Source organism: Chaetodon auriga, chromosome 8 (genome assembly GCF_051107435.1).
Source record: "Chaetodon auriga isolate fChaAug3 chromosome 8, fChaAug3.hap1, whole genome shotgun sequence".
Classification (NCBI taxonomy): domain Eukaryota; kingdom Metazoa; phylum Chordata; class Actinopteri; order Chaetodontiformes; family Chaetodontidae; genus Chaetodon; species Chaetodon auriga.
The window spans coordinates 285682-552495 of NC_135081.1; the positions used below are offsets into that span (position 1 = coordinate 285682).

The window sequence follows — 266814 nt, forward strand, 5'->3', positions numbered from 1 at the left end:
GCACACTATTTGCATTCTCTCAATCAGCTTCATGAGGTAGTCACCTGGAATGGTTTTCAATTAACAGGTGTGCCTTGTCAAGAGTTAATTTCTGGAATTTCTTGCGTTCTTAATATATTTGAGACTATCAGTTGTGTTGTGTTGTGAAGAGGTAGGGTTGGTACAAAGGTCTAAACAGTGAACAGCCCTATTTGACTACTGGCTCTCATGAGGGCCGCCACAAGAAAGAAGACCAAGAGTTACCTCTGCTGCAGAGGATAAGTTCATCAGAGTTACCATCCTCATAAACCGCAAATTAACAGCACCTCAGATTAGAGCCCACATAAATGCTTCACAGAGTTCAAGTACCAGACACATCTTAACATCAACTGTTCAGAGGAGACTGCGTGAACCAGGCCTTTATGGTCGAATTGCTGTAAAGAAGACACTTATGAGGAAGAACAAGAAGAAGAAGAGAATTGCTTGGGCCAAGAAACACAAGGAATGGACATTGGACTAGTGGAAATCTGTCCTTTGGTCCCATGAGTGCAAATTTGAGATATTTGGCCCCACCCGCCATGTCTTTGTAAGACACAGAAAAGGTGAGTGGATGGTTTCTACATATGTAGTTCCCACCTTGAAGCATGGAGGAAGAGGTGTGATGATGTGTGGGTGCTTTGCTGGTGACACTTTTGGTGATTTATTCAAAGATCAAGGCACACTTAACCAGCATGGCTACCACAGCATTCTGCAGCAATATGGCATCCAATCTGGTTTGCACTTAGTGGGACCATCATTTGTTTTTCAACAGGACAATGATCCCAAACACGCCTCCAGGCTATGTAAGGGCTACCTGACTAAGAAAGAGAGCAATGGAGTGCTGCATCATATGACCTGGCCTCCACGATCACCAGAACTAAACCCAATTGAGATGGTTTGGGATGAGTTGGACTGCAGAGTGAAGGCAAAGCAGGCAACAAGTGCTCAGCACCTCTGGGAACTCCTTCAAGACTGCTGGAAAACCATTCCAGGTGACTACCTCATGAAACTGATTGAGAGAATGCCAAGAGTGTGCAAAGCAGTCATCAAAGCAAATGGTGGCTACTTTGAATAATCTAAAATATACTATATACTATATAATATAATATAAAATATAAGTATATATGACCTGAGGTGTTAACAGTGGTGCAAAAATGCTCATTTCAAGTTCACTGGCCTGAGGGAAAAAGCTGTGGCAGAACCTGGTGGTCCTGCACCAAATGAGTCCATGAGGACAGCTACATGGAGGTCAGCAGTTGCTTCTTGGACACCACCATCCCCTCACTGACCTTTGTTCCTCTTGGGGTTGATACCAATGAAGTGCCTGAATGTGTAATAACTGAAAAAGCATATATTTGATGCATATATTTGGTGTAAGTGAAGATTGTCTGTGTGTAATGTATTCATCAAATAAAAATGCTGCAGAACCCTTTCCAGAGGATTAGGTGGTGGGGGTGTAAGGAGTCACTGATGATGTTTTTGGCACGGGACATGCAGCGTTTAGGTGCAATATCCTGAATGGAGGGGAGAGAAGTCCCAATGATTTTCTCCGCTGTCCTCACCACTCTCCTCACATTCTTCCAGTCAGTGGCACAGCAGCTTCCACACCACACAGAGATGCAGCTGGTCAAGATGCTCTCTATGGTGCTTCTGTAGAATGTAGTGAGGATGGGTGGGGGTAGGTGGGCTCTCCTCATCCTGTGCAGGAAGTGCAGGAGTTGCTGTGCCTTCTTGACCAGTGATGTGGTGTTCACAGACCAGGTGAGATTGTCTGTGATGTGCACCCACAGAAACTTGGTGCTGCTGACTAGCCCCACAGCCATGTTGTTGAGGAGAAGTGGAGTGTGGCTCGACTGGTGCTTCCTGAAGTCAACAATGATCTCTTTGGTTTTCTCCACGTTCAGGAACAGGTTGTTGTCTCTGCACCAGCCCACCAGCTGCTCCACCTCCTCTCTGTAGGCCAGGTCGTTGTCATCCCTGACAAGGCCCACCACTGCTGTGTTGTCTGCAAACTTCAAGTGGTTGTGGCGGCCCTGGGGACGCAGTCATGTGTCATCAGGGTGAACAACAGAGGGCTCAGGGTGATGACACAAGAGGTATTCTGTCCGACCCGCACTGACAGTGGTCTTTCAGTGAGGAAGTCAATCAGCCAGTTGCACAGGGGTGTGCTAATGCCCAGCGGTCCTAGTTTGTCTACCAGATACTGTGGTATGATAGTATTGAACGCTGAACAAAAGTTCAGAAACAGCATCCGCACATTAGATTAGATTAAATGCAACTTTATTGTTATTGTCAGAGTGCAACACAGAGACAATGAAGGGGGGCAAACAGTGCATGTTTGGGGTGGGAGCTGTCACTGGTAATGCTGCATGCCTTTTTTAGAAACCACTTGCGCTAGAGGTCCTCGATGGCAGTTAGCTGGGCACCGGTGATGTACTGGGCGGTTTTCACCACCTGTTGCAGGGTCTTCTGCTCGGAGGCTGTGCTGCTGCCATACCATACTGAGATGCATTTGTTCAGGATGCTCTCAATGGTGCAGTAATAGAAGTTTACTAGGATTTGACAAGCCAGGTTAACTTTCTTCAGTCTCCTCAGGAAGTAGAAGTGCTGTTGAGCCTTCTTTATTAAGGTGGAGGAGTTGAGGGTCCAGGAGAGGTCCTCAGAGATGTGGATTCCCAGGAACTTGAAGCTGGAGACACGTTCAACCTCAGCCCCGTCAATGTGAATGGGGGTGTGATTGAGCCTTTGATTTTCCTGTAGTCCACGATGAGCTCCTTTGTCTCCTTGGTGTTGAGGGTTAGGTTGTTGTTGCCGCACCACATCACCAGCTGCTGAACCTCATCTCTGTAGGCTGATTTGTCATTGTTGTTGATGAGGCCTATCGCTGTGGTGTCATCTACAAATTTGATGATGCAGTTGGAGCCATGCACAGGCACGCAGTGTTGGGTGAAGTGGGAGTAGAGGAGAGGGCTCAGCACACAGCCCTGTGAGATGCTGGTGTTCAGGGTGGCAGAGGTGTGGTTCTCTAACCTAACAGACTAGGGTCTGTCCAGGGTCCAGTTGGAGAGGGAAGTGCTGATGCTAAGGTCACTGAGTTTGTTGACCAGTTTGGAGGGGATGACTGTGTTGAATGCTGAGCTGAAGTAAATGAACAGCATCCTCCGGTAGGTGTTGTTGTCCAGGTGTGTCAGGGTGGGATGCACTGCTATGGGGATGGCATCCTCTGTTGATCAATTTTTTTGGTAGGCAAACTGATGGGGATCCACTGTAGGGGGAAGACAGCATTTGACCTTGGCCAGGACCAGCCTCTCAAAGCACTTGGTGAGATGGGGATGAGTGTGACGGAGCGGAAGTCATTACGGCCGACTGCAGCTGACTGTTTCGGTACCAGCACGATGCTGATGGTCTTGAGTCAGTGCCTTGGCCAGTGACAGGTTGAAGATATCAGTGAAGACCCCAGTCAGCTGCTCTGCTCAGGCATTGAGCATGCGGCCAGGTATGCCATCAGGGCCAGCAGCCTTACGGACCTTCACTCTGCTGAGTGCAGAACACAAATCATGTGGAGAGCGTGATGGGCTGTTGATCTGGGTGGGGAGCAGTTTTGATGGCTGGTTGTTTGTTGTCTCTATCGAAGTGAGCGTAGAAGTTGTTGAGGTCATCAGGGAAAGAGGCATTGCTGGTTGGTGGGGCTCTTTTTGGCTGATAGTCTATGATGGCCTGGATGCGCTACCACATGCGTTTAGCTTCCCTGATGCCCCTCTTCAGGTTAGCTCTGGATGAGCTGTAGGCCACTGCGTCGCCAGATCTGAAGGCAGTGTTACGTTCCTTTAGCGGGGGACCTTACTGTTCTTCGAAGGCTTCTGGTTGGGGAAAGTGCTAATTTGTTTGTGGGTGGCAATGTTGTCAACACGTGTTAATGTAATCCAGAACGGAGGAGGCATATGAGTCAATGTCAATAGATCCTTAGTCCAGTGTGGCCCGGGTGGCGGACATACTCCAATCTGTGTGTTGGAACTGGCACTGGAATGTGGCGTCCGCTCCCTCTGGCCATACTTTAGCAGTCCTCACTGATGGTTTCACACATCTGATGAGTGGTGTGTACTTGGGGAGTAGGAACAATGAGAGGTGATCAGATTGTCCCAGGTGGGAAGGGGGATGCCTCTAAGCATCAACTCCTCCTTTGAATATCATGCAGTCATGGTTACTGCTCCCATTAACCTGTATATATTGGTCATATATCGCCCACCTGTACGGTGGCCGGGAAGTGCAAACCAACATTACAAACTGTGAGACAAAATGACATTTTGGAAAACATTTTTACATATCATAAAACAACATTACATTACCATAACACATTTACAATTCCCGAAACAAATTTACATTTCAGAAAACAAATTAACAAGACGCGAAACACTTTTACAAGTGCCGAGACAAATTTACAAGTGACGAAACAAATTTACATTTCAGAAAACAAATTAACAAATACAATCTACCGGAAAGGGAACGTCCCAAATACGGGGTTGACCCGGAAGTGATAACGGAAGCGGGTCAATTCGAGTTGTTGACGTTTTCAATGGACGGAGATGGACAGAGACCGAGTCATGTTTTGCCCGTTTTGTGGACAACATATGAGCCGATTACCGCGGTTTTGTTTTTCGTGTGGTCGGTCTCTACAGTGTTTAAGAGGCATGGACCAGACCGGCGGACCAGATACGTTAGAGCAGTGCATTCAGTATTTTAATGAGGGCCACTCGTACGTTGTAATCATGGACATGATGTCATCTTTACATGGTGTACACATCAGCTTGAGGTCACTGAAAAGTAAACTGAATGAAGCCGGGTTATATCGCAGAAAGGATTACTCCTCTACAAACGCGCTAATTAGGGCCATCCGATTGGAACTTCGTGGACCCGGAGAGCTGTTTGGCTACCGCATGATGTGGCAGGTACTCAAACAAAAGTACAACCTGCGAGTGAAAAGGGATCATGTGATGAATTTGCTTCGGGAGCTTAATCCCAGAGGGTGCGAGAGGAGAGCACGCCGAAGGTTTATAAGAAGAACCTACCACTCCATGGGACCGAACTATATGTGGCACGCGGATGGTTATGATAAACTCAAGCCATTCGGTTTGGCCCTCTCAGGGTGCATCGATGGATTTTCGCGTAAAGTACTGTGGCTTGCATTTGGACCAACAAATAATGACCCATCATAATAATATCTGTTGGATGAAATAACTGTCACCTCTGGCTGCTGCAGCTACAGAGCAAGCCTTTTAGTCGAAGCAGCCTCTTTAAGTGCACTCAAACATTGTAGCATGTCCTGTTTGTTAAAAAATAGTAATCCGATGTTGAAATTTCTGCTGAATTCTGCAGGATAAAAGCTAATTAGCAAACTAAACGAGGTGCCATAAGGTTACATTATGATGTGTTCAAGGTCGGCTCAGAAAAATGGCTATTAGGCGATGGTAAACAAAACAGTCATCATGGTGTGTTCAAATACAGCAGGCACACAAAAATAATGTAGGCTAGCAGTGTATGTGCACATTTATAATAAAATTGACACTTTTTTCAGTAATAATCACTTTTACATGCAGTAAATGATAAATGAATTCAATAACTTTTTAGTGAAATAACTAGTTTGCATGAATTTGTAGTATCTTAAAAATGTGATTAATCACAGCCTAAAACTGTGATTAATCTGATTGAGTTTTTTAATCGATTGACAGCACTATTATTTTCATATCAATTTCTATAGGTGTCAGTTCTGGATGGAACTATTTGCAGACCTTAGAGACGCTGGATACTTCAACGGGAGTCACGAGCATCAGTGTCTGTTAAGATACTGTTTTGGTGATGTTATTCAGAGGGACTTGGATGAGTGTGTGAGACTGTGGAACACTCACAGGATTCGCCCCTCCAGAACAGCATCATATCCAGGAGGAGTGCCCAATGAACTCTACTACTTACCACACAGGTAATACATTTGGCAGCAGATAAATATTTGTATTTGTTTTACTTTTATCTTTATTTTAATTAAATGCAATTATGTCTTCTGTTTAACATAGATTTGGCTCCAGAGACTGTGGCTTTAAAACTGAACAGGCTGAACTGGATGCCTTTCCTGAGGCTCACCTGTCAAGAGCTCTATGTGGGGACCCAAACATACAGGAGTACTTAGACTTTGCCATGGAGCACAATCACTTACAGAAGCCAGAGTACTGGCAGTCTGCAACTGAACTTTATCTGAAACTGAAAGAAATTGCTCAGCTATGAATTAAAATTGATAAAAAAGGGAGGTTCTATGTAATGGTGGAACATAAAGTGTCTGAATCTGTCACCAAAAGCGTCATTATTTTAAATGGGAAATAAATGAATAAAAAATAAAGTAATGTAATGAGTAATGTTTATTTATTACATTACATTTTTTGTATTATAGAAAACAGAATCTCGTGAAATACTGTTTGTCTTATTTGATCAAAAAACAGCGATTCATAAACAGACCACAGTTTGAGCTAACACAGTTTGGAGCTAAAATAATTGTCAAAATGCTGAGAAACTGACAAAAAAACATGCTCACATATCTTTACACTATAAAAACCCTGTTAACAACAGCAACTGCACATTTAGGTGCACCTTTAACAACAGAGACAGAGTCTGGGCTCTAGAGGTCATCTAGTCGTATGGCTTACAAACAGCCAAATCCTGGACTGTTTTGAATTCCAAAGTCCATTTGTGACTTAAACACACTGTATGAGTCGAGGAGTGGTAATTTCAACAAGTTTGAACATGTATTTGCCATTGGGAATGGAGAGTCATCCAGGAACTCTATCCGTGGCAATGGTTCCAAGCCAGAAGGGGGAAGTGATGTCAGCCCAGTTGCAAACATCAAAACATCCTCCACAGACACAGCAGCCTGGCCTTCTGCAAGGAAAAAAATGCTTAGATACACCATGGTAATGTGGTTTTCCAACTAGTTACAAAAATACCTTACAAACCTTCACAATCAAGGAGATAGTCTGCCCAGTAGGCCAAGGCTTGACTTTCTTTAAGTCTCCTGTTACTCCCTGAAGGACTGAGGTCAGGTTTGAAAAGTCTCTCAAGTTCAAAGCCAGTGAGTTGCTTTTCAGAGTGGCACAGGACAGGGGCCAGCAAAGTAGGGTGTTGCTGTAGTGCAGTCAAAAACTGCAGGGCTGAAAGACCATCTTTAAATCTACAAAGTGAACACAAACACTGTTTCACTGCTGTGTAGTGCCAACTGTATTTAAATTATCTAAAGAAAACTATTGAATATTCTCTTCCCTACAATTAGGGAACACGTCTATGTTTGGGGAAAATGATTTTGTGTTGAGCATCACTCTTAAATTCTTTTGCCTTGCACATGACTATGGTAAGTGTTAAAAACTACACAATCACACAGAGGAATGACAGAGAGGGTAGGGTGGCATGGGTAGTTATAGACTGGCACAAGGCAGGGAATGGACAGACATACATCACAAAGGCTATCAGTTTTAATACACTAAGGCACAAATTCTGTCACAGGGACTAAGTGATAAGAGAAGGACATGCCATGAGGCATTTCAAACAAAAGATTATTACATAAATACATAAAAAAGAAGCCACATCATTATAAATATGATGTTACCTGTCAATTACAGATGAGTTGCGGTCGATAATATACCATCGGAGGTAGTCAGCCACGATTTCTTTCTTCCACAGCAGACACACGTCTCAGACAACCTGCTGTCTGTAACATTGTGCTGTGTCTCATGATGTACTCCTATAAAGCATCCAATGAAGCAGCATTCTCAATCTGAAAGATACAAAAAAGGGGGGCATAAACACTCCAATAAATAACTGTATGTACTGTACATTTATGCCTTTTTTATTCAGTGACATACATAGCATGGTGTAACCCTACCCTATTAAAAACTAATAAATGAAGCCAATTCTGTGTATGCAATATTGGAAGTAAACATTATCTTAAGACACTGCAGGATGTAAAACTCTGCCCTACCACACTGTAGCCTTATGCTATTCTCACCTCTTGCAAAGCTTTCCCTATTTCTTCATCAGTTATTAAATTAACTGTTGATTTGAACGAAGGCTGGCCAGCAAGATAATGTACAAGATCTTCTGACAGGAAATGGGGTCCTGGACCTCCATGTACAACTGACACTGCGATCATCTTTCCTGCCAGGTAGTATTCATCCTCCCTAACAGCTGTGAATGAATTCATATTGCAAAATTAAAACATACACTATATACTTTAAGATATTGCGGAAAAAAAGCATATGCCATGGTAAATATATGTTTAATGATCATTAACCAAACATTAGTATAGTACACATCTAACCCTATGCATACCATTTGCATTGTAGACCAAGAACCGATGTCCTTCTGGTCCATCAAAAATGGGCCGGTATTTCAGGTGTTTCATTAGCAGAGTTAAAAACTCTCGTCTTGGACCACCTGTGTCAATTCCCTCCTCAGGAACGCCAGCATCATCAGTAAATCTGACCAGCATGTCACAGTTGTCAGAATATGTTGTACGCTTGAAACCTCTGACTGCTCCATCCCAAACATTAGCCCTTGAGATGTTGAACCTGCTGACTCTTTTGTGATCAATAGGAAGTGACAAGTTTGCCACAATGTCAGGTAGTGTAATGTTCATCTCTTCCCTGTAATGACAAAAGTGATCTAATTAATAGACATTTCAGACAGTGCACAATTTGCCACTTTTACAAAAATTATTTAAATGCCAGAAATACTGCACAATGAAAACACTAGAATGCCACTGTCAAAAGCTCATTTTACACTGCTGTGTGTTGGAAATTCTCCACATTGACTGCAACCAGCTCCTCCTCCTCTTCCTCCACACCTGGTGCATACAGGTCTGTGTATTTACTGTTGGGAAATTACAACTTCCATGTTAAAACATCTTACTAACAAATTTCTTCCCCATGAGTTAAATTAAAATTATTTCAGTCACTGATTTTTGGCTTACCTGTAGCAAGAAGTCTTGTCTGGATTTGTTTCAGGTGGATCCATATCATCAGTGTCAGATATTACTATCTGAAAAACAAATTAAAATGTCAAAACAACAACACTGAAAGTAAGAAACATCAGGCTGCTGCAGTCTGCCTTATTACCTGTCCAGGCTGAATTGTTGCTGAATGCCCTGGTGCATCTCTGATACATGATAAAAATTACAAAATTATTAAATTAATTAGTACTGTCCTTCAGGCCTACAATAGTCATCAAATAATGTAGACTATATTGAATACGGCCAAGATTCCTATTGGTTGATTAGCACTGGAAAAGCCATCTCATTAAAAATGTTATTCATTTATTTGTCCCTGACAAGGGCTAGATGCCAAAATGTCCTTACCTTTCTTCTTTAGATTTGTGTTTGGGAGTACTCTGGTTTTGTGGTTCAAAAACCTGAGAGGAAATGCATAAATTTATCAGCAATTTGTAATAGCTTCCATAATTGTTCCCTTACTACATACAGTATATATCACTGGTGAAAGGTTGTTTGTATTGACATAGATAAATCAATAAATACATTGATACATAAATAAGTATTAAAACAATAAATAAAGAATTGATGTACCACAGTGTCTGCTCGATGGAATTCAGCTGTGCTCCTTGATGCAATGACAATTTCAGAATCAGAGTCTGAGGTATCATCCACTGCTGTAAAAACAGAAAATTCAACAGATCATGTGGATACTGTACATGTATCCTACAGTAGAGTATCTAAAATATGTGGAAAATATTGAATCATGAGATCCACTAACCTCCTTAAAAGTGTGTTTCTAGGCAGATGAAAAAGGTGATCCTGGAATATGGCTTTCCTAGTTCCTTTTTATACTCTGCCAATTTGAATGGCTTTTCTGACCCAGGCACATGGACCACCTCTGAGCAGTCTGGATACAAAAGGACGTACGGTCCTTCTTGCATGTTAAATGCTCTTGTTTTCTGGACAGCTTGTTTCAGTATATCAGATGCTGCTACCTCTGGGTCTACAAATAACAGGAGTGTTTTCCCTCTTAGAGGTTTTAGAGCAGTTCCGTCAGTTCCATTTGGCACCATTAATCCAATGTTTATCTAGTAAAATAACAAAGATATGATTAATTTCATGTATTATGCACAGGTAAAATAAAAGATTATACATATATACATCAGTGTTTCCATTAATTATGCAGAAAGTGGTGTCCCTCCATGGTCTAATTTGTGCCACCACAGTTTCACAGTGAGCCAAACATGTCTATACACTCAGATGCGACAAAGATAATCTTTTTTTTTTTTTTTTTTCTTTTTTTTTTAACTTGCTTCAATCTGTGGGATGAGTCAACTATGATACTGATATTGATCCACTTCTGAGTCATCTCGAGTCAGATAACGCTAGTCGAGTACTGATAAGTACTAAGACAGTCAGTGCAACTTACCTGGACGTGTTTTCTGTCCTTTGCCATTCTTCCTTTCGGCCCATAGTTAAAAGACTGACGCTCTTTGGACTTTGAGCTTCTGTACTCTAGGAACTGTTTGTATGATGGGCAAGTTTTTTCTGCTGAAATAAACAAAGTTCCGTTTCAAAATAGAAAGTTAGCAGCCGCTAACCAATAGCACTATTCACTTTCATTCACAGACTTAAGATAGCTAGCGTTATGCTGCACTTACTTTGTTTAGCGTTGTCCGGCTGTTGAGATGTCCCCTGTCCTTCCGTCTGGTCGGCACCATTTAAAAACTCTAACGACCGACCACACGAAAAACAAAACCGTGTTAATTGGCTCATGTGTTTGCCACAAAACGGGCAAAACATGACGGTCTCTGTCCATCTCCGTCCATTGAAAATATCAACAAATCGAACTGACCCGCTCCCGTTATCACTTCCGGGTCAACCCCGCATTTGGGACGTTCCCTTTCCGGTAGATTGTATTTGTTAATTTGTTTTCTGAAATGTAAATTTGTTTCGCCACTTGTAAAAGTGTTTCACGTCTTGTTAATTTGTTTTCTGAAATGTAAATTTGTTTCGGTACTTGTAAATTTGTCTCGGCACTTGTAAATGTGTTTCACATCTTGTTAATTTGTTTTCCAAAATGTTAAATTGTCTCAGATTTTGTAATGTTGGTTTGCACCTCCCGGCCACCGTACACCTGGGCTACTGGGGAACTTTGCTACTCTCAGCCATTCCTGAAGACAGCAGCCCACTGATTGTCATGGGTGATATGATTATCCATCTAACAACCCCCATGTGGTCGACTTCCTTTTGCTGCCGTTCTCATTCGACCTCAAACAGGTCTCCACCACTCCCACACACAAAGCGGGCAATACTCTTGACTTAGTTGCAATTCGAAAAATCCTTGCCACAGCATCCTCATCCGCTCTGCCGCAAAGAGTCTCAGCAACCATGCCTCCTCACAGTGTTTTCTCCTCACTCCCTGTGAAAGAGGCAACAGACACACTCTGCTCTTCGCTAGCTGCCACTCTGAACAATCTATGCCCACTCAGCCAAATTTGCTCGTAAAACCCCCACCAGTCAATGGCTCACCAGTGTCATCAGAGAGCAATGGGTGGTGCACAGGGCAGCCGAGAGAAAATGGAACAAAACCAGAGATTTCTCTGACCTCAGGGACTATCAGACTGCCCTGTCTGCATTCTCCTCCCATCTGAAAAGTGCCGAGTCCACTTATTACTACCGCCAAAGATGCTCAGAAAATATTTTCTGCTTTTAACTCACTACTCAACCCCCCACCACCTCCACCCTCAACTTTGCTCACAGCCAATCACCTTGCTCCCTTCTTTACTGATAAGGTTTCAACCATCACCAACCAGTTCTCTGAGCCTGATCAACTCAGTAGGATACAATCAGCTGACAGGGCCTCACTCTCCTCAGTTTCCCATGTCACAGAGGAGCAAGTCTCCAACCTTCTGCTCGACTCTCACCCCACTACCTATCCATTGGACCCTATACCCTCCAACCTCCTGCAGGCCATCTTGCCCACACTTATCCCTGCTGTCACCCTCATGATCAACTCCTCACTTACAATGGGTGTGCTCCCCACTGCTTTTAAGCAAGCCAGAGTAACCCCACTGCTAAAGAAACCTACACTCAACCAAGCCCAGGTTGAAAATTACAGGCCAGTTTCACTGCTCACTTTCCTTTCCAAAACTCTTGATGCATGGACTTTAATCAAGTCTCTGAATTCCTTTCTTATAACAACCTGCATGATCCCAGTCAATCTGGTTTCATATGCAGACGCTCTACAAAGACTGTGCTCTTATCTGTACTGGGAACACTACAATCAGCTAGAGCTACTGGTCAGTCCTCTGTTCTGCTATGGCTCAACCTTTCCCATTGCTCAACCAACCTTTCGGCTGCCTTTGACACGGTTAACCACCAAATCCTCCTCTTAACACTCGCTGAGCTTGGCTTCTTAGGATCTGCTCTCCGCTGGCTTGAGTCCTACCTCTCAGGGAGACCCTTTGCAGTATCTTGGAGGGGAGAAGTGTCTAAATCCAACTGCTTCTCCACAGGGGTACCACAAGGGTCAAGGGCTTCTCTTTTCAATATACACCACTGCACTTGGTGCAGTCATCCACTCACATGGCTTCTCATACCATTCATATGCTGACGATACCCAGCTCCTCCTTTTGTTCTCGCCAGACGATCCCACAGTCTCGGCACGGATACTGGCATGCCTCGCCAATATTTCAGTATGGATGAAGGAGCAACACCTTCAGCTTAACCTGTCAAAGACTATACAACAACAGATCAGTATCCAGCTTGACTCAGCTCTGCTCACTCCTGCAAAATCTGTCACAAACTTGGGTGTCATGATTGATGACCAACTAACTTTCAAGGAGCATGTGGCCTCTGTTGCTTGGTCATGCCGATTTGCCCTGTGCAACATCAGGAAGCTCAGACCCTACCTGTCTGAGCACGCAACACAACTCCTGGTACAAGCACTGGTACTGTCACACCTTGACTATTGTAATTCCTTATTGGCAGGGCTGACGTGGTCTTCAACCATTCCAAATGAGCACGTCACTCCGCTGTTCATATCCCTCCACTGGCTCCCAGTTGCTGCCGCATCAAGTATAAGTCCTTGATGCTCACCTACAAAATTGCCACTAAAACCGCTCCGACCTACCTGCACTCCCTCATTCAGGTTTATGCTCCCTCTCGCTCACTACGCTCTGTCCAGAAATGGTGCCTGGTGTTGCCAGCTAAAAAGGCCTTAAGTCTCTAGCTAGACTCTCCTCTGTGATTCCCCGGTGGTGGAAAGAGTTACCAACCTCAATTCATTCTGCAGAGTTCCTCTCGATCTTTAGAAAAAGACTAAAGACCAAGCTCTTTACTGAACACCTTCTTTCTTAAATAAAAAAAAACAAAAAAAAACTCTATTCACTCTATTCATTACTTCGTAGCACTGCCTCGTAGCACCTATGTCTAATTGGACCAGAAACTTGCATTAGTGCACTTATTCTTGTTGTTCTCTCCTGTCCAGAACCTTGATTGTGATGTATAGAAATCTCAGCGATGTACATCGCTTTGGGTAAAAGTGTCTGCCAAATGATAAATTGTAACTGTAATTGTAGCTCGTCCAGTTTGTTCACCAAAGGAATGAACTTTGGCGAGGAAGATACTGGGTAGCAGTAGCCAGTGCCGGGTTAGCCGTAGCTTAGTCCTTAGACCTCCGCACTTCCCTCTCCTTTGTTTACGATCTTGATGCTACCGATGGTTACATCCGGTCAGCGTCGCTGAGTCGGTCAGCCTCGCTGTTCTGGTGATCTCTTTGGGGAACTGAAGTTTTGTCGAATACACTGCTTGTGAATCAAAATCTTAAATCCAAAAGTTACTGTCTGGTGTAGGATGTGGTCGCAAACCTGTAATGAGTGAACAGGCTCAAAACCAGTAACAGAATAATAACTAAATCGCGAATTCTAGTGAATGCTGAGCCTCGCATTGTGCATGTGCCGCCATCTTGATAGTCAGAACACATAAGTGTTCTTCTGCTCCAGGTGTGCAAGGCTCAGGTAGAGAGTGGAGGAGATGGTGTCCTCAATGGAGTGGTTTGGCAGGTAGGCAAACTGGAAAGGGTCGAACGTGAGAGGGAGTCTGGAGATGATATACTCCTTTATCAGCCTCTCAAAGCATTTCATCATAATGTGAGTGAGTGCAACCAGCTGGTAGTCATTGGTGATGTGATTTGAGGGTTTTTTGTCACTGGTGGCAGACTTGAAACATGATAGGACTTTGGCTTGATCCAGTGATGTGTTTAAAATGTCCATTAAAATGAAAGCTAGCTGATCTCCACATTCTCTGAGCACCTGCCCAGGTATATTATCAGGGCCCAGGGCCTTCCATGAATTAACTCTCCTCAGAGACCTCCATACATCAGTTGTGTCAAGACAGAGTGCCTCTTCATCCAGCTGGAGAACAGCTTTCTCCCAAACAAGTTATTGACGTCATTGAGGAAGTCTGCATCATCATTGCATGCAGGAGGGGCTATCTTGTAGTTTGTGATAGCCCATATGCCTTGCCACATATTCCTGGTGTCGGTGGCATCATGGAAAATCATGTAATCATCATATATTTTTTGGCTGTGAAAACACTTTGCTAGTTGATGGCACGGTTCAAGTTGGCTCTCACTGTTCTCGGTGCCTCCATGTCCTATTGGACTTGTGCAGCTAAGACATCCAGCATCCAGTTCCAAACTGCTGCTGATTGTCTGGCTGCAGCAGCTGCCGATGCTATCCGAGCCTCATGTAGCTGGAGTATGCCCTCAATCCTCTCAAAGTAATCCTGTGATGAGGCGGAATTTGCTAGGCCCATGACTGCTAGATTGTACTGTAATTGGGTGAACAGATGAGAAGACAATGGCAGCAGGTAAGGTGCTGAATGAACTGTCAAAATATGGGCTTAGATAGATAAGGGAGGAGAGACTAACAAGTAACTGGTAAAATGACAACAATCAGACAATCACACAGGCAGGAAAATAAAAGAAGGAAAGCAAACATGACACATGAGACAAACCAGCATTGTAAAACAGGGGACAAAGCCAACAATCCAAGTCATGACAGTACCCCGTCTTCAAGGGACAGCTCCCAGATGTTCCTTCACAAATGAATGCCCCAAAATTCCAATTCAAGCTGGGTGGGTAAAGGGACGCCTAGAGCAGGAACTTTGGGCAAAGTGGTCAAGGAGCTGAAGAATGGAGGGCTGGACAGGATTGGAGCTGGGAACTTCAGGCAGGCAGCCTGGGGACTGGGCAGGGGCAGAGCAGGGAACCTCAGACAGGTAGCCTGGGGACTGGGCAGGGGCAGAGCAGGAGATCTCGGGCAGACAGCCCAGGGGCCAGATAGCTGGATGGAATGCAACAGGAGATCTGGCCAGAGGCTGGCTGCCGTGGACCAAACAGTCAAGGCATCATGACACAGATTGTAAGTTGGGAAATGCTGGATTAATTTCTCTTAAAAGAGGTCAACCAAACATAACTCTAATGAAAAATAGGGCTTACAAACGAGATGCAAACTCAACTAATAGACCTGGCAAAATGAGGCATGAGGGAACATATATACTAAAGGACTGAACCAATAAACAAACACAGGGGGCACTACACTAAACAATTATTCAAACTCAATGCAGAATAGGAAGTAAGGTAAATGATATGTACAAACACAAAACACCAGAGGCAACTCTAAAGGAAATGGGCCTACGAGTGCTGATAAATCAAAAAACAATCAAAACCAAAAGAGGACTCTCTGGAACTATCCTACTTTGTCAAACAAAAGAAACCATCCAAAAATAAAACCCTCTCTGCTTAACTAAAACTGAACAAAAACAGCAGATCAGCACCCCTTCTTCCTAGTGTATTCTAACAAAACTTCACTACCGCGGTATCACTAGTGAGATCAGTGTTTTCAAGCTGGCCCTGGCCCAATCCTTCACCAACTACAAAAATGCCTCTTCACAAATTATGACCACACACAACAAACGTCTGGCGCGCTGCTCCTCAGCCGCCCAGAGTGCCGGTCCGCTCGAGCCTTTCAGCATCCCGTCCCCGATTGGCGCCTGGTGATTGGTGAACGGGCCCGGCTCTGCACCAATCCCGCGAGCGGATAGCCGAAGGTGGGAGGCGAAGGGAGATCACACTTGCAGAACGAGCCAATCCCACGCCGAGGTCCGCTCCGCCTGCTCCGCACACACACTCCTCAGATGCACGGCGGGTTAGACCAAAAAAAAAGGGGGGAGGAACGTCGGTGGCCGTAACAATTCCCAAATCAAACTTTGTGTCATATGTATTGAAGTGGCTGCAAATGAAAGTAACTTAACATGTGGTGATGTGGCTGAGTGTGACAAACTTAAGATATTTGTCTTCCATCCTGGTCGTCCTTCCTCCGCGGCAGACCAGGAGCGGTGGGCAGCCAGACCGGCGCCCGGGGACCCAGCTCATTGTCACCATTGGTCAGGTGGGGGTATTTTACGGAGGATACCCCAGGTGAACACGGGGAGAAAATGCAAACTCCACACAGAAAGGCCCTTTTTTCCTCGAGCAGCAGGCACCAAAGGCATGGTGGAGGACACACCCCCGGTGCCTGCAGTGAGAATCAAACCCAGGACCTTCTTGCTGTGAGGCGACAGTGTTGCCACCGTTCCACTGTGCCACCCGGCACTAACTTAATTGTGTGGCTCTGGCTGGAGCCATCACACTGGCAATGAAGGCAAAACCCCTCTGAAGGTCTGGCAGGAGACCAGCTGCAAAGCTGGTATCCTTCTGGAGTCTGTTCGCATAGGCAGGACCCCCTGGAAATGGGTGATGTGGCTCAGGACCAAAGACCTGTGGCAGGAAACCGAAGCAGGAAGGCAGTGAGGGGGTGACAGGACTGGAGACCAACAAGAGGACAGCAGGACTGGAGGCCCTTGTGACACGTGGTGAGGCCAGGGGAGCAGGAAGCTGATGAAACCCTACCACCGAGGACTGCTGCAGGTCAGCAGGAACAGGAGATAACTACAGCTTTGGGTCACTGGATTGCTACAGATGTGGCTCAGGAGACAGCTGCAGCTCCAGCTCAGTGGATGGCTGCAGAACAGGAAATGGAGACAGCTGCAGCTCTGGCTCAGTGGATGGCTGCAGCACAGGAACCAGTGACTGCTGTAGCTTATACTCGGGGGACTGCTGGAGTTCTGGCTCAGCGGATGATCACAGCACAGGAAATGGTGACTGCTGCAGCTCTGATTCAGTGGCTGGCTGCAGCACAGGAAGTGGAGACAGTTGCTGTATACCTCTTCAAAATGGGGCTGCCGAGCAGCGCACAGACATTGGGATCACTAGGACACAGCCGCTGTAATAAAGACTCTCGTGTAGCTGACTGGCTTCTCTGTGTGTAATTGCAAAGTGTGCATCTGTCAGAACGCAGTCCACCAGGTTCCCCCAAGACTCAAGGATGACAACAGATGATCTGTTTATGGTGCTTTAATTTAACAGAACATCACCCTTACAGATATCGTTATCATTAATAACCAAATACAACTCACAATGTACACAGTAATAATAATTTTCCTTGGCATCTCCATAACTTCCTCAAAACACATCAGAACTAAAAATACACAGTCAACAGAAATATGTCTGTATCACATATGTATAAGTGAGAAGAAAAGGACGGTCAGTAACATAAATATAAATATAAAATAAATGACCTTTCGCATCATTACTGGCGATAACAAGCACCTCATTAGCAACACACACTCATTAGCACCAGATATAAACCTGAATCTAACAGATAATGAGTAACAGCATGACAATAACATGCATCTGGCAATCAGAACACAACTGAAACTCACTTTTCTCTGGACGCATATCTAATCACAATAATTTCTTTTCTGTAGAATAAATAAAAACACCATTCCTTTTGTGGAACAAGTTCTCACTCTGCACGTTCTCCTCCATGTACCCTGAATTCACTTTCTTTCTTTCTTTTTTTAACTATGACAAGAGATGCCTATGTCAGGATGGGACAGTCTTTTTTTATCCACCTGATCCTATATTTGCATGTTTGTTTCACAGTTTGGGTTTTGTCAGTTTTTATACTTTGTTTACTCGCTGTGTTGCATGGTTTTATAATATGGCTTTATGGATTTGCTGTTTTTATATTGCATGTCAAACTAAGGATCAACCTAAGGATAAACAGCTGTGATTAATTGGACCACGCCCAAGTGTCTTCTAGTCTTCTAGTGTGGGACACTATCCCCGCAACATAAGTAGAACAGTCCCATTCCCGAACAATATCAGTACCTGTAAAGGTATTTGGACTTTGGCATAGCCAATTTTAAGGACGGGCGGCACGGTGGCGCAGCAGGTAGTGCGCGTGCCTCACAGCAAGAAGGTTGCTGGTTCGAACCCTGGGTCGGGCAGGGCCTTTCTGTGTGAAGTTTGCATGTTCTTCCTGTGCATCCGGGCACTCCGGCTTCCTCCCACAGACCAAAAACATGCTCGTTAGGTTAATTGGTCTCTAAATTGTCCGTAGGTGTGAGTGTGAGTTGTCTATCTGTGTGTCTGTATATGTAGCCCTGCGATCGGCTGGCGACCGGTTCAGGGTGTACCCCGCCTCTCGCCCATTGCTAGCTGGGATAGGCTCCAGCCCCCCGCAACCCCGAAATGGGATGCGCGGGTAAAGAAGATGAATGAATGAATGAATGAATTTTAAGGACAGTCATTTATGGTGTTTTAAATTTAGGACCTGCAAAACTTCTGTACCCTGATACATGTTAGTATTTTAGTTATTTTAAATATTCCTTGTTTCAACCTGTTTATTATGTTTTATTATCTTTTAAGTGGCTGTCTTGTTTTCTGTTAGCTGAGTGCATTTTTTAATCCTGTGTTTATTGGGTGAATAAATACTAACAAACTGTGCAGCTGCGCTACAGTTTCTTTAACAGTGGAATTACTTTCTTTTTTGCTGGTAAAAACTAAGAACCTCACACTATAGTGACACCTAAATCACATTACATTTATTAAATTCAGTAGCCAATGCAATTCAGATAATACAATTATTGTAAAATACAATCCACAAGAACAATTAATTATGTCTTTTATGAGTTATGATAATGTGCAATAGAAGGCAAGTGAAGGAACAAGACTGGAACTGCAGAAAAGAGACAACTGGACTGAACTTAACAGATCATGATACTGAGATGAGTTACCTTGACATAACATGACCATCTGGTTGCAGTGTGGCCTATTCCTTTGTCAAAGTGAGGTCCTGTGTGGAGATGTGCTGTGGCCTAAAGTACCACTCATAGTCCGTGAGGGATTTTTTTTTAGAAGAGTCACATGGAGGTCAGCAGTTGCTTCTTGGACACCACTGTCCCCTCACTGGCCATTGTTCCTCTTGGGGTTGATACCAATGAAGCACCTGAATGTGTAATAACAGAAAAAGCATATGTTTGGTGCAGTGAAGTAAAGATTGTCTGCGTGTAATGCATTCCATAAATTAAAAATTCTAGGATGTTTTCTCATGATAATGACTTCTGTCTCATTATGAAACAATGATCTTATTTTTATAAACTTATTATGGGAAACAAAACAAGATTACAAGTTTCCACAACCTAGATGGGAAGAAGAGCAACATGACATGTCATACAAGGCTTGAAATAGCTCAACAACAAATGGTAAAATAGAGCCTAGTCCTGGATTTCACAACAAATGACTGGAGGATCACATCTTACCGTAGACATTTGATTATATAAAAAATTGAGTGAGTTCAATGTGAATGACCAAGTTAGTTAAACAAAATTAGGTTGCTGATTGTGTAGAAATCTGCTCCTTTGTCAATGAAAATCAAATAAATTGACACATTATTGCTAACATGGTTCAACAGAAAGATGAAACATGATCAAATGTTGTCCACTCAGCAGCTAAGGGGGAGATGCTAGCTAATGTACTGCTAGCTAATGTACTGTAATGTACTGGTCTTCATATTTATGAAGACCAGTACATTAGCTTTCCATATTTTAACAGCAATTTGTACTGTGTACCCTCAGATACAACCAGAATATGCAGACTTTTGAAAGGCTCTGCTTACATTGTTTGGGTGGCCACCTGTTGATCCGACCATTGAAATGTGTAGTAAATATGGTCAATCAATATTTATTGATTACCCATGAATAGATATAGATTGAACATATGAACATAGAGATATTTACACATCCTTCCTTTCAGCAACTGGTCCTCACCTTGTGTGCATGTGTGTGTGCGTGTCAAGGGACAATCCTATTGCAATGGAAGAGATAGAAGTCCAGTCCCAAACCTTGTGCAGACACCAGCTCTAGGGAGAGAAAACCTGTCACTGAAAACAACCAAGGCATGTTGAATTGTTTTCACTCTCCCTTGCATTCAAAATAATGTCTTTGGCCAGTTACTTGTGCATGACCACAAAACTGAAGTCATATTTTTAACAGTTGTTAGACAGAATACAGTGATGGATTTTGCATGTTCAACGTGTACCCTAAGAAAGTTGTAATGAACAGTGTGAGATCTTTCTTTCATCCATCAGTCCCTTCTGTATAAAGGAATGCATACACCTGCAAAGCACATTTAGCACATTTCTCAGAGTATGACGACAATTCCACTGTGGAGTTGGAATTGTCGTCCAACTTTTGTCAGTGAAAACAATGATGAAAAAGCTGTAGCAGAACTGCCCTCTAACTGACCCCTCTCCCTTACAGTTCCAGCTGCAAGGAGTTAATTATCATTTTGACTGTTTACAGAAAGGCACTAATGCAGGGAGACGTGATGTCTGGCTTGGAGCACCTTTTCCACATTCCTTCAGGAGAGCTGGAGACACAGGCAGTTCCACTTCAAAGGTTACACCATTTAGAGACTAGAAGCTTTTAGGTTTTAGATGTGTGACATGAGACAATTATAATTACTAATGCTTAATTCATCAAATATAATCTGCCTTTCCTTGTTTCTTTGTTCTGTTAGTTATGCTATTAGTTATCATATATGTTAGTATGAGTATTGAAGAATGTTGTCATTATTCATCAAAAGGTGTCTGACGCATGTTGTGAACGATGTTGAAATGTCATTGAAAAATTGATCATTTAAAATATATGTGATTGACCATAGTGAGAAGCAGATGAGTCCATCGCATGCAATCATTAGTTAACGTTTTCTCTCTATAAGATCAAATCACAGCATGTAGATCATTCTACATGCGCGAAGGTCTGTTCGTCACAAGACACACCCCGGAGTACTGAAATTATATTCCCCGCAGCGTGTGTCAAGTGCTCACTTCTTTGTACTCCTTCCACTTCACTTTCTTCGTTACATGTCTTCTCAGACATCTTCTTTATCTCTTCGTTGTCTCACTTCTTTGTTCGAGACCAGTCTTTACTTGTTCTTTACTCATGCCACTTTTTCGGCATATTCGTTTTTCTTCAGTTTTTGTAACTTCAATTTTTGCTTGTCGGCTGTCACCTGTTGGCGTGTTATTTTAATCTTTTGTCTACTTTTGATCGCCATGGTAAACCGCATAACTTTTTCAGAGTTAAAGCTGGACTCTTCTTTCCTTTAACCATTAAATCCGAATCAAGTAAGAAGATTTTTGTAGAGACTTTCGACAGGCCATCAGAAGAATTCTCAACTTTATTTTTAACTGAGAACTTTTTGCCATACGGCCGTCAACCTCTTTGACCTGAAGTCCTGCAGCCAGCCTTAACCCATCTGTCTGGGTCAAATAGCAGCCGAAAGAGCCGCTCCTTGTCTGTTGCTGACACTAGAGGCCTTCCAGCTCCTGAAGCATCCCTGTCCAATATTGGCTCTCAACTGTGGTGCAACTGGTTTGCCCCCATTGGATCGGAGCCACGAATGACAGCCTCCTCCTCAGTTCGGGACCGACCACCATTGGAGCACCGCTGGCACAGAAGTAGGCATTGTTCTGGCAATTTTCTACTAAAAAGCACAGAGTCGTTCGTTGTCTTTCTGTGAGTTTATTCTGACGCCTGCAGACGGACTCCCTTCTTGCATGACACACGCACACACCTAATCATATGACATGGTTGTTCATTTGGCTTTAAGACAGTGAATACTTATGACTGAGTAACGAGAAGATGAATAATATGAATTCCCATTACATTCCCCCATTTGAGTGTATTACGCTCACAAATTAACATTACAAATTAACACAACAAACTAGAATTAATCATTGAAACTCACATTTTATGAAAATTTAAAAAAAATAAAGTCTAGATTAACAGTTAACAATTACGACAATTTATGAAAACTCAAAAAAGAAAATAACTTAAGTGAAGTAAAATTTTCAGCAATGTCACTGTCCATCCTCCGTCAGTCAGCCAAGACCACAGACTCCATTTCTCAGAGTCTTTCGTCTTTTCTTCATGCAGCAGGTCATTCAGGTGTGATACATGAGTCATGTTGTCTGTGATGTCTGGAATGTAAGTGCAACAGTCCGTACCTATAATGTGGCAGACTCCTCCTTGGCTGGCAAACATCCTATCCATTGCCATTCTGTTCTGCAGTGCCACATGTCGGATGCCTTGGACAGTGGGGGGTGAGGGCAAAAAACACAGATGACACTAAGACCGTGAGGTTTTCTAATTCCACTGCCAGGTCGTCGATCTTAAAGGCACTGTTTATAGTTCCTCACCAGGGAGGAAGCCTCCAATTCCTTTCTGCCACTAAGGAACTCTCTGTGTCACGTATTGCTCTATGTGGTATGCAGTAGTGTGTGTAGTGAGTGTGCAAGTGGCTTAGTGTGGGGAGAAAAGTAACAGATGACACCAGCTTTGCAAGATAGCAGGTGCCAGTCCATCACACACCATCCGGGACGAAGAGACTGGTACACATGTTGTCCACACACCCAGACATGCTCTCTCAGTGATCCATAGTGTAACCGGGGTGAAAATCTGTTATTTAATCCAAAGAGAAAGTCCGTTACTTAATGGTTATTTTATGTTATTTTATGTTCATTAATAATATAACAAAGTCCGTCAGGTTCCCATACGAATGTGTAACTTCCTGTCATGTAGAGTTGCGTCGTCACGCACGTACCTGGGGCCGCGGCTGTCCAATCATGTCGCTCGTAGCGCCTGTTACAAGCGGTCCGCTATGTCTCTGATTCAGAAGGTGAGGGGAGGCACGCGGAGCAGCTGGTACAGGTCGGTCGCTACAAACAAATGTTATCTTCGCTCGTAAATTCTTGTTTATATCATTGTGAGTGTCTCCGTTACATCATTCAACCCTCTAGACATCAACCAGCGCCGGTGAGGGATAAATTGGTTGCGTGGTGCGTCGGGTATATTTCGGAATTGGTGAGTCTGCCTGTCTATTGTTAGCGTTAGCATTAGCAATTGTCAATGCATTATATGGATTGGCTACGGTACACCTAGCTTTTAAATGCTAATGCTGGCTTTTGAATCCATAATAATGGGTATCATGAGATTAATGTGCCACTACAGCACAATTATAGAATGTTTATTTTGATTTATGAAATGATGATTGACACTAATTTGGGAGGATTTGTCCTGATTTATGGACTGAATTGATGTTAATGTGTTTAAACCAAATGCACTTTATTGAGAATTGAATTATTGAATTATTTATTAATTGTTGTGTACACTGAATATAACTAGTTGATGAAATGTTTTATTTAGATATAGTCCTGCTTACATTACACAGGCCAGGGTTCCTGTAAGGACACAGAATCGAATCGATGGCGAGCTAAGACATTGACTTGCAGCCAAGCAATCACAGTTACGAGCTTCTCCTGGTCTGGTAGGAGGCTCTGGTAACTTTGTTCCCCCCTCATCTTCTTTTACACCCACACCCACGCACGCACCTGCACTTTAAGGCTTCTAGCCCATGGACAATTACCAACCTGGACCTGGATTTGCGGTGCACATGCTGTACAGATCTCCGTGCGTCTCATTCTCTATGAACCTTGTGCTTGTGCGTTACTCGACATCGGGTGTGGACCTACTGCCATATTAGTTAAAACTGGCCTGGGTTTCGGTTGATTTTGAATGTTGTTGATGCATTTTAAATGTTAAGTGCACTTTACTACCTAGGTTAATTTGCTCTGCAGATTATAAATATTGGGGTTTCACTGTATATATTATCACAAGCTAATATATGGTACCAACCGCATTTGAAGTACTGTGTGTTGTGTTTTATTGTACCACTAGCTCTAGGAACTGAACCTGTCTCCTGTAGACCTAGTCTCAAAAGCCATAATTTAGTCTGTGTACTTGTTACAATAGCCATCCCCATTTGGCAGAAGTAGCACAGGATTGTGCCTGGGCGGTTTAGGCTGACGGTGTCTGTCAGATTCAAAGAAGCGATGTATGGTGTTCTGTTTTTGCATGAGGTTTTGTTACAATTTCCCCATGATGCCCCGCAGGTGGCCATGACTGTCTGCTTGCACGGTGATATCCCCAGAAAGTGCTCCTGCTCAGTGAAGCATTTCCTAGTGAAACAAACAGTTCCTTGTTGTTTGGTGGGGTTTGTTGTCATGATAGATTAGTGAACTCCTTGTTGTGTCATTTATGTCATGTTCCAGAATCTAGCTGTTGAACCTCTATAAGTGGTGATGCTGATGTTGCACATGTTAATGCTTTTAGTCATGTCTGTCACAGTTCTGTTTTGCAGGGAAACCCCCAGGGTGAAGGCTAGCATGACGCCTAAGGTCTCAGAAATGTTCAGTGGTCGTCACGTCACAGGTATTGCGCCCCCCACTCCGTGAGGAAGTTGTGTGCAGACATAGCAGCTGTTGTTTGTAATCCTTCTGGTTGTTGATAGTACTACAGTGTACCAGGAACTTTCCTCAGGCTTCAGTGGGGAGCGAGTAAACAAGTTTTCGCACCCCTGTTGTTGATTAGGCTGAGATGTGCCTTGTTGGAGGAACAGTAGCAGGACGATGGTGGTCCTCACATCAGCCATGGCATCTCAGCTTACCCCCATACTCAGTGTGCCTGCCTCTTCGTGAGTTTGTGAAACGTGTGGCCCTATTGTTATCCACACCCCTCTCTCCCTCGCAGACACAAGGTGGGGGAAAGCGTTGGTTCACCTACTGATGCTCTGCACGCTTGATGTTGTCTCATCCGTCGGCTCAGGAACGTGTTTGCAGTGGCTGGCGTGTATCCAGGTGGCCCCTTCTGCGACTTTCACGGCTGTTTCCGTGGTGAGGAGGACTTGGAAAGGTCCGTTCCACCTGCGTGCTTTCCAGTTCTTTTTCCTCAGATCCTTCACTATGACCCAATCTCCTGGTTCTAGGTTGTGTAGTTTTCGCACCGTGGCTTTCAGTAGGGCGTCCTTAACCTGTTTGTGGATTTCAAAAAGCAGAGAGTACAGATTTTCACAATAACGTAACATTTCATCTTTGCACTGGCTAGCATGAGGGAGTTGCCTCTTAACCGGTCCAATCCCTGTATTCATTGGCCGTGCAAAGAGGATTTCAAATGGGCTGAGGTCGTTTCTGCTTCTGACCCTAGTTCTCATGTGCATCAAAACAATCGGTAGTGCTTTTGCCTAAGTTAAACCAGTTTCGTCACAGCATTTAGTCAACTTGCCTTTCAATGTACCATTCTCTCTTTCAACAGCCCCCCCCGCTTGCTCGGTGATAGGCACAATTTTGCCTCACGTCAATGCCAAAATACTCACCCACGCTCTTCAGGGCTGTGCTCACAAAAGGTGTACCATTGTCAGACGAGATCTTACCTGGAATTTCTCATCTGGGAATTATTTCTCTGATTAAAGCTTTTGCTACTACTGCTGAATCCTGTTTAGAAGTGGGAAAAGCCTCCACCCACTTGGAAAACATGTCAACAAAAACCAAACAGTATTTCTTTCCCTCACTAGGTGTTAGCTCAATGAAGTCCATTTGTAAGTGATCAAAAGGTTTTTGTGGTGGTGGATGTTAGTAGCACAGATCACACAACTTTGACAAAATTTCTGGGAGAAGTTAGAGAAACCCTTTGTGAACCAATATCTCTGTATTTCACTCATCACACCCCCTTTTGATACATGATCTCTTCCATGTGTCAACTTAACATAATGAGGAAACAAATATTTGGGCAAACATGGTTTATCATTTGGCCCGTACTACACTTTGTTAGAAAAAGAGCAGCCTGCTTTTTTCCAAGCCAGCCTCTCTTCATGGCCGGCTCTGGCCTGCAGGTCCTGCAAATCAGCAGTGGGTGTCAATGGTGAGTCAACAATGGCAAGACATTGCATGTTGTTTTTAGTGTTATCTAGCTGTGCTGCTGCCTTAGCTGCAGCATCTGCTCTAGCGTTCCCTTGTGAAACAAAATCATCATTGTTTGTGTGTGCTTGGCATTTGCAGATAGCGACCTGTTTTGGAAGGAGGACAGCATCGAGAAGTGCAGCAACCATGTTGTGATGGGCAATGGGTTTGCCCGTGGAAGTTAAAAAATCCCTGTTGGCCCAGAGATGGCCAAAATCATGTAACACTCCCCATGCATATGCTGTCAGTATATATGTTAGCGGTTTTATCAGAAGCAAGTTTGCATGCTTCTGTCAGTGCAACCAATTCTGTAGCTTGTGCAGAATAATTTGAGGGGAGTGGCTGTGCAACAGTTGTGTCATGCAGTGTTGTAATGGCAAAGCCTGCTTTGTTTTTACCGGTTGTTGAGTTTCTCGAGGCTGAACCGTCCACAAACAGTTCTAGGTCAGTATTCTGTAAAGGTATGTCCTGCAAATCGGGCCTGGGAGAACAGGTTTCATTTATGACTGCCACGCAGTCATGCGGTTGTCCATCTGGTGTAGGGAGAAAAGTTGCAGGGTTAAAAACATTGCATCTTTTAACAGTGATGTTAGGCATGTCAAGCAGAATCGTGTTATATCTGAGCCACCTTGCTGTTGACAGATGAGAAGTTTTCTGTTCATAGTGGATGCCCTAAGCCCAAAAAATAAGCTGTTAACTTCAAGTTACGATGCAAAGGTCCCCTTTGGTATGGAAGTACTTTAGGGTCATAGGAAACATTTTATCCAAAGAGACAAGTTAGATCACCCTTCAGTTTTTTTTAATAGCCATTTTAAAAATGGCCGCCGACAATAAACCACTATTACACCATACCCCATATCTTTGCTTCTGTTAGAGCTATAATCATAATATTGGTGTCAAAGTGTACATTTTTGGGGTCCAGGAATTCGATTAAATAGGTTGCAATGCAAAAAAAACAATGCTTCATTGTTTACCATAACAGCGGGGGGTAAAATATGCAAGTTTCAATACAAAATGTACGTTTTAACAGGGTAACTTACCCCCCCACCCCTCCCCCTAAACTTAGATTTACTTTTTCTTTGGTATTGTAAGTACCTGAGGACCATAGAAAATTAAACTCCCCACTTTTTTTTTTTCTTTTTAGTGAGAGTGTGATGTAAAATTATTCTAAACCCCTGCACTCTTAGAACAGCAAGTCATTCAGCTCGCTGAACTCTCATCTGGATAAGGGAAGTAGCACTGTGAGGATTCTCTTCCTGGACTTCTCGAGTGCCTTTAACACTATCCAGCCCCTTATGCTTTGGGACAAACTAAGCACAATGGGAGTGGACCCCTACCTGGTTACCTGGATTTTCAGCTACCTCACCTACAGGCCACAGTGCGTCAGGCTGAAGGACATCACGTCTGACACATCAGACTTCTGCTACAACTCTGAGCTGTGTGACATTCAGAAGTTCGCCGATGACACAGCCATCCTGTGATGCGTCAGGGACAACAGAGAGAGGAGGAGTATAGGAGCCTGGTGAGGGACTTTGCTGCCTGGAGCCACACAAACTGGTCATTTTCTTTGGGAAGTCCAGACCCAGACCACGTCCAGTTCTGATAGAGGGAATTGAGGTGGAAACTGTGGACTCCTTCAAGTACCTTGGGCTGTGCCTGGACAGCACACACCAACCACCTGTACAGGAAAGGACAGAGCAGGCTGTACTCCCTGAGGAGGCTGCGGTCATTTAACATCTACAACAAACTCCTGTGGATGTTCTACCAGTCTGTGGTCGCCAGTGTCCTCTTCTACACAGTAGTGTGCTTGGGGGCCAGCACATCCAAGAAGGACACTATGGATGATGCCAGGCATCCTCTGCACACCGTCATCAGTAACCAGAGGAGCCTGTTCAGTGGAAGATTGCTCCTTCCCAAGTGCAGGACGAACAGACTGAAACACTCTTTTGTCCCTCATGCCATCAGACTGTACAACTCCTCACTTGGGGTGAGGAGGTAACATGGGACAAAGGGTGGGAAAGGAAGGAGCACTGGGACACTTACCAGTCTACTATCATTGTATATATTGTATAACACATATTTTTCTCTTATTTTTCTCAATTTCTGTTGTTCATATCCATTCTCATTATGGTGTCAAATAAATAATACTTTTCATTTAAGTCATTGTCAGACGGTGTCCTTTTGAGATGGAAATAGACCATCCCTGTATCGAGAGTTTGCGCTTAAGATGATGAGATTGATCTCCCATTAATTCGTTAATTGTTAAATCAGCATTCAAAGAAAGTAATAAATAAAATCCTTCTGAGCTGAGGAAGGTTGGTGCCCCTTTTTATATTAACAAGTGCAAACATTAGACAAAGCTGTATGTGTTTTGTTGAGTGGTTATTGGAGTGACTGTGGCTCAGGAGGACAGAGTGGTCACCCACTTATCAGAAGGTTGGTGGTTCAATTTCTGGTCCTTGGGCAGCAAACTGAATCCAAATTGTTTCCAAAGGTTGTCTTGCACTGAACTTATACTGAGAGTTGTTTTGTCCTCCCTATTTGTGTACATGAGGGCAGTAAAATATTAGAAACACCTCTGACTATAGCGCAGCTCAGTACAACACCACCACTAACTATGAATCGATGTTAAAATATATAATTGAATTAACACTGTAGCAGAACTGGCCTGTAACTGACCCTCATTTCCCCTCTTTGCATTCCTCAGGAGAAATGGACTTATAAAACGATCAGACTTTTAAGAATTATTGACCATTTGGAAGGTTCACAGGAAGGTGTGAACTCAGGGAAAGACAAGATGTCTGGTCATAGAACAACTTCTCACATTCTTTCAGGGCAACAAGAGTCACTGATGGCTCCCACTTCAAAGGGTATCTTCTGCTCAGGACATTCTCATGGAGATGTTAATTCTTTCTTGATAGCCCATGGTAGTTAAGGACAATAAAACTGCCTGGATGGACAAAAGCCATGTCTCAGAGTAATCTACAAACCAGATAATGCTGATGGGTTGTAAATTAGACATTCCTGAAGCAAACTGTGCTGTATGTCTGTGTATTCTACCATGAAACCATAATGCCATCTAAGGGTTCCTAGCGGTTAAGTTGAATATGTTCAACGTGAGACAGTTATTAATAGTAACCATAATAGCGATAATCATTTCGGCAAATATAGTCTGCCCTTCTTTATTCCTTTGTCATATTAAAGTGGTCATACTCTTAGTCATCATGTTTATTAAGATTAGTATTAGGAAATGTTATCATGTTTATTGTTGAATGTTGTCATCATTCATCCAAGGTGTCTGACGCATGCTGTGAACAATGTTGAAATGCCACTGAAAATTGATCATTTAAAAAATATTCAATTGACCATAGTGAGAAGCAGATGAGCCCCTCGTATGAATCATTAATTAATTCTTGTTCTATGAAGTGAAATCACGTTGCACATTCATGAACCATCCCACATGCGTGACATCCTATTGATTAGGCACGCCCTGGAGCAAGTATGCCATCTGCAGCATGTAGTGGACAGGCAGTTAAGCTTTGTTTTAGTTTAGTTTTCTTTTAGTCTTCGCCCTGTTCTGTTTTTGCGTTCATCTTGTCTTTTCTTTTAGACCTTTTTGTTGCTACTCATAGTTACACCAAGTAGTTTGACTTTGTTCTTCAGAAAATGTATTTTTCTAGTTTTTAATCTTCATGAAACTTTCATTTTTGCTCGCCACGTTAAGCCGCATGATATATTTAGTTTTTGTATTAAAAATTCTAGTAACGTAATCATTTTGAAGACATTTTCGACCAGCCATCGAAGAGTTTCTTAATCTTATTATTACCAGTCTAAAGTCTCGCCACACAGTCGCCGACTCAACCTAAACCTGTAGCCTGCTGCTGACCCGCAGGTTCTGGTGGAATAACCATCAGAAGCCGTTCCTCATCTGCAGCCAACACCGAAGATCCTCAGCTCCCGAGACATCCCTGTCCAACACCGGCTCTCAACTGTGGTTTGCTTGATTCGTCCGGCAGACCGCAGCACAGACCAGAGCTACGGATGGTAACGCGGAGCCTCTTCGTGTCAGTTCGGAGCAGACATCTACAGGAGCGTCGCTGACAAAGTAGGCATGCTTAAGTGGTTTTGAATAAGAGTTGGTCCGTGAGGTGAAGATACTGTCGATTTGTTAAATTCTCTCAACCGTTCATTCATCAAATTAACATTACGTTTGCATCCCCATTTTTCCCTTAACCTACTTCTCACTATCGCCAAAGTCACTCTGCCATTACTTTGCCATAAGGTTCTCTCTGCAGTTGTGTGTTACTCCGTATCATCCATATCATTTGTCAAATCAGCCATTATTCATATTCATTTCATTATTGTGTTCAATAAATAATCCGTTTTCATATAAGTCGTGGTCAGACGATGTCCTTTTGAACTGGATATAAGCAATCCCTGTGCTGAGAATTTACACCTTAGATTATCAGACTGATCTACTGTTCATTCGTTGTCACTACATCAGCATTATAAGACATGATAAATAAAATCCTTCTTAGCTGAGGAAGGTTGGTGCCCCGCATTTTATTAATGAATGCAACATTAATTTAGAGGTTTAATAACTAATTCTCCTACAACACCTTATGCCTGATGGTAACAAACACACCCCATGTACATGATGTCTGAACCCTTGTAATTGTAGGAAGGAGAAGTTTAGATACTGGGTTAACTGGGTTAGATTGTTCTTAGACCTGATGCAAGACTCCCCAGTAATTACTCTTGGACAGATTTCCCATTAGATCAGATATACTTTATTGATCCCTGAGGGGAAATTGTTTTTGTTACAGGTACTCCTTATAAGAATCGAAGAGATAGAAGAGATTAATTAGAAGAGAAAAAATATATTAAAATAAATAATACCGCAAAACTGCAACAGCGACTGCAACAGGATGCACACACGGTTGGCGCATGCACCCAGCCTTCCTTTGACCTGCTCCAATCCCCTGATAAAGACCTCTGCATAGTGACCCTGACTACGTCTTTCGTCTTGCCCCCTCTGAACCTGATAATCAGTGAGACTGTTTGCTGGTTGGCAAACCAAACTATTCCTGAAGCCAGCGTTTGCTCCAAACAAAGCAACAAGAGACTCATGTGCTTCCTGGTTCAGTCAGTGCTCCACTTGGACGCTGATATAGTTGTTACATAAATAGGTTAAAGTGCAGACTTTCAGCTTTACTATGAGGGCATTTTTTTGCTCATCAAATTCAAAGAATCTCCGAACAAATATACTAAATGTGACCATTTTATATAGGTTTGTATGAACTTGTCCAATAACTTGTGGTCCTCTGAAAATGGCAGTCAGTCAAATTGTTGTAATTACTACATGGTTCACTTGATACATCTGAAAATGCCCATAAATTTAACAGTTTGCACTTGAAGTCCTTATTTATTTTCAGATACAAGTTCAAATATGTATGGACCTAAATGTAGGTGTGTGCTCTCTCTTATGTAATCTCTCTCAAAATCATTGGCTTTTGTCTATTTATGACCTTCAATGTATTAACCTTAAAACTGTTTCATCTTTCTGTAGCAGGATGAAGGTGGCGGTTCGCTCCATCCTTTCTGCTCTCTCTCTATCTCTCTCTCACAGCTGGCACCTTAATTAGTAGGCGGCGCTGTGAGAGCAGTGTACATATATGCACTGGCACACACCTGGTACGCATCTGACTACTCAAAGCCAGTGCAGCGGCGTGGCTCGGTCGAGGTGAGGTAGCAGTGTGGGATATTTGGTCTGTTTTGGCACCTGCTTTGATAGTGGGAGTCTGGCATTGTTTAACGGTAAGCACATTTCCCTCTTTGCTCGTCCAACCGCCAGCATACACAGCTCATTCTTCCGTGTTGTGTGTCCGCAGCACGCTGCGTTGTTTGACTGGCAGCGGGTGGTGTTGCTCGCCCTCCACTTGGGACCGGCTCATCGTGGTCGCTTTGTCCGTGAGGTAGGCCTGCGTTCTTTTACTGCCGCTGCTTCCTTTAAAATGGGTTTGATGCAAGCAATGACCGAGGTTCTCTTTGCTCCTAGCTGTCTTTGTGATGGTAGAGCTGCCCTCGTCATGACACAGTCGTTTTTTTTATCTGCGCATTGTCCACTGTATTGTAATTTTTTGTGTTTATTTTACATTCCTTTTTGGTTATGTAAATTTGATTTTCCTTTTTGTTTATTTTATCAACATATTGTCTATTGCTGGACTTCTAATTGATTTTGTGTTTGTGTTGAACAGGAGGTGTGGGCCCCCAGTGCATGGCAGCCCGATCCCTTGGTGGTGGTATCCCTTTGCAGTGAGGTGGTGTTTAGAGTCCCTTCCCCGCTGGCTGCCCTGGTAAGCCCCAGTCCTAGTTCCTTTTTGCTGTTTATGGTTTAGGTTTATTTCTTTTGGTTAGTTCCAGCAATAGATAATTACGCAGACTATGTGCACCTGTTTTTAAGAAAAAATAATGGTTAATCACCATTTTAATTGATTAAAATAAAATTTGTTAATTGTGGAATCGGGTCTCTAGCCACTCCTTGTGTTACGAACCTGTTTGACCTTATGTGTTGTTGACTCCACATATTAAAACTATTTCCTGGGGCGTAATACCCCAGGTGGCGTTGTCCGCACACTCTTTTAAAAACCTACCGCCCTGCCACATTTCTTTATCACTCTCATTTCTGATCTCAACACAACTTAAGGCCCAGTCTCCTCTGGGGCCCATGACATTGTCTGCTTCTGGAATATTTTTGCTACCATCATATGAATAAGCAGTTGACTTTGTGATTCTTGTGGGCATGTTTGGAGATGTTTTAAGGAGTAATCATCCTAAGAAATTCAATCTGCCAAAGACAGTGATGGTGCACTTCTACACAGCCATCATTGAGTCCATCCTCACCTCCTCCATCACCATCTGGTATACTGCTGCCACCACCGAGGACAAGGGCAGACTGCAGCGTGTCATTCAGTTTGCAGAGAAGGCGATCAACTGCAATCTCCCGTCTCTTCAGGACCCGTACACTTCCAGGACCCTGAGGCGTGCAGGAAAGATTGTGGCTGATCCCTCCCACCCTGGACACAAACTCTTCGAGTCACTCCCATCTGGCAGGAGGCTGCGCTCCATCAGGACCAAAACCTCATGCCACAAGAACAGTTTTTTTCCCGTCTGCTGTCAGCCTTATCAACAAGGCCCAGAACCCCCTGACACTCTTCACACTCCACCTCTGCCTCTACTTGTCACATTGACACTGCCATAACTCTATGCATTACATTAATGCTCAGCTTGGATTTCTTTCTGAAAAAACAGACTGTTTCTGGAAAAACAATATATTTATATTGTTATATTTTTTACTTCTTTAATAGCTAATTTTTAGTAGATGTGTCAAGCACCAACTTCACCAAAGCAAATTCCCTGTATGTGCAAATTCGTACTTGGCAATAAAGCTGATTCTGATTCCGGTTTCTGAAGTTCGAGTGCTCACAGCCAGGTCTCCTCTTCTTCCTACTGTTGCAGTGGAAGAATGTGGTGGCTATTTTGATCACTTGTATGCCATTCCTAACCTGCTTTCTGATATCTTTTTCTCCTTGTAGTAAGTCAAATGTTTTTCATTGAAGATTTATCTACCCTCTCCCTGTATGTGTTATATAATAAAATGTTTTGTTGATTACAATTGTTTAAAAAAATATTTTGCTTAAATTGAGCAGTTGCTGACATTTATTGATATTTACTTGTGTATGTGTGACACCCACTACAGGTCATGAGTAATAGGAATAACGGATCAGCCATGAGGTACAAAAGGAAAATTTTTTTAATTGCAAAAATCTCAGCTTGACAATATTACAACCCCTGGCAAAAATTATGGAATCACCAGTCTCAGAGGATGACCTGCTTCAATCCCTGCTAGGCTGAAGGCGGCTGGTAGTTGATGCTGAAGTAGATCGACATACCAGACCATCAGTGGTCCAGTAGCTGCTCTTGCCGTGGTTAACGGCAAAGAGGTTAAGTGTGATGATGACTACAACCCCTGGCAAAAATTATGGAATCACCAGTCTCAGAGGATGTTCATTCAGAAAAAAAATTGTGGTAGTAACAGTTACTTTATTAGACCAAGCAGAGGGAAAAAATTATGGAATCACTCAATTCTGAAGAAAAAAGTATGAATCACCCTGTAAATTTTCATTCCCAAAACTAACACCTGCATCAGATTAGATCTGCTCATTAGTCTGCAGTTAAAAAAGAGTGATCACACCTTGGAGAGCTGTTGCACCAAGTGGACTGACATGAATCATGGCCTCAACACAAGAACAGCATGTGAAGGTTGTTAAAGGCAAGCATACTGGTAGACCAAGGAAGACGTCAAAGCATCAAGTCAGAAAACTTAAAGCAATATGTCTTGAAAACAGAAAATGCACAGCAAAACAAATGAGGAACAAATGGGAGGAAACTGGAGTCAACGTCTGTGACCAAACTTTAAGAAACTGCCTAAAGGAAATGGGATTTACATACAGAAAAGCTAAATGAAGCTATCATTAACACCTAAACACCAAAAACAAGGTTACAATGGGCTAAGGAAAAGCAGTTGTGGACTGTGGATGAGGGGATGGAAGTCATATTCGGTGATGAATCATGAATCTGCATTGGGCAAGTTGATGATGCTGGAACTTTTGTTTGGTGCCGTTCCAATGAGATTTATGAAGACAACTGCCTGAAGAAAAGATGCAAATTTCCACAGTCATTGATGATTTGCGGCTGCATGTCAGGTAAAGGCACTGCGGAGATGGCTGTCATTATATCTTCAGTAAATACACAAGTTGACGTTGACATTTTAGGCACTTTTCTTATCCCATCAATTGAAAGGATGTTTGGGGATGATGAAATCATTTTTCAAGATGATAATGCATCTTGCCATAGAGCAAAAACTGTGAAAACAGTCCTTGAAGATAGACACCTAAGGTCAATGTCATGGCCCGCAAACAGTCCAGATCTCAATCCAATTGAAAATCTGTGGTGAAAGTTGAAGAAAATAGTCCATGACAAGGCTGCAACCTGCAAAGCTGATCTGGCAACAGCAATCAGAGAAAGTTGGAGCCAGATTGATGAAGAGTACTGTTTGTCACTCATTAAGTCCGTGCCTCAGAGACTGCAAGCTGTTATAAAAGCCAGAGGTGGTGCAACAAAGTACTAGTGGTGTGTTGAAGTGTTCTTTTCTTTGTTTGTTTTTCATGATTCCGTACTTTTTTCCTCAGAATTGAGTGATTCCATAATTTTTTCCCTCTGCTTGGTCTAAAAAAGTAACTGTTACTGATTACCACATTTTTTTTTCTTGATTTCTTTTAGTGTTTCTTAAAGTCAGAAAGTTGCCATTTGAAATGACTTTAGTTTTGTGTCATGTCTGTGATCTGCTTTTTTCCTACAAAATTAAACAACTGAATGAACATCCTCTGAGACTGGTGATTCCATAATTTTTGCCAGGGGTTGTAGTCATCATCACACTTAACCTCCTTGCCGTTAACCACGGCAAGAGCAGCTACTGGACCACTGATGGTCTGGTATGTCGATCTACTTCAGCATCGACTACCAGCCGCCTTCAGCCTAGCAGGGATTGAAGCAGGTCAGTTATTCCTGCAGTCCTGCCTTCCCTGCACGCCAGTGTGGAATGAGGTGTGTACCTGCCTCACTCCAACGGCCTGAACCAACCGTTGCAACCTGCGTCCCTCCTTCAGGTAGCCCTATATCTACAACCTGTTAATTGGTGTGCCTCCCCTTTTCCTACTCTGTGCCACCCATGACATATGTTAACGTGAATGTCTTCAAATCAGGATGTGATAAATTGTGGTGATTGAAGCACAAGAAAATATTCATACACACTGTAAATGAGTGGTGGAAGAAGTACTTTACTCATTTACTCAAGTAACAATACCATAGCGTAAATCCTGCTTTCAAAATTTTACTCAAGTGAAAGTACAAAAGTATTAGCATCATAATGTACTTACTGTACAAAAAGTCATATTGTATTACTGAATTATAATTTGTAATGTATTAATACATTCATTACTTTAATGTTGCAGCTGGTAAAGGTGGAGCTATTTTTAATATACATAGGTGCTGGGTTACTTGTGAATTTCACACTGTAGATCCTCTTATTCATAATATATAATACAGTCCATAATTCATTTGTTGATTAGATTTTGTATTCAGATCTGAATCTGCAAAGTAAACTACATTATAAATGTAATGGTGTAAAAAGTACAACAATTGCCTCTGAAAGATCGTGGTGCTCATGTAGAATAGCAATAGTATTTTTATGGTATTTAGTATTTTTATAATCTGTACATAATGTAAATAGTTGATTTTCTATTCCATATGTATTCTTTTTTGTCTTAACCTTCCTGGGCCACCGTTAATGCTTTTTTGTAATACAGGAAATGATATACTCGGGTAAGGTAGCTTGAAATCTTAAGTGCAGCACTTCTGTTGATTGCAATTGTTTAAAAAATATTTTGCACTTTTGCTTAAATTGAGTAGTCGCTGACGTTTATTGATATTTACTTTTTGTATATGTGTTACTTCATTAGTTACTTTCCACCACTGTTGTAAACGTATTCTACGTTTTCGAGTAGTTCCACTACTTCCGGGTCATTTTACGTGGTCCGGAACTTTCCAAGTTAAAAAAAAATGCATGCCAAACTTAACAGTAGTTTTGAATCTCTTGGTTGGAAGGCATCATAGAATATATGTGTGGTAATTTGATGAACTACTTCAAAGAAGCAGGTTTGACAAAGAAGATTTAGTATTGTATTAACAATATAGGGTTCCAGACTCCAGTCCAGTAGATGGCAGAATGCTGCATTGGCAGAAAAGAAAAAGAGGACGGACCAACTACTATTGCTCCCAATGATGCTACAACTGAAATGCCAGACGATATCGTGAAGGAAAGCTCGTACGGTAGCCAGTTAATACGTGTTTACTTTTGAAGCATAGTTATTCCTGGTACCTACCAGGTACCTACCTGTTAACTGCCAGTTGCGTAGAAATCAGTAAGGGAATTTTTACTGTGGTAGTCGTTGACGTTAGTGGTTAGCCAACAATCGAGCTAGGTTAATTGCTAGCTAACGCTCATTAGCTGAGTTGAAAGCCCTAGCGTGTTAAAATTAGGTTAACTTTGCCGGCCAGAGGTAACTAACGATTCATATCGAAAGAGTCGAAATTGTATACCAAGGTAAGTGTTTCCTATCATGACCGTGCAAAAAAAAATAAAATAAACTTAGATCAAGACTGTTGAGGTTTACAGCGCGTTACAAATCCCAGTGCTAACTACCAAAAATGTTACTGATCAGTATCAAATTATTTAACGCTAAGGAAGTTGAAACCTATAATGTAGCGTAACAATTTTTTTTGAACTGGTGGATAACATTCGGGGAGTTTTGCAGTGAAGTTACTTTATCTCTCGTGTCTCAAGTATTCGGTTGCTACAGTGTCCTGTAAGTTAGTTAAGTTAAATTAAGACAACTTTTGTTTGATCTTTGATCAATGATTTTGTCTCATAGCATGGCGCTCAAGTCAGGAGAGGAGCGTCTGAAAGAGATGGAGGCTGAAATGGCTCTGTGAGTACAACCTTTTCTGTTGGGTAGGTTTACCCAAATCACAAAAACCACCCAAAACCATAACATTACTTGTTAAATCACTTGTGTATTCATATAGAAGCCGGCAGGATTGGCAGAGGAGGCAAACCAAACCTGGAACATCGGTTTTCCCTCCTCAGTGACAAAGATAGGTTCTTGTTGGCTTGCTTGAGGTCACCTCCTCAGATAGTATGTCATAGAAGGCAGAGGGCAAAAAGCAGAATTACTCTCAGAAATTAGAATTGTTGATCCTCTCCAATCCCTGTTAGACTTGGAGTGCTTTGCAAATATAGAGAAGTTATGAGTGTGCATTGTTATAGTTGCTATGGTGAGGTCTTGTGAAGTATCGCCACCTTTGAGAAAACCATAAAAAGATATGAGAAGAACCATTTCTTATAGTAAGTCTGTTTAAGGACTAAAGCACCCATCGCTGAGTGGGAGACTGACATATGTCATTGCCTTGTTGTTTCTCCCTCTTAAGGCCATTTACCTGAAGTCAAACAGATGAGTTTTAGAACCGGCTGATAATAAATGGATACAAACAGCGCAGGTGAAATTGAATACCTGCGATAAGTCCTTTAATCGAGGATGGTTGCATTTTTTGGGATTCAAAACTGTGAACTATGAATGCACATATAATAGAAGTACTGACAGGCAAGTGTCTAGAGAGAAGGTGGCACAAAATGAGGTGAAGTAAGACCATGCAAAATCATACATTTTTAATGTTGACTTAGCTAAGCCAGATTGCATATAGCCAGCTGCAGACAGCATGTAAGTTTGCAGGGTCGTGTTTGATGTAGCACAGTTTGAATAAACAGTGGGCAGGTCCAACTGGAAGGCGCTGCTTCTGGCACAGTTGGCAAAACAAAATGCTGGCGGCGAATGGTTGTCCCAGTCCAGAGCAGTCAGTTTAAGTGACATAAACTGGCAATCATGACACAATGCAGAAGTGATGACATTAACATCTTGACAAAAACATAAAACATACAAATAAATACCAATAAGCCCCTCCAGAACATGCAATAGAATAGTCACAATGCATTCACATACTGAGCCATGTCGCCAATGTGTGACAGAGTAGTGCCTGCATGCACCTTTCAGCATAGTTGAACAATTTATTCTGTATCATAAATACATATCTGGCATTCGTAACAAACCAAACAACTTGAAAATTTGTAGAAAATTTAAGTTATGATAATTTTAATTGTGGCCAGATCTCCTGCCTTGGTAGAAGTAGCACATGCATTAGGAGGTGAGGCTTCCCTGTACCAGTATGGTAGCGTTCCTTTGGAATTGTGTTGGATGTGTGGAGTATATGCACCATGACAGACTACAACTACTAAGTAGAATAGTGATAGCCATCAATTCATGTCACACACAAACAAGCAAACAAACTCTAGCTGGATCCACACTAATATATTTTAATTTTAAAACATTATTTTAAAACTCTCAACTACTTGAACTAGAGAACCCATCCTGACGAGATGAGGACAGAGTCCGTGATGACTTGAGGGTTTTTGTCTGGAATTGAAATCAAATTGTAGCAGAAGTCTTGTAATCTGCACTAGCCTTTAAAGGCATCAGCGAGAACAAACTGAAATAAAAAAAAAAAAAGGAACTGCAGCATAGCCTGGCCCTCCCTGATAACTGTACATGTAGGCCTACACACATTTGGCACACAAACAACAGTGCACCGCCACTATTAAATCTTTCTCAAGGTCTTTTGCACTCAACTCGGGGCTTTGACTTGCCTTTCTAGCAATCCTAAAAGCAGTTCTCATAAAGTTTTATTGGTGTTCCAGACTTGATCTCCACTGTTCTCAACTGGAATTACTTACATTACATTACAAACTGAGGAAATGACTTCCTGAAATTGTTTTATCTTCCTATAACCTTCTTCTGCTTTGTGGGCATCAGTTGTTTTAATTCAGAGTGCTTAGCAGCTGCTTCCAAGAGCCCATGGCCACTGATTATTGGGACAAGGTTCAAGGAGTCATAATATTTAGAAAACTTGGAAATCACAATGTTGAAGAAATCATGCAGGCCTCACATAGAGCTCATATTCATAAACTGTAAACCTTTTTATTTACCTTGGGAGTTCTCCTCGTTTATTGCAGTCAGTTTTTACATTCCACCTCAGGCCTGCTTTAGTCAAGCTTTACAACACCTGGCTGATCAAATTACTAACATGGAGCTGAAACATCCAGTCTCTCTGCCCATTGTTCTTGGGGACTTCAAAAGAGCAGGCAGCACATTAAGTGTCCTACAAAGGTAATAGACTAGACCGCTGCTACACAATATTAAAGGACGCATATATTGCTCTGTCCCCTTTGCAGCCATGAGGCTCTCTGATGACTGTTTGGACCATCTTTGTCCAACCTACAGTGGCTTGCAAAAGTATTCACCCCCCTTGGCATTTTTCATGTTTGTTGCCTCACAACCTGGAATTAAAATGAATTGTTTGAGGGTTTGTATCATTTAATTTACAGAACATGCCTACAACTTTGAAGATGTGATTTTTTTTTTCTATTGTGAAGCAAATAACAAATAAGACAAAATAACAGAACACTTCAGTGTGCATAACTATTCATCTCCCTAAATTCAGTACTTTGTAGAGCTACCTTTTGCGGCAATTACAGCTGCAAGTCACTTTGGATAAGTCTCTATGAGCTTGCCACATCTTGCCACTGGGATTTTTGCCCATTCCTCAAGGCAAAACTGCTTCAGCTCCTTTATGTTGGATGGTTTTTGCTTGTGAACAGCAATCTTCAAGTCTGACCACAGATTCTCAATTGGATTGAGGTCTGGACTTTGACTAGGCCATTCCAACATATTTAAATGTTTCCCCTTAAACCACTCAAGTGTTGCTTTAGCAGTGTGCTTCAGGTCATTGTTCTACCGGAAGGGGAACCTCCATCCCAGTTTCAAATCACAGGCAGACTGAAACAGGTTTTGCTCAAGAATATCCCTGTATTTAGCGCCGTCCATCCTTCCCTCAACTCTGACCAGTTTCCCAGTCCCTGCTGCTGAAAAACATCCCCACAGCATGATGCTGCTACCTCCATGTTTCACTGTTGAGTTTGTGCCAGACATAACGTTTTCCTTGGTCGTAAGTTAAATTTTAGTCTAATCTGACCAGAGCACCTTCATCCATACATTTGGGGAGTTTGCCTTTTGGCAAACTCAAAATGTGCCTCCTTATTTTTAACACTCAGTAATGGCTTTTTTCTGGCCACTCTTCCATAAAGCCCAGCTCTATGGAGTGTACGGCTTATTGTGGTCCTATGGACAGATACTCGACTCTCTGCTGTGGAGCTCTGCAACTCCTTCAGGGCTACCTTTGTTCTCTGTGCTGCCTCTCTGATTAATGCCCTCCTTGCCTGGTCTGTGAGTTTTGGTGGGTGTCCCTCTCTTGGCAGGTTTGTTGTGGTACCATGTTTTTTCCATTTGAAGATGATGGATTTGATGGTGCTCTGGGGATCATCAAAGACTTGGATATTTTTTTTATAACCCAACCCTGACTTGTATTTCTCAACAACTTTGTCCCTGACTTGTTTGGAGAGCTCCTTGGTCTTCATGGTGTGATGCCTCTTGCTTAGTGGTGTTGCAGCATCTGGGGCCTTTCAGAAAAGGTGTGTTTGTACTGACAGATCATGTGACACTTAGATTGCTCACAGGTGGACTTCATTTCACTAATTATGTGAATTCTGAAGGTAATTGGTTCCGCCAGAACCTTTTAGGGGCTTCATAGCAAAGTGGATGAATACATATGCACATGCTAATTTCAGTTTTTTTGTTATTTGTTTTTTTTAAATTTTATGTATATTTTTCTCATTTCACTTGACCAACTTAAACTGTTTTGTGCAGATCCATGACATAAAATTCAGATTAAAAAACATTTAAATTACAGGTTGTAATGCAACAAAATAGGTAAAAAGCCAAAGGGGGTGAATACTTTTGCAAGGCACTGTACATGCAGAAATGGAAATCTGCTAAGTTTGTAGTTAAGACTGTGAAAAGATGGACCAAAGCTAGAGCTACAGGCCTGCTTTGACAGCATTGATTGGGGTTTTTGTGAGGCTGTTCAAGCTAAGCTAAAGCAGCTTTGCCAGGCTAAGGAAGAGGCCTACAAAAGTGGGGACAAAGTTCAGCATTACCAAGGTGAGGCAGCAGGTGAGGCTGGGAAAAATCACATCCAGAACCTGACCATCGGCACTGGAGCCTCCCAGGGAATCCCCTCCCGTTCTTCTCCATCTAAATGACTGTGCCTTCAAAAATTACTTAAATTGTCAAGAAGGTGCAATAGAGCTGCTCAGGAATTTCAACCTGCCACAACAGCTACTGATCTAGTTCTACACATGAATAATTCAGTCTGTTCTATGCATATACATCGTCGTCTGGTTTTGGTCTGCCACCAAGCAGGTCAATAATAAACTGCAGTGCAATTCCTAGTATGTGCACCCATACTTGGCCAATAAAGCCGGTTTTGATTCTGAAATGTGCATCACTTGGCCTTTCATAATGGTGATTGTGAACAAGCCATAGCCTGAACAAGCTACGTAAGGTAAAAGTTATGAGAGTGCGGATTAGTGATGTGTCGGTCGTGAACGAAACGGCTCTTAGAGCCGGCTCTTTGAAGTGAACGATCGGAGCCGGCTCCTCCCTGGGAGCCGGAGTAGGAGCCGCTTTGGTTTTTTTTTTTTGTTTGTTTTTTCTCGACTTTTTTTCCATTCAAGCTGCACGTGATTGGTCAAGTACATGATGTGTGGTGGCTTCTGTGTGTACGCACTGAGCAGGAGGGGGAGGAGCGGGGGGTACAGACACAGCGCGCGCGCACACACACAGAGCTGCGACAGACAAAATGCTGGTAAGGTGAGAAAATGAGTGACCGCAGGAAATGCAGTAAAATTTGATATAAACTATGTTTTGCACATTAGTAATTAATTTTACATAAAATTTTACATTATTTTGGTAATAAATAAATATAAGCAACAAAAAATCTGAAGAGCCACTTGGGAGCCAAAAGAGCCGGCTCTTTTATGAGAGCCGAGCCGTGAGAACCGGCTCTCTTAAAAGAGCCGGAATTCCCATCACTAGCGCGGATTTCTTTGGGTGCCAAAACCTTTGCATTGTGCTCCTTTCCTTTTTTCACTTTAGGATAGGGCAAAACAATCTTGTGTAAAATCTTGACGAGAGTGCTACATATTTATGCCTTTTGAACATTAGTTCATATTCTACTCTATTAACTATTCACAGACCAGTAAAATCAGAAATTTTGTCCAAGATTGCTCATACTTTTGCATATCACTGTATATCTGCCGGTGTTGCTGTTGTTTCAGGTGCTCATTACACAATGCAAATGTGCAAAATGAGTTGTGACATAATTGTTTCTCTGTTTTACAGAAACCAGTTTTTAAAAATCTTCACTTTTGGAGACATTTAAAAACAAAATCTAGTGACCTAAAATGCTCTCTACGTGTGGATGAGAGGCCAAAACATTTGTTTTGCAAAAAATCTGTATTGATATGGACAAAGCATTTGGCTCTGCGATTGGGTGGGCCTAAAAATGCACATACTTTGCTCTTAAAACAACTGTTTCTACGAAAACTACTCATACAGATGTCAGATGTCTTTTGTTGTTAGCATAAAGATAGCATATTGCAGTTGCTGCAGAATTTTTTTGTGATTTTGCAGCGATTTGAGCGGCAAAAAAAAAATTCTATTTACCTCCCAGCACCTAAAACTGTCTTGCTGTTTTCAATTTGCAGTAAGTGAGAAAAGGTTGGTTTTTTTTGTTTGTTTTTTTGGGTGAACAGACGCTAATGAGTAATGAACTTATTATTTGATTAATCAGATGATAAGCCTGTGCCACTGTAGTATTCTCTACAGTTGGACTGGGTTCCAAGCGGGCTTAACTGAGTGCATTAACTATAGGCAATGTGGCATCCCCCACTTACATTTCATGTTCAATCCCTCAGGGGATTAATGTTCAGCTTTTGTTGTCTACTGTGTTTTTCAGTCATGCTTTGTTTTCTCAGCCCAATCAGTCTGTCTCTGTACCTCTCTTAATGTAGTTTTGAGCAGGAAGTCCTGGGTGGTCCAGTACCAGTATCAGGAAGCCCACCTGTTTTGGAAGCAGTACCTGTAGCTCATTCCGTTCCAGCGGTTCCAGTAGTGCGACCCATTATAGGCACCAACACCTACAGACAGGTTTGTACCATTCTAGTAGTATGTGGTTCATAATGTAGATCTAGACTTCTCATCGTAAAGTCATGACTTTATAGAAGCATGTTGTAATGGCCAAATACAATAGCTCACGAGAAGTTGTTTGTGTTCTTTATGCACACCAGTCACCCTGTCTTCTATCCTTCTTGCTCTTTGTGCCATCTCTCTTTCTCACACTCTGTCTTCCTCTCTTAGGTCCAGCAGACATTAGAGGCCAGAGCTGCTAGTTTTGTTGGTCCTCCACCACCGTCCTTTATGGGATCAGGTGAATATAAACTCTAATATGCATACACAAACTGGGGTTTGGCAGTAAAACACTGTGTAGTAAATACTCTGTTCATCATTGTTCAGTCATTTAAAGTTAGGGGTGTAGTGATTATGTCATGTCATGGCTTGGTACTACACAAAATACCAGATTCATACATCAGTACACTCACAGTTATTAAGAAAGCTGTAATAATGCGAATAATAATACATTTTATTTGTAAAGCGCTTTTAACAATGCTCAAAGACGCTTTACAGGAGAAGGGTCAGATAAAAACAATAAGACCATACAGGATAATTAAAACACAGTCAATAAAAGCAAAGCAGAGAAGAAAAAACAAGAAAAAAACAAAAAAGACCAAACAAACAAAGAAAGAGAAAACATCCAAACAATTCAAACATTAAAAGCTGATATAAAGAGGTGGGTGGTGGGAATATAAAAACAAACAGCTTTTTCAACAGTGTTCTCTGACATCAAGACAATAGCTCCAATATATGTGTGATGCGATCTGGGAAAACCCGTCAGATGTCGCGCTGGCACTTTTCCAGGAAAACCTGAAAATAGGTCGAAAGTCTATTATATTTCGCTTGTTTAATATGTTAAAAACCTTACTTAAATTAGGCAAGCTGTTTGTTGATATCTCCTACGAATGAAAAACGAACAACGCATGAAATCCGCCTGTAACGTGTTAGTCTACATATCCTACGAAGACCATTTCTCTATCATAGTTAAGGTGACCAGATGTCCCACTTCGTGCAGGACAGCCACTCATTTCCATAACTTTTCACACGTTCCACAAATTGTGATGTTGTCACAAATTATTATTGATAGTGTTGCTAACAATTCACGACAGTGTCGCAATTTTAGGAACGTGTGAAAAGTAATGGAAATGCGTGGCTGTCCTGCACGAAACGGGACATCAGGTCACCCTAGTCATCAAAACATTATTTTGACACCTCAGTCAGATGCTACGAGATACACAGAGAGAGATGTCAAAGCTTCAGAGATGGAGAGAGTTTGAGGGAGCTGGTCATGTTCTGATTTAGAATCCTTGTCTTTAAACCTGTTTTTCTCAAAATTGTGCTCCAAAAAATCCTACTGATCAGCTGACTTTGAGTGACCATAACACTTGATACAAACCAGATATAAAAATAATGAAAACAGCTTTGAAAAGAGCTTGAAATAAGCTTCTAGGTGATATCTCCAAAAGGTAAAATTTCGACATGTGACGGGTTTTCCCAGATCCCATTACATATATTAAAATACAGTGACCTACAAAGTTTGGGTAGACTTGGTCAAAGTTTATATTACTGTTATTTACACTCACTGTGTGATTTGTGTCTGCCCAGTCTCTCCAGTACGTCCTCCCATGATGAGACCGGCTTTTGTCCCCCATATCCTGCAGAGACCTGGTAAGGTAACCTTTAGACAGATTAGTTGACTGGTTTATTCACTCACTTGCAATATTTCGCCTTCAAATTATTTTTGAAGAAATATTATGGTTAAGTTGGCATGCATTTCTAATACAAGTGATTATGATAATGACAATGACAATACCTACCAAGGTATTGCTAATATCGTTAATATCACAGCTGCTTCATTAAAGGATAAAATGGTCAACATTAAAAATGGCCCCGTAAGAGGAATTAAGCAGTGTAATTAGCCAATCACAGTCAGCTTTGTCCATTTCTGTCCAGCAACTTCTGTGTCAGTGACTATGGTGATTAGAGCCCCCTGGGCCAGAGTGGATTGTGACGACATAATGGCAACATATGAGCCTTTTTTTTTGTTGTTTTGTTTTGTTTAATCAATGGTGAAGCGTGCAGATGTCAAATAGTTCCAAACATTAGGAAGTAGTGAGAGTGGCGCTACAGGGTTGCAGTGTTTTCAAAATGTTTTCTAAGGTAAGACATTGTCATTGACACCAATTTTGATGACACTGACAATATTTTGTACTTAGTGATGAATATTATACTAAATAAGAACTACATATGTTTTATAGGTATGTTTGGAGCTCTATACCAGTGAGGTAACTCAAGTGTAGGAAAAATGGTAATTACTGTAAGCGGCAGAACTGAAAAACTGTGTGCCAGCAAGGAGCCGTACAAACCTGACATAGTTACACCAGTCCAGTCAGAAGAATGGGCCACAATTCCAGCAACTTATTGTGAGAAGCTTGCTGAAGACTACCCAAAATGTCTGTCCCAAGTTAAACAATTTAATTACACAATACAACAATGCACATGAGCAAAATGAGGTGTGACATAATTGTTTCCAGTCTTTAAAAATCTTCACTTTTGAAGACATTTAAAAAAAAAACTAGTGACCTAAAATGCTCTCTACGTCTGGATGAGAGGCCAAAACGTTTGTTTTGCAAATATCCGACCAAGCACACACTCCTTTCATTAGCACAAAGCCTGCTGCATTTCAGTAATTGCCGACTCACAATTTAAGCCATTTGCCGCCCCCCTGACCAGGTTTGAACGAAACCCATGATTTCTCCAGTGAGCACTTGAGAATTTGGTTGATACTTGCCACCACACTTAAATTGGTGAAATTCTGTGCACAGGGTTTTGTGGTAGACATTTGTGATATCTGTGGTGCCCCCAGTGGGTCAGGCTCAAAATGCTTCAGTGGGACAATTTCCAAACATTACCTGAAGATTTACCTGAAGTTTATTGGTTGTTGGCTTATTTATAATAGAAATCTGTCTGTCAGTCCTGCAATGTTGTATACCCGTTTTAGTTTTGATACAAGTTCTATGAATATGTAGTTTCTCAAAAAATTAAAAAAGGCACAAAGTCCATAATATAATAATAATTAATAAAGAGGCACAAACACAATAGGGTTTTGCTCCTTCATGGGCTGAACCCTAATACTAATAAACTGGCACAAACGCAATCTGGTTCTGCCCCTTTGGAAGAAGAAGAAGAATCAGAGGGACAATCCCCTTTATTTGTCACACACATTACATATACGCGCACGCCATGCAATTTGGTAAAATTTGTCCTCCGCGTTTGACCCATCCTGGTCGTCCTTCCTCCGCAGCAGACCAGGAGCGGTGGGCTGCCATCCGACCGAATGGCCGGATGTTAGAGTTAAAGCCCCTAAGACAATGAGTCTTGGTATTATTATTGTTGTTGTTACTGTATTTATTGTACTTTTAATTATTATATTTGCATCATATTGTATTTCTGTCCAAATTCTCCAAATTTTTTTTTCCATATACAAAATATTGATGGGATTTTTAAGTTATTAATGATAAATATGTAGTTGGTCCCAGCTCTGCATGTAAATAGCATTTTCTTGGAAACTGGCTAGTCCCTGTTTGGGTTTGTTGTATGACTGAATTTGGGTAACTAAATGACCTTTGCTCAAGCATTGCTGCTTGATTCTATGCCTTCATTCACAAAATGGGTTCATGTATATTTTAATATGCAAGCACTCTGTTGATAGGTGGTCAGAGGCTGCAGATGATGCGTGGCCCTCCTGTAGCACCTCCTCTGCCCAGGCCTCCTCCACCACCTCCCATGATGCTCCCTCCTACCATGCAAGGACAGACACCTCAGGTTGCTTCTCAGGCCATCCAGCACATGGCTGCTTCACCTCAGGTGAGAGCTCAAAGATGCAAACTGTGTTGGCACTGCATTCACCTGAGATTTTTCACCACAATGGTCTGTGTGCACATTATTGCTTTATTGTGTGATATTGTCAGCAGTTACTTTTCCTATCAACAGTATACTAAACATGAAACAGGTGTACACTTAATTTCTCTATTGTCAATTTTTTTTACACACTAGGTCTGTACCGTAAGGGTCCTTTCACACCAATGTGTTAGGTTTTGACTTTCTGACTTTTTAATTTGATCCAAATCAAAATTACAGCTGTGAAACCTTCCTGAACCACAGTTCGGATGACATTGACCATGATTCAGTTTGTTTCTAGTGTGAGAACATTTGTTTTGTCTGAATGGTTTTGATTTTTGGACCAAGTAAAGTAAGCAAGCTATTATCAGAACCGGACAAAGGAAAAACAATGCAACAAAACACAATGAACTGCTGTAACACATGTGGACAAGGTGAGATCAAATGTTCAATTAATGTTTGGTCTCATGACTTCATAGTCAGTTGGAAAAAACTGTCAATATTTAAGTGATAACATGCCCGCATCACATTCACACCTGTCTTTAAATCAATCAGTGGCAAGTATAGGGCGATACATCTCACATGGGTGATGACCATACGATGTAGGTATGCCATGTATATTTTAGTGAATTATATTCACAAGAGGGCAAACCCCATACGATGAGAGACATACCATTTGTATCGGTATATTTGTTTCAACATAAACATTGTCTATCTATATGCCTACATGTTACAAAATAGATAAACAGATAAAATAATGTCATATACCCTGCTGATGAATTATTAGCTTGTTTCAGCTTGATCTTGCATATGGATCCTATTTTTTCATATTTTTGTGTTTAAGTGATTAATAGAGAAAGTAATTTTTTATTTATATTGAGCGAGAGTGCTGTAGCAGCAATACAAACTGCTATGTAATCCCTCATTTGACTACCATCAGAGTCCACTGAAATTGCTTGTTTGTCCCACTCACTGGCCTCAGGTTGTTATTCTAAGGTCGTTTTCACACCTGACCAAGTGGACTCGGTTCGATTGGGGAGCTGAAAGTCATAATATTATTGCATTTATCATTTGTTTCAGTTCTGCTTTCACACTGTGATTTCTAAAGCGCACCGAACTTTCTGAGCAGCATCACGTGGTTGAAAGGGGTGCTCGTCGATTGGATAAAGTCGGAGGGGAAATCCCTCCCTCCCGGCCCGGAAAAACAACAGTAAACATGGAGCATCATGTGAAATTCCTTCGTTTAAAACCCATTCCTCCCATTTTCTGACTAAACTGTTTAAAAATGTCATTGGTTTTTTTTTTTGAGTGGATGTCAGAAGTAGGTTTATGTGGTCATCTGACCATATTTCAAGGAGAGCTTTGAGCTCTTCATCTGTCCACATCTGTCCTCTCGCCATGTTTGTTTTGGTTTGGAGTGCACGCTGTACTTCCTCTATCCTATCCTGCGTATAGCATCACTACGTGCATTTGGTCCTGTGTTTGGTCCGATGAGCTTTCACACTGCATACAAATCGAACCAGGGTTCACTTGCAAGCGAACCGAGACCCACGTTTTCAGGCGTACCAGGGTTCGCTTGTTTGGTCCGCACCAGAGTTTGGATGAGCTTTCACACCTGCCCAAACGAAGCGGACTATCCGAGGAAACGAACTCTGGTCCATTTAAAGCAGACCAAACAGCTCTGGTGTGAAAGTGACCTAAGTGTCTGACAACATTATAATTTTATATTACATCATACATTACATTATATTAGTTTTTATATTACATCTGTGTCAGATTCACACTAGTTACCTTGTGACCTACCTTGTTGCTTAAGTTCTCATGGCTCCCTGCTTCTGTTGGTGTGTTTCACTCAGGTCGCTGATATGGTTTCGATGGTGTCAGCCCCAGCCACAAGACAGGGAGCCCCACCTCCTATCAAACCGACACCATCAATCATCCAGGCAGCACCAACCGTGTACTCTGCTCCTCCTGCCCCTGTTGGACATAAAAAAAATGATGTTAGAGCTCAGCGACAAGCCAGAATGGTATTTGCATTTTGTTTTATGTCTAGCAAAATAATGTCTCAGTGCTCTGCTAAAAGTACCATGTTTTGAGAGATTGTTGTGTGATTGTCTCTTTTTATAAATATACAGGGAGTCCCCGGTTTACGAATGAGATCCATTCTTTGCTTTTTTCATAACCCCATTTTGTATGTAAGTTGAGACTGTTCTGGCAATTTTGTTTAAAAATCACAGAGTCGTTTGTTGCCTTTCTGAGAGTTTATTCTGACGGCTGCAGATGGTCTCCCTCCTTGCTATCTCGAGTGTGAGATGGCAAGAAAGAGCCCAGAGCAGGAGAAGTTGTTAGATTATATACATTACATTATCTTGTAGACAGGATGACTTTGTTGTATCATCAAAATAATGTCAGCACAATAGGCACGTCATAATGTATTGTACAATCAGGACAAAATGTTCATTTAATCAGACCACAATGACATACATGGTGTCATGGTCAGCAGATTATGACACACGTACACACTTAATCATATGGCATGGTTATTCATTTGGCTTTAAGACAGTGAATGCTTATGATTGAGTAAAGAGAATATAAATAAGAATTCCCATTACAAGTCATACACTCATGTTATTTTCTTAAGTACTGAACAATGCACGATGCATTACAAATGGCGGCACACAGGAACTGGGACGAGGGCCTTCCTTGTTCAGATGACCGCACTTTGCGTATTCTTATGCGCGCACGCTAAGCCAAGTAGTTCTTTTGTGGTTTGTATTTACGAAACGCTTTTTGTATCACAGAACAACAAAATATATAATGTAATGTAAGTTTAGTTCATAACAAGTTGCCCTAAGTCAGGGATGTCGTAACTGGGGGGGCTATGGCTCAGGAGGTAGAGCAGTTGTCTGCCAATCATGAGGTCGGTGGTTCAATCCCTGGCCTCGGCAGTCTATATGCCGAAGTATCCTTGGGCAAGATACTGAACCCCTAAACTGCCCCCGATGCTGCGCCATTGGTGTGTGAATTCATTTGTATCTCGCTTTGGATGAAAGCGTCTGCAAATGACTAATTGTAATTGTAACCCAGGGACCTCCTGTTTTTTTTTGTTTTGTTTTGTTTTTTTTTTTATCATCAGCTTGTGTTGTCTGGACCTGCGTGTTTGAACACTAGTGATAGCATCACTACATGAACATATGAGTAATTTTGTGTTATTGTGTATTTTTAAATGTGATGTACCCATTCATGATTTAGTCAGTGTGTCTAATGTGGATATTTCAGGAGGAACTGGCAGCACGGGTTGCAGAGCAGCAGGCAGCGGTGATGGCAGCAGGTCTACTCGATAAGAAGGAGTGTGAAGACAGCAGCACTGTCATTGGACCCAGCATGCCTGAGCCTGAGCCTCCCCAAACTGAGGTACAGTTAAAAGTGGCAGTCAGTTTTCTATTGCTGAAGCTCTCATGATTTCCTTTATACTTAGGGTTTAGAAAGGATTTAGTAAGAATTCAGTGTGTGCTGTATGGCCACAGTAAATAATTGGACATATAAACATTGCAGTGAAATGTGAGTTTAACATGTCATTTAAAATCCATGGGTCATGAATGTGTAGCTGTAACAGCATCATCTCTTTTGAGAGGATTTTCCACCAGATTTTTTAATCTGGCTGCAAGGCTTTGCTCCCATTCAGCCTCAAGGGTGTTAGTGTGGTTGGCCGATAAGACCCAAAGTTGGTGAATGGGGTTGAGGTCAGGATTTTGTGCAAGTTAGTCAATCACACTACACCAAACTGGGAAAACCCTCTCTTTATGGACTTGACTTTGTGCATGGAGACACTGTCATGTTAAAAAAGGAAAAGGAAAAGTTAAAGGAACTCTTCTGTGTAAAATATTATCTGTGTCAACATACGTTTTGACATATAGGTCTATCCAAATCATCACAACTGCACTCAAGACCCTTCCTTGGTATCATCCACTGTTAGTCCGAAAAAAAAAAAGACTGTTTTCCCTTGTAAGGATTATGGAAAGCCATAGGGGACTTAGAGATACCATGGCCATATAACAATAGCTGTATTTAACTAATGATTTTATCCAAAGCAATTTACAAGAAGTCCATTCAACCGTATACAACCCAAAAATTGTAAGACTCATCAAAGTACATCAGTTTCACCAGATATGCTGAACTGCTTTAAGTGCTACATTTAGAAAAGAATAAGAGTTTTTTTGTTTTGGGGTTTTTTTTTTGCATTGGCTAAGGTGTTGTCCAAACAGATAACATTTCAGTCTGCAATGGAAGATTCTTTCTGCTGCCCTGGTGGTAATAGGCAGCTTTGTCCACCATTGTGGGGCCAGGACGGCAAACACTGAGGATTTGTTGAGTGGTAGCTGGATCCACGTAATAGGGAGAAGCCATATGACAGTAGCAGAATCAGATTTGAGCAGCCACCAGTAGCCAGTGCAGGGTGCAGAGGAGCAGCAGCTGCAGAGGTTGGATGGCACATGTGGGCACACTAGCCAGGAGAGAGTTGAAGTAGTCTAGACATGAGATGACAAGAGACTGGACCAGAACCTTATCCTTCTCGATGTTGTAGAGAATGAATCTGCACTAGCGTGTTGTCAGAGCAATATTGGCAGTGAAGGACAGCTAGTCATCCAGTGTCACACCCAGGTTCCTTGGTATCACATCTTTGCTTTCTGCAGTATCTGCAGAGCTTTCCCCTAATCTTGCACTGTATTATGACTGGATGGGGCCAACACACCAATTGTTAAGTATAGATCAGGGGGAATTCCAAAAATATTGCAAGGGAATGCAGGTTTTATTGAGAAACTACTGTGCACAAAATGTTTTAAAAAATACAGTGTTCGCCTCCAAAAATATCAATGATACAAGGGAAGACATTGTGTGACGTGTTTGTTCCAGCCTGTGGAAAATGCAACAGAGGACAAAAAGAAAGCAAAGGTGGAGAAGGTGAAGAAGTGTATCCGTACTGCAGCAGGGACCAGTTGGGAGGACCCCAGCCTGTTGGAGTGGGATCCAGGTACAAACTGCTGCATACACCAAAGGACTGTGATAAAGCCCTCAGTTAAAACAGCCTAAAGGCCCTTTCAGACACAACATGATTTGAGCTGCACTCACTGCTGGGTTCAGCAGTTCGTGAGTAAGTTCGACTAGGTTGAAATTTGGGTGCACGCTTGCAGAGCAGGGCACTGGACTGCATGCGCCACTTTGCCCAATGAAATGAAAAGTCATTCCCTAGCAAAGCTAACATTAACACATTGCCCTCTGTTTTTTTTTTTACCATTGTTTCTTGTACTTCAATTTGGTCTGATCACATTTCTTCCACTACACACATTGGATATCACGTAGCTCAGCTCCTCACTGTACACAAGGGCTACTGAATGTTAACAAAATCAAAATAAGAACTAGAACAAAATTGGATAGCTATGTTTACCCATACCTGAGGATTTTAATGTTCTTTAATTGATTATTGTGTGAATGTTTTCTGTTTTCTCTTTGTTGCAGATGATTTCCGTATATTCTGTGGTGATCTTGGTAATGAGGTTAATGATGACATTCTGGCCAGAGCCTTCAGCAGATACCCATCTTTCCTCAAAGCTAAGGTTGGGTTGATTTTCTTCTTTAACCCCCTGGAATCAATTTCTGACACTAATGACTTCAAAGTAATGTAGTAGTAGTAGTCTTTATAGTTTTTGCCATCATTCCCATCAGTTGCTTGAACATTTTCCTCACCACATGAATTATGGTAAATACAAAATATGTATTCAGTTACACTTCTGACTTACAAGATAGCCCATATTATCCAGGCCAATTTGAAACATTCTCTATCTGATCATTTGAGGCAGGGTGCACCAGTAAGTACTGCTTAAATTGCAGATTGCAGTGAAAATAAGAGTGGTTAAACTAAATAACGATCTAATGTATCATCATCTAATGTATCTAACTTCATCATAGAAACTGACATGAATGACATTAAACTGTTGTTCTCTTAATAGTGTTCAATATTTAGTGGACACTTACCTAGAGATCTGGTTTTTATCACGTTGTGGGGACAAAAATCTGTTTACACAGTCACATTGTGGGGACTCACCTGCCTACAAAATGCAAATTTTAATGTGAAGACTGAGGATAGGGTTACGGGTTAGGTAAGGTTAGGTATAGGGTTTGGAATAGGCAAATAGTGGTTGTGGTTATGGTTATGGTTATGGTTATGGTTATGGTAAGGCTTCAAGAAATGAATGTAAGTCTATGTAATGTCTCCACAAGTGATAAAAACACAACGTGCGTACTTGCGTGCGTGCGTGCGTGTGTGCGTGCGTGCGTGTGTAGGGGTGTGTGTGTGTGTGTGTGTGTGTGTGTGTGTGTGTGTGTGTGTGTGTGTATATGTATGTATGTGTGTGTAGGTGGATGTGCGGGGTACAGAAATGAAGTCACAAAAATTGTTGTCTTCAGGTGGTGAGAGACAAACGTACAGGAAAGACCAAAGGCTATGGCTTCGTCAGCTTCAAGGATCCAAATGACTACGTCAGAGCCATGAGAGAGATGAACGGTCAGTCTCTGGAGACACACAAAACCTTTTTTCACCTGCCAGCTTTTTGAAGTTATAGGGTCATTTTGCAAGTGGGTACTTTTGACAGTTTAATAACTGCTGCCTCTCTATGTTCCTCATACTGTCTGTGTTTGCCCAGGGAAGTATGTTGGTAGTCGTCCCATCAAACTGAGGAAGAGCATGTGGAAGGACCGCAACATCGAAGTGGTTCGCAAGAAACACAAAGAGAAGAAGAAACTGGGCCTCAGATAGTATTTATGCAAGTGGCACTGTGTGTGTTGTGTACCACTGTGGACAAAAACACTGGGAGTCTGAGATTGTGCAGGTGTCAGCTCCCCCCCCCCCCCCCCCCAAAAAAAAATATAATAAAATAAAATAAAACTCTCAATTCAAAGTTGTTTACTTGGTCGCTACACTATTTTACTGATGTGTTTCTCATAGAGGTGAAACTATATAGTATTGCACAAGTAAAAAGGCAAAGTCTGGCATATGTCAGTTCTGTAAAATGTTGTTTTTCTTTACTTTATCCTTAACTCTGAAGGGTCACAAGCAGATTAATTCTGGGATTGCTTGGCTGTGGAGGGAGGGGTTTCTGCCAGAAATTTGTGAACTACTAATTTATGACCCAAAATCAGATTTTCTTCAGATGGCTGTACAATGTGTACAGCATACACTCAGAACACTCCTGAATGCAATAACAATGGTTGGCTATAGTTGATTTCGATAAATGCAGGTCATACACCAATCAAGTATAACAACCACCTGCCTAATATTGTGTTGGTCTGCCTTTTCCTGCCAAAACAGCCCCGACCCATCAAAGCATGGACTCCCCTAGACCCCTGAAGTTGTGCTGTGGTATGTGGCACCAAGATGCTAGCAGCAGATCCTTTAAGTCCTGCGAGTTGTGAGGTGGGGACTCCATGGATCAGACTTGTTTGTCCAGCACATCCCACAGATGCTCATTTGGATTGAGATCTGGGGAAACTTCAGGTCCTGCCACATGGATGGCAGGACAAAAGGTTTCCCAGCAGAATATTGCCCAAAGTGTCACACTGCCTCTGCTGGCTTGCCCTCGTCCTAAAGTGCATGCTGGTGCCATGTGTTGCCCAGGGAAGCAACACGCGCACCTAGCCATCCATGTGATGTAAAATAATGTATGATTCATCAATTCAATTTTCAATTCAATTCAGTTTTATTTGTATAGCGCCGAATCACAACAAAAGTTGTCTCAGGACACTTTCCATATAGATCTGGTACAGGCCGAGCTCTTTTATCTACAGAAGCATTCTGGGAACGCACTGTTCAAGTGGTGTAATAAGAGACTATGAGCTCTTTAAGATAAGAAGGTGCCTGACCATTTATGGCTTTGTAAGTAAGGAGGAGAATTTTAAATTCTCTTCTAAACTTTACAGAGAGTCAGTGCAGAGCAGCTAATATTGGAGATCCTCGTTTTTGTCAGAACACATGCTGCAGTGTTCTGGAGCAACTGGAGAATATTCAGCAATGAATTTGGGCAGCCCGATAGTAACGAATTGCAATAATCCAGCCTGGAAGTTACAAATGCATGGACTAGTTTCTCTGCATCATTTTGCAGTGTTACATAGGTGAAAAAAGGCAGTCCTTGAAATTTGTTTTAGTGAAAGGACATATCCTGATCAAGGATAACTCCCAGATTCTTTCTAGTGGTGCTGGAGGCCAGCGCAATGCCATCCATAACTGCTATGTCATCAGAAAGTGAGTTTCTAAGATGTTCAGGGCCTAGTGCTGTAACTTCAGTTTTGTCTGAGTGTAGCATCAGAAAATTGCAGGTCATCCAGGTCTTTATATCCTGAAGGCATGCTTGTAGTCTAGTTAACTGATTGGTTTCTTCTGGCTTCACTGATAAATACAGCTGGATATTATCTGCATAGCAATGAAAATTTATTGAGTGCTTCCTGATCATCTTCCCTAAAGGAAGCATATATAAGGTGAATAGAATTGGTTCAAGCACAGAACCCTGCGGAACTCTGTAGCTGACTTTAGCAAGCACAGAAGAGTTGTCATTAACGTGTACAAACTGAGAGCAATCTGACAAGAAGGATTTAAACCAGCTTAGTACAGTTCCCTTAATGCCAATGAAGTATTCCAGTCTCTGCAATAGGATACAATGGTCAATGGTGTCAAATGCAGCACTAACATCTAATAAGACTAGAACAGAGACAAATCCTTTATCAGATGTAATTAGAAGGCTATTTGTAACTTTAACCAGTGCTGTCTCTGTGCTATGTTGCACTCTAAATCCTGACTGGAAATCCTCATTTAAACTATTGTTGTGTAGAAAGTCACACAGCTGATTAGCAACTGCTTTCTCAAGAATTTTTGAGAGAAAAGGAAGGTTGGATATCTGTGGTTGGCTGAAACCCCTGGATCAAGAGTAGGCTTTTTAAGTAGAGGTTTTATTACAGCTACTTTAAAGGACTGTGCTACATAACCTGTTGATACAGACAGATTGATCATGTCTAATACGGACGAGTCAATTAAAGGTAAAACTTCTTTAAGCAGCTTAGTTGGGATGGGGTCTAAAATACAGGTTGATGATTTTGATGATGAAATTATCGAAATTAGTTGGTGAAGGACAAGGCCACCATCTATTACTCCGTGGTCCAGTTCTGATGCTCACATGCCCATTGTTGGCGTTTTCAGTGGTGGACAGATCAGCATTGGCACCACTGGTTTGCGTCTATGCAGCCCCATATGCAACAAACTGCGATGCACTGTGTATCCTGACACCTTTCTATCAGGACCAGCATTGACTTTTTTATTTGGCAATTTAAGCAACTATAGCTTGTCTGTTGGATCGGACCACGTGGCCAGCTGTGATATGAGTCAATGAGCTTTGGCCATGCTAGTATCAGTGAGTAATAAAACTCATGCAACCTTCGCCCAATACAAATGGGTGAGGAAGAAAGAACATGACAACCAGCTTGTAGGTACAATAAGGTTTTAATTAAAGTGTAAGTCACACCAGTAGCCAAATCAGATATGCCAGAAAGCAATAACAAAGGTATCACCCTCTTGAACCAGATAATGTGCCTTAAATTAACTTGGGAATATGAGGCCTAAAATTGTAATTAGAACACAGACTGCATATACTACATATCATTATGTAGACATTACAGTATTAATTATACACAGTGGTGCTGAAGAAAAAGGGACTTTTACCATTCAGCATCCATACTGACCAGTCTGGACATTTCCAGGCAGGTCTTGAAGCTGTTCAAACTACTACAGCTGACCTGATATGTAGCCTGCAGAATGACATCAGTGACTGCACCAGTGTTGACCATCTCCATCAAACAGTTGCTGACAACTCCTCTACAGCTGTCCGTCCACTAAAGATGACTTCGTTCACTGACACCCCATCATAGGAGGAACCAATCAGAGATAACGAAAGACTATTCTTCTTTATGAAGCTACGCATGGACTCTGAAAAGACAGACAGACACACCTCAAAATGATGTTTCTTGACAACTTGCAATTTTTAGATGTGTAAGGAAGTGTAAGATGTGCAGGAAGGAGCGCTACCGCAGGTCATTCCTGCCCACAGCCATCAACTCAAATGCAAGTTGCACTGATCACATCTCACATTTTTCCTGTTTTCATGTGCAATTGTCATTTTTAAATGAGTAGTACGTATAAGTAAATAAGTGTGTACGTATTGTATATATTGTAAATTACCATAGGGTATATAACACTTGTGCAACATTTTCTTGTCTTCTTGTCCTCTGACTTCTTGCACTCTGTCTTGTTGCTGCTGTAACATGTGAATTTCCCCCCATTGTGGGATAGTCTATCTTAAGTTATTACTCACCTACTCTCCGAAAGTGTCCTTTATAATACTGGGGTATACAGTCCTGATGAGAAAATAAAGAAATAAATTTTATCACTATTACAATATATCAACAATATAATAAGATGCAGTAGTAGCATATTAATTTACAACTTGTAACAATTAAAACATGAATTATAGTAATATAACAACAGAGAATCCTAAGTAGATTTTTTTTTACATGTATTGGTAACAAGTTTGAAGTAATCATTTCTTTATACATGCTCCATCCTGTCATACCCTCTGTAGAGCTACCCAACTCCAGCTGGGTGCTGTGGTGACTCCCAGGTGGCATTGCACTGCCTCAGTGGCTCTTGTTAAAAGACACTCCTCTGTTACTGCTTCTGGGGCCCCAAACACTTCCTGGAACCATGCCCCACCCATCATCACCTAGAGGACATGGTCATGACTCAGAGGTGTAGACTCCCATAACAGAAAAGAAACAAGGTTCTTCACTGTAAAGCACTGCATACCTGCTCTGTCACTGTGTATTGTTAACAAGCATCAGCACTTTGTTTTGTCAAAAGATGTTGAGATCACTATTCTCCTAACACACTTAATAACTGTAAGTAAAGGACTTTTATCACCAAGTCTTAGTCTGATAATGTGTAAACATGTGCTTTTGTCATAGTATAAGTTATAACAATGATTGAATTTAAGCTGCTGTAACCAAATCATGTAGTGAAATCATAGGAATAAGGAATAAAAAAAAAAAAATAAGGGAACAATCACCACATTAATCACCATAGTACAACCCCAAGTCAGAACAGTCCCTTAAGTCAGGGATATCAATCTGTCCATTTAGGAAGCACACGTGGTTGTGATTGCTTTAGTGCAAATGAAAGTGACGACAACTGCAATGGATAAGCAAAAGCAATACAACCCCCAAAAAGGGAATGGTTTTGCATGTGGTGGCCACAGACAATTGTTCTCCCCTTATCCTTCCTGACTGATTCTTCTCTAGTTTTGAGTTCTGCTAGTGACGTTGTCACTACTGGTAGCATGAGGCGGTGCCTGTAGCCCAGTCAGGTTGCACAGGCAGTCCAGCTCCTCCAGGAGGGCACATCCAGACATGTGGCCGCAAGAAGGTTTGCTGTGTTTCCCAGCACAGTCTCAAGAGCTTGAAGAAAATACCACAAGACTGGCCATTACTCAAGGAGAGCTGGCCAGGGCCATAGAAGCTGGAGCATCCCAACAGCAGGACTGGTATCTGATCCTTTGTGCAAGGAGGAACAGGAGGAACTGCCAGAGCCCTACAAAATGACCTCCAGCAGGCATTCACCAGAGAACACCAGGTCCGCCACTGGCGCCCCGTTCTCTTCACAGATGAGAGCAGGTTCACAATGAGCACATGTGACAGGTGTCAAAGAGTCTGGAGGCGCTGTGGGGAATGTTATGCTGCCCGTAACATCATCCAGTATGGCTGGTTTGGTGGTGGGTCAGTGAGGGTCTGGGGAGGCATATCCTTGGAGGGTCGCACAGACCACCATGTCATAGCTAATGGTACCCAGACTGCTGTTAGGTACCGGGATGAAATCCTCAGAGCACTTGTCGGACCTTATGCTGGTGCAGTGGGCCCTGGGTTCCTCCTGGTGCAAGACAATGCCCAGCCACATGTTTCACGTTCCCTGACCTAAATCCAGTTGAGCACCTATGGGATGGCATCCGACGCCGCCAAGTACAGCCACAGACTGTCCAGGAGCTAACTGATGCCCTGTTCCAGGTCTGGGAGGAGATCCCCCAGGACACCATCTGTTGACTCATCAGGAGCATGCCCAGACATTGTTGGGAGTGCATACAGGCATGTGGGGGCCATACACACTACTGAGTCACATTTTGAGTTGCTGTGATGAAATTCATGCAAGTTGGATCAGCCCGTTCAGCCTTTCAATTTTTTACTTTGAATGTTGGTGTGATTTAAGTGTTCTCTTAATTTTTTGAGCAGTGTATATACAAATTGCAAATAAACAATCAAAGTAGAAATTGGTGTTGGGCAATCCTTCAGTTTTATAGTTTTCTGATGATGGTAAAAGGTAGTTGTGTTGTATGTCAACTCAAGTCAACTTTATTGTCAATGCTGCTATGTGCACAGAATTGAAATATCGTTTCCCTCAAATCCCTGGTGCAAACAGCAATAAAGATAAAATATAAAATGTAATAGAAAATATAAAATAAAAAATATGAAAGAAATATATACAAGTTAAAAAAATCTAGGAAAAATATGGCAATCTAAGATATACAGTATGATATGGAAATACAGTATGATATGGAAATATGAACAGTATAAACAGTGTGGAATGTATATCAAAAATAAATAAAGGATGTACAGTACAGATTGTAGACAAATTGTGTACAGCAATTGACTGTACATAGTGCAATTTAGGTTTGTAAAAGAGTTTTTAAGTTTGTAAAGTGGCTGGTGCTATTTGGTTTGTGCATGGTGGTGGTGGGGGGAGGGGGGTCAGTGTCCAGAATTTGTGGGGGCAGAGGGCAGGGAAGGAAGGGAGGGTAGAGCTGGGAGGGATTTCAGCATCCTGATGGTCTGGTGAATGAAGCTGTCTCTCAGTCTGCTGGTTCTGGCCCATAGGCTCCTTGTTCTCCTCCCGGGCGGCAGAAGGCTGAAGAGGCAGTGGGTGGGATGGGTGGAGTCACCCACAATGCTAAGTGCTTTTTGGGTCAGGCATGTGCTGTAAATGTCCTGGAGGGAGGGGAGGGGGGCACCGATGACCCTCTCAGCTGCTCTTAATATGCGCTGCAGGGTCTTCCAGCAGGATACAGTGCAGCCGCTGTATCACACAGTGATGCAGCTGATCAGGATGCTCTTGGTGGTTCCACGGTGGAAGGTGTGAATGATGGGGACTGGTACTCTGGCTCTTTTCAGTCTGCGGAGGAAGTAGAGGCACTGCTGAGCTTTCCTGGCCAGTGAAGAGGTGTTGCTGCTCCAGGAGAGGTCCTCAGTGAGGTGTACGCCCAGGAACTTGGTGCTGCTCACTCTCTCCACAGCAGCACCGTTGATAGTCAGTGAGGGGTGCTGGATGGAGGCTCTCCGGAAGTCGACAACAATCTCCTTCGTCTTCTCCACACTGAGAGAGAGACTGTTGTCTCTGCACCACGCGGCCAGTTGGCTCACCTCGTCCCTGTAGTTTGACTCGTTGTTATTGATGAGCCCCACCACAGTAGTGGGATACGTTTTGAATGTTACTGACTTTTTATGCCTGTCTATTTTATCGTATTTTATTATCTTTCTTCTACACAGTGGTTGCAATGTAAATTTCGTTGACATGTCAATGCTCAATGACAATAAAAGCAATCTTGAATCTTGAATGTAGTGTCTTCCGCAAATTTGATGAACACCAAGTGTTGTGTGTTGGTGTGCAATCATGGGTCAGCCGGATGAAGAGGAGGGGGCTGAGCATGCATCCTTGTGGAGCTCCTGTGTTCAGCATGATGGTGCTGGATGCGTTGCTGCCAACCCAGACTGCCTGTGGTCTTCCGGTCAGGACGTCCAACAACCAATTGCAGAGTGAGGTGTTTAGTCCTAGACAGTCCAGTTTCTGTATCAGCTGCTGGGGGATGATTGTGTTGAAAGCTGAACTTAAGTCTAAGAACAGCATCCTCACGTATGAGTCCTTATTGTCCAGGTGGGTGAGAGCTGAGTGAAGGGCGGTGGAGACTGCATCATCAGTGGACCGGTTGGCCCAATATGCAAATTGGTAGGGGTCCAGGGAGGGAGGGAGGACAGATTTGATGTGGTGCATGACTAACCGCTCAAAGCACTTCATGATGATGGGGGTCAGTGCCACAGGGCACAGGGCACAGGGCAGAGAAGTCTTCTTTGGAACAAGGACGATGGTAGTACTCTTGAAGCAGGTGGGGACAACAGCTTAGCTCAGGGAAGTGCTGAAGATGTCTGTGAGGACATCTGTGAGCTCCTCTGCACAGTCCTTAAGCACACGACTAGGAATGTTGTCAGGACCTGCAGCTTTGCGAGCACTGATCCTGGAGAGGGATCTCCTCATGCTGGCTGTAGACAGGGACAGTACCTGGTCATCTGGAGGGGGTTGTGTCTTCTGTGCAGGGGTGTTGTTGTCAGCTTCAAACCATCCAAAGAAGTTATTTGAACTGTTCAGCAGGGCAATGTCACTGTCACAGGTCTGTGGTCAGGGTTTATAGTCTGTGATGGTCTGTATCACCTGCCACAGGCTCCTTGTGTCTCTGCTGTTAGTGAAGTGGCGGGTTATCCTGCTGCTTTGCTAGTCTGATGCCACGGGACAAGTTGGCTCTTGCTGATCTCAGACCAGCCTCATCACCTGCTCTGAAAGCAGCGTTCTGGGCTCTCAGTAGCCTGTGGAATTCCCCTGTCAGCCATGGTTTCTGGTTATGGTACTGCGATGGCCTTGGGGTCTGTGACATCATCGATCCCTTGCTGATGTAGGTCTGAATACTCCTGGATGTTTTTGTAAAACACAAAAACACAGCACTCTCTCACAGTCTGCTGGGTCGATCTCAGAAGGTGTATATAGTCCAGTTTGTTGTCCAAGGAGCGTACATTGGCAAGTATGATAGATGGTATAGCTGGCTTGTGTGGATTTGCTGCTAGCCTGGCCCGGATACCCCTTGCTTTCCCTGCTTCTGCCTCCTCTCGCACCACCTGCGATGCTTCCTCTGCGGGTGCGCTGCAGTAGTAGGGGTCAATGTCAAAGCGGGCCACCGGAGTAGGCTGAGGTCGAGTAACTCCTTAGCGTGCGCTGGGTTTAATTTGCAGATTGAGTCCCACAGCTATATGTGTGCAATGGGCCGTTAGAAGCTAAGCCACCAGCTTAAACAGTTCTCAGCTTATACCTATTAGGGTAAAACTCTGTAAGACTGAGAATTGGACCCTTTACTTACCTGAAACTAACCCAGCCCCAATCAGTCATTTCTATAATGCATTACCATAACCTAATGTTTACATAAGTTAAACACAAAACCCTAACACGGAAGGCAGCATTATGAGAATCACTATTCGAAAAGAAAACAGACTTCAACATAAGACCCACCCCACCCACAATTCCTCTCAACCTAAGCATGCAGCTGTTTTCAGGGAAACAACTCTAATAAACCCACTGTACACTACCTGCCCAGCACCAAACAGCTGACAGACACAGTTAAAGACTAGCTGCTAAATGCTCCACTATGTTCAACAGCTAGAGAGCCAGACAATTTCCCAGGAGTTGGTGGAGATTAAACCAGAGCTAGAAGGAAAGTGACAATTGGGCTTACATTCAACATTACATTACTAAATGAACTTTACTCTGTGTCTACTGGATGCATAAATTGGTAACTGTTTGCAAACACATTCCACATAACTGTTTAACTGTGGTAATATCTCAGGTATTGTGTTTAGGTGTGTTAGGTGACCAAAAACTAATTTACCGTGATGAGTCTTGTGACTCCATACCATATTACTACATTTTAATAGAAGATTCAGAGGCCTCTACCTTAACAAGCCATTTATACTGCATGGCAAAAGTCTGGCCATGCTAAAATATAAAGGTTTGCAGTTGAAAAAATGCAGTTATTACTTGTTCAATTGTCACATCACATGACGTGTACAAAAATTCTTTCTCAGTAGGGCCTAATTTGCATCACTTTACACATCTCTGCTGGTAGTGTTGAGATATGTTACATCATCACCCCTAATTGTAACAGTATAAAATCAATTTGATGCATTTATTGGTGAAGACATTTTACTTTCGCCTCTAAATGGGTGTGATTTCCTACAATTTAGTGTAACACAAGGCGGAAATTCATACAGTTATAATACATATCAGGATTTTTAGGATTAAAATGCCAGCAACACTTTTCCAAGTGAATCACAAATGGCAAAGACACTAGTATTGAAGAGACTTTTCTGGGAGAGAAAGTGTATGTGTATGTGTGTGTGTGTGTGTGTGTGTGTGTGTACCGTCAGTCTAGTAGTCTGCCCATTAGGCCTGTTGTGTTGCGGGAAGGGAACAGAGTCATAGACCACCCCTAGTAAACCGCGATCCTCTGATGATGGAAGCAGGTGACCAAAGCCCTAAAAACAGATTATTGTATTTGTTTTGTCACTTTACTTGTAAAGTGCAACAATAGTACATATGCACAATATTATGTGCTTGCCTTGATATTGTCACTTGAGGAGGGGTCCCTGGGTCATTAGAATGCAAATGATGGTTTTACAGGCAAGAACGTGCTTGGTGCTACCTCACAAGGTTTGTTCATGCTACACTTTGATTAGCACAGAATTCCTTGTGAATAGAACAACAACATGCTTGTACCTCAGGCATGTGAAATGCACAAACTCATAACATTGACAGTGTAGAATGGAGTAATTTTCTAATAAGTTTGAAAAGGCCTACTTGCTATTTTTGTATGTTTTAAATACATGTACCACATTGAAATGCAGTCATCTAATGGTCCCTGCAAAGCCTTGCACAGAATTAAGAAATAATTAAGTGGTTTTTTTTGTGTGTGTGTCTCACTGTTACAGGCAGGATGGAACCCTCATACTCCAGATTTACCACAGCAACCGTCACTGTGTCGATGTCCTGCAACTGCTGGATAAGAGGTTGACAGGAGGAGGGCAGGGCTGAGGAGAGGGCTGGGGGGTGGGGGGCACACAGAGAAATGATTTCATGTGAGGCAGAGAGGGGTGAAATGGAAAAAAAAAAAAATCTTTTTTTCTTTTGTTTTTCCAGTGGATTGTGAAGGAGTTCTAAAAACATTTAGCATATCAGAAACCAGAAAATATTGTTTTATAACAGCAAGCATAAGACATTTATAATCGCAATTTTAGGTTAATATAGTGAGATAACCTTTTATATTGGATAATTTTGAGCTATATTAAATACTTAGGGCAATTATTGAAGGATTGTAAACATGTTCCAACTGAACTTCATGTATGCTTAGTTCACTTATCAGGGGACATTAGGACAGCTGAGGGACACGACTGATAACAATAGGGCTGAGTGTATTCTTCTCTGTTTCTGTCATGTAAAACATTCCAATTACATTCTTTACAACACCACTTGCCTTTAGCTGGCAATGCCGAGATGACATGGTCAGCTGAAATAACTCCATCCTCCAAATGAATCTACTGACAAACACATGTATTACGAAAGCAGCCAAATAGCACAAGAACATGAAAAACAGTCAAGCATCTTTTCCTTTTCAAGCATGGGGGCTTTGCTCAGACATGGTGACATTTAGCAGGTCTATGGTACATCACAATGCCATTTGTTCCATTGATTGGTTGCTGACCATCAAGAAGACAGGTCTTAACTAATTCTGTATAAGCCTGTTCAAGGGTAGATTCCAAAGGAAGGAGAGGAGAGAGGAGGAGGAGGAAGGAGATGCAATCGCAGCAGAGTTAGTTTTAGAGTTACCCTAATCAGAAGATCACTGTCTCTACAAAATTCTATCACAATCCATCCTATATTTGTCATGACATTTCACCAAAAAAAACAAAAATGTCAACCTCATGGTGGTACTAGAAGAAAAGTCAGAGGATCAAAGACTATGCACAACATCCCCTGGGTAGCAGAAATCTTGTGCAAGGTTACTTGGCAATCCACTGAAAAGTTGTTGGCATATTTCAGTCTACACCAATATGTCTGTATAATTTTCATTATGACTATTTCTGTTCTGAGGTTCTACAGACAGGGGGAATAACAAACCATTGTCAACAAGCTAAATCTTAACATCACATTCATGTCATCAAGTTCAGGCAAAGTAGTTTATAGTCTCTGTACGAACCTTCCAACCAGAGGCTGAAGGACTGATCTGTCTAACAGCTGCCTCTCTGTGAAGCTGTACTCTCCCGCTCTGTTGTAGGTAATCAGTGATGGATTCTGGGAGGGACTCCACACCCCTCTTCAGGGACCATTGGGACCATGATTCTTTAACAGATCTCTGAGCCAGAGGACCAGGGGGTACCACAGGAGTAGGGCCTGCAGGTTTTCACAGATACATCTTTACTTGTGTGTAACAACTACATTTATAACACAATGAGGAGGAAACTCATACAGAAAAAAAAGAAGTACAGAAGGATACCAATGCAGTAATAAATAAATAAGTAATTAGATCTAATAAGGGAAAGCAGGGAAAAAAGTCTGTAATTGATATCTGAAAGTCGCTACAGTTGGGAACACCGGTTTCAACAAGCTTACTGTATTGCTTTTTAGAGGGAATTTACAACAAATTTTCTCGACTTGAAAATTGTTTTATAGCTAACTAGACACCATTGTTATCGTTTTTAACATCTGAAGTCATTTTTACTGAATGTTTTATGTTTTCATCGACTTAAGTCTAAAAATGCAATGTGGGTGAATTACATTCACACCATTCAGTTAATACTTACATGCATATAATATTGGAATGCGCTAAAGTGAACTCCTTTTGGATTAAAGTTGCTCCCATCCTATCTGACATAATGGACAGTCACATACCCTTTCACAGAAGGGTATTGTGTTACAAAAAATGAATTAAGCCTAAGCCTATCTATGTATAATAATAGAGTCTTGTTAGGTGACATAAATAACAGTTTAGTAAATGCTGCAGTGTACCTGAACCCAGCAGCATGCCCAGGGTCAGTGAACCTCTGTGCTGCTCCGCGTTGTAGAGGAGAGGAAAACAAGAACGCACACTCAACTTCCTGCAGTCCCCTGCATACACACCACGACACAAACTGTCCACAGCTATGTCTGCCAGCTAGACACACACAGGAAGAACAAAATAACAAGAAATACAATAGTTTTGGTCACAAGACATACTACTGATAAAATTAATAAATGTAGTAAAATAAAACTATGACCATTACCCTGCATACATAGAATGTCTGCACAACACTGCCATTCAGTTAATACTTGGGTTCATAGTATATATCATACATCCACAATAGTTTGAGAAAAACCCTAATGAAGATCATTCTGACAGAAAGTTTTAGAGCTTTCCCACACCTCCTTTCCCAGCCTCCTCGAAACAAATGAATGGATGGACTCGTCCTCTTCCTTGCCTTTCTTCACCAGTATCTCCATGGCAACACTCAACAGAAGGGGACGAGAGAAGGGTGGGGCAGTTCGTAAAAGTCCACTGAAAGAAAGACATGGAGACAGATAGAAAGAGAAGGATGAAATTGATGGAGTAGCAGTTAATGCCAAAAAGAAAAAACATAATGTGTGAATTCCTGCAGTTACCAGCTTTTCACTATGTTTCATTACAAAACTGTCTTTTTGTAATAAATCATATTGAATCATATATGATGAATCATATCTATGTCACATTCAACAGAAAATATCAATACACATTCTTTTACAAATTGAATTGATGAAAATACAGTCAGTGACCACTTTATCATGCAATACGCCTGTACAATCTATTGTGGCCAGCCCAAGGCACACCTGTGCAATAATCATGCTGTCTAATCAGCATATTGATATGCAGCACCTGTGAGGTGGGATGGATAAAGGAGGATAAATCGGCAAAGGAGAAGTGCTCACTAACACAGATTTAGACAGGTTTGTGAACAATGTTTTAGAGAAATGGTCTTGATGTGTATATAGAAAATGTTTTAATGTTTGAGTTCAGCTCATGAAAAATGGGAGCAAAAACAAAAGTGTTGTGTTTATATTTTTGTTCAGTGTACTTCATAACAAAACAGTGCAGATTCAGCAGCACTTTAACACTGAATTCAGAGAGCTTAATGTTGACTCCCTTTACCTTTAAAATCAATCCACTTCACTGAAATCCCTCTGTCAACCCTGGAATGCAGTGTTGCACTTTCAAAATCAACAACCTGCCCTTCAGACTGCATTCTAATTAGGTTTTTAACAGCTGCATTTTAGACATTATTAACTCTGAGTCCTGTTATTTTTCCCTCTGATTTTAAACAAGCCACTGTTTACCTCCTTTTAGTAAGTATCCCTTTCTAGATCCCACGACTACAAATAATTTTTGACCCATCCCCAAACTGCCATTTTTATTGAAGATTTTTGAATGTCTTTCCACTAAACTGATTTCTTGTATGAATAACAATTAAATCAACTCTGGTTTCCGCCCCTACACAACAGTGAGACTGCTGTGGTCAAGGTCACCAATGACTTACTGCTTTCCACCAACACACGTGTACACCATTTTAATTCTCCTTGACCTCAGCTCAGCCTTTGACACAGTGGATCATAATGTCTTAATCAGCCATCTGAAGAACTATGTCGGCATCAGCAATGTGGCACTGGATTGGTGAACCTCCATCTGGTGAACAGGTCCTTCTCTATAATGTTGATGCCTCTTCTGCTTGTGCTCCTCTTTTTTGTGGGGTCCCCAAGAATGTATTTTTGGTCCCTTCCTATTCACCACATACATGCTTCCATTGGCAAATCATGTGTGGACTTGACACTGATTTCCATAGCTACACAGATAACACCTGATTGTATGTCCTAAAGCCTGGTACCACTGATGTTTCCTGTACTATGTCCTGCTTTGCTGAAATGAAAAAGTGGGATATCCAAAAACATCCTGCAGTTGAGTGAATCCAAATGAGATTAAATGATAAATACCCCCTATGGCCCCAGTACTAATGACAATAATCTCTCCTCTGGGCTGGGTGCCTTATCTAATTAATGTTCAAAAATATGTCCGCAACCTAGGTGTTATGTTTGATTCAGAATTGTCATTTGATGCTATGCTCAGCCGACTTAACTGGCGCAATCTTGCTTTGCTAAACCGAGATGCCTAACCAAGATCGGGTCATTTCTTTCCTCTGCAGATTTACAAAAGGTCATCCATGCTTTTATCTCTTCCAGACTTGATTATTGCTATGACCTTTACACCGGTATCAGCAGACTGCAATTCATGCAAAACATTGCTGCCAACAAGAGAGGTGACCACATTAGATGCATCTTTGCTACCTCTCACTGAGTTTTAGAACTGATTTTAAAATTTATTGCTTGTTTAAAACCTTGAATGGTTGAGCTCCTGCCTATATTTGTGATATAATTCCTTTTGAGCCTGATTGCTGCTTCAATGCAGGCAGTCTCTGAGCTGCCCTGACAAAAAAAAAAACAAAAAACAACACAATCATACTATCAACACAATCATTAGTGAACTGTCTATGCAATCATTAAAGCAATAATAGCTTACTCAAAATTATATGATGCGCTTTTCGGCAGCAAGCTATGAAATGTCACATGGAAATTAGGATGCCTACTTTATGTTAAGGTATTGTAAGGTCATTTTCCAGGCATAACAAAGTTAAGATAGGGGCATCTTAATTCTTAAACCCCAATACTGAAAGGTGCTTACCGTACCACACAATGAAAAGACATAAGGCTGAACAAGACTGGAATATAATTGTATTATGGTCATTGTAGCCTAGTGCCAATGCTATTGGGTTTCAGGGGGTCAATAATAAAAAAGAGAATGGCACCACCCAGGGGAACTGCATCAGTATTGAGGAATACATATCATGAGTGACATCATACATCAGTAACTGTGTCAATGATGTGGTGATCATAAAGACAATGAAATCATACCCCAACCAGAAAACCTAGATGAATGGAGAGGTGGGGCCTTATCCAGAGCCAAAAAGATGCCTTCCAGTCAGGTGACAAGGAAACATACAACACTGCCAGAGCGAGATTGAAAGCTGGACAACATCCAATCCAGCCAGCTGGACCCTGACCAGTTTACAGTCTGAACCAACAAATCCACAGAGAATGCCATTTCCACTGCCCTCCATTTCACATACCTTGAAAATAACAAATCCTCCGTCAGAATATTTTTGTTGATTTCAGGTCAATATTCAATATAATCTCCCCTATGAAACTGGCATTCTGGGCACTAGTATACTCTGCAACTGGATATTGGACTTCTACACAAACAGACCCCAAACTTGTTGCCAAGTGCATGCTTATGGGGAATTTTTGGGACTCTGTAGATTAAGAGTATGGTCTGTACCAGCTCAATATGTAAAGTGTCCTGAGACAACTTCTGTTGTGCTAGGCACTATACAAATAAAACTGAATTGAACTGAATTTTTGCTCAACAGCAGAGCCTCCATGGCTCTGTGCTCGACGATGATGACAACATCATCGTCTGGATTACAAAGGTAAGAATACATATTCATAGTGATGTAGTAGAGCTGAAGTGTATGTGAACAGTTTTGGGTTTGTGGGAATCAGCACAGAGAAGCTGTCATGATCATTATCTCAACCCTGGTAAATACTGCTCAGAAACAGCTGTATTTCTTAAGGAAACTTAAGGCAGGAAAATTCCCATGCCAAGTTCTTGTCAACTTTTACAGAAGAGCATTAGAAAGCCTCCTGCATGGAAGGTCAGATATGCATATATGGTCTGACCATGGCCCAGGGCAGGAGGGCTCTGTAGCAGGTCATAAAACTGCTCAGAACATCATGGGTAATCATCTACTGAATATCATTTATATTGATAAGGTAAGGGTCCCAGAGCCCAAAGGTTATTAAAAGACAATACCCATCACAGCAATAGCCTGTTTACCCTGCTACCACTTGGCTTGCAATGCTGCACCACCTACAATCTACAGAGCAGCTTCTTTTCTCTGGCTGTGAGACTCCTTCATCCATTCATCCTCCACACTCCAGCATGAAAACAATTTTTCTTACGTAGCATTAGGGGACGACTGAGTGCATTTTACTGTGCAATCTGTGTTGCAGAATCAACAAATGTTGAAAAAAAAAAAAAAGACACACACAGCTGTTTTGTCAGCCAACAACACACATATCACAACGGTGTTACCAGCTCTTACTGCCAGTTTATAGCCACGAAGCTAGAAGCTTTTTTTTTTTTTTTTAATCTCCTTATGTTGTCATTTGTCTTTTTAGCTCTTCTTCTTTATATTTATAAAAACTGTATGGATTTGAAGAGCACTTAACTACACAACACAAGCTGTAATGATGGAGCATGAGAAATGTTGAAGAATATGAATCAAGATCAAATTCTTATTACTACATATGTGTTAACATTTGTGTGTGTTTTTACTACTGACTAGCCAAACATAAACAGCTTTCTCTTCCAACCAGTCTTACCTTATCCCTGAAGGCATCCTGTGGAGCCGTTTGTTGACATAGAGATACCTGTTGTTGGAGGCGACATGACCGTAGGTGACCGGCAGAATCTCCCCCCCAAGACCCAGGTCATCCACCTACACAGAAACACAGAAACACACACACACACACACACACACACACACACACACACACACACACACACACTTTATAATAATAATAATAATTAAATTATTTTGAATGTCCCCAAAAGATAGAAGTTCACTGTTGAATCTGAAGGGTCTTGTTCAGGCTGCCCTATAATGGCAGTTGAATGAGTTTCTGAGTTTCATGTTTCTGTTGGAGGAACTGTTCAGCTTGGTCACTCGTGTGGTTAAGCTTTATGGTCTGCTTTCAGTATTTTGATTTTCCTGAAGAAGAAGAAGGTCAAATCATCACGGAGCTGCCAAGTTCATCAACCTATAAAGCAAGGAATCTGTATGGCTTTCACATATCTTGAGAACTTTTCTTTAGATTGACTTCACATTTGACAGGTGTAGGTATTCCTGGGGACCCAGTGACTTGCAGTGTCAAATTTGGTGCAATCTTGATATGCGACAGGTTCAGTATTAATAAATGTTACATAAATCAGTGAAAAGCACTCTATGCATTACGCAAAGAAGTGCTCTCACACGCAATCATTTAAAGTGTGGAAGTATTTGGATGCAGACCCAATAATGTGGTGCACTGAAAGCTCTGCAAATCGGAAAAGGCTTGTAACAGCAGTACATTTGGACTGTCTCTGTACTTGTCTTGTTAAATCTGCATTTGACACCACTGACCATCGCATCCTATTACAGAGACTAGAACACTTCACTGGCACTAAGCGAACATCACTAAGCAGATTTGTTTCACAAGGTTCTGTGCTTGGGCCAATTCTATTCATCCTACACATGATTTCTTGCAGCAATATCGTTAGGAAACACTCAATACCCTATTAATCCATGAAGCCAGGTGAAACCAATCAGTTAACTAAACTTTAAGCATGAACATGAAGACCTGGTTGACTGACAACTTTTTGGTACTAAACCTGCTAAACACATTAGAAAATCACTATCTCATGATATTTCTACTCTGGATGGCATCGCCCTGGCCTAGCACGAAGAATCTGGGAGTTATCTTTGAAGAGGATATGTCCTTTAACTCTCACGTAAAACAAAATGTCAAGGACTGCCTTTTCACCACAGGCAAAGATAAAAATTCTGTCTCAGAATGATGCAGAAAACTAGTCCATGCATTTGCTACCTCCAGGTTGGATTATTGCAATTCCTTACTATCAACCTGCTGCAATACATTGCAAAAGATTCTCCAGCTGATCCAGAATGCTCCTCCACATGTTCTGGCAAATACTAGGAAAAAAGCTTATATTCCTCCCATACTAGCCTCTATGTATCTGCTCCCTGTAAAACCTAGAATATAGCATTAAAACCTTCTCCTTACTTCATATCTTAAAGCATTCAGAGTACCCTATTACCCCACTAAACACTGTGTTCTCAACTTCTGCTGTGATTTCGCCCTATATAAATAAAACTGAATTGAATTTTAAGGTACTCCTTGCAAACAAAGCCCTTAATGGACTAGCTACATTGCTAAATCACTTGTTCACTAGTTGCCTTTCAGAACACCTTGAACATCTGCTCTTGGTTTACTGGAGGTTCCCAGCAACTGCCAAAAGAAAGTTGAGGATGCAGTCTTTGCCAATTATCACTTTAGAGCCCTGCAACACAGAACCTATAGATATCAGAGAAGCCAGCTTACTAAATATTTTTAAAAGAAAGCTAAAAACTTATCTTTTCACTGCAACTAGCTTTGACTTTTCTGATTCAGGCCTGACACTTTTGTGCTTTCCCCTACACTAAAGCATTGCTGGACTTCTTTTAATATATTTTCAACTGTATTACTATTTTTCAGGTGTGGGGGATTTCTTTGTTGTAAAGCATTTTGAGCTGTATTTTTCATGTGAAAAGTATTATACATCTAAAGTTTGTTGTTGTTGTTGTTGTTGTTGTTGTTGTTGTTGTTGTTATTTATGGCAGTAAACCTTTTGAAATGGAAGTTCAGAATTTTTCTCCATCAAAACAAATCGGGTTCATTATGTTTTTTGTGCCGTCTTATTAACGTTTGTGCCCTGAAGGGGCAGAACCCTTCTGTGTTGTACCTTTTTTTAGTGGGAGAACACTGTTTGTGCCAAATTATTAGAAGATTGATGGATTTTCTGCCTATTCAAATTTTTTGACTATCAACACCAAGGGTATACAGCATCGTGGGACTGAGATAAACATTTCTATTATACATGAGCAACCAAAAAAGTTAATCAGGGGTAGATCTTAGCAGGAAAATGGCCATACCTGGACGATTTGTCCAATTTTCATAAATCTGGGTACATACGTTCATGCCGAGAGTGGAAATAGGGCTACGCAAGCATTTAGAGCCCAACCCAATTGGTGGTACCACAAACACCAATAATGTGAACCTCAAAACCCAGTGGACATAATTTCACCAATTTCAGTGTGCCAAAATCTGAAGGTTCATGATGATTGGTGCAAGTCGTTGTGGCCTATTACATATTTGCTCATAAATCAAGATGTCTTTGAACAATCCTAATTAAACTCACTGGGGGCTTCCTGTGCTAGGTCTTTGGAGGAGTTCCCCCTCTGATGAAGGGGGGGACCAATGGTGGAACTCTGAGTGTGTAATTATTTAAATGCTGCTAGTTTTCTGATGATGAAACAATGATATGATTGGGTCTCAGTCTTTTCTGAAGTGCCTTTGTTCGCCTTTGTGAAGCCTAAAACTTCCTTGTTGTTTCCTCCAGCTTTAATTATGGCTGACTGAGCGGCTTCCTACTGTTGAGCTCAAAAGGCCGGGTTAGGGTTTACCATCTCACTCAACAGTTCTAGTAATACCCAGAGCTGGCACACTGCATAACTGTACTAAGTTCCTGTTTGGGCCCCTATGACCACTAGAGGGCCCACAAGAGCACTTGGATGTTTTGGGGGGTTGAGTTAAAACTCAGAGAAGATACTAAATTACTAAAATAACAGAAATGAGTACACATTATTAAAGAAAAAAAATCAAAATATCAAAATAGAACCACCTGAAGGTAACCCTTTCCCCCCAAAACAATGCCAACTGTAAGTCTTATTTTCAGTTTCCATTTCAAGTTAAGCCGTTACATTGGCACACTGCTAGAAAGAGAGGAAAATAAATTAGTGAAAGCTCATTAAATGAAGTCTGAATACCTGTATAGACACAGCATCTCAGCAAAGAAAGACAGACACAGGGAACAAAGTGTTCAGTTTGGCTTGCAGATTAACCAAAAGGTGCAACTGGCATAAAATGAATAATAAATACTGATCAGAGAAGTGTTGGTTTTGGTATTGATGTTGGATTCAAGTTGAGATAATATTAAATGACAAAGTGGAAATAGTTAAAAAAGAAAAAGAGGAGAAGAAGAGTGAGTTGTCCTGTGTGTCGTTTAAAGCAAACCAGGCAATATTATTGAAGTATTTATTTACATAATTTATTTAATGTCTGCTTTGTTTTTACCTTTGCGTTTATATTTTGTGCAAGGAGGAAACTTTACTGAGGGAGACATTCCTTATCTAAGTTGCCTGATTTTAATTGTAGTTGATTGTTTTTCTGCACTTTTGCATGTTGCAAATTTTTTATACCAAAAGCAATTAAGGTGTTTAAATTGTTTACAGTAAATGCATTGTTTTCTGGTTTGTTCCTTATCAGTGCACCATATTCAGTATGCCACTTAGTACTGTATGACTTTGAATATTAAAGTGCAAATTAACACCAGACCTCTCAAGTGAGTTTGCTACCTTTTAAGATTAAAAACTACAGGAGGGTAAAAACATGTCAGGTTGACAATGGTATGATGTAAGCCACACAGCTAGAACTAATAAAATTGATAATGGGTGTGTTAGATTTAGAAGACAAAGGGACAGTCCAGCAACCATCCCCCACGACACCTCCCAACAGCACCAGCTCCAGTCACCTCCACCAATGCCCACCTTAAAGGCGGGCACACCTCAAAGACATCACTGACCTTCTCCTGGACCCCCTGCAGTTTGCCTACAGAGTCAACAGTTCTGTAGACCATGCAGTCAACTTGGCCCTGTAATGATCAGGCCCTTTAAGGTCATTTCATGTGTTCTCATCCCATGATCTTTAACCTACATGAATGTCCTTCATAGCCTAGAATCGTAAGGATAACATGACTGGTGAGAGCCACTTCTCATAACAAAAGGCAGGTGGCACTCTGGTTGTGGACAGTCTTGTCTCCTCTTCTCTGTGATGTCTGTTGCATTTAGATCCGGTGTTCACACAACACACACTCATACAGGTTGTTTAACACATGTCCAAAACAAAGATACGGTATGCTCAGGCCTTGGGAACTGACCAATTATATTCTGTAACACATATCTGATTATTGTACGGGGATTGGTCAAACCCAACATGATAAATGTGAACTTTTGTCTGACAACTGTGCTCATTCTGGCTGAAATCCTCAGGGAGCTCTGACACTCTGAGACCAGCGCCGTATTACTTTATATGTGACCTCAATAAATACTTTGACTGTGAACTGAAGACTGCTACGGACTTGGGCTTCCAACAAAGAACCGAAGGCTAACAGCCCTCCACTTCATCCTCCAGCACCTGGACTCCGCAGGAACCTACCTCGCGTAGGATCCTGTTTGTGGATTTCAGTTCTGCCTTCAACACCATCATCCCAACTCTGCTTCAGAAGAAGCTCTCCCAGCTGAGTGTGCCTGACTCCCTGTACACAAACAGCTGCACCTCCAGTCACCAGTCTGTCAAGCTCCTGAAGTTTGCGGACAACACCACCCTCATCGGACTCATCTCTGATGGCGACGAGTCTGCCTACAGGTGGGAGGTTGACCATCTGGAGACCTGGTGCAACCAGAACAACCTGGAGCTCAACGCTCTAAAGACAGTGGAGATGGTTGCGGACAACAGGAAGAACTCAGCCTCACCTGCCCCCATCACCCTCTGTGACTCCACTATTGACACTGTGGAGTCTTTCCGCTTCCTGGGAACAATCATCTCCCAGGACCTCAAGTGGTAGCCGAACATCAGCTCCCTCATCAAGAAAGCACAGCAGAGGATGTACTTCCTACGGCAGCTGAAGAAATTCAGTCTGCCAAAGACAACGATGATGCACTTCTACACAGCCAACATTGAGTCCATCCTCACCTCCTCCATCACCATCTGGTACGCTGCTGCCACCGCCAAGGACAAGGGCAGACTGCAGCGTGTCATTCGGTCTGCAGAGAAGGTGATTGGCTGCAATCTCCCATCTCTCCAGGACCTGTACGCCTCCAGGACCCTGAGGCGTGCAGAAAAGATTGTGGCTGATCCGGACACAAACTCTTTGAGACACTCCCCTCTGGCAGGAGGCTGCGGTCCATCAGGACCAAAACCTCAGGCCACAAGTTTTTTCCCATCTGCTGTCAGCCTTATCAACAAGGCCCGGAACCCCCCCCGACACTCTTCACACTCCACCTCTGCCTCATCTTGTCACATTGACATAGATACAACTCTATACGTTACATCACCGCTCAGCTTGGACTTCTTTCTGAAAAAACAGACTGTGTTTCTGGAAAAAACAAACAAAAAAAAAACAGAAAAAAAACAAACTTGTGTATATATATTTATATTGTTATATTTTTAGTAGATGTGCCATACACCAACTTTTCAAAAGGTGCTTTTCCTGGACCTGCTGTTGATTTTAAAGTCTGCTTGTATCTTGGACCTTTTGTTCCACTATGACCATTTATACCTCATTTTTATCTGTAAAAATAAACATACAAGTCATGATAAACAGCCTTTTACAGAAATCATCAATAATTAGTAATTACAGAAAAACATCAGTTAACACACCGCTGACTATAGTGCAGCACTATGATAGAACTCACCATATTGAGTGTATTGTATCCTACTGCCCCAGCAGGTCGAATGCCTCTTGGTCCATGTTCAAATACTGCCCCATCTGACCTCCTGGTGGACCAAAGCCAACCTCCAAAACGACTGCTGGACTCCAATACAATGACCTGGAGAAAAAAAATGAATTGGTATGAATAAAATATTTTAAACCCAAGGTTCACAAACTAATTTTCCTGGGCTTTTGTCACTGAAAAAGACTTGGGACAAGGTTCAAAGCTCCAGTAAAAGACAGTGAAACTTTAGTTTCAAACATTTTATCACAGAATATTTTTTCAAAATCTCTGAAACACAGACATATTGTTTGCAAAGTCAATAGCTGTGATGTAATGCCCTTGGGATTTGTAGTGAATTCAAATGTTATTCAGTACCTTTTCACCTCACTGTGGCGTGCCAAGCCACAATGAGCTTATCAGAAGTGTTTTTCAAACAGTAAGTTTGGATTTTTCATTCGAAAAGGCTTCAAGGATGTTAACCAAGTGATTGAGTTGGCAAATGTACATGAGGTTAATTTCCACACCTCTATTAATGTTTTGCTAGAAACATGTGGCAAGCCATATTGAACCTTATGGCAGACAAACTTTGGCCCAGTGGGCCCAATTTTGGCCAGCCCTGGCCTAAACAATAGTCAAGCCAAATAATGGCATTTGATGCACCAAAAGGCACATATTGCCCTTTTCATTAAATTATTAGTATTTCAAAGTGCATTAGTTTTTAGTATTTTAACAGTTTGTCCTGTCCTTATTTCAGGTGAGGTACCTACATCGGCTGTAAATCACTGTAGGAAACAACATGAACAGAGTGGACACAACTGAAGATCATGTGATATGATGTACTGCGTTTACCTTGATAACCACATGGCTTTAGGTAACAGCTTGAAAATAGCTGCTAATGTATGCAAGTGTATCTTTACCTTTGTAACCTGGGGGCTCTTGCAGAGATAGTAAGATGCTGCCAAACCCCCAATCCCCCCTCCAAGGACTGCAATGGTTCTCATTAGCTGATGGCAAACACAAAACAGGAAAGGTGAGAGGATTATAGAGTATGAATGCATGCTAATGTGCTGTGACAGGGTGTGTCTGGTAAAGGTGGCCTGTTGATAAGGATATGGAAAACAGTTTATCAGACGCCTCATTCTGTCACCCAGCAGACGGTTGGGTGGGGGTGGGGGGGGTGGTATCATCTCTGAGTATCATCAATGACATTTTTTCATTCAAAACTGCAGAAATACACTATCTTCACTTTGTGTGTTTCTGCATATGTTTCATTTCAAGTTTCAAGGCAGGTGGCTGCCCACCCAGAGCCTGGTTCTGTCTGAGGTTTCTGCCTGTTAAAAGGAAGTTTTTCCCTTACCACTGTTGCCAAGTGCTTCTACCAGCTCTGTACAGTAAGTGTCCTGAGACAACTTCTGTTGTGGTCTGGATTTAAAAGTCTTTAATTTCTTGTTCTCAGTGTTACTTATTGGACCAAAGATGCTCCTGTCCCCCTTTTTTTGTTCCAACGCGCCACATACCACAATAATTGACCAACCGAATTTACATGAAACTATATGTCAATATATACAATTTCCCGAAGCTGTACATTTAAAGGCATTGTCGAATTAAGCAAGGTCTGTTGAATAAACCCTGTTAGGAGCTATCGTAGAGGCGTACCCTTCGTCACTTCTGACTGACTTTTGAATGGAAGTTGGTGGAACAGCTGTCAGCATTAGCTGACGCCTTTTCATCGGCCGGCAACGAGGATAACATGCTTAACAAAACACAGCAAAAACAGATTGAACAAAAACAGCTACATTATGATAGACCTGACTTTCAGGCTAGAGAGACAGCAAAGACACTGGGATATTTAACTGAGGTTCTGACTGCTGAGTATAAAGTGTCGCCTGTATGCAGACCAACATATGTTACGGACAGCTGGAAACAAATATACCTCCATACACACATCGCTACACTTAACTGATACTGACCTCATTGTATTTAGCTCAAAAAGAATGAAAGAACTAGAGAAAGTCCGGCGTTACCTTTAAATTTGTCGCCAACACCAACGAGTACTGACCGTCTTCTGCGTGTTTGCGGTTGTGACTACCTTCTTGCGAGGCAACTCAACATGAGAACCTTCTTCTTCTTTGGAGTTTTACGGCAGCTGACATCCACGATGTTTCATTACTGCCATCTTCTGGTTTTACTTACCTGGTCCATTTCAAGGCTGCCTATACAGTCCAGTCGTCCTTAGAAAGCGAAATGTCAATTTCCTCCCTTGCACATTGGCACCACGCTTTAATCTGCTTTTAACGTTGTCCTCCATCCGTTATTTTCCGTAACGGTGTCATCATTTCTCGTCTCGTCTGCAATTTCCTGCATGATATAAGAATATGCTCAACAGTCTCAGCCAGTGATTGCAAATACTTGTTAGGTGTTTTCCTATGATGAAGAGTGTGCTGTTAAGGTTGCTGTGGCCAATTCTCAGCCTGTTTAGTATGACTTGCTCTTTCCTCTTGTTTCCCCTACTTCTTAATATGCCCACTCTGTTTTGTATTATATGTAAATGTATGCCTTTTGCTGCATTATCCAAATGCTGTTGCCAGTGTGGAGTCGTTTTCCTCCACACCATGCCTTTCCCATCTAATTTTGAGAATTTACTATTGATTTAAAGCATTTCTTTTTGACTGCTTCCTTCACTAGTTTGTCTGCTCACTCGTTTCCCCAGAGTGTGCTGGGACCCACATGAATCTCACATTTTTCCCCTGTCTACCTATTCTTGAGTTGCCACTCAAGACTTCATATTGCAGCTCCTCATAACTTCCGGCTGTTCCTGGTTTGATTATGAGAACCATCTGACGCTTCGGGTTAGGTTGGGTTCCACCAGCGCTGTCGAAAAAGAGACTTGCGACACTTTTGTTGGAAATGTGTAAAGCGGAAGTAACGCGTGTTGTGGAATGACCGTTACTTCACAACACTGAGTAGCTCCAACATTAAGCTCCATGCATATTCAGTGTTTCCCATGCACAACCGCAGGAAAATTGATGATGGCAATTTTGACATCTTAAAGCATGCTGACCCCCCGCCCATTATTCAATGGTGGTCAATGACTTTAGTTAAAGTTTGTCGTAAGGTAATCGCTAGTTTAGATTTTCATTACAGTGAACCAGGTGACCAGATATCAGTTGGCCTACATTTACCGCAACTTAATTGCAGTTGTTGCTGCTCATTGGCAGACAAAGTTTATATTCGTTTATTAGATTTGTAAAATGACCAACATTCAGTTCCGACCATATCAGCACACATAATTACAATGAATGCATTGATGAACCTGCAATGAATGCTAGCTCTAGTAGTTGGCTTGCTTGTTATTTACAGAGGTTCCACAAGCAACAAAAACTGTCAGAAACAGCCCTCTGTATCCTTCAAAATAATTATACTAAACAGCAAAAAATGTTTAGAATGTATGAGTTTTAGCTTGGTGTACCTAATAAACTGGCAATCACATATATGCTTCAAAGAAACGTGTCTCATACAAACTTTATTCTTCATTTTAGAAAATATGTTAATAGTGTGCATGAGCATTACTGGAAACAACTAAGGCACATAGAATTGTATTCACCCTCCCTTGCACTCAAAACAGTCTCTTTGGCCAGCTGCTTGTGTATGACCACAAAACTAGAGTCATATTTTTAACAGTGGTAACACTTTCCTGGCCTGCTTTCTGCTATCTTTCTTTGCATGTAGGATGTCAAATGGGTTACTTTTTAGAGCAAGCAAAAGCTGAAGTAAAACCTTTACCCTCTCCTTGGATATATAATTAATATTTTTTGGAATGCAATTGGTTGCCTTGTTTATTTTGCACTTTTTACCACACTTTCATGGCTTAAAAAGAGCAGTTGCTGACATTCACTGATATTCACTTGTTGTGCACACTTTATGTGAATGTCTTCACATTAGAATGTGCATAATTATGGCCATGGAAACACAAGTAAAATATTAATGCATACATACTGTAAATCATTGGCGGAAGAAGCAGTCTGATCTTTAACTTAAGTAAAAGTAACAATACCATAGTGTAGAAATCGTGTTAAAAGTAAAAGCATACCGAATTTTACTTAAGTACAAAAGTATTAACATCAAAATACACTTACAGTACAAAACGTGTGTGAATTTCACCCTGGGGATCATCTTATCCATAAAATTGCATCGTAAGTTACTGATTATATTTTGTATCATTAATCTGAATCTGCACAGCAACTGAATTTATAAATGTAGAGGAGTTAAAAAGTACAATATTTTGCCATGTAGTGTAGTAGACGTAGAGAGCAGAAGAAAGTGAAATTACTTACTTTTTAAGTACCTCGAAATTGTACTTGAGTAACTTGATTAGTTACTTTTCCACACTGTTGAGAATGTGTTCTACGCCATGAGAGCAGTCCCGCTTCCCTCCAAAACAGTAAAACAAATTTTTCTCTCCATCACTCACTGGAAAAAAAATGCTACAGTGCATATAAGTGAAGCCAGTGCCATGTTATAATCAATTCACATTATGCATTAATACTGACGCTGCTGCTGTCTTTCCCCTTTGAAAGACTTCAGACACGCTTACATCGTGGATTTGTATGGAGCGCTACACGAACCGGACACAGTTGCCACAGGACTCACTTACTACATGACACACCCTTGAAAACGTTAGGTTTGGCCACTAAAAGTACTTGGTTAGGGTATGTGTGTAAGACTGCATCAAGACTCTTCTCCACCAACACCAATACTTGCTTCTTTTCTTGGTGTAAAGGAGTACAGGAGTGTGTAGAGTTACTGCCTCACTGTTGTATGTTTCCACCAACTGGCCAAGTTGCAGTTTACATTCATGTCTGTCCAGACTCATGTAATATACTGTATGTGATGAAGATGTCAGAGGAATCAAAAGTAGTAAGTGTATCTTTAGGCAAAATTTAAGTTACCACTACATTAACACGTATGATTCCAGTGAATAATTTCCAGTGAGAAACATGCTGTCTTCACTTAAAGACAATTTTTTACATGTTTATAGAGTAGTACAGAGGACTGATCGAGAGCTTCATCACATCTTCGGCATCACAGAAGCCCTACTCAGGGTTGTCACCAATTTAGTATCCGACCAAATGTGAGATATGATGACAATTTTCCCTTCTGTTATGGTGCAATGGCCAAGAAAGTGTTTCTGCAGGACATTATGATGTCACAGAGAAGCTGACCTTTTCAATATCCCTTCATTATTTTATTTTATGAGCCATTTCTGTGAAATTTTGTCATAATTAGTGTAGAAATTCTTGCATTATGGTCAAAAATGTGTTTCGTGTGGTCACAGTGGCCTTTGACCCCCAAATTCAGTTCATCCTTGATTCTAAGATACTAAACTTGTATGTGGCTTAACGAAATGTCTAGGTCTTTGTCATTTTTCATTGGATTAATGTTTAAATACATTCATTCATTAAAATAGCAAATTGTGTGCCTCCACTTATTTATGAACATGTGTACGTGTTTCAATGTTTTATTTCATGCACTTTACAAATAAATGTCACGGATAGCTTTTGATGCACAGTGACCTTGACCTTTGACCACCACAAATGTTCTGTTCTTGAGTCCAACAGTCTTCCGAATTTCTCCACAAACTGTGAACAAAGAACAACTGACAATTTTATAAGGTTCAGAATCAGAAGTGAGTGAAGCAAAACATTATCAGTTTCCTGATTTCATTTTTCATCTCTACATAGCCACATCTGAACTTAAATAACATTAGTTTCTCCAGCCTTTTCCTGTACATGTTGTTGCACCTTTTGCTCTTTCATACTTCAACATATTAGAACACCGTCGTCTTTTCCATCCATCGCTTTTGCCATTTTCTCAAAAATTTTTTGAGGAAAACAGTTCTGAAGAAGATCCACTGTACTGGATCAGTGGTACAGGCTTTTTATTTATTTGAAGAGATCTGAGTGTGGATCTTTGCCAACAAGCCACAAAAGATCTCTTAGTGCTTGTTACAATAAGATGGTCGGATAGCACATCCACTAAAAACATGGGGTGTCATCGCCATTATCTATCAAACATTATCCAGACAGTTCCACATTTGCCCTCACTCCCCTATGCCAGTAGCTGGCTCTGTACAAAATATTTACCCAATCAATAAAAATATTAAAAAATAATTATATCCAATTGAATTCATCAATGACAATTTCTGTATAAAGGCAACAACAATTAGTGCATACAATCTGGGTGCTTTGCTCATGGATGTATGTGTTTTTATAATGCATCCATGGTAGTATTAACTTTAATGAAACTGGCTGGCAAGGTACATTTTAAAAGAAGCAATATTGTCTGAAGTCTGGTGTGAGCAGATGCCACTGCCAAATATGCTTACATCATGTATGTTCCATCACAGAGCAAGTTCAACTTAGTCCATCTCTCTTTTGGTTACCTGGCTTCACTGAGCCCAACGGTGAAGCTGATTGTCAACTGGCTCAGTTAACGAACCATATCCAGCTCTGAGTGTGTTCATGGGAAAGAAGAGGAGTTCTTCATTACAAGTAATATCATCAGAACCATAAGTCCTCAGTATGACATGAGATGAAATGAAACTGTGATACAGTAATTGTGGCATTCATTCATTCATATCTATATCTTCTATATTCCTTTCAGGGTTGTGGGGGGCTGGAGCCTATCCCAGCTGTCAATGGGCGAGAGGCGGGGTACACCCTGAACCGGTCGCCAGCCGATTGCAGGGCAACATATTCAGACAAACAACCATTCACACTCACACTCAGTCACCAATTAACCTAATGAGCATGTTTTTGGTCTGTGGGAGGAAGCTGGAGAGAACCCATTTCAGGCTCTGCCCGACCCGGGATTCGAACCAGCGACCTTCTTGCTGTGAGGCACATACTGCCTGTGCCCTATATTAATACTATATTACTATATACTATAAATATTAAAACTAAGGCTGAGGCCATAGATGGATTCCTGAATGGACCTATTGGGCACAGGTTCAGGGGTCCAAGGGGTGAGGGGGCCTGTGGGCCAATCACAAACAGACACAAAGCAACCACAAAGTGCCACAATCAACCATTAAGAGACAAAATGACCATAGAGACACAAACGACTGCAGAAATGCAAAATGGCCATAAAGAGATGCACGCCCAAAAAAAGGCATAAAACGAATACTAATAATGCTATGCAAAGCACCACAAAGTAGCACAAAATGGTGCATTGTTTGTTGTTGTTTTGTGTCTCTTCATTCGTTTCTTGATCATATGTAGGAGGGGTGAAGGATAGCAGAGAGCACAAGGAGAAGTACAGTAGCTGATGCCAGACAAGGTAAATCTGAACAAAATGTTGCATTTATAATTTATAGGAATCTTAGCAGTGTGGATTATTTTCTAATAAAGGACAAGTTACCTAAACCTTCTATTTCAAATTATCATCGCAAAGCCTCCAAAGGTTAGTATGAGCTACAGTGATGGAATAAGGTTCTAAAAGCATCAACACAAGTCTGGAACCTTCAGCTTTAATCACCATTAATAGGTGCAGCTTTTAGGATGGTAAACTATCCCTGTTTGTTAGAAGTTCAGTTTTAAAACCATAGTAGCACACGGAAAGTCTAGAACAGCAAAGTGACTCGCTTGACCACACTGAACTCTGTGTATGGGTCCCTGTCAGGACACTGTAGGAATGATGACTTAAAACCTTTGAAAAAAAAAAAAAAAAAATAGAAAAACTGTAGGACTTACTTGCAAACGCACACGCACGCACAGTTTTCACTTTTTTTCAACAACATACTAATATTCAGATCAGTGGCTTTTTACTGAAACCTGGCACACTTTTATGGAAAATGGGTCACACAATATTTGGGATGTATCTGAGATAGAGAAATAGACAGACATAGAGTTATTTCATGAATAATAATCTATCTGAGTAGACTTCTGCACTATCACTCAGTCAAGCCATGTTAGCTAGCTTTTTCTATCAGTGGATTATCTTTTACTGTAAATGACATTCATTGTGCTCCCAGTATGATAAACAATGTTGCTGGTGCATTCCGGATTGTATATTTGAAGATGAACTGCTCTCCTTGTGGTTTGCCAGTAAACCTGATGCTGTCGTACCCTACAGTACCGTATACATAACAGGAGTCATTGCAAACAGAAATGTGGGATTTCCATAATGACAACAGTGGACAACAGTTACAACAGGAGTTGCACAATCCAACGGATTGCCACTTGTAAATAATTTTTTGCATATTAAAGTTACTCATTGATTGATGAATGTTATTCTAATTTTTTAAATATGATGACCACTCAGTTTCATTTTTAAATCAATTAAGACCATATGAAAGAAACAATATGAATAGACATAAAATATGATGACAAAATTATGAATTATTCCAACATATTTTGAAGCTGATCTTATTATGATGTACTTTCATGCTGCTTCTTTTCACAGTAAGTGTGTTGCAGCTCATTTTCTTTTCCAAATTCTGTCAATGATATCAGTTTTGTCTATCAGTCAAGACAACAGCCAGTTGTTGATTATCTGCTCATTCAGACCAAAATAAGAGCCAATCATGGTTCATGGTAACATAATATACTATATTTTATGTGTATTTATTCATGTGATTACTTGTATATTTATTAAATATTGAACTCTAGGTCTCCATAGGATATTGTGATTTCCCATAATATAAACTCTGCACAGCTCCAGCAGGCAGGTAAAGGCATAACAGAAATTGAGCAACAGAGCATCCTGTGTGACCTGTGGATGAGCTTCATCCTGACAAGACATGAAGTCATGAGGTGATGGATCAGATTAGTAGGAAGAAAAGCGGAGATCTGATGATTGTTTGACTTTGGTGTGCAAAAGTATACTCTTTATTCTTATTATATATCCAACTTTATTTTGCCCCAACCCCTCCCCTCCACCCAGCCCCCACCACCAGTGGCATTCCCATGTCACCAGTTACTGTCACTGTTACAATAGCCAATCAGAGCTCACCTGCAGAAAGAAGGCAACCAAACAAAGAAGAGCAGAAAAAAAGGGTTACTTTCAGTTTGTTTTTTCATGTTAAATAGTAATAAATACATTGAGATGCAGTGGTTCTTACTTTATCCTTTTCTCTTAAGCAGAAGGGTTAAAAAGTTTTTTTTTTTATTTCTGTTTCTATTTCTTTTTATTTCTTTATTGATCTGTGTTGGATCTTTAGCAGCAATCCGGACCAGTTGTCATGGTGATTAGCAGCACAGAGAGGAGGAGCTGTCTGGAGGAGACACACAACAGGAGAAGGAGGAGAGAAGGAAGAGAGCAGGGACGCAGGGAGGATAAGGAGGATAAGGAGATCCCTATGAGCGCCAGGAAGGCATCAGTGTCCTGTCACCTTCTCCTCCCTCCACCTCCCACCCTCTCTCCATGCTCTGTCACAACCAAGTGGAAAGCAACAGAGGGAGGACACAAACTCCTGAAGTCCTGAATCATATGTTGGTGTTTTCTTTCTCCCTTTGAAACCAGCTTCTGTCTTCTTGATGCAGAAGTATATATATATGTGTGTATGTATATCTATATCTATCTATATAGATAGATAGATAGATATAGATATATATACACACACCCATACATATACGTACACGCACGCATGCACGCAAGCATGCACGCACGCACGCACGCACGCACGCACACGCACACACACACACACACACACACACACATACATATGGACAAACACACACACATGCATATATGTGTATGTTTGTCTGCACGTGTACTAAGACTGCTCATTCCTAGGAGCTGTAAATATGACTACACTAATGTCATGACTAACCACTATGAACATGAATATGTGCTCTAATTCCACTTACAGCCACAATATGGCGTAAGATGGAAAAGCGTGGCTCCTCTCTCTTTCTTCTTCATCCTCCTCCTCCTCTCCAGGCTTTAACAACTACCAAGTAGAACACACAACTCCTCAAATCCAAGAAAAATCAAATAATATTAAACGACAATAATAATATTAATAAAAACAAACTCGTCACAATCATTCCTTTCCAATTACAGTCGCAACAAAAGACAACAAACTAAAACAGGATAAAAGGAGAGTTTTCCCAGCATCCCCCCTCTTTCCTCCTCCTCCTCCTCCTCTCATGCAGTACTGTCTCCTTCAGCACAAAGTTCACCTCTTTGTCTCTGAACTCTGGCTGTATGTGTGTAGTTGTAGTAGTTGTAGTTAAAATTGTATGGCTTTAGGGCATGGTTCAGGTTTTATCAAGAGTTGGCTGGCCCCTCATCTGAGTCTGGCCTTCCTCTGCCCCCCCCAGTGGGGTTATTGTTGTTGGAGGCAGGGTAGTAGTCCTCAGGGGGCGGGGCTTGTGGCCCTGGGGCGGTGGGGGCCGTCCGAGTCCGGAAGGCAGACAGTCCGATTGGCAGAGCGAGGGGCAGGGAGGCAGAGCCAAACTGAGAGGTCTCCATGGAAGACACCGCCCCCAGGTGGTGCAGCCCTAGGGACACGCCCACATCCATGCTGTCACTCATCTGGGGCGAGGATCCCTGCTGCCCCCCCCCTCCACCGATGCCTGTCTGTCCACCCTGCCGCAAGCCACGCCCACCATTCCCATGGTGGGAGTAAGTTGGGTGGGGGTGGTGTGGTGGGTCCAGGAAGTGGCGCTGGTGTTGTTGGGAGGCAGCTGGCTTGTGGAGCAGCAACTGGGTGTATGCTGGGTCCTGACCCCCACCTCCACCATCACTGCCTGGCCACATCCTCATCTGCTGCTGGGAGGGAGCCTAGTGGGAGAGAGTCCAGGACAAAAACACAGGTGAGACACATTAACAGTTCAGAGAGTACAGCTCTGCTATAATGGAGGAACAGAAAGAAACCTAGTGCCAAATAACATGTACTGTTGTCTCTCTTGTCTTTGGTTTCCACTGTTCTCTACCTGATATAATGATAATGATAGCTTCCAGTTATATAACAAATTTCAAGAAACCCAGGGACGTTTCACAGAGGAAGATAAAACAAAGAGCACAAGAACAGAAAATAATAGTGGCACTGATTACAAGGAAGACAGCATTAACCCAGACCATCAGCCTTGGTGAGCAGGTGGGTTTTAAGGAGATTTTTTTTTTTTTTTTAAACATTACATTAGCTATCATGTTGCAGTTCCAAAGGGTGGGGGCTGCCACATAGAGGACTCTGCCTTCAAGAATCTGAGAGTGATGGCCAGAGCCTGGAGGTGTTTTTGAGGTGGTTGAAAGCAAATTTGTTGATGGACTTGATGTGTGACTGGAATGACAGGGTGGAGTCCAGAATGAAACCCAGGTTGCAGATTTAAGGGGATGCGCACATGAAGCAGCCATCCGCATCAAGGAGATCAACCTACTGAAGGAGTGCACTGGGAGCCACAACCATGAGTTCAGTTTTAATGCCACTTAGCTTGACTAGACTGTATGACATTAAGGTTTTTATGTTGTTCAGGCAAACAAGATTGATAAGGGGCTGTGGGAGAACCTGCGTGGATAGTTTAGTGCTGAGATAAAGCTCGAGGTCATTTGCATGTTAGTGGAAGATTAGCCCATGGTAATTGATGATTGGACCAAGCACAGAGCCTTGGTGCACGTCCTGGTTGACTGGGGCCGGGGTGGAACTGGACTGTCTGATGGTGGCAAACACTTTCCTGTTGGAGAGATATGACAGGAACCAGTAGAGAGCTGCACCAGTGAGTAGGGCTGTCAATAAATTTGAATTGCAAAACAATCCATACATTCAACAGCGAAAATTAATATTTGATTGTGAAAAAAAGCAGCACAGACACAGTGGTTACACTAAAAACTGACAGAAGTCACAAAACCACAGTTTCCATGGTTTTTTTTCTTTACCAGGAAAATCTGTTGAAATCAAACATATTTAAGTCTCTCTGGTCACAATGTCCGGTGAAAATAATAAAGTTAGATGTGAAAATATTCCGGCTCCATGTGCTGTTTTTTCTGCTGCTTCTCTGATATCCACAGGTCATTTGTGATTTTGAGAGGGGTGGTCTCTGTGCTGTGGTGAGCCCTGAAGCCAGATTTAAGGGTGTGATAGAGCTCATGGTTGGAATTGTGCTGATGGAGTTGGGAGGCAACATCTCTTTTCAGGATCTTGCCAGGAAAAGGAAGGTTGGAGATAGCTGGTGAGGTCATCTGGCTTCAGACCTGGCTTTTAAGGATAGGGGTGACTTCAGCCATTTAAAAGCTGGAGGATACCTCCAGACTTCAAGCTGCATTTGTCATTTGTCCATTTCTCTTGGAAAGTGCAACACTCTGCATCTACTTTTGCTTTCTTGAGGAGCAACACAATGCATTGACCTGATATTAATGTGCGTGTTGCGTTCAGTGACCACTTGCAAGAATATTTAAGTCAACTATTTTATGTTGTTTTCTTTATCACTGAAAAAAAATAATTGCTTTTCTATATTTATGGAGGCCGGAACAAACGGTCTCACAGGTCGTATACAGCTTTGATGTCAGTGGTTTCCTACTCCTGCAATATAGGATATGACTCAGAACCATCACACCAGTGTGTGTGTGTGTGTGTGTGTGTGTGTGTGTGTGTGTAAAGCTTGTCAGTGATGCAGTGTTGTGTGTACCTGAGGGCTGGTCATCTCATAGTCTGAATGTGTAACAGCAGAGTTGTAGTAGCGGTTACTGTAGCGGTAGTTTCGGTTGTCATTGGAAGAACCACTGGAACCACCTGGAAATAAAACAGACCAACATTAAACTCACACTACTGTTGGTTGACATATTTTACAGAAAAATGGTTAATTAATTTTGTCTTATTTGATATGTCTTCATTTTCAACAGTGCCCTGACTACTAATCGTTAAATGTAAAGAAGTCAGAGTGCCAGCTGGAACAAGGATGAATCACTCCTGCTTTTTTAAGGATTTCTCTCAGGGGTTGTCACACCTGAAGTTCTGTTCACTTTGTTCAGACCAAATTAAATAAATAATATTGCTTAGTTCTGGACTATTTTGTGTTCACACTGACTTATTACAAACAGACCAAGAGGTATAATACTGGACACATATGATTGACAGATAACTCATTCATTTGACAGCTTGGGTGTGATGTGTCATCCTGCAGGGTTACAGTATGTGGACTCACCAGAAATAATCAAATCAATAATCAAATCAATAATCAAGTCAATGTGTTTTTCAGTTGCTGACAGCAAGTCATGCTGCACTTCGCTGCAGCTCTTATGTATCCTCCAATGTCACATTGAGCCCACCAAGTGATAGGTGGATCGGAGCCCAGTCATAGCTGTAGTCTGTCATAAACAAATTCAGGAAACAGGTCAGACATAAAACATCTTACATCACAATGTGATGAAAGTAAATCTATTTAATTTCTATTGAATTCATACATGATATTTATCCATCAACACAGGATAGGGTGGTGGGTCACCATAGCATCATAAACCCACCACAAATGAATTGTACCAGGGTGTAGTCCTTTTCAGGGGTGGGCAGTCTGTTGGAGGTCTTCTGCAGCAGCAGGTCATCAGACTGCCCTCCCTCAAGTATAAAGAAATTCTCTCATGCCTGTTTGGCTTAACCCGATTACATTCTGTTTTCAGTACTATTTATAGTACTGTATTGAATAAGCTCCCGGTTGACTTGGTAAACAGGCAGCAACTGGGCTTCTGAGGCAGGAAGTTAGTACTACCTTTACATCTCAAGTGTTTCACTGGACAGCATGGCTGTTATTGACATTTCAAGGAGACACATTTCCCTCTAACTCCCCTTTTCATGGCACCTGTGACCCTGTAGCAGCCTGAATCATTTTCTTGCACATCAGTCAGGTAAATGAATCATTTAAAATCCAGGACAACAGATTCTTTTTGAGGATTATTCATTTTTAGACACTATGTTTGAGGAGAAGAGAAAGAGCTGGTGATTAAGATGGAATAGCCAGAGTGTGTGTGTGTGTGTGTGTGTGTGTGTGTGTGTGTGTGTGTGTGTGTGTGGAGTAGGCTGTATGGTGTGTATTTTACCAGAGCTAGAAACAGAGCTAGTAGTGGAGGTTGAATGGGAGTGGTCCATGGCAGGAGAGGTGGATGTAGATGAACTGGTGTTGGTTCCTTCATCGGTCGTCTTCTTGAAGAAATTGTGCTGCAGGGCGTAGAATGGCGTGATACGGCTTTTAGGGTCATAGTCCAGCATGCGCAGGATCAGGTCTGGAAGAGGAAAAACACGATGATGATAATATCTTGTAGTAGCCACAGGAAATAGGCAGCCAGCTACCATGAAGCAGAAGTGGCAGAGAGTCCACCCTTCTGGGTTTAGATATTTAGTAGTTCTGCCTCACCTCAAGCAGTTGGTTTACCATTAACTACATGTTACCATATGCAACATACACATTGTTTGCTGACGTATGGTAATAATGCATTTGACCAAATTTAGTTTATGCTACATTAACAGTTGTGGCTCTTTACTGGATTAAGAAGTCAGTCATTACTGGCACTTTCACCACATACTTTGGCCTAGAAACTTCCTTCAAACTTTGAAATGCTCAGATTCTTAAGATGTGTGCTTCTGTGTAAACATATTTTAAACCATCTTGTTCACCTCTCCTGCTGCCACACTCAATCTAAGAGTTAACAGTTATTCTTTCTGGACAGTTATTGCTGAAATGAGGTGTAGCCTTCCACATCTCCATCACATCTTTCTACTTTTACAACACTATGCAACTCACACTGGCGTGTTATGTGTCAACGAGATCCTTCAAAAAGTCTATGTGTTGTACATTATAATCAATTCACCAAGCAATACATAATTTTACAAATAATTCCACCCTAATCTTGGTTCATGAATTTAGAGTGTTTAAGGAGAAAAACTGAAGGCAAATGATGGACATAATTATCTCTTTCGTACTCACTGAAAATGGTGGACACAGATGTTGATGGATTCTCTAGGACGCAAGCTGCCAAATTCAAGTTCCTCTAAATGTTTGTAATGTAAATGGTAAACTACTGTATTTATATAGCGCTTTTCTAGTCTGATGACCACTCAAAGTGCTTTTAAAACATGTCTGCATTCATCCTTTCACACACATTCATATGATGGCTACGCTATTGGTTATTACAAGCTTTTATGTATTCATTCACACTCACACACTGATGGCATCATCAGGCATTTCAGGGCTCAGTATCTTGCCCAATGATACTTCAACATGCAAACTGCTGAGGCCAGGAATCAAACCACTAAGCTTTTGATAAGTGGACGACCGCTCTATCTACTGAGCCACAGCACGACATTCATGGGAATTTTCATAGTCATTTATATGGAATTGGATGTTTTTATATTTATATCAATGTCAATACATCTTAGAAATAGAAATAGAAATGAATAATTTTTGGTGAACCAATATAGTGACTGTCCCCGCAGAACAATACAAAGCGTTGATTTACCTTTAAACTTCAGATAGTCACAGGGGGCATGTCCTGGCTCTCCTGCCCTCCGCCCCCCTGGGCCGCCAGTCTCAACACCCAAAATCTCATGAAGACGCCGTGTGGCTGGGGGCTTATACTCCTGGAAAACACACCAACACAGAGACACAATTGATTAAATACAGAAAATTTTGAATTCAGCATCCTCAAACACTGTTCTTACATTTGACATAGTCTTTTACAAACCCTTACACTTTTCATAACAAAAATCTACGCACAAATTTTTAATGAGGTACTTTGCACTTTCACTTGGAAGCTCTGAGCAGCAGTAACAGGGCAAGTGACTCAGCTGGAGTAGACACACACAGACTTCAGTCATTCTCATATAGCCCACTACTGTTTGAAACACAAATAAAAGCTGTATCTGGTTCACTAGTGTGTATATTGTTTACAATAACTGGAAATAACATATTGAATTGTTGTACAGCATGTTACCACCATGTTACCAGTTGACTTTTTAATGAAAAATGTAAATGGATCTGACATCAAATACCTTCTTGATGTCTTTGTTCTTCTTCACTGTCCAGAGACCATCTGACAGCTTGTCAAAATACTTCCTAGCTTTAGGAGCTGCATCCAGCATGTGGCTGGGTGGGACCCCCAAAACCTCCACAATCTTATTCATCTGGTCAACCTAAGCACACACATTATATGCATTCACATACACACATGCACACACACACACACATACACACACACAGAGTCTTTGTCTCGTGTACATACAGTGCATGTGGATTAAGGTTGCAAACACATATACTCACTGTGACTATGTTGTACAATACAGTTTTCAGTATACTGACTTTAAGACTGGAAGAGACACACAAAATCCCTGTGTGTGCTCATACATATGCAAAAATGCTCTCACTATTTTAACAGGTCTTGTCTGAACCTGTGAATGAGCAGAAGCAAGAGGGAAGCAATTTCAACAAGGAAAATATATCGGCTTTTTTTAACTACCAACGTCAAATATTCAGCAATTCTACAACACAGTCTATAATGTATTGTGACACACTTAACAAGCTGAATTAATAAATGTAAAGTAAAACTATATTGCAGCTCATGTCTGAACTGTTGATGAGGGAGCATACAACCCAGCTTTCAGATTCCTGAACAATTACACAGCAGACTACAGCCTAAAAACAATGTAAATCAAATGTGACTGTTGAGAAAGGATAATACTGAATCATTGCTCAGTCTTACTTAACTAGTATGTGGCATGGTATTTTTACCTCATTGGAGCCACTGAAAAGAGGCTCTCCTGTGTGCATCTCCACCAGGATGCATCCCAGAGACCACATGTCGATGGCCAGGTCATATGGCATTCCCAAAAGAACCTCAGGAGAGCGATAAAACCTGCTCTGGATGTACTGATAGATCTGTGAAGAGAAGAAGATGGAAGTGGTGAGTTTAGAGACTCAACACTAAGCTTTACTTTGTATCTATTTGTGCCCCAACCTTTTCACCTGTGCTGTAGAGCATATTTTGCATCATTAACATCTCTAAAGCACACTTCATTTGCAGGTTGAATTAAGTTAAATGACACTTGTCAGTGTGGTGCCTGCTTATCCAGTAGCTATCCACCGTGAGGAGCCATGTTCTCATCACAGAGCAGCAGTGTAAACAGTCAGATACAGTCTGTTACTACCATTCAGGATATTAATCCTTAATGCAAAAGCTTACCTGACTTCAACTTGTGTTCACAGAGATGCACTGACTCCTTTGTGTGTGTGTGTGTGTGTGTGTGTGTGTGTGTGTGTGTGTGTGTGTGTGTGTTAAAACGTGTGTGGATGCTGCTCACCCTCTGCCCAAGCTGGCAGGAGGATCCAAAGTCAACTATCTTGATGGCAGATCTCTTGGGGTTACACAGCAGGATGTTCTCTGGTTTCAGGTCGCAGTGAATGATTGACAGCTCTGGAGTGGCCAGGAATAATAATGCTGTGGACAAAAAGACGTAATTCTTATTTTCATTGCTAACTTGATTACAATTGGTGTGGGACTATGACTATGGTCATAAAAGTCCTATCCACCGTTTTGTTATGCACATTCTCAATTTGCATATGACAAACCTGAGTGGAAAAGTCAAAATATCGTAAAAAAAACTTTTATGCTTGGCTGAGGTGGAAAAGTTTGTGTATTGACAAAAGCAAACTGCAATCAAGTGCAACAGAAAAAGACTTGGGAATGAATAATGATGCACATGAGGCATGTGACTTCCACTGAAGCCTCTTCCTCACTGTAGAGACGAAAACTAGCTGCAGGCAAAAACATCAGATCTGTGTGGAGTGATGAGGAGCCTGTAATGTTCCTCAAATTAATACTTGAAACAATGAACAAGAAATGCCTTATTTACATTGTGTTTTCTACGTTGCTTTTCACCATTTGAAGTTTGACTGGTACTATTTAATTACGTCATCTTGTTGCACCCTCTTTTTATGCAGTGATTACAATTATTGGGTGAACCATCACCCAATAATTGCATGTGATAGTGGAAGGAAACAAACATTCACTCTCAAATTCTTTTGCTAATTTTCTCAAAATTAGGTCAAAATTAGCAAAATTTGTAGACAACAACTGAGACAGCATCTGGGATGCCTCATGACGTCCCAACAAAAAAGATGAGTGTATACAAAGAATCGTACAATAATAAATACATTTGGTGCCTAGCAGGAATGTCACTCACTTTTTGTCTAAATATGTCATTTTTTAAAATGACTTCTTTATGGGGTAAGTCCAATTTCCAAGGACACAATATCACAAAGGCAGAAGGACAAAAAAATTCAAACAGCTGCTGATTCATACATTAACAACACATTTGCCACCTTTCAACAACTAATGTAAAAATTCAACCTTCTTAAGCACATTTTTTTCAAACACCGAAAAATCCAAAGATATTTTCCTAGATATCCAAGAAAAATCTCCTTTTGAGACATACAACACAAGACATATATCATGTGGCATGTCAAAGGCTAAATAAGGAAGTAAATCTGCTCATTCACTATAATGCTGTTATGTTCGCTCATTACAGCTTCGTGAACACTTCCTACACCAGACAACAACTTTTGATGCACAAGCAGTGTATTTGACAAACTTCAGCTCTCGAAAGAGACTGCCAGGACAGTGAGGCCGAGCGACTCAGCTATGCCAAGCGGAAGCAACCGTCGAACAAAGTGGATGAGTTACGACTTCGGATCACATCACAGCCAATGTTTATGGACTGCAATGTCTTGATTTTTACTGAAACGTGGCTTAACAACAGCATCCCAGACAACGCGATAGAGCTGCAGGGACGCTGCGTCTTCAGAGCGGACAGAATGCAGAGCACTCCGGTAAGATCAGGGGTGGAGGACTGTGTATCTACATGAACAAATTTGGTGTATAGACTCTGTTATCACTGGGAGCCACTGTTCTACTAATCTGGAATATCTGATGATCAAGTGCAGGCCATTTTATCTGCCTAGAGAGTTCACATCCAGTGTGGTAACTGCATCTTATATCCCCCCGGATGCTAATGCTAAACTAGCAAAAAAAAAAACTGTATGCTGCTATCGACAAACAACAAACTGCACGCCCTGATCGAGCCTTTACTGTTGCTGGAGACGTCAACCACTCCAACCTGAGAACTGTTCTCCCAAAATTTCACCAGAATATGTCCTGCCCCACCAGAGGAGACAAAACCCTGGACCATTTTTATACAAACATTCCTGAGGCTTACAAAGCCACCCCCCTCCACCACCTGGGATAATCTGATCACCTCTCATTGTTCCTACTCCCCAAGTACACACCACTCATCAGACATGTGAAGCCGTCAATGAGGACTGCTAAAGTATGGTCAGAGGGAGCAGATGCCACACTCCAGCACCAGTTCCAACACACAGATTGGAGTTTGTTCACCACCCGGGCCACACTGGACTCAGGATCCATTGACGTTGACTCATATGCCTCCTCTGTTTTGGATTACATTAACACATATGTTAACAACGTCACCACCCACAAACAGATAAAAACTTTCCCCAACTAGAAGCCTTGGATGAACAGTAAGGTCCGCCTCCTACTAAAGGAACGTGACGCTGCCTTAAGATCTGGTGATGCAGCGGCCTACAGCTCATCCAGAGCAATGTTTCCTCTATATTCATTTAGGAGTGGCGGGCCGCCATTCCTAAATCCTAGCCGCCGCTCCTTCAAATTTCTTTATTTCTTTTTATTTTTTTTATATTGTCGCAAATACACCGCCTTCACAGCAGAGTCTGACGTTAATTACTCGCGAGAGCACGGCCTTGAAAGTGACATCACGTCAAGCAGGCACCAGGTCAGAGAGTCAGAGGAGTGTCGTCTTGGAAAACAGGGCAGCGACTTACCGGAGAAAAGGTAGACTTATTAGCGTAAGATAACTCATAATAGATTTTACAAGTTAAATAGACATTTGCAAAATATTGATGACCAGCTAACGTTACGTAACATATTGGTAGCTTAAGTTAATTGGGCCTGGTGCCAACTCAGTGTCGCTAACGTGAGTAAACTAATTGATAGCATTAAGCTAATATCTACATGTCATGATGTAGCTGCTGACTGCATTTCAGATGAGCTTGTTCACATATTTCTCTAAGAAGAGAAAGACAAGAAGCTGAGTGGGCAAAAGCTTGTATAAAAGCTCAATTACAAACTATTAATACTCGAATGAAACTGCTACAGCAGAAGTGGCTAATGAGGACATACATAACCCCTGATAAACTTAATAAATAGTCCCCTGGCACTCAAGATACATGTGTGAAGTGTTTGACCGAGAAAGGTACCCTGATTCACTGTGTATTGGAATGTCCTAAGCTGGTAGCTTTTTAGAAAATGACTGTCTGCCCTCTGAGTAAAATTACAGGTATTCAGGTACTCTGCGTAGCAAAACTTTGTATGTTAGGGATATACCCAGATTGGTTTTCCGTTAACTCTAAGTGTAAGACTCAAAAGTAAGACACAAAACGATCCAAACGGACCGAGAGAAAGAACGGGACCTCCTCCTGTCAATGGATGAAGATGGTGGTGAACCATCCCAGGGAGATGCGAGTGCAAACACCGCAGTGTGAACTGGATGACTTTTTAAAAGACAGATCCAGAGTGGATTCAGGTCCACTGGACTTGTGGAGACAAAACGCACACCGTTATCCTAAGTTGTCAACTGTAGCGAAGCGTTTTCTTTCCATCTCTGCCACTTCAACCCCTTCGGAGAGCATCTTTTCAAAAGCTGGATTTAATGTTAACAAATCCAGAAGTTCCCTGTTGCCCAAGCATGTGGATACATTGGTGTTTCTCTCACACAATCTAGAGCGGATTGAGAAGCAGTGAGCACAGCTGCACTGCTGTCCATATCTTTAAAGCTCAGGTAGGATGTGCTTTAATTCATTTCCTTTTTTTTTTTTTTTTTTTAAATGAAACCTACCTCAAATGAGGCCTTAGATTTTATTTTGTTCAATTTTAATAGAGGAAATGTCATTCATTTACGATTGACAGATTGTAGCACTATGCGTAATTGTTGTGTTATTATTACGCCTCAAATGATGGAGACAGGTCATAGCGTTTATTTTGTTTATGTTAACGACAGATAAGCAATCCCGTTGTTATTTAAGACTATATGTGCACTGACAGATTGTGTTTTATTTTTTGTAATTCTTGTGCTTTTATAAACCCTCAGATGAAGGCTAGAATTTGTTTTTGTGCAATTTTATTTTTAATCAAGGGAAGAGGAACAATGCCGTCCGTTTACAGTTGTTTTTTTTTGTTTGATGTGAACTTAAATAACAGGTAGCAATATCTGTTAGGCCTATAAGATTTCATGTTAAGGTCCACTTTGTGTTTTAATAGATTGTTGTAGGTTGAATTGAACAAATAAAGGCCAGCCCCAATAGAGGCCAAGTGAAAAAAAAAGTCATAATCCTGTATGATTGTTGCGTGAATTGACTAAAAAAGTTTCACAGTAGGCTATATCAGAGAACGGGGAGATTATTGCCATGGGTTATTTCTTATTTGAAATGGATAAAGGTATTCTATAGGCTATAGCCTACTGGTGAGCTAAGGGAGAATAGCATATTGTGTAATTAAAAAAAGAAAAGAAAAAATCTCCGACAAGGAAATGAACAGCCCGATGTGCAACGTATAGATTATCCTGCTTAGAACATGGAGGACTAAATCTTTCAAATAAGCTGTGTGACTCAAAATTAATGATAAAAATAAAACAGATTTTATTGATGTAGAATACGCTGATGCTGACATTTTCCATCGGGTGCTCTGAATCTGGTGTCAGGTGACAGTTCTGATGGTTTGAGTTGCGCATCTGCCTGATCTGTCTGCAGTTTGCGCGAGGGTTTTAATTTTCTGTTCAATCAATGCACTAGCCTACTTATCAGCAACCAGAAGAGTTTTTTTTTTTCTCTATTTCAGCTGCTCACTTCCCAGTAACGTCTGGTTGCAGGGAAATGGAATGGACGAACAAGAAATCAGGGATGGCTGTAACCAAGTCTTACAAAGAGAAATTGGTCCCTAGCACCTCCTTCCTGATGACACCGCACAGTTCGTGAAAGGTAGCAAACTATGATCACTGGTCAGGGACCAGTCTGTAGTCCGTCATGCCTCTCAGTCATGGCAAAAATTTATGACTCTATAATTGCCAAATTTGGCACAGTGACCATCTGAACACACAAAAATATTGTGCAGTCTGAATCAGACCTTTGTGTTTCTATGCACACACCTGTACAGAGCTGCTGTGCAAATTTCCTGGTAAGGTTGAGGGAGACTCCTCTGAAGTTGGTGTTCCTCAGCAGATCGTACAGGTTGTAGCTCAACAACTCAAACACCAAACAGAGATGGTTCCTAAACATAAAGTGACGCTTCAGGTGGACTGCACAGAGACAAATTGACAGACAAACACACACAGAGAGACAGATGGGAGACAAGGAGGAAGGTTAAGATATACACTGAAAAGAATCAGGTCAGGCAAGAGTACATTTTTGTAAAGTCAATATTTCTATGAAAATTTCACACTTTTGAAGTCTTGACTTTCAGGTGCAAGTGCCATTTAACAATACAGTACTGGGAGATTTGGTACTGTTAATACTTTGGATACCTCTATACAAGATACGAGCTTAATTTATTTAGCATTCTACAACACAGGGTTGTAGAGTGATGTCATACCTTACATGGAGGACCCAAACTGCTAAACTTAAAAATAACTAAAGAAATAAATGACTCAATAAATAAATGAATATGCAATTAAATACATCAAAATACTAAATACTAAATACCCCTATTTATTTACTTTCCCATGTAATTTTCCATTTTATTAATCAATGTGTTAATGTTTCAATTTATCAATATTCTTTTCTGTATTATTATCCCTTTGCATTTTCCCCATATTTATTTGCGCAAACGCATTTATTTCTATATTTCCTTTTTGGATTTCTTTATGCACTTCTATTTCTTCATGCAAATGAGGGGGCTGTCATTCAATGTGTCCTCACAGGGTCATGTTTTCCCCTATTGGCTGATCAATATAAGCATGCATAGATCGACTATATATGCCTTACTCCCACACCTTCCATTTGAGACAGTTTCAGGCTCACCACTTTTGCAACAAGGTGATGTAGCGTGGCTCCAACAAGATTCTGATCTGAATCATATTTTATGTAGAAAATATTTTCTGGTTTTCCCTCTGATGTCCTCCGGCTGCTCTGCCTCAACTGTGAGGTGATTTACAGAGTTTCCTGATGGACACATAACTCTCTTTGTTGCTAAAGTTATGGCTGCTAACTAGAGGTAGCTGCCATCATCTAGTTAGTTCAATGAGCCTTGCTGCACTGCTACCCGCCAGCATTCCCCGCTGGGTCCAGTTTCACCAATATCAGCAAATAAAGATAATTTTCCAACCTAATTCTTCTCTGATTTGTGGACTGATAAACAGTAAATTAATTAAATTCAGCCCATATCACTATTTACCAAGCTACTGTAGCTGCCAGTAGTTGTCATTATTGCGCATAATCTGCATGAGAGCAGCAGTTTGGAGTAGCTTGATGACAACAGACACGTGCTACTGAGAATACAGAGCTAGCTACATATATATACTGTGCATATGTATTTATATGTATATACATATAAATACACAACACAGTACAAAAGTTTTAGGCAGGTGTGAAAAAATGCTGTAAACTACAAATGCTTTCAAAGTGAGCCTGGCCAGTGGTGTATGAGCAACAGTCGATCTATACACTCCGATGTCAGTCAACCAAGAGGTGAAAAGTTGCCTCCATGATACGCTTTGAATGACAGGCCACACATTCAATTCATGTCGCACTTATGTCACATTTAACTTAATGCCTACATTTCTTAATCACAAAACGATAATTGTATAAATGGATCAATAAATACTAATAATAATACTACTACTACTACTAATAATAATAATAATAATACATTTGTTTTTCTGTAAACTGAATACATCCATCCAAACAATTCCATTCTGACTAACAACTATTTGACGAGTTCATGAAGGTCCATACACACAGTGTACCAAAAGCCTTGTGTGAACACATCTGTGTATGCAGACTACGAGTATAGCGTAAACAGAGCAACATCCATGAGGTTTTACATGTGCTATATCTGACCCCTGTCCTTTCCCATCTCATTGTAAGGAAATGTGTGTGTGTGCTGTTTATCTTACCAATGTAATATTTCATCTCAGTGTCATGCTTGTTCATAAGCTCCAGCAGACGTAGTTCAATCTGTGCCTGATTTAGAAATGCCTTTTTGTTCTTGATGATCTTAATGGCAACCCATTCCTGCTCATGGTGGTCATAGGCCTTCACCACCTGTAAACAGACATCAACAGACTTTGCCATTGCATTCATGATAGAAATATATGCAAAGAGTTTTTAGTTTTTTAATGCCCCAGGCTGTCAGAATGTTGGTTTGACATTTATGTAATATAGCTTCTGCTTTGAGATCATGTAAATGTGTAAATATAGTAAAATCCACTCAAAAAAATGCTTCCAGAAAGAAATTGAACTCCCTCTAAAACCATAAATGGTCTCTTACGACATTATTATTTTTGTACAGATGAAACTAATTAGATGTAACGTGTTAACCAGTGGGATTTAGAGCTGCTGGTTGTGGTATTTTTGAACTTTTCTAATCTTGCTTGCTTGGCTAGTCTAAACACATTCTGACATGCACTCAGACACACAGACAGACATTAGATTGATAACCCTCCTCTCATCTCACTCACAGAAACAAAGCAAATTGTATGATGCAAAATATTGAACTATTTCTTTAAAAGGCACAGACTCCTAACTTGTTACTGGCTGTAGGCAACTTGAAACACTTAACAAATACACTGAAATTCACTCTCATTTTTCCAAACATGCTTCATTTTGCCCATTGATCAATTCAAACATAAGAACATGTTACATTTGAAGAGGCAATCTTTGAGACAGTTGATTCTTTGTACTTCAGTGGTAAAAGCAGCTAAGACTGTTGGTATTTATAAGGAACCATCGTCTATGAGGAATATTTTGGAAACTAGCAATATATGTGCATTCAGTTTTCATATTAAAGTTTCCTTTCTCGACCTCACCTGTCCAAAGGAGCCCTTTCCAATCAGCGAGTCTATCTCATAGCGGTCCAGCCACTTTTCTCCATTTTTGACAATGTAGTCATAATTGTCGTCATCATAGCCATCATTGTAGACTTTTCTCTCCTTCTTGGTGCTGCTGTCCTCTGGAGGGACCTGCTGGGCCCGCCGCTTCTTCTTAGTATAGTACACCTGTGGAGTTTATGTGGGTGGTAACTTTATTGTCCCAAATAATGCAAATCCTGAAGTAAACCCTATTATGAAGTAAACTTTCTACTGCCAGCTACGTATGCCTAATAATAATGCTTTATCCCAGGTTTCGTTTGATCTCAGGATCTTCAAAAATCACCCACGGTGTAGAAAACAGGCAAATACATTTAAAACCTGAAAAAGTAATTAAAACTAGTCAAAAAAAAAGTTAAAAAAAAAAAGAAAAAGAAAAGATGTCTGTGCATGTGTGTGGTATACGCTGTCTCATGTGTCATACCTCATTGATGTGCTTGTAAGTTTTGATGAGGTCAACAGAGAGTTTCCTTAGAGGGGCGCTGGCAGGGTCTCTGAAACTAGGGGGAATCCTCCGCTGGAGTATGGTCATATCAGACAGCACCTACAGAAAACAGCATCACTTAATACACGTGTGGAATTTGAATTAGGACATGAGAATCTAGAAAGGAGAAGGTGAAGTATGATCGTGTGAGACAAAACCTCCAACACCACTGCTTTCCAAAAGGTCATTCAGGTTTTATAGGCCAGGGTGAATAAATTAATCGAAATTTTGATATTTCAGGATGATATTACTGATTTTTATACACTATGTGTATTCCAGTGTTTCCTCTACATTCACTTAGGAGTAGGGGCCGCCATTCCTAAATACTAGCCGCCGCTCCTTCAAATTCCATTTTTTTTTTTTTTTGTATTGTTGCAAATACACCACCGCCGTATGTCTCCAGCTTCACAGCAGAGTCCGATGTTAATTACGAGAGCGTGGGCTTGAAAGTGACATCACGTCAAGCACCCAGGCACCAGGTCAGAGAGTCAGAGGAGTGTCATCTTGGAAAGTAGGGCAATGACTTACCGGAGAAAAGGTAGACTTATTAGCTTAAGATAACTCTTAATAGATTTTACACGTTAAATAGACATTCGCAAAATATTGCTGGCCAGCTAACGTTACATAACATATCAGTAGCTTAAGTTAATTGGGCCCGGTGCCATCTCTGTGTTACTAACGTGAGTAAAATAATTGATAGCATTAAGCTAATATCTAAAGGCCATGATGTAACTGCTGACTGTGTTTTCAGATGAGTTTGTTCACATATTTCTCTAAGAAGAGAAAGACAGCTGATGAAGATGACACTAGTCAGGTATCATTAGTAAAATCTGCAGTCAAGTGTCATTTGTTTATGCCGCCACAGCTCCCCGGAGAGCCTGCGCCCGCTGCTGAAAAAAATCCTAGAGGAAACACTGCATTCTGAATATAATTCACCTTTTTTGTGTAAAATTCTAATAATTCTCCACATTTAAGTCATATACTACATTACACATATTATGGGCTGATTATTAAATCAATAATCAAACAAGGTGCAATCATCAGTGTTAAGCAAAATTGCAAAATTTGTGATCTTTACAGAAAAATTGATGCAGATGTTCATGAGTGATCAAAATGATGAAAGAATTTTGACTCTAGGCCAAGCCACTGTCAAGTGTTTCAACATCTTGCAGTTTTGCACTTTAAGCAGAGAGATAAATCCAAAATTTTCACGGGAGATAATTGGCAATCTTCGACTTATATATGATCTCAATAAGCACTTAAACATAAACATACTACATCAGCGGCCCACAACCACCGGGCCACGGACCGGTACCAGTCCATGGACCATTTTATTGATTATCAGAGTCTGAAAGAAGTTTTATATTGAAAATCAGGTGCATCCGCCTGTGCCTCTGTACACATGTCAAACCGCTCCTCTCGGTCAAGTGATACGGTAGTAAAAAAGTAAGCCCACAAACTAGCAAAAATGAGTAAAAAACAAACGTCTTTGGAGAGCTTCTCTGGAAAGGGGAAAAGGCCAAATGACGAGACAGGAGAGGAAGAGCCTACAACTTCCAAGAAAAAGAAAGCTGCATTTAAGAGACAGCATCAGCAGTCCTACTTAAAATATGGGTTTATTGCTTCAGGTGATTCTCACGCTCCAAGCCTGATCTGGGTAATATGTGGAGACAGACTCGCAAATCTATGCCAGTCTGTCAAAATATTGCTTTACGTGAAACCAGTCCGTGGCGCAAAAAAGGTTGGGGACTACTGTACTACATGCATGATTTGTTACACTGCTGTAATAAGGACTTGGGCACCTGGGCATTCAAACCCTGAACTTTTGCATATCAGAGAAGGTGACTAACTGACAGTCTCATTAGTCTCTTATGACTTGAACACCCTGTACATCAAAGGGTCCCTTCCTATATGAGAACAGCATGCTATGTTCTGTTCTCATTGATGCAACTTAAGTTAAAATATTCACCAAAAGTACACAGAAAATTATAGATGAATGGCTGACAGACTAACCACATGATTATTATCAATTTAAGATAAAATATAATAATAATGAAGGTCAGCTTGCTCAGTATAGAATGCAATGTGTGGATAAATGAAGTGTGTGTGATGCGTACAAACAAAACATGAAGCCCTAACCTATCTAGTTGGTTGAGGCAAGAGACAAGAAGGCAAGAAGAGAAGAGAAAGAGGTTAACAAGAAAGGATGCCTTCTCCAACACTGCCGACTGGCTCCTGAGCCAGGAACTGCCCGCTAGAGAGGGATATCACAAAACGCCCCCAAAAAATCACAAGAAGGGATACAATTTTTTAAAAAGTGGCAGTGGAGGTGTGGCCAGGCTGTTCAGCAGGGCAGACGGCACACCTTGAGCTTTTCAACTCATCACCCCTCTCCATTTAAGCAGCATGCCGAAGATGTCTCTTGCCAGATTGTTCTAAGCTTTATGCTAGACTCTCCGGCCATTTGTCTCCAGAGTGTGTTTGTCTGGTTCTGTCCTAGCCTTGTTCCTTGTTTGTCCGTTAGTTACTAGCCGTGTTCCTAGTTGCCTGTTTGTTCCTAGTTTTGTATTTTTTTCCTACCTGCTTGCCACGGTGTAGGTGATTTTTTGTTTCTGGGCTTTTCGTGTTTGAGACTTTGTTTTTCTTTTGTAGTTAGTTATACTCCTGTACTGTTATTTTCTGCTGGAATTAAACTGTTTCGTTTAAACGGCTCCCTTAGGTCTGTGCTTGGTTTCTATCACCTTGGGTCCTAATCTAAAACTCTATTCTTAAGAATTTGACCAATCTGAACACTATAACACAATCTGAAACATTTTCTATCAATTTTGATAGCATTTGAACAAATGCTAATGGATTTACAGTATATGTATTACATGATTTTGTGTGATTTACATTTAGTTTTTCAAATTTGGAATGTGAAATGTCTAGAAATTTAGATTTGTTGTAATAAGCTATGCTCACTTTAATCAATCATTATCCAATTTTATGCATTGACTAAGTCTTGACCCGTGATCGTGCAAACCAAATTTTGTATGAATCCATGCAGCAGATTGCAAGATACAAACTTATAGCATCTTCGGCACTACCTAGGGGTGGAGGGCAATAAGCTTAGATTTCCACATGTCCCAGAAGAATTTTGGTCACAGACTATCTGATTATGGACACTATTTTCCCATATTTTCTGTTCAGGTGACTAATGGAGACAACAATTTTTGAAGTATTGAATGAGAGCGCCAGCCATGAAACGCATTACAATTTAATTCCTCTGGTTGTTTGCAACTGTCAATGTACATCCAGTAAAGTGCTTGCTTGGCCACTGACAGGCTCAGATTGATGATTGATTTCTATTTTGATTTTCGGGGGGAAATAACCATAAAGCTAATACGGTAATAGTTACAGTAACACTCCGCAACGCGTACGGTTTGTTTGTGACTGTGATGTAGCAGCTGGGCAGATTTAGCTTGTTTCTGATGCTAAGGCTACTGGTTGTGTTCTTTAGTTAGAAAACGGCAGAAAATACCTTTATAAAGTGACCAGGCAGTTTCGATTTGGTGTTTGTCCTCATAATATGTATGTGTAGCGTCATCCGTGCTCTCACAGCTAATGTTGTCCTACATGGTTTACTGCTTATTAAGAAATATTCACGAAAGTTTCTCTTTCCTCCAAACATGAAATACTGAAATAAGTGTAAGCTTTTTTATTTTCCTTCGTTTTTTTTTTTTTGTTTTTTTTTACCAAGTACATATTGCCGTAGATTACTGTTCATGTCAAAGAGATTTATATCTGCTCATTTGTTGGCCAGCAACATTGATTATTCACAACAGTAATGTTGTCTATGTTTGGATGTCTATATGCCTGCTCTTCATGCACTTACAATAATCTTAACCCACAGCTGACATGTCAGGAGGATATTACCTGAGTTAGATGAATTTGTTTATAATTTTAAACCAGGCAAACAAGTTATATAATGCATATTCTCTTGCAGATATCAGGCAGGTTCTTTGGCTTCAAGTCGCATCAGCAGAGTATTTTCGGTTGCAGTCACAGCAGCCGCACAGACGCTGCAGGGAGGAGGGGCTTGGAGGCAGGGCATGAGTGCAGTGGAGAGGGAGGGGGAGTGGTGTGAAACTTGTGTTGGTTCAAATTTTCAGGCTAAGTCTGCTCTCCTCTCAATTTTACCAACTGGAGCCTTAAGGTGTGAGGGGTGTGACCTTTCCAAAATATTATTTTTGGGCCTTAATTACAGTACCATCATCTGACCGATTGATTCTTGGGAAGCACTTGCACATCATTTCAAGCTGTTGGGCCTAGTTTTGTGATTCTAGCTCATTCCAGCTCAATTTGGCAATTTGAGTTGTGCCAGAAAATGAATAAAATGAATAAATAATAATAATTATAGTAAACTGGCACAAACACAAAAAAGTTGAGCATGAAAAACACCTTTTGCCGGCTATCACTAGTTTCTCGGATGCAGACCATTAAACTGGAAAAATACGACAAAAATTGTCCCAAAAGTACATAACAACAACAACTGGCAATTGCAGGTAGCTGATATATTTGTCCAATCTCCCAACCCTACAAGAACATAACTCTGCTCTGCACCCAGACGAAAACTTGCTCCTTTTAAACTTGAGGTGCTGCAGTTAGCTTCTTTCCTGAACCATGGCATAGGCTTTCCCAAGTAGCAGTGCAACACCTTGATAAAGTAAACACATCTCTGCCATAGGCATTCCAGAAAAAACCTACAGTTGCACCAAAGAGCCCTCTGCCTCTGAAATTAGCTCTAACTGTTCCGGCTGTACCTCCTGCGCAAGAGGCAGGGCAGTCAGCTTCAACACTCCTCGCAGTGCTCCTCGCGACTCCTCTAATGAATCTAGGTGAGGAGAGTGTGGATAATCTTGGCTAAGCAATCACTGCACTGTAATTTTCTATAGGATGTACAGCACTAATTCTAAGTATGTTTAAAAAACATTCCCTCAGTGCATTGACTGATAGACCATTTTTAACCTTACTGATGTCAAGCTGAAAGGTTATTGGCTGTTGTTTGCTATGAATTTCAGAGAAAGATGAAAAGCTGTCAGTGGCTGTTTGGTAATGTGTAAGAATGAGCTGAGCACTAAACCCCTACTCCCAATAGTAGCTGTCCAATCATAGCTTTACAACCATAATTACACACAGCAGGGATTTCTTTGCATGTGCATGTGTACATACAACTCTAGTGAGAAAACCAAAAACACAGGGAACAAAAGGGTCAGAAATTTCTGTAGCTGTTCATACATGTGTGCATATGTGTAAAGGTGCTATCAGAGACCAATTAGTTACCCCCACCACCTCCATATTTTCAGTGTAAACATAACCAATGCCACCAAGGTCAGTGGGAGCAGTAGCAGCATGTATAGGGAGGGTGGCTGGTGCTCTTGAGAATTTGCGAAGTTCTATGCCATTGTATTCAGAGTTTCTGATCAATCAATCAATCAATCAATCAATCAAACTTTATTTATATAGCACCTTTCATACATAAAAATGCAACACAAGGTGCTTGACAAAGAATAAAAACAGGATAATAGAAAATAAAACCACACAGACACACACAAATGCAACCACACAACCCCCCCCCCCCCCCCCCCCCCCACACACACACACACACACACCCCAACGTAGCTTTCGGTATAATAACATGGCAGGGCACTGAGGAATCAAGAGAGGAAAAAACCAGCCATGGGGAGCTCATCCACGCTGCAAGGGGACGCAGCCCACAGGGAGTGCCGCCGTAACAGAGAACCCCGACCCAGATAGACCGGGATGGACTCCACACACAGGGCAGAGCCCCCCAGTCCTCCGGGCCCAAGGAGTCCCCAGGACGACGCCCCAGCAGGCAGGCCAGACACACCTCCCAGCGTGGAGGCCCCCCATGAGGAGACACTGGAGCTAAAACGTAAAAGACAATGGAATAAAAAGACCTGAAACCTAAAAGACAATGGAATAAGAGACCTAAGACCTAAAATAAAATCGAATAAAAACGATCGAAAGGCTAAAGGCAATAGGCTAGGATAAAACAGGTCTGAATTAAAAGAGTAAAAGAAATCAATTAAAAGCCAAACTAAAAAGGTGAGTCTTGAGCCTCCTCTTAAAAACACCAACGGTCTCTGCGGTCCTGATGCCCTCCGGCAGGCTGTTCCAAAGCCTCGTACCATAATGGTTGAATGCCGCCTCCCCGTGGGTTTTGGTCCGAACCTTTGGAACAATTAAAAGGCCAGTGCCAGAGGACCTCAGGTTCCGCGAGGGCTGGTATGGTAAAAGCAGTTCAGACAAATAAGATGGCCCAAGACCGTTAAGACACTTAAAAACTAGTAAAAGCACCTTGAAATCGATCCTGAAACACACGGGGAGCCAATGCAGCGATTCTAGAACTGGTGTAATGTGCTCCCGCCCTCTGGTCCTCGTCAGCACACGTGCGGCTGAGTTCTGGAGTAATTGCAAGTTATAGATAGTCTTTTTGGGAAGACCAGAGAGCAGGGCATTACAATAATCTAGACGGCAAGAGATAAAAGCATGCATCAGTACCTCCGTGTTAGCCTGAGAGAGAAACGGGCGGACTCTGGCTATATTTTTGAGGTGGTAAAAACCTATCTTTGTTACATTTTTAATATGAGGAATAAAACTGAGCTCAGAGTCGAAAATGACGCCCAGGTTCTTAACGGATTGTGAGGGTGTAAAACCTTGTAGTTTTGGTAAAAGTGTCTCTCTCTGGGCTTCAGGACCAATAACTAAAACCTCTGTTTTATCCTGGTTGAGCTGTAGGAAGTTCTCTGCCATCCATGACTTGATGTCTAAAATACAGTTTAAAAGGGTATCAATAGGCCCCGTGTCATCAGGAGACACGGCAATGTAAAGCTGTGTATCATCAGCATAACTGTGGAAGCTGATGCCGTGTCTCCTGATGACATCCCCAAGGGGAAGCATATAAAGATTAAAAAGTACTGGGCCTAAAATTGACCCTTGGGGCACCCCACACTTCATTTCACGGGTTCCAGAGGAACATGCATCCAAACTTACATAGAAACAGCGGTCTGTGAGATACGAGTAAAACCAATTAAAAACAGTACCAGAGAGGCCTACCAGGTTTCTGAGTCTGTTTAATAAAATGTGGTGATCTACTGTATCAAAGGCAGCACTTAGATCCAGTAGCACCAGGACTGTGAGTTTTTGTGAGTCTGCGTTACACCTGATATCATTTAAAATCTTTAAAAGGGCTGTCTCGGTACTGTGGTTCACTCTAAAACCAGACTGATATTTCTCTAAAATGTTATTAGTAGTTAAGAAATAACTTAGTTGGTTAAAGACCAGTTTTTCTAAAATCTTACTTAAAAAGGGTAAGTTGGATACAGGTCTGTAGTTATTAAGAATGCTGGGGTCTAAATTGCTCTTCTTCAGAAGGGGCCTCACCACTGCTGTTTTGAAGGCAGCAGGGAAGACACCCGTCTGAAGAGAGCAATTCACTATATTTAAAATCTGTTCCTTGAAGAATCCATAAAATGTCTTTAAAAGTGATGTGGGAATTGGATCTAAAAGGCAGGTTGTTGGGTTTACCTGGGAGAAAACTCGACCAAGTGTCCTCACATCAACCAGGGCAAAACTCTCCAGTGTTTCCTCAGATAAAATCGACTGTCCAGATGTGTTAAAAGTTGTGTTCTGATGTGATACAAGGCTGGATCTGATGTTGTCGATTTTACTTCTGAAGTGGTCTGCAAAGTCCTCGCAGAGGGCGTCTGTTGGTGTCTCTGGGGATTTTTTAAAATTGGTGTTAGTTAAAAGATCGAAGGTGGAGAAAAGAAATTTTGGGTTGTTTTTGTTATCTGAGATGAGATTTGAGAAATGGGATATTCTTGCCTGTTTGACTGTTTTATTGTAGGATTTGAGTTGTTCACGGAATATCTCATAGTGGACTGTGAGTTTATTTTTTCTCCACCTTCTCTCCGCAATCCTGCATAGTCTCTTTGATTTTTTAATTTCGTCTTTACTTCTCCACGGGGGTAAAGATTTTGTTTTTACCGTTTTTGTTAAAAGTGGAGCCACAGAGTCTAAGGTTAATCGCAGTTTCCTGTTAAAATTGTCAACAATAAAATCACAGGGTGCAGGTAAAACTTCTGCAGGAGTGCTCTGTAAAATCTCGATAAAATTTGCAGCCACCTCAGAAGTTAGGTAGCGTTTCCTCACTGTTCTCACCGGGGCGTCCTGATGGTTAAGACTGGCGATGTTAAAATACACACAGTAATGGTCGGATACAGCCAGGTCAACAACAGAGGACACACCCGTGGAGAGGCCATGGGTTATGACCAGGTCCAGGATGTGTCCTCTGTTGTGAGTTGGCTGTGTGACATGCTGGTTAAAATCCATGCAATTTAAAAGGTTTAAGAATTCTCTGGACAGTGAGTCCGAGGTGTTATCCACGTGCAGGTTAAAATCGCCAGTTATTAAAATTCTGTTGTAAGAGGTGTGTATGATTGATAAAAGCTCTGAAAATTCACTGATAAAAGCAGTGGAATGATGGGGTGGTCTATAAACAGTGATGCAGAGAACAGGAGGACTGCTAAAAACAAAAGCATGATACTCAAAAGATGAGTAACTGTTAAAATAGACTTCCTTTGACATTAAGACGTTATTAAAAATTGATGCAGTCCCGCCTCCTCTCTTGCCTCCCCTGGTGGAGAATAAAAAGTTAAAATTTGGTGGGGAAGCCTCGGTGAGAACAACTGGTGCCTCTGTGCCAAGCCATGTCTCTGTTAAAAGTAACCCATCTAACTTGTTGTCTAAAATCAGGTCATTTATGATAAAAGATTTGTTTAAAAGAGAGCGCACGTTCAGCACAGCCAGGTTAATGTTAGTGCTGAACGTGCGCGTATGACCACAGGGAGATAAAATGTCCGGGTGTACGAGGTTGTCTCTGTTAAAAGCACTCTGTCTATGAGTCCGGGGAAAACGTCTGCCTGTAATGGTTTGTATGGGAAAGATGTCCGGTTTAGGTGGTAGTGACAACTGTGGACTGTCGGGGAGGCTAGTGAGTGCAATAGTGCCATGATCAGCTGGTGTAGGCGGAGAAGAAGAATCTGGGGAGGGGGTGTGACAGGTAAACAGTCAATCTCGTGGGGCATACTGGATGGCGTGGTGAATATTAGTCGTTAGCATTCGGCTGCCAAGCCTGTTGGGGTGAACTCCGTCGGCCCTGTAAAAGGAGGGACGGTTCCAAAACAGGTTAAAATTGTCAATAAAACCAACGTTAAAAGCTCTGCAGGCGGACTGTAGCCAGGTGTTCAAATAGAGGAGCTTGCTGAAGCGCCATGCTCCATGATGGGACAGTGTGGGAAGAGGACCGCTGATAAAAATGGACTTACCACAGTTGTTTAAAAAGCTAAAAAGGTTATTAAAATCCCTTTTGAGCAGCTCAGACGGCGTCTGAGCGGCGTCAACGCAGCCTACGTGCACCAAGATACGGCTGATGGAGGCTGGGAGTGACCGCAGCAGACCGGGAAGTTTCTCCAGGATAACCGGGACTGTGGCTCCTGGAAAGCAGTGAGTGGCTGCGTTGAAAAAGCGAATTCCCCGGGTTATTGAATCCCCCACTACTAAAGTGGTTGGAGGGAAGAGGGGACGAAGTGGTGGAGATTGTGAGGTCCCGTGGCTGGATGATCCGTGGTCTGCGCTGTGCGTCCGGAGAGACGGATGCGGTGTGGAGGATGCTTTGCCGAGCCTGGGAGAGGGATTCCCCACTCCGTCCGGACGAGGAAGACCACCGGAGCGCCGGAGCACGGCCTCCTTCAGGATCCGACGTCGGGCAGAGGCTGTCGTGGACCGGGATGTGGACCGATGAGGCTTCGAGGTGGCGTGTCCAGCGACCTGAGCGCTACCGGCCGTCAGTGGCGGAGGGTGGGACTGTACGCTCGGTGTAGGAGCAGATGATGGAGGGCAGACAGAAGAAGAGCCCCGCGGAGCCGGGGTGAAATTCAGCCGTGCTCGGCGGGGTGTGGGGCGAGTGGTTCGCCCAGATGCGCTCACCGGGACAGGCGGGAGCGGTGGAGATCCGTTGAAATCGGTTAAAATCCTGGGAGGTGAAGGAGAAGGCCCAAGGTTCCCAGCCAGTGGTGGAAATTCGAGTGAGTCCAGGATGTCGTAGCGATTTTGCAGCTGGATGTCACAGGTTGTGGGAGTGTGACGTGACGGCCTCTCCCTCCTTTTGTGATCGCCGACAACCACCCAGGTGTCCGGGTGTAAAGGAGTGGAGCTGACTGGGACCTTGGGTTTAGCCCCGAGCTGGAACCAGGGGTCCTCCGGAAAGGCGGATAGAGCGGAACCAGCGGCCGGTGCGGTAGCCGCGACCTGCGTAGAGCCGAGTATCGGGGCAGCAGTAGCAGCGGCCGGGGCAGAAACAGCAGCGGGTGGAGTGGAACCCGCGGCCGGGGCCGTAGTAGCGTGCTGTGTGGAGTCAGTAGCCGAGCAGGGAGCCGTGGCCTCGAGCTCTTTGCTGGTGGCAGAGACTTGAGCAGGGCCAAAGAGGATAGTGTCCAGGTGTCTGTTGATGGTTCAACTGTTTCAACTTGTCACCACACTTCTTGTGGGAACCACTGAAACCACCTCAGAAATCCCTAGCTAATAGACCTCTTAACCAGCTGACAGCAGACAAGATCAACAAGGAAAAACTGTGTTGGTGCAACATCAGTTTCAGAGTCTGATTATCGGGGCTGGGAGAATTCATGATATTAGTTAGTAAAACTTGCTGCATTAATTTTTCATACTGTATCCTCTGTTTTAAACTACAACCCTCACTGTTTAGCTGTGAAATGAGATTATGCAGGGTAGATAACAAATAGTTGCAGCCTGTATTCCATGGTGGCAGCATTTCACCCTGTTGCTGAAAACAGACAACTGACATTGCGAGCTGTGACCACTCATTGTCTGAAAGCACCATCAAGAAGAAGAAGAAAAAGAAGAATCAAAGGGATAGTGCAGGTTTTTGGAGGTGGGGCTGCATGAGGTACTTATGCATAGTCAGTGTATTGCCTCCAGTAAATGGCGGTCAGCACACCCTCAATTTGGAGAAGCAGACAGAAGTACGGGCAACAACCTAGAATGATCAATGTTCAGGGTCAGGTGTACAGTATAATATTTTTACTGCTTTACCTTGTCGTGAGACAGCCCTTTCCGTTTGCACTATATTTTCTCAACTGTAAACAACACTGCATGCACTGGTCCAGAAGGCCACCGCCAAATAAGCCTGATAGACACATGCTTAAGAGTACTGTTATACTCAACCATCAAGTAATATAGCACTAAATACATACAAATAATTGAAACAACACCCAACAACCAGTAAAGAAATGTAGTTTCCAGAGAAGTTTCCCCTGACTCTATTTCGATACATTCAATCGGCATCTGTAAAAATTCTTCTTCTGTATACTATGGTTGATAAAGGCATCTCCTTGTCTCCACAGCGAATGGCATTTTGTCATTGCTGTCATAATCACTGATTCTTACTTTCTTGCATTTGTCATCTCTTCAATAAGATACTGAACTGTCAAAAGGGACTGATAAAGGATAAACTGTAAGGATGCTTACTTTTCATATACAATGAAAAGGCAAAAACTGTCCTTCTATTATTGTTCAACTGTACAAAAGACATTTCTTGACATTACTGTAAATTCCAGCGAAAATTTATTGTGAAAAGGTCTCAGAATCAGGTTTGTAGTCTAAAAACCTTCAGATATGCACAAATTGAATGGATAATACAGCTATGTGTAAACCAGAGTGGCTACAGAGATATTATGTTGAGAACTGTAACAAAATGTAATTGGTCGGCTTGGCTGCTTGTGTGTTCCCAAAAAAGTTTCAGTGATTGTTCGAGATTGTTGATAGTGAACATAACTTCAAACCTGTTGAGCAAGGGCTCAGTAAATTGCTCCTTTTAGTAAGACTAGATATACTCTGTGAAGTAATGAAGCAATTGCCTCTGCAAACCTTCTGCTCACTGTAGTCATCAGTCTTTATCACAATGAATGCCAGAACATAAACAACAATTCTTTTTTCATAAGGAGTATGGTAGGAACATTTTCAGTAGCTTAACATAACTGTTTTAATCTATATCAAAAAATGAATGAAAGAATGTAAACACATCTCTCTGGTGTTGCAGTGCTGCTATGACAATCAACAGGTGACACCTGTGCCAAAGCATGTATGTATGTGTGTGTGTGTGTGTGTGTGTGTGTGTGTGTGTGTGTATGTGTATGTGTGTTTTACCTGCTGCTGCTCGGCCATGGAGTGGATGGAGCTGAAGGAGGGGTGTGTATGTGTGTGCTGGCTGGTCATGGCTGGCTCAGCGAGGGAGAAGCCCTGGGCAGTGGAGGAGGAGGAGGAGGAGGAGGAGGAGGAGGAGGAGGTGGGCGGACATCCTGAGCTGCTTACACCTAGGGAGAGTGAGAGATGATTAGAGAGAGAGACCCCAACATTCTACTCATTTTCTTTGCCTTTATTTGTGATACGACACTGCTACTGCTGCTTTGTTTTTTGCACCACAAAATCAGATGACACATGACCATCACACCACAGTCATTGATTATGACTATCCATACTGGTCATTTACTGCACTATCAACAAAAGTTATTCATTACCAAGTTCCAAAATGAAACAAACATTTTAAACACATCACTGTCAGATTTGTGCATTTGTTGAATTTATATGAAAATGTCGCAAATTATTACTGTTGCCTCTAGAGAGGCCTCTAGAACTGCTGAAAAAATAATTTAAAAAACTGAAAAACTGAAACTGGATTTTTGAGGATTAAAACAATATGAATATCTGTGAGTTTAAAACATTTGTTAATGATATATCCAATACAATTTTTAAAAATACTAACATGTAAGATAATATGGTATGTGATATGTTTTACAGTGTAAAAATAAGCTTAAGTGTTCGCTGGTGCACAAACTTTGTCACATGGAGGCCGTGCTTCTGAACGACCTCAAACATATCTTTGACATTTTGGACTGACAATGCCTATTACTTATTATTCAACCTATAGCTTATTGACCAGCATACCATGTTTGTACAAACAGTAAGAAAATTGCTCCACCAATAACAGTATTTATGCTGTCTTTGTCATCCATTTTCATAATCATCCTCACCCACCAATTGTCTCACATGCCTCTAGGCTCTCTCTAAATCAAGTGAATCATAATTTCTAAGTGGTGTGCAGATATCCTTCATGTGATACATAAATAAATGTGCTGAATTTATGCACTCTTTTGTGTTTTAATTTCTACAATGCAGGAATGTTCACAGAATTTCATTCTCAACCAGGTTATCGGATTCTGACCACCTAACTCTCGTCACTTGATGTAAGAACTAGCTAACTCCTTGAATAACCAAGCCTAGTGGTGATTTTAGGATTCACTGTGTGTACCCTTGTCTAAATGTAAGGGGTAACTGGACAGTGGTAAGGGTGGTGGTGCTGAGCAGACAACATGGGGTCAGCGTCTCTAATAAAAAAAAAAGAAGAAAAAAGTTATGTAGAGCTTATAAGCTTATAATTGTTTAATTATTTTGTTCAATAGGTTTTAACTTTCAAACATTAGCCTAAATCAGTATGAACAGTCTACTAAAACATGGGAAATGCATAATGATAACTAGATACTTAAATAGAAAATACTCTCAGACCTCTGGGCAGTCAGTGCGCAATACAAAATACACGGTTCAACTACCAATGAATGAGCCTTTATCTCAACAACAAACATCTCCTTGACAACACAGGAAGCAACCAAAAATACCCAGAGACTCAATACAACAGCTGGCCAACAAAAATAAACCCAAATAATGCCTCTTGAGTCTAACAGACAAGCTGGGTGATACTCCAACAATTCCAGAATTACCTCAAGGTTACCTCTCATAGTCTGGCCACTGTGCTGCGGTTGGCTCCAGGGAAAGGCCAGCCTGGGTTTGGAAAGTTAATCAATGATCACTGGATGGATCTGGATGGACTGGGCCTTTTCCACTGGTGAGCAACATTAGATGCATGTATTTTCTGAATTAATTAATGTTATGTGGGTTGGATGGGAAGCTTTGGTGGGCTGAATGTGGCCCATGTGCCGGTAGATGAAGATCACTGGTCTGAGGGTTCAGACTGTTAAAGCTGTTACTGATAAAAGTAGACTGTCAGGACTATGCTCAGGATCTTCTATGAGTCTGTGGTGGCAAGTGCTATTCTCTATGCTGTTGTGTGCTGGGGCAGCAGGCTGAGGATGGCGGACACCAACAGACTCAACAAACTGATCCGCAAGGCCAGTGATGTTGTGGGGATGAAGTGTGACTCTCTGATGGTGGTGTCAGAGAGGAGGATGCTGACTAAGGTACGGACACACCCACTTCATGATGTGCTGGTCAGGCACAGGAGTACGTTCAGTGAGAGACTCATCCCACCAAAACTCAAGACTGAACACCACAGGAAATCATTCCTGTCTGTGGCCATCAACCTGTACAACTCCTCCCACTGAATGGCCCTTGGACTTTTCACTGCCTGATATTATATTATTATACTGATACATATTTGACCAAATTCAATTTTGCACATCCTCTGTATAGTCATTCATCTATACCCGCGTATCCCTTTCGGGGTTGCGGGGGGCTGGAGCCTATCCTAGCTGGCAATGGGCGAGAGGTGGGGTACACACTGAACCGGTCGTCAGCCGATTGCAACATAGACAGACATACAACCATTCACACTCACACTCACACCTATGGACAATTTAGAGTCACCAATTAACCTAACGAGCATGTTTTTGGTCTGTGGGAGGAAGCCGGAGTGCCCGGACAGAATGCACGGGAAGAACGTGCACGCATGCACGGGAAGAACATGCAAACTTCACACAGAAAGGCCCTGCCCGACCCGGGGATCGAACCAGCAACCTCCTTGCTGTGAGGCACGTACACTACGTTTTGTGCCACCATGCCGCCCCTTCCTCTGTATATACTCTGTTTATTTTTCTCAGTGTATATATTTTGTTTTATATTTGTATATATATATTTCAGTATAAATATTCATCTCAGTATAAATATTTTGTTTTATATTTGTATATATATATTTCAGTATAAATATTCGTCTCAGTATAAATATTTTGTTTTTTATATTTGCTTTTTATATATATTTTCTTTCTCTTTTCTTCCTTTCTAACTTATTCTTGTAAGGAGCACCTGCAAAAAATAATTTCCCCTCGGGGATCAATAAAGGAATGCTGATTCTGATACTGATTCTGATTCTTGTACAGTTCAGCCTCAAAGTGATGCACTTTTTGCATTTCTGCATCAAATGCTGCTCTACACTATATTAGAACAGGCAGCACAACAAGGGATGCAGCGTGGCCTTGACTAGTTGAGTAGTTACTGCCTAACAAAGCATCAGTGATGTGTGTTGGATAAGATAAGACTTTATTGAGGCATACCGTCAGATCACTTAGGAAAGTCCTTGCCTCTGTAATCGTTTTCAGGCTCCAGCTGTGGATATTTGTGTGGTTGGGCAATAGGGATTTTCTACTCAAGTCTTCTTGGCATTTCTGTTACATTTCAGCTAGTTGTAATCACTTGCGTTGTAAATTTTGCTTCCAAAGTAACATGGGTGCTTTTGACTCATTCTCGTCTTTCCAATACTGGGTTTCTGGGACTCCTTGATTTTGTTGTTCCTGAAATGTTTTCTTTACTTCACTGTCTCATACACGTCATATTTCTTTATACCTTGATAATAAAGCTACAACTGGTACTGTACAGGGTTTGCTTAGTCTGATAGTATTTTGATTCATACAGCTCTACTGTAATAGCAAAATCTCTCAGGGTACTGTAACAGTGGGTCTTATTGCTCATGAATTCAACTCGGTATTTGTGTGAGTGAGATAGTGTTAGTTCCTCTTTCAAAACTGACTGTTTGAAACATTGTTAAGACAAAGTTGTTTTTTTTTTTGCTTTTTTTTTTAACTACTTTGACGAAGCAATTGCATGAATGTGACTCAGTACACAACAAGGAGAGAGGTTACAGTTTATGAACAACTGCTAAATTTACAAGAGTAATCACTATGCAACATCTATGTAGATTAGCAGTTTCATTTTGGTTTGTGAGCAAAGAAGAAAAACATATAGACAGACACAGGTGTAGTGGTGAAAGGAAGTCAGTTAAAGAATGGGCTAACTTCACACAGCTAAAGATGATGGGTGATCACTTCCCTTTTGTCCATGGGGAAAAAAAAAAAAAAAAAAAAAAAAAAAAATATATATATATACACACACACACACACACACACACACACACACACACACACACACACATATAGGAGGCTGCAGAGGGTAACAGGCCCCCAGCATGGGCTACAATTGTGGCTGTCCACGCCACACCTGTAACCGCACCATGTATCAATCCATGTTATCAATCAATGTGCAGTATCAGTTGCTCTTTGATCTTTCAATGTAAAGAAATGCTGATAGACCTTTGATGTCAAATGTATACCAGGAAGTTTTTGTTATCTTTGCTCAAGGGCAAATTAATAATGCTAAGCTAACTAATAGACCGACTCTATTATATTGGTGAAATTGTTTCAACTATCATCTCTTAAGTGCCTACTACAACCTCATAAAGCTGTACTGACTGCCATTTTTTTACACTCAGCACTTCTATTGAGGTTTTCAAATGAAGCTTAGAATGTTTGTTGTCACATTTTCTGAATCATCATCAAAACAAATCTTTGAAAAAAACTCTTAATCTGAATAAAGTGACCACCCTGTTACTACAGTGTGTTGTAGCTTTTTGACTGCAGTGAAAATGTTGTTTTTGAAAGGCTAAATGAAAATTAATTGAAACGAAACATTTTATTAAATAAAAATAGGAATTCTGGAAATTAATACCTTCATTTCCAAAATTTTGTCTTTTGGTCTTCACAAAGCTCTGGGGTTACTGGAAATCAGATCACATTTGGAAACATATCTATGCAGTCAGCACTGTAATGTACTTCTACAAATAGTGTAATAACCCAAAAATAACCCAACAGCCTATCTGGACCTTTTGGAGTTTGTGTTACCAGCACATGGGCTTCATTTGTGGTGCCACTGACAACCTCTGCTGAAAGAAGTTATCAATTAAGCCAATCTTCTCCTGATTAAGCCAGTAACTGGACAAAATCAAAAGACCAAGCAAAAGCAAGACGTGGAATATACTCTGCTTCTTCTTTCTTGTTACATACAAATCCATATGGAGGAGAGCCTCAAAATGTGCACATGCAAATGAATTACTGTTGACATCTGGATCACTCAACCTTAAATTAATGTAATGCTCCAGTTTTACGTCAAGAATGAGGCAGCAATAATGAAAGAAGGCTATGGCATAATATGTGAATTGAGAAATACTGTTTGGCTGTTGAAAGCAATGCATGTGAAAAAACCTCAAAAGTATTTTCTTTACCCACCAAGAATGATGGTGTTTGTAATAAATGTAAGGCAATCAGCAACAAGAACCCATGTTGTGAAAAACATTTGGACCAACTTATGTAAATTAAGTAGACAGACATAACACTACAGTTTAAAATATATTATCTGTATATGTATATCTAAAGTTTTTACTGTGAAGCAGCAGCAGCACCAGGAAATAAAGTTTACATTAGCAATTGTAATATGGGTGGGAGGAGGGCACAACAGAAAACAATGAAGCTTCCTAATTCAATTAGATGAAAGTAAAAACAACAAGTAGGAACTTAACTCCAAACCACAGAAATTCATTTTCAAGCTACTTGAGTACTGAGAACTGAACACAGACAGACAGACAAGACCAATACTAGTGCTTTCTATACCAAAGTAAAAGAGTTTGCTACATAATCCAGGACAGATGTTCTCAGTGCACATGTAAGAATATTTTTTGTAATTATCAGTTCCCCAGCACTATTACCTACCATACACAGTATAGACAGTTATCCTATTCAGTGGCTCCCTGAGATTTTCAATTGATCTCTGCTGAATGAGGCCTTATTTCTGACCTTAAGAAACATTCAGCTGCTTTTAACCTCTATGTTGAACTATGTGTGTAGTTGATATATATGGTTCTTTTCCAATACTTTTTGTTAAAAACTGTATTAGAATGGCCCAATGTTCAGTACTTGTTGTAAGTCAAATGTGCTGCCAGTGTAGAGGATGAAATGCATAATTTGTCTGAATCTCCACTAGGTGGAAGTACTGGCAAAATAGCCCAATCAGAGGATTGTATGTCTATGGTAAGAGGACACGTGCTTGTGCATTCCTCCCTGATGTGAGCCTCAGCTTTAACTGAGAGAGAAGCAATGCCTCTACCTCAACATGTCTATGACTGACAGCAGTGTGCCATCTACAGAAACAGTACCCCCCGCCATATGCTGGTTAACAAAATTGGCTGCTGCAGTTTACAGTTGGACTAATTTGCCTACAGAGCTGATGCTAATGGTGAACCCACCAACTTAACTTAGCCTGTATGCAAAATGTGCTATAAAACAGTGTTTTACAAGTGAGGAAACAGTTCAAACCTTGCCAAACACGTCAGTGACAGACACCAAGACCTCTCCAAGGAGTACAAAAGGCAACAGGTTAGCAAATAAGCTAGCTGGCTAGTTAGCTGGTAGGATGGTGATGAGGGGCTAACCTGTATCAGATAAGTAGTGTAAATAGCATGCCAAGCATAGTTCCAAAATGTATTATGCTACATTTATCTGGAGGTCTAAATCAAATCAGTTAAATCACTAAATGACATATGGATACTAGCTACATATCACTTCTAAAATCGATCTATAGTTTTGTATACTTTCTACTTAAGTAGCTCTATAGCATCAGACAGAACAGCCAGTAAAATAAGGCACACTCCCACTACAAATTTAGCCAACATAACATTGCCCATAGTGAACATAATGGAACTATTCTAAGAATATTACATGAGCATTGTGTAAGGCAGATTTATAATACATATTATATTAACCTTACTCAATAAACCATGGATTTGCCCTGATATGTATAAAATTAAATAGCTAAGATTTCATTGTAAATGTATTTTATAAACACTTCTATACACATTTTTGCAACAGCATACTGTATATCCACATTTCTCATCAGCCCTCTTGTTTTAATTACAGAGTCCATGTGAAACCAGCCTACCAGCCAATCAACCTACCATTCACACCAGCCTTCAACTGACTGGGATCATGATTTCCGATTTCTTAGGGATCTAGCATTGAATCTGTAGAATTTCAGTTTCAAGTATTGTTTCACTATCGAGTATTGTTGTACTAAGCTCAGTAAAACAAAATTTCAAGCAAGCATTGTCACTGGGAATGTCGTGGTGCTCTGGGTCCTGGCCTGTTTACAGACATAACAGTGCTGGAGAGGGAGAATATCTGCCTAGTACTGAAAAATCAGCATTGTCTCTTTAAGAGACGGAGAGGCACACACAGCACTTCCTCAATCTGGCATCCCCCCTCTTTAACTGCCATTGGTTGTGCGCCCTCTTTTTCTGTCAGCTGATTCGCTGTTTGTATCTAAGGGCAGGCTGGCCAGCACTCTATAAATAAACCTAGTGCTGTCTCAGCAACCAGCCCACAATACTCATTAGCTACTTCTCTCTCTCCTCTTCCACCTCTCTCCTGCTAAGCAAGTAGCTTCCAATAGCAGGCCTGGCTCTCAGCAGCAGCAGTCTGACATACTCTCCCCTAGCAACCCAACCCACCCTACCAGCCACTATCGCCCTCCCCTTTCCTTCCTCATCCTTCCTGCTATCTCAAACCTCTCTACCTCTTAATTGATTCTCTCTTCTTTTTATCCATGTTTCATCCATATTTCCTTCTGTCCAATTATTCCTCCTTCCTGGCTTTAATCAGATGACTGCCCAGTATGTCTCAGTAAGGGACACTTTCTCTTTTTATGCCAACTGTTTCATCTTGTCATTAGTCTTGGGTTGATACACAATGATGAAACAATACTTATGTTAACAGTGAGGTGTCACTCCAGGAGACACAGCAACACATAGAACAGGCAGAAACTAATGCTTCCTGCTAGATGATGGAAAACAATGCTAACTGTGCATCAGAGTGAACCAAGAGTTTTACACTGCTATGAAAAAAGGTATCTTTACCAACAGTGTGTACACACAAATCTGTTTAAACACAACTGTAGTCAAGACCATTGAAGCTGGGACAGAGACAAGTTCGAGTCTGAGCAGTTTCAATATCAAGTTAAGACCAAGTTCAACAACAGACAGTGCTGAGAGCATTAGTTTGATACTTTTGTTTTTGCTTGATATAAGCAAATTCAGTGTGTGCTGGAATTAGACTCATTTAGAAATTCAAATTGAAACATTTCAATGTTGCATTATTTGCTAAACTCATGATTACAATTCCATGAAAGGTAAGGTATAAAAACTACATGGTTTTATGACGCATACTTAGGCTGTTATATAAAACTAACTGACCTGGCTGGACAACACACACACTTTGACAAAAAACATATAATCTGAAAGCATGCTGAAATATTGTTCAGCCATATTTAAAGTTTACCTTGGCCCCAGTCTCATCCCACACAGGCCGGTGTTCTTCAATACATTTTAAACCCCAGACAGAGAAGAAAAATAACAAAAATATTAAATATTAAATAATAACAATAATTTCACTTTCACAGCAAAATTACCTGTACACAGACACAGTCAAGAGCACCTAATTCAAGACTAAGGTCTACAAAGACAAAGACTATCAACAGTTGCAGGGATTACCATGAAGTAATTGCCTGACTTTTTTCTGGCAACACCATCAGTTCAAAATCAAATTTTTCCAAATCTTTGGCATATGACAAAAAAAAGAAACAGCAAAACTAAATTGTCAGAAGCCACAGCTTTATTTTGTACCAAGTATTATTACCAGTTATTTTAGTTCCTATAATCTTTTATTCTGTACATAATACAGTGAAAGATGCTTGGCATATTTTAGAAATGATGTTGTCACATATTTTGTCCAGCAGAGTATTCTGCAACTACAAGAAGCAGCTCTTAGCAATGTCAACCATACCATGACAAGGTACAAGCTCAAACATAATGCCAAAATTCAGCTGGGATCAAGAGTCAGCTCACTAATGGTTAAATCTATAAAGCAGCACAAAAATGACAGCTAACATCTTAACCACAATGTTCTGAACAGACACATTACAAATACAGCGTGTGCACAAACTTGGAATGGCAGGTACAGTGTATATCTTCTCAAAACTTTATTAATCAATCTCTTCCAAACATATCACAATGAAAACTAAATCACAATTAACCTTTACAAACTGTAGTCAGGCTACAACAAAATTTGGGGTATTGAAACAATAGGATTGTTTAAATTCTTCAGCCTTGGTCAGTTTAACAGGAAACAAATATTCAAGAAGATTTCAAGCTTATGAAAGTCCAATATTACTCTTACAAATGTCACACAGTCACTAATATCAAGTTTGGCCACCCCTGACAAGGATCAGTGCATTAAGACATTGTGGCATACTGTCCACAAGCTTGTTGATGTTGTCAGTGGGCAGGGCATCCCACTCTTCAGTCAGAGCCTGAGCTAACTCCTGTAGAGTTTGAGGAATATTGTCTGTCTCATTGATGGCTTGGTCTGAGGCATCCCAGGCATGATCAATAGGGTTCATATCAGGGGAGCAAGCGGGCCATGGCATCTGCTGGACCCCCTCTGCATCAAGATATTCTCTCACTGCAGCTGCCCTATGTGCTCTAGCGTTGTTGTCTTGTAGACGAAAGTTGTTCCCACAGACTCATCTTGCATGTGGGAAGCAATGATCCTCCAGGATGTCCCTGTATACAACCGTGTTGACGTTTCCATCCATCACCACCAATGGTGTAGTTCCTCCATAATGAATACTGGCCCATACCGTCACTGAGCCACCACCAGCTTGAGTGGTTTCCTGGATGCAGTCATCGCGAAGGTTTTTGCCACGTAATCACTGAACCCGTTGTCTTCCATCTGCATGGTTAAGGATGTAGCGGCTCTTGTCCGTAAAGATAACATTTCGCCAGTGCCCAAGTTGTAATCCTTTGTGCTCCCTAGCCCAGCTAAGTCGACCAACTCTGTGTTGAACAGTTGGGAGTGGACACTTGGTCATTTGTCTTGGTAACAATGCTGAAGCAACCTTTGATTTACAGTTTAGCACGAAATGTCGAGGCATAGCCAAGGAAGGTTTTGTGTCAAATTTGGTCAAAAATTATTTCAGACAATTCTGAAAACGTGGACCTATTGCATGCAGGCTTTAGGCAGGAAACAGACAATACACCAAGTATCTTGTCTTTTATGGCACCAAACAAATGTTATGCATGAATTCATTTCACCTGGGTAACTGGGAAACATAATGTAATCATTGCACCTGGTCAAAAGTGATGACTGATGCATTTAAATAGGAATAAACAGAGGATTGTGTCTGAAAACAAAATTATTCCAACTTTATGGGCAACAGTGTACAAACAAAAAGCAACACCTGCATTCTGGAATATAAAACAGCAAATTAAACAAATTACTCAGCACAATGGATGATGGCAAATGAGGCGCACTGCTACAGTACTCTCAGCACTCTCTGCAGCAGAATACACATCGCAACTGAGCAGACGGTGGGATGGAGTCAAGCGGTGTCTTCCCTGTCAAGTTGCTAACTAGTCTGTCAAATACATGAGTCTGTTAGTGTTGACTTCATGTTACATTGTTACCTAGTTGGTGAGATGCAGTGCTGGAAAGTAAATACACAATATTCTCACTTTTTACTTTCCTGTGACAACTGTCATGGAATCCATGCTTATCATACTCATTTCCTATGTTAGCTAGCTGCCTAACCATGTAGCTACTTGACAGACCTTGTCAGAGTGAACACTAAGCTATTTATATTAAACAAGCAATGTAAATTAGGTTGGTTCTAGCTCAAGTTCAGTTTATATACATATGCTGGTATCAACATCGACCCCAAAATCCAGTATCGGTCAAGTTATGATTACCAGGTCCTAGTGGTAATGCATAAATAGTACAGTACATCTGAGCTATGCCATACTAAGGCTGATAATTATTTGACAGTTAAATAACATACAATGCACAATAGTCACACACATCCATATACCCTGAAAGGCAGGTACTGGACCAATAGAAGACTCCAAAGAAAACATGAAAAAGAAGTTCACATATTGTGAACAATAGCATGAGCTTGAGACATCACCTGTGGATGTTGTCTGTGGACCTGTTCTTTATGTTCATAATTAAATGCATCACATAATAAGGTCAGACAGTACAAGTTTTTAACATAAACACATCATATTCAAAAATGTGTTTAGTAAGGACTCCTTAAATGTGATTATTAAAGAACTGTGGCAAAAACATGTCGTGAGCTGGTTATTTTACAGTGTATAAACAAAGTGCTGTCAGGTGGACAAACTAGGTAATGGACATTGTTGATAAATGCATCTTTTATTACTACTAACTATAACATTATCGTTATCAGACTCCAACATACAATTAAGTTGCCAGTTATTTAGCTATAACCAGCAAAGCCAATGCAGTCCTCCAGTAAATTCATACTGGCACCAGCTGACAAGCCCCCCATCTGCAGGTCTAAGTGACAGTACAAATCAGTGCAGTGCTGGACTGAGGAGGCCACAATATCCTTGCAGGACTGTTTTGAGGACACCAAATGGGAGCTGTACTGTCATAAATCAGTTTCTGCATGGATAATGTAACATCAAGGAAACAGGTGAAGATATTTCCCAACCAAAAACCCTGGTTTCACACCAATGTCAGAGCACTACTTCAGGTCTACAGGTCCAACAGATCCACAGACAATGCCATCTCCATCGCCCTCTACGCTGCTCTCAGCCACATTGAATGTGCCAACACATATATCAGGATGCTGTTTGTTGACTTTAGCTCGGCATTTAACTCCATCAGCCCCAGCCAACTCATCAACAAACTGCAGACACTACAACTTGGAACCTCCGTCTGTGGATCAAGGACTTCCAGACTAACAGACCCCAACACATCCTCCACCTCCACATCCTCCACCATCGTCCTCAATATTGGTGTTCCTCAGGACTGTGTGCTGAGTCCAGTCTTGTACACACTATACACTTATGACTGTGTCGCTACGCATGGCTCCAACACCCTCATCAAATTTGCGGATGATACAAAAGTTGTGGGGCTTATCAACAACGGTGACGAAGCACCATACACACTGCACTTACTGCAGATCTACTCCAGCCGTCTCCTCCGACAGGCCACAAAGATCCGGGATGACCCTTCCCACCCAGGACACTCTCCATTCACCAGCCTCCCCTCTGGCAGACTCAGAGTCATGACAGCCTGCATCAACAGACTGAGACACAGCTTCTTCCCCATGATTCCCTTCTGAGTGAATGTTTAATTCACTTACCACCACTGACAAAAGCATCATGCAAGCTGCATGTAAACAGAGTTCACTCTTTTTTTACTACACTAGTGCGGTGGTTTGAACAGGCGCGTTTTACCAATTATAAATGTGCCTCCGATATTGCTGCATGAACCAAACTACTTCACACTTGATATCAACCACATAGGTTTATCATTATGCCAACACTGCACATAACGATATCTTCACAACTGATTAACAATTCTTTTTGATTAGTTGATTTGATGTAATGAATAATTCATCAACTACTCTAAAGATTTTCATTTTCATATTACTACATGAATTTAACTATTAATTTACCTTTCACTTGTCCCAATATTTCAATCTTCTAATTAACACTGTAATTTTCACATCACTGCTGTTTTATTATAGTTCTAACATTAACTGACACTATTTGTTACACTCCCCATGTCATGTTATTGAATGCATCCAGCTTACCTCTCAAAACCAACTGGTTTGTTGCCAGAAATACCAAAATATCCACAATGGAGGACATATAGACTGTCTCCCCAGTTGTTCTTTGTTAATAATGTGTAAATCTCAGTGTCAGTAGTGCAATGTTTCTCTCGCTCCCTCCAGGTGGCCTGACACATCACATGGGCCCTGGAAGTAAAATGTTTATTAAAGCCTTTGTTAGATCCAGTCACATGCTTCCAAATGCAATATCCCTTTATGGCGCTAATGTTAGCAGTGCTATCTTGCTGTGTAGCAGGGAGCAAAACATATTTGATCCATAGTTGCCTGGGATTGACAAACTGATAGCGGTTTTGAGTTTGAAGGAATAGACAATGAAGGATCCTATAGATTCTGATGTCAGTATGCAGATGGGGTTTGAGCCATTTCCTTGTCTGTTTTGTTAAACTTCGCAAGTTAGCTTCTTTAAAAGTCAATTGCGTGGGGCTCCCTTATAGTTCAGTTGGTAGGGTGTGTGCCCCATGTATTGAGGCTGTCAGCCCTCTGCAGTAGCCGCAGGTTCGACTCCCACCTGCAGCTCGTTTGCTGCGTGTCGTCCCCTCTCTCTGCCCCCTTTCCTGTCGTACCTTCAGCTGTCTCTCTATTGTAACGGCTAAAAAGCCCAAAAAAATAAATAAAAAGTCAAATGCGCATCAACAGGCAGTGATGTATGGCCAGTAAGGCAGCACTGTCAAATTTAATTTTGCAAAAGGGGGCAAATAGTTGTAGTTTTTGTATCAGTGTGTGTCAAGGAAAAAAACACAACCTTCTCTTTTTTTTTTACATTTACATTGTAGATTAATACAGAAGACATCAAAACTAAGAAATAACACATGAAATTATGTGGTAAACAATAAAGAGTAAACAAAGCAAAATATGTCTTATATTTTAGATTCTTCAAAGTAAGCCACCTTTTTCTTTTTTATGCACTATTCACTTGTGATGGACCAATTCACTTTTTTTTCAGTTCTGGTCAGATTCTGGTACCTGAATTTGGGTATCTGTCAAATACAGAGTACTGATCTGAATCCACGATTTGTTTTGTAACTTGTATGCCTCACTGTGTGGAAGAGACCGGGATCATTCTTTCAGTTGAAAAAAAATCAGGCTCAACTTAAACATCGCTTTCCTAACTTTGTAAAACAAAATGTAAGAAATAAATACAGTTACAAATTTACTGAATTGCCAATTATTATTAAAATAATAAATAATTGTGCAACAGCAATTTGGTAAAAAAAAAAAAAAAAAATTCAAAATTAACAGGAATTACAATTCATATGTAAAACTTTTAAATGCACTAAAAAAATGGTTAGGTTCCATTATTAAAGAATACAACTGCATCAATGAGGAAAAAAATGTAAACATTAATTCACAATTTAGTCAAAAACTGGTACAAGCAAACTTGATAAATCACAATCACAATTCACAGAAGTAGTATAAACAAATAACTTGGTAAAAACAAAACATGCAAAATAATCAGGAATCAAAATTCTTCATAAAAGTTAGTGCAAACAGGCATGTAGATGTAGACTTTAAATTGAATACATTGGCCCCTTTGTCACAGATCCCCGACTCAGCTATGCAAGCTAGTATTGGACTGATATTGGTGTCAGATTTGTGTATCTCTACTATTGGTATTCTCTCAATCAGTTTAATGAGGTAGTCATGTGGAAAGGTTTTAAATCAAAAGATATGACTTGTCATAAGTTAATTAGTGGAATTTCTTTCCTTAATGTGTTAGAGACAATCAACTGTCTCGTTGCGCAACCATCAAACGCTATGATAAAACTAGCTCGCATAAGGACAGCCCAAGGAAGGGAAGGCCAAGAGCTATCTCTGCTGTCGAGGATGAGTTCAATACAGTTACAGTCTCAAAAATTGCCAATTGAAGGGACCATAGATTAGAGCCTGCATAAATGCTTCACAGGGTTCAAGGTTACGAGGTTACTACCTCCCTAGAAAGCCATACCTACGCAGTAGATCAGACGCAGAAATATAAATTAGGGTTAAGGTGATGGCATAGGTGATGTTGATGAAAGTCTGTGAGGGTTCAGTGCTTAGCAAGGACATGCATTTCTGGCAAACACTAACCAAATACATTTAACAAGAGTTGTGACAGGTCACATTTTTCTATACAAGTTCTAGATTAATTCATAAAATATACACAGGGAATACACAGGTAGGGAAAGCTGAACACGCAAACCACAAAATGTCAGGGATCAAATTTAACTAACTGTATAGTAATCAACATTTAGCCCAGAAAAATGCAGTACGAAACAGCTGAAATTCCCCTCTAGGGATCGGTGGAGGCTTATCTCTATAAGTGGTATAGGCTACACCAATTGACTCCTTTATGGTTCATTGTATTACATTATTTAACAGAAATGTAAATCTATTGGAGTCCGACATCTGAATGTGTATTCATGAGTTTTTAAAAAATTTCTGCCTTGATTCGATGATTTTTACAGTCTGTGCCATAAAAAACAATACAATTCAAATTCACACAGCCTGCAGTTTCAGATCATACGTGATCTCAATCCCTAAATGAAAAAAAGTGATGCAGCACAGACTGCTATCAATTGTCATTAATGCTGTAATTGTTTTGGCATTTTATGCCTTTATTAGATAGTGATAGCAGAGAGATTACAGAAAAAGAACAAAGAGAGAGAGAGATGTAATAAAAGGTCCCCAAATGGATTTGAACCTGGGACGTTGCGAGTCTTAGTTGGCTTCTTAACCACTAGGGCATGGGGGCATCTCGACTGCTGTCAATTCTTTATGTGAACAGTTGTGCATGTGTACATGCATTGCCATGAATAAGGACACAGGGTTGTCAGAGATGTTGCATTTTGAATTGAACAACTTTGCTGCCTGGGAACAAGCATAGTTGTAGCAATAGCAAATTCTGTAAAATCTCTAGCCTTTGAGGAATGACATCAGGAATGCACATCCCACTACGGATTATCTTTCTTTTAACATGAAAAAGTATTCTAATAACAATCGAAAAAATAACACAGATTTGTTTTCCTCTGAGGTAATTGAGGACAAGGCAATGCTTAGGCTCATGTAATCTGAACTACTACAAACTTGGTATTATTTCACAGTTGGTCTTCATGTTCATTCCCAAAACACAAGAAACACACAATGTAAAATATCACCACAGACATCTTTAGATAAAAATTAAAGTCCAGTCATGTGGGAAAAAAATTACAAGATCAGTAATCAGTAAAAGTGTGCTGCGTCCCCATGCTTTCTATCGCAAACATTCAGACACAACCAGTCACAACACAGTCACATGAACATATGTGATTCTATCGTTACACTGTATCAGTGGAAATGAACGATAAGAAGCAACTTGTACTTGCCACTAATGTAAACTAGCAAACTGTAGTGTAAGAATTAGGTCAACAATTGCATTCCTTGCACTTACTGTATATACAAACCAGATTCCAAAAAAGTTGGGATGCTGTGTAAAACGTAAATAAAAACAGAATGCAATCATTTGCAAAAGAACTGTGTTTAACAACAATGTTTTTTCTGAAGTGTTCCTGAGCCCTTGTAGTAACATCCTTTACACAATCATGTATTTCACAAAGTGGTGAACTTCACTCCATCCTTGCTTGTGAATGACTAGGCCTTTTTTATAATGTCCCTTACACAGCCAAACATGATAATATCACTGGTTACCAATTCACCTGTTTTCCTGTGGAATGTTCCAAACACGATTTTGCTTTAGGAGCAGTCTTTTGTTGGCCCTTGTCACAGCTTGTATGGAATGCATTGCTGACAGCATCTCAATATTTTTGGAATCAGGGTTATACATGTTCACAAATGACCAAAGCAATGTACATTGCAATGGACTAAAATGTTGCAATATTGCCCCCCCCCCCCCCCCCCCCCTTTTGGGTTAACTTGTACTTTTAAAATAGCTTCCTCTCAGTCTCTGTTACAAGCAGCAGACCCAGCATTAACAGTATACTTGTGGTACTTTGAAGCAGCATGAATATAACAGTTGTTCTGGACATTCACTACACTGCAAAGTTGTTGTTTTTTTTGACAAAGCTGATCCACATGCTAATGATCCACTCAAAATGGACTTGTATCCACTTTTGCACCCTGGCCCACCTGCTGGAAACCACCAACATAGATAAATCAAAGATAAAAGGGATCGCGGTCACTGATTTTTCAGCACAGACAGCATCCTCACATCCTGTCCCTCAGCTCAGTGTACCTGACAAATGTCCAACTCTCTGACCATGGTGGCTGCATGGTGAAAAAAGATAGATGCTTCAGGTCACACTGACAGGAATGGAGCGCGAGCCTATTCAGACCCAGAGCAGCCAGAATGCATATTAAGTTCCAACATTACCACTCAGTGCCAGCAGATACTGAAATGCACACAGTGCCATTGCAGCATGTTCATTCTGTGTAATGTTCATCATAGTGACAAACTACACACAGCTACAATAACACACACAAAGAGACATGCACACAATGATTTTAGTCACTTATGGGGACATCACATAGACTTATATTCATTTCCTGAAGCTTTACCCTAACTCTAACCGTAACCACTACCCAAAATTCAGTTGTTTTCTGATTGGAGACATGGCTTTTGTTGTCTATTGGACAAAAATAGCCTATGTCACAAACACACTAACAAGACTATCAACACACAGACTCCATGACAGTTGACTCACACATACTTCATATTATACTATGAAGTAAGAAAGAGCTCCAGTTTTTATCAGTGAGATTGTATGTGTGTGTGTGTGTGTGTGTGTGTGTGTGTGTGTGTGTGTGTGTACTAACTCTTGTTCTTGCGCAGCAGGGCAGAGGTGATCCAGGGTTCTGTTTGGACCATCCTGCAAGAGGGCACGGTCTTGTCCTCCACGGATGACGATGTGATCACCATGGAAATGCTTGGCAATTGTTCAATCCAGTGTGGAAATACTATCAAAACACTAAACAGATATGCGGAGCTTGTGGGGTTCAGGTAACTGTCATTAGATGGGTTTCCAATCCCAGAGTTCACTTCAAATGTTCACATCCAACTAAACCAATCAATCTTGAAATGGTGGGAAAGTGACCAACCAATCAAAAGGCACCGTCTTCTCTGGCTTTTTTTTTTTCTTCTTCTTCTTCTGTGACTGTGGTTTCTAAGGCAACCAACTGGTGTACAGGCAGCTTTTCTCTGAAGTAAAAATATAAAAGATGTAATCTCTTGTCTTCTGTGGAGTTACACTATAGATAAAGATCTTTCATTCTACATATATATTCTGTTTCTCTGTGGGTCTAGGGAGTGGGGAGAAATACCATATTTGGTTAGTCTGGTTAGTCTTTTGTTAGGTTGGTTCTGGCAGTTTCATGCATTCTTTCTGTGTGGTGGAGGTTTGCACGGCTCTTGATCGCTAGTGACTAATATTTTAAGAGACAAACATGAAACATTAGCCGTTCCTCTATAGTGTATTAACGAGTGGCTACTCTGATTAAAAGTTTAAGTTAAATGTCCAAGGGGTGAAGGCATAGACTCTACTTGCTTATGCTAGTATGTTCGTCAGACATCTTGGCAATAATCCAGGACAGGGTTCAATGTGTAGAATGCAGCTAAAATTTTCAGGTATTTCCATTACTAAGACTTGATGGCCAGTATGATTCCAAGAAATATGTTATTCAGCTTTTTCCTCAAAGACTACATGTAAAACACATTAGCTAGCTTTCAGTCAAGTCTGTGCTAACCAGGCTCGCCCAGCATACTGCCAGGTGGGTTGAGCGAGGTAGTGTGACAGAAGGGGTGGAAGAGAAGGAGGTGGAGGGGAGTTGGGCTTCCAGCTGCCTGTTTTTACCCCATCCCTTGTGCTAAAAATACCTCCAATTACTGGCACTTGGGGGCAGTGGGGTGGGGGGTACACTGGAGTAGGACAGTGTAGAATGATGTTAACACTCCGATTAATCCAGTGACACACACAGCCCTCCACTGGCAACGTTAGAGAGCCAGAGCTCCACGATGCCTGTCTGTATTCTGGTCACTCAGCTCCCCCTTCTCTCGCTTACAGCAGGTGACTGGCCTCTGCCATGGTGAGAAGAGGCCCTTTTAAAAAGCCAGACAAAACTGTAATCGCCATACACTATACTATATATATTAATTCCGTAACAACTAACAGTTGCACAAACACATGTAAACAAACCAGTCCACTACAACGTGTCGATTTCACACAAACGTGATGATTAAAATAAGTTTCTCCAACTGGATATTCATATATATTGCAGGACTGTTTGCAGGAGCGAAGTGATGAATTTTTACAAGCACGGACACTGGTGCTCAGTTGCACAACTCTTTCGCGTGGCTGTAGAACTAGTATATCTGATTAAATACCAAATGTTTCCCCGTGTTGAAGAAATACACAGGAAAAGCCGCTGACGGTTTATAGTATTTCCAAAATCCGATATTGTCTTCTGTTTACCAAATCGTAACTCGATCCAAGAAGTCAGCCTCTGAGGTAATCACAATGAAGTAAAATCACAAACAACGTCTGAACTGCAACGAACCAAAACTTGACACTCGTCTCGAAGTAAACTGCGGAAACACAATCCCGTGAAGTTCCTGAGCTTGCTCTACGACGCCTTTGATCGCCTCTTGACGCGACTCTTCCGTCTGATTCCGATCTTTTTTCTCACACAGTATCCTCATTTACTCGTCCCTCTCAAAATTGAGGGAGATTTGTTATTCCTTCAAGATGGAAACCTTCGCAAGGGCCATTTCGACTCATGTTTCTCACCCGTTTCCCTTTCTATGCTTCTCCGTTAGACGGAATCTGTGCTCCACTCCCACACTGCTCCCCCACCCTGCCATGGGGACTATACCATATGCCTGTGGCAGGGGTCGGAGCTGGTCTGCCTGGCGCAGCGTCACACAGTACTGGTAAAATCAAAAAAGATACACATAACTTGGTGTGAATAAAATTTCACGAGGAATTTGATATCAAATAACACTCAGAGGCCGACTGATTTTATGGAACATCATCAACAAGTGAGTTATGTTAACAGTAACCGTCCGTCTGACCGCAGTAGTCTGTTCCAGGCAGACCTCTCCTGTCCTGTCCATTTATAGTAACAGCGGCATATATATACTGGAACTTTATATACACGCGTGCATGGGCAACCTTTTCTTGAACCGTTGATATAACTGTGTTCAATAAACTCTGAAAAAGACGATTTGATATATACTTAAAACCACTTCCTACAAGGTCAATGATGGGTATTTTCTTAAATTATTAGTCTGAAACTTGACAATAACATAAAATACACTGAAGGCATTTTCTAAAGGTTTACAAAAACATAGCTTACGTTGTATGGATTTAGAACGTAGGGTCTGAAAAATATATTGTGGCCTGTTTTCTACAAGCTTATTGTGCAATGTTTATGGAGACCAGGGCCTGAGGGAAGGGACAAGACAGAGACCTATTGATGAACGCCATCAAAATAAAGAACTGCTTTCAGGGGACGAAGATTAAGGCAGCAGACACAAACATTAATTGTGGCAGTTTACAATATTCGAATCTTTAATGTGACTGACAAATGACAGACCAACAATTAAATAAGCAGTTGAATTAGGTTTTATTATTGATACCATTTAACACATAGAGGTGTGTTCATTCAGTCTTTCAAAATATTTCAACTTATCGGTACTCATATAAACACAGCCTCTACCTTCACTCAGCAAACACACTCTTCGGGCTCTGTTGCTACCCGACGCTAAGGCAGCTGCAACTCAGTTGGCTACATAAAGCCCCATCCCTGGCTGTAATTGGGTAGCGGATGGATCAGTGGGAGGGGCGTTGGGCTTAGTTTCTCTGTGTCTCTTCTCACGATGCAAGGCAGGAATGACGCGGAAATAGTTTGACGATGTCAGGTAGAACTGGAAAGAGGGAGGGGGAGACCTAGGGGTGGAGATAAAGCCGGGGAGCGGGGGAGAGAGCGGAGCAAAAGGCTTCCGTAAGCACATGGTCACTAAGTGAGTCTCTGCAGCTGAGATGTGTGTCTTCTCCTTACAACCCAGCCAAAGCTAAAAGTTGTTACTGTTGCTATCCGAGCATTCCAGCTAAATCAGGCACAATGCTGCCTGGGAACAGCTCAGCACACAACAGTGTCATAAACCAGCTGACAGCTCTTAAAGGAAAATTCACCCTCAAATACAACTCACTGCACTGGGAAATGTGTGTCACTTGAGTTCTTTTTCTTTATTGTGATTTTAATCTTAACCCTGTGCAGACTAATCAGTCAGTAATATGTAATAAAAAGTGACACCGAAAAGTCAACTAAAGCTTGCTTGCTGTACAAAGGCATGGTCTCCCATGATAATCCTGGATTAATTTTGGTGGACAGGACTCAAACAGTCCTCTCTCTCTCTCTCTCTCTCTCTCTCTCTCTCTCTCTCTCTCTCACACACACACACACACACACACACACACACACACACACACACACTTAACAGGTTCTTCTATTGCCTTGACTATTTGCTGCAGCAATTTCCATCTTAATTGCCATACTGAACTATGCTTTAAGCAGTCCACATTTTTTAGATAATATTTGATATGACACACTAATATTGTACATGAAGCCCATATGATGGTTAAGATGCAGCAAAAACAAATTTGGTTAAAATGAGCTGGTGTAATTTGGAAATATTCATTTTTAATTAAATGTTTTTAGTTTAGAAAACTGAGCTAAATTCCAACACAATGTAGTTACTGCATTCCAGCTTTGAAAGGTATATTTGACTCCAGTTTCTGCAGCCTTTCTTGATAATCTACTCAACTTCCAGGCTGCAGGACCCATGGCTTAAAGCACTGTCCACTGAGCATGTCACAAAGGAGTAGTGCACGTACACACACACACACACACACACACACACACACAGGTCTACTGGAAGACAAGGGATGGTGTCATGTTTTTTAGTGACTTTCTGTATGGTTGCCACCCTTGGGGCTTTGGTCCACACAACACTGAACTCTGCTGAAAGGTTTAAATACAGTGCTCAGTGCAAATGCCAGTATAGTCATTGGATATGGAGGTCTATCACTGACACCAGATATGGATTTGGTGCCACTTTGTATGGAGAAAAATATAGTTTACAACCTTAACCAAACAAGGGGACAGTTTTCTCAAAAAACACATGAAAATCTTGAATGAGGAGGTGCGAGTAACAGCTTTCATTGAACAAAAATCATCTCCTGTCCATCACATTCAAAAAGCAATCCAGCACATCTCCACTTGAAAGATGAACACATTTAGAACTGAGTCAGTGCAGACGTTGTATTCGAAGACAATTTGACACATTGTTTATGCCAAAAAAAGGCAATTTCACCTGTGCATGCATACAAATTTGGATTTTCTATCAAGTGTATATTTCTCCATGGCAAGGCATGCCAGATACAGAACAGATACAAAACCAACTGGTTGCAAGAAGGTGGCTGGGCACAGAAATACAGAAAAACAACAAGACATAACTGTACTTTTCAGTCGCCCATTGTGTACCATATGTCTATTTACACTGAAGAGAAACATGGAGTATACTGCAGTTCTCTTCTCCCTGCCATGCATAACCCACAATTATCTCAGCTCCACAATTACAGACAGATGAGTAACAGGTGAACAAGTATGTGTGTGAATGTGCTAGGGATGACAGGACATTCATGTAGTATAAACGGATGACTGGTAAAACTGTTAGTGCCGCTAGTTTCTCTGCTAGTTGTAAAGAGATTTGTTCACGAAAATGATTACACTGTATCATAAAGGCCTTTCAGTACAAATTATTATTAGTTGTTTTTGAGATATATGCTACATACTTTATACATTGTAACAGACAAACAAACAGGACATGAATAAATAAAGTGCAACATTTGCATCTAAAAATCATTGAACTAATATTCTATCACCTATCTATTTAAGATAATATGCATGTTGACTCAATGTCCTGTATAGAAATCACATTTCATTCAAATTAGTTTCAGTTTTACAATACAACACAATACAAATTGATTTCAAATCATTACTTGAATTTATATTCTTAAATTTAAATATAGATAATATTTATATTGATAAATATATTATCCATGGACGACTGCAATTTGCAGTAATAAATGAATACACACTGGTGCATATACAAAATAAGTACTTAATGTCTTTAAAGCTCTTTAGTGCAAGTTGTCATAACATGAACATCAGTATCTAAACCCATTTGTCTGAGGTTTTGCCTTTATTTTTTTTTATTGATTTTGGCATTTTGATATATATAGAGTGTGTGTGTGTGTGTGTGTGTGTGTGTGTGTGTGTGTGTGTGTGTATATGCAGACTAACACATACACACACACACACACACACACGTCTGTCTATATACATATATACATAAGTACATATATGTGTGTGTGTGTGTGTGTGTGTGTGTGTGTGTGTGTGTATATATATATATATATATATATATATATATATATATATATATATATATATATATATATATATATATATAAAAGAACTTTTAAACCTCATATCCTGCATCAGTGCATTGTTAGGTAGTGGTACATATATTGCATTGGCAGAAAAGGAGTTTCTTAATAGTGGACTTTAACAGGCTCTGGGATTTGATGCAGTCATTTCCTGTTGTCTGCACAACCGATTTTCTTTCTCACTGTATTGATAGTTGTGAAACGCTGAAACGGCTATATTACTAAACATGTGAATAAACGTTAGTAATTCCCTTTACAGAGTAACTGACTGGCTTCCACTAAATTGCGTTCAGCTGTACTAACGACCAGACAACAGAGATTACAATGGTAGTAAGAGGAGGCAAGCAGACTCTGAAACTCACGTGCCTTGCAGCAAAATTCCACCCGGCAACTATACACTGTACCATGGCAACAGTACTGCCATTGGTCCCCGGTGCGTTTTCAAATGACCAATGGGATGGCCAGCCGCGGGTGATGCTTGTTGCTAGGTAAACATGATGCAGAGGGAAGACAGAGGAGCAAAATTATCATGCTGCTACTGCAGGGTGCTTTCAGCAAGGAGTGGAGGAGCACTTCATACTCGGAGATACCCTTCTCACTTGGCGGTGCCAGAGAGACAAAAACCAAACGAAGCAGGAATGACACAGACAAGAAGAATAAAATACAAGACTGGGTTAAAGCATGTGGGAATGGTGCTGCCCATACGCTTGCCAATGTTTTACATGCACAAATGCCATAAATGTTCCACATGCACAAATACCATAAATGTACATTAAGCTAGCCAGGAGAGAAGGTTAGCTTAAAACACTCAAAGCAGTTTAAATAATCAACTGTAAAAGGCCATATAGTCTGTAGTAATGTATTACAGTTAACAGCATCAATACACAAATAAATTAGTAATAACAATAATAATTAATGCAGAATGGAAAGAAAAAAGGCATGACATGCAGCAAAGGGCCACAGGTTTGAGTTGAGCATGGGCCACTGCAGTGAGGACACAGCCTTGGTATATGAGGTGCATGCTCTACCAGGAGAGCTACCTGTGGGCACCCCTCAATATTTTGTTTCAACTGTAGCTTACACTTTCCAGACCTGAACCGTCTATGACCTCATTCATGGACCTACGGTTACTACATAATCCAAGCAATTAATTCTCACGTTTGTCATAATCATTTGAGTAGGATGTATTTTTGTGTTCATAAATGTACATCAAATATCTAGCTATAGAGTGTGTGCATGTGTGTGTATACACACTTGTGTGTGTATACAGTATATAGTTATGCAGCGTCCCCAGTTAACTCTGACTGTGATGTGAACCTACATACACATTACATCCTCCTGCTGCACATCCTCAGTGATCAATGAAAAAAGTGGCTGGTGACTCCAAATGGAGTAGACATGTGGCTATCTACAGTGGGAGCTAGCAGCCACAAGAAGCACAGAGCAGAGGAAACAAGCCATTCCAAACTGAAAGAAAAGGGGCAAGAGTTACAATGTTTGACCAATTCATATCAGACTTTGTTCAGACAAATTCTTGCTCGAACAACTTTTTCAAATACCTGCCACATCCATGGACTCATGGTAAGATGTAATGTACATTTACTCAATACTGTACACTGTAGTTAAATTCTATAACACTTGCACTTCCTTGAGTATTTCAATTTTTGCTCTATTACACTTTTACATCACTACATTTCAAATTAAATTATCCTTTTTAACACTGGCCCCCAAATGCTGACACCTTTCCGGTGTCACCATCTGACCTTTACGCCCGCTTCATGCAGTGATTCAGCTGTGTGGAGGTCAGACAGTAGGTTGTATTTGAAATATTTCTCATAAGCTCTCTTTTTCTCATTCTCTACACAACTACTATTGGCACTTTTCACATGAACAACCAAGTGCAGCACTATAAATGTCTTCCAGGGGTGACTGTCACGGATGAAAGATTATCAAAGTACATGGAACTAACATAAATGATTGTTTGAAAACAGCATTTGTTAAAAATTAAAACATATACACATTTTTCTGAGAGCTTTCTAGTTACTTTTGTTATGAATTTTTCAGGTCAGAGATGGTATTTGAATACACAAAGTTACGTTTTGATCGAGACAATTGATTTGAATCCCAAAGAATAGTGAAGTAATCACATTTGAGTGGGACACAGTTGGTCAATACCTGACTGTAACCCTAACCCATATCCACAAATTGACCAGATAACACAACTGTGTGCTTTTCCACTATGAGACTGACATTTTAGTTTTTTTTCTGTGAACTGTCTCAGCAGCTACTGGATGTATGGACATGGAATTTGATACAGACATTTATTTTCCCCTCAGGATGAACTATTGTAACTTTGATGATCCTTCGATCTAGCGCCACCATCTCATCAAAATTTTAATCTGTCCATTACCTGCAAATAATCACATTCCTGTCAGCCTCAGCTGCACTTTGCGTTCACTGGTTACTGTGTTAGCAGGCTACCAAATGGTGAACATACATTAGCACGCTAAGATGGTCAACATGGTAAACACTATACGTGCTAAACATTTAATGGTTTTGATAATGGTGGTGGAGCGTGTTGTCTAACACGTCACTCCTAAATCCCCCAGAGGTGTTCAGTTGGGTTGACATCCAGTGACTGTGAAAGCCATAGCATATGATCTGCATGATTTTTACACTCAAACCTGTCTGTGTGTTCTCTAACTTGAATGGAAGCATCTGTATTTCAGTGTTCTATTATTTCACAAAAGACATCAGTAACCATCAATAATGGTTATGAAGACATTTGGGGACTGTGATGTGTTGATACTGTATGGCACATAGTCAATAACATGCACATACACATAAGTTTTATAGATAGTGTAGGCTTTTATACGTACAGTAAGTACTCTAAGACCATAAAGTTGTCCACTTATAGCACATTTGTCGTGCACCAATATATTTGAATCAATATATCAATACTTCAAATTATGTTTTTTGTGAAATGTATGTTGGATGCTGGCGTACACAGTCTGGCCTTAGTTTTCGGTCAGAAAACTGCAGCTAGTCCAGAGAGTTTTGTTCTTCTTCTTTATTAGTTCCACACATGAACAAGGTGCAGGATGCGTTGTATTGCTTTATGTTGTGGTTTCCTGAAGTATGGAATAAATAAACAATACAGCTATTAATATGTCTGTGATATAAACACCCGAATGGTAGCACACAAAGAACGCAGTAAAACAACAACTTTGGTCAAATAATACTTCCTAATGGCCGCACGGGGGCGCTTCAGGCTGCACCATTACAATCTAACACACAACGTAACGTAAATATCGTCAGATATTGCAACCATCCATGTATGAAACACTCAACCATAACAGATTCATATGGTTAGAACACATATATGGATAAAGATGGACGTATTACTGGCCCGTAGCAACATACGTCACTTAGAAAAAACTCTGTAGGCGAGAACGTGCATCAGGTATGGTGGCGCGTTACAACACATAATAAACAACAGATGCAAACGTACTTTGTACTCATGCACAACAGACACAAATAACGACGTGGATGGCCACAACCCGGTTGTTTAGCGCTGTCTCTACTGAACAAGACGTGCGCAGCACGCTACACATAACTTATCTGTCGTCCTTCGGGACTACTCGGGTCTTTCCGGTGATGTTCGGTGATGCGACGGTGACGCCCCAAACTCAGCAGAGCAGGGAAGTTTGCACATTTTTGTACATGTATTCTCTTTGTCCTACATATATTATAATGGAGTATCAACAACATCTACCGTGAACACATTCCATTATCCACATACTCTAGTGAAGTAGCACATCATCACTCAAACAAAAAAATGTGAATTTACATGATAAAAGTCTTTGACAGATTTATAAAAGCATATTAAATCCGGTCCCCATCAAACCAAGGACAAACACATAAAAACTACAGTAAGAGTAAAGGTAACATTTATTATTATCCAAGCATCACATAGTCAGCCAGCAAACACTTCCTTTAAAATAGTGTCTGTAAAAAATAAATAAAAAATAAATAGTGAGGAATTCTTGCCAATTACTATAGACAATAACATGTCAATTCCATACTGTATATGACTTGACAAACCCAACTACAAACCTGTATTTGGAACTAAAGCATTCATACTGATAAATGTGTGTCAGCCTTTCTTCTCTCTGGGGCTAGTCTGGAAGTCCTTAGGTCTTAAAACAGCAATCTGGGAAGATGTGCTGGCTTAAATGCGGGGAAAAGCAGTGCTTTACCTATCCACCATCTAAATATTTTTGTTACCAAATGTAACTAAACTAATGTGATTTCTGCAACAGTTTGTAAAGGCATACAAGTAGACCTAATGAGTCATGCACTGACTGTAGATGCATTTTACATGTATTTAGACCAACTACTTTCTGCATTAGAAATCGAAGGAAAACACAAATGAGTCTGACAACAGACACCCACCAGATCATTCAACACTAGCACATGATGAAAAAAAAACTGTATAAATCAGATCAACAACACGTCATGTTAATTGATGCAGAAACATGGTGCCAACATTAGCTTCATCACTGTTATAGAAAAAGGTTCAACTGGGTCACTGTTCTGCTGTTACAGCCAGTCCATATGAGCCTATGCAACTTTGGTCCAGCTGTAGTCAAGAATGGAATAACGTCCACACACACAGAGTGCAAACATATATATACAGCCACTGTTGCCAGGCGAGACATAGTCTGGTTCAGTGCAAGACCCAGAAATAGTCACAGTAAGGACAGGTGGAGGGGTCACATGCCCCCCCAGAAAAAAAAAACACACATACAAAAAGAGAAAGACAGACTGAAATAAACTAAAGAGAGGCTTTATCAGAAAGAGCATGTGAAGTCTATCACATTATGACTGATAATGTTGTTTGCCTTTTAGTGTGTTATGTTATTTAGATGTTAGGACAATGTTTGTGAGACAAAACAGACATTTGCACATTAATATTTTGTCTCATGACTCATTCCTCATAGTTTGAGCTCCTGTGTGTATGAATGACTTAATGTCAATGGTCACATGAACACCTAACACTTCATTCATACTAGTTGATTCAATACATTTTGTCTTCTCTGCTCCTGACATCAGCATAGTAGAATAAATTCAAATATGTGTAGATAAATGGATGGATTATGGATTAGGCATGTATTGGTTCAAAACAAGGTTAACTCAAACTCATGATTCTCAAAAACACAAAGTAAACAAAGATAAAGTCACAAAAAAGCATTGGAGTCTGCTCAGTTCTCATTGGGACAATAACATCTGATAAACTATGAAAATGTATATAAAACCTGATAATATTAAGGTAGGTTCACTCCAATTTACAAAAAACATTTGCTCACATTGCCTCTAATGATAACTAAGTCACAGATGGTTCTGTTGGGATATGACTCTTTCTTCTGAGTCATATTCTGAACTCAGTCTGAATGCAGCTGAAGGGTTAGTTAAGTGTAATCAGACCTAGTTAGTAAGATGTGTTGTCTGAATACATGGGAAATTAAAAGTGTTTATAAGTATTCTGAATGCCCACACAAGAAGGTGGAGAGAAAAAAAAGCCATCTAAGAGAGGGAACATGATAATGTTAAAATATAATAACAGCTAACAGCGCACATTTTCAGAAAGCCTGTCCTGAAAGACATTCATAGTGTTGCACTTGGTTGTTTATATGAAAAGTGAAAGAAATGGTTGCATCAAGAATGAAAAAAATAGAAAAAAAAAGCTGGACAGAAGTTCAAACTCTGGCTCCTTTCTCAACTTAGAACGATGGCCTATCACAGTGTGAAGTGGGTGTGAATGTTGGATCATTGATTTAAGAAAGCAACATCCAATGTCACAAAGGTGTGAGAGTTTCTGAACCATCTGACATCTGACGGAGTACACTGGCTCTTTTATACATTTCACTTAGAATTTTAGTGGTCACAGCAGTTAAAATCAATGGTCACACAAACTATCTTAAACAGGTTTTCTGCTTTCACTTCAAGTGAAAAGGCAACTGCTTTTTTTTGCTTACAATTCAATGAACACCTCCTTTTGATTCTCACACATCAAATGGTACTTGACTGATTAAATATTAACGCTTCAACTCCTCTCAGTGCTTCAATTGCAACTGTAATTCTCAACATGAGCATGCACTCTTAAATGTTCTTCAGAAATATATTTATTGTTATTGATGCGTTCTTATATGATTTGTATACAAACAGACACCCACAATAAACCACAGCTGATATACTTACAGTATATTTCATTGTAACAGTTTGCAAATGAAAACTGGGAAATTATGTCATTTCATTTATTAGAGTGCAACAACGCAACTGGGACTAATGTGTTGTGTGTATGAGTTTTCCCCTCCAGTGATGCAGTGGAGGTGTGGCCAGGCAGTTTGGTGGGCAGACGGCACGCCTGAAACTCATCCACTGATTTTCTCTCCATTTAAGCGGCATGGTGGAGATGTGTCGTTGTCAGATTGTCTCAGCTTTTTGCAAGACTTTCCAGCCCTTTGTCTTATGTGTTAGAGAGTGTTCCAATTCTTGTTCCTATTGCCTGTGTGCATACTCCATTAGAAGTTGGTTTGTTTATCCCTAGATTGTTTCTCTAGTTATTCGCTTGTTACTAGTTTTGTGTGTTTTCTTACCTGCTAGCCACAGTGTTGTTGAGTGTTTTGTTAAAGGGCTGTTTTTGTGTCTGAGGTCATGTTTTTGTTTGTTGTTATTTGAACTATTGTATAGGGGTTTTTTTTGTTAATGTTGTTAATAAACTGTTTTGGTTTTAACAGCTCCCTGTGCCTTGTTTCTGCCCCTTGGATCCTGTTGAAAGAAAAGAAAATTCTAAACGTAACATCAACAAAATGAGGGGGCTGTGTTTTTAAGACAAGAAAGACAAGTCTGAAACACCGGTCAGCAGCAATGTTCACACTTTACACACATACAGCATATCTGTGTGCTGTATATCTGTTTATATAGAACAGGGGTGTCAAACTCAAATACACAGTGGGGCAAAATTAAAAAAATTCTTCCAAGTCCAGGGCCGGACTGGTTCTATGTTTATTGAAAACTGATTGAAATGACCTTATTGCATATATTGAACATGGATCTAACACAGCCAATAAGTATTTGCCTATTCTTATGACTTTATCTGAAGCTTTCCATAGTAATTTCAAATGAAAACATTCCAACTGGCCAACAACAGCCAAAAAATAATTTCCTTCAAAGAAAAACCAAACATGCCCAGTGGTAGCAAGACAAGAGTGCAAAAAGTCAACATATATTAAACCTTAGCTTGCTGCTCTCTGATGCACACTAGTCTAAGCCAGATACTTGAACCTGGAACTAACAAAGTTTATAAGACCATTTTTATCTATAAACAACAACATTAAACATTAAATACAAGAAAAATCAGTTGCATTAATTTCTTATGGCTCTTCACGCAGCTTTTCCAGAGTAATTAACCTATCATGGTGTTTTGTTTCATAGTGTCTTCTTGAATGGAACAGTTACACAGCAACCAAGACAAGAGCCGGTGTTTGGGATCGCCGCCCTCAACTGACATCAAGCCGAGAAACATCACCTGTGCCCTGATCTTTGTCTGACACTGAAATGGACATAAAGTCAACACAGTTAGCACAACAAGTAACAGTAAAGAACATACGTTGCTAACGTCAGCTAGTCATCACAATGAACTTTACAAGATGCCTGCAAAATCTGTCAAAGATATCTATCAACGATGTTCATCGTATCGTGGATGCCCACTCCCCTGCTCCGAAGAGCAAACGGGAAAAAGGGTTTCGTCTCTACATCTCTAGTTACGTTCACCAGTACGAGGATAAGTGATTTATTGGTGATGTTATGTGACTAGCTGACGTTAGCAATGTGCTAATTTTTTAGTTTTGTGTTTGCTTCGTATGTTCTTTACTGTTACTTGTTGTGCTAACTGCGTTGACTTTATGTCCATTTCAGTGTCAGACAAAGATCAGGGTACAGGTGATGTTTCTCGGCTTGATGTCAGTCGAGGGCGGCGATCCCAAACACCGGCTCTTGTCTTGGTTGCTGTGTAACTGTTCCATTCAAACAGTGTTGGCACTGCGTTTGCTGCTAAAACCCGTCTACCTTTGGGGGTATTTCGAATTTGGGCATTTTCGAAATGTCGGCTGCATACCTTCGTATGCTGAGTTACCGAAAATCCCGTCCTGCATATTTTCTACAGCCACTGTGCACGAAGTTCGGTGTCCTTCGGGAAGCAGTGGAAGCTAAGCTCGCTGTTATAGCGACTTGAGCCGGCACAAAGTGGCACACAACAGTGCTCATTAGAGCCACCCACCGTCTTCTGGAACTTAAAAGTCCCTCTCACATTATACTTCGTCTTCTTTCGTGGATGTTGAGTCATTTTTCATTCCTTGTATTTATTTTAGCGCTGTTTTGACTGGAGAGGGAAGTAAACCGGAAACTGGTTTGCCGATTTCAGGCGGAATCGGAAGTACGTCACGAGGCTTGCGCACAGAGCCTATTGAGTGAATGACATCACAGGCTGGGAAATATATATCGCTATCATGATAACATGAGAGAATTCCTGCGGTAGGTAGTATGGCCTTATGATAACTGATAACAGCTCAATGTCCTTACTGGAGAGTTGTTCAACCAGAGTTACACTATCTATCATTAGCAATTACTGTCAGGCCTCCTCCCTTCCTCTTACAATTCTTTGTCCTGCCTGCCTGCATCATCTTCAAACCATCCAACACTGTCTTAGTGTCCATAGTTAGTGCAGTTAGTCATGTCTCCGTGAAAAGCATAATGCTATGCTCGCGGAATTCACTCTGGTGCCAACTAAGCGCTGCTAGTTCATCGATTTTTTTGGAAAGAGATCTCACATTACCCATGATGCTCGAGGAGAGGACTTGTTTGTAATGTTACCTTCTCTGGCGCAGATTCCCAGTCTCTTCCTCCTCAGCTCACAAGGAACATTAGGTCTATTCCCAGGGAATACTGCCATGTTACAGAGCACTAGCAGGCCCATGGCTTCACTTGGGATCCCCATACAGTAGAAAGACCAGGACAAACTCATTGTGTTTAGTGTCCACAGTGCACAGACAAGTTATAAAAGAGTAACTGCACATCTGAAATACTAAAAGAAGGCTGCCACTCAGGGCAGTGGAAGTATGATAAGTATGACAATACGTGCAACATGTGCAAATTTAGCATGATGCAGCATATTTACTGTATCAATCCTCACTTTCATACAAATGTCGACCAGTATATGTAGCATAATGTAGCATATTACATTATTCTCAATTACATATAATTCTTGTGCTAAAATGTAACTTTTTAAGTTAACCTTTTAATTTTTACAATTCTTGTTTCACTCTTGTATCACCAATATAAGCAATTCTGAATCTAATTTCTATTTTTCGATCATCCAATCACGTTTCCTGAGAACACAGATCACAGCACACCAGTGAAATGCCAGCATGGGAGACTAGGGTCAAAAAAATACAACCACCCCACTAATGGTTAAAACTATAAATCAACACAAAAATAACAATTACCAATTACAGCAGTATAATGTTCCATCCATTTGGATCGATGTACTGATTCAGTGATTAACAATGCAATATCGTTGATGGAAAGTGAAAATATTTATCTATATCATTATCTTTAAGATGCACCTTTGTTTTGAAATTCCCATGGCATGTCTGTGTCACCATTTTCATCCGAGTGCACCTCCCTCCAAACATTCAAACAGTGCTAGAGCCAGGCAGACAATGGCAAGCAGACAAAAAAAAAAGACAATTCAATCAAGTTATTACCAGATAAAATACTCAGGAAACATGACAAAACTGGCTGGGCATCTGAAAAACAGGCACTGACCATCGCGTTAGTGTTAATCTGCCAGATGCCACCTGCTCACCAGTTTTGACCAGCTTGTTTCCACAAAAACTGAACTACATCTAAGAGTAATGAGTATCAATTCAATTCAATATTCCTTTATTTGTCTCGCAAGGGGAAATTCCAGAATACAGCAGCATCAGTAGAGCAGATTGATATAAGAAGTGCATGCAAATTAGAAACATCAGAATATATACAAAAGAGTGAGAAATTTTAAATAAAAAAAAATAAAAAAAAGAAAAAGAAAGAAATTGTAAAAATTGTAAGAAATTGTAGATAGTATTTACAGACTGTTATGTACATGTTTTATTGCACAGCTTATTAGCTACCATTTCATATTTCAGTTGCATGAGGCCTTACAGTGTTGTTGAGAATGATTGTTTTGTGAGCTACTTCATTGTCTGCAGCCAAAATATGCAATCCCATTGAGACAGCACTTCAGTGTAACGCATATAGAGTCTCTACAATTTTGAAAGACTATCAGTAATCAGTTGTGCCTTGTTTACATGTACACTGCAGTCGCTGACTTCAAAGGCTGCTGCATTTTTTGAACATACATGAGATTTCTCAAATTTGGCATTTGTTAGTAGTCTAGTCAGCTATTGTGTTTGTGTAATTTGTGATGTTTGGATACTGTAGAGTCAGCTTGAGCAATTTTGTAATACTTTTTTGTTTTTGAGATGTGATGTATAATAACTGGTCAGCTTGATGAGTTACTAATGTAGATTTACAGGAGTTAGTTTTTGGATGTTTTTTTTAAGAGATGACAAATATAAAGGATTGTGTTAAATTGGCACATGATGTCATCTCATATCAATCGAAATCCTATTGTGCCAGACTTTGTGATATCAACAAATATTGTATTATCTTCCAAAGAATCGCTGTAATGTTGTATCGTGATTAAACTTTTTATACCCTTATACACCATAAACCACCATGTTCTGAACAGGCATATAACTCCCTGGATAAAGATGGCCTCACCAGGGTGGCAGCCAGTTACAGTGACTCTAACCTCATCTTTTTTCTAGTTTGTTTTTATGTTTCTGTGTCTTTCTTTCATCACCAGTCTCAGTTGATCTTGTGCATGTATGGATGTACAACTAGTGAGACTAGTGATGAGCTTTCTCCCTTTTGGAATTTGTAAAACATTTTGGGAGATCCACTGAGCCACAGCTCCATTGTTTACACACAGGAACAGCTGTTGGCATTCTGCGACACAATGATACTCTCAGTGGACAGACTGGAGATCCCGCAGAAATAACAGAAATAAAAAGGAAGAGAGGATGCAGAGCTGGAGTGTAGTGCCATAAGAAGAAAAGATGGTATAAACCGTCCATACTACCTCTCATTATGGGGAACATGAAATCTCTCCCTAACGGTAACTAATGGTGCTAACCAGACTGCAAAGGGAGTACCAGGAATGTAGCATGATGTGCTTCACAGAGACGGGGTTGAATGAACTCAATCCATATGCGCATGTTACTTTGGATGGCTTTCAACTGCTGAGAATGGACCGGAGAGCATGAGAGACATAGAGCTGGTAGCTGTTAGCATTTGGCCATACTTGAGGTTTCGCATGACATCGTGATAACAGTGTACATCCACCACAGGCTGATGCTGCAGCGGCCCATGAACTTTTTCACACTGTGGTCTCACAGCTGCAGACATCGCACCCCCAGTCCCTCCTCATCCTCTCCGGAGACTTCAGTCATGCTTCCCTGTCTTCAATTCTCCTCACTTTCACCCAGTATGTTCAATTTCACACCAGAGAAAATAAAACCTTGGACTTACTGTATACAAACACAAAGGACACTAACAGTTCTTCACCCCTGCCCCCACTGGGAGGCTCTGATCACAACCTGGCTCATCTGCTCCCTGTCTACATACCTGTGGTGAATAAACAACCATCAACCGCAACGTATGTGAGAACATGATCTGATGAGTCCAGTATGGCACTGAGAGACTGAACGCATCCAGTGTGACACTTCTGTGTGGAAAACACTATGCCTATCAGGTAGGTACGGTGTTTCCTAAATAAACCCTGTGTCTCTACTAAATGAGAAGAAGAGGGTTTTTAGATCTGGGGACAAAAATGAGCAGAAGAGGGTGCAGAGGAAGCTGAAAAGGGAGATAAGCTACAGGAAGAAGCTGGAGGAGTCCCTTGAGGGGAACAACGACAGAGAGGTCTGGAGAGGCCTGAAAACCATCTCTGGCCATACCAGTGACAGTGGAAGGGGTCCAGAATCTGGAGACTGGGGATAGGCAAATTAACTGAATCTGTTTCTCAACAGATTTGATTCTACCATTTATTCCAATGGCTGTCACCGTTGAAATTCAGAATAATTTAATATAGCAAAGTGTTGTTGATCACAAACCTGCTTTGCACTACTGTTATGTTTTAACATTTGCTAAAGTCAATGTCACCTGTGCAAAAATCTTTGCAATATTACATATTTTTCTACCGTGCAATAGTAGAAAAAACACTGTATTTTTTTTAATCCATACCTGACTCATGTGCAATTCAAAATTTTTCCTTTGTTCTTTGAGAAACTGAGCCATCCTTTCTTAAGGCAATAGCATTCTTTTACCCTTCTATATAATGTATACACACACACACACACACACACACATATATATATTTAATTTAATATTTAAATTATATATATACTAGGGGTGGGACTTTAACGCGTTAATTACGATTAATTAATTACAACAAAAAAAAATGCGTCATCAAGCATTTAATCGCAGTACAAACTGCGATTAAATGCGTTAAGTGCTCGAGTTCCTGGTCCACCGATCACACTGATGCACAAGACGCGTCAGAGCTAGGGTCGTTTCCCAATACCAAGTACGCCAAGTTCGGACTTACGAACTTGGCAGTTCGGACTTAGCAAGTTCGACCTGGGAGTACAGTCTCTCCAGGACGGGAGGACGCAGGACAGTCATTCTGCAATAGGGACGGCAGCGTACTTGATGACGCCACCATCACAGCTTGTCTGCCGGTTATCTCCGAAAACTTTGGAGCAAATTTTAAACTATGCACTATTGTGATGAATCGACCACAGATTTTAAGTTTTAACATCCACTTTCTCACATAAAATAATCTTAAAACCACATTCCGTACTACTAAAACAGTACTATTTCGAGACTTGTAACTTTACAGTTGTGAGTCCTCTCCTCCGCTATCGTTGCTACGAAATGCATTCTGGGAAACGTGGCTGCCCCAAGTCCAAGATAAGAGCGTGGTTTTGTGCAAATTGTACAAAAAAGAATTTGCCTACCACTGAAGCACATCAAGCCTACGGTACCACCTGAATGCAAAGCATGTTGCAGTGAGCGCAGAAACCGCCGGAGCTGTTAGTGCTAGCAGTCCTGGTCCGAGTACATGCAAGCGGTGCCGACAACGAGTCGAGTCCCACCCTTAATATATACACTTCATCCTCTTCTCACCCCGCCTGGGGCGGTATTGTGCCTCCTTCAAGCTCGGGTCCTCCACCAGAGGCCTGGGATCTTCCACCTTGATCCTGGGACCTCCAGCCCATACTCGGCACAGATGTTCCTGTGTACGATGCTAGCCACCTGGTTATGGCGCTCTATGAGTGCCTTCCCTGCCAGCATCTTACACCCTGCTGTTATGTGTTGGATTGTCTCAAGGGCATCTTTGCACAGCCTGCACCTGGGGTCTTGTCTGCTGTGGTAGATCCCGGCCTCTGTGTTTTTTGTATTTTTTTTGTTGTGCAGCCATGATCAGTGCCTCTGTGCTATCTTTCAGTCTAGCCTTTTCCAGCCACAGGTATGTTTTCGCTATGTCAGCCACTTCCTCAAGCTGTCGATGGTACATGCCATGCAGGGGCTTGTCTGTCCATGCCAACCCTTGTGGCTCCTCCGTACTGGGCTTCTGCTGCCTGAGACATTCACTCAGCAGGTCATCACTGGGGTCATCTTCCTGATGTACTCCCAGAGGCTTGCTGTTTCCTCCTGGATAGCGGCTCTGATGCTCACTAGTCCGCGGCCTCCTGTCTTCCGCTTAGTGTATAGCCTTAGGACGCTGGACTTAGGGTGAAACCCTGCATGCAATGTAAGGAGCTTCCTTATGTTGATATCAGTGGCTTCCATTTCTTCCAGTGGCCAGGATATTATACCAGCAGGGTATCTGATTACTAGCAGGGCGTAGGTGTTTATTGCCTGGATCTTGTTCTTGCCATTCAGCTGACTCTTCAGGACCTGCCTCACCCTCTGAAGGTATTTGGCTGTGGCTGTTCTCTGTGTTGCCTCGTCATGATTGCCATTTGCCTGTTGGATCCCTAGGTATTTGTAGCTGTCCTGAACATCTGCTATGTTGCCTTCAGGTAGTTCAACCCCTTCAGTGGCGATCATCTTCCCTCTTGTGCACACCATCCGTCCACACTTATCCAGTCCGAATGACATCCCGATGTCATTGCTGTATATCCTGGTGAGGTGAGAGAAGGAGTCAATGTCACGCTCACTCTTGGCATACAGCTTGATGTCATCCATGTAGAGGAGGTGGCTGATTGTAGTTCCACTTCGGAATCTGTTTTTGTTGCTCTCATCTGAGGCGTAGGCATCTAACTGCAAAGGGTCTTGCCTGCCTCCCACCTGGATATATTGTCCTAAGTGGGATTCGAACCCCACCCTCCCGTGTGGCAGTCAGTAGCCTAAACCACTATCCAGTCAGTATATATCATTTAAATTAATATATATTTAATTTTATTCTGTGTCCTTTTTTATTGTCTTTTTTGTTCATTTTCTATGTCTTTCTTTGATTTTCGCTGTCTGTAACAACTTAATATTCCGGTGTGGGATCAATAAAGCTTTATTGATTTAGTTTTATTGAAGTCTGAGGTTACAAACCATGGTCTTATTCTAGATTCAAATCTAAGCTTCAAGTCCCACACGTACAACCATTTATAAATCAAAAAGATGCTGAAATACTGATTCATGCCTTTATTTCTTGACTCGATTACAAACTATTACAAACTATTTACTGGCCTCCTGAGAGACTTCAGCTCACTCAAAATTCAACACTGGCTTCCTGTAACATTGAGGAATTGCTTTTAAGGTCCTCCTCCTTGTAAACAAAGCCTAATGCACTAGGATCAAGCTACATTGCTAAATCCCTTGGTGATGATTTGCCTTCAAGAACACTGCGATCACCTGCTGCTGGTTTATTATTATCATTCCCATCAACAGTTGAAAGATAATTGGGGATGCAGACTTATATACCTCAAAACTCTGGAAAGCATTACAGATATAAGGTAAGCCAGCTCGCTAAGTACCTTTAAAAGCAAGCTAAAAACTTATCTCGTCAGCCTTTCGGTAGCTACGACTTTCCTGAGACAGGTGTAAAACTTTTGCCCTTTGCCTCACACTTATAGAGTGCTGTACCCCATTTAAAATGTTGTATTTTATTTGATTTTTTGCTTTCTATGTACTCTGCTTTTAACTTTATTTTATTACTATTATTCAGTGGATTTTATTTTCTATATTATGCCATGCATTTTCTTAATCCTACTGTCATCATTATTCTTATTCTTATTTTATTATTTTCACTAGTATTGAGTGGGTTATGTATCCCTGTTTTTATATTCATTCTGTCTTTTATCATGGGCGCTGCACAAACAAGTACATTGATAATACTAAAATATATAGACAATAAAATATTGGATTATGCTAACACCACAGAGCCATATAACTCATACATAAGCCATCAGGCTCAGGCATCATGAGCCAGTAAATATAAGCAACTACCTGGTCATTCAGACATCACAGAGACATGCTACTTTCTTGTTAACGGTTGGGTCCATGATCTCAGTACCAAAGTGCTCAGTACTATTGTTTTGCTTTTGCAAGGGTGTGTAGCTTTCACACTTTCAGCACTGTGGTGCTGAATGTTGACATTTTACATTACGGTTGTTTGGTTGTTTGCTAGTAGACAGGGTAGGTTATTTAAGTTCACCTGTCTTATCTGAAACTGTTGATGCTGATTTAACAAGTGTTAGCCGGTTGCTTGTAGCTATTACTTTAAAACCATCACCATAGATTCAAAATAATAGCTAGTTTGTGCCACAAAAACCTATTCTGGTCTGTTAACATTCTATAATTCACATACTAAAAAAAATAATCAATTAAAAATGTTTTATTTATTTAACTGCTTTGTCCAATGTTACTATTTAAGACTTTAAAGAGTGTAGCAGACAGCATTGTCAGATTGGTTTGATGGTTTCCTGCCCAAAAATTACTCAAAATCTCCCCAAATTGACAAAAGGAGTGGGAGAGACAGATAGATAAGGAGAAAGAGGGAGAAGTACATAGTGCCTGCTATCTAATACAATGAAACACAGATTTGCAAAAATACTGCAGCTCATGACTGTAGGGTCAACTACACCATAAGCTGCAGGTGGGTGTTAATGATGGTAACTCGTATCTCCTCTCAGCACAATCAGTAAAAATTATATTGTGTCAAAGCTGTACTGAGTGAGTGGATAGGTTCACATTACTGAGGAACAGAATTTATGAACATATTTAGTATTTTTTAATGTATTTAATAATCAGACCAAGTTATAGTTATCCAGCTTTGTATAGCTATGTGCTGACCAGAGAGAAAGGTTGTCATCATGGCTGCGCCCTCTGCCATGGCCCTGCTAAATGCCCACCGCTGCTGTTAGTTATTATTACTTATATTTCTACTATTAATACATAAATATTATTGTTATTATACACATAATATAGTCATGTTCTATCATATATTGATATATTATACCCTGTTTCCACCTGTCATTTACATTCATCTTGGGTGATCCCATCACAAATGGACAGCCAAGACACATCCCTGTTCACACCTGTGCTTATCATGCATCCACAAGGTGACCTGCTGACCAGTTGTGGTCAGATTTTGCTACTGCCTATGTCACTTCTGCTAGATGCTAAAAGGGTGCCGGACACAGGCTGGCTAACAGCTAGCGAAGAAAACAAAACTGTCAAGAACTAACATACATGTCTGGGCTGTTTCAACTGTTGAGACTGACAGGACAAAGTAATTTGTGACTTCAAGATGAGTACAGGACAAGACAAAGAACGAACTTATACTCCACACACATCAATGTTCCTTTTTTTTTTTTTTGGAGCGTTTGTGCGCTGTGATCAAAACAACCACCATGTCCTGCACTGATGAGGTATGTCGGGGACGCATCAGCACGCATTAGCATTAACACTACAAAAATATGCATGCATGCATACATATGTGGTCACATGCGTCCTGGAACACCTTTACGAGTAGTTTAAGTGACTGGATCACTACGCGTCTTGGTAGTCGTTTACACCCAAGATGCAGGTTCATGCCAGATGTAAACAAGGTCATAGGCTTATATTGCGTGTATTTTTATGACATTTTGAAGCTGCGTCCTCTCTAAACATGTTGGTCGGAGAGTTCTGGTCATTTTCTTCGCTACGGAATTGCAACTGTCACTGGGACACAGCACCGATGCACAGCGACTTCATGGTCACATTGTTTACTCCAGAGATCAGCTGATAAAGCTGAGGCTGGCCAGCTTGTCGGCCAGAACATGTGAGATCCCCACTGAAATCTGGAGGAAAACACACAGAGGATGCAGGGGAGGACTGAAACAGCGGAGGAAAAGAGCTGGGTCGAGACAACTAAGGTTTATGAAGAAGAGGAGATATAAGCCGTGTCTTGCCTCTCTCATCATGGGCAATGTGAGGTCGCTGGCAAATAAGGCGGATGAGCTAACAGCACTCGCCAGGAGTCAGAAGGAGTACCGGGAGTGCAGTCTGATGTGTTTTACAGAGACATGGTTGCACCAGGACATACCCGACGACAACGTCTCCATTAGTGGCTTTCAGACTGTTCGGGCCGACGAACCCCCCCCCCCCCGCCAACCTGACGTCAGCATGTGACGTCATTCACTCCGCTGTAGCCCATCTGCAAACTCAACACCCGAATGCATTCATCGTTATCTCTGGTGACTTCAAGCACGTGACCATGGCAACAACACTGCCCAACTTCACTCAGCATGTGAGCTGTCCTACAAGAGAGGAGAGAACCCTGGACTTGCTGTATGCTAACGCCAAGGATGCATACAGCTGCTCCCCCCTCCTCCCTCTGAGTAGGTCAGACCACAACCTTGTGCACCTCAATCCCTGTTTTGTGCCTCTGGTGAAGAGTCAGCCTGTGACCACAAGCACAGTGAGGAGATGGTCAGAGGAGACATATGACACACTGCAGGGCTGTTTAGAGGTGACAGACTGGCAGGCACTCTGTGAGCCACATGGGGAGGCCTTTATCAGGACTATATCACTGTATGTGTGGACTCCACTGTCCCAGCCAGGACTGTCCATTGTTATCTAAATAACAAGCCGTGGGTAACAAAGGACATCAGAGTCATCCTCAATGAGAAGAAGAGGGCTTTCAGAGCTGGTAACAGGGAGGAAGTGAGAACAATACAGGGGGAACTCCAGCAGAACAACTTCAGAGAGGCCTGGAGTGGAATGAGGACCATCACTGGCTTCAGAACGACCAACAACAGAGGAGTTAAAGGCAGCGTTGACAGGGCCAATGAACTGAATCTGTTTTTTAATAGATCTGACACTGCAGGCCTGGCTCATCCCCCCCCCCCCCCCCCCCCATCCTCCTGTGTGAGCCCTGTTCACACCTCCTCCTCCTCCAGCTGCCAGACTGACTGTACTCTCCAACCTGAAGACTACACCCCTCCCCCACCTGTCACGTCCACAGTGTGCTTCACTGCTGACCAGGTGAGAAGACAGCTGATGAGACTCCACTCAAACAAGGCTTCAGGCTCTGATGGTGTCAGCCCCAGGGTGACCAAGCCTGTGCCCCCCAGCTGTGTGGAGTTCTTCACCATGTCTTTGACATGGGCCTAAGTCTCCAGAGGGTCCCCATGCTATGGGAGACGTCCTGCCTCGTTCCTGTGCCAAAGACACCACGGCCCAGGGCCTCCATGGACTACAGACCTGTGGCACTGACCTCCCACATCATGGAGACCCTGGAGAGACTTGTCCTTGAGCAGCTCCGGTCCATGGTCAAGCCACTCTTGGACCCCCTCCAGTTCGCCTATCAGCCCCAATTTGGAGTTGAGGACGACATCATCTACCTGCTCAACCGTGTCTACACCCACCTGGACAAGCCGGCAAGCACTGAGAGAGTTATGTTTTTTGACTTCTCCAGTGCATTTAACACCATTGATCCAGCTTTACTGGGTGACAAGCTGACAGCAATGCAGGTGGACGCCCCCCTAGTGTCCTGGATTGTGGACTGGCAGACCACAGTATGTGTGCTTACAACACTGTGTGTCAGGCAGAGAGGTCAGTAACACTGGGGCCCTGCAGGGGACTGTCCTCTCTCCCTTCCTTTTCACCCTCTGCATCACGGACTTCAACTATTCCACAGAGACCTGCCATCTTCACAGGTTTCTGATGACTCTGCCATAGTTGGATGTATCAGTAAGGGTGATGAGGATGAGTACAGGGCTGCCGTGGACAACTTTGTCATATGGTGTGAGCAGAACCATCTGCAACTAAACGTGGCAAATACTAAGGAACTGGTAGCGGACCTGAGGAGAACCAAGGCACCAGTGACCCCTGTTTCCATCTAGGGGGTCAGTGTAGACATTGTGGAGGATTACAAGTACCAGGGGGTACATATTGACAATAAACTGGACTGGGCAAAGAACACTGACGCTTTCTACAGGAAGGGTCAGAGTCATCTCTATTTTCTGAGGTGACTGAGGTCCTTCAACATCTGCCAGACTATGCTCAGGATTTTCTTTGAGTCTGTGGTGGCTAGTGCTATTCTCTATGCTGTTGCGTGCTGGGGCAGCAGGCTGAGGAGGGCGGACGCCAACACTCAACAAACTGATCCACAAGACCAGTGACGTTGTGGGAAGGGAGCATGACTCTGATGGTGGTGTCAGAGAGGAGGATGCTGACTAAGCTACGGATTATCTTGGACAACGTCTCACACCCACTTCATGATGTGCTGGTCAGGCACAAGAGTACTTTCAGTGAGAGACTCATCCCACCAAAATGCATGACTGAACGCCACAGGAAATCATTCCTGCCTGTGGCCATCACTCCTCCCACTGAATGGCCCTGGGACTTTTTCACTCCGTCAGATCATTCATATCTATACTGCCCTTCACGACTGACTAAATATAATAATCATGTGCAATAACTAACAGTGCAATATTTCAACTTGTGTAATATCCACTGTCATACATTTATTTAGTTTTTCTGCTGTTATATAACTTATTTTTGTAAATACATGTAAATCTCTCTCTGTCATCTATTCTTTTAAAAAGCACCTGTAACAAAAACAATTTCCCCTCAGGGATTAGTAAAGTATTTCTGATTCTGATTCTTAACCCAACTGGTCTCTCCATGCCCATGTGGAAAATACAAATTCAGCCATGCAGCTGCTGCATTTCAGCTGAACAGATACCACCTCTCAGTAGCCTACAAGCTGATGACAAGAGAGTCAGCTGCTGACAACAGTGACTGGCTGAGGGACAGACTCAGGGGTAGGTTCTCAGGAATGTCTTAGCTCTTTACCTGAGCCAGAAGAGGAACCATTCACCTTGGCAACACTTTCTGTTACTAAAATTGTGCGTCTGTGGGGCATCAGGGATCTGAGGCTATCCTGGCCAGCATGGCCTTGTCAGAGGAGCAACAGAAAGCCATTCACGTGGAAACAACTGACCAGTGGACCAACCCAAAATGGCATTTGTGTAGGAGAGGGACCTGACTGCCAGCAACTTTGGAGCTGTCCATAGGTCTAAGTGTGTAACTGCTTCACTTCTTGCCAGGGTACTAGGAAAGCAGAAATCGCTGGATGGTGTTTTGTCTGTACAGTGGGGGCTGTGAACATGAGTCAAGGCATCAGGGCATTCACCACTGCAACACAGATGCCAGTCCAGGAGTAATGTTTATGGCTCTTTCTATCAGAAATACTTGGAGGATCTCCCAATGGTCTGCTAAGGTCTTCAATGGTGCTGGAGGGAAATGTCAATTATTGAGCCATTGCAAATCAAGGGCTTCTCAGTCAGTTAGGAATGAGGTAGTTACAGCCTGCATGAGGACCATCCATACCGGCACCAAGTATAGGGGCAGATTTATTTCACCGTAAGGCAGATTTGCAGATTTATGTTCTGGCCTATAACAGAAGTGTCAGAGTGTCATTAATCCCATAGCCGAGACGACAATTGACCAAAACCCATTAGCTCTGGAGGACTTTCTCAAGGCTGCTTCCAAAGCTGGCACTGTAGTGAATTTGTATGTAAATAGTTTTTTCATGTATATAGCTTTTGTAAGAGTAAAGTTAATCATAATCAGTTCTTTTGGGAGGCAACGGATTAGCATTATTGTTGTGCTTCCCATCAGCACCTTTGTATGGGGAAGCTAATGATCCAATCAAACAACCAAATTCAATATAACAATGGTGTGAGGGAATTTTCTATCACAGGCTTTCTGTACAGTTAGGCACCCAGAGGTCTCAAGGTTGGACAACACAGAGACCTCAGGCAGAGACATGTTAACATAATATTTAGAGACCATTCTAGCAGACAGCCGTTAGGGAGTCTCTCCCCCTGTACCTACTACAGAGGTAGCCATGGTCTTATAGATAAACCATACAGACATGGACCAGACAAATTCTAGGAGGATTGCTGAGTTCACATTTTAATTATCTCCTGACCTCAAACCTTCTAACTGAGGACACTTTGACCTAATCCCTTATTAAAAGGTAGTGTTTCTTCTTAGGTGCGGAATCAAGTGTGTTTAGTGCAGGATTGACTGTAAAATGAAAACAGATGGGAACAGAGAAAGGGAAGCAAGGTTAGAGGTCTGTTACGATGGCACTTTTTTAACATAATTTATTGAATAATATAATTTTATGAAAAATAGGGGTGTAACATTTAGCTATCAAACTCCTCTCCTGTGGAACCATCTTCCAGTCTTTGTCCGGGAGGCAGACACTGTCTCTACATTTAAGAGTTGGCTTAAAACTTTCCTTTTTGAAAAAACTTATAGTTAGGGCTAGCTCAGGCTTGCCCTGGACCAGCCCCTAGTTATGCTGCTATAGGATTAGATAGACTGTCGGGGGACCTCCAAAGATACACCAAGCTCCTCTGTTCTTCTTTTCCTCTCCATCTGCATGCTTTAATGTCCTACCACAGTGTGTTACTAACTTAGCTTCTACCTCGGAGTCTCTGGGCCTTGTCTTCTCACAGGTTCTCATGGATAGTGGCTGAACTTGGATTGTGGATTACAGCTACGTCTCCTGCCATTGCCCTGCCTGACATCCTGACAACTGCTACTACTATTATTATATCCACTGTCACTGTTACTGTGATTGCATTTCTGTCTGTCTCTCACTCTCTTGCTATCTCTCTCTAAACCCACCAGTCGAGGCAGATGGCAGCCCACCCAGAGCCTGGTTCTGCCTAAGGTTTCTGCCTGTTGAAAGGAAGTTTTTCCTTGCCACTGTCGCCAAGTGCTTGCTCGTGAGGGAATTGTTGGGTCTCTGTAGATAAAAGAGCTTGGTCTGTACCAGCTCTATATGGAAAGTGTCCTGAGACAACTTCTGTTGTGATTTGGCGCTATACAAATAAAAAAATACTGAATTAACAATACACAAACTTTGTAGTTCTGTATGTACCTTGGTTTGTGGGGTCACAGTTCAGTACATTTTGATACACCAGGGAAAACAAAAAGGTATAGTAATCTTTTTTTCTCTATTATTTTAGTGTTGCTGATCATACTGGAGCTGTTACCAGTGCAATGTAATTGAAGATATAAACATAGTGTGGAAGGAAATTAAAGTTTGTCATTTATTTTGAAAAATATAAACTAAACTACTAAACAAATGGTAAACAATGATTCCTTTGCCATAATTGTTACCGTAATAATTAAGCCCCTTAAATGATGGCATACTGTCAATAGGAAAATGATCTGAAAATGAAAATGATAATTGGACCTTAGCATTTGTTTATACAGGGCAGGCAACACAGACTGACTAAAATGCATATGTGAGGGCACACTGTAGTGGAATTCATTTTGACAATATACTTAAACTTTGTATTCTCTACAACCAAGAATCTGCAGTTGCAAATCTGCAGAGACAAACAGCCCTATAGTATTGGTGATTGCTATCTGAATATGCAGCGAGAGGCTGCTTGGATGCTATGGTGAGATGGAGACGCCTCCTCTCGGTTTTTGTCTTATTCTGCTCATCAACATCAGAGGTCTCAAACCAACCAAACGTCCTGTCGTGCATGGTTTGGGACAAACACACACACTGTTACAACCCTAATGAAAAATGGAAGGGGGGAAAGGAGGAGAGGGACAAGAGTGCTGACCTCTTCAGTGAAATAGCAAGAGGAAGAGAGCCCAATGTTACTGGCTGGATAGAGAACAGGAACCTGGTGTTGCTGGATGGATGGAAGAAGAGAGCCCACTGTTGCTGCGTATTTGGAGAAAAGGTGCCTTGTTTTGCTGGCTGGATGAAGGAAGCAAGCTTGTGTTGCTGGCTGGCTGGATGGAGGAAGACAGCCTTTTTGCACTGTTCTGCTGCCACCTTTAATGGTGGACTTGGGAGGTTGACTGGAACAGTATACCTAGTAAACCAGTTAATCTGCAAAATGCTGCGGATTTGAGGGTGCTAAATTTGCATTTGCCCTCTCAACATGAATCCTATTCTATGCAATCAAATTGGATAGAGAGAAAGGAGGAGAGAGACAAGAGTGCTGTGGCTCAGGAGGTAGAGCAATCGTCCACTTATCAAGGTGGGTAGTGCCTCAGCAATCTATATGTATCGATTATTCTTGGGCAAGATAATGAACCCTAAACTGCCGCTGATGCTATGCTATTAGTGTGTGAATGTGTGCAATGTGGTTAATGCTTGTAATGAGCACAGAATGAATGTGTGAATAGGTAGAGGCAGACAACACAAATAGGCAGATATGTGCTGTTAAAAAAATACAGCTTTGAGAGCTCGCCAGACTAGAAAAGAACTAGCCTATTTACCTTCACTTCACAAGGTTGGCTGGCTGGTTGGAGAAAAAGAGCTCTATTGGCAACCAGATTGTGGAAAAGAGCTTTTTCTCGCACTGTTCTGCTTCCACTTCTTTTATGAGAGGACTTTGGATGTTCACTAGTGCACAGCATATCTGAACCAATTTATCTAACAATCACTGCAGATAAGATGGGATGAATTTCAGGATTTTAATTTTTTCCAATGGACATTTGTCCTCTCAAAATGAATCCTATTCTGTCCAATCAGCTTTATAGCATGTGCTTTGCTGTGCATCAGTTGGCCATGAATGCGGAATGGGCTATGTTTACTGCCTATGTTTGTGACTTCTTCAGGCAGAATATTCTGGATCAGGAATCCCTTGTCTGCCAATATCAGGTCTTCAGACTTGAAAAGGTCCTGAATCGCATTTCTCTCTGGGTATCCATTTGCTTGGGGAGTTTGATGTCAGTGCAATTCAGTATCATCCTGCAGTTTTGGAAGTGCAGAAATGAAGAAGGCAAGCTGATTTTATTTTTGTCCTGGTTTCAGAGATTCTGAATGTTACTGACACATTCCTGACAGTATTTACATTGCAGTGGAAGAGTGCAGCCAGGCCCAAGTGTGTATAGTTATGATGAAATTTCATGAGAGTCTTGAACATTTGGTCTTCAAGAGTGAGTTCTATGGGGTTCCAACCAACATAGTAATGGAACCCTGAGAACAAGCAACATAATCACATACAGCACTGAAGGTAGGTGTCTGATTGAATTCACGTAATTGCTATACTGTGATATCTATTGTTACCATTATGTAAAATTAGATATACCGCAATATTTTTGTCCTAACACCCAGGTGTTTTAATCTAAAAATCCCTTCTCCATCCAAAACCTGTTATGACAGTAATTCTGTTTATCTTTCAGAGAACTCAACTCTGCTGTGGACTGCTCCGGCTGGATCTCAAGCTGAATCCTACTTCTTTGTAGCTTTTCTTCAACTGTTTTACTGCACAATTGTTCCTCACATTGTTGGTAAGGGGGTGAGGGCCCTCTACAGAAACCAATTTACATAACATTGCAGGCACATCCTGTCTCAAAACAATGTAAAAAGACTAGTCCATGCCAAATACTCTCCAGCTGATCCAGAACACTGGTGTATGTTTTGACAAAACAACAAACAAGAAAACAGATCATATTTATCCCACATTAGCCTCTCTGCACTGGCTCCCTGTAAAACCCAGCATAGAATTTAAATCTTTCTCCTCATCTGCAAAGCCTGAAATGGTCAGGTACCATCTTATCTTAAAGAGCTCATAGTACCCAATTACCCCACTAGAACACTACATTTCCAGAATACAGGCTTACTTATGGTTCCTAAAGTCTCCATAAGAAGAATGGGAGCCATGGCCTTCAGCTACTGAGCATCTCTCCTATGGAACCATGTTCCAGTCTCGGTCCAAGACGACGCCACTGTCGTGAAGTCCTTGCTAATGGGGCAATTGTTGGGTCTGTGTGCATTTAAGAGTTTGGTACTGATCTGCTCTGTATGGAAGTGTCCAGAGAGAAATTCTGTTGTGATCTGGCACAACATAAATGAGACTTGAGTTGAGGAGTGGGAGTATAAGCATAAGATTATAAAAGGTGGATTAATAAGTAGAGCGTTTCCCCTACCTTTACATTAGGGGTCATTGAAGGTCAAGTTACTTTTGTTTAATTTTATTTTCTATATAGCGCCAGATCATAACAGAAGTCATTAAAGGATACCTTCTCCTATAGAACGGGTCTATACCGTGTCCTTTTATTAAACAAACAAACTAATATTGTATATTATTAACTAATATTATTTACATGACGGCATGTCATTTCTGTCTCTACATGGTCGCAAGTTTACAATTCTCCTCTCTCTGTATTGCGCACAGTGGAGTTCTGCCCCAATGTGTGTGTGCGCGCATGCATATACACACACACACACACACACACACACACACACACACACACACACACACAGGTGAGCAAGCACACTCCCCCTAGCAGACAGAGAGCATGCAAAAATATGTCAAGTCAACCACCTGAAAAGCAGATAAAAATATCCTCATTTTAGCTCAATAAATGGGCCAGATGTTTCTGACTTCCCATATCAAGAGGCTCTAGAAATGTTCTTCCAGAAGCCGAGAAGGATACACTGCGGTGACAAAAGTTGCACACTTTGTGGATAATTATCGTAAAAAGAAATGTTCTGATGTTTAATTCAATGTACGCTTCAAATAATTGTTCAGTTGTTATATTGACTGCTGTCATTAAAAGAAACACATGAACACCATGATTCATGCTCAAATTTGAGCAGAGTTTCCAGAATCTCCTGTCTGCCCAGCAGGCACTCACTGAGAGACTGTCCACCACCGAAAATGGCTCCAGACCCCGCACGATAATTGCACGCATGCACATTGCACAGGAGAAAGAAATGATTCTGCGGCTTGGGAGGCAGCGCACACTGGAATACAGAGGTCACTGCATCCTGATCTTTCCCAACTACACCACAGAGGTGATGGAGCCACGGAGTTTCCGTGATGTCCTACAGTGGCTGCGAGAGAAGGAGGTTTGGAACTCGCTGCGCTTCCCGGCGCGGCTCCATGTGCATCACCAAGGGTAAGTAAAAATATTCAACGATCTGGTTAAAGCGAAGAATTTGGTTGATCAAGAACTTTATAAGCCATGATTGAGGAGAGTGTAAAGGTGCACAGAACAGATTTTTGGTATGGCAGTTTCTTTTTACATTGTTAAATCTGTCCTATATGTGTGCCGATGAGGGGCTGTGAGTTGGAGGTGTTTTTTTTCCTCTCCACGTTTTTTCTTGGATAGCGGTCCCTGATGTGGATGAGGGTAACTCTGCTTCGTTTGGGGAAGCTTTGGGTTAAGGATTTGTTCACATATTTGTTAATTGTTCATTTGACTCTTTGTCTAATGTGGCTGGCTGCCAGTTTGAATGTTAAGTTTGTGTTTTATTATGATGCAACTATTTTTTCTCATGCTTACTACTTAACCTCAGGAATCATTCAAGGTATCATAAATGAGCAACACAATTGATTCTTTGTCTTTGGTCTCCTGGAATGTGCATGGTTTAGGTCACCCTATAAAGCGAGGTAAAGTTTTTGCACATCTGAAGTCACTAAAATCAGACATTATATTCTTGCAAGAAACACGTTAAAGCCATTCAGTAAAGAAAACGTAGGGCTAATTGGATTTCACAGGTGTATCAGGCAGCTTTCACATCTAAGACCAGGGGTGTTGCCATTCTCCTCCGTAAGACTGTTCCTTTTCAATTTCATTCATCTATAATCAATCCAAATGGCAGGTTTATAATTTTAACAAGCCATATCAATTTACTTCCTGTTATACTGGTAAATATCTATGGGCCGAATACAGATGACCCAGCTTTCTTTCGTCAGGTATTTGACTTGATCCCAGATGATGATCTAAGTCATATACTGATTGGGGGTGACTTTAATTGCTACCTGGACCCTTAGATAGGTTTTCTTCTGCCTCTCTACCAAATATTCTTGCTGTGCAAACCCTTAACAACTTAATGAAGTCGAAAAAATTGGTGGACATTTGGGGACTGCAGCACCCAACTGATCATGACTATTCTTTCTACTCTAATGTACATAGATCATATACATGGATTGATTACTTCTTAGTTGATTTAAGATTAATGTCCAACATTGACCACACCCAATATCACAACATTATAATATCTGACCACAGTCCGGTCACTTTCAACCTTAAACTGTCCCTCACCAAATGAGTTTATAGCTGGTGTTTTAACACCTTTTTACTAAGGGACCAGGCATTTAAAGAATTTCTTATCATACACATCACACAGTTCCTTGAGACCAATGATAATGGAGAGGTGAATGTTTCAACATTGTGGGAAACACTTAAAGTGTATATAAGGGGACAAATTATTTCTTATGAAGCCAGGATGAGAAGGGACAAACGGGGTAGATTGGAAGAGATTGAGAAAAAATTACTAACTGTAGAACAGGCTTACAGAAACTCTCTGTCCCAATCAGATTACGATGAAATTGTTAAATTAAAATATGAATACAACTCTATTCTGGGAGAAGAAATTGGCAACATACTACTTAAACAGAGACACTTTGAGTTTGGTGATAAACCACAGAAGTTGTTGGCAAGGCAGTTGAAGGGAGAGCAAGCGAAACGAGCCATCTATAAAATAAAGTCCAAATCCGGTATGATGCTCACTGACTTAAAGGATATCAACGAACGATTCAGGGAGTTCTATTCAGAAATTTACACCTCTAAATTAGCGGCTACACAAGAGGATTTCAATAAGTTTTTTGATCCACTTCACTTTCCACAACTAGATTCAACTTTCTGAGAGAATTTGGATACAGATTTTACACTCTTTGAGATACAGGAAGCCATTAAAGCATTTCCCACTGGAAAGGCGGCAGGACCGGATGGTTTTGGGCCAGAATTCTATAAAGCCTTCCAGGATGTCCTGGCACCACCTCTTCTTAGAATGATTCGTGACGCCTTTAGAAATAAAAAGCTCCCATCCACTCTCAGCGAAGCAAATATCTGTTTTACTGAAGAAAGATAAGGATGAAACAGATCCTGGCAGTTACAGGCCAATTTCCTTACTAAACTATGACCTGAAAATAATTACAAAAGTATTAGCAAATCGATTGTGTAAGCATACAGCAAGTATCATTCACCTAGACCAAACAGGATTAATCCCGGGCAGGTACTCCTTCTGCAATATCCCAAAATTCTCAATATTCTGTATGCCACTTATGGTAAGGATGATAGAGTTGCTACTTTGTCTTTAGATGCCCATAAAGCGTTCGACATGATAGAATGGCCTTATCTAATTGCCACACTTAAGAGTTTGGATTTTGTGACATATTCATAGAGTGGGTCAAAATATTATACTCTGATCCAAAATCTTTCATTTTAACAAATGGGGATACATCCAGTCCGTTCTCCCTGCAACGTGGCGTTCGCCAAGAGGACCCACTGTCCCCCTTACTGTTTAATATTGCTTTGGAGCCTCTGGCAATTGGCATTAGGGGACATCTGGGTATTAAAGGTATTAACCTGGGAAATATGGAGACCCTTGAGACTTTGTATACAGATGACCTTGCCTGTTTAGCTGACCCAGCAGCATCTATACCCATCCTTCTTGAATATATGAAATTCTTTTGGAAACATTTCTGGTTATACCATTAATTGGAGTAAGAGTGAATTTATGCCATTAGTTGACAGTTTCAGTGAAGACTTTCTGAAAAATTGCTTTTTAGAGTGGTAAAGGACAGTTTCACTTATTTGGGGTTTAAACTAACCAGAAATCCAAAGCTTTTTTTCAGATTTGACTTCACTGAATCAATAGGAAAAAATTAAAGCGAACATTGAGTCCTGGAGAACACTGCCCTTATCTACGATTGGATGGGTAAACGCAATTAAAATGGTGATCCTACCCAAGTTTTTATATCTCTTTCAAAGCCTGCCCATATACTTAAATGCATCATTTTTCAATAAGCTGGATTCTGTTGTGCTGCCATTCATATGGGGTTACAAATCACACAGGATATCCAAGGCCCACCTACAAAAACCCCTTAGGGAGGGTGGTCTCGGTCTCCCAGTTTTCAAACACTACTACTGGGCAGCCAACTCCAGGGCTCTTACTTACTGGAGATGTGATGGTGCAGAGACAGAAAAGAACTCTCCATGGCTACAGCTAGAAGTTGCTGCTGTTAAAAACTCTTCCCTTCCTGCTCTTTTGTTTTCCAGTCCTGCCTTAGTAGACAGGTTTACCCAACAAAATTTTACTATAAAGAATTCATTGCAAATATTAAATAAGATAAAAGTGGCTTGCCAAGCTCTCAGTGTCTCTCTACACACTCCCATATGTCAAAATCATTTATTCAGGCCTAGCCAGTTGGATGGGGTGTTTGCAATCTGGAGGGAGAGGGGTATCAGAACTTTTCTGAATTTGTATATCGATGGCCAATTTGCCTCCTTTACTCAATTAAGATCGAAATTTAATCTTCCAAACTCACACTTTTTTCGATATCTTCAGGTCAGACACTATGTTAAGGAAAACTGCCCATTTTTTGAGTCCACCCCCTCCATCAATCCTTTTCTGGAGAATCTCTTGCTCCCTCCGGGTTCCAAACAGCTGGTATCTAAATTTGTGAATTGCTTTACTGCTTCCATTTCCTCAGAAAGCATAAGGCAGGCATGGGCAAGTGACCTGAACTCAGAGATATCAACAGAGCTCTGGGAAGATGCAATGTCGCGGGTTCGTTGTTGTTCTATTAACTCACACTACAGGTTAATCCAATTCAAGGTGACGCACAGATTGCACTACTCTAAAACAAAACTGAACCGCATCTTCATTACAGTATCTCCTGAATGTGATAAATGCCATTTAGCCAAAGGTTCGCTTGCACATCTTTTCTGGTTCTGTCCCATATTACATAACTTTTGGACTGCAATTTTTGAGTGGCTTTCAAAAGCCTATTCCAGAGACATTTAACCCAACCATAACCTTGCCATCTTTGGATGCTCTCAAGAGACTTCAGGACTGCCCTATGATATGCAGATTGCTCTGCACCTGGGAATGTTGGTTGCTAAAAAACTTATCCTTCTGAAGTGGAGGTTGACCACTCCACCCTGCTTTACACACTGGTTTAGGGAGATGTTGTCCATCATTCAAATGGAAAAACTGCGCCTGTACAAACCTAATACACAGAACAGATTTGAGAGGATTTGGGGACCTTTTTTTTTGACACAGTGCCATACCACCAAACATTCATAGGGGCCTAGACCTCTCTGGTTACTTGACTGGGCCGATATTGAGTATGATACATTTACTTTTGTCATTCTACTTTGCCACTGAGGTGTTACCACGATGACAAGATCCCTCATGTAAACTTATGTGCTATCTGGCAGCCTTTTTATTTTCATGTTTATTTTTATGTTTGTTTGTGTGTTTGTTTATCTTTTTGGTCTGATTGTTTTGAGAGTGTGTGTGTGTGTGTTACTTTTTTTTATTGTTCTTCTCATGTTATCTTGTATTCGTTACTGTAAAATTGAAAATTACAAATAAAGTATTTAAAAAAAAATCCATATCCTTTGAGTTGAGGGAACCTGAAGCGTGAAAATGCTAGTTCTTTTCTGGGGTTTTTTAAGACTGCAACACTTCAAAACAAGGGACTGATGCATTGGTAGGCTAAATGATATCCTGCTTCTGTTGCTGTGCTACCTGCTCTAATGCTATACTCTTTATGATAAGTCTAGAGTAGCATTCAAGGCAAAAATGCAAAAAAATGCATCATTTTCAAAAAGTGACGAAAAAAGCCAGTGGGCCAAACATCAGATTCCCAGGGAACTCATAATGTGAGTTGTTGAGCTTGCAGCTGCCTTCCAGCACCTCTTCAATCTTTCCTTGAGGTTTAGGAAGCTTCCCAATCTGTGGGAGACCACCTGCATTGTTCTAGTACCAAGGTTCTCTCATACCTGGAGAAGCAGGGAAGCACTGTGAGAAGGGTTGCAACAGTATAAGATTTTCACAGTAAAATAACGATAAAATGTTACATTTTCATGGTACACTAATCATTTATCTAATTTTCATACAAATTATGATCATCACAATTTGTATATTACTATTAAGGAATGAAAACAGACATGTTTTTGGGGGGTTGAGCAAAAGCTTTATTATAATGTCACAAAATATTGTGTCCTGACTTGACAAACATGAAATTTTTTTATAACACTAATTCAGCAATAATTTGTAGATAATTATTATTAAGGAATGAAAACAGCAGTTTGTTTTGGTTGAACAAAGGCTTTATGGTAATTTCACAAAACAGTGCATCCTGACAGACATCAAACTTAATATAAAGAAAAAGAAAAAATTGATAGCACCAAGTACAGCAGAACACCATTGATAAGCAAATGTACATGGTATGATAACTGTCAATTTTCATATCATGGTATACTGGTATACCAAGGTAGATAAGCTTCTGGTTTTTTAATAGGTCATTTGCAGTCATGTGACGTTAAATTCAGACAGAGAGCCACAAGTGAAAACTGCAATGGATGAGATGAAGGAAAGTTCTTACTGGGCTAGTTTATATGAAATTATGAGAGAAAGGTACTAATCAGAACATATGTTGGATGAGACCCAACTCAGCTACAAGTTTGGCTGCTATTGAGGCAGTTGTTCTACTCTAGAAACAATATGAAAGCATAGGAAAGTATGGAGGCATACAACTTTCTTGTATACGCTTCTGGGACGCCTCTGAAATGGACAAGCTATGCATCAAGTGGAAATCCACTCATTGACTAGAATGGAAGCAATCAGCTATGACACGTGTCATGAACAGAACTTGGAAGTTACATGCTTAGTGGAAATTGGGCGTCATGATCTCTTTCTGTGATGACAAGCATGCCCAGTTTCCCAGTTACGCCACTAAAAATGTCCATGGGCAAGAAAGTTTCTGCGCTAAGTGCCCTCATATATTCTGAGTGAGCATGTCTGTAGTGAAGTCTCTACAATTTATAGGAAGAACAGAGGGCATCTCAGTGGAACTGCTGCTAAAATCCTTAATTCAAAATATTGTGTGTAAAACAGTAGAAAGTCCCATTTCAGAGTATTATATACAGAGTTGAGCAAGCTACTTCGAAAGTGTAGTTAGCTAAGCTACCAGTTATTCGCTACACTGAAGCTAACCCCAGACAAATGTAGCAAGTTAAGCTATTGCAACATTGCAAAAGTAGTTTAATACATCAAAGCTATTTCTTTTTTATACTGAACCAACTTCATTCCAAGTCAGTGCTGTAATCCATAAAACTGTCAAATAGATAGGAAGGCAAATACAGACATGCGGGCAAACAAGTTCAATTGCTAATTAAACAATTTGCAACTGCCCTCTACTCTCATTCCTCCAAAACCAAAGTGATAACAAAAGACACAGAAATGTGTTCCACAAAATAAGAAAAAAAGCAGTGTCCAGAGTGAATATATGTTCATGTATGTGCATTTGAATGCATGTGTGTGTGTGTGTGTGTGTATGTATGTATGTATGTATGTGTGTGTGCGCATGTGTGCTGTGCTTGCATGGGAATGCTCAATTTAGGAGTCTGCAGGACAAACACATCTGTGTAGGGCAGTGGTGCTACCACGCTACTTGATCAATAAAAGAGATAAGTTAAAGAAAAGCAACATGATTCAGAAAACAGCAACTACCACCACACTACTGAGAAATATAGTTAAACCAGCTGAGCTTGCTTTGCGGTATGAAGTGTGGAGATACAGTTAGGTCTGGTTATGTGAGACTACACCAAAAGCAACATGAAAAAACATTTCTCTCCACATTCAACCTACTACTCGGGTTACAAAATAATTTCCCGAATTGGGATCAATTAAGAAGCAGTCTAAGTCTTAATTGGCTTCAAATGAGGCTTAACGTTCACACAGTTTCTCTTGACTGTCCCTCAATATTAAATACTCAACACTGCTCCACCGTGTGGGTCTACAATAGGTGTCACTAGCCATATTAGGTGTGGAATGTGCTAACAGCAAATTCAACAGGCTAACCAGCCAAATAAATACTTCATAAATCAAGGTGTTTTGCTGATCGGGAACCAGCTATGGGAACCCATCCTACTTAAAAAAAAAAAAAAAAAAAAAAAAAAAAAAAACTGAAAAAAGACTTACTTCAGAAGTTTTCTGGGCAAAGGTCAAAAATGCCCCAAGAAATTTCAGAATGCCCCTGAAGACTGTGACTGGGGAGCAAAAATTGCAATTGAAATAAAGTAGGCTGACATTTTAAACTGCAGTTGTTTGCAGGACTGCACCGTAAAAATAAACATTACACCCATTTTGGTTATTTTAAGATAAGATAGTCTTTATTTATCCCACAATGGGGGGAAATTCACATGTTACAGCAGCAACAGGACAGAGTACAAGAAGTCAGAGGACAAGAGGACAAGCAAAATATTGCACAGTATTATATACCCTATAATTTACAATATATACAATACGTACACACTCATTTACTTATATGTATTACTCATTTAAAAATGACAATTGCACATGAAAACAGGTAAAATGTGAGATGTGATCAGTACGGCTTGCATTTGAGTTGATGTTATTGTGCACTGTTATACAGTCTGATGGCTGTGGGCAGGAATGACCTGCGGTAGCGCTCCTTCCTGCACTGGGGATGTAAAAGTCTTGTGCTGAAGGAGCTGCTCAAGGTCCTCACAGTGTGGTGCAGGGGGTGGGAGGAGTTGTCCACGATGGATGTCAGCTTGGCTAACATCCTTCTGTCCGCCACCTCCTCGATGGAGTCCAGTGGGCAGCCCAGGACAGAGCTGGCTCTCTTAACCAGTTTGTTCAGTCTATTTTGACAGAACTTGTAGCTACTAATTTTGACTGAATGAGACTGTGACTGCACTGGATTCACATGGGAGAAGTTTACCTTCGGGGCTTTCTGGATTTCTGACCCTATTCTATAAACATACAGTTAGGGCGAGGTGCCAAACGTTGATACTTGTCTGGCACCAACCAAAATGGTCCTATCAAGGACCCAAAAATGCCTTAAGGAGTAAATCTCACTTGTGTCAGGGAGCCAATAAGGATGCAGCATGCTTGTACCAAACACTAATGATAGTGATCAGCTGTCCAATATTACACATCTTGCAGGTACAACAGCCTTTCTGAAGGTATGTATGCAACAGCTTACACACCAACAGATAGAAAGACAGAAATACACCTGAAGTTGACACAGTGGATGGTTGTCAGATATGGGCTAGCTGCTCTTCAGCACAGAGAAAGTCCAAATTCCCTAGAACCAATGTCATATTGTATTAGGCAGATTAGATGCTACAATGAAATATTGTTGCCCTCTACTCTTTTGTTACTAATGTTCCTATTATATTTTTTATATACCTGACCACTGCAGTTTCCAATTTTAGTCCAGTTGTCCAGGTTGAGTAAAGTGCACAGGGTAAAAACACTTTCTCTATCTGCTCCCAGGTCTTTGAAACAGCTTCCTTCTTTGCAGTGAATAATATTACCATAATGTGTGACGTAATCTTTGTTTCAGTAAAATTAATTCTAGAAAATTGGTATGAAAAAAAGAATTCTTCAGGAACTGGTATCAAAGTCAAGGTATGGTATTGAATATTTTTGAAGAATACGCAGCCCTGAATACAGATGATTGCATATTTCTTTTGGAACAGCAACAGTATGCTTTTTATTTACTCATATTCACTCTTGCTATAGTTGGATGGTATGATGAAATGTGTCCACCAGCACCAGATTTGGCAAAACCATTTGCAGTGTGGGGACTATTCCTTAATCACAGGGTGGGGAATAGAGCTTCTCAGCAAAATTACAGCAGTGGCAAGTGCAACTGCAAAGGCCTAACACTGCATTTTCCTACTCTGCACGAACAAAAGCCTGCTATGACTTCTAGGGCTGCCAATGAATACAGAATATACATTTGACACTAATTAATATCGAAAATTGATATAGGAAAGTGGGGAAAAAAAAGCACACGGTAGATGCACTGAATAAGATAAGATAGACTTTATCCCACAATGGGGGGAAATTCACGTTACAGCAGCAACAAGACAGAGTGCAAGAAGTCAGAGGACAAGAAGACAAGAAAATATTGCACAAGTGTTATATACCCTATGGTAATTTACAATATATACAATACGTACACACTTATTTACTTATACATACTACTCATTTAAAAATGACGATTGCACATGAAAACAGGAAAAATGTGAGATGTGATCAGTACAACTTGCATTTGAGTTGATGTTATTGTGCACTGTTATACAGTCTGATGGCTGTGGGCAGGAATGCCCCTCCTTCCTGCACTGGGGATGTAAAAGTCTTGTGCTGAAGGAACTGCTCAAGGTCCTCACAGTGTGGTGCAGGTGGAGGGAGGAGTTGTCCATGATGGATGTCAGCTTGGCTAACATCCTTCTGTCCGCCACCTCCTCGATGGAGTCCAGTGGGCAGCCTAAGACAGAGCTGGCTCTCTTAACCAGTTTGTTCAGTCTCTTCCTGTCTCTGTCCGTGCTGCCCCCTCCCCAGCACACTATGGCATAAAACACTGCAGAGGCCACCACAGTGTCATAGAAAGTCCGGAGTAGAGCCCTGCACACACCAAAGAACCTCAGTCTCCTCAGCAGGTGTAGGTGACTCTGGCCCTTCCTGTACAGGGCGTTAGTATTGTCTGTCCAGTCCAGTTAATTGTTGAGGTGAACACCCAGGTACTTAAATGAGTCCACCATGTCAATGTCCGAGCCCTGGATGTTCACCGGTGTGTGAGGGGAAGGTTTCCTTCGGAATGCACCACATGACAGTCAAAAAACTCCTGTCTGTGTCTACTGTTGTCCAGTCGATTCCCACCTGGGGTTCCCACCTAGGGCACTGTGGGTGCTGAGGGCATGTCCTCCACCATGCCCTCGGTGCCTGCTGCCCTTATGTCAAGGAAAGGGGCCTTTCTGTGTGGAGTTTGCATGTTCTCCCCGTGCTCACTGGGGGATCCTCCAAATGAAACCCCCCTCTAAAAACATGCACGAAGATCACCACCTGACCAATGGTGACGATGAGGAAACTGTCGGCCGCTCCTGGTCTGCCGCGGTGGAAGGACCGACCAAGGATGGGTCAAAAGCGGAGAAGAATTTCACCAAGCATGGCGTGTGTGTTTGCATGTACTGTGTGGCGTGATTAATAAAGGATATCTTTCTTCTTAATTACTGTTTTCTTCCCGTTGAAGTTCAATATATCTAAGTCTCTTCTGTCATTATGTCGAGTGAAAATAATTCCAGAATTAGATTCGAAAATAGTCCAGCTTTACACGCTTCTCTTCCACATCGCTTCTCCAATGCCTGCCTCTCTGCTTCTCTTCCAATTTGGTGAATTAAGAGTTTATTTCAATCAAACCAAAGCTGTTGATTGTGAAAAGACGAACCAAGAGGGTTTTGGTGAGCTTTATTTTGTTTCTGTTGTGTTTGAATGAACTGTATTTTACGATGATAAGATTACTGCTTCTGTAAATGGAGTCTTATGGTGTGAGCAGGAGTGATATAATGGCTGTTTCTGGTTAAACAAAAAGGATCGTAGTCATTAAGATAAAGGTCTCTGCAGGGATTCTTTCCATAATGTTGTCAGACATTTAGAATAACAATCTGAGGCAGTCAATGATTACATTGCAGCCCATTTTGTGGCTGCTGCCTGCAGTGCTATCACTAAATACTGCAAAAACTTGTTGTTGTCCATTAGTGACAAAAACATGGGGAAAATAGGGTCCCTACTAGTAAGTGACCAAAATTCTTCCTGTTTGTCAGGGACATTGAAATCTTCTAGGACACATGGACAATTAAAAACTCTGCACACAACATCACAGAAATTGATAGAAAATGCAATGTAGTCAAGCTGAAACGACCAAATAATTCAACAACATGGAAAAAGGGCATTATTTTATTTGTTTTATTTTGTAATGTGTTTGTATGTAGATCCTTTAAAAGACACGTGTATATTGAAATAACATACAAGTAATATGTTTCTCATTGTAATGGTTTTCCCTCTTATGGACATAATACATAAAAATAAACATTCAAATGGTTCAAACCAATCTGGTTTTTTTTTTTTTTTTTTTTTTTTTTTTTTAAAGAGGAATAATCAATCATCAATCGTCATTTTTGGCCAATTTTGACAGCTAATCACATCTGAATATGCTAGTGAGTGTGCAAAATTGAGACTTCAGGACATAAATCAGCACAAAAGCAACTGAAAATATTTGCTACACCACTTAATGTGGAACCAGCTGCTTTGCCTGACAACCAACATGAAATCATTGAGCTGCAAAGAAACGGCCTACTACTATGAGCAGCTCTTTTCACAACTGAGTGTTGCAAAGGCTCAGTTCCACTCAAGACTGACTGACCGAAACCTGGTAAACCAGCAGCAAGTAGCATCCTCATCACTACCATCTGACATCAGATGCCTCACCAAAGAGAAGCAGTTCCAGCCATTGCAGAGGTTAGTGTGATATATGTGTTCAATAATCTAGTACAGCCAGGGGTACAGAATGTAGCTGCTTTGTACTCTGCTTGCCTGTATATTGCTTTCCACTCCTTTGTTGATATTGAGGACATGTCCAAATACATGTAGTATTGATATCAATGCAAATACGGTTATCATTGTGGATGATGACGCACACTCTACCCAGGCGTCACCCCTTGGCTAAACCAAACAGAGTATTTCCATTAAGTGAGAACATGAGAAAGTCTGTTTTGAAACTCAAGCATTGTCTGTGAGGTAGTTGCTGATGTTTGTATGGAAGCTCCAAATAGAAGAAGAAAATAATCAAGTAGTAACAAGTATGGTACAATATGGTTATTTTAAACCATTTCTTAATTGAATTTAGGTAACAATTACTATACCTTAATATGTACCGTTATGATCATATAAAAGTACATATACCATGATAGAAATTTTTGGCCACATCCTCCATTCCCACTGCATCCATTTTAAACAGCCTCACTCTAAACAGCAGCTTTACGCACTAATTACTATTTTTTAAAAGGTCCCCCTGATTTTTGTAAATGACCCAACTGTTTTTAAAAATATTTCCACTTTCAGGTTGTGTTTGTTGACAAGCATTATGATTATGAGAAGTGAAGTCATGGGAGGTAACGGATGACTGTGTGGATTCCTACTTTTTTCAGTCTGTCTCTACCTGCATTAAGCTAACTCTAGACAGCCAGCTGTTATACCAGGCTGATGTCAAGAACCACAAACAGCAGGTGAATAAATGTGCGGACTGTGGATGCCTGTGCTCTACTTTAGTTGGAACATCTGGTCTTGAAGCATTTGGTGCTGAAGCATCCGTGCTGACAGTCCATAGCTGTGTGGGATAACGTGTAGTTTTTGAAAATGCACAACGATGACAGCTTAGCAGCACATCAAGTCCAAAAATATTATTTTATTTTCACTGTTTTGTTCTGTTGTCAGGTCCTATTCATACCTCTGAACCAATGGATAACAGAGGAAAAGTGCTATGTAACACAGCCAAGTACATAAAACTAATGAGTAGGGCTGGGCGATAAAACGATAACGATATGTCTTGCGATAGACATGTAATCAATATCAATAAAAAATGCGTTCGATAAAACATTCAGCAATTTTTTTTCTTTGTCGAAAGAAACAAGTCGCAAAGCAAGGTTGGTTGCATGAACAAAGGCACTCGCTCTCTGGTAACCTAGCAACATAGGGAGTAATCGCTGATAACTGGGAGTGAAACTCTAACAGCCATCACGTTGTCTTGTGTTTGATTCTTCGCGAGGAGTGAGATGCGAAATAGAAAGTGAGTGCTGCAGCGAGCGAAGAAATTGTCGATAAAACAGGGAATGTCAGCTCATCAGTATGGCAGTTTTTTGGATTTTGTAAGTTGGACCGTAGTGAGACCAATGTGGTCTGTAAAGTATGCAAGACCGTCATCCCCATCAAGACCGTTTAATACCACAAACTTGTTTTATCACCTTAGCTGCGCTCACCCTGGAGCCAGGTTATAAAAATCTCTTACACGTGCTTGACCTCAATGTTATACTTGGCCGAAAGTACTTTTCTAAGACTGTCATTTGTTTTTTGTATGTTACAGATGTAAAGTCTACCTCAGTTTATTTTAATTTCTCCTATGTTTATAAAACATTGCACATATTTTAAAACACTTTATTCACCAGAAGATTAATCAGCTTGTGAACGTCCTGGCACTAAACCTGCAGAAAAAAAGTTCTCAGGTTTCTTTATGTTTACATTTTTATACTGTACTATTTCGTTAGACTTTATTAAGCATTTGTTACGTATTCTTTATTTTTGCACGTTAATGTTAAGATATAATTGTTAAGTGTTCATTGTGATTTTAGACTTTTATTGACATTTATTATGTGAGTGTTTTCCATGGTTGTGCTGACATTTCCTTTCCTTTCTGCCTTGATAGCTGAGGGGATTACAATCAGAGGAAGGTTAAATTTAAAATAAAAATGTTTAAATTTAATGTATTTATCTCCTGGTCCTTATTTTAAATAGGTCATCGATATTCACCGATATAAAACACTTATATCGTGATACAGTTTTCAGCCATATCGCCCAGCCCTACTAATGAGGCAACATTGACAAACAAAAAGTAACTAAATAAAAAATGTTTACCTGTGTGACTATTGTTTGCCAATGATCAGTCAGTGGTGGGGAAACTGCTGTATATACACTATGTGTGTGTGTGTGTGTGTGTGTGTGTGTGTGAGTGTGTGTTTTCCAAGAAAACTGTTACGAAGGGGTAAACCACCCAGATCCTGACAAATAGCCTAACCTAAACAATATATACACAAAATACAACGTATTTTACTGTGTGAAGTAGCTCCTCTTAATTTTCTTTTTAAATGTGCATTCGTTTTTTTTGGAATGTTATGTAATGTTGAGGTGGTCTATGTTTCAGGCAAGGTAGCACACCTCCGCTCTAAAACTTTGCGGAATACCCTTCAGTATAGCCGATTTTATCAGCTGAAATTGGCCTATCATAGATATATCTGTATTGCCATATATGTCATCTCATATGCATCAATAGGAAACTTCTTTCTTTTTTTTTTTCCACACAGCCCATAATGCAATGAAGATGTTTTGCATACTGCAATCGGCTGGCGACCGGTTCAGGGTGTACCCTGCCTCTCGCCCATTGCCAGCTGGGATAGGCTCCAGCCCCCTGCAACCCCGAAAGGGATACGCGGGTATAGAAGATGAATGAATGAATGAATGTTTTGGATAATTTAGAAATGGTATCAATGCATAGTTTGTCCCGCAGAGCGTGCTGCAACTTCAAGAAGGAGCTCTCAGCAATATCAATCGAGACATGACATTCAACACAGGGAAAAAGAGCTTCAAACTATAGTGCCACCTTACTAATGATTAAAAATGATAAACTAGCACAAAAATGACAATTACCAAGATAAGCCTCAATGTTCTGAACAGTCACATTACAAACACTAAAAAAGTAACATTTTGGGCTGCTGCCCTGAAGGCACAGAATGGCTGCATTAAAGTCACACAACCAGAAATATTGGTCTCACATATTTCAATTTCTAAAGCCATAACATCTGATGAAAATAATTCTCAAGTTAGATGTGAAAATACTCAGGCTCAACAAGCTATTTTTGCTGCTTCGCTTGCTTGATGTCCTCTCTCTCACACACTCCTGTTCCAATTCTGTGAATTAAGACTTTATTTCGACCAATCCAGAGTTTGGGGTGATTGTTGGAAAAGTGACAGACAAACCAAGAAGGCTTTGGTCAGTTTCAATTTGTTTCTATTGAGGTTTAAATAAAGTGTGCTTTACAATGCTGTTTTTGTTAATGGAGTCTATTGGCTTTGGCAAGAGATTAAAAAAAGCATCTTATTCTTTAACATAATGTTCTCTCGGGATCCTTTTCATAATGTTGTCAGACACTTAGAATAACAATCTAAGCCTGTCAGTAGAAACAAGGACGTTCAGTGGAAACAAGGACTTTCAGCGCACCTACATTGACGGAGCACAAAAGCCCAGAGGCATTACATTGCTGCCCGCTTCATTGCTGCTGGCTGCAGTGCTTATCTGTGGCTGCAGCTGCAGCTAAACACTGGACTGATTTCAAAAATTGTTGTCCACATTAGTCACTTACACCGAGAAAATAGGGTTAATAAAAATAGATAATATTTGAAAGGAATTTCTCCCATTTGTCTGGGACATTGAAATATTCCAGGGCACGTAGACTGGCACCAATTGAAAACTCTGCTAACAACGACACTTTCATTGATTGAAAACGTTATGTAGGTCAAGCTAAAATGAGAAAATAATTCAATAACAAGGCATAGCACATTATTTAACTTATTGTGCAATCTGTTGCAAAAAGGCACGTTTATGTTGAAATATACAAGTAGTACAAGTAGAATGTCTCTAATTGTAATCTAATTGCCCTCTTCTGGCCATAATGCACAAAAATAGATATTTGATTCCAAACTATGTGTTTTTCAAAAGGAATAATCGAACATTATTCTTAGCCAATTTTGACAGACCTAATGTGGGGTGCCCAGGCCCCTTTCCTTGCTGCATGCTACAGTACATAAAAGCCTGTCAGTAATACTCTGACCTACTACAGTAAGCAGCACTGAAAGTAAGAAAAACTCTCTCAGGCAAAGTCGCTATATAACTGTATAAGATTTCACTGAAAAAATCTGAAGTCAATAAAATAAATATTCCTGACATCAACTACTGAGTGATGTTTAGAAAGAATGAAAAACACAGACCACTAACATGCTCCACGATTTACATTGGCATCATAAGGACAAGCTACAGTTGTCACCTGACAAATATGCAAAAGGATAAAAAAAACTCTCTGTCATTTTCAAGTCAACAGGCAAAAGTGCAACACAAACTATTGGTATTTTTATTGCCAAAGACATGCGAATGTTTTCAGTAGTCAAGGTTAGTCAACCTTGACTACTGAAGTAGTCAAAATTTGTCAACATGCTGGAGTCAAGATGTGACATTCCGTCTCATGCAGACTTGCAAATCTGAAGCTGCTGGCCATGTAAGAGAATGTGATGGTAAAGGTTAAAAATCTCTGTTAAAAAGCCCTCCCAAAAGCAGAGAGATCCAATATAACTACAGACACAACTGTTACAGCCCACATCAACCACCTCAGTTCCAAGTGATTGTGGGGTTTTTGACAGCAGGAGATACTGTGAACAGACAGAGGTTTATGCTGCCTGAAACCATCGACTTGCTTTTTTGTCATTGTCCTAGACCAAAAATATAGTAGAGTTCCCGCAAAGATTTTTATGCTTGGTTTTGTGGCCTGGCCACCTCAGGTCATACAGTTTTATAGTTCGCTCATAGCTTTTCAACAGAAGTTCAGATTTTTGCTTTATGAGGACATTATTTATACATTTATACATTCTAATATGTTATTCTTCATTTAAGTTTCAAGAAGCTAGTGATTTGCTTGTTTACAAAAAACCCCACAACTTTTTATAAGTTGAGAGAATTTATTGTCACATTTTGAACCAGAGAGAAAAAGTGTTAGAAAAAAGAAACAGTTTGAAAACATGGCCATCATGCAAGAGGGAACAAATAAGAGACCTTTGTTTTCATTTTTACTTTGATGAATATATTATAACTGCATAGAATCATGTGCCCTGTATTCTCGACAGGGCTGTAATGAATGCACTTTTTTTACATTTCGAAGCGTCAACTTAAGTTTTCGAAATGAGGCGCCAATGTCTGTCATATTTTATGATGTAATCATCCATAAAAAAAATACTGAGCAAAGTGGGATTAAATTAATTACTCTTTGTATTAAGTCCACTTTCTTTAACGAATATAACTTGTCAGTTTCATCAACATAAATACATATAGGCAGCATTCTAATCCAGTACAGGTATAAAATAATGATGAAACGTAATCGCAACTTTAGGCTTATTGCTGTCAGACCGTCCCGTTAACACAGGGGAGTGCCTCCCTTTGTGTGTGGCAAATGGGAGAGGAAACAGTTCATATATACATTGCTTTGGATAAAAGCATCTGCCAAATGACAAATTGTAACTGTAAATTGTAATTGTTTTCTGAACACATTGATAATGTTTTTGAAAGGCTAAATTATTACAGAATATTTTGTGAAATAAAAACATGCTGTGAATTTTGAAAATGATTACATCTATCTTTTGTCATTTTGACTTTTGGACAACGCTCAAGTTATTGAAAATTAGATCGCATGAGTTGGAAACAATCCATAACAGCCACAACCGGAATCTAAATGTACAAATAGTACAATACTAATAATATTAGTGTAGCCTAACAATACCAGGCTTAAACCAACACATTCTCATCCCAAGTCATCGAATACTGACACCGCTTTGTCACACTCCTCAGTGTCTCATGTGTGACGTGCAAAGCCTTCCAGCCAGAAAGCCTTTCTAAGACGTGGTTAATGTTGTGAAATGGTCGCAGTTTGGTTAGGTTTAAGAAAAGATTGATTTAGGAAATTGCTGTGGGTGGCTTTACATTGTTGGACAACCTGGTGCTTTTCATACAGACTAGGGTTGGGCGGTAATCCAGTAATAAGGTATCCCGCGGTATCTAAAAATAGCAACGGTATCAGTTTCATTACTGTCATTAAAAAAATGCTGTGCATATAGGTCTATAGGGGCCTAACATAATTGTAGCATCGTCATAACAAAAATGAAGTCCACTCCATTCAATGTATCTGGTTGAATTTTTACTTGAGAAAAAGGTGACTGTGCAAAAGTACATGCTAAAAAAAATGAACCTGAGCAGTTTTACAGATGTTTTAACACAGGTATGTACAGGCACTCATTTGGGTGCATCTGGCCAGAGTACCGTTATCTCATCCAAGAGAATACAGAGAAACTCCTCTGTTGAAAACACTTTTCAGCCTTTTTTCTGCTTGCTATTGTTCTTATCTCTCATAAAAGGACGAAATGCAAATACAACAGTAAAATAACACCTCGGGCTGTTCAGCAGGGTCCTCTGTGAGCACTCTGCTCATGCGTAAATGAGACGGCGCGGTGAAACTAACTGCGTAATTACACCAGTCAATAGCTCAGCAACCCATTGGTCTATTTTGATGATCAACACCTCAATCAATTGTGATTGTGATCATCAGACTCTCTGCTTTCATATGATACCAGGCTTGTGTAGCTTGCAGGAAGTGGTGCAATCAGCAGATGCAGTACTGTTGACGTGCGCTATTTTCGTGTTTTTGTATATGCACATATAATTTCTTTGGGTATGAATTATGTTTTGTTTGGGTGACAATGCTTGGTAGAGGCTTTTAGTTGAGTTTCTTCCCGTCATTCTGGTATGCTGGAAGTTAGGATTGGTGCTTCCTAGCGTGTGCATTGACCATCTGAACTGTGCGCATGTCACGCTGCCCTGCAAAGTGATTTTTAAATAGTCACGGTAATACCGTATACCCCAGGAAAATGTGGGGTAGTTTTGACGGTATCAAAATTTGGATACCACCCAACTCTAATGCAGACACTGAAGGGTACCTTGAGCACCTTCACCAGAACCATGCATTTGTATCTGAGCCTACAGTCTGCATGTTATGTAGAGGGGTGTGAAAAACACTGGTATCTGATAACCTGGGAATGAGACAAATACAAATGCAAAGAAAAAAATTTAATAAATAAATTAAAAAAAGACAAAGAAAGAAAGAAAGAATTCAAATGATGATTTAGAATTTGAACGTCAACATTATGACCAAAGCTTTGAACTATTTGGTTCTGTCTATCAAACCGAATCGTGAGTTGACAATATTGTTTCACTTATAGTAGTAGCAGTAGTAGCAGATGTGATGAAAATGTAATAGGTACACATTTACAGAAACTTTTCACAACTGCTCAAAACATGCATTTAGGTGTTGTATTACTTTACAATAAAGAGTAAATGTCTTAACTTGGCTTGACATTCTCCACAGACTTGCTAAAATTTCCTGATGAAATGTGGTGATTGCTGTCATTCAGTTGCATTATTTGACATCATCAACATTGAGCATGGATCAATGCAGTCAATGACCAGAAGCAAATAGATCCATGCAGATCCACACCAGGTGGAAGCAGCTGAAGCAAATGACGCATCTGCTCTATATAAAAAAGTTTCAGCTTGATTAACAGTGCCATTATTCCAAGTTCACTACATGAATGTAGAGAGACAGGAGCAGAGAGGAACGAAACCATGAGAGAAAGTAGAGAATGAAACAAAAAATAAGACAGATCTTGATCATTTTTGGAAATAGTTTTGAAATGTTTCTGTCAAAGTTGTCACATGCACATGAACAGGTCACAGCAGTGCTGTCAGTCAGGGAGCAAGTCCATTGTCTGTTAACTACATTCATTCAATGACTGCAAAACCACTCCAGTGGTAACAACAAGCCAAAAATGTACTTAAAATTATACCTATGGGAACACTGAAAGCGTGGCACTCAAGAAAGCCATTCCTAGATGCACAACCCACACTGTGCACCTAAGTCTGGGATCTAATTGACAAGACTTGACGTTAAAATCTATTCTTGAGTTGGTGACACATATCCTTTTGCATATTGTGGGATGATACTTTGCAATACTGCAAACTACAAGTACTGCAAAGTATCATGGCTCAATTTTTTTGTTACATAATCAGAAGATTCATTTTCACAGTATCTTTTAACATAAACACAAAGAAGTTCATTGATTTTTATATTTGATTAACATTAAGTCTCAGAGTGTTGTCACAACTGTTATTCATTTATTTATGCCTTATTCTGTCCTCTTATAAAATATAGTGACAGCTACAGTTGGGAAATGTAATCACAGAAATCTTAGCATTCATACATGTTCGGTGTGTAGGTAATGGTTAAGCAGTTGTGCCACACTGACAACATTTGGAAAGGGAGTAATCCTCCAGCTGGGCACAGGTGTTTTCCCACTTAAACCTACTAGAGGCTGACTGGAGCCAAACAGCAGGTTCAGCTGGAACAGGTTTCAACAACAGAGCTCAGGGCCTTAACTGGCAGTCAGCACAAACTGAATGTTCTCATTATATTGTCTGTCATGGTGGAACTGAGACTGAAGGAATCTCAACAGAACAAACAATTAACAACATTATACAAACCTTTAGACTTACTTAGTCTGAGGTTATCACATGAATTAAGACATGTTTCTATATCAGTTTGTCTGACACAGAATAAATATTTCACAAACAATATTGCATAAATCCTGTCTAGCTCAATGACATTGCAACTGCTTGGATTACAAATCCAATTCCACTGGAACCTCACATATGGACCAATAGTTATGCATATCCTCATTAGTCTGTAAGAGACTTCTTGCAGAAGGTTCAGTCTCAAGAAATTTGTCCTTCTTCCATCTTTGCATTATCTCCTTTACATGGTATTTTTTGATCAAGAGGCCAAATGATTAATCAATCACGCATACTAGGAGTTCAATATTGCCATGATGTGATTTGTGAAGACAAATAATTAATTGAAATAACTGAGTAAGCAGTGGTTGGGATTTTTTTTTTTTTTTTTTTGAGACTCAAACGTGTAGACCACGAGAGAACAGTAACCTCACTGTTGAATCGGCAACAATTTCAGATCACGGCATCTCTGATGAGCAACGACAGAAAAAGGACCACAGAGACCCAAACAGAGAGGGGATGTCAACAATGATTCCTCCAGCTGTACATAAGCACTGGTCTCATCATAGTCCTGTTCCTAATCTAAGGGCATCAATCTTCAAGTAACTGAGTGCCTGTGTCCCTGTACTCCAGGGCAGGGTAGGGGCTGGGGCTGATGCGGTAGCTAAGCTAGCGGCTGGCGTTAGCTGCCACAGCAGATGAAATACTGCAGATCTACAGAGAACAATCGGGGGGTGCTGTCTAGCTTATTTGACACATTAAGCCATCGCTGGCCACACTACACGGCAGGATGTAATAATCTACTGCATCGTAAAGTATGTCACCACGTTTCCATTAAGCAGCAACACACCCATTCACCTCTCCGTTTTGGTCTGCCGGCATCCTCTCCCATTCTGTTTGGTGTGCGTTAACTAAAGGCAGGTCGCGATACCACTGCGACTGCAACTTGCCTAAATACAAACACTAACCGCACCGATCATTTGCCTCTTTAACGCCAACATTAAACGTGGTGCATTCACCAGCTGGTTAGGGGCTCGAAACGACTCAGTCACAAGGTAACGTTAACCTAGAAGGGCAGGGGTGGTATCGGCAGACATGGAGGACATCGCATGCTATAAGGGGTAACGTTATAATGTCCATCATTTTGCACGTCTCAGCTACTGTAGATGCGACAGCCAAGCCCTAATTGTTAAAACTGGGTCCATTGTCTAATGCCGACGTTAACCCACCCATTTCATCGAAGCCTGCCCCTTGCCCTATAAGCCATCTTAACAGCAGTGGGAGAGGAATGGGGACATGAGGCCGGGTGACGGGCGAATAACGTAGGAAGGGGTTACATTAAGTTATCAAGCAGTGTTACCACTGATCGCCTGTCGAGCCTTTAACCCACAGTTTAGAGACAGGGACCAAAGAACGCTAGCCCCACGTTCACATACAAATTAAAAAATACGACGCCGACCGGCTATTTCTTACCTCAGGCGGTGTGTCGAACCAAGTTCCGCGTAGCAGCCATGTTCGGAACCTCTATCTCCCTCCGTCCACACGAGCCGAGCCCCCTCCCCCGGGTCAGTCGTCCCACTTCCACAGCAGAAATCCAATTGTAGAACTGTTTGCCGATAAAAAAATCCCGGTGATATTAATTTCCAGTAAAAATGCGTTATTCTCCGAAACCCACAGAGCGGTTGTCGATTGGGACTGATTGCCGGCAAGGCACAGCTAGCTGTACCTAAGGGGTGGTGGGCAGCCCGCCGCCTAAGCCACCGACCATTCGAACTCAGCCTTCTTTCTGTTTAGTAAGCGTAATGCACTTGTCCGGGAATCATTCTCATATATACGAATGGCCACCTTTCAACTACAGCGTGGGCCAGATGGATTAGCAAGACCACCAGCTTGTTCAATTAATTTAAAGGCAATAAGCTAACATTAGCTAGCTAGCTATCAGCTAGCATGCCAACAGCTAACATTAGTCGTCTAATAAAACACTGCAATTAGTATTTGGACGATACTATAGGCTGCTTAGCGGGCAGCGGCCAGACGATGACTCGCTGGACAAAACAGGCAGACGCTATGGAAACCTACACATGTTTAAATAGGCACAGCTACAGCTAGGTATATGCTGGCCAGCCCCTCCGTGATGTTAATATCGGTCAAAGGAGAGGGGCTGCATTGAGAGCGCACTCCCGACACTTAGCAAGTACGGCCCAGCGCGTTCCAGAGAAATTTCCCACAAAATGGCTGCCAAAACAAATCCATCACGAGTCACACAAGTGACTACCAAAAAATGGTATTGAAATAAAAACGTGTTTGCATAATTATTTTTCATGCAGCTATTTTTCATACACTATACAAACTTTCACCGAGGCATTTGTCAGCAGGTAGGTAAGAGAGAGAGGCAGTTTCACGCGATCTGACAAATTGTACAACACCTGGTTCATTTTCTCCGAATGTGGCTACTTTTAACAGCAAACACACGCTGTCAGTTTCAGAAGTCCATATCTCCTAACACAAAAGACCACAACCATAGATCTGAGTTCCAAACCTAGTTTTAACCAACATAGATGGTGGTCCTGCACGCCACTGAGCCACCAAGGACTTGAACTGACAGTCACTTCTGTTAATGTCAGCTACAACGGGAAACATTCAGTGCCCATTGAGAACCAAGAAATGTTAGTAGTCTCCCCCCCCCCAAAAAAAGCCAATAGTTTGTTTACTGTGTGAAGGTAAACATCTTTGATATGTTGGTAGTCATACAAGGTTCCTAAGTCAAATATTATAACCAATCAAAAACAAGTATCAAACATTTTATTAAGACAAGGTTATCAGTTGTCAAAAACAAAACAAAACAAAAAAACTAATACATGAACAGTTTCAAGCATCAACTTGTAAATCATAACATTCTCCACCATACTAATCATACTTTGTCAACACAAAAGTTATATGACTAGCATCAAATTATTAGGAGAGAAAGACATCACTGACAATACAAAAAGTAAATGGTTGAAAAATGGTAATCTGTTTCCCAGAGCTTTCTTCCACACCTCATTTCTTCTGTTTAGGTGGAGGTCTGAGGAAAGAAAAGACAATGTTAACACAACATATGAAAAAGAGCAGGGAACACGAACACAAACACGAACACACACACAAACACAAACACGAACACACACACACGAACACACACACACACACACACACACACACACACACACACACACACACACAGTACTGTGCAAAAGTTTTAGGCAAATGTGCAAAATGCTGTAAACTAAGAATGCTTTCAAAAATGTAATGTTAATAGTATATTTTCACCAATTGAAATGCAGTGAATGAACAGAAGAGAAATCTAAATTAAATCAATATTGAATGTGACCACCCTTTGCCTTCAAAACGGCATCAAAATTCTTCTAGGTACACTTGCACACAGTTGTTAAAGGAACTTGGCTGGTAGATTGTTCCAAACATCTTGAAGGGCTGCCCACAGATCGTCTGTGGATGTAGGCTTCCTCAAATCCTTGTGTCCCATCAGGACTTCTTCTTTACACTGAAGATAGTTCTTAACGACATTGGCTGTACGTTTGGGGTTGTTGTCCTGCTGCAGAATAAATTTGGGGCCAATCATACACCTCCCTGATGGTATTGCATGATAGTAAGCATCTGCCTGTATAGGGCTGGGCGATAAAACGATAACAATATGTCTCCGGATAGACACAAAACCAATATCAATAAAAAATGCGTTCGATAAAACACTCAATTTTTTTTTCATCGTGGGAAGAAACCAAAGTTGCGAAGCAAGGTTGGTTGCATGAACAAAGGCACTCGCTTTCTGGTAACCTAGCCTAGCAACATAGGGAGTAATCACTGATCAGTGAACAGTATCACTTTCAGTTGAGCCATCTCGTTGTCTCATGTTTGATTCTTCAGGAGAAGTGAGATGAGAAATAGAAAGTGAGCGCTGCAGCGAGTGAAAAAATTGTCGATATAACAGGGAAAGTCAGCTCGCCAGTATGGCAGTTCTTTGGATTTTGTAAGTCGGACCGTAGTCAGACCAATCTGGTCTGTAAAGTATGCAAGACCATTGTCCCCACCAAGACCGGTAATGCCACAAACTTGTTTTATCACCTTAAGCTTGGTTTAGGCTTCTGCGTCGCGGCGACGCCGTACCTACGCCGTCGACGCAGACCCCTACGCGGACCCTACGCCGTAGCCTGACGCGCACCTCCAAAAAATCCTGACTACGCGTCGCGTCGACGCGTAGTGACGTGAACGTCGAGGACTGTGATTGGTCCGTTCAGAACGTAATTTTCGGTTCAGTCACAGCCCTATGGTCGCAGCACAACAACACCGCCATTTTCAAAGTTTCTGTGGTGAGAGCTACAAGAAAAACTGGACCAAGCCGAAGAAAGAATTATCGAGGAGGTACGCAAGTACGACCACCTCTACAACTCCTCTTCGCGGCAGCAAGAGCCCCCCGAAACCATACAAAGACACAGCCGCACCCCCCTAGCGGCTTGGCGGTGAATTGCGGAGCAACGCGTTCCCTCGACGCAGAACTACGAATGCTCAGTGACGGCGTAGGGTGTACGCCGTAGGTACGGCGTCGCCGCGACCCCGAAGCCTAAACCAAGCTTTAGCCGCGCTCACCCTTCGGAGTGCAGCCGTACTCGCCAACGTCCAACAACATCTGCAACCGCAGCACCACTGCACAAGCAGCAGACCACCATGGAGAGGTACTCTGCTTCAGTGCCTTATGATAAATCATCTAAAAGGCACAAAGACATAACGGAGGCAGTGACATATAATATAGCTAAACACATGCTTCCACTGAGCACTTTGGAGAAGCCAGGTTATAAAAATCTCTTACACGTGCTTGACCTCAATGTTATACCTGGCCGAAAGTACTTTTCTAAGACTGCCATTTGTTTTTTATGTTACAGATGTAAAGTTTACCTCAGTTTATTTTAATTTCTCCTATGTTTATAAAACACTGCACATATTTTAAAACACTTTATTCACCAGAAGATTAGTCAGTTTGTGAACTTTCTATCACTAAACTTGCAATAAAAATATAATTGAATAGTTCATGTATGTGTAGAGTAAGAAGAGTTGCTAAAGTTATTCACATGTCTAGGCTGGTTTTATAGTTCAATCAATGTTACTGTACTATCATGTTTGTTTTTTGTATGTTACAGATGTCAAATCTACCTCAGTTCCTGCTATGTTTACAAAACACTGCACATATTTTAAAAACATTTTATTCACTAGAAGGTGAATCAGCTTGTGAACTTCCTGGCACTAAACCTGCAGAAAAAAAGTTCTTAGGTTTCTCTATGTTTACATTTTTATACTCTGCACTATTTTGTTACACTTTATTAAGCATTTGTTATGTATTCTTTATTTTTGCACCTTAATGGTAAGATATAATTGTTAAGTGTTCACTGTGATTTTAGACTTTTATTGACATTTATTATGTGAGTGTTTTCCATGGTTGTGTTGACATTTCCTTTCCTTTCTGCCTTGATAGCTGAGGGGATTATAATCAGAAGAAGGTTAAATTTTAAGTAAAAATGTTTAAATTTAATCTATTTATCTCCTAGTCCTAATTTTAAATAGGTCATAAAAAATATCAATAATTATCAATATCGACCTATATAAAACATTTATATCGTGATACAGTTTTCAGCCATATCGCCCAGCCCTATGCCTGTATTTCTCAGCACTGATGACACCATTAATCCTGACCAAACGTCCAACTCCATTTGCAGAAATGCAGCCCCAAACTTGCAAGGAACCTCCATTCTGCTCCAGCCAAATATTTCGAATGACTCATCAGTCCGGAGCACCTGCTGCCATTTTTCTACACCCCAGTTCCTATGTTTTTGTGCATAGTTGAGTCGCTTAACCTTGTTTCCATGTCGGAGGTATGCTTTTTGGCTGCAACTCTTCCACAAAGAGTCTTCTGTCCAGAGAATCTTTTGTAGGTGATGACTGCCTGAAGTCTGGAACCCATGGACATCACCAAATGCTGGGTTTCCTCTTGTGTGATGCTTTGCCAGGCCGTGACTGCAGCTGTTTTCAGTTGTTTGTTTGCAGGTCTTTCTACCTTAAATTTTGTCTTAAGCAAGTGGAATGCATGCTTAATCGGACTGAGATCAGGTGACTGACTCGGCCATTTTAGAATATTCCACTTCTTTGCCTTGAAAAACACTTAGTGCACGCAGTATGTTGAGCGCTTCACAGTGCAAATGGACAATGGCCAAAACATTGTCCATCTGTACTGTGAAGCCCCATCCAATTAACTTCGCTGAATTTGGCTAAATGAGCAGTGAGCAGACAATGTTCCTCTAGACTTCAAAATTCATGCAGCTGCTTCTGAGTTCTGTCATCATCAATAAACACTAGTGACCCAGTGCCATTGGACGGCATGCATGCCCACGCCATTACACTGCCTCCACCATGTTTTACAGATGATGTGGTGTGCTTCAGCTCATGGACCGTTCCAAGCCTTTTCTCTTTTCTCTTCCCATCATTCTGGTACAGGTTGATCTTAGTTTCATCTCTCCAAAGACTGTTGTTCCAGAACTAGGCTGGCTTTTTTAGATGTGTTCTGGCAAACTCGAATCTCGCTTTTTTATTCTTGGGGCTTATGAACTATTTGCACCTTGTGGTGAACCCTCTGTATTTGCTCTTGTGAGGTCTTCTCTTTACGGTAGACTAGGATAATGACACGCTAGCTTCCTGGAGAGTCTTCTTCACTTCACTAGATGTTGCGAAGGGGTTCTTCTTTACCATGGAAAGGATCCTGTTATCATCAACCACTGTTGTTTTCTGTGGACGTCCGGGCCTTCTTGTATTGCTGAACTCACCAGTGCATTCCCTTTTTGTCAGAATGTACCAAACTGCTGATTTGGCCACTCCTAATGTTTCTGCTATCTGGCCTGTTTCACTTACAGAGTTCCTTCGACCACATGCTGTTGATTTGCAGCAACAGCTTCCAAATGAAAATGCCACACTTGAAATCAACTCCAGAACTTTTACCTGCTTAATTGATGATGAAATAACTAGGGAATAGCCCACACCAGCTTATGAAACAGCTTTTGACTTAATTGTTGAATTACTTTAGGTCCCTTTAAAGGAGGAGACTATGTATGAAAATGTTTGCAAATTACAGCTGAAAGTCTGCACTTCAATTTCACCTCAATTATTTCATTCGAAATCCACTGTGGTAGCGTACAGGTCCAAAATTGTGAAAATTGTGTCACTGTCCAAATACTTCTGTACCTAACTCTGTGTGTGTGTGTGTGTGTGTGTGTGTGTGTATATATATATATGTATGTATGAGAGAGAGAGAGAGGGAGGGTCTGGATGTATGTGTCAAAGCATCACCATAATTAAACTCTGGGAACAATAGTTAGAGGCAAAACCACTAAACCTAACAATGGCAGTCATGGAGCTATGGAGCAGTAATGTGATAATTTGTTGCTGTTTATGTGTTTCAAATTCACCATGTGCCATCTCACAGCCTCTTGATTTTAATCCCACACAAGTCACCGTAAGTCATGTCCTGACAAGTCATGACTTGGGTTTTACATGATGCCACACTGTCTAAGCTATCACCACTCGTAGTAGATGCTAAAATGCTGACGAAAACTCAAGTTTAGTCAAATTTGTGTGGTAGAGACAACAAAGGTAAATGGTAACGTTATTACCCAAACTGTCTGTTGCAAACATCCACCAAATTTACATTGAGGGATTGCTAGCGAGATTCCAGGTGTGCCTACAGTTTTAATGGCAAATTAAGTGGTTTAAATAATTTGCTATGTTTCCAACATGTCCAAATGTCCAAGTGCTAATGTTCTTCAGCCTTCTTTGTAATGAAGTCTGAAATCCTGGCAAATTACTATGTACAACATTTGAATCTTAAGAATTCTAAATAGTGTTTCAAATACACGATTAGCTGAAACGTAACCAAGTGAGAGATTATGAAGAACCCAGCCAGACAGCACATGCTGTGTGTCCTCTAATCCAGTGGTTCTCAACTGGCCTGGCTTCGGGACCCACCATCACCCCTTAATGACAAGCTGCGACCCAAATCCAGGAAAAAAAGACAGCACTCTGATACATAAAACTCCCTTCAAAATAAAAGCACAGGATTTTTTTGTTTTTCTTGCCCTGGCGACCCACTTAAAACGGGTCCACACCCCACTCACGATCCACCAGTTGAGAATCACTGCTCTAACCATACTTTGTCACTTGCAATCAATTACTCACACTTCGCTATCAATCAAAATAAGCTATTTTATTTTCATATGTCACTACCTCTGACTCCAAAACACCCACTAACCACTAAGCTATTTAATCCATTAACAGTTTTTAACATGTACATTCACCACTCGATATCTTTCAGTCGTTTGTTCTCTTTTTGTCCTTGTTGAGGTCGATGTTCTTTTTTCCCCCCAATGAAAGTACATTGAGTGCAATGTTGAGACCAGAGTCAAATTCCAGCAGTCCAGCAGATGGTGCCATTTAACCCAATTAAGGGGCTGTATGCAGGTTGGCAGAGCCACCAAATTCATCTCTAGGTGTAATGTGATATTTTTTGCAAAAAAAAACAAAAAAAAACAAAAAAAAAAAACATGAAGCCTCAGGGAGTAAAACCCTGTGTCACGGAGTTTGTATGGAAATACAGTTTACCTTTATAGATTATACTGATACTGAATTGACAAGAAGACTGTCGATATGACACCTCTAGAGTACTGCGTTTTTGCGGACACGTAAGGAATTATTAATGTGTCATATTTCCTAAAGGTAGTTTGGCACAATATTTTCACTGGGGAGTGCAGGGAGCGTCAGTTCAATTCACATACTGTAACGTTATGTATACTTTTTGCCATTTTGTTATCACCACAGAAACACTAGGTAACTGGTGAAGTATAAGGTTGTCAGACATTCACCAACTGTGTTATTAACTTTTAGTTACTGGTTTGATGAATGGTTTATAGTCTGTGTGTTTAATGTTCAACATGTAAAAAAAATGTTTTAAGTCATTTTTGTGATCACTCACAATCTCAGACTCAATAGTTGCATGGCTTTTGAAACTTGTTCAGATTAATCTTTGACACCTTTAGCCCAATTATAAACTTTATTTTATCGTTAAAATATAACGAGTTGGTCAAATAAAAAAAATAAATAAATAAAAAAAAGATCCTTCACTATCCAACCAGCTCCTAGATAACACTAACCCAGGGTTATCAGTTCACTACAGGCATGAACAAACAATTCAAAATTCAATCTCAAGAGAGATATCAAGATTGGACCTCCAGTGGTTTCATAGCATACGGCACTCATAAATAAAAGGTACAATATGGAGCTTCCAGGGCCGCATTCATAAAGAGTACAAAGAGTTGTTCTTAGTGACGAAATTCTTAGAACAACATTTTCTAAGAATTTCCCCTTACTATTAAGACTACATCTTGGTAAAGATAAAAGTTAGTAAGAAAGCATTAAGAGAGCTCCTAAATTAAAAAAAAATTTAGGAGTTGAGAAGAGGACTTCAGAGGCTTAAGCATTTCTTCAGCAGAAAGAAATGGTGGAAAGAGAAAGAGGTTGAAGAAATATTCTCTGAAAGCTCAATGACAGTGAGTTCATGAAACGCTCCCTTCATCAGCAGAGTGATCACACAAACGATTACAGCTCAGAGTTGCCCTGAAAATTTTCCTAAATCACTCCCAAAATAGGACTCCTTGGTAGAAATTTTTAGGCTAAGTTAGGAGCTCTTTGAGAGTACTGTCAGAATGTTTGTGAATAGGAAACAGGAGATGAAATATAAATTGAATTTGCAGAAACAAAACCATTTAAGATACTTAGTGACAAAACATTGAAAAAAACTGACGCTAGAAAATGAGCTACTTCCAATATTTATCAGAGCATATTAGGGTGAATCTTCTAAAAAGGTCTTTCAAAAATATATTTCGAACCACAGCAACTTCAGAAAAGTAGGAGGACATACTGAACACTACAAAACTTATTTGGAAAAATTTAGAAATATATAACGTAATTTCTATGCCCCTGTCTAAAAGAAGAAGTGTAATTTATGTACATCTGACACTGTCAGACATCTTATGGGCACAAATCATTTTCATATATTTGGAGGTATCCCACTGTGGCTCCATTTGGGAGTTAAGTTCATACCATCCTGGAAACTGTCCTCCAAACCAAAATCACTAGTTCTGACCTGGATCCAATTAAGTCGGAGGAACTTCAGAATCAGAAATACTTTATTGATCCCCGAGGGGAAATTCTTTGTCTTGAATGGAGGAGGAAAGAAATAGTAGTAGTAGTAGTAGTAGTAGTAGAAGAAGAGTAGGAGGAGGAGTAGGAGGAGTAAAATGATTTACATGATCGTTAAGCACACAGAAAAATCAACATGGCCAAATAATAAGGTTTGGTGTGATGAAGAAACATTTAGAAAATCTGAGTCTTTTGGAGAGAGCACCCATCAACATGAGCACATTTATCATTTAGCTTCATACACCAGCAGACCAGCAGCTTCTCCAAACTGGGGGCATGCCAACTGCCATCTGGCTTACTGTGAGCTTTGTTTTCACCATCTCCTACTTGTAGAGCATGCAATATGAAATTCTGTCACTTGCCTTTGGTTTGAAAACTATCTTTCAAACAGACCTCAGTGTGTAAAAATGGGTGACGTTTAATGATATTGTCCCCTCTTCCAATTCCTGTAAATTTCATCTTTATGAGGACAACAATTTTAAATTGTAGCAACTTCTATAAAATCAGCTGTTGAATGTCTGCAGTCTTCTTTTGATTCACTTCAACTCCAATTCCATAAGCACAAGTTAGTTTTTAATTCTGATTAAACAAAATGGATGCTATTCACCAAGTCCACTACTACTGAATCTGGTAGCATCCACTCAGTTGATGGCATATATGCGTAGACAGAGTGCCTAAATACAAATACCTAGGTATCTGGTTGGACAACAATCTAAACTTCAAATATCACATCAATACATTGAAATACACAGATCGGTAAATTGAGAACAATACTTGTTTTTTGTGTAGCAATAAGAGTGCTTTCCGATGTGCCACAGAAAAAGAATGGTGAAATCATTGTTCTTATCTATTTTGGATTATAGGATGTTATTCATGGCAAAGCTGCTGCCTCCACACTGAAGTCACTGGATGTTGTTTACCACCCAGACTTAAGCTTTATAACTGGTGACCCCTACAGCATCCATCATTGCATCCTTAAAATCAGTCAGCTGGTTTTTATTCACCTGTAAATTTTTAACGCAGTTGCTTCCACCCTACATTTCATCCCCTTTAACTCTGAACTCACAAAATCTAGGCAATCGCTCACAGACTTGGATTTGATGTCATTTTCTTACAATGCACCTTATACATGGAACAACCTGCAAAAGGTCTTACACTTGGACTCTGCTGCCACTACGGGTGTTCAAAGGCCTTATTTCAGACCTAGTTTCCTATATTTTTATTATTTAGTTGATAGCATATTATTTTGTATATAACTTTTGTCTGTTTTGTATCTCAATACCATTTTAAATGAGGACAACTCCTCAATGGTCTTCCAAGGTGAAATAAAGGTTGAATGAATATCTGATTCATTTATAAGAATCTAAGAATAAAGACAGTTTAGATATTCACCAAAAATAGCTTCTTTATATTTTCCAAGGTGTGTTGCAAACATATTTATTCCTCCTGAACCTTCTGGTGATTTTGAAAAATTTTGTGTCTTTTTAGTGATCATTTCTGATCATCATTTTCATATATAAGCAAATTTAGATCCTGTTGATTTAATTGCAGAAAAGAATTTGGACTTTGATCAAAATGTTGGGGGAACTGCATGAGCAGCTAACCATGGCCTACACAAAAACGTGAGCAACAATGCAAGGAATCCAGCCAAAACAGAAATTATATACAGTGGGAGGAACTTAATATTCAACATGTCAACATGTTTTTTTCATTTAACATATGTCCAATGCAGCTACTGACATGTAATTACACAGGAAAAAAGGTATTGAACGCACCAACTGAAATGTATTCGATACTTGGTGGAGAAGCCTTTGTTTGTTATGACTTCAAGCTTGATATGCGAAGAAACTAATCACTCACAGTGTTCAGGTGGGATTTAAGCCTGTTGTTCCAAATAGGCAGTCTTAAAACCTTGAATGTTCCAGGGGCCCTTTGGTGGATCTTGATCTTAAGTTTCTTCCACAAATGTCTGGCAATTGACTAGGTCATTCCTCCAACTTTATTTCCTTCTTCTGGAACAAAATAAGTCTCCTTTGTGTTATGTTTTGAATAATTGTCCTGTTGGAAAGTCCACCCACATCTCCTCCTCATCTTCCTTGTAGATGCCAACAAACTGCTCTCAAGAATTTCCCGGTAGGCCCAGTCATCTTGTCTTTGATATTTTGGATTCTGTCAGTACCATGAGTAGGGGATTTTAATACAGTCACTCACTACTATCATGAAAGTTTTAGCATATTAAAAATAATGTGCTTTAATGTTGCTGTGATAACATGCAGGTAGAGGGCTATGCAAATACTCCTAGAACTGGAGTCACACCCTGTAAATATAATTTTCCTCACTATGAGGGCGACATGCATGCACTAATCATTTTAGTTTTAAATACTTTAAAAGCAAGTACAAGGCAGGACTCACTTTAAAACTTAACTACAAGGTTGGATTGACACAAATTTCAAACTTAGAAACTTAACTTTTGCTTTGTTCATTTTGCTTGTTAGCCTGTTGAATTTGGCGTTAACACGTACTAGGGCTAATGTGGCTACCTGCATCTATTGTAGACCCACATGCTGGAGCAATGGCAGAGTATATAATATTGAGGGACAGTCAAGAGAAACTTAATGTTAGAATCGCGAATTTAATAACCAGAGTAGTGGATTGGATGTTGTAAGACAGTTTTTTCCAACATGCCAAGTGTGAATGTACTTGACAGACTTGTCCCATGGTACACTGACTGTTGTATAGTACACATTGGGTTTTCTGCCAAATAAATGCTGTTGAGAGTTCTAACCCTCATATTAGTCTAACTCAGATAAAGAATCACATTTACTAATTAACATACATTATGCAGCAGTCTACACCTCCCGAAACACATGTATACCTCATTTTCATTCCTATTTCGAGCTGATGACCACATCAGTTTTCTTAATCATTTTTTTTTCATGTTCACTTGCATTGCGAACAGAGATAGAACCATTTTTTGAGTAGAGTAACCCCATCTATTTTTGTAATACTATGATGTACAGTTACCGTAAAAAAAAACAAATACACTGATATAAATTTTAGGTCATCATCCACCCCTAACCCTGAGAAGAGAAACCATTCCATAACATCATTCTTCCTCCTCCACAATTCACGCTAGGTATTGTATTTTTAGGGTCTTTTGCAGAGCCATTTCTCCTCCAATCACTGCACATCATGTTGGTCAGGAAAAGTTGTATTTTTGTCTTGTCTCACCACACTACATTCTCCCAATAATCTACAGTCTTATCCAAATTTTGTGCGGCAAACTTCAAAAAAGCTTCAACATACCCATTCTTCAGTAATGGAGTCTTCTGGGGTGATTGTGTATGGATCCTGTTGCAGAGGAATTCAGTTTTCTCCGACAACTGTGTGGAGCTCTTTTTGAGTGGCCCTTGGGGTACTCCTCTGACTGTTCAATTTTTTTCCTGTCATTCAACTTTATTGAACATAATTTTTGCCATTATTGAGTTAATACCATTGTCTAGTTTCACATGACTAGCTGCATTGGAAATATGTTTAATTGTTGACATGTTGACATGTTCAATACTTGTTTTATGCAGTTGGTTTCTGACCAAAGTGTGAAAGTGGCCATTTTAACACCACCACAGGGTCGGTTGACATACAATATTTCATGCAAGTCCAAGAGAAAAAATTATGCATGCAACCAACACACAATTTTTCACATACAAGGAAACAAGTTGTCAGGTTGTTCTTTGCACACAGATAATCAATCGGCTGCACCAGTGATAATTTCGGTGTGTCACGGTAAAGGGGGTTGATGCTTAGAGCTGGTCAGAGAAACAAGTCTAATATTTGTGTACCTGTAGACGCCCACTACCACAGCATGATCTCTCTCATAGGGTTCCAGTGTGAGCTGTTCCTGTGGTTTCATGTTCTCGGCACTCATCTTCTTCACCTCTGAGGCAAACACTGCCTCTGGAGCTGCTGTTGAATCTATACAGTTAGCCTGACATGAAAAAGAGGATTTGATGAGAACTCAGAGTACCGTACATGAAATTATACTGCAAGCAGCAATATACAAGTTTTTCAGTACCTGAAAACATATTTGGGTATTTATCCTGCAGATATTAATCCATTAAAATGGCTCTGCCATTAGTTCAGACTTCCCCAGTCAGCCTTATCTCAGCTTTCCTCAGTTTCCTTGGTTTCTCTGGACTTCACTTCAACTAGTTTACTCCCCGATAACGCAAGTTAGTAGTTCATGTGTTAAAGGTTGGAGGACTGCAATCAGTGTACCTTGATGGAGATAACGAAGTGTCCTCCATTCTTCAGGAAGTTGTGAGCGTTCAAAGCAACAATCCTTGTCTGGTCAGGCTGGGCAACATCAGCAAAAATCACATCCACCATGCCTAGAGAAGGACAGACCATTACCATCTTGACACAAAGCATCTATTTACATATTTGTTGTTATGGATCCAGTTTGACTTCACAGATGTACATGTGAAGCTACTTCACATGTACATCTACTGGCTACTTTCAGGGAGAACAATAAGCAGATCTATCAAGCTCCATGGCAATGATGTTGACATACAAGATGTTACTCTAACAAATCATGCCCTAGCACAGAGCAAGAGGGAAAGCTTCAACTATTCTGTCTGGTTACACACAATGATGGAAAATATTCGATTTTTTTTTTTTTTGCAACAAAAATTAGACAAAAAACACTCAAATATATCCTCTTCTTCACAAGCTGATTACGCAGGTCAACCTGTTACAGCAGCTTGCATTTCAGTCACAGTGTCTCTGCCACTCATGTATGCTAACGTTACTGGTTTTGGGAATGAACAGAATTATGAACCAAATATGTGTACAATCCCAGTGAAGATCAGAAAAAAAATGGCTTGATGTCTAAAAAAAAACATGACCACAAGTTTGTGAACATGACCGCAAACAAAGCAACAGAGGGTTATATGAGCTGTGTATCTATATGGTGAACTCAAGTTTGATTCAGTTTAAAATACAGGGCTCACACAGTATGGACAGTGATAACATGACACTTACTGATTCACACTTACTGACAACACTGTATTCACTTTCCAGAACTGGTATTGGAACAAAAACTAAGAAAAAAAATAAGTCAAAATGGACTGCATTTATATTGCGCTTGTCTAGTCTTACAACCACTCAAAGCACTTTACAACACAAGTCAGCACTCACCCATTCAGATATGCATTTATAAACTGGTGGCAGAGGCTACAATGCAAGGTGCCACCTGGTTATCAAGAGCGATAATCATTCATGCACAGACAAACACCAATGGCACAGCGTCCGGACCAATTTGGGGTTCAGTATCTTGCCTAAAACTACTTTGACATTTAGAGTGTTGGGGCTAGGGTTCAAACCACCGACCTTCTTGTAAGTGGATGACCACTCTATCGTCTGAGCACAGTAGTTGACAGCGTTACTGCTGTGGTTAAGGTCTACCTACCAACCAGCATACGGTATTTGTGTGGGTGCCGAGCATCTTCAATTATTGGAATGATGTTGGTGCGTTTCTTGGCCACATTTAGAAGGTCACGACCTGAACGATGAGAAAACTCCACAGCATAGACTAGCCCTTCCTGTAAGACAGGACACAAGACACAAAGATTACTATTTTTTTTTTTTTTTTTTATACTTACTTTCAGGAAAATAACACAAAGTCATTACTAAATTATTGTTAGGCTCAGCTTAATGTTACATTTAGGTTCAACTGTTCTTTACAATTTACCTTCAGAAGTGCTAACTGAATAATCATTCACCCAATTAGATGGGTTGACATCTAGCATTTTGAGACAACTGCACTGGCTGATGCCTGAGTACACAAAGTCGACAACAACATATGTATGCAGACACGTCGGGGGACAACACTTATTTTTGTTTTTCTTTTTTCTGTGTTCAAGTGAATAACAAATTAGTGATAAAAGTTCACTTAAACCAAAAACAAAGACACTGGGAGCATGGCCATGCCACTGAACTGAGCACATGTCTTTTTGTGAGCTTCCGGCGATATTCGGCTAAAATCCTTAAATATCCTGGAAAATACATGGACACTGCAGTGAAAAAGCGCTAACAACCAAGCCACGTTTTAAAATGCTGACAAGGAAAAATAACAGTAAGAGTAAAAAAACATCAGACTTCGCTCCAGTCGTGGACGACGAGTGGGATGCTAACAGTATGACTAGCTTGACAGAAAATGCTAGTACGTCTTCCCAGCCAGCTACCCCACCCGCCGATGCAGCCCCAAACCTGGATGTTATCCATGCAATGCAATCCACAACGTGAAGAGAGATGTGAGAGACTTTTCAAGCCGCATGGACGAGGCAGAAGAATGAATCAGCAAGGTCAAGGACGTGGTTAACTCAGAGAAAGGCAGAGCCGAAGAGCTAGTTAAACACGTGGATCTCCTCAAGCGCAAATTAGACAAACTTGAAAACCCCTCGAGGAGATCAAATCTCAGGTTGGTTAACTTGCCTGAAAAAGCCAAAAAAACCGACACAATCGCTTTTCTCGAGAAATGGTTACCTGAAGCTCTGGGCCAGGCAACATTTCCCTCGCCACCTGTTATTGAAAGAGCCCGTACAGAGTGTAATTTACCCGCCTCTCAATTTTGTGTTAGTAATGTTTTTGGATACAGTTACTTTGAAGTTAAATAGGGGGACTGTTATCCACATTTATATACAAAAAACGAGAAGTGGATGTGACTTTTTTTTTTTTTTTTTTTTCCTTTTCAAAATTTATTGCACAAAATACCTACATAATTCTTTTCTGATTACCCCAATGACTGTTAACCAGAAACTACTGTAATGAATAGATGCCCTTCATAGGGCCCATGTTTTTGACATGGTCCAATTTTGGGGGGGGGGGGCGACACGACGAGTAGTTGTATTGTTCAGGATAACCGGTAAGGGGACTAGTTTGTGGCAGCATTTTGTTATTGTTTATGTTCTTTTTGTACCCTCTTATATCATTTATTTTTGCACTCACCATGGTATGCTTCATCACAAAACACCAGGTGTATCCGTGTGTCAGAGGACCAATATTAAGTTATCTTCTTCTATTTAAAATTTATATAAGATGACTCCAGTCAAGGATTTAAAATTTACTTCCTGGAACGTGAGGGGTATGACCAAATTAATCAAGTTGAAGCAGGTTATCACTAGGCTTAAACAACTAGATTCCTCAATTGTCATCATTCAAGAGACCCATTTACTCAAAGATGAACTATTGAAAGTATGTAGGAGATGGCCAGGCCAGGTATTTTCTTCTTGTTTTTCATCACACTCTAGAGGAGTCCTGGTATTGATCCACAGATCGGTGCCATTCCAAGTGAATAATACTATTTCAGACACCACTGGTAGATATTTGGTGGTACAAGGTACACTTTTGAGTAAGAATATTAGCTTAGTTAATGTGTATGGCCCCAATGATGATAATCCCTCATTTTTTGAGAATTTATTTTTGTTAATTGCCACCCTTCCTGGTACTGTTGATAGCAGGAGATTTGAACTGCACTCTGGACCCAAAACTCGATCGCTCCTCCGGGGTGGACACCTCACACCCTCAAAGTAGGAAGAAGTTACAACACTTTGTAGACGAACTGAATCTCTGTGATCCTTGGAGAGCGCAAAACCCTACAAAAAGAGAATTTTCATGCTTCTCATCATCATTTAAAACCCAGTCTCATATAGATTATTTTTTAGTTTCCAGATCCCTGCTGCCCAATATAACTGGATGTCAGTACAATAGCACTGTTCTGTCAGACCACTCCCCGACCTCATTGTTCTACAGTGAATCCCAGCTACCCAGAAGGACCAATAGATGGCGATTGCATCCAAAATGGCTGCAGAATTCTGAGTTTATCCAGTATGTTGGTGAACATATAGATGTATGTTTTACTACTAATACCAGGTGGGAGGCCTTTAAAGCATATATCCGAGGCCAAATGATAAATTTTACTGGTTCCAAATTCAGTAAATTTAAACAGAAAACGAACGAATTGGACATAGAAATTAGAGAGATGGAGAGAGTGGTGTGTCTTGACAATTCAGTGCCAAATAAACAAAAACTGTTGGCCCTTAAGGCTGAGTATGAAGAGCTATCCACACAAAAGGCTGAAGATAGCCTATTAAGAAAAACCCAGTAGGTTGCTTGCCTGGCAAATCAAAAAACTCACTACAGAAAGAACTAGAAATGCAATTAGAAAATAAAAGGCGTTATTACAACAGACCCACTGGAAATTAATCATACTTTTGTCTCATTTTACAAGTCTCTTTATCAATTGGAATATCCAGCAGAGTCTATAGATCAGAATATTTTCCTAGATGGGTTAGAAATTCCCACCATTTCAGAAGAGACAAGGCTTAGGTTGGATAAAGAATTGGATGCTACAGATATTGGTAATGCCATTTGTAACATGAAAAATGGAAAAGCTGCAGGGCCCGACGGGCTGCCAATAGATATATATAAATTATTTAAAGACAAACTAATAATCCCTTTACTAGAAATGTCTTCCTCTGTCTCTGCAAAACGCATTGATTACTCTCATTCTGAAACTGGGCAAGCCACTGACTGAATGTGGATCTTACAGACCAATTTCACTTATGAACTCTGATGCAAAAATTATAGCGAAAGCCTTGTCTATGAAACTTGAGAGTCCTGCCATCCATTATACATATAGACCAAAATGGTCTTGTGAAGAACCGTCAGGGTTTTCACAATGTGAGGAGAGTACTTAATATAGTCCATGCTAATGAAGGGTCCTCTGATACTGCCATTTTGTCACTCGACGCTGAGAAGGCGTTCGACAGAGTCGAATGGCCATATCTTTTAGAAGTGCTTAGACGTTTTGGATTTTGGGACTACTTTTGTAAATGGATTGACATTCTGTTTACTGATTCTGCTGCAGAAGTTTGCACAAACTATGTGACTTCTCATCCATTCGGGCTATCTTGTGGCACAAGACAAGGTTCAAATAACGATGGAGCCATTAGCATTAGCAATAAGGACACATCCCACAAATGTGGTATTAACACAGGTGGTTTGGAACATTGAATTGCATTATTTGCAGATGACACTATCGTGTTTCTTTCGGGTCTGAGAAAATCAATACCATCCCTTTTAGAGCTGATGAATGAATTTGGTAGCTTTTCTGGGTTTAAGGTGAACAAAGAGAAATCCTCAATTATGTTCCTAAATGAGAGAGAGAGAGAAGAAAACCAATGATACCTCACCCCTTCATAAATATTGCAGATGGTTTTAATTATTTGGGTATTAAAATAACCCCAAACATAAGTGACACTAGTTCTACAAATTATGAGCCCATGTTAACTTCAGTTTCTGAAGATATTACAAGATGGATGGCTCTACCTCTCTCTTTACTGGGTAGAATAAGTGTAATTAAATTGACAATTTTGCCTAAGTTTTTATATTTGTTCCAATCGATCCCTTTAGCGCCTCCACCCTCATTCTTCTCAAAGTCAGAAAGCTCTTTTTGAATTTTATCTGGAACAAGAGAAAGCCAAGACTTAGGTTATCTCTTCTATATTTGCCTTATGATACGGGTGGATTACAACTGCCTAATATCCAGTGGTATTGTTGGGCTGCCCAGTTGAGGGACGCCATGTTTTGGTTTTCTGAAGGAATAGATTTGCCCTGGTTACAAATATCTAGAGGACTTACCAATGTTGTCTTGTTTTTCACTGATTTGGGGCAATGAATATTTCAGCCCAGCCAAGAATGATTTGGGATTTAAAAGTTGGTTAAATAAGGGTATAACTAAGTTGTTAGACCTATATAAGGACAATACCTTGATGTCATTTGACGATCTAAAAGTGAAGTTCGACATCCCAAACAAACACTTCTTTAAGTATTTGCGACTTAGAAGTTTTATTCTGACTCGCCTCAAACAATCATCTCAGCAACCTCTACTGTCCACACTGGAATTATTTTCCACGCAGTGCTGTTTCAATAAGGGGCTGGTTGTTCAAGTATACAGAATTTTGATAAATAACAATAATGATAATACGGAGAGACAGAGACAAGACTGGATACAAGACTTAAATGAGGAAATATCACTGGAGGAATGGGGTACAATATGCTCAAAGGCCCAATCACAGAACAACACCGGACTGCGCTTGATACAAGTGGATAATGAGATTATACACGACCCCTGTAAAATTGAACAGATTTAACCCTAATATTCCTGATCTTTTTTATAAGTGCAGTGAATATCAAGGTACTCTATACCATTGCTTGTGGGGATGTGAAGAAATTCAAAAATTTTGGAGACAGGTGACACAGTATATCTCACAAATGACCTCTACCCTGATTTCTCTAAATGCCAAATTGTGTGTTCTGGGTATCTATTCTGCCAATTGTTCACTGGCTAATAGAGAAAAAAAGATGGTAGATTTGTGTTTACTATAGGCTAGACACTCATTTGCCCTGTGCTGGAAAAATGTTAATGGTCCTACCCTCTGCCTTTGGTTGAGATATCTAACATCAAGTCTGGCTTTGGAAAGACTCACTCATATTGTCAGGAAAAATATGTCTGAGTTTAAAGACATTTGGGAAAGATTCTTAGATTTTGTTAAAAATGGTGATATTGAAGATGCTCTGTAAATAATGCTGTGTGTGTATGGTATGATATGAAGTGATGTTATTATTGGATATACCGTGGGGATAAAAGTAAATGTCCAATGTTATATGCTGCCTGTTCGAATGGGGAAGTTTAAATGTTTTGTTGTGTGATTGTTGTTGCTTGTTCTTCAGTTAACCATGTTTAATGTGAAAATTCTAATAAAGACATGTTTAAAAAAAAAAAACAAAGACACTCAACAGTTTTGTTGAGTCTTGTTGTCAGTTCTTGCTTGCAGGATTTCTGCCCTTTTTTCCTTTCAAATGGCTTCTAGTTCAGTGAGATTCTTGGGCATGTGGGTCTGCAATGCACTGATCTTTTGAGGTCTATCCACAGATTTTTGATGAGGTTTATGTGTGGGGCCTGTGAGGGCCACTGCAAAACCTTCAGCTTGAGCCTTAAGCTATTGGCATGTCAATACATGTACTTGGACAGTTTTTATTTTTCCTTAGGGAAAATCTTTGGAAATAGCTGCATTTCATCACCCACATGCCAGATTCTTTAACATTCCACACATACCTTTATATTAATGGATAGAGTATACTGTCAGTGTTAGAATCACCTGTTGGGACATTCTGAACTCATTTCAAAAACTTTATCATATCGTGGATGGGTTGTATTGAACTGTATCAAGCTGGATAATTCACATCTTTGGCAACCACAACTACACCAGTGTGTAGTACTCACCGGTCCAACTATGTCAGAAACATGGGAAACTGTGGTGCCAGAGGCTGCACCCAGGTACATGACCTTTGCTCCGGGCTTGATATGGATCTGGTCTACTCCTCCCAGGATGGCTGCTGCCAGCTTGGATCGGAACGGATTCCAGGCTCTGTATTCAATCTTAGCCTCTCCTTCCTATGAGACAAAGTAAGAAAACAGTGAATCCTAATTCTACATCTGGCCACACCAGAAACAACAGCTGCTGACTTCACAGATCAAGACTCTTGGAGACTGATGCAGAGCATCATTTTTGACAGACAGATGATGAAAGCATTTTGTAACTACGCATTTAGGACACAAAAACTAACTACTGTGTAACATCTTCTTTTTTTTTGTTTTGCTTTTGTAGAGACAAAACATGTACATTTTCCCCATAACAAGTTTTGATTTAATATTTCTTCACTTATGGTTATCCTCACACGTTGTCTCTCGTTAAGTAGTAACATCAACAATCATGACCATTCATGCATAACAAGGAGTTCAACCTTTTGACAGTTTGCTGTAAAACATTAATATTTTTACAATGTCCCATCCCATCCATCCCAAGTGTCACTGACAAGAATATCGACCAAAAAGCTGTCAACAAAGGCATACAATATCAGTGTTTCCTCTACATTCATTTAGGAGTGGCGGGCCGCCATTCCTAAATCCTAGCCGCCGCTCCTTCAAATTTCTTTCTTAATTTATTTATCTTTTATTGTCACAAATACACCACCGCCGCACGTCTTCAGCTTCACAGCAGAGTCCGACGTTAATTACTCGCGAGAGCGCGGCCTTGAAAGTGACATCACGTCAAGCACCCAGGCACCAGGTCAGAGAGTCAGAGGAGTGTCATCTCGGAAAGTAGGGCAGCAACTTACCAGAGAAAAGGTAGATTTATTAGCTTAAGTTAAATAGACATTCACAAAATATAATGCCAGCTAACGTTACGTAACATATCGGTAGCTTAAGTTAATTGGGCCCGGTGCCAACTCATGCTACATTTACACTTAGGGAAAACGCGTTTGTTCTCATGCGGTTTGGCCCTTTGTTTACACGCAAACAGAGTTTTTTTTCACGGAAAACAATCATTTTTAAAAACTTCGGCCAAAGTGGAGATTTCTGGAAACGGCGGTTATGTGTTGGCATGTAAACAGGCTAAAACACCGTTTTAGGTTCTGAAACGTCACAACATGTGACTGAAAATACTTAACGTCATGTGAGTGACCTATGTTTACACTCGCACTCGTAGGTTTGGCATAGTTATGATGGTGCTCGACAGTGTATTTATCCGGGTTCCTGTAAACGACAACATTTTTGTAAACAATGTTGTGTGCACGATGTTATTTTTGAAAACGGAGGGGCTAAAATATCCGTATTCCAAAATACCCTGCTACGTGTAAATGTAGCCTCAGTGTCACTAAGGTGAGTAAACTAATTGATAGCATTAAGCTAATATCTACATGCCATTATGTAACTGCTGACTGCATTTTCAGATGAGCTTGTTCAAATATTTCTCTAAGAAGAGAAAGACAGCTGATGAAGATGACGCTAGTCAGGTATCATTAGCCTTTTACTAACTCAAATGATGATGGTTGGGTAAAAAATTGTGTCCACACTTGTAATCAGATGTGATGTGAGTGTAAACTAACGTTAATTTTTTATGTAATCGTATAAGACAAGTAACATTAGACAGGGAGGAGCAATGGAACAAAGTGAAGGAGAGCAGAGTACAGCAGGGGGAGAGTCGAGTGAAGGAGCAGGAGAGCAAAGTGATGGTGCAGCCTCTGAGCCTTAGAGCTCTTCTATAAAAAACCCAGAAAAATTAATTGTTCTGAGCCTGGGTTCAGACTTTGCCACTGATTCTACAGCCCCATCAAGAAATTATTATTTATTGTTTTTATCTTTATTTATTTAATTATATTGTTTTATTTATTTTTAATTTTTACATTCAGCCTTTAAAAATCGATTTTCAACTGGCCATTCAATAAATAGGCTGTAAAAGTAAAATCTGCAGTCAAGTGTCATTTGTTTACGCCGCCACGACTCCCTGGAGAGCCTGCCCCCGCTGCTGAAAAAAATCCCAAAAACTGACAGTAGTATACTGCCTCAATATAAAGTCCACAATACTTATTGCGGTATTTAAAAAAAAGAAAGAAAAACGACTTGGAAAAAAAATTGCCCTCATTAATAGTGTACACAGTATTGTTTTTTTCATCTAAAATGTATTTTTAACTTTAGTGCTTTTGCTTTCATAAAATAAAATAAAGCATGTGCATCTGTTTCTTTAAGGCTCTGTGTCACTTTAGCTTTTGTCTCTTGGTACAGAGCTGGTATCACTGCGCGGTTTAAGGGTGGCCTTGATGGAATTGTATACTTCTGCTCCAGTGTGCTTACTAACCTCCGAAATCCATCACTGTCAACCACAGAAACAGCCTCAAGTCTCTGGCTATATATTCAGCAATGCATCTTATTATTTCTTCAGCTCTCAGACTGCTATGCAGAAGCGTGGCTCCAAATGCTTCTTTCAGGCTCCTCTGGCCTGGCTGAAGCCTTTTCTCATTGTATGTTGTTGTTGCTTTTTTGGCAATGTGCCAAATGGCTTCTCATGTTTGATATGTTTCCTGTAGTGTAGTTGACCGTCATCCGGCAGTATTTGGAAACTGTTTTGTGTTTGTCAGGTTCCTTTTCACCATTGTCAGTCTTGAAACGGGAAAACAAAAAATGCTGCCACATATTAGCTCTAAATCTTAATCTCTTTTTCCATTATCAGCATGTTCATCCATCATTTTCTAGTTGGGTTATTTTTAGCAGTGCTTGGCTTGCATGCAAAGGTCTGTCTCTACTGATTGCACCCTTTGCTGTCCAAACAAAAATACACTTTTTGACCAGGAGAGATAGTCAATAGCCATGTAATGTCACGGTGGATAGCGCCACAGTCCCAAGACAGCATTGAGCCATATTTCTGATGGGATATCACGAGATTCAGTAAATTGTTACATACCCAAGTGTTATACTCGTATGGTTAGAATTATGGTTATATTCACATTAAAAATGTATCTGAAAATTCAACAATTCAAATACAACTGAAAAGACAAATCTGAAAAATAACAAGAAAAACAATGAATAATTTTACAATTAAAAAAATAAAGGAAAAGGGCCTTAAGCTGAGGTTTAGGCACCCTGCCTGGTAGGTACTTAGTAACACCCCCTTGGTGAGTATCATAGCTTGACAACACTTTCTGAAGCCAGCGAAGAGTCTTTCATCTGTCCTGCTTTGTGAACAACAACTAATTTTATTTTCAGAGTGGTACGCAGCTGCTTAGAGGAGGCTGCTGACTGTTAAGATTGCTGGGAATCAGAGTATTTAGAAAGCTTTAAAATTTCCATCACCTCGTCTTTCCTAATGATGACTGAACAAGCCTGAATGACATAATTAAGGTCTGAGACATTGATAAAAGTTATGAGAGCTCCAGCTTCTTGGAGTGCTAAAACTTTTGCATGGTGCTCATTTCCTTTTTACATCTAAAAATTGTACAAAAGAAAGATAATATACTAATCTTGCTTAAAATATTGAAAAGGATTTTTCATCTTTAACTTTATGCCTTTAGGAGATCAGTTCATCTTCTACTCATTTAAAACTATTCACAGTAACAAATATTGACCAGATGTGCCCAAACTTTTGCATGCCACTGCACTTGCTCAAAAAATAATCTACATTACAACATGTGCAAGTAATTAACTGATGAGAAGCTGGAACTTGAGGTGGAGTGGTTGGTATACAAGTTTTGGATCTTGCTTTTAAACTGCGACATTGTACACAGAGCAATGCGGTATCAACCGAATGGCAGGCTGTAAACGTTGCAATTTGGGGCACAAAGTCATAATCTCGCTTTGGTCACCAAAATGGCTACAGCCAGCTGAGAGACACTGTGGTGCGCTGGGATGTTTTAACTGAACCGTGAGTGGGATGCACACTTTTATTTTCACTGACTTCTCACATCACAAATAACAAAGAAAGACATTAAAACAGGAGTCTTTTAGGTAAAATATGAGACTCATGTTGAATGATATGGAGTTCAGTGTCACGAACTGAAAAAAGGGAACAAATTGTCGAATCTATAATTGAACTGCCAAATCTATTTCAACTGACAAAGGTCTGGTATATCCTCTCGTCACATCATTATGACAGTCTACAAAACCAAATAAACATATTAAGTTATTTATGTGGTTTCAGAATTGAGCATCCCATGGATGATTAAGCATCACAGATTATCAACATGGGTGCATACAGCATCGATCAGATGACCTTTCTTGACAGTGGCCATGAATTTATACGACCAATGCTAAGTTTGTAGCCTTGTTCCTTGAAATTTGTTTAGTGAGGATTTCTCTTATTGCTGCAAATATAGCATGTTGGGATGGTTGAGGCTATAAAAATGCAATTGGTAGACTTATCAAGGAAAAAAATAGGGTCTCTGTACGCACAGATAGTGAGTCTACTGTGTCCTTTTAGATTGTGATGTGTCAGACACAGCAAATGTACAACATCACGACCTGATAGACTAGTAACAGTGGTAAAGGTGATTGTCAACCTGGCCCACAGAGTGACTGACCCATCAGAATTTCTCCAGGTGCTCCCGATGGCCAGTCCAACTACGCACTTGATTACTGTGTTGACTGTTTTATGAACGACTCAAAAATTGTCAAATACCGCCTTTGTTTGGTGCTAATTTCCAACCCTCATTGTAATGCAGAATCAGTGTGCTACCTATACTGCCTGACTACTGTGCTGCTGTGAAGCACAATCTTACCTCCACACTGATCCTCTTCTCTCCATACACAGACTCTCCTACTACCATGTTCTTGGTCACCAGGGCATCCTCTTTTCCTCTGGAAATGAAGACTCCTGAGTAGACAGAGACACCATGAGTTAGTATCTCGCGAACACACAATTTGAGTCAATTAATTAAGTGTAGCACCGAAGAGCTAAGCAATCAGCACAGTTTCAAGGTGGACACCCAAGATTAGTGTCACCTATTCTATATATGACCAAATGTGAAATATGGTCACAATCTCTCCTTCTATTCCTGAGTTATGGTGTTGAAGAACGGGCAGAGTTTTCGCAGATGTCAGTGAAGCTGACCTTTGACCTTTTGGACATAAAATTTCATGACTTCATTTTAACCAGACATTTGTGTGAAATTTGTCATAATTGGCCACCCAATTCTAATCAGTTCATTACTGATTTGAAGTGGATGCTTGTGCAAAATGTGAAAAAAATCCCTCGGGGCATTACTGAGATATCGCTCTCTCAAGGATGGGATGAACGGAGAGACAACCTGAAATCCGATCCTGTCGTGGCTATTGCTGGCACAAAGGCATAAAAACCTGAAGACAGAAATTTAGGCACCACCAACTTCACTGATGAATCAGTTTTGTATGGTGGAATGGGCCAAAATTTCTCCAAACCAATGTGTGGGCCTGATCAACAGCTACACAAAACATTAGGTTTAAGTTAATGCTGCTCAAGGGGGTCACCCAAACACAGAGAGGAAAGGTTCATAGTTTTTGCAACAAAGATGAATTTTGCATTACTTTACATTTGCCTGAGTAAACAGCCACTTTTTATTATTGTTTTTTTTTATTTTTAGTGCACTCAGTAGGACCCAGCTGCATCTCTTTGTTTTTGACCCAAATGAACAATTATTCATCATTAATGTATTATTCATCTCTGATGTGTCTGCAGACAATTGTTGTTTAATCTGCCTCATGAATGCAGATATTTGCTGGTGCCAGCTTGGCAGACATTAATCTGATTAATTAGCAGATTGATTAATCAGTCTGCCACTAGTGGATAGTGTTGAGTACATTTTTGGTATCATGATGTTCAAAGAGAGCTAAGCCCATACTTAATGGTGGAGTGAGAACACTGTAAACAGTTGATTGGTCAGACAGTTGTCACTCGAATTGTCACATATATGACATGGAGTAACCAGATTTTTCTTGTCTGTGCTCTGATGTAGGTTTGTATTTGATGTAGGTATTCTTGCTGCATTCAGTCATTTCTGAAACAACGTGTGTCTCCTTGTTGCAACAAACAAACTTCCCTTGACATCCTCCATTGTTTCTGCACTTGTGTTGCTTTGAAATCATGTCAAGGCAGTTTCACACAGCATGATGATCAGTAAACAATCCCACCTACAATGACCGTAAAACAAAGTTGAAAAATGTACCTGGTACGACAAACGAGTACTGAGTACAAGTAGAGCTAAGCCGTTGAAACAATTTTAAGTACCTGCACCCTCAATATTTATACAGAATTAATTACAAAAAGGAGTAACAAAAACCTTCATGTCTGTGTGGCTCAACCAAGACCTTCTTCCCTCCTCCAAAGCCTCCTCTGCTGCCACCCCTCCCTCCTCTTCCTCCTCTCCCTCTTGGGGTGCCTCTACCACCCCCCCGGCCCCGAAATCCTCCACCCTCAGGGGACCTGAATCCTCCACCTGAAAAACAGACACATTTAAATGCAACTCAGGTCAAAATCATAAACAAATGGATTTCCTGTATAACACAGCTCTGTCAGTGTCGTGTTTGACTGAGTTTAACATATTAACTGATGCACACCAATATTATACACGTGTTATTTAATGAAAAACATTGGATGTCCTGCAATTGCTTGACATGCCACATTTAATTACTACAACAATGTACTGTACTGTAATGTGATAATATAAATGACTTCATGTTTACAACAACTGGTACTCTTGTCAACTTCCTCCTGTCTCACCTCTTCCTCCTCTGAATCCTCCTCGTCCTCCCCGGTCACCAAATCCTCCTCTACATCCACCTCTTCCTCCTCTGTCACCCCGAGGACTGAATCCTGAAAAAGACAATGGAGGCTTCAGCTGAATTTATACATGAGCATGAGGAGGTTATGGAATACCAACACAGCTGGTGTTTCCTCTACCACTATATTAGGTGCCCCCCCCCCCCCCCTTTTTCTCCCCCTATAAAATTGAACAATACAGTTTGAAAATACTGCCAAGGTTCATGCCTTGGCATTCAAATAGTATTTTTTACATTCACTTTAAAACTTTATGAGTGGGGATGAAGTGGTTGTTTTGGCAAATGTTACCAAAAAAAACACACATTCACCACATTTCAAACCATGGGAGACATACTACTTGTATATTTATTTCAACATAAATTAAAGTGACATGTACAGAGAGTTTCCAGTTGGTGCCAGCCAACATGTCCTGGAAGATTTCAATGTCCTGGACATTGAATTCTAGTCACAGTATCTGATCATGGACCTAATTTTCTTGTGTTTTTTGTGTCTAAGTGAGTAATGGAGACAACAATTTTTTTCAGTATTGAATAAGAACACCAAAGCCAGGAAACAATCAAATATTCATATTAACAGTGGAATGTCTTGATGTTTTTTTTTTAAACAATACCATTATATATTCAAAATTAGAATATTTGTTGACAACCCTATTTCAATGAGACTTTTTACAAAAGTTTGTGAAGTTTAGAAGTCAGAAGTTTATGCAGCACTTGAATGCTTCTGAAGTTTTCTTTTGTGTCACAAAGAGCTCATGAAGAATAACTGATTATAAGCACTAGTGCAGCACATGTTCCAGCTCAGCTGAAATGAACAGTGAACCTTAGTCCTCTCTCTCTCTCTCTCTCTACATGGCTTGGGGTATAACATAGGCTATGGCTTCACATCTGCCACCAACATTTGCCACAATTGGGTCCCCGGGCGCCGCTTGGATGGCAGCCCACCGCTCCTGGTCTGCCGTGGAGGAAGGACGACCAGGATGGGAGAAATGCCAAGACAAATTTCACCTTCATGTGCAGTGTCCTGCATGTGCATGATGTGAGACAATAAAGGGGAATGTCTCCCCCTGATGATTCTTCTTCTTCTTCTTCTTCTTCTTCTTCTTCTTCTCACCATTACTTTTTTTAAAAATCAATCTATAGAATAACTATAATGCACCTCAAAATAACCTCAGTGTATATTTCTGTTGTTCATTTTACATACTGTATATATCACAACACATATATATATACACACACATACACACACATATATATATATATATATATATATATATATATATATATATATATATATACACACACACACACATACATATATATACATATATATTCTGTGCTGAGCCTGTTGCAACATTTCGTTTGGTGTACACTTGCTGTTTACTGAATGACATTAAAGTTTGTCTAAGTCTGAGAAAGATTATTTTCTCAATAGTCAATTAATCTAACAACCAATTAATTGATTATTCTGCAGATTGTTTATTACTTTTGATAATATGCCCAAAATATTAGAAACTTGGATAAGTGATATATCTTTATGTTACTCAATCACCAGATCATAATCTACCTTCCACATCACTGCTGTGTTATGATATTAATATACTGGAGCTCTAACTCTAAAGGACTGCTGTGACATATAGATCAATTTATTTCCCTTTCTTGATGAACTCAACCTGCTTGTTTTTCCTCACTGCTAACATACGCTCACATTATCCATTTCATCTTGTGCAAAACCATTATGTTGTGCGATTTCTAATTTGTTGTGTATTTTTCTCAACTGAATTTATGATCCATATTGGCTACAGTATTTTTCTAAACTGTATATATTGTGCATATACATAGACTAGTGAAATTCAACGTTTCTTCCTATGCAACAGTATTTCTCAAATGCAATATAACATACGATATTTGTGGTTAGTATTTTTATAATCTGTACATAATTACATATACACATTTTTTTTAAATTCTACATTCTGTATACTTTTTATTTTTAACCTTCTGTGCCACTGTTCTTGCGTTATTAATATAATACTTGCTGGCTTTAACGACTTCAGTTTCCAGGTGTGTAATCAATAAAGTCTTATCTTACAACTCTTTGAGCTATAACGATGAGGGACTGACAAAAGGTTCCGGCACGGGCTAACGTTAGCAGAAGCTACAGTTAATTTTCGGGCTTAAACCTCGTGGCACAAAACAAGGAGCAAGCTTCAAACATCTACGATTTGCCTTTAAACGACGTCGATACACGCAACACGTTTTTTCTGGTCAGGTAAAGGATTCGTGGCTAGTTAGGCTGTTTTGTTCTGCTGAACGGAAGCTCAACACGTGTTTCTGGCGACGTGAGGAATGCACGTGCCGAACGGAAATTTATCAGACCGATCGCTCCTGCAGTTAATATTAACCTAACCTTACAATTGCATTTTAGCGTAACGTTAATTGTCACAATACAGTAAGAGTTCAAATACTTGGCTGTCCGTGTTCTGTAGGAGCTTACTGGAAGTTTAACTGGGTAGCATGGCGGTGTAGGCCGCACTCGCATCAGTACCTTTAACTTCAAACACACGCCGGACAGGTTGACAACGTCTAATGTTCAATTTAGCGTTACATAAAAACATCACCATAAGCGATGCGCAATGTTATCTACTATACCTGGCCTCATGGTATTTGATGTCAAGCAGTAAATCGAGACTGCCAGCTGGATTCTTCTCTTTCTCTTACGTTGTGTCTCACACTGAACAGTGGCAGCATTAACACATGTCCAGCTGCTGCACGACTACTTCTACTTGATGTTTTGCGACTGAGGGGGCATTACCGCCACCAACTGATAAGGAGTGCGAATAGGTGTTAGAAAATACATTTTTCTGTACAGTAAAATATATATAAACATAAAATTGAACGTACCGTACGAATAGATAGATAGATAGATAGATAGATAGATAGATAGATAGATACGCCATACCATTCGCGTTTGACTGTGACAAACACATACCTGTCAACCCTCCCGTTTAAACCGGGATTCTCGCATATTTTACCCTTCTCTCTCACTGTCCTAACGTTTGAATTAAACTCCCGTGTTTTTTTTTTAACGTTTTTAAAAAATGAAAAAATATTGAGAAAAATTTGATGGGAGGCAAACCTCCCATTTGATGTGTTTGCTTAAGTTCTCCTCCAGTACGGCAGGTGGCAGAAGAAGAAACAGAAACAGCAGCAGCAGCAGGACTTTATCTTATAGGATTTATGTATTGTCATGAACTGTCGCTGATATGGGAAAGATGAGGACTACGTCGACTCATTTCGGCATGTATCTGTCATTTTTTTTATTTAGCCGGTAACACACATGATGACGACAGCGGCGCGACTACGGCAACCTGTTTGTCGCGTATCATCACATCTCCCCCTTAAAGTTGTTAACCCCACATACTTTAACCAAGATGCTTATCTCACACATAAACATGAATGTTGAGGACACAACAGCTTTAGCTCTAGGACGTTGGGGTAGACTGCCCTCAGTCCGCAGCAACGTAGGGATTATTCTGCCCTCAACAGTTGCTGTTCCTATCAGGGTTTGCATAACAATCATAAAAGTCCTTAGATGGTTACTGTATTACCAACAGGGACGTGACCTTTAAAGTTAGGATTTCACTTTCTTTTAGCTAAAGAGTAACCTCATTACTTCCAGGAATAACTACAAATAATATGTATTGTGTAACCTCAAATTTAACCATGTAATTCCTTTAGACTGTCAGATTAAACAAGAAATTATCCTGTACTGGATTATCTCTCACATAACTGATGAACTGAACTTAGTGTGAAGTTGAGCAGCTCTGAGTCTCTTAAGTGTCTCTATATCAGAGAGGAACTCTGACCTCACTGTTGTGTATAAATGATGTAGCGATGAAGTGAAGATGATGAAGAAGTTCTCCGCCGATAGGCTACTGTCTTGTTCATATATAAAAAGGTTTATTAAAGCAAGTACAGCATCTCAGACAGCATGCTATGTCTGGGTGGTTTCAGCCAATAGAATCAACACACACATACAGCATCTCAGACTTGAATTATATAGGGGAGTTGTGTTCATACAACTAACACAGAAGGGTTGAAGGAAACCTAATATGGTTATGGCAGAGCATATACTGCAAAATAAGAGAGGGCCTAATACGGTCATGGCCTCTCAACGTTTATGTTAAAGGTTTACATTATATATGAATGGAAAGACTCCTCAAGCCCAGGAGGTAAGAGTTTCCTGCAGAAGAGCAGATACTACATCACGACCTCTGGAAGTCACCTGCACAGCACTGCATGAAGATGAGCTCTGTGGTGCACACCCCGCAGCTGAGTCTGACTGTCTCTGATCAGCAACCTGGTTCCTGAGGCCAGTGCGGACCACAGGTATAGGGCTTTTGGGCTGCTGCACAGGAGATCCAGGTGGCAACCGCTGCTGGTCTGGTGGGTCAGCAGACTGTGGAACAGCCTGCAGATGTCTCCGTTTGCGTCGCAGTACGGCTCCGTTGTCTGTCTCCACCATGTAAGATCGAGGCTCTCTGCACCTCCCGATAACTCTAGCAGATGTCTTCCACCCCTTCTCTTCATCCAGTTTTACTTTGATATCCTGCCCAGGATTTAGAGCAGGGAAAGGCAGTGCAGAATGACGACGGTCATGGAAGAACTGGTAAGCAGACTTGGCCTGGTTGTCCTTCTGCTGGACTTGCTGTCGGTCCACAGGAGCAGATCGCAGCTTGTTCTCCAGCATAGGAAGTTTTGTTCGGATTTCTCTCCCAGCCATAACCGAAGCTGGGCTCACTCCTGTCGCAGCACTAGGGGGCGCTCTGTAGCACATCAGAGCGAGATGTGGGACAGATTGTTTTAAGATGTGTTTTGCAGCCTGTATGGCACGCTCCGCAGCACCGTTAGCCTGGGGGTAATGGGGGCTAGATGTTGTGTGCACAAACCCATACTCCCGCTGAAGTCTTGAAACTCTGCGGACGTGAACTGAGTGCCGTTATCACTCACTAGTTCCAAGGGAATGCCCCACCTCACGAACATGCTCTTGAGCTGGTTAATGACTTGACGGCTCGATGTTGTAGACAGGTGAGCGACTTCAGTGTCCCAGGAATAGTAGTCTGTCACGATGAGATAATCTTCCTTTCCTGACTCACATAAATCAGCAGCAATGCGCTGCCAGGGGCCCTCCGGCAGGGGTGTGGTCAGGAGGGGCTCGTGTCTGTGAGCGGGTTTGTTTTCGATGCAGAATTCACATGTGGATACTGTCTGTGTGATCTCAGCACCGATGCGCGGCCACCACACAGACATCTTGGCATGTGCATGGCACGATGTCAGTCCTTGGTGCCCTTCGTGCAACAGTTTCAGCACATTTGCCCTTAGTGCAGAAGGGATGACCAGCCGGTCCTGGTATAGCACTAAGTCACCAGTCTCTGAGAGGTGTGCTCTTGCAGTGTAAAATCCATGCAGCGATGGTGGCAGCGTTGATTTTGGTGGCCACCCGTACCTGATGAAACGCATAATCCTCTGCAGGTCTATATCATGCTGTGTGGCCGTGTGAATTTCACAGAGTTTTTGTGGTGAGACAGGTGCATTTGCTACGATAGACTCGACATATGTTTGTACCTCCTGATCTGTGCTCTCGTCTCTCACGTCAGTCAGCGGGCTCTGGGAGAGAGCATCGGCAACGACTAGCTGTTTCCCTGCAACATGCTCAGCTACCACGTGAAACCTTAAGAGCCGCATCAGGAGTCTCTGGCACCTCGGAGGTGCTTTGTCCAAGTCATATGTGTTCATGAGCGGCACCAGTGGTTTGTGATCCGTTTGCAGGCGGAAGTCATCCATGCACTGCACATAGCTTGCAAAGCGCTTGCATGCCCACACCCCTGCCAAACACTCTTTTTCAATTTGAGAATATCTCTGCGTCGGACAGCGTGCGGGAGCAGAATGCCACTGGCTTTAAGCCGTCTCTGTGTTCTTGCAACAGCGCTGCTCCTAAGCCGAAGCTGCTTGCGTCAGCACTGATGACAGTCTTTCTGTTTGCGTCATAATAAGCAAGAGCTGGGGCTGACACCAGCATGGCTTTGATGGCAGCAAATGCCTGTTCTTGCGCGTCACTCCATATCCACTCGCTTTCTCTCCTCAACAGGCAAGTGATTGGGTGCAGTTTCGTAGAGAGGTCGGGCAGGAACCTCCCGACGTAGTTGATGAGACCCAGGACCTAATGAAGCTCCTCCACGTTGGTTGGACTTGGCATGTCAGTGATAGCTTTCACTTTAGCAGGATCTGGTTTCATGCCCTCGGCACTAATGATGTGGCCGAAGTATTTTATCTCTGACTTAGCAAAATGGCACTTTGCTTTATTCAGTTTCAAGCTGCTGTCTTTCACGGTCCTCAGAACAGCGTTCAGACGCTTGGGTCGTGCTCCTCTTTATTTGCTCCAAACACGAGTATGTCATCCATCACCACGACGACTCCTTCATGACCCTTCAGCAGTGTTGACATTTGTCTTTGGAAGATTTCTGGAGCTGACGTAATTCCAAATGGCAGCCTTTGGAAGCAGAATCTGCCAATCGGGGTTATGAATGTTGTCAGCTTTTGGCTGGTTGCATCCAGAGGGATTTGCCAAAATCCACACGAAGCGTCCAAGGTGGAAAACACTTTTGCTCCAGCCAGTTTTGGGGCAATATCTTCGAAAGTTGGCAGGATGTAATGCTCACATTTCACGGCTTTGTTTAGGCGTTTGAGATCGACGCACACCCTCACTTTGTCTCGGTTCCTCTTTTCCACTGGAACCATCGGGGCACACCAATTGGTGGGCTCCGTGACCTCCTCTATTATTCCCATGGCAAGCATACGCTTCAGTTCTGTCTCCACTTTTGACAGGAGAGGAAATGGGATGCGTTGTGGCGCTGTCAGAATGTAGGGCTCAGCATCTGCTTTCAGTTCAATTTTCACAGGGTCACACTTTAGCAGGCTGATGTCGCCAAACACGTCGGCTAACATGTTTATGTCGACGCCATTAATGCGCTTGACCAACCCCAACCTCTTGGCAACAGTCCCTCCCAATAGGTTGTGAGCATACGGGCCCTTTATGACAGTGACCCAGTAGTGGTGCTTCTGTCCCTTAAACTGAGTTTTGGCCAGGATTTGCCAATACGCTGTACTTTACCTCCAGGACTGGTGACTAAAGGTATTTTCCTTGCTGGGACCAAACTTGGGCTCTGTGGCAGTCTGTTAAATGCAGTCTGTGACATTACAGTGATGTCAGCACCTGTGTCGATTTTAAATTCGACTATGCTGTCATTTACAGGCAGCTCCACAAGCCACTCGTCGTCTGCATCTGGCTGCTCGATTACAGCTGGCTTAGTGTCAGTCACAGCTCCAAAGAAAAACATGTCCCTGTCCCCCTCTGATGTGTTGTCGGAAGCCACTACCACTTCTTTCAGCATTTTTGTTTCAGCCGCCTTCCTTGTCTCACTGCATCCACTGCACAATCCGCACGCAGGCTCACGTTTTGCTGCTTAATTTGTTCACTCTGGCGTGCTATTTGGATAGCTCTTTCGAGCGAGAGGTCTGGCTCGAGCTGCAACTTTTGAGAAACTTTGTTGTCGGATATGCCTATAACGATCCTGTCTTTAATTTGTTCGTCTTTGGTCCCTTTGAACTCACAATACTACAGCAATCTGTTTGTCGCGCATCATCACATGTATGATTACAAAAAATCTTATGATTTTTTCAAAATCTTACTTATTTTTCCCAGCGTGGGATCAGTAAAGTTTTATCTTATCTGTTTTTCCTGACTAACTGACCCAGCATGTCAGAATGGGCACCTCCACATCCTCCACCATCGTCCTCAGTACTGGTGTTCCTCAGGGCTGTGTGCTGAGTCCAGTCTTGTCCACACTGTACACTTATGACTGTGTCGCTACTCATGGCTCCAACACCCTCATCCAATTTGCGGATGATACAACCGTTGTGGCACCATACAGGGAGGAGGTCCAAGCACTGGTGGCCTGATGCAGTGACAACCACCTCAGCCTTAACACCAAGAAGGCAAAAGAAGTCATTATTGACTTCCAGTAGTCGAGGACCACACTGCACTCAGGCCTAAGCATCAATGGGGAGGAAGTGGAACGGGTCACCAGCTTGAAGTTTCTTGGCCTGTGCATCTCAGAGGACCTGGGCTGGACTGCGAATACCACCCACATCATCAAAAAGGCCCAGCAGCGCCTCTTTTTTCTGAGAATACTGAAGAGAAACAAACTCCCCTCACCTCTGCTGAAAAATTTCTACCACTGCACAATAGAGGGTGTCCTCACCTATGGATGTGCGGTGTGGTACGCCAGCTGCACTGCATCTGAAAAGAAACAACTGCAGCGGGTCATCAAGACAGCTCAGTGGATCATCAGCTCCCCACTTCCACGTCTAGAGGAGATCTACTCCGGCCATCTCCTCCAACGGGCACAAAGATTCAGGATGACCCCGCCCACCAGCCTTCCCTCTGGCAGACTCAGAGTCATGAGGTTACCAAAATTATATTTGTGCACATTAAATGTATAAAATCCCAATAACACACACAATTGGATAAGAACAAAAACCTACAACTGCTGTTTATTTTTGCAAATAAAAGTTTGTAATTCATCACTTTATTCTTTTGGTGTGTGCCTGCTGGTAGGAGTTGGGGGACCTGGCTTGTCTTGGACACAGGCAAGGGGGGCTTCAAGGAAAAAAGGTTGGGAACCACTGGTCTAGACCACAATACTAGGTCTAGACAACCCAAAATGTGATGTCCACATATGTGGATGCCAGGTCCTAGGAGGTTAAACAGACACTAAGCACTCAAGCCGCTAACTTAAATATCTTCAAATTTTTTACAAAATCAATCACAGAAATGATATGACACAAATTATGACAACAATAAGATAAAAACAACGAACAAAATCCTCCATTTTGACCACTCTGGACAGGTCATAAAAAAGACAGATGGACAGAAAAATGGAGGGGACAAAAAGAGCTAGAGATCAGTGAGATTGATATAAAGTGCAAATTACTGACATCTGTCTCTGTGTATATCATATTATTGATTCAATGACATTAACTGTGCAACTGAATATTATCTCTGTGCATTGTGTAAGGTTTATATGGAATTAAATATAAATTGTTAAGACTCTAATAGGCCAAGACAGCATAATCAGTTATCCTATAATTTTAATTTTGTTTATCAGCATCATCCTACCAACATACTTGACAAAAAATTCTATGATAGCATAAAAAGGAGTGCCTTTTTAAACAATCAGCTAGTAAAGAAAATTGTAAATTTTGACACTGACATTAGATGTGTACTTTTCTTTTCAGGGTTTTCCATCTTTCCTGATTTTTCACAGCTAAGTCAACGCTCTTTAAGAAGATGAATTCATAGCATTGCTAGCTTCATCTATCTGTTAAAGTAATGACTTCTAGGCTTCTAACAATGGCGTCAGTTATGTTGTAGGACTGCTACAGAGCTGTGCACTTGTGTGATATCTTGTTAGGCTTACAGCCAATAATATTAACTGGGCTTGAAAGGACAGAGGCAAAAAAAAAAAAAGAAAAAAGAAAAAAAAAGGATTCACAAAATGAATAAACAAAAGTGCACTCTTAAGGAGCTGATACAAAACACAAAACGCGCACAAAAGGAGTGGATGCATACACCAACTAAGGAAGGAGAGGCTGAGGCAAAGCAACATTGGACGTGGCTGGTCGCCACTGAAAGAGTACACGTTAGTGTCAGTCCCAAAAACAAAATCCATCTAATGCTGGGCTTACACCAAAAGATTTTCACAGTCACAGACTAAAAACTGAAAGTCTTTCGTAAATTTTTGGAGTCTTACTGGAGTCACAGCGTGCTCCTGTCATCTCGATCGTTAAGTTTAAGGTGGTAATCTGCGCTATTTTATATCAGTCTTTTCCTTGTCTTGGGCACATGACGATATTAAACGTGTTTGATATTATCGCAAGTCACAGTGACGTAACACAATCAACAACCAATAGATGAGCTCTGACAAAACCGGAAGCAGGACACCTGACAGTCTTTTTTTTTTTTTACCTGCAAATAATCAGATTCTTTATTGATAAACGAATCCTTCGAGTTATTTAGCCGTTAGGATAAGGCAGAGGTGAACTCACTTTCCCAGAATACCCTGCGACCAACAGGAGAGGGGGGAGTGGTGAAGGGGTTTTTTTTTTTTTTTAAATAAACTTTATTCAAATCATGTACAAACAACATGGCATTCTTTTTTTTTAACATTTCAAAAGGAACAGGTGCATAAGAGAAGAGCAACTTAGAAATACAAAATGACATACAAAAATAACATCTCTATGAAATGAAATAAAAGGATTAGCTATAGGGCTTTTGTTGTAAATCGTATTTTTCAAATAAATTGAAAAGTTTCATTGCACATTTACTTTTCATTACATTCAGGGCTTTGGTGAAGGAAAGGAATTCATTATGGAACACATTAAATTTAGGTTTTACATTCATGTATTAAAATATTGTTTATTGAAAGTCCCATTCTTTGTTGACCATAACAATACCAAAAATAATGTCCTTTTGAGAAAAGGGTTCAAGTCGGATTTTCATGTGTATCCAGTCATGTATATCAATCCATAAAGCTTCAGAAAACATACACTGAAAAAATAAATGATCAGAAGTTTCAATATCATTAAAAAATACACAATTGTTTGTTTCAAAACCAAATCTCATAATAGTGGGGAATTTTAAGTATGTAGAATGTAGAGAATATATATCATCTTTGGAGAAGATTTGTTTAATGGAATTTCTAAAAGACATTAAAGGGTGAGCGACATCATCGAACATCTTTCTAATTGTTTTATTAGGAATTTTAAAATTCTCAAAATCACAGCTTCCAACAAGAAGATGTGGAAGGCTAGGAGTGATGAGAGCTGAGTTCGAAACCATCTCCTAAATTAAATTTAAAGTAGGGTTAGGGATGGCTTTCATTGTGGATGCATAGAAATTACGATCGACTATTATATTTAAGACAAAAACTTTCATATGACATCACCCGCCCACCTGTCTCAATCAAATGAACTAAAGACCAAATACTTTTATCCATCCAGTTCTTGTTGTACAACGACTTGCTTTTAACTGTAATGTATCTATTGTTCCATATTGGTGTGTTGTGCGGGGTGAAGTTATGATTATACAAAAGTTTCCAGTACAAAAGGACTTGCTGGTGAAACAAGGATAATTTAACGGGAAGTTTCTGAATATTGAAATTGCATTTTAGCAGAAAATCAATGCCTCCAAGTTTTTTGAAGATTTCTCTGGGGATATGATACCAGAAGCTCATGTTACTAAGGAAAGATTGTATGCTTCTGTTAAATCACACTGATTACTAACAGCATGATCAGATAAAGGAGCTGCTGACATACAACAGTCTGAGACAGAATGTATCATTGAGGTAGAAATTAACCAGAAATCGATTCAGGATTTTAGTGTATTATTTGGTTTGAACCAGGAGTATTGTTCAATGGGTGTTTAAAGCGCCAGGGGTCAACTAAGTTATGTTTGCCACAGAAATGAGATAGGATAGGGTTATGATATATAACATAATAATATCTGTCCAGATATTCATCATAAACCATATTGTAATCTCTTCCCACAATTACATCTGCAAGTGGATAGGCAAGTTTAGGATTAGCAATATTATCGGAAAGCTCTGTAAGTAATAATTTGTTTTGAGCAGTGACCATTGTTGCTGGATTTAGAGGTCACCAATTTACCAGGAGAGTTACAGAACAGAATGGCCAGTCCAGCTGATTTCGTGGAGCCATGATCAAAAATAATTTTATCCCCCATTGGTTAATCCAGAATTTTTCATTGTCTTGTTTAGAGTGTATTTCCTGTTACAAAATGAAGTTTGCTTTCTCGCCCTTACAAAATAAAAAAATAGATTTTCTCTTAGTGATATCTCTTAAGCCCCTAGCATTCAAGGAAATACAAGAAAAATCAACATTCATTTTGAACCACAACTACAACAACTGCTAGTAAACAGTGAAAGTCCGACTGAGTGAAGGGAAGTGAGAAAAAAGAAAAGAAAGAGTCCTCTGACTCTAGGCAATGTCCCTTCAATATCAAAAAGTCTCTTTAACTTAACCGTCCAACCTTTTTATATCAGGGAAGAGTAAAACCCCGTTTAATGCCTATTTAAGCATAGGATTTAACTACTAGTATACCTCAAGTGTTTTTATTAAGTGATTCTGTGTCCATCGATGTATCCAGCCCCTCCTCTGTAGTAAGCTCATTTTCCAGCCGCCCGTGCTTGTTGCATCTTTGGCCACAGCATCACTCGAGCCTCCCTATCAGCCTTGCAGAGGTCTTCGATAAAGCCGATTCCAAATTCTTTGCAGGTGGAGGAATCCTTGTTCATCTTCCACATCGCGTCCCGGTGAAACCTCTGTGTGAACTGGACGATGACCTGCCTGGTCTTGTTTTCCTCTCGTCTGCCCAGCCGATGAGCCGAGTCCACAATGTGGTTGATGTTGGGAGCCCACGAGGGAGAGTTAGCTACCACCTCTCGTGTATTTTCACCTTCTTTCTCCTTTATGCCTCGGATTCTGAGATTCCAGCGACGCATGTACCTTTCAATCTCCAGGACTCTTTCCATTAACTCAGTGTTGTCTTTTTTAATTGCTGACATCTCCCGCTCCGTGGTTTTTAACTGAGTTTTGCAGTCGTTGATCTCCGCCACATTAAACTCCACTGCTTTAGCCATGCTCGCTAGCATAACAGAGTTCCGTACCCGGTAAGTGTGGTAGTTATGCTGATATGCTAATAACATTACCACGGTATTGAGTGCAGTGGCATTACGTGCTAGTTAGGTCATGTTTGCTAGTGACGTGACAATATTAAGAGCACGAATGAAAGACAGTGAATGAGGGAGTGAGCAAACTTAACTTTCATGTTAACATGTTGTTAACAACCCAATTCATGTTTCAGTTGCTGAGGTGAAAACGAGTCTGTCTCTAAGGACACAGTTTTACACACAGGGGACAGTGGCTGATGAGGAGGTGGCCTCTCCTAGAATTCTACTCTGGACAAGGACATCGCAGAGTCTGTGCTCAGGCCTTGTACACCAGGGTCCGTATTCACAAAGCATCCTAAGGCTAAAAGTAGCTCTTAGTTACATCATTTTCAGAAAAATCTTAGAATTTTCCCTTGGTAAGATAAAAAGATAAAAAGATAAGGTAAGATAAAAGTTATTCACAAAGAGAGCTCCTAAGGTGAAAAACTGTTAGGAGGAGGGAGGACTTTTAAGAAGCCTAAAAGTGTCTTAAACAGACAAGATACACGTACCAGCGCTTCTCACACTCGCTTGTGCATAAAAGGAGAGGGAACGATGCATTGATCTGCTGGGCAATGTGCTCCCAAGTCTGCCTCTTCCCTTGGACTGTGATCCCGGGACCCAATTTCCCTCTTAATACTGTTTTCATCCACGAACTGTGCCAACAGGCACTGCTTTTGTGTCCAGTTTGGCTTTCTTGTTCTCTTTTTATCCATTTTGTTCGTTGTTTTGGTCATTCTGCCAAATCAAACTGCTTTTTATAAGGACACCAGTAATCACAGGAATTGCTGACAGCTGAGTCTGCGTCCACCATTAATATCAAATACATTAAGTAGTAAAATTACCAGCATGGACATTAAACATAACAATAAGCAAATAAATATAATCGGCATGTGAATGAGATATGTTCAAACATTTTGAAGCTGTGTCACAATTAATTTAATTTTGCTGAGTTTCATCATCATTACATAAAATTAATGTCACGATTACACATTTCTTAGTCCAAGTTATATTATCGGTTGATTTTACTGTCCATTCATTACTAGGAGCACACAAACATTTTTTTTTTTTTGTCTTTTTCCCTTTTTGTAACAACCAATCACAGCTTTTAGAAGACTGAGTCATACCTAGCAACGGGGTCAACCACACCTCCACACTAAGATAAAAGTTTCTCTCAGACACTTCCTCAATCACTCTTACGCTAAGATTCCTTGCTAGGAATTTTAAGGCTAAGTTAGGAGCTCTCTTAGAAGACTCTAAGAAGCTTTGTGAACATGGGCCCAGGTTCATCAAGGTCCTCAAGACCACCACCATCAGAGCCCTGAGTCAGTGACAATGACATTGAGCTTGAGAAGCTTGAATTGCTATAAGAAATGTCCAAAACTTTCAGATATGGTTTCAACACAGAAAAAGACAAGAACATAGAAGAAGAGTTGAGCTTTGGACGACAGGTTGCAGGTGAGGACAGTCACATTAAAGACGCAACTTGTTATGACAGTTATGACTATACTGTGTGATTTTCAAGAAGCAGATCAGCAAGTGACATGCAGGGCACAATACAGGCCATATCATAATGATCAGCTTAACATTTAGCCACAGCAAGCACCATTACAATACATAACTCAAGGCCTGGAACATAATCGAGTCCAGCCTCACATTCAGCCTCAGACATCACAACCACTACCACCATCACACCAGCAGACATACAGTCTACCTCAGGGGCAACCAAGTTTCATGCAACTTCTTGAAGACAGTGAAGATAATTAAAATAAGTTTGAGTTTGAATATTTTACATTGTTGATATTTACATTTTACAGTTGAGGTACTGTTTTTGTATTTCATTTGTTCCGAATCCGATGTATAAATTACACATCATGTACATGGTGAAATAGTGGTGATGTTCAGACACTTGCATAATTGAAACACAGTGTTTCAACTTGAGTATTTTTTTGCACTTTACCTTGCAGCTCATGTTGCTGAATAAGCTGATTCTTTCAGATTTTTGTGTTTGCTTTTGTGAATATGACCTTTTGCTGTGAATGTCCCTTTTTTGTAAATTTTAATTTGAAAGATTGTAGCCTGTGTTTGCATAGTTTTGCTCCAATGTGGAAGTACCTTTTCTACTCAGAATAAACAAAAATAAACAATTTTTCAATAAGTATTTGCTTTGTATTGAACTTATTTGCACAACAAAAAAGGCACAACAGTGACTTGCAAGAAGATCACCACCTGACCAATGGTGACAGCGAAGATGGGTCCCCGGGCGCCTGCCTGGACGACCAGGATGGGTGAAATGCGGAGGACAAATTTCACCTCGTGTGCAGTGCGTGCATGTGTGTGACAAATAAAGGGGAATGTCTCCCCCCGATTCTTCTATCGGTGGCACGGTGGCAACACTGTCGCCTCACAGCAAGAAGGTCCTGGGTTCGATTCTCGCTGCGGGCACCGGGGGTGTGTCCTCCACCATGCCTTCGGTGCCTGCCGCTTGAGGAAAAAGGCCTTTCTGTGTGGAGTTTGCATGTTCTCCCCGTGTTCACCTGGGCTATCCTCCATAAAATATACCCCCACTAAAAACATGCAAGAAGATCACCACCTGACCAATGGTGACGACGAGATGGGTCCCCGGGCGCCGGTCTGGCTGCCCACCGCTCCTGGTCTGCCGCGGAGGAAGGACGACCAGGATGGGTGAAAAGCGGAGGATAAATTTCACCTCGTGTGCAGTGTCCTGCATGTACATGTGTGTGACGAATAAAGGGGAATGTCTCCCCCCGATTCTTCTTCCTCTTCTTCAAACCGGTACCAGTACAGTACAGCAGTACACTTAAGCAGTGTTGCCACAGTTACCTTGAAAAAATAATCTGATTACTGATTACTTCTTTTAAAAAGAAGTAATTACTTGATTACTTGATTTTAAAAGTAACTAAGTTAGATTACAAGTTACTTTATTAGTTACATTCAGCAGCTGCTGAAATTAGTTACATTCAGCAGCCCACCTCAACATAAAAATGACAACCAATTTTGCCAATACTCACTTTATTGGAATTGCGTTAACGTCAACAATGTATCCCCTGACATTCTAAGTTTAACTTAAAAAACATTTCCTGAATAAAATAATGAATATGAAAAACAAATAATAAAAAATAAAGACAGTCTTTCTTGACTTAACATATATACTTGTTTTTTTTATAAAAAAAAAAATAATGACAGTCTTTATCAAATTCACTTAACATAAATATTTGTTTTTATAAAAAAATAAATAAGGACAGTCTATTTTCTTTAAATTCATTTTAACATATTTTATGAACATTGAACCTGTTGCTCACAGCATTAGAGCAGCGATGTGTAGGCTGAAATCATTGGCCTACTTTGGCCTAATCTTATGTTGTATGTAGAGAGAGAGAGATGGCGCTTGTGTGTGTGGCTGGCTGTCTGCTGCTCCTACAATGTTTGGTGTTTTTACTGTTTTTAACCATTGGAACTAAACAGATTGAGTCTCTGTTGGTGTATGATCGCCAGTCCCTTTTGTTTCTCGGGCAGAATGTCAGTGATTTAGGTGCGTTGGGCCTTGGCCCTACTTTCCCGATGGAAGCGTCCCTGGCGGAAGCGTCCCCGGCGCCGCGGCGGTCAGTTGGTGGGGCTGAAACTCCGGCTGGCATGCCCTTCGTCCATTTCTCGGACAGGACATTCCCTCCTTTTGCTGTTTCCTGGATCCCATCAATGCCTGCCTGGTACCTGTCACCGGCTCATCTGAGGGACTCTGGCCCTGCTGCCCCCTTTGGCTCTCTCAGCGTGGGGTAAACCACTGGCTCCTCAGGACGCTGCCCCGGGCTCCCCGATCCACTGGACCACAGGCCCCAGCTCCAACCGGGACTGGCTTGGTGAATGCTAGATCCCTCGCGAACAAAACCTTCATCGTGAGGAATTTCTTCAGGTCCCGTGGCCTGGACTTCCTCTGTATGACAGAGACTTGGATAAGTGCCGGTGAGTGCAGCGCTCTGGTGGAACTTCTACCTGCCGACTGTTCCTACTTTAACTCCCTGCGGACGTCGAGTCGTGGAAGAGGAACGGCGACGGTTTACAAAAACGACTTTCAATGTAAGCAGCACACCACCTCTTCCTCTTTTTCCAGCTTTGAGGTGACTTTATTTGAGGTGGGTCGCTCCGACCCAGTGCTGTCATTTACCGACCCCCCAAATATAACAGGGACTTTGTGAATGACTTCTCTGGTCTTCTGGCAGAAATTACACCTAAGTATGACCATGTTCTCCTTCTAGGGGATTTTAATATTCACGTGTGTTGTCCTGATAAGCAGCTGGTGAAGGACTTTTTAAACCTTATTGACTCTTTTAATTTGGTGCAGTGTGTGTCTGGTCCCACACATGAACTTGGACACACATTAGACCTTGTCCTCTCTCATGGATTATCTGTGTCTAACTTGGAGATCTGTGATGATGTGAATTCTGATCATATGCCTGTTTTGTTTGAAGTTGCTTTCATCTGTGCTAAGGGTAAATCTAGCACTCCTGTTCAGAGACGTCAGATTTTTAACTCTTGTACTGCCGGTCAGTTCTCTGTGGCTTTTGATCAGCTCTGTGTCCATCCTGCCTCTGTTAACACAGAGGAGCTCAGCTCCTGGTTTCACTCCTCCTGCCGAACCATACTGGACTCTGTGGCTCCATTAAAAACTGTGCAGCCCAAAGCTAAATCTGAGCCCTGGTTTAATGAAAGAACTCGCGCAGCTAGACGGGAGTGCTGCAAGGCTGAGCGCAAGTGGAAGATGGACAAGCTGCAGGTTTCCTTCCAAATCCTAAAGGACTGTTGGCACTGCTACCAGAGCACTGTTAAAGAGACCAAAAGAAAATACCTGTCAAACATCATTGAGTCCAATTGCTACAACCCGCGTGTGTCATTTAAAACCATTGACACTGTTCTTAATGCCCCACAGCCTGTCAGCTTGGAGGCATCTCCTGAAATGTGCAGTAGCACATGAGATGAGAGCCCTAGCTGTAACTTCCTGCACTTTTTTATTGATAAGGTTGCTACTGCTAGGGTTCTCATCTCAGCTCCTGCATCTGATCCCTCTTACCCTGTTCCATTTTCTATAGCTCTTGATAAGTTTGAGCCCGTGTCTCTGTCGTTTTTAGAAGATCTGGTTGGCCATATTAAGCCATCAGGTTCTGCCTGTGACGCTGTCTCTCCTCGTCTTTTTGAAGAGGTTTTCCCTAGTATAGGGCAGTGAGTCTTTGCTATCATTAACAGCAGTCTGTCTTCTGGTGTTGTTCCCCTAAGTTTTAAACATGCAGTGGTGCAGTCCCTACTTAAAAAACCTGGCCTTGATCGCAGCCTGTTGGCCAACTTTAGGCCCATCTCCAAATTGCCTTTTATTTCTAAAAGCTTGGAGAATGTTGTTCATGCTCAGTTAAAGTCTTTCCTGGATGAGCATGGTGTCCTGGAGGTCTTTCAATCTGGTTTTAAAACTCTGCATAGCACAGAGTCAGCTTTATTAAGAGTTTTTAATGATATCCTCCTGGCTAATTGTAGCAACCCACTGAGAAACTTACAGTGGGTCTGCAGGTTAGCACTTTGGCCACCAGAATTGTGGAGAGAAAAGCAATCACAACACTAAGATAGATTAAAAAGCACAATTTATTTACATTTAAGAAAAAACAGAGTGATGGCCTAATGGTCTTGAGGGGGAATGTCTCTTTTACTCGCCGAGTCAGGGGGAGGAGAGCAGGCCAAGGTCCACTCTAGCCGCACACTGGTTGCTTCTATGACTGTAGTTTGTTGTCACACATAGCCCTTACTTGATGGCTGGTTTCAGGCTGTTGCCACAAACTAGGCTGGCATCGATCTTCAGCCTTTACAGAAGCCGAACTCTGCCTTCAGGCTGTGGCATGTGGGGGGACCTCGGCCTGCAGGTTGGAGAACACACAGAGTTAAAAGACATTAGTAGTTGCAGCCTGCAGCTTAAATGCCCCCAGGGAGTGAAGCACCTAATTCGCACCTGTCCTCAATTACCACCACACCATAGCCATTGGCTAGTGAAGTCCCTCCACCCACACAGCACTACACACCCAATCAGTGCTCCTGCACACACACACACACACACACACACACAGGTCAGGTGAAATACAGGTACTGATACACACTACCCTGTTACATAATGACTCTGGTGACCATGTAATTCTTGTTCTGTTGGACCTAACTGCAGCTTTTGACACTGTGAACCAGAGATGGGGACTCGAGTTTGCAACTCGGACTCGAGTCGCACTTAAGTCGCACACAGAGAGACTTCAGACTTGACTTGGACTCGTGCTCAAAAGACTTCAGACTCGACTCGGACTCGTGGACAATCATTATGTTTTCTTTTTTCCTTTCTTTTCCTTTTTTTGGCGTATTAACACTGGGGAAACTCTGAAAAGTCTGACGAGCTTAATGTCATTCCCATTAGTACCTCAGATGACACTACAGCGACTGACACACCCGCAGCTGCTGCTGTACCCTTTGTAATTACATTTGGTTATAAGAACTTCAAAGAAGACGGCACCGACAAAAGAAGCACTGACTGCAAAGTCTGCAGTACCAAGATTAAGGACGCTGGATCAAGCACCTGAAAACTCACCCGGATAGGTCAGTCACATTAGCGCATATGGACGGTTAGCAAACATGTTTAGCTCAGCATCAGCTATGTTTAACTTAGCTTGCTACCAGCTTTGTAACCGAATATTTGAATAGATGAGTGAATGTTAGTTTGCTTGTCACACTTATTTGCATGGAGTGGCGTTAACATGACATTTATTGGGTAACATTATTCATCTACACTGCCTACAATGCCTTTGACTGGGTGAAGTGTAACATTTTCTACATTTTTGTTCTTATTATGGTCCGACTGAGCCTGCACAATAGGGGGCAAGATATATTGTATCTGTATGTTCATGTTGGAAGAATACAGTTTCCTTTAAACGAAATCATTCATTGTGTGTTTTCTTCATATTGCATTGCAGTACCCTGTTTAAAGAATTCATATAACAAACAACTAATCAGTACTGATACTTTATGCTAAAGGAGGGATAATAATACGGTAGATGCTTTGAATTTCTTAGATATAGATGTGGAGTATTCTTAGTAGACCAAATAGCAGCAGATGATAGAAGGCTCATTAAAACAAGAAGAGACATGAGTGTTACGGTTGAGGTAAAGCAAGGCCACGACCCAATGGCAGAAACGTCAAAAACAAAAATGTATTAATGCAAAATTCAACCAAAAAAATCACCTGAACCAGGGAATACTGCTTGCAAGCAGAACAGAAAATCACCACAATGGGGAAAAAGGCACAAAAAACAAGACAAGAAGAAAACTAGGCGTTTGCAGGAAAGTAACAAAATAAAAAACTCAAAATACACCAAGGCAGGGATGAGCAATCTATTAACGCTGAACAAAATGCGACTGTGAAAAAAGCCACAGTGAGAATAACTAGAGACTAGAGATTCACAGGAGGCAGGAGGAGCGAGACAAGAGAAACCCGAGGAATACTCTGTGCGAGCTGCATGCGACCTGGAGCTACAGGAATAGTCCGGCGCTGGGGCAGAGCATGAGGTGGCTTAAGAAGCCGAGCCGATTAGGTGATGAGGTACAGGTGTGTCTCATGAAGCTCGCTTCTAGAGTAACTCGGCCCTGCCTCTCTTGCTCCAGCCTGCTTTGAAGAGGAAAGAAAAAAAAAAACATATCAACAGGGGAAAATCACCTTGAGACCACAGCCCTAACAATGAGAGATTTATTTTTTAGAGACCTGAGACTTGACTTGGACTCGTGACCAAAGACTTGATACTTGACCAAGTCTCACCCCACAAAGACTTGAGACTTGACTTGGACTCGTGACCAAAGACTTGAGACTTGACTTGGACATGCAAAAAAAGACTTGTGAACATCTCTGGCCCACTCACTGCCATGATCTCCCTCTGTGGTTGGTGTAACACGTGTGTATCCCTGCCTCCTTGCACATCGTGGGTACCATCTGTTCAACAGGGGTCTACCAGAAGCTGTCTGTCACCACTGTTCAATTCATTTTCAATTCAATTCAAATTTTATTTGTATAGCGCCAAATCACAACAAAAGTTGTCTCAGGACACTTTCCATATAGAGCTGGTACAGACCAAGCTCTTTTATTTATAGAGACCCAACAATTCCCTCTTGAGCAAGTACTTCGCAACAGTGGCGAGGAAAAACTTCCTTTTAACAGGCAGAAACCTCAGCCAGAACCAGGCTCTGGGTGGGTGGCCATCTGCCTTGAATGGTTGGGTGAGAGAGGGAGAGCAAGAGAGAGAGAGTGAGACAGACAGAGAGAGACAGACAGAAATGCAGTCAGAGAGAGAGAGAGAGAGACAGACAGACAGACAGAGAGAGACAGACAGAAATGTAGTCACAGTAAAAATGACAGTGGATCTAATAACAGAATTAGCAGTTGCAGTGGATGTCTGGCAGGGCCATGGCAGGAGAGGCAGCTGTAATCCACAATCCAGATTTAGCCACTATCCATGGGAACCTGCAAGACGACAAAGAACAGAGTCTCCGGGGAAGAAGCTAAGTTAGTAACACACCATGGTAGGACATGAAAACATGCAGATGGAGAGGGAGAGAAGGACAGAGGAGCTTGGTGTATCTTTGGAGGTCCCCTGACAGTCTAATGCTATAGCAGTATAACAAGGGGCTGGTCCAGGACAAGCCTGAGCCAGCCCTAACTATAAGCTTTATCAAAAAGGAAAGTTTTAAGCCTACTCTTCAATGTATAGACAGCGTCTGCCTCCCGGACAAAGACTGGAAGATGGTTCCACAAGAGAGGAGCTTGATAGCTAAATGCTCTGGCTCCTGTTCTTCTTTTGGAGACTTTAGGAACCGTAAGTAGGCCTGCATTGTGGGAACGCAGTGTTCGAGTGGGGTAATAAGGTGCTATGAGCTCTTTAAGATAAGAAGGTGCCTGACCATTTATGGCTTTGTAAGTAAGAAGGAGAATTTTAAATTCTGTTCTAAACTTTACAGGGAGCCAGTGCAGAGTGGCTAATATCGGAGAAATATGATCTCCCTAGTTTTTGTCAGAACACGTGCTGCAGCGTTCTGGAGCAGCTGGAGAATATTCAGCAACGAATTTGGGCAGCCTGATAGTAAGGAATTGCAATAATCCAGCCTGGAAGTTACAAATGCATGGACTAGTTTTTCTGCATCATTTTGAGACAAAATATGCCTAATTTTTGTTACATAGGTGAAAAAAGGTAGTCCTTGAAATTTGTTTTACATGGGAGTGAAAGGACATGTCCTGATCAAAGATAACTCCCAGATTCTTTACAGTGGTGCTGGAGGCCAGCGTGATGCCATCCATAACTGCTATATCATCAGAAAGTGAGTTTTTAAGATGTTTAGGGCCTAGTACTATAACAGTTTTGTCTGAGTTTAGCATCAGAAAATTACAGGTCATTCAGGTCTTTATGTCCTGAAGACATGCTTGTAGTCTAGTTAACTGACCGGTTTCTTCTGGCTTCATTGATAAATATAGCTGGGTATCATCTGCATAGCAATGAAAATTTATTGAGTGCTTCCTGATAATCTTCCCTAAAGGAAGCATATATAAGGTGAATAGAACTGGTCCAAGCACAGAACCCTGCGGAATTCCATAGCTGACTTTAGCAAGCACAGAGGAGTCGTCATTAATGTGTACAAACTGAGAGCGATCTGACAAGTAGGATTTAAACCAGCTTAAAACAGTTCCCTTAATGCCAATGAAGTGTTCCAGTCTCTGTAATAGGATACCATGGTCAATGGTGCAGCAAATGCAGCACTAAGATCCAAAAAGACTAGTACAGAGACAAATCCATTATTAGATGCATTTAGAAGGTCATTTGTAACTTTAACCAGTGCTGTCTCTGTGCTATGATGCACTCTAAAACCTGACTGGAAATCCTCAAATAAACTATTTTTGTGTAGAAAGTCGCACAGCTGATTAGTAACTGCTTTCTCAAGAGTTTTTGAGAGAAAGAGAAGGTTGGATATCGGTCTATAGTTGGCTAAAATCTCTGGATCAAGAGTAGGCTTTTTAAGTATAGGTTTTATTACAGCTACTTTAAAGGACTGTGGTACGTAGCCTGTTGTGTCTAATATGGAAGAGTCAGTTAAAGGTAAAACTTCTTTAAGCAGCTTAGTCGGGATGGGGTCTAAAATACAGTTTGATGATGAAATTATTGAAATTAGTTGGTGAAGGTTGACAGGTGTAAAACAGTCTAAAACTGAGACAGGTTGAATAACAGTTTCTACGGTTTCTGTGTCTGAAGACAAAACAGTACCTGTTGATGGTAGGAGCTAGTGAATTCTGTCTCTAATAGTAAAAATTTTATCATTAAAGAAGCTCATGAAGTCATTACTGTTCAGAGCTAAAGGAATACATGGTTCAACAGAATTATGGCTCTCTGTCAGCCTGGCTACAGTGCTGAAGAGAAACCTGGGATTGTTCTTATTTTCCTCTATTAGTGCAGAGTAATAGGCTGCCCTGGCACTGCAGAGGGCTTTCCTGTATACTTTAAGACTGTCTTGCCAGGTGAACTGAAATTCTTCCAAATTGGTAGAACGCCATTTCCTTTCTATTTTTTGTGAAGTTTGCTTTAATTTGTGGGTTTGAGGGGTAAACCATGGAGCTAACCTCCTCTGTTTTATTATCTTCTTTTTTAGGGGGGGCAACAGAGTCAAGTGTCATATGCAATGAACCTGTAGCACTATCAACCAGGTAGTCAATTTGGGAGGGACAAAGGTTAGCATAGGAATCCTCTGTTGTATTGAGACATGGCATTGAATTATATGCTGATGGGATCATATCCTTAAATTTAGCTACAGCACTATCAGACAGGAGTCTGGTATAAGAATTTTTGCCTACTGGCTGGTAGTCTGGTAATATGAATTCAAAGTTATTGATTGATGGTCAGATAAAAGAGGATTCTGTGAGGAGACTATTAAGTTTTCAGTTTCAATGCCATATGTCAGAACAAGGTCGAGGGTGTGGTTAAAACAGTGAGTCGGTTCATGTACATTCTAACGGAAGCCAACTGAGTCTAATACTGAGATAAACGCAGTGCTAAGGCTGTCACTTTCAACGTCGACATATACATTAAAGTCACCTACAATAATCACTCTATCTGCTTTAAAGACTAAACCTGATTGAAACTCAGAGACCTCAGCTATAAATTTGGAGTAAGGACCAGGACTGGCTGCACTGTTTTCCATTTTTCATGAGAAAGAGTGAGAACAAGGCTTTCAAATGAGTTATAGTCGAGTTTAGGTTTAGGGTTGATTAAAAGGCTTGAGTCAAAAATGGCTGCAACTCCACTTACTCGGCCACTGCCTCGAGGAATGTGAGTATTAATATGGCTCGGAGAAGTAGCTTTGTTTAGGCTCACATATTGTTACCCTCCTCAGCTGCAGATACAGAGCCATTGCATCAGGTGGAATTTTCTTTAGGTGTTTTTCGAGCGGCACTACCAGGCAGAGCATATTTCCTTGCTCCTCATACATAGCACCCCTCTGGTTTTCTCTGTCTCTCTCCAGTGGGTCTTTATGATTTTTTGTTTCTTCATTGAATGTCATGGTAAAATATTTTGCTCCATTGTTGTCACATTTAAGGATGAATGAATCAGGTTTCTCCTCCTTGAACTGCCATCTTATCGTGGTGGAGGAGTTTGAGTGCCCGAATGATCCTAGAGGCTATGTTGTCCGGGGCTTAATGCCCCTGGTAGGGTCTCCCAAGGCAAACAGGTTCTAGGTGATGGGTCAGACTAAGAGCGGTTCAGAAGCCCTTATGGATATTGAAAAAACAAGGATGTTCACGTCGTCCGGATTGGTGTCACCGGGGCCCCACCCTGGAGCCAGGCCTGGGGTTGGGGCTCGCAGGCGAGCGCCTGGTGGCCGGGTCTTTGCCCACGGGACCCGGCCGGGCTCAGCCTGAAGGAGTGACGTGGGCCCGCCTTCCCGTAGGCCCACCACCTGCAGGAAGGACCAGAAGGGGCCGGTGCTTTGCGTTTTGGGTGGCAGTCATGGGCGGGGGCCCCGACGACCCAAACCCTGGACAACAACTCTGGCTATGGGGACATGGAATGTCACCTCGCTGGGGGGGAAAGAGCCGGAGCTAGTGCGGGAGGTTGAGCGGTACCGACTAGAGATAGTCGGGCTCACCTCCACGCACAGTTCGGGCTCTGGAACCCAACTCCTTGAGAGAGGCTGGACTCTCTTCTACTCTGGAGTTTCCCGCAGTGAGAGGCGGCGAGCTGGTGTGGGCTTGCTTATAGCCCCCCAGCCCGGAGGGAGCAAGCCACCTTTTTCCGGTCGAGAACCATGGCCTCGGACTTGGAGGTGCTGACTCTTATCCCAGCTGCTTCACACTCGGCTGCGAAGTTAAGTATCTTGGGATCTTGTTCACGAGTGAGGGAAGAATGGAGCGTGAGATTGACAGGCGGATCGGTGCAGCGGCAGCAGTAATGCGGTCGCTGTATTGGTTCGTCGTGGTGAAGAAGGAGCTGAGCCAAAAGGCGAAGCTCTCGATTTATCGTTCAATCTACGTTCCTACCCTCACCTATGGTCATGAACTTTGGGTCATGACCGAAAGAACGAGGTCCTGGATACAAGTGGCTGAAATGAGCTTCCTTCGCAGGGTGGCGGGGCACTCCCTTAGAGATAGGGTGAGGAGCTCTGTCACCCGGGAGGAGCTCAGAGTAGAGTCGCTGCTCCTCCACATTGAGAGGAGTCAGCTGAGGTGGCTCGGGCATCTGTACCGGATGCCCCCTGGACGCCTCCCTAGGGAGGTGTTCCAGGCATGCCCCACCGGGAGGAGGCCCCGGGGAAGACCCAGGACACGCTGGAGTGACTATGTCGCTCGGCTGGCCTGGGAACGCCTCGGGGTCCCCCCGGATGAGCTGGAGGAAGTGTCCGGGGAGAGGGAAGTTTGGGCGTCCCTGCTTAGACTGCTGCCCCCGCGACCCGGTCCCGGATAAAGCGGGTGGAAATGGATGGATGGATGGATGAATAAGGTTTGAGATCCCGATTCCCCTCTTTGCCCCTGCGTCCAAAGTGCAAATGAATATCATACCAGACCTTGTTCAGTAAGCCTTTCGGATTGTCTGGACTCAGCGCTGCAGAATTTTAAGATGCACTTGCCTTCAGGTGAGCTCGAGGGGTGGTGTGTTGTTTTGTCCTTCACTTCGTCCTCCTCTGAGTCTGATGGCATTCATAATTTAGATCAAATGTTATTTGTGGAAATATGTCCATCTTTGCGGTGAAAAGTTTGCCACAATCCAAGATAGTTAACAACTGATGTAACGTTACGTTACATCAGTTGTTAACTATCTTGGATTGTTATCAGAACATTGGTTATCAGAACACCTGTACAGTGGAGTGATAATGTCAGTAAAAAGTCCCAGTGCTGTTGTACTCTACATCAGCACTCATGGAATGTCTCTTGTCCATTCAAATTACTTGGTTGGAACTAACTGTTGTATAAAGTACATTATTTCAGTAGTTGGCAAGCCAGTGAATTAGCATCTCATTTATATTTGCTGCTTTGCATAATGTGTGACGTGTATTTGTTGATACGGTTAGAGTTTTGAGTCCGAGCAGCTGGGCTCCAATGAAGACTACACCCCCTCTGCTTCCACGGGCAGACGGGCAGGCGGATAAGGGAGCTGTAGAGGTGCATCTGGCCAGGTCTGTGGATGACAGGGCAGAGGGCGTCGGGCCAAACACCCGATGACCTTGGCGCTGAGGACATCGCTAGGGTTGAGAATTTGAGATCACAGAGGATTGCATATGAACGTGCAAGTAATTGTCTGTTTCTGACCACAAACACTTATCATTGCATTTAATGTAATAGCTGTTAGCTGTTCAGCTGTGTATGTTATGAGCCTCAGTAAACATATTTTTTTTTTTTACAATTTACTTTATCTTGTGACTTCTAGGAGCAAATTCAACGACTGGATTTACACCAGGCACGCCACATTTTGGAAGGAAGTTTGTCACAGGACCCCAGTCTTATATTTGATGTCCCCAGCCAGCTGGTACCTGCTGCTCCTCCACCAGTTCCTCCTGTTCATCTCCAGCCCTCATGGTGCATCTGCCAGAGATGCAGGGACATGCCTACACTAGTGGAAAGAAATTCTGCAGCATACCGACAGTTTGTTGCTTGGCAGTATGGGGTTCTGGGTGCTGGTCACAGAGTTGTCATTCCAAGCTGCTGTGAGTGGAAAATCTGTGACTGCTTTCCAGATCCTCATGGACAGCATAGGGTGTTTATTCCTTGGAGGGTGTAGCTGCTTTTACACTTGATAGTTGTAAATAGTCTGAAGGCTGTGTAATTTATTATTCTTTATTATTATTATTATTATTATTATTATTATTATTCAATAAAGTTTGTTTTCTAAAGTGATTTGTTTCTTATTGCATAAATGTACAAATGTAGAACCTTATACTATTCATTGAAATACCCTTTGGACTACTTAAAAAAGGAAAATATAACCTTCAGTTGAAGAAATAAGAATCACTGGGTCAATACTAGGTATGAAATGTCTCAAAAGCAATTAACAAGTTTATTAAAAACAAATAGTGACATTGTCAAGCTTTATTTTACATAGTAACAAAACAAGCTTTGAGCTGAGCTGATTAGGGCTGGCTACTCAAGGAATACGCTGAGGTAGGGTGGTTGCCAGATTATCCTGATCTCTCCCATGAGTTTCCAGAGCCCGTGCCCTTGTGTTATAATTTGGCTCTGTCTAGTGATTTTATGTGTTCTTGTTCTGTACTTTCTTTCTGCACTTGTGTAACCTAATGAATGTCCTTGTACTGTTCCGAGTTGTGAGATAACATGACTGGTGAAAGCCAGTTTGGATAACAGAAGGCAGATGATGCTTCTCTTTTCTGTCAGTGAGGTCTGTTGCATTAGATACACGCCTAAACAACACTCACACACAGGTTGCTCATCAAATTCCAAGGACAAGATGTGGACAGTAGACGGGCTTCTGTACGGGGCTGGCTCAGCCCGAGGACATAAATGTGATCTTTTATCACAGATCTGTGCTCACTTTGATGGAGTTCCTGTGGGAACTCTGTCACTCCAGGCCCAGCGCTGCTATACTTTAGATTTCTCCGGTCTGTTCTTGGGGTTCCAATAAAAGAATTGGGGCCAACAATTTGGTGCCACGACCCAGATTGTGTGACTCTGAGACCGTGTATGATTTATGACCGCCTTGATTTATATTCTGACTGTGTGAGTTACAGTGCATCGAACAGTTCAGACTGATTGAGAATTCCTGCACTGACACAGATCTCAAGTAGTTCTGCAAAAGGGGGGCATTGGAATGTTTAGAGGGGATTCGCAGTTAGGGTGTTACGGAGGTTGGTCAATTAAAACGAGTGAATAGACTGTGAGAATCCCCAGCAATCAATCACAGACTACTAGGCTCCGTGTAGAAGCTTCTTGATCGGGTCCTCACTCGTACACTGTGCCATTCACCCTCTCTGAATAACGTGTGAAATATTTAACAAATGTCACAGTAAGTTGTTGATAAGTGGAAGGACTGCAAACCCAGCTCCCTGGGGTCGGCTTTATTTGAAGCAGTGGCTAGATGGCAGAAGAAAGTTCTGAAAGAGGGAGAAGAGGAAGGAATGGATAGATTCGTAGATTGGATTAGGGAAATGCAAATGAGGGGAATGTTTGGAGAATGTGAAAGCGCTCCACCAAAACTGAGCGATTTCAGTATGTTTTTGAAGCAGGCAACAGGAAGCCTGGACCAGGCGAAAGCAAAGCTACAGGAGGCAGGAAGGCTGCAGAGAGGCAAGGCAGAAAAAGAAGTCTGAAAAAAAGGCAGAAACATTTCTGATAAATTGTCAGTGTTTTTTAGGAGAAGTCAAACACTCTATTCACATACAGTCCTCTGCACAACCAAAACATCAAATGCCAGTTAAGACCTTGACTCCTCCAGAGACACAATGTACTGAACCAAAAGATAACACACCCTCACCAAAACATCAAATCACAAAGTTTTTCTTGACGTCATTTGGATGTTGATGAAAAGAACGGTTTTGTGAATGCTGTTCTTTTTCAAAACAGACAGGAAAGTGTTAATGTACTACAGCTCTAAATTAGATAATCAGGAAAGTGTTGATGTAATATAGCTCTAAATTAGATAATGTGGACATAGGACACCCTACATGTGTCAGACATGTAGCAGCTATAGGGAAAGCAGTACAAAAAACATCTCACATCATGACACGCAAGTCAATCGATCCTAAAACAATTCTTACCTTAACTCATGGATCAAGAACTCTTCCTTAACCCCTCGGACAGCGACCTGTTCGACGAGGAGCCAACTCCAGAAGTCCCCGAATCACCTCCATCTCTGTAAATCCAGCGCCGCCAGCACACCAGGATGTGCTCAGAAGTCCACTTCATCCGATGATCTCAGCCCTCATCATCCGACGATTACCACATAGTCAGCCCGTCACCCGACACCAGCCCCAGGGGAAGATATCGTCTCCACCATCCAAAAAACACCATCCCCGACAGACGCCTCTCCTACCTGCCCGAGGTCTAGGCACTCGAGTGACAGGCAAAGCCTCTGCCATACACATGCGCCACGGCATCACTCCAATCGCTCCTCAGCGTTTAACTTATCCAAATGGACAGTAGCCAGCCTGAAACATACTCTCAAGCAGCCAAACATCCGCTTCCATAGCTCCAACGGGAAAATAAAGGTTCTCAAACTGCTCAACGATTATTCGCAAACAACATCTCCACCTTCCCGAGCATCCCAAGTGCTTCCGGGTTCCCAGCGCCATGCTGCAACCAGCGCCGATGACGTCACGACGCATCATCCGCATGACGAAGCAACTCACCAGTCTTCATCAGCCCTGATTCAGGGTCAGGTCGTATCAAACAAAACTCATGCTCACCTTGCTTCTGAGCCCTCCAATCCCCCCCCCCCCCCCCGCCCAACTTCACAATCAACCCGAGCACATGCATCCCTCCATCCCAGCATCCTTTCTTCTTCCCTTGCTTCAATCTTTCCTACTTCATCCACATTCATTATCAATTGAATTCAATATTCCTTTATTTGTCCCATGAGGGGAAATTCCAGATTACAGCAGCATCAGTAGAGCAGATTAATAAAGAAGTGCATGCAAATTAGAAACAACATCAGAATATATACAAAAGAGTGAGAATTTTTAAATAAAAATAAAAATAAATAAATTGTAAAAAATTGTAAGAAATTGTAGCTAGTATTTACAGACTGTTATGTACATGTTTTATTGCACAGCTTATTGCACATACTATTGCACTGATTACTTGGAGCAGTTTTTATTGTACAGTCTGACAGCTGCAGGGAGGAATGACCTGCGATACCGCTCTTTCACACACTTCGGATGTAGCATCCTGTCACTGATGGAGCTCCTCAGTGCAGTGAGTGTGTGTTGGAGGGGGTGGGAGTCATTGTCTGTCATGGAGGACAGCTTGGCTGTCATCCCCCCCTCTTCCACCAGTTCCAGAGAGCATCCCAGGACAGAGCTGGCCTTCCTAATGAGTTTGTCCAGCCTCTTCCTGTCAGCTGTAGTGATGCTGCTCCCCCAGCAGACTACACCATAGAAAATGGCAAAGGCCACAACAGAGTCATAGAAGGTCTTCAGGAGTGCCCCACGCACCCCAAAAGACCTCAGCCTCCTGAGCAGATAGAGTCTGCTCTGTCCTTTTTTGTCCCCTGGATGTTCACTGGTGATGGTGAAGAGTACGGGCGCCGAGGAAAGTCCAGAAACAGCTCCTTGGTTTTATCCGCATTAATCAGGAGGTGGTTCTGCTGGCACCAACCCACAAAATCCTGAATGAGTCCTCTGTATGACCTGTCGTCCCCATCTGTGATGAGGCCGACAGTGGCAGAGTCATCAGAGAATTTCTGCAGGTGGCAGGTGGGTGACAGGTGGTAAAAGTCAGCTATGTAGAGGGTGAAGAGGAACGGTGCCAGCACCGTTCCCTGGGGGGCCCCCACACTGCAGAGGACAGTCCCTGACACACAGTCCCGTGTCCTCACATACTGTGGGCGGTTGGAAATAGTGTTGTCTCGTTCGCGAACGATTCGTTCAACTGAACTGAGAAACGAACGAACGAACGAACGAACGAACGTCAAGTGATTCGCAGCGCCGCCTGCTGACAGTTCAACTGAACTGAGAAATGAACGAATCACTTGAGGGAGGCACCGCGCGCGCCGACTGCGCCGTGTCACCGACGCATGAATCTATGGCAAGCCGTTCCTGACAGAAATACGCCACATTCAGTCACGTTTCAACTTCATTGCGGCGTAAATGACGCCGTTTTTTCAGATTTTACGCCGTTTTTTACGCCGTAATGCGCAAAAAGAACGCCGTTTTTTACGCCGTAATGAAGTTGAAACGCGACTGAATGTGGCGTATTTCTGGCAGGAACGGCTTGCCATATGAATCACTCAGTGAACTACACTCTCCTGAATCATTTGCCTCTGAGGGATACACTTTCATGGCGACCGTTGTTCCCCGTTGTTTTAACAGATTTAGTTTCCAGATAAACAAACACTGGCAGTAATGAGGAGCGACGGAGGGAGATAGGGGTGTGTTGTGTTCAAGTGTACCTCGGAGAAAACTAACTTTTTTTTGAACTCTGCTAAATTTGCCACCGCAACAACAGTACAGTAGGACACAGCATATAACAAATAGTGTATAAAACCCGCAGTTTGAGAAAACGCGTGACTGTCTGATCATCTCATTGTGACAATTTGCGAGGGAACGGTGCATATTCAGTGTGAATCCTTCACTGAATGTACTGTGGGGTATACGTTCAGTGAACGGATCACTCACTGTGCCCAATTTGCCAAGTAGACCAGTTAAATAGCATACCATAGGATAGGACACTTAAAACATCATGATTTATAATATAGTTATATATAGTTTTATATTTACAAATGTGTTTGTCAAAGCAACACAGTCACAACACTCTCATCTCCCGGTCCTGGAAGCTGTGAACTGAACTGAAACTTAAACCGTTCAGCCGTATATCAGTTCAGGAGTGCAGGCTCCTCCTGCCAAGCACTGAATGATTCGGTGATTCAGTGAACAAATCTTTTGAACGAATCTTTCTAGTGAACTGATTCTAGTGATTCAGTACATCTAAAAGAACTGGCGTGCCCATCACTACTGAGAAGAACGCCTGAAGTGCAGCGCAAGGTAGCTCAACAGCATTACACTCCCTCTGCTGTCTCCCTCTGGTAACTACAACTACTGCTAATACTGTTAGAATGCAGCGTTAGAATGGTATTTTGAACATAAAGCATAAACAAACACAAAATACTGTACTGAAACTATTATAACAGGAAGTAAATATTTAAATTATTATATAAATAGAGATGCTTACACTATTTCAGGATATGAAAAATACGACATATGAGGCCGATGATGTTGATCTATTGCTGATTATTCAACCCATCACATACTTCCCCTCAAAATTAGATGTTGTCCTCAACATCATTACCTTTAACCTTTAACCTTAAGTGTCAAAATGCAGTCAGACATATTCAAAACACTTGTTACAGGCTAGAACTCTTTTGTTACATTCTGTTTTGTGTCAGTCCGTTTCCTGTTCAGTTACAGGCTTAAACTCTTTTTTTTTTCCTTTTTTTCTTTTTTTTTTTCAGAACGCATAATACATATGTCCAATATCTGAATAAATGTCAGGACTGTTCACAGCATGGCAGTTGAATTCACCACAGTCAACTTATTAACAAACAAAGTCCTCGACTGTGCAATATTTGTGATATCACTGACACTCTGCTCCATGAGTCCCTTTGTGCATGATATTTAAAACTGTCCAATGCAAAAAGTAGTCTTTCAATTTACATCCCATACAGGTAAGGATGCTGGTTGCAGTAAGGCTGCACTGGTTGTGTCCATACTTGAGGCCTTATATAAGAAGGCAGTGCAGCAAGACTGTAGCAGGATGCAGTTCCAATTTTGTCATATCTGAGGATCTTTGGTGGCCTGCGTTGTCTCTGAGGCCCCTGAGGTCGTATCTCAATTCCACTTTCTGGTGTGTCATCCACTGAAGGCAGTGATATCTCCTCCTCAGCAACAGGTATGTTGTCATCTTGGATATCCTGGTTTTCTGGTAGGTTGTCATCACTGTTCTCTGCCTGGAGTTCTGTTTTAGGTTCGTTTTGGTCTGGTGCAATTACATCTCCTGCCGTAACAGGAATCTCTCTCACTGCTTCCGATGGTTGAGCGGTGATTTGAGGTGGCATGAAATAGTAATCACCTTCGTCATCCTCTTCCTCTGAATCCTGGCTGACTGTATCAGTTACCGCAGTTTTCCTTTTTTGTTTCACAGGTTGATGCACTTTAACTTTCAGAGTCTAGTAGCTAGAATGGTATTTTGAACATAAAGCATAAACAAACACAAAAGACTGTACTGAAACTATTATAACACGAAGTAAATATTTTTAACCTTAAACTATTATATAAATAGAGATGCTTACACTATTTCAGGATGTGAAAAATATGACATATGAGGCAGATGATGTTGATCTATTGCTGATTATTCAAGCCATCACAAAGGCTTATTTAAGGGGAGCTATAATTTCTTATAGCACAGCTAGGAAAAGGAAAATGTTAAAAGAGCAGCTTGATTTAGAGAAACAATTGGCTGACCTTGACCAGCAAGTAAAGGACAATTACTCTGTAGCTCAGTTCAAAAAAGCTGAAGTCTGCTCTTAACCAACTCCTAACGCTAAAAGCAGAGGCAAGTACCCTGTATGCAAAAGGATGAAACTGGGAAAAATCATTATGAAACCAAAACAACGGTGGAGATAATGAAAAGCTTTTATAAAAAGCTCTATACCTCAGAGACCTCCACACCACCACACTGTATACAGGATTTTCTAGGAAAACTTAATCTCCCTTCCCTATCAGAGGCAGACAGATCTGCTCTTGGAAGGCCAATAACCAGTGAGGAGATCAAAAAAGCAATTAATTCACTACAAAACAGAAAAGCTCTGGGACTGGACGGTTATGGTCCAGAGTTTTATAAAATTTTATTAGATTCCATAAAGGGACCCTTGTTAAAGATGTACCTACACTCAACAGAGACAGGCTCTCTCCCATGCTCATTATATGCTGCAAATATATTGCTAATCCTTAAAAGGGGTAAACCCCCTGACGAGTGTGGCTCTTACCGCCCTATTAGTTTAATGAATGTAGACAGTAAAATTTTTTCAAAAATACTGGCGAATAGACTTGATGATTACCTACCACTCTTAATTGGACCGGACCAGACCGGCTTTATTAAAAATAGGAACTCTTTTACCAACATGAGGAAATTCCTATTTATTTGCCACCATGGAGCGATTCAGACTTAGGGAGGGATTTATTAACCTTATTAGGCTGATATATTTCTCACCTATAGCAACTGTACTTGTAAATGGAGCAAGGTCATCAGAGTTTGACTTGGGGTGGTCCACTCGTCAGGGGGACCCTTTGTCCCCACTTATTTTTGCACTGGCCATCGAACCGATGGCAAAGGCTATCAGAAATCACTGTAGCATAGCAGGCTTTCAGATAAAATCTACAGCATACAACATTACGTTATATGCAGATGATGTTCTTCTTTTTTTTTTTTTTTTTTTTTTTTTTACCAGCTTTAATGTCAGTTATTCAAACTTTTGGATCCTTTTCTGGATATAAGATTAATTTTAGCAAATCAATGGCTATGCCAATTGGTTACGGTCAGAATATGCCGGACATACCTAACTTTCCGTTTTGTTGGTCTGCCTCAGGATTCTCATACTTAGGAATTTCTATCTCCCCAAATATTAAGGAATATGAGACAAAATTTTAACTCCGTACATAAAGATATCAGGAGTGATCTTAATAGATGGATGGATCTGCAGATTTCCTGGATGGGGAGGATAAATTTATTAAAGATGAATGTGCTCTCTGACTACTTTATCTTATGTAGATGTTGCCCCTTTATATTACCAAAAAGCAAGCGAAAGAGGTTGAAAGGGATTTTTCAAAAATTATTTGGCAGGGGAAAAAACCCAGACTGAGTATGAAAACTTTACAGTTACCAAAAGACAGTGGAGGTCTAGCGCTCCCTAACATTATATTATATAATTGGGCCTGTCATAGTAGATTTATCTATGAATGGGTTCATTGTTATCTGAAAAGAAGAGAGGACTCCCTCGAATCGTGGGGTTGTGCACCCTACAGATTACTAGGGGAGCTCACTAGTAAAAAGAAATCCCTCCCGTATTGAGAGATAATCCAATACTGCAAAGCTCTATTGAGATTTGGCACGACATGAGTACATATGTTGGTAGGAGAGGCGCCTTTTCCTATTTGACCCCACTCATGGGTAACAGAAACTTCCTACCTGGTGTTGAAAATGCTGTATTCCGTTCCTGGCATGAGAAGGGAGTGAAGGTGGTTGGAGATTTGTTTGATGATAATAATGTCCTGATGTCCTTTACGCAGGCACAAACTACATTTGGGCTTCCACCAAACCAACACAGACTGACACGCTGATGGGACCAATTGATAAGTTCAGAATTAATTTTACATTCAGTAAAGGTTTTATCACATATTTTTATAACATCCTTCAGAAATGTAAACAACACAATATTGATAGGCTTGTCAAAAGCTGGGAGAAAGACCTTCAGAATGTGTATGATGAAGATGCTTGGGAAGGGTGTTTTCGAACCACTCACTCTCTTTTCCTCAGTAATAGGTTTAAAGAAACCCAATATAGAATACTTCATAGACAGCACAGGACGCCTTCTGTTATGAACAAAATTGACTCTAGTAGATCACCGTTGTGCCCTAAATGTAAACTTACAAATGGAACATAAATGTATTTTATCTCCCCCCAGCTCAGACCACCATTCATCAATGTATATTTTATGTATTATTGTATTGTACATTTTGAAAATGAAATAAAATCTGATTATTAATTAAAAAAAAGAGTAAGTATTAGAGAGAGAAACAGCATATTCAACCTAGTTCAGTTTGTGAAGCATACTTGCGCCATAAATGTGAGACGGTTACATTCAAAGCTAAGGCAGTGTTAATGTCAATATTGTAGGGATTATGTGTATGTTATGTGAGTGTAGGATAAGTGTGGAAGCCTGTATATGTGTTAGAACATGAGTGAATGTAGATGTAAAAGTGAGAATGTGATTTAGGGAGCATAATTTTTGTAAAGGTAATATTTTAGTTAAGCCAGTCTTAGTGTATGTGGAATAGAATTTAAGTTATTGTTGATCTGCTTGTATTTCTTCACAGTAAAACAGGTTTTATATTGTTTATTTGGGTTTTTGTATATTTATTTATTTGTGTTATGTATGTTTTGGTGTGAATGTTGAAAAGACTTGTTGAGAATGTGAATGATGAATAACATATGAAGTACGGATGATTTCACTGAAAATGTATTATAGTTTTATGAAATTATTGAGAATTAAATGAGCAACGGCTGGAGAAACACGCAAACCTGTGTCCTCTCTCTCATTAATCCACAGTGCACCCTTGCCTGTGGACCTTGTCTGTTGGCCCAGATTTCCCCTAGGTCTGGCACTGGTAACAATTGGGTGCTCGTCCGAGATTCTGTAGTGACTGTCTCACTGTCTGGTGAAGTGAGTGCCTTGACAACTTGTTCCAGTATTTGAAGCTTCAGGGAAGGCTACAGTCTACTGTGTCATCCAGAGAGCAGAAGTTACCTGTTACTACATCATCATGGCCACCGCCAACCCTTGGCAAAATCCAAAAAATCCAAAATCCAAAAAGACTTTCTGATTTGAGTGCAAGTCAGCTGCTGCAAGTTGCAAGTTCGATAGATGATGGCAGCGTGACTGGTAATGTTGATGACCTGAGTGAACCAGAACTGTATGACCTGATTGTCGACTACATCAGAGGTGAGAAATTGGTTGCCTTGGAGGATGGAAGCATGTCTCAGCTTCTCCTCCTCGATGACATAAGATAAGATAGACTTTATTTATCCCACAATGGGAGGAAATTCACATGTTACAGCAGCAACAAGACAGAGTACAAGAAGTCAGAGGACAAGAGGACAAGAAAAATATTGCACAAGTGTTATATACCCTATGGAATTTACAATATATACAATACGTACACCCTTATTTACTTATATGTACTACTCATTTAAAAATTACGATTGCACATGAAAACAGGAAAAATGTGAGATGTGATCAGTACAACTTGTATTTGAGTTGATGTTATTGTGCACTGTTATGCAGTCTAATGGCTGTGGGCAGGGCTGACCTGCGGTAGCGCTCCTTCCTGCACTGGGGATGTAAAAGTCTTGTGCTGAAGGAGCTGCTCAAGGTCCTCACAGTGTGGTGCAGGGGGTGGGAGGAGTTGTCTACGATGGATGTCAGGTTGGCTAACATCCTTCTGTCCACCACCTCCTCGATGGAGTCCAGTAGGCAGCCCAAGACAGAGCTGGCTCTCTTAACCAGTTTGTTCAGTCTCTTCCTGTCTCTGTCCATGCTGCCCCCTCCCCAGTACACTATGGCATAAAACACTGCAGAGGCCACCACAGTGTCATAGAAAGTCCGGAGTAGAGCCCTGCACACACCAAAGGACCTCAGTCTCCTCAGCAGGTGTAGGCAACTCTGGCCCTTCCTGTACAGGGCGTTAGTATTGTCTGTCCAGTCCAGTTTATTGTTGAGGTGAACACCCAGGTACTTAAATGAGTCCACCATGTCAATGTCTGAGCCCTGGATGTTCACCGGTGTGTGAGGGGAAGGTTTCCTTTGCAAATCAATAATCACCTCCTTGGTCTTGCTGGTGTTTAGGATCAGGTGATTCTGCTGACACCAGTCCACGGGGTTGACTGTGGGGGGTAGTCCAGAGCTGTAGGTGGTGGTGGTGGTGTGACCTTGATGACAGCGGGGGTTGGAGCAGAATGGTCTGAGGGGAGCTGAGGTGCTAAGGACTGCAGCTGAGGGGAGAAGACTGGCCTGGAGAGGTGTGAGGAAGTGGGGCCCCAGTGAGAGGGGGCTGGAGTGGGGGCAGAGTCAAATCTATTAAAAAAACAAGTTTAACTCATTTGCCCAGGCCTGATCTCCAGTGGTGGCTTGTCCATCCCCACTTTTGCCAAGGCCCGAGATATATAAGACCTCTCCACACATCTCGGACATTGTTCTTCTCCAGGCGCTGCTCCAGTTTCTCTCTGTAGTTTTTCTTACACCTCCTGATGTTATATTTCAGCTCCTGCAGTACTCTCCGCAGCTCCTCCTTGTCCCCTGAGATGAAGGCCCTCTTCTTCTCATTTAGCATTTAGGGCTTGTTGTTGGGAAAACACCGTACTCTTTTGGATGGCACGGTGTTTTCCACACAGAAGTTGATATAGTCCGTGATGCAGTGAGTCAGACTGTCAATGTCCTCCCCATGAGAGCTGCACAGTATGTCCCAGTCAGTGGTGTTAAAACAGTCCCTCAGTTGCTCACATGCCTCCTCAGTCCAAGTCTTCACAGCCTTCCTCTGTGGAGACTGTCTTGTCAGCACCGATGTGTATTCTGGCTGCAGATGGACGAGGTTGTGATCAGAGTGACCAAGAGGGGGGAGGGAGGTGGAGGTGTATGCGTCCCTGACATTAGCATACAGAAGGTGCAGAGTTTTATTGTCCCTTGTGTGGCAGTTTACATACTGTGTGAAATTGGGGAGAGTGGCAGAGAGAGAGGCATGATTGAAGTCCCCAGAGATGAGAAAGAGGGCCTGTGGGTGTCTTGTCTGCAGCGTAGACAATGTGCTGTTTATGCGCTGAGAGAGAGAGTGGACATTTCCCATGATGAAGGCTGGCAAACATGGTTTATATCTCTGTCTTCTCTCCCGGCGCTTGAGTTCCCCTCTGCAGCCTCTCCGTTTCCTCCTTATCTCCGCTGGAATCTCTGGTTTCTCAGTGTGGAGCAGTCCAGTGTGTCCGAGGGCTAACAGCTGGTCCCGTGTGTAGACAATAGAGCCATGGCTGAAAGGGTCTCCCAAGGCAGACTCAAAAAGTCCAAAAAATAACAGGAAAAAAGAGCGCAAAAATTACAAATGTGGAACCCCTACTTGCGCATATCCATAGGGGTTTTAGAAAAAAAAAGGACACAAGAAAAACACACAGAAATACAAAAAAACCCCCCACTAAAGTAAGGAAAACAGAAGACAGAGCTGCCCCACCACAGACTTTCCTATCATGTCACACTCACCCATGGACACAGATGTGCACATGAACCCACCTTCAGTGAGAAAAGACCTTCACATGCCTGGTTTTGCTGTGCTTCTTCTGGTAGGGCCAGTCTCTCTTCCAATATGGGAGATCAGGTACTTAGGTTTACTGATGTTGCAGCTCTTCTTCTTTGCAGAGAGTTCAAGTTACATGGTGGGCAGATTTCTGATGTTAGCTCTGAAATGTCTTACAACTGTCTGTGTAGACAAATTGATGAAGGTTTACAAGAAGGTTTTACTGAGTCAGAGGTAATACGTACAGTGATTAAAATCATCAAACCGGATACATTTAGAGAGATGCTGCTAAACAAAAGTGATCTAACTGTGGAGGAGTTAAAGCGTTTTTTCTGTGCACATATCAGGGACAAAAACAGTACTGAACTTTTCCAAGAGTTAAGTAATGCTAAGCAACAAGAAAAAGCAAGTCCACGGCAGTTTCTCTACAAAATAATGGGTTTGAAGCATCGTGTTCTCAAGTGCAAAGTTTAACTATGATAAGAAACTTGTTCAGGGCACTTTTCTCCACACACTCTATCAAGGGTTAAATGAGAAGAACATCTATTTTTGACACAGTCTTAAACCTCTTCTCACAGACTTGCAGGTTAGTGATGACTCATAGATCAAATCACTAAGTCTGTGAGTGAGGAAGCAGAATGACTGAAACGCCTTGGTACTGTTGCTAAAAACCGACCAGTGGTTGTAAACACAGTTCAGCTTGACACAAGTGATTCAGCTAAGCAGACTCAAGTTGACACTGAGCTACAAGCTAATCGAACTAAAGAACTGACTGCATAGGTGTCCTCACTAACCAAACATCTGGCACAGATGGTGAGACCTACTGACAGTGTGACACCTGGGGACCCCTGCGCACTGACATAATAAGAGGCAGATACAATGACTGCGTACGGCAAAGCAAGGTGAGGTGTTCCCACTGTTTTGCATGTGGCCAGACTGGTCACCGCACAATCGACTGTTTCAAAGGGAAATGGACTGAGGTCACTGGAGAGGGGCAGCCAGTGACTGTGACAGCTGAGACATCCCCAGCACCAGCCACCAACCCAAAAACAACCGACCCTGTGAAAACAAACACAAAATGCCAACCACCACCACCAAGAAAACACATTGCACAGCCCATAGGGAAAAGGTGCATGGTCTTGTGTGCCATGAATGGAAATCCCATTCAGATGTTACTCGATTCAGGGGCCCAAGTGACTATGGTAGGGAGATCATGGGTGAACAGAGAACTCCCCAACATCCAAATTCAGCCACTTGAATCCTTTCTTTCTGACCAGCCTTTAGAAATTACTGCAGCTAATGGCACAGATGTTCCCTTTGATGGATGGATAGATGTTGAACTCAAAGTTCATTGGGAAACCCACTGACATGTCACCATACAAGTGCCAGTGTTAGTCAGCCAGGACAGTCTTAATTGTCCACTGTTAGGCAGCAATGTCATTGGTGAGATAATCAAAACTATGACAGAACAGAAAGGGGAGGCTGATATTTCTGCTTTACTCAAAGAAGCTCTAAGTATTGATGAAAGTTCAGTTGAAGCTCTAGTTTCTGCTCTCCAGATTTTGACTCCTGATGAGACTTTCCCAGAGTGTAATGTGAGAACAGGAAAGAAAAGTGTAAACATTCCAGCAGGACAGATTTGTAAGGTGAAGTACAGAGTTAGAGAACGCCAAGGGGTGGGACAATACTTCTCCAACCCAGCCTAGTGAGTAATTGTCCTGAAGGATTAGACCTGTTTCCAGCCTTGGTTGATGTTCCAAGTGGGTCCACAAAAACAGTTAAAATCCCTGTTCACAACCCAACAAAGCATGACATCTACCTCACAAAGAGAACAATATGAGGTACATTAGAGGAAGTTACAGAAGTGAGACCAGTTAACTTGTCCTCAGATAACTCAGAGCAAGTATCCCAGTCTACTGTAAATGCATGTTCAGCTCAGTTTAACACTGAGCAGAAACAAACCAATGACAAACACAAGACACCAGACAACATGAAACAGAGATGGCACCCACCTGTTGACTTGTTACATCTGGAAGAGGATGAACAAAAGATGGTTCATGACATGTTGTATGAAGAGTCAGATGTGTTTGCAAAGGATGATTCGGACATCGGTTGCATCCCAAACCTGCAACTAAAAATCCACCTAAAGGATGAGACACCAGTGCAAACATCTTACAACTCAGTTCCTAAGCCCTTGCACAAAGAGGTTCAGGATTATATTCAGAACCTACTTGACCATGGCTTGATAAGAAAGTCCACCTCGCCTTACTCGTCTCCAGTGGTATGTGTCAGAAAAAGAGACAAGAGCCTACGTCTTTGTGTCGACTTTCAGGGCTTAAATTGCAAAACCATCCCCGATCGTCACATGCTTCCACGTATCCAAGATTTGCTGGACAATCTCGGGGGGCTACTCATGGTTCTCCATACTCGACCAGGGCAGTGCATACCACAAAGGCTTTGTTGATGAGAGCTCCAGACATCGAACAGCCTTTAGTACACCCTGGGGCTTGTATGAGTGGATCCGTCTCCCGTTTGGCCTTACCAACACCCCAGCAGCTATTCAAAGGTGCATGGAGGGCGTACTCGACAGTCTATGAGATGAATGCTGTATCCCATATTTGGATGATGTGCTCTGTTTTTCAAAGACTTTTCATGAACATGTGGATGATTTGAGGAAAGTGCTCTGCCGCTTGCGAGAGCATGGTGTGAAACTACAAAAAAATGTGAGCTTTTCAAAAGACAGGTTAGGTATGTAGGATGCCTAGTGACCAGAAGAAAGTCCCAGTGAGTCAAGTCAGGGAGCCGCCATAGCTGGATCCAGCAAAACCAAGTCAAAGGGCTCTAGTAGTGGCCAACTTTCATCCAGAACACCTGTTCAGTGGACATCAGAACACAGTGCGGTGGTGTCACGCCTTGTGGACATGCTAACCAGTCCACCTGTTTTAGCTTACCCAGACTTTGAGTTACCCTTTGTCCTTCACACTGACACATTAAATGAAGGTTTAGGTGCAGTGCTTTATCAGCAGCACAGAAGCAAACTTTGTGTCATCGCATATGGTTCTATGTCTCTCACACCTGCTGAGAAGAAATATCACTTCCATTCGGGCAAGCTTGAGTTTCTTGCTTTGAAGTGGGTGATTTGCGATACATTTAGGGACTATCTTTATTACACACCCACCTTAAATGTAGTTGGGCATCGTTGGGTGGGCGAGTTAGCAGACTTCCATTTCACCATCAGGTATCAGCCAGGCAAGTCAAACACAGATGTCGACACACTCTCATGATATCCAGTTCAACTGCATGACAACCTCAAGTACTACACTGAAACATTGCTCCCAGATGTAATTTCTGCCATCTGGCAGGGTGACAATGATCTGCCACGGGTTGCTGCACTGCAGTTGCAGCCTGATGCAGACATCACAACTTCTGCCAATTATCACCCCAGAAAGTATTCGAGCAGCACAGAAGGAACATGATTCTATCTGTGAGGTGATAAACCTCAAAAAAACGAGGATGGATTCCTAATGAAGAAGAAGAATCGGGGGGAGACATTCCCCTTTATTTGTCACACACATGCACATGCAGGACACTGCACACGAGGTGAAATTTGTCCTCCGCATTTCACCCATCCTGGTCGTCCCTCCTCTGCGGCAGACCAGGAGCGGAGGGCAGCCAGACCGGCACCCGGGGACCCATCTTCGCCGCCACCATTGGTCAGGTGGTGATCTTCTTGCATGTTTTTAGTGGGGGTATATTTTTATGGAGGATACCCCAGGTGAACACGGGGAGAACATGCAAACTCCACACAGAAAGGCCCTCTTTTTTTGCAGCAGGCACCGAAGGCATGGTGGAGGACACACCCCCGGTGCCCACAGCGAGAATCGAACCCGGGACCAGACTGATACATGAATGGAACAGACTGACACTTGACAAAGGAATGTTGTAAAGGCAGACAGGACAACGGAAACAGTTGGTACTCCCAAGCAAGCTTAAGTCAACTGCGCTGAAACATCTGCATGATGAAATGCGACATATTGGGACAGTCATTCATTTAGCAAGAGAAAGGTTTTATTGGCCATTCATGCAACAGGAAATTGAAGACTATGTTATTTGCTGGTGCCAGTGTCAACAGAAACAGCCTTGCATTCCAGAGAGAGCACCAATGGGTTCAATTACAACTAGTGCACCCTTTGAGCTTGTTTCTGTTGACTACATCCATCTTGAGCTGAGTAAAGGTGGCTATGAGTATATCTTAGTGCTAGTAGATCACTTTACTTTCTTTGTACAGGCATATCCAACCAAAAACAAGTCAGGCCAAACAGCAGGAGAAAAGATCTTTTCAGACTTTATACCATGCTTCGGATATTCTGAGAAACTGCATCATGATCAGGGCCACGAGTTTGAGAACAGCCTTTTCCAGAGACTCCCCCTATCATCCGCAGGGAAACCCCGTCGAGTGTCTAAACAGAACACTTCTACAGATGATGCGCACTCTACAGCAAGAGAAAAAAACTGAGTGGAAAGAACATTTAACCCACATAGTCCATGCATACAACTGCACAAGACATAAGAGCACAGGCTACTCACCCTTCTTTCTCCTGTATGGCAGAGCACCATGTTTGCCAGTTGATTTGCTTTTTGACCTGAAACCTGAACAAACACCTCAGTCCAGACAAGAGTATGCACAAAAATGGGCTTCTCGGATGCAAGAGGCATACAAAATTGCCTCTGAAAACAGTGGAAAAAGCTCAGCAAAAGGAAAAAAAAAAAAACTACGACCAACATGTGAAAGGTGCTGTGTTGCAGCCTGGAGATCGGGTGCTTGGCCCAGGAAAACTTCGTTCTTACTGGGAACAAAACATTCATCATGTTGTTGAAAGGATCGGAGAGGGACCTATGTACAGAGTTCAACCAGAAACAGGATACCAAACCCTTTGTGTCCTGCATTGAGACCTTCTATTGCCTGTTAATGATTTGCCTTTAGACTCAGACCAGCAGCAGACAAAAACATGGAGACAAACACACAAAGAACAAGGAGACAGCAACGCCTGAGTCAGAAGATTCTGAGGAGGAGGAAGTGCCAGCTCCAGTGCCACCACAAGCACCACCACCCTGTTAATTTGGTTCTAGATGTCCGGAGACATCTCTTAAAGCAGGGGAGAGTGTAGTAGGTTGAAAAGGCTACATGATGATTTTCTTATGGAAACAGACACCCCCTATTTTTTTTTTTTGTTAAATATTTGAACTGATTTAAAATTTACACAGTTAAGTTGATACTTAAACATGTCAGTAGATGGCGATACTATGCCACTGTGGATACCCTACCCTAGTGTGTACGTGTGTCTTTCTTTGTCAACAGGTGAGCATTTAATTTCGTCTGTAGCTGCATCATTGTCAGTTTTTGGCTTAGCAATGCTAACATTGTTTTGATCAGGTCAAATGGCGATCAGGCCGCTATAATCAGCTGACTGGGGCCACTGCTGTTTTGTTCCTCGTTGCTCTGGCTCTACGCATGGTCTTGCCTCGGCGGCTTGACCCACGGATTTAATAAAACTTTTTAACAGGGGTTTCGTCCCTCCCTCTTAACTGTATGCGTGAGTTGAAGTGTGTTTCCCACTCTCACTACCCTTGCGTTATTTATATTAGATTTATTTAGTTGTATTTTGTTTATCTTGATTTTGACTTTGTGTTCTTTTCTTTCATTTGATTTATTTAGTTATTTGACTTAGTTTGATTTCGATTGTCTCCTTTGTTTCTTATGTTTGAGTTAATTTGAGAGGTTTTGTCTTTTGGTATTGTTTGTTATAAGTTCTAATTTAAAAGACTTATTTTGTATACTTTTGGTTAAGAGTCTAACTTTGTGTGAACTTTTGTTTGATTTTGAATGATTTTGTTGATTTCTTTTGTTGTTGCAGTCCCACTAATTTGTTCTCCCCTTTTCAGCTGCTGGAGGCCGGTGTTGGTGACGGTGCCGGTGAATGGTGGTGGTGTCCTGCTGTTTGTGTGCTGTGCTCCCCTGGGATTTGGTCACTTCACTGTCCATCACGCGAGTGTGTGGGTGTTTTAAGTTGGTTTTGCTTTCTTATATTTGTTTGGCTCACTCCCCCTTCACTAGCACTCGCCCACCCCGACGCCTCAGCTCCTGATCAGGTCCCTTTTTTCCTCCCTGTGTGAATGGCTTGATGATTTTTAACTACAATTTAATAAACTTACTTTTTTTTAAAACATGGAACCATGTCTCTGCCCATAAGTAGAACGGACCTGTGTGTCAATTTCCCTGGGTGAAATTCGCAGGGTGGCGTTGTTGTGCAACTGTTTAGTGTATTGAAGTGTGTACAGACATACATACAGTATCAATCATCTCCTCCTACTCTCCCTCGCCACAATGCCTTTTAGTTTTAAGTGCAATGTTTCCTGTTTCTTCAGGGGGGTCCTCGACACTGAGAGTTGTGTCTGGTCTGCTGCTGGGGGTGCTGGTCCCGGGTCACTTCAGCTCGACTGGGTGGGGGGCTCCCCACCTTGGTGTGGGGGTCCACCCGTCTGTCGGAGTCAGGGGGCCCCGGGTGCCGGCGCCCCCTGTGGTCATAGTCTGTGATGACTCCCAGTGTGGACAGCCCCGAAAGTAGCGTTTTCCTCAATGCCTTGCCATGTCTCACTACTGTGTATGTGTGCGTGTGTGGGTGTGCATATGTACATATGGAGGGTGGGAGGGATGGGTTTTCTCAGTTTTTATGCTTTCCTATATAGTGTTTTTAACTGTTGTAAAGCAGTTTGTATTGCATTTTTTCTTGTATGAAAAGTGCTATATAAATGAAGTTTGATTTGATTTGATGAAGTTGAAATCTCCTGGGAAAGAGGTTCCTTTCACAGTATCATGATTAATACTCTTGATATAGAAGTAATACATTAGAATTGTTTTATTATTTCCACATACCTATGCAATACAGAATTGCTTGCTGCTGATAAATGCAAAGAATAGCCTGGATGCAATGCAGACCTGCTTACGCATAAACATATAGGCTGCTGGACGCAATGAAGACCTGCTTACGCATAATAGTTGTACATTTGAAATTGTGTTGATATAATAAATTATAACAAAAGGGGGATATCAAAATCTTCTGTCTGGTTGTGTTGCTTCTAAAGGTAGGTGGTCACTTGCAGTTTGGGGGGCTGCAGAGTTGACTGCTAACAGGGGTAACACAATACAGTACAATACAGTGATGATGGTCCTACCTCATTTTATTTGACATGATAAAATCATGTCAAAAGGGGGAAATATGGCTCTGTCTAGTGACTTTATGTGTTCTTGTTCTGTCTTTCTGCACTTGTGTAACCTAATGAATGTCCTTGTACTGTTCAGAGTTGTGAGATAACATGACTGGTGAAAGCCAGTTTGGATAACAGAAGGCAGATGATGCTTCTCTTTTCTGTCAGTGAGGTCTGTTGCATTAGATACACGCCTAAACAAGACTTACACACAGGTTGCTTATCACATTCCAAGGACAAGATGTAGTCAGTAGTTGGGCTGTCCACGTCTTTATAACTGGCCAATTACATTCGGTTGCATAAATCCACCTTCTGTACGGGGCTGGCTCAGCTACCCTCCCAACACTAGACGTCATTTGGATGTTGAAAATTGGGCTAAATCTGGTCGGTCCGTCATTGTCTGGATTTAGCCCAAAAATAGACGTTGAAAATTGGGCTGAGTTTAGTCCGTCTGATTTGGTCCAAATTTAGCCCAAAAATAGACGTTGAAAATTGGGCCGAGTTTAGTCGTCCTATTTGGTCCAAATTTGGCCCAAAAATAGACGTTGAAAATTGGGCTGAGTTTAGCCCGTCTGATTTGGTCCAAATTTAGCCCAAAAATAGACGTTGAAAATTGGGCTCAGTTTAGTCCATCTGATTTGGTCCAAATTTGGCCCAAAAATAGATGTTGAAAATTGGGCCGAGTTTAGTCCGTCTGATTTGCTCAAAATTTAGCCCAAAAATAGATGTTGAAAATTGGGCTGAATTTAGCCCGTCTGATTTGGTCCAAATTTAGCCCAAAAATAGACGTTGAAAATTGGGCCGAGTTTAGTCATCTTATTTGGTCCAAATTTGGCCCAAAAATAGACGTTGAAAATTGGGCTGAGTTTAGCCCGTCTGATTTGGTCCAAATTTAGCCCAAAAATAGACATTGAAAATTGGGCTGAATTTAGCCCGTCTGATTTGGTCCAAATTTAGCCCAAAAATAGACGTTGAAAATTGGGCCGAGTTTAGTCATCTTATTTGGTCCAAATTTGGCCCAAAAATAGACGTTGAAAATTGGGCTGAGTTTAGCCCGTCTGATTTGGTCCAAATTTAGCCCAAAAATAGACATTGAAAATTGGGCTGAGTTTAGTCATCTTATTTGGTCCAAATTTGGCCCAAAAATAGACGTTTAAAATTTGGCTGAGTTTAGTCTGTCTGATTTGGTCCAAATTTAGCCCAAAAATAGACGTTGAAAATTGGGCTGAATTTAGCCTGTCTGATTTGGTCCAAATTTAGCCCAAAAATAGACGTTGAAAATTAGTCTGCTTTAAGCCCGTCTGATTTAGTCCAAATTGAGCCCAGAAATAGACGTTGAGGATTGGGCTTCATTTGGCCCAACTGATTTGGTCCAAATCTAGTCCAAAACTTGGCGTTGGCTGAGTTTAGTCCATCTGTATTGGTCCAAATTTAGCCCAAAAATAGACATTGAATATTGGGCTGCAGCCCGTCTGATTTGGTCCAAATTTGGTCCAGATTTGGTACAAAAATCAAGCTCGAAAGGTGGACTGAGTTTAGTCTGTCTGATTTGGTCCAAATGTTGCCAAAAATACACATTGAATATTGGGCTGCTTTTAGCCTGTCTGATTTGGTCCAAATTAACATGAATTTACCTGTAAGTGGATATGCTCTTTAATTTCTTATGGAGAAAAAAAGTGTAATATCTAAAAAACAAAAAGAAGAAGGGGAAATCGAGGGTTGAAGGATGCTGCCTTCGCGGCCGCAGGAGTGTCCTCCGACAAGCACCCTCAACCGTAGTCTGTTTTATTTGTTCAAAACTTAGCCCAAAACAGTCAGTGACAACTGGGCCATTTAAAACAAACATAAAATGTATCAATCGTATTTTTTTTTTTGTGGCATTTTTGCCTTTATTGATAGGACAGGCTAGAGAAAACAAGACAGAGAGAGGGGGGACGACACGCAGCAAAGAGTCAAAGGTGGGAATCGAACCAGCGGCCGGAGCAGAGGACCAGCATATGAGGCAGACGCCCCACCAACCAAGCCAAACGTCCAACCTATCAATTCTACATTTAACAGGAAATTAGTGTAGGGATGCCAGCACCATACTCTTTTTCTTTTTCCTGTTAAAACCTGGGCATGCTGAGTTCTGGATGCTGCAGTCAATAGAGGGATGCAGGCTAACATATAGTGAGCTATTAGGGTGATTCTCTGAATTCGGTGCACTTTAAGTCCCTCAGATTTTACCTAAAATAATTTCAAATAAAGTAACCAAAAATGCATTTTTAAAGCCAAAACGGATAGATCTAGGTGTCTCTGGATTATAATACACACAAAAAAGAGAAATTAGATTATTTTTATTTTTTTCATGGCTTGCTAAAGAGTAGATGACAGCCATATTTGCATGTCCCCAGTAACCAAACTTACTTTTTCATTGAATATAAAACAAATATAAATCGCAATTCATAGCAATTTTTCTGCTAAAATAATCATATGTCTGTCTACTTTAACCAAAAAGAAAGAAAAATCTGAAAAAGATGCATGAATTATTTATGAAATGGCAACATTTAAACATGTCCCCCAGTTTGGATTCAACCCCGTAACAGCACACATAAGTCCCTTCTTTAAAAATAATGGTTCAGTCCAACATCTGCAGCACTGAGGAAGTAACATCACACAAATCTTGTGAAGAATATACTGTAAAGAGTGCTAAGAATTAGCATCTCTTCTTATCTGTATTTCATTGTTTTTATTGTCAGTTTGAGATTGTCAAGCTTAACTGTTCAACTGTGTTACATAAATATATGATAGTAAAAAACTATTTGGGGGAAAAAAAAAACAATAGTGTTGAAAAATATAACAATTTCATGATTTCCTAATGCCATGTGGTGCTGTGAATCTGGGTTAATGATGCACTTAGGGTTGTTACAAGCTAACATCTTCAACCCCGTAATGTTCAACCCCGTAACAAAAACCAGTGTTATGGGGTTGAATCATTGTTACGGGGTTGAATTTATTACAGTTTTTATAGTCGATTCTGTTGGAGATTTAGGTGGCAAAGAGATACAAAGGCAGGAAAAAAGAAATCACTCAACAAACTGAATGACAGAGCTAAAATACAAAAGGTGTAAGATGTGGTGGAAGGCTCAAGAAAGAAGAAAAACGCTGAAATCAACTACAGTTCCCCTCCACCTAGTCCTGATAATCAGTCACGTTTACATGGACATCTTAGTCAGATTACAGCCATGGTTGGAATATGCTGCTCAGTCACACCTTTGGTAGTTGTCCCAATATACACGCTGGTGAGAAAATCTAATTATTGGCCAGAGCATGTCTTACTCTGCTACAATAGGTGCCGCTCTTCCCCCTTTAAGTAGCAGAGCCACTTGCAGCTAACTGATCAGCCAGGACTTCGACAAAATTGCTTCCATCTATAAATTTCAGAATATTTAATTCTTGGACCTGATGAAGCATAAAATGTCTATTCTATCCAAAAGTGTTTGTTTGGTTGTGCACCTGGCGCATGCACACAACACAAAATCCAACTGCTTTATATACTATAAATTTAAATGTGAAATACTTAATGAAATGTTTGTCTACATAATTAAAATCAGTTTTCCATGTTATTAAATGTTATGTCATTAATTTTCCAGGTCAGTAATAGTCCATATATTACTGGAATACTATTTGTCACTTCAACCCTGTTATCATTTTCAACCCCGTTACAGTGAGTTCAACCCTGTTACGTCATAGGTTTTCATTAATTGTTGGATGAAAATAAGAAATATTAGTTAAATGTATGTTGAACTGTGTGCAGAATTGAGAGGGCAATCAGAAAATATATGAAAGCCTAATCGCATCCATATGTTACTGCATATTTTTGATAAAATGTGAAGACATATTTTAGATAAAGTTCTCATGTCCTACTTGATACTTATCTTTTGAATATTTAAAAGTAAATATTCTACTTAAAGTAAGTTATTTTAAAACTAGGGACATTTGATAATTAAGGTTCTAAAAGAATTGGCCTGAAATATTTTTAAAATTACATTCACACAGGGATCAAGTTGTCTGTTACGGGGTTGAACTCAAAGCAATTTATTATTATTATTATTATTATTATTATTGTTATTATTATTATGAGCGCTAAAGCGTTCAGTCAGGTAAAGCTGTTGTGTTGGAAGCCGCATGTGACATAGCCAGGCAGGTGCAGGAGAGGCTCGAGCAGCTGCAGTTCCAGCTAACGTTGTCAGTGTAATGTTAGGCAAACGTTACACCGCTGTTCAGGTGCCCAAATATGTTTTGCTAATTTGTGCTAATGTGGGGCTTTCAGGCATGGGCTGGCGGTACCAGGTTAAATCATGGTATGAAAACGTAATGCGGTATGCTCTGTTTTATGTCTCATCAAAGAGAGAAAGTGCAGGTCAGAATAATCCCTCTGGTGTTGTCAGGGGTCAAAATGAGCCGGAACGGACGGGAACGCCGTTCCGTTAAAACATTCGGGACCGAAATGGTGTTCCGTTAAGAGGAGAAGCTGTCAAAAAATAACCTTTCACAAACAAACGTGCAACAAGTAAACAATCTGATTACAACTACAACTAAATAATTCAATAATGTAACACAAAATAATGATTAGGCTAAAATACACCAGTCTGCTGGCTCTGAGTGGACACAGTGCTGCTGATCCTCTGCGCTTCTGTGCTGTCAGCTGGCAACAGGCTCCCACTTTGCCAGCTGTTGCTACCGCGTCCTGCTGCCTCTATAGCAACTTTGCGCTAAATAGATCAGCTGATCACCACCTCATCGCACATTATCCCGCTTGGAACACGACATATAACCAAATCAGACAATAGTGTGGCAAAATGATTAAATTACACCAGTCTGCGCACTCTGTGTGGACACAGCGCCGCTGATCCTCTGCGCTTCTGTGCGGTCAGCTGGCAATACGCTCTGGCATTCTGCTGCGTTCTTAACTAATCAAATTCAGGTTTGTGCATCTTAGTACATGATATGGGATTAGTTATTAGGGATATCTGGTGCATGGTTAAAGCATTTCTTTGTGATTATGGACTGGTATGAATAGGCTATGAATAGGACTATATAACAATTGTTATAACAATCATGTTTCATTTTACAGTACAGCCTAATGCAGACATAAGAGCTGTAGTGTTTGTATTGTGTGTAGGCCTCTGTGCCCAAATGTAATTTTCTTTGCATTAACAGAGGTTTTGGTGACTAGGTTGTTAGTGCCCATGGTCGTGCCAATATGCAGATCGATGACGATTTTAAGAACGTGTTTCATGCGCAGTGAGAGTTTTTTGTTGTCGTTACGTCTGGTGTGTTTTGTCCAGGTTTAGATGGCAGGTTAGAGTTGAGGTTGTGACAACGTCTTTTAACTATTCGTTGTGGGATTTTTTCCCTTTGAGAGCCATCTTCAAAAAATCAAGAAGCTTGTGAAGACCAGCCACAACCCTTTGGTGCAAGTGGCAAAACGTATGGCAGAGCAGGCATGTTCACGAAAAAGTGAGATGCAGAAGCAAAGGCCACTGCCCTTTGTGTCAGTGAAGATGAAGGACAGCTGCTTTCTACTCCAGGATGACAGTGTGGCATTTGTTACAGAGAAAAGACCTGATGGCAAATTGGTTTGCAGCGTGATCTCTGATCAACGAACCTCCAACCTCTTTGAGAAGCCTTGCCAGTCAAAACTCATCCATGTTGCTTTTGTTGCCAATATCCACAGCATGGCTAAAACAAAGGTCCTACAAATTCAGGACTTGAAAAGGAAAGCTCTTTGTCTACCACACCGTGGAGGCTATGCCATTTTCCTTTTGTTACACGAAATTGAATGAATCCTGGACTGTTATTTTTAATTTTTAAAATCTCTCATAAAAATGAAAATAAGAACAGTTGCTCTGACTTGGATATAATTCTTTTTGGACCAGACACAGTAGTCAGAACTTGACAGAACTTGAACTTCAACAACAAAAGTGACATTCTACATTCTCTGTCATTTCCAGTTTATATGTTTTTGGTGAGAAACAACAGCATGTTGACATGATCCCCTTTCAGTCTGTTTCTTCTCTGGCTCACTAACTCTCCTGCCTTGGAAAATAACCTCTCTGAGGGTACAGATGAAGCAGTGATTCCGAGGTACTTGGCTGCAAGTTTGCCGAGGGATGGGAAGGTTTGCTTGTGGCTTTGCCACCAAAGTAATGGGTCCTTGTCCCTTGGAACTGGATTTCCTCCACATAGCGACGCATTTCAATAAGTGCATCGGTACCTGTTGAGTGGTGCTGTTGGGCTGCCAAAACCTGAGTGTCAAAATCAGCCCATATACCTTTTTTCACCGGGGCAGAACTGGAAGAAGCTGCAGGACTCCCTGGTGAGGCAGAGCTTGGCCCAGGTGCTGAGGCAGCTGCTGGTGGGGCTGCAGAAGACAGCTCTGAGGTTAGTTTCCTGCATTTCAGTTAAGGGTAGTGCTTCCACCCAGCCTTGTGAACAG

The 266814-nt window shown here is 41.3% G+C and overlaps 5 protein-coding genes, 2 long non-coding RNA genes and 2 pseudogenes across 16 annotated transcripts; 4 read left to right on the plus strand and 5 right to left on the minus strand.

Annotated features, from left to right (window-relative positions):
• The first annotated feature begins 4568 nt into the window (after window positions 1-4568).
• LOC143324120 (uncharacterized) lies at window positions 4569-6407 on the plus strand. The gene is made up of 2 exons (XR_013077441.1): window positions 4569-5992; window positions 6084-6407. It is a non-coding gene; the product is annotated as an uncharacterized LOC143324120 (long non-coding RNA).
• Window positions 6408-7005: 598 nt separating this feature from the next.
• Window positions 7006-10879, minus strand: LOC143324118 (uncharacterized; annotated as a pseudogene). The gene is made up of 12 exons (XR_013077440.1): window positions 10702-10879; window positions 10470-10591; window positions 9819-10128; window positions 9632-9711; window positions 9407-9459; window positions 9168-9207; window positions 9023-9090; window positions 8833-8922; window positions 8383-8696; window positions 8060-8238; window positions 7661-7828; window positions 7006-7228 (listed from the first exon to the last, which is right to left on the minus strand). The product of XR_013077440.1 is annotated as an uncharacterized LOC143324118 (transcript).
• Window positions 10880-11240: 361 nt separating this feature from the next.
• LOC143324297 (uncharacterized) lies at window positions 11241-13402 on the plus strand (annotated as a pseudogene).
• Window positions 13403-31998: 18596 nt separating this feature from the next.
• Window positions 31999-33929, plus strand: LOC143325287 (uncharacterized). The gene is made up of 4 exons (XM_076738263.1): window positions 31999-32106; window positions 32181-32264; window positions 32547-32645; window positions 33146-33929. Exon 4 carries the CDS (start codon window positions 33152-33154, stop codon window positions 33548-33550), a length of 399 nt encoding a protein of 132 aa, XP_076594378.1. The 5' UTR covers window positions 31999-32106; window positions 32181-32264; window positions 32547-32645; window positions 33146-33151; the 3' UTR covers window positions 33551-33929.
• Window positions 33930-37148: 3219 nt separating this feature from the next.
• Window positions 37149-55000, plus strand: rbm42 (RNA binding motif protein 42). Of its 3 annotated transcripts, none has more exons than XM_076738071.1 (12): window positions 37149-37513; window positions 37842-37898; window positions 43991-44126; window positions 44337-44406; window positions 45756-45818; window positions 47863-48017; window positions 49907-50077; window positions 51330-51464; window positions 52965-53082; window positions 53568-53665; window positions 54516-54612; window positions 54752-55000. In XM_076738071.1, exons 2-12 carry the CDS (start codon window positions 37843-37845, stop codon window positions 54862-54864), a joined length of 1212 nt encoding a protein of 403 aa, XP_076594186.1. In that variant the 5' UTR covers window positions 37149-37513; window position 37842; the 3' UTR covers window positions 54865-55000. The 3 variants fall into 3 exon arrangements, with proteins under 3 accessions (XP_076594186.1, XP_076594187.1, XP_076594188.1); XM_076738072.1 differs by having other exon boundaries at window positions 37149-37239; XM_076738073.1 differs by having other exon boundaries at window positions 37197-37284.
• Window positions 55001-57575: 2575 nt separating this feature from the next.
• Window positions 57576-79908, minus strand: ppox (protoporphyrinogen oxidase). Of its 3 annotated transcripts, none has more exons than XM_076738069.1 (13): window positions 79743-79908; window positions 78467-78553; window positions 77529-77663; window positions 71563-71678; window positions 67462-67594; window positions 67069-67213; window positions 66260-66453; window positions 65537-65597; window positions 65026-65105; window positions 64428-64541; window positions 58721-58870; window positions 58463-58505; window positions 57576-58077 (listed from the first exon to the last, which is right to left on the minus strand). In XM_076738069.1, the coding sequence occupies exons 1-13, from the start codon at window positions 79749-79751 to the stop codon at window positions 57944-57946; spliced, it is 1401 nt and encodes a 466-aa protein (XP_076594184.1). In that variant the 5' UTR covers window positions 79752-79908; the 3' UTR covers window positions 57576-57943. The 3 variants fall into 3 exon arrangements, with proteins under 3 accessions (XP_076594184.1, XP_076594182.1, XP_076594183.1); XM_076738067.1 differs by having other exon boundaries at window positions 64987-65105; XM_076738068.1 differs by having other exon boundaries at window positions 64987-65105; window positions 79574-79908.
• A 6497-nt stretch (window positions 79909-86405) lies between these two features.
• Window positions 86406-187561, minus strand: dyrk1b (dual-specificity tyrosine-(Y)-phosphorylation regulated kinase 1B). 5 transcript variants are annotated; one of them, XM_076736686.1, is made up of 14 exons: window positions 187473-187489; window positions 186867-186999; window positions 115481-115647; window positions 103133-103252; window positions 102649-102837; window positions 101737-101884; window positions 99772-99921; window positions 94837-94973; window positions 94268-94414; window positions 93532-93672; window positions 93000-93120; window positions 91584-91766; window positions 90179-90282; window positions 86406-88337 (listed from the first exon to the last, which is right to left on the minus strand). In XM_076736686.1, exons 3-14 carry the CDS (start codon window positions 115547-115549, stop codon window positions 87822-87824), a joined length of 2025 nt encoding a protein of 674 aa, XP_076592801.1. In that variant the 5' UTR covers window positions 115550-115647; window positions 186867-186999; window positions 187473-187489; the 3' UTR covers window positions 86406-87821. The 5 variants fall into 5 exon arrangements, with proteins under 5 accessions (XP_076592801.1, XP_076592800.1, XP_076592803.1 ...); XM_076736685.1 differs by having other exon boundaries at window positions 186867-187561; XM_076736688.1 differs by lacking the exons at window positions 186867-186999; window positions 187473-187489 and adding an exon at window positions 139002-139394.
• A 542-nt stretch (window positions 187562-188103) lies between these two features.
• On the minus strand, window positions 188104-216663 carry fbl (fibrillarin). The gene is made up of 9 exons (XM_076736851.1): window positions 216532-216663; window positions 213827-213919; window positions 213387-213542; window positions 211851-211945; window positions 207022-207192; window positions 201145-201277; window positions 199953-200065; window positions 199517-199662; window positions 188104-188457 (listed from the first exon to the last, which is right to left on the minus strand). Exons 1-9 carry the CDS (start codon window positions 216539-216541, stop codon window positions 188433-188435), a joined length of 942 nt encoding a protein of 313 aa, XP_076592966.1. The 5' UTR covers window positions 216542-216663; the 3' UTR covers window positions 188104-188432.
• A 15695-nt stretch (window positions 216664-232358) lies between these two features.
• Window positions 232359-243580, minus strand: LOC143324778 (uncharacterized). The gene is made up of 2 exons (XR_013077482.1): window positions 243057-243580; window positions 232359-232645 (listed from the first exon to the last, which is right to left on the minus strand). It is a non-coding gene; the product is annotated as an uncharacterized LOC143324778 (long non-coding RNA).
• Between the last annotated feature and the right edge of the window lie 23234 nt (window positions 243581-266814).

Excerpts from the sequence above, each read along its gene's own strand:
- dyrk1b (XM_076736684.1), bottom strand. The coding sequence starts at position 133,049 with ATGGTGATCACATCGTCATCCGTGGAGGACAAGACCGTGCCCTCTTGC. Across the intron at positions 99,922-101,736 it reads TGAGATGAAATATTACATTG|TCCACCTGAAGCGTCACTTT; the intron begins GTAAGATAAACA and ends GTCTCTGTGCAG. Across the intron at positions 90,283-91,583 it reads TAGCTCTGTTTCTAGCTCTG|GTGGTTCCAGTGGTTCTTCC; the intron begins GTAAAATACACA and ends TTTTATTTCCAG.
- fbl (XM_076736851.1), bottom strand. Across the intron at positions 213,543-213,826 it reads AGGATTCAGAGGAGGAAGAG|GTGGAGGATTCAGGTCCCCT; the intron begins GTGAGACAGGAG and ends TCTGTTTTTCAG. Across the intron at positions 188,458-199,516 it reads GTGGTAGTGGGCGTCTACAG|ACCTCCACCTAAACAGAAGA; the intron begins GTACACAAATAT and ends TTCTTTCCTCAG.
- rbm42 (XM_076738071.1), top strand. The coding sequence starts at position 37,843 with ATGGCGCTCAAGTCAGGAGAGGAGCGTCTGAAAGAGATGGAGGCTGAA. Across the intron at positions 48,018-49,906 it reads ACATGGCTGCTTCACCTCAG|GTCGCTGATATGGTTTCGAT; the intron begins GTGAGAGCTCAA and ends TGTTTCACTCAG. Across the intron at positions 54,613-54,751 it reads AGCCATGAGAGAGATGAACG|GGAAGTATGTTGGTAGTCGT; the intron begins GTCAGTCTCTGG and ends GTGTTTGCCCAG.
- ppox (XM_076738067.1), bottom strand. Across the intron at positions 58,871-64,427 it reads GGCAGACTACTAGACTGACG|GTGATGATGGGTGGGGCATG; the intron begins GTACACACACAC and ends CATGTCCTCTAG. Across the intron at positions 58,078-58,462 it reads AGGACACTTTCGGAGAGTAG|AGTCCATGCGTAGCTTCATA; the intron begins GTGAGTAATAAC and ends CTGTCTTTTCAG.
- LOC143325287 (XM_076738263.1), top strand. The coding sequence starts at position 33,152 with ATGGTGCACTTCTACACAGCCATCATTGAGTCCATCCTCACCTCCTCC.